This window comes from Lynx rufus, unplaced genomic scaffold, assembly GCF_022079265.1.
Source record: "Lynx rufus isolate CCGP_SWC_20201006 ecotype Redwood Valley unplaced genomic scaffold, mLynRuf1.p SCAF_10, whole genome shotgun sequence".
In the NCBI taxonomy this organism is placed as follows: domain Eukaryota; kingdom Metazoa; phylum Chordata; class Mammalia; order Carnivora; family Felidae; genus Lynx; species Lynx rufus.
The window spans coordinates 57,340,144-57,578,523 of NW_025814824.1; the positions used below are offsets into that span (position 1 = coordinate 57,340,144).

General features: G+C 46.8%; 15 protein-coding genes across 28 annotated transcripts in view; 7 read left to right on the top strand and 8 right to left on the bottom strand.

Moving 5' to 3' along the window:
• LOC124524403 (phospholipid-transporting ATPase FetA-like) overlaps nucleotides 1–1,819 on the top strand; it is a 117,725-nt gene extending 115,906 nt beyond the window's left edge. Inside the window, exon 29 of the mRNA XM_047096662.1 lies at nucleotides 1,397–1,819. Within this exon, the coding sequence (XP_046952618.1) occupies nucleotides 1,397–1,819 (423 nt within the window). The remainder of the gene's footprint in view (nucleotides 1–1,396) is intronic.
• Nucleotides 1,820–54,797: 52,978 nt separating this feature from the next.
• On the top strand, nucleotides 54,798–67,822 carry RUSC2 (RUN and SH3 domain containing 2). Its single transcript, XM_047098695.1, has 11 exons — nucleotides 54,798–56,826; nucleotides 62,181–62,810; nucleotides 63,060–63,245; nucleotides 63,393–63,533; nucleotides 64,623–64,699; nucleotides 64,909–65,083; nucleotides 65,174–65,279; nucleotides 66,001–66,047; nucleotides 66,500–67,307; nucleotides 67,402–67,539; nucleotides 67,621–67,822. Exons 1-11 carry the CDS (start codon nucleotides 54,798–54,800, stop codon nucleotides 67,820–67,822), a joined length of 4,539 nt encoding a protein of 1,512 aa, XP_046954651.1.
• Nucleotides 67,823–68,424: 602 nt separating this feature from the next.
• On the bottom strand, nucleotides 68,425–70,276 carry FAM166B (family with sequence similarity 166 member B). 2 transcript variants are annotated; one of them, XM_047098707.1, is made up of 6 exons: nucleotides 70,215–70,276; nucleotides 69,612–69,835; nucleotides 69,305–69,522; nucleotides 69,056–69,107; nucleotides 68,781–68,978; nucleotides 68,425–68,513 (listed from the first exon to the last, which is right to left on the bottom strand). In XM_047098707.1, the coding sequence occupies exons 1-6, from the start codon at nucleotides 70,274–70,276 to the stop codon at nucleotides 68,425–68,427; spliced, it is 843 nt and encodes a 280-aa protein (XP_046954663.1). The 2 variants fall into 2 exon arrangements, with proteins under 2 accessions (XP_046954663.1, XP_046954673.1); XM_047098717.1 differs by lacking the exon at nucleotides 68,425–68,513 and having other exon boundaries at nucleotides 68,834–68,917; nucleotides 69,063–69,107.
• An 18,556-nt stretch (nucleotides 70,277–88,832) lies between these two features.
• Nucleotides 88,833–94,142, top strand: TESK1 (testis associated actin remodelling kinase 1). Its single transcript, XM_047065989.1, has 10 exons — nucleotides 88,833–90,043; nucleotides 90,177–90,298; nucleotides 90,428–90,476; nucleotides 90,981–91,127; nucleotides 91,462–91,544; nucleotides 91,713–91,803; nucleotides 92,046–92,129; nucleotides 92,261–92,350; nucleotides 92,491–92,605; nucleotides 92,954–94,142. Exons 1-10 carry the CDS (start codon nucleotides 89,825–89,827, stop codon nucleotides 93,838–93,840), a joined length of 1,887 nt encoding a protein of 628 aa, XP_046921945.1. The 5' UTR covers nucleotides 88,833–89,824; the 3' UTR covers nucleotides 93,841–94,142.
• Nucleotides 94,143–94,244: 102 nt separating this feature from the next.
• CD72 (CD72 molecule) lies at nucleotides 94,245–102,081 on the bottom strand. Of its 3 annotated transcripts, none has more exons than XM_047066012.1 (9): nucleotides 101,845–102,081; nucleotides 101,643–101,750; nucleotides 100,947–101,042; nucleotides 100,237–100,326; nucleotides 99,569–99,904; nucleotides 96,529–96,671; nucleotides 95,784–95,902; nucleotides 94,704–94,850; nucleotides 94,245–94,425 (listed from the first exon to the last, which is right to left on the bottom strand). In XM_047066012.1, the coding sequence occupies exons 1-8, from the start codon at nucleotides 101,924–101,926 to the stop codon at nucleotides 94,709–94,711; spliced, it is 1,116 nt and encodes a 371-aa protein (XP_046921968.1). In that variant the 5' UTR covers nucleotides 101,927–102,081; the 3' UTR covers nucleotides 94,245–94,425; nucleotides 94,704–94,708. The 3 variants fall into 3 exon arrangements, with proteins under 3 accessions (XP_046921968.1, XP_046921958.1, XP_046921977.1); XM_047066002.1 differs by having other exon boundaries at nucleotides 100,947–101,132; XM_047066021.1 differs by lacking the exon at nucleotides 100,237–100,326 and having other exon boundaries at nucleotides 100,947–101,132.
• A 10,872-nt stretch (nucleotides 102,082–112,953) lies between these two features.
• On the bottom strand, nucleotides 112,954–114,627 carry SIT1 (signaling threshold regulating transmembrane adaptor 1). Its single transcript, XM_047066030.1, has 5 exons — nucleotides 114,454–114,627; nucleotides 114,204–114,339; nucleotides 114,060–114,118; nucleotides 113,881–113,942; nucleotides 112,954–113,790 (listed from the first exon to the last, which is right to left on the bottom strand). Exons 1-5 carry the CDS (start codon nucleotides 114,497–114,499, stop codon nucleotides 113,557–113,559), a joined length of 537 nt encoding a protein of 178 aa, XP_046921986.1. The 5' UTR covers nucleotides 114,500–114,627; the 3' UTR covers nucleotides 112,954–113,556.
• A 4,122-nt stretch (nucleotides 114,628–118,749) lies between these two features.
• CCDC107 (coiled-coil domain containing 107) lies at nucleotides 118,750–121,277 on the top strand. Of its 2 annotated transcripts, none has more exons than XM_047066057.1 (6): nucleotides 118,750–118,902; nucleotides 118,992–119,143; nucleotides 120,493–120,553; nucleotides 120,645–120,735; nucleotides 120,832–120,944; nucleotides 121,026–121,277. In XM_047066057.1, the coding sequence occupies exons 1-6, from the start codon at nucleotides 118,797–118,799 to the stop codon at nucleotides 121,247–121,249; spliced, it is 747 nt and encodes a 248-aa protein (XP_046922013.1). In that variant the 5' UTR covers nucleotides 118,750–118,796; the 3' UTR covers nucleotides 121,250–121,277. The 2 variants fall into 2 exon arrangements, with proteins under 2 accessions (XP_046922013.1, XP_046922006.1); XM_047066050.1 differs by having other exon boundaries at nucleotides 118,751–118,902; nucleotides 120,490–120,553.
• A 274-nt stretch (nucleotides 121,278–121,551) lies between these two features.
• On the bottom strand, nucleotides 121,552–125,120 carry ARHGEF39 (Rho guanine nucleotide exchange factor 39). Its single transcript, XM_047066039.1, has 9 exons — nucleotides 124,935–125,120; nucleotides 124,637–124,731; nucleotides 124,255–124,375; nucleotides 123,883–124,001; nucleotides 123,208–123,278; nucleotides 122,832–122,960; nucleotides 122,422–122,651; nucleotides 122,080–122,168; nucleotides 121,552–121,912 (listed from the first exon to the last, which is right to left on the bottom strand). The coding sequence occupies exons 1-9, from the start codon at nucleotides 125,070–125,072 to the stop codon at nucleotides 121,897–121,899; spliced, it is 1,008 nt and encodes a 335-aa protein (XP_046921995.1). The 5' UTR covers nucleotides 125,073–125,120; the 3' UTR covers nucleotides 121,552–121,896.
• A 3,421-nt stretch (nucleotides 125,121–128,541) lies between these two features.
• CA9 (carbonic anhydrase 9) lies at nucleotides 128,542–136,157 on the top strand. Its single transcript, XM_047066069.1, has 11 exons — nucleotides 128,542–130,857; nucleotides 131,710–131,739; nucleotides 132,018–132,188; nucleotides 132,336–132,478; nucleotides 132,556–132,648; nucleotides 133,723–133,789; nucleotides 134,647–134,804; nucleotides 135,009–135,153; nucleotides 135,292–135,318; nucleotides 135,732–135,813; nucleotides 135,957–136,157. The coding sequence occupies exons 1-11, from the start codon at nucleotides 130,476–130,478 to the stop codon at nucleotides 136,021–136,023; spliced, it is 1,365 nt and encodes a 454-aa protein (XP_046922025.1). The 5' UTR covers nucleotides 128,542–130,475; the 3' UTR covers nucleotides 136,024–136,157.
• A 998-nt stretch (nucleotides 136,158–137,155) lies between these two features.
• Nucleotides 137,156–145,756, bottom strand: TPM2 (tropomyosin 2). Of its 4 annotated transcripts, none has more exons than XM_047066099.1 (9): nucleotides 144,827–145,752; nucleotides 144,262–144,387; nucleotides 141,055–141,188; nucleotides 140,840–140,957; nucleotides 140,676–140,746; nucleotides 140,142–140,217; nucleotides 139,903–139,965; nucleotides 139,426–139,495; nucleotides 137,156–137,315 (listed from the first exon to the last, which is right to left on the bottom strand). In XM_047066099.1, the coding sequence occupies exons 1-9, from the start codon at nucleotides 144,938–144,940 to the stop codon at nucleotides 137,233–137,235; spliced, it is 855 nt and encodes a 284-aa protein (XP_046922055.1). In that variant the 5' UTR covers nucleotides 144,941–145,752; the 3' UTR covers nucleotides 137,156–137,232. The 4 variants fall into 4 exon arrangements, with proteins under 4 accessions (XP_046922055.1, XP_046922037.1, XP_046922066.1 ...); XM_047066081.1 differs by lacking the exon at nucleotides 140,142–140,217 and adding an exon at nucleotides 140,462–140,537 and having other exon boundaries at nucleotides 144,827–145,135; XM_047066110.1 differs by lacking the exon at nucleotides 137,156–137,315 and adding an exon at nucleotides 137,326–138,399 and having other exon boundaries at nucleotides 144,827–145,756.
• Nucleotides 145,757–152,572: 6,816 nt separating this feature from the next.
• TLN1 (talin 1) lies at nucleotides 152,573–184,066 on the bottom strand. 4 transcript variants are annotated; one of them, XM_047066122.1, is made up of 57 exons: nucleotides 183,980–184,066; nucleotides 177,779–177,941; nucleotides 177,440–177,537; nucleotides 177,056–177,185; nucleotides 176,797–176,949; nucleotides 176,395–176,537; nucleotides 176,153–176,280; nucleotides 175,374–175,434; nucleotides 174,624–174,728; nucleotides 174,138–174,293; nucleotides 173,288–173,389; nucleotides 173,048–173,124; nucleotides 172,644–172,824; nucleotides 172,382–172,495; nucleotides 172,153–172,261; nucleotides 171,725–171,933; nucleotides 171,508–171,606; nucleotides 170,340–170,507; nucleotides 169,881–170,175; nucleotides 169,144–169,310; nucleotides 168,211–168,339; nucleotides 167,916–168,032; nucleotides 167,715–167,828; nucleotides 167,389–167,523; nucleotides 167,108–167,236; nucleotides 166,412–166,514; nucleotides 166,080–166,288; nucleotides 165,601–165,720; nucleotides 165,196–165,393; nucleotides 164,860–164,999; nucleotides 164,584–164,677; nucleotides 164,392–164,481; nucleotides 164,160–164,282; nucleotides 162,871–163,014; nucleotides 162,235–162,396; nucleotides 161,860–162,000; nucleotides 161,585–161,766; nucleotides 161,261–161,393; nucleotides 160,953–161,054; nucleotides 160,693–160,863; nucleotides 160,452–160,601; nucleotides 160,241–160,342; nucleotides 160,048–160,167; nucleotides 159,047–159,193; nucleotides 158,706–158,872; nucleotides 158,406–158,589; nucleotides 158,190–158,315; nucleotides 157,978–158,094; nucleotides 155,440–155,625; nucleotides 155,205–155,312; nucleotides 154,552–154,657; nucleotides 154,227–154,351; nucleotides 154,005–154,130; nucleotides 153,820–153,882; nucleotides 153,541–153,723; nucleotides 153,274–153,402; nucleotides 152,573–153,144 (listed from the first exon to the last, which is right to left on the bottom strand). In XM_047066122.1, exons 2-57 carry the CDS (start codon nucleotides 177,906–177,908, stop codon nucleotides 153,019–153,021), a joined length of 7,626 nt encoding a protein of 2,541 aa, XP_046922078.1. In that variant the 5' UTR covers nucleotides 177,909–177,941; nucleotides 183,980–184,066; the 3' UTR covers nucleotides 152,573–153,018. The 4 variants fall into 4 exon arrangements, with proteins under 4 accessions (XP_046922078.1, XP_046922097.1, XP_046922088.1 ...); XM_047066141.1 differs by lacking the exon at nucleotides 183,980–184,066 and adding an exon at nucleotides 179,527–179,623; XM_047066132.1 differs by lacking the exon at nucleotides 183,980–184,066 and adding an exon at nucleotides 179,376–179,465.
• Nucleotides 182,115–189,334, top strand: CREB3 (cAMP responsive element binding protein 3). 3 transcript variants are annotated; one of them, XM_047066204.1, is made up of 10 exons: nucleotides 182,116–182,582; nucleotides 184,612–184,713; nucleotides 184,829–184,976; nucleotides 185,053–185,120; nucleotides 185,217–185,306; nucleotides 187,246–187,352; nucleotides 187,462–187,530; nucleotides 188,390–188,474; nucleotides 188,569–188,653; nucleotides 188,732–189,334. In XM_047066204.1, exons 1-10 carry the CDS (start codon nucleotides 182,460–182,462, stop codon nucleotides 189,046–189,048), a joined length of 1,194 nt encoding a protein of 397 aa, XP_046922160.1. In that variant the 5' UTR covers nucleotides 182,116–182,459; the 3' UTR covers nucleotides 189,049–189,334. The 3 variants fall into 3 exon arrangements, with proteins under 3 accessions (XP_046922151.1, XP_046922160.1, XP_046922168.1); XM_047066195.1 differs by having other exon boundaries at nucleotides 182,115–182,775; nucleotides 188,569–189,334; XM_047066212.1 differs by lacking the exon at nucleotides 182,116–182,582 and adding an exon at nucleotides 184,266–184,361 and having other exon boundaries at nucleotides 188,569–189,334.
• GBA2 (glucosylceramidase beta 2) lies at nucleotides 189,198–200,633 on the bottom strand. Its single transcript, XM_047066163.1, has 17 exons — nucleotides 200,005–200,633; nucleotides 196,460–196,551; nucleotides 196,044–196,159; nucleotides 193,728–193,946; nucleotides 193,214–193,453; nucleotides 192,879–192,981; nucleotides 192,564–192,717; nucleotides 192,351–192,476; nucleotides 191,980–192,152; nucleotides 191,638–191,742; nucleotides 191,320–191,427; nucleotides 191,066–191,217; nucleotides 190,834–190,940; nucleotides 190,544–190,686; nucleotides 190,350–190,465; nucleotides 190,059–190,250; nucleotides 189,198–189,780 (listed from the first exon to the last, which is right to left on the bottom strand). Exons 1-17 carry the CDS (start codon nucleotides 200,337–200,339, stop codon nucleotides 189,508–189,510), a joined length of 2,754 nt encoding a protein of 917 aa, XP_046922119.1. The 5' UTR covers nucleotides 200,340–200,633; the 3' UTR covers nucleotides 189,198–189,507.
• Nucleotides 200,550–204,954, top strand: RGP1 (RGP1 homolog, RAB6A GEF complex partner 1). Of its 2 annotated transcripts, XM_047066183.1 has the most exons (9): nucleotides 200,550–201,013; nucleotides 201,399–201,533; nucleotides 201,917–202,053; nucleotides 202,564–202,647; nucleotides 202,752–202,901; nucleotides 203,177–203,323; nucleotides 203,528–203,655; nucleotides 203,867–204,056; nucleotides 204,564–204,954. In XM_047066183.1, the coding sequence occupies exons 2-9, from the start codon at nucleotides 201,418–201,420 to the stop codon at nucleotides 204,785–204,787; spliced, it is 1,176 nt and encodes a 391-aa protein (XP_046922139.1). In that variant the 5' UTR covers nucleotides 200,550–201,013; nucleotides 201,399–201,417; the 3' UTR covers nucleotides 204,788–204,954. The 2 variants fall into 2 exon arrangements, with proteins under 2 accessions (XP_046922139.1, XP_046922130.1); XM_047066174.1 differs by having other exon boundaries at nucleotides 203,177–203,655.
• Nucleotides 204,955–205,004: 50 nt separating this feature from the next.
• Nucleotides 205,005–205,996, bottom strand: MSMP (microseminoprotein, prostate associated). The gene is made up of 3 exons (XM_047066222.1): nucleotides 205,867–205,996; nucleotides 205,532–205,640; nucleotides 205,005–205,195 (listed from the first exon to the last, which is right to left on the bottom strand). The coding sequence occupies exons 1-3, from the start codon at nucleotides 205,994–205,996 to the stop codon at nucleotides 205,015–205,017; spliced, it is 420 nt and encodes a 139-aa protein (XP_046922178.1). The 3' UTR covers nucleotides 205,005–205,014.
• Nucleotides 205,997–238,380: the final 32,384 nt, after the last annotated feature.

A 238,380-nucleotide genomic window follows, 5' to 3' on the forward strand; every position in this document is an offset into this window, starting at 1 on the left:
GTTCTTTTGGACATGCTGATTCCCCCACACCCTTTACCATTCATTCTTCAAAACTCCGTTTACACCACTTCTGTGAAGCCTGAGGATGCATTACACAGCATGACATTTATCTGCTTCTTTGACTGTGAGCCAACAACCCTGTGAATGCATATGGTCTCAGTCTCTAACTTTCACGAAGCATGGAACCCAGGGAATTTATATTATTTGCTGAATGACCACCTGCCCACCTCCCACCCCATCCCCCATTGACCTTTGTCAGGAAGAAAGAGACAACAGGATCCTCAATGTCCCACATACATCCTGCCTTCCATGAGGAACAGGAAGAGCATGAGTTCTCTTAAAGAAAAAGGTTATTCATGACACTTGTTAAAGATGGTAAGGCAGACCTTAAAGGGCATCACAACAGGTATGGGGACCATTGAAATGGGATTTTGCAAATGGGGGAGAGATTGAGCTCAACTCAGACACCAACAAGAAGAGGGGGGATTTTCTAGCCAAGTAGCAGTATAGGGGTCAGTGGATAGAAAATTACCGTCTTAGTCTGTGCAGGCAGCTATAGTGAAATACCACAGACTCTGTAGCTTATAAACAACAAATTTACTTCTCACAGTTCTGGAGGCTAGAAATCAGAGATCAGAGTGGCAGCTTGGTTGGGTGAGGGGCTCCCTTCTGGGCAGCAGACTTCCCCTTGTATCCTCACCTAGAGGATTGGGCTAGGGAGCTCTGAGAGACCTCTTCCATAAGAGCACTCATTCAATTCATGTGGGTGCCACCTTCATGATGCAACCACTTCTCAAAGGCCCCAGCCTACTAGAGCCATCACCTTTGGGGATATTTCCATGTGTGAATTTGAGAGATACAAACATTCAGACTATAGATAGCAATTGCTAAGAGGATACATCGGGGTAAGGGGAATTCTTGCTAAAGGGTCTCAACAGAATTCTTGCTTGAAGGCAGACCAGGGTGGTAAGATACAAAGGGTGGTCAGATACCAAAGGTGGGGGATTCTAACTAAACTGACTTAGGAAGATTCTTGTTCAAACTGGATTCTATGGGGAAGCCCAAGGTCAGGCCTAGTCCAGCAGAGAACTCAGAGGATCCTAAAGTTTGGGTCAAAGGAGAGAGTCTTTGTCAGTTCCAGGTTTTACCAAGATTCTTAACCTGGTGATGCATGGGGTACTTTTAAAAATATCACAGCCTGGGGCCTCCCAACCACCACTACACTCCCATCCCAATGATCCTGATTCAGCCGTCTCCGCCGAGGTCAGGCCTTAGTTTTGTTGCTCTATTTTCATTTTCCGTTTTCCCTAAGAGGGTCTACTGAGGTGTCAGGGTTGAGACTTGCTGCTTTAGGCGAAAGTGGGTGCACAGATACACCTGCCTTCGAAGCCATTAGGCCCACGCCCAGGGTCACCTGGGTTCCCGAAGACTCAAGGCGCGCCTCGCCGCGCACCGCCCCGAAGGGGCGGGGCGCGGGCCGCAGAAGGCGGGGCCACAGCGGAAGCCTCGCCGCTCCCCTCGCGGGAAAGCTCTGCGCGTGACTCGCTGCACCCATCACAGCGAGAAGCGGGGGAGGTGGGCCAAACACGGCGGGCCCGAAGGACCGAACCAACGCGCCGTCCGGAGGGGCGGCATGAGGGCAACCCAGATTGGACCATCGGCGCCGCGGCTGCAGGGGGAACCGGACATTACCAACCCGTCTGGAGAGGAGGGGGGCGCCGGCCTGTCCCAGCTGCAACGCGACCCCAGAGGGGCGCGAGACGCCGCCGGCCGCGCCGCCGCCTCCACCAACGCCGCGGGCACCGTAGGATCACGCTGAGAAGAGAAACGAGGTAGGGACGTTTCTTTGGGGGCTGGCGGGGTCCGGAAGACCCATTGCCCTCACGTTCCAAACAATCCCTTAGGGGAGAGCTCTCTGTGCCGCCGCCCTTCCCCTCAGCCCTTCTCCGTGGCCCTTCATCCCCACCCCACCGGTCCACTCCCACCTTCCTTCCTCCTGACACTTCACCTCTACCATCCACTGAAGCCTCAAGCCCCAAGGACCAAACATCCCTTTGGGCGTCACCCCAGATCCACCCCAACCGTCTCCTCAAACTGTCCCTTCGGTGACACCCCTCAGCTGACTCGCGCCCGGCTGTCATCGTTGTACCCGCATCTCGGCCGCCGAGCACCCGACCCCAGGACTGTAGTAGGGGCCTCCGCATAGCCAGTCCCAGAGGGTCCTCGGTGCCCTCCGCCCCGTTGGCCCCCTGGCTCCCAAGTTGTCATCTTCCTGAACTAGAATAGGATCTTTTTGTCACTCTCACCTTAGAAAATGTTTGGCCTGACGTTTTGCCAGTCCCCTGACACCGCACTTACCCGCTGTGAAGGGCACGGTGATCCCGTGCTCAGGGCTGGCTCGGGACAATCCTGGAGGCAAAGACCATACAGTATTCATTTGTATCCCCAGCGCCAAGCACAGTGCCTGGGACATGTTATCAGCTCAGTTAAATATTTGATGGGTGTATAAATGAATGAATGAGCCCAATGCAGAGGGTGTGAGGCAGAGTGGTTTGGTGGGAAAGGTGTCTCCAGTTATATGAAAGGGGGGCGGGGTGGAAAGGAAGAGCATCTGGGGGATTACTTGTGATGCTCATATCAGGATCCTAAAACTGAATATATTCAGTCTTTGAATTCATGAATCTAATTTCATTCTGGTAGGACCTTCTATGTATCATCTGTTTTCCACTCATATTCTATTTACAAATATATATATATATATATATATATATAAATGAGGGTTGGGAGCTGCAGAAAATCTTACTGGTAAGTACCTTAGAGGTGCCCAGATAAACTTGAAAGAGCTTTGCCCAAGTGACCTGCTCCTCTTGCCCTAGCGACTAACTACTCCCTCTGGGGAAAAATTCTGGAGACCAGCCACAGCCTTTAAAGCTGACTCAGTGTAGTCAGCTGGTGCTTCAGGACAGGTTGAGGAATGAAGGACCTTGTTGATTTTACCCTTTAGCTCCTGGGTACGCCCACTCACACTTCTCAGGGACCGGAGTGGTAGACATCCCAGGTAGGCCTAGTGTGATAGATATCAAAGATTCCTAAATTCTACTGTAGTATGATCAAGCCATATGGGCCATTTATATCTTGGTAGGCCAGAGTCAGGCAGGGATTACCACTATGTGAACAGGGTCAGTAGTAATAGATGAGAATGTGAGTCTTTTAAAGATGGCATTCTCAAAGAACAGCCTGAAACCTGTTTTTGTTGATTCTTAGGAGGATAACCTGAACAGATTGAGATTCCTGAAGGTAAGACAGGGTTCAGAGACCTCAGTTTTGATCTAGGTTCTGTGAGGAAGTAGATGATTTTGCAGAGTGATGGAAAAATGGCTGGGAAGCTGTAGGAGTTGTTAAGCCGAGAAGTACTTGCCTGACAAGTACGGGCATTATTGTAACTGGGGCTCAGGGTATTAGTCAGTAAAAATAGTGATTCGAGTTTCTTAGGAGGCAGTGTTATGGCTTTGGGGAAGGAAGAGAGAGCCCACCACTATCCCAGGTATTCTGTTAACTGTGCTCCTGCTATATGACCACAGGACGCCTACCACCATTGTTGCTCTTCCACGTTGAGCCAGGTCACAATCCAGTTTCCTCTGATTTTTTTTTCAGTTGAGTCCCTTTTTGAGGCCAGGCCTAACAAGAAGCTGAGTATGTTCTCACCCATTTCTAGCTTTGATTTATCCTTCTTCACTTTATTTTTTTCCCATCCTCTGATCTATCTTTATAAAGTAAGTCTTGGACCATAGAAACCCAAAGCAGGGAGGGGCTTCTGAGTTGGATTAAGCATAGGCATTGTGTCTGGAGACCAATACTTTTTTTTATTTTTGGAGTGGGGGAGAGGGGTATCCAATACATTTTAAGGAGCTTTTTTTACTTTTTCCTGTTTAGGTTCCCTGTTAAGTAAGACCTCAGTGAGCCCAGAACACTCTGGATTATTTGACTTATTTTCTGTTCAACTTTAAGTACTTAAGCATGTTGCCAGATAAAATACAAGATGCCAAGTTAAATTTGAATTTCAGATAAACAACAACGTGTCCTGTATTTTTATTTGCTAAATCTGGCACCCCTACTTCATGGGCAGGCTTATGTGTTCTAATTTTCTCTCTGCAAACTTAGGACAGTAACTCACCCTTTTCTTCTGTTACTCATACACAATGACTGAGCACTCTATTAAAAGTCTCTTGACTGAGACAACTCATGGCATGTTAGGGTAAGGGCAGGCTCTGTAGAGATTGATCAGTGTTTGCGTTACCCAGAAAACAACCACTCAGACATTGGCATATGATATTATAGTACCTGTCAAATGAGTCTGTCATGCAAAATAAGCATATTATTTTGAATGGCCAGATATCAACATGGCTCTGAAAGAGATGGCTGGAGAGTGGGATGGGGGGAGTAGATTCTAACAAAAAAGTATAACTCATAGGATAACCTCTCTTGTATCACATTAACTCTTTTTGTTAATTGTGGCAAAGTATATATAACATAAAATTTACCATTTTAACCATTTTTTTATCATTTTATTTTCATCATGGTAAGTGTACTTTTTAATCCCCATACCCTATTCTCCCTATTCCCCTACCCACCTCACCTCTGGTAACCAGCAGTTTGTTCTCTATAGTTAAGGGTCTGTTTCTTGGTTTGTCTCTCTTTCTCTCCTTTTTTCCCTTTTGCTCATTTGTTTTGTTTCATAACTTCTAAAAATGAGTGAGATCGTATGGTATTTGTCTTTCTCTGACTTATTTTGCTGAGCATTGTACTCTCTACCTCTGTCCATGTTGTTGGAAATGGCAAGATTTCATTCTTTTCTATGGCTGAATAGTATTCTCTTGTATTCATATACCACATCTTCTTTATCCATTTATCTATTGATGGACACTTAGGCTGCTTCCATAGTTTGGCTATTGTAAATAATGCTGCTATAAACATAGAGGTGCAGGTATCCCTTTGAATTAGTGCTTTTGTATTTTTTGGGTAAATATACAGTAGTGCAATTACTGGATCGTAGGGTAGTTCTGTTTTTAATTTTCTGAGGAAACGCCATCCTGTTTTTCACAGTAGCTGTACTAGTTTGCATTCCCACCAATAGTACAAGAGGGTTCTTCCTTTTTCTCATATCCTCGCCATTGTTGTTTGTTGTGTTTTGATTTTAGCCATTCTGACAGGTATGAGGTGGTATCTCATTGTGGTTTTGGTGTGCATTTCTCTGATGATGAGTGATGTTGAGCATCTTTTCGTGTGTCTGTTGGCCATCTGAATGTCTTCTTTGGAGAAATTTTAACCATTCTTAAGCATACATACAGTTCAGTGGCATTAAGTATATTCACATTGTTATCCATCCATCACCACCATGCATCTACAAAATGTTTTCATCTTCTCAAACTGAAACTCCATACCCATTAAACAGAACTCTCATTCCCTCTTCCCCAGAGCCTGGCAACTACCATTCTGCTTTCTTTCCCTATGAATTTGACTACTCTACATACTTCATATAAGTTAAATCATATATTTGTCACTAGTTTATTTTACTTAACATAATGTCTTCAGGGTTCATCCATTTTGCAGCTTGTATCAGAACTTCCTTCCTTTTTAAGGCTGAATAATATTTGTCGGTATATATGATATATCCTGTTTATTCATTCATTTGTTAATGGACACTTGAGTTGCTTCCACCTTTTGGCTATTGTAACTAATGCTGCTGTGAACATGGATGTACAGATATGTTTGAGTTCCTGCTTTGAATTCTTTTGTGTGTATACCCAAAAATGGAATTGCTGGATTATGTGGTAATTTTATGTTTACTTTTTTGAGAAACCTGCATATTGTTTTCCACAGTGGCTGTACCATTTTACATTCCCACAGTATAAAGTGTTCCAATTTTTCCACATCCTTGCCAAAACTTATTTTCTGTGTTTTTGTTTTGTTTTTAATAACAAACTAATGGATGTGAGGTGGTATCTCATTATGGTTTTGATTTGCATGTCTTTAATGACTAGTGATGCTGAGCATCTTTTCTTGGGCTTATTGGCCATTTTTATATTTTCTTTAGAGGAATGTCTATTGAAATCCTTTGCCCATTTTTTAATTGGGTACATGTCTTTCTTTGTTGAGTTGTATGAGTTCTTTATTCTGGATAGAAGTCCCTTACCAGGTATATGATAAGCAAATATATTCACTCTCCCATTCTGTGGGTTGCCTTTTTGCTCTGTTAATTGCCCTTTGATGCACAAAAGTTTTAAATTTGCAGGCACCTGGATGGCTCAGTCAGTTGAGTGACTGACCTTTGGTTTTGGCCCAGGTCATGATCTCACATTTCATGAGATTGAGCCCCGCATCAGTCTCTGCGCTGACAGCATGGAGCCTGCTTGGAATTCTCTCTCTCCCTCTCTCTCTGCCCCTCACCCCCTCAAAATAAATAAGTATACATTAAAAAAAAAAAAAGCCAAAAGTTTTCAATTTTGGTGAAATAAAATTTTCCTGTTTTTTCTTTCGTCACCTGTGCTTTTGGCGTGATATTCAAGAAATCATTACCAAATTCAGTTGGCATGAAGTTTCCTTCCTATGTTTTCTTCTAACTTCTTTATAGTTTTATGTATTATGGTTAAGAATTTGACCCATTTTGAGTTAATTTTTGTACATAGTATACAACAAAAGCCCAACCTCATTCTTTTACATGTAAATATCAATTTCCCCAAAACCATTTATTGAAAAGACCGTCTTTTCTCCATTGAATAATCTTGGCATTCTTGTCAAAAATCATTTGACCAAGTATGCCAGAGTTTATTTCTGGGCTTGCTGTTCTCTTCCTTAGGTCCGTATGTCTGTATTTATGCCAGTACCACACTCTTTTGATTACCATAGTTTTGTAGTAAGTTTCAGAATTAGGAAATGTGAGACTCCCAAATTTATTCTTCTTTTTCAAGATTGTTTTGCTATTCAGGATCCCTTCAGATTCCATATGAATTTTAGGATGGATTTTTCTATTTCTGGAAAAAATATTGTTAGCATTTTGAAAATGACTGCATTGAATCTGCAGAGTGCTTTGGATAGTATTTTGTTTATTATTATCTTTGGTTTACTATTAATGTGGAAGAACATTTAATAATATATTGGTTTGGTTTTTTTTTTTTTTTTTTTCAACGTTTATTTATTTTTGGGACAGAGAGAGACAGAGCATGACCGGGGGAGGGGCAGAGAGAGAGGGAGACACAGAATCGGAAACAGGCTCCAGGCTCTGAGCCATCAGCCCAGAGCCCGACGCGGGGCTCGAATTCACAGACTGCAAGATCGTGACCTGGCTGAAGTCGGACGCTTAACCGACTGTGCCACCCAGGCGCCCCGGTTTTTTTTTTTAAGATTTTATTTTTAAGTAATCTCTACACCCAACGTGGGGCTTGAACTTACAACCCCGAGATCAAGAGTCACATGCTCCACGGACTGAGCCAGCCAGGTGCCCCTATTGTTGACTATAGGTACATTGTAGTACAGCAGATCTCTAGAGTTTATTCATCTTGCTTTACTGAAACTTTATACCCATTAAACAACTCCCCATTTCCCTCTCCCCCAGCCCCTGGCAACCACCATTCCACTCTTTGATTCACTAATTTGACTATTGTAAGTATCTCATGTGAGTGAAATCAGGTAATGTTTTTCTTTTTATGCTTAGCTTATTTCACTTAGCATAATGTCTATTTATGTTGTCACCTACTACGAGTTTTGATACCTCAACTATATTAAGTCTTGCAATCCATGAACACAGGATATCTTTCCACTTATTTGTGTCTTCTTTAATTTCTTCTTGCAGTGATTTATAGTTTTTAGTGTACAAGTCTTTTACCTCCTTGATTAAGCTTATTCCTAAGTATTTTATGCTTTTTGATGTTATTGTAAATGGAATTGTTTTCTTATTGTTCTTCGCTCGTGTATAGAAACACAGCAGATTTTTAGGTGTTGATTTTGTGTCCTGCAACTTTGCCAGATTCATTCATTAACTCTAACAGTTTTGGGGAGGATTCTTTAGGGTTTTCTGCTTGTAAGATCATGTCATCTGCAAACAGAGACTCAGATGCCTTTTATTTCTTTTTCTTGCCTATTGAATAAAAATGGGTTTGGTGATTTGGTATGCAAATCCTTAATAGACACAGAGAACAATGCTGTATTTTAGCCTAGTGTATTGATTAGTGTTCATAGTGAATCATCAAGAAAAAGTTTTAAAAAAAGAAAAAGTTAATTTGTAACCTGTATACTATATGTAAAACAAAAGTGTATAAGTAAAAAGTACATTTTAAAAGAGTTTTATCAAAATACCTGAAATTTTTTAAAAATTAGTTTAAAATATTTTTTGATGTTTTTATTTATATTTTGAGGGGAGGGGCAGAGAGAGAGACACACACAGAATCTGAAGCAGGCTCCAGGCTCTGAACTGTCAGCACAGAGCCCGATGCAGGGCTCGAACTCAGACTGTTAAGATCATGACCTGAGCTGAAGTCTGCCGCTTAACTGACTGAGCCACCCAGGCGCCCTTAAAAATTAGTTTAGATACTTCAAGAAGAAATCCTCTGTTCTCTAGAATTCTTGATTTAATAGGATAGTCTTTTATCTTCAGGAAGATAAGACACTGAGCTTTGAAATATCTGCTGTGTTTTTGTTTTGTGTGAGGTCCTACAGTCAAGGATGATGGATTGATAACAGGGTAGAGAGAAAAACTGGGCCAGCCAACCTCTGGCTAGACTTTAGTTATCTTAGGATCCAAAGTCTATACTTAACTTGCTTATCTTAGTATCTTAAAAGCTATATTTAACTTGTTTATCTGTTTTTATACTTTTGTACTTCTTTCTTTTATTGTACATTCTTTTAAAAAAGAAAATATAGCCTTATATTTAATATACTCAGGGAAAAATGGGAAGTTATGTTTATCCATGCTTAGGTGAAGGAAAAAAGGAAAACAGAGTATTCCTAAAGTCAGAATAGACAGAGTTCAGGTGACCCTAAGGAAAAAAGCCAAAACTCAAAAGGAGAAAGTTGGGGACCTACTGCTGATCCCATTCATCATGGATTTCTCTTACAAAATATTATTTTCTTGTTTTTTATTTTTTATTTAAAAGAAAAAATTTTTCACTTTTGAGAGACACAGAGCGTAAGCTGGGGAGGGGCAGAGAGAGAGGAAGATGGAATCCAAAGCAGATTCCAGGCTCTGAGCTGTCAGCACAGAGCCTGACATGGGGGTCAAACTCACTGACCACGAGACCATGACCTGAGCCGAAGTCAGATGCTTAACCGACTGAGCCACCCAGGTACCCCTATTTTTTATTTTTTAATTTTATATTATTATTTTTTAATGTTTATTCATTTTTGAGAGAGAGAGAGAGAGACAGAGTGTGAGTGGGGGTGGGGGTTGGGGACAGAGAGAGACACACACACACACAGAATCTGATACAGGCTCCAGGCTCTGAGCTGTCAGCACAGAGAGCCCTATGCAGGGATCCAACCGAGGAACTGTGAGATCATGACCTGAGCCAATGCCAGACGCTTAACCAACTGAGCCACCCATGTGCCCCTATTTCCTTGTTTTTTAAAGTGTTGTATTCTACTTATTTAAGGATACAGCCAAACTTTATCTAGACCAACCTATTCTCTGAGCATTTTGCATAGCTAGAGTTTTCTGTAAAGCTAGTCATTTCCCATAAATATCCCCCAAAGCATAATGATATAAACATTTCTGTCCTACTTATATATTACTAAATACCAAACCACCCCCAAAACTTAGTGGCTTAAGGGTGCATGGGTGGCTCAGTCAATTGAGCATCCAACTCTTGATTTTGACTCAGGTCATGATCCCAGGGTTGTGGGATTGAGTTCCACATCAGGCTCCACACTCAGCAAAAAGATTCTCTCCCACTCTGCCCCTCTCCCCCGCTGCTTGCTCATGCATTCTCTCTCTCTCTCTTTTTCTCTCTCTCTCTAATAAAAAAAATTTTTTTTTAATACAACACAGTGGCTTAAAACAGTGATAGTTTTGTGAATTGGCTAGATTGGTTTTATGCAGTTCCAAAAGAAGAGTTCTAGAAATATTTTTAATAGCACTACTGGAATGAATGAAGTCTTTCAGGGTGACTCCTTAGAAGGATTTCTTTTACTTGGTTGTATAAGAGCTATTCTACTTCTTTAAAATATTATTCTCTTTACTTTATACTTACAGCTATAGTTAACTTCTTAGATAATGTAATGTTTATTTCAGTTTATTGGCTGATTTATGTGATGTGCTTTGCTTGACATCCAACACAGCAACCTACAATATCATTAGTTTATTCATCCCTAATGATAATGATTGGAGAAGGGAGGCCTGGAAGCAGAACCACCTGCCTCATTATGCATTTGTGAGTCCTTTGTAGTAACAAGTGGTAGTAAAAGATAGTTAACAAAGATCATTGACCTCATGAGAACAAAAGACAGCTATGGCTCTGTATTGGCTTGTGAAGGTCTGTAGTAAAGAATAGAGAATCTCAAACTTTAAAGAAGGGAGTTCTTTGTTCAAGTATATTCCACAAGAAAGTGGATACAAAAAGATAAAATCTTAAAAAAAAAAAAAGGTAAAATCTGAGCTGTTTTGGTTGAAGGCAAGGAGTTGGGGGAAGTAGAGTCTAACCTGGTCATTCTCTTTCCCTCCTTTCCTCTCCGTTCCCTTCACCTCCCTTTCGCAGTCCCCTGAGGGAGTTCTGTAAACCACAGTTTGAAAACCACTGATAAAGATGATTCTGCTGAGTCCTGACTCCAAAGTAAAGATTCAAATAAATGGTTGAGTTTGAGATCCCATCGTCTTCAGTTGACCACCCACCAGTAGCCAATCATGATATGAGAGAAATATAACCAAAATGTGTTCTGTATACATATAAATTCCTATGTGAAACCAATAGCCTTAATTTAACAAGCTGCTTGGAACGAGGAATGAATTAGATCCCTGTTGCCCTTTAATCTAAGACCTGTGCTAATTTGTTTACCCTTTCAAGCCCAAAGCCAAGAAAATGTTTTCTAGCCATACTTTCTGGTTTATAGTATATAAAAAATTTTTGATTTTAGATTATTTTATAATAGTGTATATGCTTTAGGGGTGCCTGAGTGATTCAGTTGGTTAGGCTTCTGACTCTTGATTTTAGCTCAAGTCATGATCTTGTGGTTTGTGAGTTCAAGCCCCATGTCAGGCTCTGCACTCACAGCATGGAGCCTGCTTAGGATTCTCTCTCTCACCCCCCCCCCCCAATAAATAAATGAACTTAAAAAAAAATTTTTAATGTATATGCTTTAAAAATATATACGTTGAACATTGGAGAGCTCTGCCTTTCCTTCCCTTTGAGTACCCTTAGTCTGCCTAATTTCCTCTAGTCATGTGCTTTACTTCAGGTGCATAAAAATAACCTAGATCACCCTTGAAACTCTGAGTCAGTAAGTCTAGTTTAGAGCCCAAGTAATTTGCCTTTCTAATACATTCCAGATAAAGCTCATTATGCCGACCCATTGACCACACTTTGAGTGGAACTAGTGTTAGATCCACACTCTAATCTCAGCCTCTTAATAATCAGTGGTTCTCAGAGTGAATCAATGTAAAGACTTTTTTTTGGAGGGTGCAGGGGGAGGGCCCCATGTACAAGATCCAAGAATTGAAGGCAAATACTGCCACTGTCGAAGAGTGTTATTTGGGGCATATCATTTCCACGTTGGATTTTCTCCCTTTAGAGGTTAGGATTATAAATCTCTCATTCAAGATTAAAGGATTGTGGAGAATAGTTCTAAAGAAATGCTATTAGCTGCATTACTAATGCTTTAAACCTAGAAAATATTTAAGCTTAAATATATTTTTATGGAGAAAGATGAAATGAAAGGTACTGTGACATTTTGCTTTTGAAACTTAAAGCAAAATCTTATTTTACTTAAAAATATTTTCTGAAATATATTTTGTCTTTTTTCTAATATAGGTGAATATGCTCACTGTGGAGAATCTAAAAAATAAAGACAAGTATAATATGAAGGTATACTATTGAACGATTCTTTTTTTTTTTTTTAACATTTTATTTATGAGAGAGAGAGCACATGCATGGTGATGAGTAGGAGAGGTGGAGGGGCAGAGAGGGTGGGGTGGGGGACAGAGGACATGAAGCTGGCCCTGTGCTGACAGCTGAGAGACCTATGTGAGGCTCAAACTCACAAATTGTGAGATCATGACCTGAGCTGAAGTTGGATGCTTAACCATTTGAACCTCCCAGGCGCCCCTACCATTGAGTGGCTCTTGAAAGCCACATGTTTTTAATTGAGTTATAATTGACATACAACATTTATATTAGTTTCAGGTGTACAACATAATGATTCAATATTGGTATAAATTGCAAATGACCACCACAATAAGTCTAGTTAACAACTGTCACAATACATAGTTACAAAAATGTTTTTCTTGGGGTGCCTAGGTGGCTCAGTCAGTTGAGTGTCTGACTTTGGCTCAGGTCATGATCTCACAGCTTGTGGGTTTAAGCCCCACATTGGGCTCTGCACTGACAGCACAGAGCCTGCTTCAGATTCTTGGTTTCCCTCTCTCTCTCTCTCTCTCTCTCTCTCTGCTCCTCCCCAACACCTGCCTGCATATGTGCACCTGCCTCACTCTCTCAACAATAAACATTAAAAAAAAAAGGTTTTTTTCTTGTGATGAGGATTTTGAAGATTTACTCTCTTAGCAACTTTTGAATATGCAATATAGTATTTTTTTAAGTTTATTTATTTTGAGAGAAAGCATGAGTGGGGGAGGGGCAGAGAGAGAGGGAGAGAGAGAATCCCAAGCAGGCTCTGTACTGTCAACACAGAGCCTGACACAGGGCTCAATCTAATCATGAGATTATGACCTAAGCTGAAATCAAGAGTCTGACACTTAACCTGCTGAACCACTCAGGCACCCCTGAATATGCAATATAGTATTAACTATAGTTGCTGTGCTATACATTACATCCTTGTGACTTATTTCTTTTATAACTGAAAGTTTGTACCTTTTGACTCCCTTCACCCATTTCTCCCACCAGGCAACCTTCCCCTCCCTCTGACAACCACCAATCTGTTCTCTGTACCTAAGAGCTTGTTTTTTTTTGTTTTGTTTAGATTTTGCATATAAATGAGATCATATGGTATTTGTCTTCCTCTGACTTATTTCACTTAACATAATGCCCACAGGCATCCATGTTGCAAATAGCAAAATTTCCCTGTTTCTCAATGGCCGAATAATGAGGAACTGTATACATATGGTTCTGACTCAAATCCTTCCCTTGACCTACAAGAATATTTCTACTCCTCCTCTAAGCATCTACTCTTATGACCTCCTTTCTGAAATCTTTTCTAACTACCCCCTGCAAACTTGGGTATGATTTCTATGCTTCCATTGACCTTGTCTAGGGCTCCATTATAACAGGTAACACCTAACCATAAACTCTGAATGCAGGAATAGTCTTTGAATCCAGGATCTCTTAAAGATTTAAAGAGATCCTGGTCTCATCCATTTTTTGAAGTTCTTTATATATTAAAAATGACTGGAATCCAAAAGCAGGATTATTGTAATTTTGGTATATTTTAAATATTTACATAAACTAATTTATTTTAATACAAAAATGACCGTAGGGACACCTGGGTGGCTCAGTCAGTTGGGCGGCTGACTTGGGCTCAGGACATGATCTCACGGTCCATGAGTTTGAGCCCTGCGTCGGGCTCTGTGCTCACAGCTCGGAGCCTGGAACCTGCTTTGGATTCTGTGTCTCCCTCCCTTTCTGCCCGTCTCCCACTCATGCTCTGTCTCTCTCACTCTCAAAAATAAATAAACCTAAAAAAAAATTTTTTTGATGACTGTATGTAGGATAATAATCATGTGATTGTTTCAATAGATGAAGAAAAACCATTTGACAAGTCCATAATAAAAACACTCAGCAGGGGCACCTGAGTGGCTCATTCAGTTAAGCGTTCAACTTCAGCTCAGGTCATGATCTCACGACTCATGAGTTCGAGCCCTGCCTTGGGCTCTGTGCTAACAGCTCAGAGCTTGATGCCTGCTTCATATTCTGTGTCTCTCTCTCTCTCTCTACCCCTCTCCTGCTCACGCTCTGTCTCTCTCTGTCTCAAAAGTAAATAAACATTTTAAAAAATTTTAAACACTCAGCAAACTAGAAATAAAAGAAAACTTCCTCAAGCAGATAAAGAGCATCTACAAAAAATCCCACAGCTAACGTACTTCATGGAGAAAGACAACTAAAAACTTTCCTTATAAGGTCAGGAACAGGAGAAAGATATCTGTTCTTGCTACTTCTTTTCAATATTGTACCTGAAGTTCTAGCCAGAGCAATAAGATAAGGAAAAGAAATAAAAGGTATCCAGATTGGAAAGAAAGTAGAACTATTTCTGTTTGCAGATGACATTAACATGTACATAGAAAATCCTAAAGAATCCACAAAAAAACTATTGTAAATAATAAATGAGTTCAACAAGATTGTAAGATGCAAGATCAATGGGTATAGGGTTTCTTTTAGAGGTGGTGAAAATATTCCAAAATTAGATTGTGGTGATGGTTGCACAACCCTGTGAATACACTAAAAACCACTGAATTGTACATTTTTAAAAGGTAAGTTTTATGGTATGTTAATTATATGTCAATAAAGCTATTTTTTAATGACTACATATATAAATTCATTTGTATATAAGGATTAAAGGCTAAGTTTGAGGCCTTTTGTGAAAGTCAGGCTTGAGCCAAAGGTCTTCCTGTTCCTTAGGTGGTTTTCTGCTATATGTTCATGTGCCTAACACAATGTCTGACAGATAGTATAAGCTCAGTATTTGTATAATGAATGAATTATAGTAACCAAACTGACTTAAATTAGCCTAGTTCAGCAAATGTACATTACTGAGGTATTTTTGCTTTCATCAAAGATCCATGAATTTAGTTACATCCACAGAAATTCTAGCCTGGCCTCAGGATGAGTTTGGTTTTAGCCCTATAAACCAAGTTTTAGGGGTACTTGGGTGGCTCAGTCAGTTAAGCATCTGACTTTTGGTTTCAGCTCAGGTCAAGATCTCATGGTTTCATGAATTTAAGCCCCACCTCGGGCTCTGTGCCGGCAGCATGGAGCCTGCTTGGGATTCTCTCTCCCTCTCACTCTCTGCCCCTCCCCCACTCACACTGTCTCTGTCTCTCTCAAAATTAATAAACTTAATAAAATAAAACAAGTTTTAAAGAAGACAAAATGACTGGTAGACTAGATAAAGACCTTTTAAAAAGAAGATCTATTAATCAAGCTAAACATGAACTGAATCATAAGTAGGAGTTTTTAAAAATAAATAAGTGCAGAAAAACCTTGGTTTGCGAGCATAATTCATTCCAGAAACATACTTGTAATCCAGAGCACTTGTAAATCAAAGTGAATTTCCCCACAAGAAATAATGGAAACTCAGATGATTTGTTCCATAACCCAAAAATATTCATATAAAAATGGCTAAAATACTGTAATATAATACAAAATAATAAATAAAATACAAAATATAAAGAAAAATAAACCAATTAACCTGTATTTACCTTTGAAAACCTTCATGGCTGGTATGAGGGAGATAAGAGTTATTTAGGGTTATTGTGAAGGATGACTTTCACTATCACTAACAGAATCAATGCTATCTATTGGCTCAATGGAATCTTTTTTCTTTTCGTGCAACTTTAACAAGGAACCTATCCAATGACACTTGCTTTTGCCTTCTTTTGAGGATTTCACGGAAACGTGATATTGCATTGTTGTTAAATTCATCACTTGCAGTGCTACAGCCTTATTTGGGTGGTGCTTTTCTACAAAAGTTTGCACTTGTTTCCCACATTTTACACATCTCCCTAATATCATTTGAAGTGAGGGATTCCTCTGCCTTTTTCTCTTCCTCCTCTGCAGACGAGATGCAGACATAGAGTTCTTATAAAATCTTGTAATTGGGGCCACTCTCATACCTTGTTCATACTTCGATGATTTCCTTTTTATATTCCACTGTAATCATCTTCTTCTTAACCACCTTTCTTTTCAACATTTTTCTGCATGGGGGCCATTATATACACTCGCATGGATGTTGACTACAGTATAGTATTAATCAACTCTTGTCATATACTATATTTCATGTAACTGGCAATCAGGCAGCAGGCAGCCTGACTGAGAATGAAGCAAAGCATTCCTAAGCTTACTCTTGTATGGAAAAGCAAAGGACTGTCCATAGGTGCTTTGAAGTGACAAAAAATACAGTAGTGCCAGTTGTGGGCACCTTACATTCTGAAAAATCACTGATTTCTGCTAAACACCGCGGTCTGAGAGTGAGCATCCAAGCATGGGAGACAATTACCCACAAACCCACAGAGAGGGAGAGAGAGAAGAATCATTGGCTCAGTTGCGATCCTGTGACATGTGGCGTCATGTACTACTATTATTGTGAGACATCACTCGTTTATCAAGTTAAAATGTATTAGAAATGTTTGCTCGTCTTACAGAACACCTGCAGAACAAAATACTCACAATCCAAGGTTTTACTGTATATAATAACAATTTAAAATAAAACAATAATAATAAAATAAATTTAAATCACCTGTAATTCCATCTGCCTATCCTTTCTGTTTATGTGTATATATAAAGTTTGTAGGAATATAATTATAGCATTAAAATTATTTTGTATTCCACTTCCTTTTAACATTATTTCATAAGCATTTTCCCATGTTGCTATTTAGACTTTATGGTTTATGGCTTAGTGTATTCCATTCACTTGTTAAAGTACCCTCAATGGTAGCCCTTTAACTTAATTAAAACTTAATTCACATTATAATCATTCTTTTAAAAATATATTCATCTAGGGTTCCTGGGTGGCTTAGTCAGTTAAGCCTCCAACTGTTGATTTCAGCTCAGGTCATGATCTCATGGTTCGTGGAATTGAGCCCTGCTTTGGGCTCTGCTCTGACAGAGTGGAGCCTGCTTGGGATTCTTTGTCTCCCTCTCTCTCTCTCACCTTCCTCTGCTTGCACAAGCATGTGCAAATGCTTGCTCTCTATCTCAGAATAAATAAACACTAAAGAAAATAAAACATTGTTAAAAATATATTCATCTAGGGACACCTGGGTGGCTCAGTCAGTTGAGTGTCCGATTCTGGATTTCAGCTCAGGTCATGACCTCACGATTTGTGAGTTCAAGCTCTGCACTGTCAGTGTGGAGCCTGCTTGGGATTCTCTCTCTCTCTCCTTCTCTCTGCCCCTCCTGTGCTCACTCTGTCTCTCTCTCAAAATAAATAAGTAAACTTTAAAAAATAAAAATAAAATAAAAATGTATTCATCTCATAAAACCCTAACCCTAAAAGAACATAATCCCTCATCTTCCCTGTCTGTACTCAAATAGTTACGCATTGCTGGAGAAAATTGTACAGCCCAGCATATTTAGTGCCACTTGAAATTCATCATCACCAGATTTATGTTGGCCATCAATCTTACTATATTTTTCTAACAAAGTTGTTTCTCCACTCTTTATAACAAATATTTTATACTTTCATTGCCTTCTGCCCTCCTTTTTTCCCTCCATGCACTCTGTTGATGATTATTACTCATGTACTTCAGAAAGAAAAAAGGCATAAAACATGAACTCTCTCACTTTCTACTACCAACCTGCAAATGTATCTACAGACATCCTCTCTTTACTAGTTGGAATGGAGGAAATATCCCAGCTCCCAACAAAGGCTAATCCCTCCCTGGTGCACTGGATTGCATTTCCTCCTACATTATCTTTTCAGCCATGGTAGAACCCTGAAATATTTGCAGTTGGTTGCCTGCCCGACAACTACTTTCCCATTGAAACCAAACAGTTTATTTAGGAGAGTTTATCCACCTTCCTCCCCATTGGCCTCTGAATATTAACATATCTGGATGTAATGGTTGCAGTGGTAATAGCCATCCTGTCACCTAATAGAAAGTCTGAGTGACACGCTGAGGGTCTGAATTAACTCTCCCCTCAGAATTCTATCTTTGGTCTTCTTGATATGTATGGCTAATAAACTTCTTCTGTTGCTTAAGCTGTTTTGAGATTGTTTTTTATATCCATACAGCAGAGTATCATACCTAAATGATATAAAATGTATATTTTAAGCTACCCCAAGTAAATCCAGAGTAAAAACACTGTGATTGCTATACAAATGGAACTTCAGAACAAGTCCCTAATGCCATCCCATTCCTACCCACCCCTTCTGATGTGTTTGCTGATCCTAAATTCAACCTGTATAGAAATTCTGGAGCTACTACTGCTTCTCAGGATGTTGCTTATCATTTAATCCCTCTCTTTTCTAAATCTTCAACATTGGTGGGAAGGAAATGAGGAAAGGAAAGGAGAGGGGAGGGGAGGAAAAAGGGGAGGAAGGAAGGGAGGGAGGGAAGAAGGAATACAGGTACATTTTCCAGAACTGAAGAACATGAGTCTCCATTGAAAGGGCCCACTGTGTGCCCAATACAGCAAATAGAAATAACCTACCCAAGGGTACCTCATTGTCAAAATTTGGATCACTGGACATATGGAGAAATTTCAAAATTCTTTTAAAAAAAGGATTATGTATAAATATTGGGAATCAGAATGGCATTGGACTGAACAATAATGGAATCTAATTAGCAAGCAATGGAGCAATGCTTTCAAGTTTCTGAGAAGAATTTACTGGTAGCCTAGGATTTTATGCACAGCCAAACTATCATCTGTCTCAGAAATAGTCTCAATTCCTGCCCCTTGGGAACCTTTGCCCAAAGATTGAATTGATAGCCCTTAAAAATGGTGTTGAAGGAGAGCCTAGAATTATAGCAATAGTTGTAGGAATTAGAAGAGAGTATAGCCTAGAAAGACTTTTCTAAAACAGAAGCTATAGGACTTGGGGAGTGTCACATGGTGCACATGTCTGGAACTAATTAGACCTTTCAAAAAGAATCTTGTCAGCCCGGGAGCTTATGTAGAGGACTTGCTTTCACCATGTTTGACTGACATTGAACGATTTAGGTAGTCAAGAGCCTGAATTCACTGTGTTTACTGGATGGGAAATTCTTGATTCACAGATAAGTTGCAAACTTACTCTAACCTTCTTTTCTTTATATTCCTATGAGATGTTTTCTGGGGCAGAGCCACTTTACAACTTACAGAGGATAAAGAACAGAGCCATGAAGAAAGGTTAAATAATTTGAGGTGGTGTGCCTATTGAAAAGAAAAACATGGGTATGATGGTGACAAGGTTCCCTGTTGTAAGTTGAACAGTAGTGCAGTCTTGAAAAGGCAATAGGATATTCAAGAAAAGAAGAAATTCCTGATTCACACTTATTATAGTTACCATTCACCAAGCCCTTACTAGATACCAGTCACTGCACTAGATGTTTTCTGTATCTTCTAACTCCCACTACCATCCTGTAAGAGAGGTATTATTATCCCCATTTTACAGCTGAAGAAACTCAGGCTGAGAGGGATCAAATAACTTGCCCTGTGCTACAGAATTCATCCTTAAGAGCAGAATTACATACCAACCTTTTCGTAACTGTACATTATACCAGGTACCAGGTCTGTTTTTGTCACATAATACAGTATCAGGCATTTCATAGGTATTCAGTTAATATTGACTGACTGATTAGTCCTTGTGCAAGACTTTGGCATCTGAGGTTCTTCAGGCCACAAATTCCTCCATAAAGTAGGAAAGGAAGCCCTTCCAGAGCCTTGTTGGTGTGCTTCTAGGTCAGGCTATTAGATTTCCCAGGCCCAGCATCCTTTGAGTGAGCCCCAAAGGCTTGATTCGATTTGGGCTCTGGTTTTGGCAGTGGGGCTTGTCCTTGTTCTGAGATTTTAACTATAAATTGGATCAGACTATTTCTAGAACTCAGTGGGTCCACCCCTGAGGGGCAATGGGAGTTCAGTTACTACTTTCTCTGATGGAACTTCCCCATCCCTACACAGAGATGTCTCCAGTATAGGTTGGCCAGGCAGGAAATTCCAAACCCTTTTCCTGAAACTCTAAATAGCTTGAGGAATCTCTCTCCAGCTAGAGTTGGAAAGGCTCCCAGCAAAGAGCTGGGTCTTACGTAACTTTATAGACTGCCCATTTTTAGGAAAAAACAAACTGTTCCTCAGCTAGTGCTGGACTCTTTGAGACACATCCTGCATTCTTTGCTGAATGCTCAGCAGCCCCACTGGAAGCAGCTCATAGGACAGAGTTGAAGACCAGTGAGGTTAAGTGGGGAGAGATGAAGAAAAGGGGGGGGGGGGGTGCAGTCTGTCATTCTGGCTGGAACACGCTGTTCTGGTTCTCATGCTTCAGCTCCCACTAGCAATAGAGGGAGTGCGGTGAGTGTGAAGGGAACTCCGGGAGAGGAATTATACCCAGGCATATCTGCCCTGCTCATTCCAGAAGCCAACCACTGTACTCGGGTGATCCTCTCAGCACCCACACCCCAGCAAGAAAAACTAGAACTAGTGTGTAAATAGGTCCACTGCTGTAATGAACCAAATTCTACTCTGGAAAAAGAAATGTTTCCAGTTTAGTTTGGTGAAGATTCAGTTCTTCCTTAGTTCATTTCAGTGAACATTTTAAGATATGTGCCAGGCTCTAGACTAGGGTAAATAACTACTGAGATGAATAAGACAGCCCCTGTCCTTAATATGCAACCAAGGAGGAAAGAGAAAATGTATATAATAGTTATAATACACTTATTTGCTTTATAGTTCTTTGTACTTCATGTCATTCTTGTGTTCTTAACTCTTATAAAGGTAACCATCAGGTTTATGTCCATCTGTGAATGAATGTCCTAGCTAATTCAAGGTAAAAATACAAGAAAATTTCCCCTCTTCAGATGTGACCGGTTATTTTACCAAATTATTAATGAAACGGGCAGGCACAAGTTTTAAGAATATTCTTCCCTTAATTGTCTTTATTTCCATAATTTTCTCAAGCTACTGTAAGGCATTTAGAACTTTGAATATAACTTGAATCTTTACTATGACAGATAGCCTGCTCAATCAGTTATAATTTGCCCTAGAGCATGCCTGTAGCTTTTGCTTCTTCCCTGAAATAGGTGTTAGGCACTTAATAAGTACTTGTTTCCCCAGTACAGGTGTCTGTCCTCTTTGGGGTTGTAAATGGGTGGTCCCTCATGTCTCCTATGATGATTTGGTCGATGAGGCCCAGACCTTCCAGCCTATAAGGATCCTAGTTGCCTAAAAGAATCCATCAGCCCAATTACTGCCAGAAAACTCAAAATACAGATAAAGAACTAAATATGTATACATTTTTACAAATAAAAATGGGATCATGCCATGAATTATACCTTATAAATTATTTTTTAAAAACTGTATCATGGACATAGTTTCATCTCAACAACTATTCTAAAATAATATTTTTAATGTTATCTAGAGTAATTCAATGCTACCTCATAATTAATGAGAGAGCATTTAGAATTTTTTTTAAATTTTGCTTCTATAAATGGTGCTTCAGTGAACATCCTTATGTATATATCTTATGTACTTTTATCATGTTATTTATTTTAAATTTATTTCCTGGAAGTAGACTAAAGACAATACTTACTTTAAACTCTGATGCATGTTGTTTAGTTGCCTCTTGAAAATTTCGTTTATTCATTCAAAAAGATTTATGTGTGCCAGATTCTGCCCTAGTTTCTGGGGATAGACTAGTAGTAGTAATGGACAAGATACCTATCCCATGGAGCTTGCCTATCTAGCATTGCAAGCTAAATAAACAACTAAAACACAGTACAGAGAAGTTCAAGGTGCTTGGGGAGCATATATCCAAGGCATGTAATGTGATCTAGGGAAGGCCACTGAATGTGAGATGTTTCAGTTAAAAACCTGAAGGATGATTAAGAGTTGGCCAGACAAATGGAGGGGCCATATTCCAGTCAGTAGAGAGGTAATGGTATAACAAACTACAGGGCAAGGTAGGATTGGCAAAAGATGAGACCAGAAAGGTAAGTCATGAAAGGCAGGGTACAGAGTTTGGATTTAATGGAAAATCTTTGAAGGGTTTTTAAGCAAAAGGGTGATGTAAATAGTTTTCATTTTCAAAGGATGGTGCTGGGAAGGGAGATCAGTTTAGAGGCTGATGTCGTAGTTCAGACACGTGATACATATAGCTTGGTTGTGGGTAGTAGCATTGGGGGTAGAGATGGGTAGATAGAATTAATGAGACTTAGTGGTTATTGGACTTTGGTTGGATGTATAAAGTGGAAATAGATAGAAGTAACAGAAACCCAAAACTGAGGACTTAAATAACACTGAAGTTTACTTTTCAGTAACAACAAAAATGCAAAGACTTTCCTGGGCTGGTCTGGGCAGCCCCACAGTCTAAATGAGAGATTCAGAACCCTTCTGGTTTTTTGCTCTGATATATTTAAGCCATGTTGGTTCAAAATGGCTACTGTAGTTCTAGCCATCATGCCTACCTTCCTAGCATCAGGATGGAGGAAGGGAGGAAGAAGGAGGCACCGTGTTCATCACAAACAGATAACCCAGAATTCTCACAGCACTTTTACCACAAGTTAGTCCATTGGTCACTCCTACCTCCATTAGTTGGAAAGCATTGTACCCACCTGAATATCAGGAAGATTCTGTTAATTTGAAAGAGAAAGGGAGAATGGATATTTGATTGGTAACTAACAATCCGGGCCTGGGAAAGTGGCGTACTACAATTCAACTCAGCCAAATTGATTACAAGGTAACATTGATTACACAAAGATATATATATATACACACACACACACACATATATATACATATATACACATATATGTGTGTGTGTATATATATATATGTATATACACACATATACCACTATTGAAAAGAGACTTATTTGGCAACTAGACAAAGATTTAATACATTAAAATTCTGTTTATTCTTGTTGAAGAATAAACAAGTGTTCGCTCAGATAAGGCCCCAGCTTAAATGTGAATATTGCTGTATTGATTTGACCTGAATTGCTATCACACAAAATTGTCATGCTTATGATTTTAAGCACCTTGTCATTCATTAATATTCAAACTATTGAAAAGAACAAACCGGGGCATCTGGCTGGCTCCATAGGAAGAGCATGTGACTCTTGGTCTCCAGGTCATGAGTTCAAGCCCCTTATTGGGTATAGAGATTACTTAAATAAATTAATTTTAAAAAGGGGGGGTGAGAACAGACCAACAAATTGCTATTAAAACAAAATCTGAACAAGATCCAAATGAAGACATTTGCTTATTGTTCTTCTCCACCAAGAATACTAGTAGTGTATTACAATGGAAAAAGCAAGAGCTTTGGAGTGAGTCAGACAAGAGTTCCAAGCCCAACTCCCCTACCTTCTAGCTCTGTGATCTTAGATAGAGCAAAACCCTCAGTTTCCTTAATTAACTGCAGAATAGGGATGATAATCTCTACTTTGAAGGCTCATTGTAAAGACTAGATAGAAGTTTTAGTCTTTAGCTGTAAGACATTTATGTCTTTCTAATCCATGGTATGTGAGAGGTATAACTCCAACTACTCCTGACCCTGTGCACATTGTTCTTAAGTTGTTTCTGTAGCAGTTTGATCCAGTTTATAAAACATGTAACTTTTGTGACAGAGCCTAGATTCACAGTCAGCCCTAAATCTTTGCTCAAAATGAGCTCATCCCTACCCCCACGCCTCTCATCCATATTTACCGCGTCCAAACCCATCTGACTGTTGATAGTTTCCTTGCTATCCACAACCATACCACATATAGAAGTGGGAGGGATGGGGAGGAGAGAGGGACTTGGGACCAGAGCCAATTCAAGTGTGAGTTTGGAAACTGGGAGCAGGGGAGGGGAAGGGGCCTTGTAGAGAGGTGTGGCATAGTATTATTAAGCAGAAATAGAAAGACAAAGACTGTTTATAGCTCAGTCTGCACTCCAGAGTGATAATGCAGTAAGCTAAATTCCACAGATGTTTTTTTAAGTGCTTTATATGAGGGGAATTAGCCTGTCTGGTTAGCTCCAATACAAATAACCTTAAAATTCTTCCTTCACATTCCTCAGTGGCTCCTTAGAGGGGAGCTGCCTCTGAAATATATGCATCAGCCCCACAGGAAGAGGAATGAGGATCTCTAGGCCGGCCCAGCAGAGCCAGAATTCTGAGATGCAGACCTTGAATAAGAGGGGCCTTTAAGGTCTAGAGTCAGCAAATTATGGCCCACAAACTGAAAATGGTTTTTACAATTTTAAAGAGTTATATAAAAAAAAATACACCTACACACACACATGGCCCATGAAGCCTAAATATTTCCTATTTGTCCCTTTACATATTTACAGATAGAGTTTGCTGCAAGGAGAGTGGGTCTCACCAGTAGCTGCAGGATGTCAGAACATCTGTTTTGAATCCCAGTGTAGGCACTTGCAGAAAAAGAAGTGTCAGCATCAATGAAGAATAGATTTCTGTTTCTCCTCTCCATGAGCTCTGGAGACCTGGCAAACTAACCCCATAGCAAGGGATTGCTGGGCTAGAAGTCTTGTGTTGGGTTTAGAACACAGTGTTGCCTTTGTTCTAACTGAGCAATGGAATACATCCTTTCATTAATGTTGCTTTCTCAGGCCTTTAGGCTAAATCCAGTTGGTAAGTACTGCTGCTAAATGTTGTATCAATGAGATACAAGCCTCCGATCAGTGTCCTGGGCTCAGGCGTTGGGGAGAAGTAGGTTTGTGGATGGAGCAAGTGGGTGAGTGGAGGTGTTTCTTTCTGCTTGCATGTTTTTACTCACTCTTTTACACATTAGTGGAAACTAATACCTTATGTCTAGGTAAGCAGATTCCTAACTATTTCGACTGTTCCTCAAACCAGAAGTGGGGATTATAAACCTGAAGGAAAGGAACTGCTCTTCCCAACATGGCTTCCATGACCTGTAAGGAAAACCTAAAAGGCCAGGGCTCCACACCTATATGTATGAATGACAGTTATATTTCTAAAATACTTTGGTCCAAAGAATTTATAGCATTTACATTTGTTGCTACTTATTTTAATTTTTCGAATATTTTTCCTTGCCACAACACCAGAAGATAGATACAATTAGCCCCTTTACCTTTGAGAGGACAGGTACCCTGCCCCTAGATGACCCAGCAAGTCAGAGAAAAAGCCAAGAATGAAAGCAGTGTTCCCGTCCTTGGGCATCCTGCCACTAATCCTAGGCATGGGTAGCTTCCAAATGGAGCTGAGATCAAACCCCATATCTCTAGTGATCAAATCTGGTTGTTTCTGAGGCTGCATTGTTGTTCTGATGACCAGGTAGATAAGCCTTGAAAGACAGGGGGGAAAATGTATTGAATGAGTGGTTCACCAGCCTACCTTCTTGCCAGCACTCTAGCTCCTCAAGAGAATGATATGTCGTGTCACTGACGACGGTTATGAGTCAGCCACAGGCAGGAAGATGATGGAGTCACTGTTACCGTGAGCTTGGCTGATTGGCTGCTTTCTTTGCACTTCAGCATTCCTACCTAATGTGTGGTACATTTTTGTCATTCCACAGCAGTCTGCTGTGCACACGGCCCCTTAGTAGGTTATTTACATCATCTGTCCAGCTGTCAACCTTTTCACATCCCTGTCTGCCTAATAGAACAAGATGAATCTGTGTTAGGAGCTGCCTTTCAGGGAGATGAGTGGGATATCTATCCACAGAGTTCTAGATACTGTAGTCAAAGTGCAAGATCCCTGGGACCCCAATCTATAGGCCCCGAGGGATAAAGAAGTTTTCAGGAAAGGTTTTCTGGGCACTGGCTCTAGGCCAGAAAGATGAGGGCTGGTTTCTTGGTGTTTCTATCCTGTTATGTTATGTCTAGGAAGAGCTTTGGCCAAATAAATTTTCAAGGGATTTGATCTACCTGCTAAAGACACTATGCAAATCAATTAAGGACGAGCCTAACCATATTTTGTTTTAGATATCTTTGTCTTGTAATGTCAGCACTCACTGCGCTAATCTGGAACTTGTGATTGATAAGGCCAAGCTTCTGGTTAGTTGAGAGAAGTCTTTTCTTGATCTTTGTCATTATTCAGATCATTTCAGTGCAGCCTGTTTGTATGTGTATGTATGTGTACACCCTTCCAAAACAATGTATTGGGTCTCTTGTCCAGGGCCTACCTGACTCTGGAGAATGCTATAAAGAACAGCTCTCAACTGAAATTCTCCTGGTCCCAGAGATTTGGGACCAGACAGCTGGACACATGACAGGTCTGTTTGTTCCCTTTCCCCTTCCCTGTCCCCTGTGAATTCTGAACTGTTTTCAACAAGGCTCACTTCCCTCAGAATCCAACTTAGCATCCTGGAGAAGCCTGAGGCCACTCTTATAGCAGGAAGCTGTCCTAGATTTGGGCAGTAACCAGTAGAACTTGATACTGACGCCAGAGTGTAAAAATAAACACCTCCTACAGTGCTGTCTTAATCCATTGGCATCAGAGTTGCTATTATTAACCCATAGGCCTCATAGGCAGCTGTGATGGGCAGACAACAGCCTGGACAGACCTATCCTCCCAGCCTGGGATCAGACTGTTTCTTTCCTACATCTACTGGGATCTGATCTGGGGCCCCTGGAGAAGCACCATCAGTCTGGGAGCATGCCCCACAACAGGTAATACTAGAGATGGAATAGTATCTTTGGTTTAGGAGAGCCTTAGGCTCCCAGGGCCAGACTGCCAGTCCAGAGTATAATCAGCACAGGCTGACTGATTCAGTTCTAGTGCAGGGGAGGGGAAAAAAACAACATAACTCTTTCCATTTCCTTTCAATATTTTAAAGAGGTTTTGCCTACCAGTTCCCTAGACCTGGAGCCTTTAGATTTTCTGGAAAATTGGGAAAGAAGAGAAGAAAGGTTCCATTGATCATCTGCCAAAAATATAATAATAATAATGACCATGACTGAGCACATATCTTGTGTCAGGCGCTTTACATTCAATATCTTATTTAATTCTACCTCAAGCCTTTGAAGGAAGATATGACAGTTTTACAAATGAGGAAGCTGAAGTTTGGTGAAGTTGAGTAACTTCCCAAAGTCCATAGCTAGCAAGTAGTGTGTCACATTTGAATCCAGAACTGTCGACACCAAAATCCATGCTCTGAATCATTACAGAACTGAGGCTCCTGAATACTCAGGACTCAGGCCAGACCTTAGCCACCTGCTTTAGACATTTTTTTAAATATACATCAATTTATTTTCATCTTAGTCTTATAACTAAAGCAAATACAGTATCTGGTACAGAGAAATGGTCTTTGCTGCCACCTGCTATTGAAGCAGTCCTGGTGCTCTTACCAAGCATGGTAAGCTGGACTGAACAGACTATTTTCTAAAGTCTATCAGAAGGTAAGTCACCTCTGGGAAAAGGCTTTGAGTCTCATGGAGAATTCTCAGAAACTAGGACCCCTCTGCTGAGAAAAAGGCCAGACTGGAGACTGGTTCCCTAGGGGAGCAATGCTTTGATGGCTTCTAGCAGTCATGCTGAGGGAGGCATGTGCTTGGATGATAATATTTCCTTGAAGGGCAGCTAGACTTCTGTCTCTTCTTTCTCCTATCTCCCCCACCCTTTCTCCACAACTGGCTTGTGTAATTCAATCTAGATTCTTCTCATAGTCTACTTCACTGTGCACTTGTGGCCTTTTATTTACAGCTTTTGATAGACTGAAAGGATAGCAGCTTACCAGCCTGCGTGCCTCAGTCCACTGCCTTGGGGGAGGGGAAGCAGAGAACACTCTGGCCTTGTTTCCTGGAGCCTAGGGGCCAAAAGGAACAGCTAAAGAAAAAACAAGGGGTTGACCACATTGGGCCTTTTTTGTCTCAGCCAACTTGCTGCTGCAAATACACACTTGAGAGCTGTCCTCCTAACAGAGCACCCCGAGCTGGGCCTAGGACTACCCACATCTGGCACACTGTCTCTGGTCTTGGTGGTTTACTCCTCCCTTTGCTGCTCACCTACACCCAGCATTGGAAGGCTTAATCTCTCCATCTTCCTCCTCCATACCCTCAACTGAAGAACTTGGTCTGTCAAGGTAGGAGCTAAATCTTTCCTAATTCTCTATAGTTGTCTTCTCTCTCTCCAACCTACATCCTCTAAAGAGATAGGATTTATAGCAAATTCTCAATCTCTGGAGACTTCTAACTGTAGCAATTAGAAGCCAGGCACCTGGAAGTGTGGGTGTGCATGTGTGTCTGTGTATTTTTGTTGAAAGGCAAGAAGACGGTGAGTGGAAGGACGTTAACTAGCACTCTGCATAGGAACCTTTCCTTGGGCTCCAGGTTTTAATTTGGCTTCATTTGTAATTAGAGCTGAAAGGAACCTTAAGAGGTCATGTGATTCAGCCTGCTGCCTCCAAACAGGTGCTATGAGTTGAACTAAGGAAGGAATCAAATAGTTGACCTACTAGAGAAAGCTATACTCTTGATGGCTGAATGAGTAGAAAAGAAGAATTTTTTTTTTTACTAGGTATAATCTCTTTTGAGCAGAGAAAGACTCTGGGACAACTAGGTTTATTATTACCAGATTTGTAAGGAATAAAGGAAAACAACCCTTTATAGTTCAGTGAGGATCAGTGGCTTCTAGTTTATTCTTTTCCTAGCTATAATTCCCAGTGCTACAATCTCCATTCTTTGAATTGGAGCCTTGGGAGCGTCAGGTACAGCTGAGCCTGAGAGGTGAAGGCTTAGGCTTATTAGGGGTTCCACCAGGTTCCACCTGGATATTCTGTCAGCTACTTTGATTACATTAAAGAAAGATGCCTGCATATTTCCAGGTCACAAAGGAAGACAGACTTGAGGAAAAGAAGATCTGCCCATACCAGGTAGTCCTAGGAAAGAGCCCATTCTACTTCAGAGCCACGCCTTTTGTATACTGTTTGTATTTGACTTTAGGGAGTGCACTTTGAGCTGAACCTTTCTGTGACATATTTGAGAAGCTGAAAGCAAAGCAAAGCTCTGTGCTTAGAAAGAGGATTCTATATTAGGGAGTCCTCGTAAGGAAGCAATTGGGTGTGTCTGGGACAACCCTTCAGGCCTCTTCCAACACACTCCCAGCATGCTGGCTGGTCTCATTTGGAATCCAAAATAACATAATATCAGTTCAGAGCAGTGGCCTCCTCAGTTAGGAGCAGCTACATGTAACCAGGAGGAAAGACAGATGAGCTCTGGGTATTATTGGCTGCTATTTCATTTGTGGAATCGGGCTCCTGATGCCATAGCCAGGTGCTCTTAAGCATCTAACATTCTGTTTATTCTTTCCTTGTAACTCCATGCAGACACCCTTGGGTATCACTATTACCACCAGTTCTTCAATCTCCAAATTCTTTCACCATCTCTCACACATTTCAAAGAGAGGCACTTATCTTGTAAGAAATTCAAAATCTCCATCAAATCTCAAGGCCTTTAGGGGCACCTGGATGACTTGGTTGAGCGTCTGACTTTGGCTCAGGTCATGATCTCACAGTTCATGGGTTCGAGCCCCACGTCGGGCTCTGTGCTGACAGATCAGAGCCTGGAGCCTTCTTCGGATTCTGTGTTTTCCTCTCTCTCTGCCCCCACCCCTGCTCATACTCTCTCTCTCCTTTAAAAATAAATAAATATTTTTTTTAAAAATCTCAAGGCCTATAAAGACATAGGATCTTGGCAGGTATGGAGGGTAGTGACACAAATTGATTTTCCTGAATTAATGTAGAAAGTTCATTTTTGCCCTCAGAAGTAACTCTGCTATTAGCGCATCTATTATTTTCCACACCTCTTTGATTTGGGAGCCATGAAGAAAGAGAGAAGAGATGATTTCTATCAGTTAATCATTTGTTTCACTCTCCATTTCCCCAACCCAACAAAACATGTTGGACAGTCTTGCCTTTGCCTTTGCCTTTGCCTTTGCCTTTGCCTTTGCCTTTGCCTTTGCCTTTGCCTTTGCCTAGAGGTTTTCAGAATTTCTCCCGCTAAGCCACAGGCTCTCCTAGAAGTGCCTTTGGGGACCCCCACCATGGAGAGAGGGATTTGGAGTGTATGGAGCTCTAGGCCTCCCCTGTTTCAACCAGAGTAGCTCTGTTTTATGTATTAGGACTAAAAAAATTTGAAACCACTGCTTTAACACTTATCCTGAAATGTCTTTCTTGCCGCCTTAGCCCTTTCCACAGACATGTTGGCAATGATTTTAACAAAATTAGGAGACCCTAATTTTGGGCTTTTACCCCTGAACTTCCAGCACAGTGCTTCACAGTAGGATGCTTGTGGGTTGATTGCTTGCTTGATTGATTGACTAACTCTTCACATGATATTAATTAATAGCCTCGGAATGCTTCTAGATCAGGGAGAAGTATACAGTAGTCATCCACAGTTTCACTTTCCACGGTTTCAGTTAACCCGTGCACATTCAACCATGGTCCCTCTGGAAGCAGATCCTCCTTCCAACAGTTGTCAAAGGGTCAGTAACCTAGCACAACATCACAATGCCTATGTCATTCATCTCCCTTCATCTTCTCACAGAGGCATTTTATCATCTCACATCATCACAAGAAGGGTGAGTGCAGTACAATGAGATATTTTAAGGAAGACCATATCCACATAACTTTTATTATAGTATAGTGTTAAAATTGTTCTGTTTTATTGTAAGTTATTGCTGTTAATCTCTTGCTATGCCTAATTTATAAATTAAACTACCACATGTATGTACGTATAGGAAAAAAACATAGTATATATAGGGTTCAGTGCCCTCCGTGGTTTTAGACATCCACCAGGGGTCTTGGAACATAGCCCCTGCAGATAAAGGAAGACTACTATAGTATCTCAGAGTTTATTTGATTTGTTATGATTTGAGCACTTCTGACTTTTCCTACTGAAATCAGTCTACAATTTGTGGTAAAAACATGGCCAGAGGTGTTACCTACTATAGGTTGTTTTTGGTGTACAGGATATCTGACCTAGGTCAACACAAACAAATGTACTCCTGTTGTTTTCCAAAGAAGAGTTTCCTGAGGTGAAAGCTAAGCAAAGAAATTATTGGGAAAGACTGGGAACAGAAGTCTACTAGGATCACATAGTCTTATCTATTTTTTAATACTGCTTGCTTTCACTAAAAATTACCTGCCTGGATAGTTTCCACAACTACTCAGTGTCTTGATTGTGGAAAATGCAGATCTTTTTTCTTCACTGAGCTATACTTAACTATAATATCCATGCTATTTATCTCAATATAAACACATCTGAATATCTTTTTTAGGTTTCTTTCTTTATTTTTTTGGTTTGGCTTTATTTTTTTTTTTTAACTAACATGTTTTATGAAAGTTATATATACATTTAGTTTTTTAAAAAGCCAAATAACAGGGGCACGTTGGTGGCTCAGTCGGTTGAGTGTCTGACTCTTGATTTTGTCTCAGGTCATGATCTCACGGTTTGTGGGTTCGAGCCCTGGATCGGGGTCCGTGCCAACAGTGCAGAGGCTGCTTGTGATTCTCTCTCTCCCTCTCTCTGCCCCTCCTCCCGTCGTGCACACTCTCTTTCTCTCTCTCTCTCTCTCTCTCTCAAAATAAATAAACTTAAAAATAAATAAAAATAAAAATCCAAATAAGAGAAAATGTACGTTAGTAGGAAAACTGGCAAAATCCAAATAGTCTGCAAATCTAGTTAATGGTAATGTGTACAATGTTAATGTCTTTGTTTTGACAAATGTACAAGGATTATGTAAAATGGTAATAGGAACTGGTTGGAGGACATTCAGGAACTCTCTGAACTATCTTTGATGGTTCAAATATTATTTCAAAATAAATAACTTTCTAAAATTGAAAATTATTCCAAAATAAATAGTCAATTTTTAAAAGTTTATACACAGCAGTAAAGGTCTTCACAATGAAAAAAGTCAAATAGTGCCAAATATGGGACAATCTGAGCATGAAAATCAGTAATACCAACAGTGGATTATGACCCATTCAATTAAAAAAGAAAGAAAGAAAGAAAGAAAGAGAGAGAGAGAGAGAGAGAGAAAGAAAGAAAGAAAGAAAGAAAGAAAGAAAGAAAGAAAGAAAGAAAAGAGCCCAGGAGTCTACAAGAGTCTATACTGATACCAAAGGAAGAAAGGGAGGGAGGGAGGGAGGAAGAAAAGAAATTGTTCTTGTATTAGAATGCCAGCTAATAAACGTAGAAAGAATAATAGCTGATTCAGACAAAAATCATCAATGGATGCTAGCATTTTTAAAGAGTAATAGCAATGCTTTACATTTCTATAAAAACACTATAGTTTATGGAGCACTTTCACACACTGTTTTGAGTAGGCTACTGTTCACCTCTGTAATGGGGTGTATAATGTATCTCCCATTAGCCTTCATATCCTTTTTTTTTTACCATAGTGATTCCCCATAAAACAGCCTGGCCCAGGAATAGGAATGCTTAGTAGCCAGTGGTTATATTCATATACGTTTTATTTTCACCATCCCTAGACTTTCTAATAATCTCTTGCTACTTGGTTATCTTTGAGATTTCATCCTTTATTTAAAACATTTCACACATAGTTGATTTGTATTCTGTATCTGACATTTTTAATATCTGAAGTCCTTGCAGTTTAAATCTGTTGTTTTCTCTGTTATTCATATATGGTGCTTCCATGTGTATTTGTGATCTTTGATATTAACTAATTTTTGTTTGTTTTTTAATTTTGAGAATCCTGTCTGCTTAAGCTGAGGTAGTTTCCTCCAGTGAAAATATATATCTGCTTCTCCCAAAAGTTGGAGGGAACCACCATCCCTGGATCACTTGAACGTACTTCAAAGGTCTCAGCTTAATGTAGGAGTCTCAGGTTTAACTCCCTCACCTTTTAGTTGTCCAAAGGCTTGTCATTCTGACCACAATCAGAATGTTTTGGGAACTGGCCCACGAGGAACCCTGGCCCTCCTCCTTGCTTACTCCACAGCTCATGATTTTTCTCCTTTTGGAGGGATAGGAGGAGTAGCCTTAGAGATTTCTTCTGTTTACCTGAGTCCTGAAATGCTTTAAAAGGTGTATGTTATATAGGATCTAGGTTTTTTGCAGTAGAAGGGTCTCCCTTAATATCTTGTTCACCATATTCAGGAAGCAGAAGTTACTGTATACAGTTTGATATCCTACTTTTTTTTATTAGCTTTTAAGCCTTTTTCTATAGTAGCCTTCATAAATATCCAATAGAATTTGATATTTAGAATGTTTTTTTAATTTTTTGCTATTGCAAGTAATACTGCAGTGAACATGATTGTGGAAATGTCAGGTAAATCTGGGGTTGAGGATAGAAAGAGAAAGCATACCTGTTATTCTGGGCAAGGGTTGCAATCTCAAATGCTTTATAGGATCAAGGAAAATAATGCAAAATGCAAATGAATAAAGTGAACCTGGCTAGTTACAAAACTCCATGAGGAGTGATGGGAACATGTCAAACGGAAGGGCACATGCCTATCTTATTAGGGCAGCCACTTCTCAATTCCAGCCAGTTGTTACTATCTGGAAATGAGGGCCTGGTACATGGTCAGTTTTTTCAAGCAAGACAAACTGAAATCCAGATTTTTAATTTTTTTTTTTTTTTTAGAAATCTCCAAAATTTTTATATATTTATTTTTTTATTTTTAATATTTATTTATGTTTGGGAGAGCGCAAGTGGGGGAGGGACATAGAGAGGGGAACAGAGGATCTGAGGTGGTCTCTGTGCTGTCAGGCTGACAGCAGCAAGCCTGATGTGGGGCTCGAACTCATCAACTGCAAGATCATGACCTCAGCCAAAGTCAGTCGCCCAACCAACTGAGCCACCCAGGTGCCCCTCCAAAATTTTTGTTCTTATGGTGGCATTTTTACTGTGCAAGCCACATAAAACCTATTGACACACAAGATGTGACTGTCACGCTGTCACTTTGCAACATATGCTCTAAGATCATGACTGGGAATAAATGGTAGGGAAGTGCTGACTGAAGACACAGCTGTTTAGTCATCTTTCCATCCGTGGTATGAAAATGGAGAGAAATGAAGGGTTAAGAGTTTAAGATCTTGGCACTGAGAATTTTTTTACTAAGTCTCAGCTTTTTGGTTTTTATCTTCCTTCCTTCCTTCCTCTCCTCCTTCTCATCAGATGTGCTGTTCTCAGGCTAAGCTAAGCTCCCAAAAGTTATCTTGGGTCCAGTTAGCCTGCTGGGCTTGCCATCCAGTAGCTTTATCAAATAAACATTGGTGATGCCCTACTAAGTTCCAAGGTTTTGTGCTAATAATTACCTATCAAGATATAAGACACAGCCCCACACTGCAAAAATGTGCTGTCATGAAGAGATAAATAACAAAATAAACTGGCCAAGGATTGGTACCAAATGAGTTGTGCAGACGATTGGCATTGAAGTTCAAGAGAAAATTCCTGTGATTAAGAAAAGCTTCCAGGGCACCTGGGTGGCTCAGTTGGTTGAGTGCCTGACTTCGGCTCAGTTCATGATCCATCTCTCAACTCCTCATGGGTTCAAGCCTTGCGTTAGGCTCTGTGCTGACAGCTCAGAGCCTGGAGCCTGCTTCAGATTCTCTCTCTCTCTCTCTCTCTCTCTCTCTCAAAAATAAACATTTTAAAAAGAAGAAGAAGGGTGATGCGTATTGAGGAGGGCACCTTTTGGGATGAGCACTGGGTGTTGTATGGAAACCAATTTGACAAAAATTTCATATATTGAAAAAAAAGAATTAAGAATTAAAGAGGATCTAAATAAAAAAAAAAGAAGAAGAAGAAGGAGGAGGAGGAGGGGGAGGAGGGGGAGGAGGAGGAGAAGAAGAAAGAAAAGCATCCAGACATGGTAGGCTTTGAGCTAGGTCCTTGAAAAGAAAAAGAAAAAGAAAAAGAAAAAGAAAAAGAAAAAGAAAAAGAAAAAGAAAAGAAAGGGAAGGGAAGGGAAGGGAAGGGAAGGGAAGGGAAGGGAAGGGAAGGGAAGGGAAGGGAAGGGAAAGAAAAGAAAAGAGAAATAGGGAGAGAGTATTCCAGATATCTTCCCAGTGGAGTAAGCCAAAACTCAGAATTCAGAATAAATTTGGCATGTAATGGAACATGGTTCGATAAGTAGGAAGGAATTTTGAATGTCATATTAAGGAATTTGGATTATCCTGTAGGCAGTAAGGAGCCATTGAAGACTTTTTAGTAATAAGGTGATATATTGAAGGCTGTGCTTTGGGAAGATTAATCTTGTGTCATTAAATAGGATAGCTGGGAGGAAAGAGACGGAATGAAAGCACTAGAAAGCATGAAACTAGTAGAAAAAGTATATAATAATTCAAAGGAGAGGTAATGCAGATCTGAATTAGAAAGATTGGGAGTACGGGGCACCTGGGTGGCGCAGTCGGTTAAGCGTCCGACTTCAGCCAGGTCACGATCTCACGGTCCGGTCCGTGAGTTCGAGCCCTGCGTCAGGCTCTGGGCTGATGGCTCGGAACCTGGAGCCTGTTTCTGATTCTGTGTCTCCCTCTCTCTCTGCCCCTCCCCCGTTCATGCTCTGTCTCTCTCTGTCCCAAAAATAAATAAACGTTGAAAAAAAAAATTTTAAAAAAAAAAAGAAAGATTGGGAGTAAGAGTGGGAATTTGAGAGGCAATATAACAAGTGGTTAATAAGAACACTGACTTTAGAATCAGACATTTCTTTATCTGAATCTCAGATCAGATATTTACTGACTGAGTTATCTTAGGAAGATTTTTAATATCCCTGAACCTCATTTCTCATCCATAAAATAGACATAATAATACTTAGCTTAGAGAGTGGTTATATGGATTAAATGAGATAATGTAAGTTAGTGCTTAGCATAATAGTTGGAATATAGTAAAGCACAATAAATTATTAGATCAATGCCGAAAATATTTGAAAAAAGATTCGGCATGACTTGGTGATTGAATGTAGAGAGAGTCCACATAACTCTCAGTGTTTTCAAGCTTGTGTTTGTTACTGATAGTCCAAAGAAGGCTGATTTGAAATAGAAAAATCAGTTTGACTTTAGTTAGATGTGTCAAATTTGAGGTAATGGTAAAGTGTCTAATAGGCAATAGAGATTTGATTCTGGAAGTTCTGGAAGAATGTAAGATTTGGAAATCAGTGGCATAATGGGAAGGGCCAAATACTTCTCAAGTTGAAAAGACTTCACATCTGAGCCTTGCTGTAAATCTACATTATTTTTCATTATTTGTAAAATTTTTAAATTTGAGTATATTTGACTATAAGTCTACATTTAAAAGTGTGCCAGGTATTGGTTTATTAAACCATGAAGAAAGAATAATCTAAGAGGAAGAACTAGGAAGATTAAAGCCAAAGGGAAAAGAGGGTTTCAATAGGAGAAAATAGCCAAATAAAAAAGTTTAAATAATGTAAGTTCAAAATTAAACTATTTCAGACCAAGTATTACAAGACAGACAGACTTTAGGTAGTTAAGAAATGGTTAGGGAGAAAATAAAGTTAACATAATCTATTCTTTTTATTTTTTTTTATTTTTTTGAGAGAGAGAGACAGAGTACAAGTGGGGGAGGGGCAGAGAGAGAGGGAGACACAGAATCCGAAGCAGGCTCCAGGCTCTGAGCTGTCAGTACAGAGCCCAATGTGGGCCCATGAGCCAAGTGGTGAGATCATGACCTGAGCCAAAGTCCCACCCAGGCGCCCCAACATAATCTATTCTTTTAAGAATTTTTGCGTTGAAAAAAACAGGAGAAAGAGGGTATTGTCTCAGGTCCTTGGGTTGACATGCCAGTGATGCCAGAAATGCCTCTGCTTTCTGTATACCTGAAATTCCATCACCCTTACCCAGTTGCAGAGACTTCAAAGATTCTGTCTCTGTGGAGCTGAGCAACACTGTTCATTGCTGCTGCAACTTACTCCTTTTAACAGATTAATGGAGATATAATTGATGTACCATGTTTCACCAGTTAAAGTATACAGTTTAGTTGTTTTTAGCATATTCACAGAGTTGAGCAACTATCACCACAATCTAATTTTAAAACATTTGCATCATCCCACAAAGAAATCCCATACCTGTTAACAATCATTCCCTATTTTCCCCGTTCCCCAAGTCCCTGTCAGCCACTAGCCTACTTTTTGTCTCCGTAGATTTGCCTAATCTGGACATTTCATATAAATGCAGTCAAATCATATGTGACCTTCCATATTTGGCTTCTTCCACTTAGAGTAATGTTTTCAAGGTTCATATATGTTGTAACATGTTTCAGTACTTCATTCCTTTTTTTGTTGAATAATATTCCATTTTATGAACATATCACATTTTACATATCCATTCATCTATTGAAAGACAATTGGTTGTTCCCACTTTTTGGCTATCATGAATAATGCTGTGAATATTTGTATACAAGCTTTTGTGTGAATTTTTGTTTTCATTTCTTTTGGGAGTATCTCTAGGAGTAGAATTTCTGGGTCATATGGTAACTCTATATTTCACATTTTAAGGAACTTCCAGACTGTTTTCCAAAGTGATTGCACCATTTTACAATCCTCCCAGCCATGTATAAGGGTTCTGGTTTCTCCACATTATCATCAATACTTGTTATTGTCCGTCTTTTAGATTTTAGCCATTCTAGAAGGGTGAAGTGGTATTTCATTTTAGTTTTGATTTGCACTTCCCTAATAACAAATGACATTGGAATTCTTTTCATGTGCTTATTGACGATTTTTATGTCTTATTTGGAGAAATATCTATTCAAATCCTTTGTCCATTTTTTAATTGAGTTATAGATCTTTTTATTATTGAGTTGTTAAGAGTTCTTTATATATTCTGGATAGCAATCTCTTATCAGAAATATGATTTGCAGAAGTGCCTGGGTGTCTCAGTTGGGTAAGCATCTGACTCTTGGTTTCAGCTCAGGTCATGATCTCACAGTTTATGAGTTCAAGCCCCTCATTGGGGCTTGTGCGCTGCCGGCACAAAGCCTGCTTGGGATTCTCTCTCTCCCTCTCTCTGCCCCAACCTTGCTCGTGTTCTCTCTCTCGCTCTCTCTCTCCCTTCCTCTCAAAATAAATAAATAAAACTTTAAAAAAGAGAAAGAAATATGATTTGCAAATATTTGCTCCCATTCTGTGGGTTATCTTTTCACTATCTTGATTGTATCCTTTGAAGCAAAAAGCTTTAAATTCTTATGAAGTCCACTTTATGTTTTCTTTTGTGACTTGTACTTTTGGCATTGTGTCTAAGAATATATTGCCTGACTCAAGGTTATGAAGAATTACTCCTTTTTTTTTTTTTAAAGCTTTCTTTTAACAGATCTTTTTTACCCCCACATGAACAGGGGTCTTCTCTTCTAAGCCGTTTGAGTCAGATCTGTCTATTGCTCACTCTCATTTACACTCAAGGCTCATCTTTTTTTATACTACGCATGTTCAACAAGACTTGGACTCACCATTTTCTATCTGCCCAAGCACTGTGCTAGGTTTTGTGGGAAACACAAAATAAAAATTCTGTCTTATACGCTGGATATTGAGCAAAGATGAATTTAACTTGGACTTTGCAGTTAAAAGAGACATTAAAGTGGATATGAAAAAAAGAACAATAAACGCATCAAAAGACAAATGATTTACTTAATCAAAACTGTTTGTGGACTAATGCTACTTTTTCATGAATTTTGCATCAGTATGCAATGAAATGACAAAAGTAATGATATGCTTATTTTTATGAAATGATGATAGTTGATGCAAAGTTTTTTTTTAAGTTTATTTATTTATTTTGAGAAAGAGAGAGCATGGCAGGGGCAAAGAGAGGGAGAGAAAGAGAATCCCAAGCAGGCTCTGCACTGTCAGTGCAGAGCACAAACCACGAGATCATGACCTGAGCTGAAATCAAGAGCCGGTCACTTAACCAACTGAGCTACCCAGGCAGCCCTATTTTGTTTTTTAATGATGCTACTTGGCAATGTAAGAAATTGGCAATCCCATATTGATCTACTGAGTTTTGTGGGATTTTTTTCCTGTCTGTAAAACTCACAGCCTGTAGCCACAGGTTCAGAAGACAGATAATTTCTGGCTCTGGGCTGATCAGTGAAGACTTGGCGGATGAGTTGATCTGAGCCTTGTAGATTCTGAATAATTCTGAGTAGAGATCCAAGTGTAACAGGTAGGAGAATCTGAACAAAGGCAGCAGAGTGGAAATGAGATTATGGGAATACTACTTGGCAATGAGAAGGAATGAAATCCTGCCATTTGCAGCAACATGGATGGAACTGGAGGGTATTATGCTAAGTGAAATAAGTCAGAGAAAGACAGATATCATATGTTTTCACTCGTATGTGGAACTTGAGAAACTTAAGACCATGGGGGAAGGGAAGGGGAAAAAATAGTTACAGAGAGGGAGGGAGGCAAACCATAAGAGACTCTTATATACAGAGAACAAACTGAGGGTTGATGGGAGAGGGGGGAGAGGAGAGGGGAAAATGGGTGGTGGACATTGAGGAAGGCACATGTTGAGATGAGCACTGGGTGTTGTATGTAAGCGATGAATCATGAGAATCTACCCCCAAAACCAAGAGCGCACTGTAAACACTTTTTGTTAGCCAATTTGACAATAAATTATATTTAAAAATAAAAAAAAATAGGGGCGCCTGGGTGGCTCAGTTGGTTAAGCATCTGACTTTGGCTCAGGTCATGATCTCACAGTTTCTGTGTTCAAGCCCCACGTTGGTCTCTGTGCTGACAGCTCAGAGCCTGGAGCCTGCTTTGGATTCTGTGTCTCCCCCTCCCTCTGCCTCTCCCCCTCTCATGCTCTGTCTCTCTGTCTTGAAAATAAACATTTAAATAAATAAATTAATTAATTAATTAATTAATTAATTAAAAAAAAAGGAAATGAGATAGTGAAACAAGTTTGAAGGACTACATGATGAAGTATGGGAAGTAGGGTTGTATAGAGAGGGAGTAGATAGATAGCAAAGATGGAGGACCTTGAAAGCCAAAATGAGTTTGAACTTAATTCTCTGGATAATGGGAAACCATTAAAAGAGGTAGAAGGAGCGACATATGGAAGAAAGATGGTACTTTAAGGAGATGAATCTGGTAGTACTGGAAGGTAAATTGCAGGTGAGAATACTAATTAGGAGCCAGTTGGGGTTTATAATGTGACAATATTTGTATTTTGTTTCTAACCGGAAAATAATTTGATCTTTCGTCAAAAACACTATAGATCTTTGGCAGTAGTGGGTAGAAGATAGGTGATGGTGTGGTGAAGTAAGCCAAGCACTTAAAATGTGAAAGCTGCCACCTTCTATAGGCAACTACAAACATTTCCTAAGTAGTGGCTCTCCAGTACAATGCATGGCTTAGCTTCACAGAAATCTCAGGACAAAGACCATGGCCCTCGAGCTCTTATAGTAAGAAGCTAGAACTCTATGCTTGGTCATGGGGATTGGCTTTGCCCTACACTAAAGCTCCTTATCCAACCCACTTTGAGGTCTGTTTCAGGGAAGAGGGAAGTACAGCCATACCTCAGGGATGTTGTGGGTTCTGTTCCAGATCACTGCCATAAAGTGAATATTGCAATAAAGCAAGTCAAATGACTATTTTGGTTTCCCAGTGCATATAAAAGTTACAATTATACTATACTATAGTCTGTGAAGTGTGCCATAGCATTATGTCTTAAAAAAGGTGTATGCCTTAATTTAAAAATACTTTATTGCTAAAAAATGCTAACCATCATCTTAGCTTTCAGTGAGTTGTAATCTTTTTGCTGGTAAAAGGTCCTGCCTCAGTGTTGATGGCTCCTGACTGATCAGGGTGTGGGTGCTGAAGGTTGGAGTGACTGTGGCAAGTTCTTAAAATAAGACCATGAAGTTTGCCACATTTATTGACTCTTTCACAATTTCTCTATAGCATTCAATGCCATTTCATAGCATTTCACCCACAGTAGAACTTCTTTTGAAATTAGAGTCAATTCTCTCAAACCCCACACTGCTTTACCAACTAAGTTTATGTAATTTCTAAATCCTTTGCTGTCATTTCAACAGTCTTCACAGCATCTCCACCAGGAGTAGATTCCATCTCAAGAAACCACTTTCTTTGCTCATCCATAAGGAGCAACTCCTCATCCATTAAAATCTTATCATGACAGTAATAGCAATTCAGTCACATCTTCAGGCTCCATTTCTAATTCTAGTTCCCTTGCTATTTCCACCACATCTGCACTCACTTCCTCCACTGTAGTCTTGAACCCCTCAAAGTCATCCATTAGGGTTGAAATCAGCTTCTTCCAAACTCCTGTTAATGTTGATATTTTGACTCTTCCCATAAATCATGAGTGTTCTTAATGGCACCGGACTTGGTGAATCCTTTCCAGAAGATTTTCAATTACCTTTGCCCAGATCCATCAAAGGAATCACTATATATGGCACTAGAGCCTGATGAAAGGTATTTCTTAAACAATAAGACTTGAAAGTTGAAATGACTTCTCGACCCATGGGCTGCAGAGTGGATGTTTTGTTAGCAAGCTTGAAAATAACATTAATGTCATTGTACCTCTCTATCAGAACTCTTTGGTGACCAGGTGCCTTGTCAATGAGCAGTGGTATTTTGAAAGGAATCTTTTTTTTTCTGAGCAGTAGGCCTCAACAGTGGGCTTAAAATACTCAGCAAACTATGTTGTAAACAGATGTGCTGTCATCCAGGCTTTGTTCCATTTACAGAGCACAGACAGAGTAGATTTAGCATAATTCTTAAATGCCCTAGGATTTTTGGAATGGTATATGAATGAACACTGACTGGTTCCAACTTAAAGTCACCAGCTGCCTTAGCCCCTAATGAGAGTCAACCTATCGTTTGAAGTTTGAAGCCAGGAACTGACTTCTCCTCTCTAGCTATGAAAGTCCTAGAAGACATCTTCTTCCAATATATGGCTGTTTTGTCTACATTGAAAATCTGTTGTCTCATGTAGCCGCCTCCGTTAATGATCTTAGCTGGCTCTTCTGGATAACTTGCTGCAGCTTCTACATCAGCACTTGCTGCTTCACCTTGCAACTTTATGTCACGGAGATGGCCTCTTTCCTTGAACCTCATGAAGCAACCTCTGCTAGCTTCCAACTTTTCTACTGTAGTTTCCTCACCTCTCTCAGCCTTCACAGTATTAAAGAGAGTTAGGACCTTGCTGTGGATTAGGCTTTGGCTTAAGGAAATGTGGCTGGCTTGATCTTCTATCCAGACCACTGAAGCTTTCTCCAGATCAATGATAAGGCTGTTTTGCTTTCTTATGATTCATGTGTTTAGCAGAGTAGCACTTTTAACTTCCTTCAAGAACTTTCTTTTGCATTTACAACTTGGATAAGTGTTTGACACAGAGGCCCAGCTTTTGGCCTATCACAGCTTTAAACACGCCTTCCTTGGATGAGCACTGGGTGTTATATGGAAACCAATTTGACAATAAATTTCATATTAAAAAAAATAAAAATAAAAATAAATAAACATGCCTTCCTCACTAAGCTTAATCATTTCTACCTTTTAATTTAAAGTGAGAGATGTGCAACTCTTCCTTTCATTTGAACACTTTGAGGCCACTGTAGGGTTATTGGTTGGCCTAATTTCAATATTATTATGTCTCAAGGTATAAGGAAGCCCAAAGGGGAAGGAGAGAGGGAGGGGAGCAGCCAGACAGTGGAGCGGTCAAAACACACACAACATTTATTAAGTTGACTATCTTTTATGGGCATGGTTCATGGTGCCCCAAAACAATTAACAATAGTTATATCAAGGATCACTATTCATGGGGCGCCTGGGTGGCTCAGTTGGTTAAGTTTCCGACTCTTGATTTCAGCTTATGTCATGATCTCACTATTCATGAGATCAAGCCCCGTGCTGGGTTCTGAGCTGACAGCACAGAGCCTATGTGGTATTCTTACTCTGCCTTTCTCTCTGCTCCTCCCCTACTTGTTCACATGCACGTGCACATTCTCTCTCTCTCTCTCTCAAAATAATAAACTTAAAAAAAATTTTTTTAAGGATCACTGATCGCAAGTCACCATAACAAATTTAATAATAATGAAAAAGTTTGAAATATTGTGAGAATTACTAAAATATGACACAGAGACACAAAATAAATACATCCTGTTTGAAAAATGGCACTGATAGACTTGCTCCACAGTGTTGCCAAAAAACAAACAAAAACAACAACAACAATGCAGTATCTGAAAACATAATAAAGTGACGCTCCATACAAGGAGGTATGCATGTACAGTGACACCAACACCATTTCTGCTGCTTTCAGTCTCCTTGTGAAAACCACTAATGGTCAGTTTTATGAAGCAGCCTCCTTCTCTCCTTCCCTTCCTCATTGTTTCCTGCTTTATGAGATCAAGGTGCCTTTGCCCCTCAAATAGATTTAGGTTGGAGGTGGGTTTTTGGAACTTTACCTACTTCTCTGTTCTCTCTGCAACTCTGTTCATTTTAGCATATCATCTGTAGACTCATGGGTCACATAGGAAATAGAAGAAGCAATAAGGGGAAAGAAACTATATCTCTTGTGGATCCTGAGTGATAGTTGCCGTGGTCCTGGCCACTGGACCCAAGTCTTCTTTCTAGGGACCTAAAATCCAGGGGCTTGGCTGAGGGATCCAGATACTAGTCAACACTGAGAGGAGACCTAGATAGGTCCCCAGCTTGTGACTGTCTTTGCCATCAAGGGTGGCAGCAGGGGGCAGTGACCTGAAGTAGACAGACAGTGCTGCTGCTTACTGTACAACTGGCTCTGGCTGTAGCTTCTCCACTGTTTACTGATTCCCACAGAACTGGCCCAGAACCTGAGGAAAGTGGAGCTGGGAAGGGGTGAAGGGCTCTGTAGACCTACAGGCAGAACTGAGATTTTTCTCTGGCAGAGGGAAGACCTCTCCCTTTCCTTAGCCTTCCTTTCCCTAGGAAAATAAGCTTCCTGACCCCTCAGCCTGGTCAAATGGATTCTGCCTCACCACTGGCTCAGCTGGACGCCACTCGGCAGGCACTTGACCAAAACCTGATGCAGGTGAAGGGAGAAGGTTTTGTTCCGGCCACACTAACAGAACCTCTGAAGATGTAGGGAACTGAATCAGACTCTGTGTTAGGAAGGGACCTGTGCCCAACTCGGTCCTAAGGCTCACTGCCACCCTGTGTATAGAAGCCTGCCTATGGCCCAGTCTCTCTTTTTTCTGAGACAGACCTCATTTCTCTGAAGAGGCACACCCTAGAAAGCCTAGTGCTGAATCTAGCTGGGATACACAAAGACTCTACCTGCTGACAGAATGATGCCTGGTCCCTGAAACCTCCCTTCAAGGTTTCAGAAACCCCCTCCCAGGATGGCTGCTCTGCCCTGAGGCTAGTCTGGAATCCTAGTGAAAGGAAAAAGCTGGAAAACAAGGAGTCATTCAGAGTGGGTGAAGAGAGGAGGGAGAGGTTTCTGGCTAAGATCTAAAAGGAGGGGCCTAAAGGAAGGAAGGAAGCTCTAAGGCTCTGCCCAGACTTTTTCCCTGAGACTCCTAAGAGCAAAAGAGAAGCTAGACCCAGCTCTCTGGTCTAATTTTCTTTGCTGCCTTGAGAGTTCTCAGTCTTCCAGCCCTGGCTGCCCTCTGTGGCTTTCTCTCCCCTCCCCCTTCCCTAGGCTAAAGGGCCCACAGGGACTGACAGGGAGGGAGGCTGAGTGGCTGTACTGTGGGCATGCCTGCTCCTTTCCCTTCCCCCTTCCCTTAGCAGCAACGTCACCGCAGCACCAGTAGCAGCGGCAGCAGCAAGGATACTGGGGCTGGGATTGCGCAGCCTCCCTGCATTAGCAACGATGCCATTGTATTAGCAGAAATCAGATCTTAGGAAATCGGTTCAGTTCCCCCTGTGTGGTCCCGTGGAACAATGCCTCAGCTGGAACTGTCGAGGTAGAGCTTGGTTGCAGTGCAAAAGGAACAGAAGCCTCCGGGTACAGCTCAAGGCTCCTTACAGAGGTATGGCTTAGCGGAGCTGGGGGAGGGGTAGGGCAGAGACGCTAGGATAACCGATCAGCACATTTGGACCCCGGCTTCTGAGGGTTGGCTTTGTCCTTCCGAAAGAAAGAGAGAGAGCAGAGAGAGAGAGAGAGTGCAAGCATGAGAGCAAACATTAGATGAGCTCGTCCATGCATACATTTGGGCTGTGGTGCAGAGGCTTGGGCTAATGCTATTTTGTCAAGCAACAGAAGATCCCCTCTTTTCTGGGCGTTTCTAATGAGGCTGCTATAGTATGGGTCATGGTGAAGGGGGGTCAGATCTAGGAACAAAGACTTAATGGGAGGAGACACCCCTAAAGCTATTGTAAGTTTATGATGGAGAATATGCTGGGATCCAAGCAGCTCTCAAGAGGAAGGGCTGGGAAGCATCCAACCCGTTCTTTTCCTCCATACATAAACATACATGCCCATAGACACACATACCATATCTTCTGTTGCCATGGAGCCACCAGGCTGCAGGTAAGGATGGAATAAGAAAGAATGTTGACCAAGAGGCTCTATAGTATATTGGGGGAGGGGGAATGTGAGGAGTCAGTCACTGTAATGCCTACAGCACCTGACCTGTTATAATCAGTCTCCTTATACAGACCTAGATTCCTATCGGGAAGAGACCTAAGCATAAGCTGGTCCTCCCAAATCCACCCTCTTTGTCTCTTCCCTTCAGTCGTGCCCAAGAGAAGACTCAGACAGGAAAACAGTTATCAGTGCTATTGATGCTCCTCATCGGACCACAGATCAAGGTCAGGTTGTTAGAGAAGAGCAACTGAATACTGCTGTCTTCCCAGTCTTCCTTCAGGAGGCCAAGAAAAGAGGGAAAGAGTTTTATGACTGGCAGAAAGATGCTGATGACCAAAGACAGGGGAAACCTTTCTTCTGGAGTTTAGAACATTCTCCTGCCCAGAGTTGACCTATTGCTGAGCAGATAGAAAGAGTTCCTTAAATTCCCATTTCCACTGACCACCTTGGTGAATGATTCAAATACATATGCTAAAAGGAGTCAGTAGTTCCACATTGTGCAAATATGGGCGCATACATACAGTCAGTAGTTCCACATTGTGCAATTATGGCAAATACACTGGGAAGTTGCGGGAGGGAGGGTGTTAGTTCCCAGGAAGCATCTAGGAATGTGAACTACAGAACAGGGAAAAGGGGCCTTGGGGACTATGAATGGGGCAGGAAGGTGAGGGCTGGGAACTGAGACAGGAGTGGATTGAAGAGTGTTTAATAACACTCGTATTACTGAGGTGGTAATATAAAAGGGACTGTCGGTTCAGAGAATAGAGAAGTGGGTAAATCCAAATTATGTAAGTGGAGGTTCAAGTGTGGGCCTATACAGGAAAGGTAGGAAGCAGCTGCTGTAGTAACAGAATAAATGCCGGTACTTTTGGAAAAGGGTGTGGCCCCTGAACATTTTCTTTGGGAGGCTGTTGTAGTAGGAAGAATTAGGAGTTAGGCAGACCTGGGTTTGTGTTGTTCCATCTCAGCTGTGTAATTGTGGGCAAACGATTTACTCTTGCTAAGCTTCAGTTTTCTCATCTGTGAAGTGGGAATGATTGTGCCTACTTTAAAAGATCATAGTGGAACTAGAGATGACATATGTAAATCACCTGGCATGTAAGAGCTCAGTGAATGATCACTAATAAATAGTATTATTATGTTAGGCCAAGAGACATCCATTTGGAATGGGGGCCAGGGAAAGGGCTCTCATGGAAAGCTTTCCCTGATTCTGGAGAGCTAGACTTCATAACTTTATGCTGGCTAAACCCAACCACTATCTTCCTACTAGGCATAGCTATTGGGCCCGTCTTCTGAGAGCTTTCTTTCACTCTCTTCCTATTCTGGATTCTCTATTCCTTCCCCATCGTCATCTCCCATGTCTCTCCATTTAATCAGGGTGCAGAGGGGATCTGCAATGAGCTCTTCTACCCTATTGTTTTCAAGTTTATTAGAGCTCATGGCCCACAGTATTAAACTTGTTATAGAACAAGTCATTCCCAGGAAAGAAGTCTAAGAGGTGTGTGTTGTGTTTGAAATAAAGTCACATGTATAGTATACTCTCATTACATTCTTAACTAACAAAAGTTAAGTTATCCTGAGTCCTGTCTAATTGTCATTTATTCACTGAATGACCTTGGACAAGTCCTTTTGTTTTTGATTGTCAATTTCCTTGTTTTTTAAAATGGAAGTGGCTCTCCCTACTTTGGTGAGTTGTGAGGATCAGTGAGGCGACATGTAAAAAAAATGTGCTTTACAAAAATGTGCAAGTTCAGGAGAGGGGGCATGAATACAAAATCTCATGGGATGCCTGCAGTACGTCACCTCAGTTGACTGAGCTAGAGTTGTCTGTGAAAGAAATATTGGCAGGCATCCCCCTTGGTTGTGTGGAAATCAGAAAGGAATAAGACCTTTTCTAAGATACAAAAATATAAAATGAATCAAACAGTGATAGAGCTTTACAGTTAAAATAGGATTCAACAAAACCTAAATGTAAAAGCTAAAACTATACAGCTTTCAGAGGGGAAAAAAAAAGGAAAAATTTCTTTATGATCTTGTGATAGGCAAAGATTTTTTAAATAGGACAGAAGGCTCTAACCATAAAAGATAAATGGGATTTTATAAAATTAAAAACTTCCATTAATTAAAAAGCACCATGAAGGTGCACCTGGGTAGCTCAGTCAGTCAAGCATCCGACTGTAGATTTCAGCTCAGGTCATGATCTTATGGTTGTGAGTTTGAGCCCCAAGTCCGGCTCTGTGCTAACAGTGTGGAGCCTGCTTGGGATTCTCTCTCTATCTATCTCTCCCTCTCTCTCTCTCTCTCTGCCCCTCCCCTGCACATGCACTCTAAGTAAATAAATAAACTTAAAAAAAAAAAAAAAAACACTATTTAGAAAACAAATGGGAAGGGGCTCCTGGCTGGCTCAGTCGGTGAAGCGTCTCACAGTTCGTGAGTTCAAGCCCCGCATTGGACTCTATGCTGACAGCACAGAGCCTGGAGCCCACTTAGAGTTCTGTCTCCATCTCTCTCTCTACCCCCTTCCCCACTCACACACTCTCTCTCTCTCTCTCAAAAATAAATAAACATTTTAAAAAATGTTTTTAAAGAAAACAAATGGGCAAGCCACAGGCTGAGAGAAAATATTCTCAAGACATGTGTCTGATAAAGGAAATTTAAAAAGCCCCTACAACTCAATAATAAAAAGACAAGTCAGTTTTTTAAATGGGTAAAATAGGGGCACTTGAGTGGCTCAACCCATTAAGTGGCAGACTTCAGCTCAGGTCATGATCTCATGGTTTGTCAGTTCAAGCCCCATGTCCAGCTCTGTGCTGACAGCTTGGAGCCTGGAGCCTGCTTCAGATTCTGTCTCCCTCTCTCTCTGCCCTTCCCCTGTTTGCACTCTCTCTCTCTCAAAAATAAACATTAGGAAAAAAAATTTTTTTAATTAAAAAAAAATAAATGGGTAAAATAGAAGTCCACAAATAACCGAGCACCTACCATGTTCCAAGTGCTGTGTATAAGTTCCAGGGACACAGAGTTGACTGTATCACAGGTTTTGACCTCAAGAAGCTACACTCTAACCTGGGGGACAGATATGTAAACATAACGGTATAATATAACTCTCTGCACCCTCCAGGTACAGATTCTTCATCATCTTCCATTATCCATTTATTCTTTATCTCTGGTTTAGAGGATCAGCCTTCTAGACTCTGTGTATCATTATGTTTTTCCATTTCAAAGCATGTATGACTCAATAATAGTTTTGTGGATCAGAATCACAAGTTTCTATGTTTGTATATTTGTGAATACTACTTGAAAATGGTGGTTTGAAAGGGGGGTGGGGTTGGGTCGGGGCGCTTGGGTGGCTAAGTCGGTTAGGCGTCCAGTTCTTGATTTCGGCTCAGGTCATGATCTCACAGTTCCTGAGGTCAGCCTCTGTGCTGGGCATGGAGCCTGCTTATGATTCTCTCTCTCCCTCTCCTGCTGCTCCCCTGCTCTCACACACTCACACACATGTGCATTCTCTTTCTCTCTCTCTCTCTCTCTCAAAAAAAAATTAAATTAAAAAAATATAGGGGGGCTGGATATTCATTGAAGATCAAGTGATGGCTGTAACCCATAGGTACTCCTAAAATTACTGCTATATGTACAAGATAGCTCCTTTAGTCCAGACCTCAGATGATAGCCTGGACCTTGGGGAAACCTAGTACTATCTATAAGGGGAAGACCCCCTCTCCAAGCCCTGAACCTGTGGTATCTACGTGTTTAAAGGAAATAAAACCGTTTAAGTTACATACATAATAGATATATATTACATACAAATTAGGAAATACAGTTAATACCAAAAGGGTAAAATTATAAATAATCTAAAATCACTCAACATAGATAAGAACTATTAACATCTTGTTGTATATGGTTTCAGATTTTCTTTCATGCATATTGCTATGGTCTGAATGTCTGTGTCCCCCCAAATTCATATATTGAACCCTAACCCACAAAGGTAATGATAGTAAGAGGTAGGCCTTGGGGTGATTACTTCATGAGGGCAAAGCCCTCATGAATGATATTACTGCTTTTACAAAACAGGCTCCAGAGACATCTCTTGTCCCTTACACCATGTGAGGACACAGCTAGAAGTGCCAGCAATGAACCAGGAAGAGGGCAGAACACAGCCATTTTGACACCTTGTTCTTAGACTTCCCAGCCCCCAGAACTATGAGAAATAAATTTCTGCTGTTTATGAGCCACATAGTCTCAGATATTTTGTCATAGCAGCTTCAACAGACTAAGACACATATAGACATATATTTATTTTTAAAAATGGTGTCATACCGTACTGTTTGCAGTTTGCAGTTTTCACCTAATATTTTGTGAATGTTTTCCCAAGTCAGTGGTCACATTGACATATTTTAATGTTGTTACTCTGCTCTTACTTTTTTATTAAAAAAAATTTTTTTTCCAGGGGTGCCTGGGTCACTCAGTCGGTTAAGCATTCGACTCTTGATCTCAACTCAGGTCATGATCTCATGGTTGGTGAGTTTGAGCCCTGTGTTGGGCTCTGTGCTAACAGCGTGGAGCCTGCTTAGGATTCTCTCTCTTCTTCTCTCTGTGCATCTCCCTCTCTCTCAAAAAAATAAAATAAATAAAATCATTTTTAAAATTCTTTAAAAACAAACAAACAAATAAATAAATAAATTTTTAAGTTTATCTTTGAGAGAGAGAGTGCGAGCATATGAACGGGGAAGGGGCAGAGAGAGAGGAGAGAGAAAATCCCAAGCAGACTGCACACTGTCAGTGCAGAGCCCAACACAGGGCTTGATCTGACCAACTGAGAGAAACCTGAGCCAAAATCAAGCGACACTTGGGGTGCCTGAGTGGCTTAGTCAATTGGGTGTCTGACTTTGGTTTAGGCCATGATCTCTGGGCCTGTGAGTTAAAGCCCTGCATCTGGCTCCGTGCTGACAGCTCAGAGCCTGGAGCCTGCTTCCGATTCTGTCTCTCCCTCTATATATGCACCACCCCCCTCAAAAATAAATGAACATTAAAAAATTAAGAAAAAAAAAGTGTTGGACACTTAACTGACTGAGCAACCCAGGTACCCCTGCTCTTTTATTTTTTGTTGATTGATTATTATTGGAATTTTAGGTTGTTTCCAACTTTCTGTTATCCTTGTGGCATATATATTTGAACCCAAGTTTTCTTGGTGAAGGAAGAGATATGAAGGAGCAAAGAGAAATTATCTCATGTACCTCATAGCTAAACTTCCTAAAAATCCTCTTTATTTCTCTCTATAAAATCCCATACTTTAAGGCAGCTCTCTTTCTCTTTTCTTGTTCTCAACTTGTTTCTGCAAATGTCCCATCCCCTCCACTGCTCAACACTGGTTCCCTTCCTCACCCCTCCTGACCTCATAACTCCTAACCTTTTGTGTGTGTGTGTATTTTTAAAAAAGGTTTTAAATAACAGCTTTGTTAAGGTATAATTCACATACCATAAAATTCTGTAGTTTTGATTTTACTCGCAGGCTTTCATAATTATCACCACTGTCTGATCTCAGAACATTTTCATTACCCCAGAAAGAACCTCCATACCTGTTAGCAGTCACTCCCCATTCCCCAGTCCCCCAGTCCCTGGAAACCACTAATCTATTTTCTGCTCTGTGGGTTTGTCTGTTCTGGAAATTTCATGTAAATGGAATCCTACATCATACAAAAAAGCTTTTTATGACTGGCTTCTTTTACTTTTTGAAGTTCATTCATGTTGTAGCATGGATCACCACTTCATTCCTTTTATTGCTAAATAGTATTCCATTGTATGTATATATCACATTATTTTTTTAACATCGTTTTTTTGGTGCAGCTTTATCTATATATTTATTTATTCATTTTAATGTTTATTTACTTATTTTGGAGAGAGAGTAAGCGACTGAGCAGGGGAGGGGCAGAGAGAGAGAGAGGGAGAGAGAGAATCCCAAATAGGCTCTGCACTGTCAGCGCAAAGCCTGATGCAAGGCTCAGTCTCATTAACCATGAGATCATGACTTGAGCCAAAATCAAGAGTTGAATGCTTAACCCACTAAGCCACCTAGGTGCCCCTATTTATTTATTTTTAAAGTAAGCACTACACTGGGGTGCCTGGCTGGCTCAGTCAGTGGAGCATGCAACACTTGATCTCAGAGTTATAGGTTCAAGCCCCACACTGGGTGAAGAGATTACTTAAAAATAGAATCTTAGAAGAAAAGTAAAAAGAAAAACCAAATTAAAAAAATAAATAAATAGGGATGCCTGGGTGGCTCAGAGGGTTGAGCATCTGACTTTGGCTCAGGTCATGGTCTCACAGTTCATGAGTTTGAGCCCTGCATTGGGGCTCACTGCTGCCAGTGCAGAGCCCACTTTGGATCCTCAGTCTCCCTCTCTCTGTGCCCCTCCCCTGCTTGTGCTCTCTCTCTCCAAAATAAATAAACATTAAAAAATAAAATATAAATGAATAGATAGATAGATAGATAGATAGATAGATAGATAGATAGAGTAAGCTCTATACCCAATTGGGGCTTGAACTCACAACCCTGAGATCAGGACTCACATGCTTTACCGAGTCAGCCAGGTGCCCCTCATATACACGCTTTTGTGTGAACATGTGTTTTCATTTCTCTTGAGTAGTTTTCATTTCTACCTAGGAGTAGAATTGCTGGGTCATATGGTAACTCTATGTTTAACATTTTAAGGCACTGTCAGACTATTTTTCCAAAGTAGCACCATTTTACAATGCCTCCAGCAAAGTTTGAGAGTTCCAATTTCTCCACATTTTCACACATTTATTATTGTCTGTCTTTTATCTTAGGAATCATGCTGGGGATGAAGTGGTATCTCAATGTGGTTTTCATTTATCTAATGACTAATGATGTTGAGCATCTTTTCATGTGTTTATTGACCATTTGTGTGTTTTCTTTGGAGAAATGTCTAGGCAAGTCTTTGCCCAGTTTTTAATTGGGTTATATGTCTTTTTAATGTGGGGTTGTAAGAGTTCTTCATATATTTTTTTTTAAATTTTTTTTTTCAACGTTTTTATTTATTTTTGGGACAGACAGAGACAGAGCATGAGTGGGGGAGGGGCAGAGAGAGAGGGAGACACAGAATCGGAAACAGGCTCCAGGCTCTGAGCCATCAGCCCAGAGCCTGACGCGGGGCTCGAACTCACGGACCGCGAGATCATGACCTGGCTGAAGTCGGACGCTTAACCGACTGCGCCACCCAGGCGCCCCAGTTCTTCATATATTTTGATCAGAAGTCTCTTTGTAAATATTTTCTCGCATTTTGTGGGTTGTCTTTTCTTGATGGTATCCTTTGACGTGTGAAGGTTTTTAATTCTTATGACGTCCATCCACCTTATCTATTTTCTCACTTTTCACTTGTGCTTTTGGTGTCATAGCGAAGAAACCATCACCTAATCCAAGGTAAAAAATATTTATTCCCCTGTTTTCTATAACTCAAACCTTGTAGCTCAGTTTAGTCTGTCTAGTTTCCACCTTTCTCCGTATCTACTACCCCCATATCTATTACCCCCAGTCAACTCACAAAGGATTGGAAGTCCAACAAAGTCTTCCTCTCTGAAAGGAAAGGGGGAAAAAGAGGGTAAATACTTTTTAATTTTGATGTAATTTAATTTGTAAATAATGATATTTTAAAACTGTATCCCTCACAAATGTATTTATCAGCCACTTGAATTTTTTCATTTATTATTGCCTTTTCATGTCCTTGAGTATATGTGACTTGCCTAGATCTTTTCTGTACTCCACATGAAGGGCTGTGATCCTATAATCTAAATGAGTTAAAATTTTAAAAATTGATGGTATAAAGCATTCAGCTAAATGATGGAGAACTTAGGTTGTGGGGGATTTATACTCAAAGTGGGTGGAAGGAAAATGACAAGAATAAAAAGGGAAGGAAGAGAAATGAATGAAATTAGATATGAGGCATCTGAGCAAGTGAGGACTGTTAGGATTGAACTTGATAGCACAGAAGACTAGAATTTGAGGAAGCCATTCTGCCACAGTCCAGCCAACAGACCAGAGAAGCTCAGAGTGGGCTCTGTGTCCTTGGGGCCAGGAGACTTTGAACAAGAGAGAACTTTACCTTAGCCTATCAGAGGAAAAACTGGGAAGAGAAGACTTTCTAGGAGACCCCCACAGTGAAAGTTCTGAGCTGAAACTGGATAGAATTTGGGCACTTCAGAAGATCTGTACCCTGAGCTGGACAAGAATGTATTATGGCTGTCATGTTTGCTAGGTCTTATGTGATGTTGTGCCTGAGTGATACAAAAGAGATAGAAATAGACACCCGCCCTGCATTGAGAAGGAAGAGATTAGCATACTTTCAGTCACTTTGATGCCCAATTTGGTCTCTGTATTCAAGAAGCTGCAGGATAGGGGCACCTAGCTGGCTCAGTTTGTGGAGCATGTGGCTCTTGATGTTGGGGATGTGTGTTCAGGCCCCACGTTGGGTATAGAGATTACTTAAAAACAAAATCTTTAAAAAGAAGAAGAAGCTCCAGAACAGTAGTAAGGAGAGCAAGGATCCTTAGCCCACAGCCATGAGAGAGGGATAAGCATTCTGGGGCTCAGAGGAAGAGAAAATGAAATGACATAGGGGGGCAAATGATAGAGAATATTTAAAAATAGTTTTCTTGCAAAATTATAGCTTACTGCTATAATATAGTATTCATGATTTTCCCCTTATCTGAAAGCTTGCAAGCTGTAACTGTGACTAAGTCATCTCTGTATCCCCCTTAGTGCTGAGCACCCTTTCAGTCATCCTAGATGATTTTTCTTAGTTATGTCACTACTCATACTTTTCTGTACTCAGGACTAGTCATCATTTACTGCTAAGAACACATCCTTGAAAGAAAACGAGAAAGTGTTGCCCTTGAGAACCCCAAGATTTTCGTATGTGGCATTAAAAGGGGCTCTGCCTTTGGTCACAAGTGGATGCATGGCCAACTTAAAATGAAGGGGGTGCTCAAGAGCTGGGTCTGTGCAGTCCAGAGTATGGTGGGGTACCCCTGCCCTGTTGGGCTGTGTTATCAAGCTCCATCTTGACTCTGAATCTTTTCTCCTCTTGGGCTCTTCTCCACCTGAAAATGCTATGGGAAGGGCATGTCCCTGACTTCCAGGGAGGTGACATTAGGTTCCCTTTCTTTCCCTCTCTCTCCAGGTGCCAAGCTCTCCTGATGAAATGTGTTCTGCCCCACTGGGCTCCGGGGGCAGTGTCTGGTGCTGTTGATGCCCTTGTTCGAAATTTCCAGAATGGATAGTCCCCCAAAGCTGACTGGAGAAACCCTCATCGTCCACCACATCCCCCTGGTGCACTGTCAAGTCCCAGACAGACAGTGCTGTGGAGGGGCAGGTGGGGGTAGTGGGAGCACAAGATCCAATCCCTTCTGCCCACCTGAGCTGGGCATCACCCAGCCTGATCAAGACCTAGGACAAGCTGACTCGCTGCTATACAACAGTCTGCACTCTGCTCCGGGGGGATCTGCGCGGTCTGCAGACAGCACGAAGAGTAGGGTGCGGGATGGAAGAGGCCCCGGGGCCCCTAAACGACACAATCCCTTCCTGCTACAGGAAGGTGTGGCTGAGCCAGGACTTGGTGACCTATATGATGACAGCACTGGTGATAGTGCCACCCAGCAGTCCTTCCACCTGCATGGGGCTGGTCAGCCCACCTTACATCTGTCCCCTTTCCAGCTGCCACCACCTGGCCCTAGAGTGAGCAGGCCATGGGGGGCAACACGTAGTCGGGCTGGAGTAGTGGAAGGGCAGGAGCAGGAGCCAGTGGCCACCTTGGATACCCAGCAGTGCAGCACCAGCCACTGCTGCCGGCCAGAACTGGAAGCGGAGACCATGGAACTGGATGAGTGTGGGGGGCCTGGTGGGAGTGGCAGTGGGGGTGGAGCCAGTGATACCTCTGGCTTTTCCTTTGATCACGAATGGAAACTCAGTTCAGATGAATCCCCAAGGAACCCAAGATGCTCAGGCTCAGGACCTCAGCACTGCCGCTGCAGTAGCACATCCAGTCAGTCTGAGGCGGCTGACCAGTCCATGGGCTATGTGAGTGACTCCTCCTGCAACAGCTCAGACGGTGTGCTGGTCACCTTCAGCACCCTCTACAACAAGATGCATGGCAACTCCCGTGCCAATCTCAATTCCGCCCCACAGTCTTGCAGCAACTCTTCCTTCTGCAGCCATTCAGACCCTGGCGCCTTCTACCTGGACCTGCAGCCCTCCCCAGCTGAGTCTAAGATGTCTTGTGAGTCCCACCACCCCGACAGTGGGGGAAGGGAGGGGAGCTATGGCTGTCCTCATGCCTCGTCTCCTGAGCTCGATGCCAACTGCAACTCCTACCGCCCACACTGTGAGCCCTGCCCAGCTGTGGCTGACCTCACAGCCTGCTTCCAGAGCCAGGCCCGTCTTGTTGTGGCCACACAGAATTACTATAAACTTGTCACCTGTGACCTGTCCTCCCAATCATCCCCAAGCCCAGCTGGCTCTTCCATCACCAGCTGCTCTGAGGAACACACCAAGATAAGCCCGGCACCAGGCCCTGGTCCAGACCCTGGCCCCAGCCAGCCCTCTGAGTATTACCTATTCCAGAGGCCAGAAGTCCAGCCAGAGGAGCAAGAAGCAGTGGGTTCCTCAGTGGAAGCAGCAGCTCCTGTGGGCCCCGCTGTGATCGAGGGGCAAGTGTACACTAACACTTCACCCCCCAACCTTAGCACTGGACGCCAGCGCTCTCGAAGCTGTGATCGCACCCTGGCGCGCAGCCCTCCTGTCCGCCTGGGCTCACTGGAACGCATGTTGAGTTGCCCAGTGCGCCTGAGTGAGGGTCCTACAGCCCTCGCTGGGCCTGGCTCCCCGCCTAGGCGGGTCACCTCCTTCGCCGAGCTCGCCAAAGGCCGGAAGAAAGCTGCAGGCTCTGGCTCTCCGCCACTTCGACTGAGCATCGGAGACTCCTCCCAGGAGTTCTCACCCATCCAAGAAGCCCAACAAGATAGGGTGGGCCCACTGGATGAGGGCGTTCGCTGTAGCCATAGCCTACCACCCATGCCTTCGGGGCCAGGCATGGACCTAGTTGGCCCAGACCCCTGGTCCACCCAGGTCTGTCAGGGCCCCCAGTCCAATGAGATGCCACCTACTGGCCTCAGAGCTGCTGGGCAAGGCCCCCTGGCCCAGCTGATGGATCCAGGGCCTGCTCTCCCAGGGAGCCCAGCCAACAGCCATACACAGAAGGATGCAAGAGCTAGAGCTGACGGTAAGGAACCTAGCTGGAGAATATGAAGATATATGCATGGCTTCCTCAGTGATAGGGCCCTGGCAACCACCCCATCCATAACCACTAAAGGTTCCTCAGCCTAGATTAATCTTTCCAGTCCAGGTCACGTCCTACAGTTGTCACCGGGGGAAGGAGGGATAGAGGATAAACAAATACACTGAGGAGATAAAGTCAGGATTTAGAAATTGATATATTGGGAAAGGAAGTAACACAGAAGATTGTGATTATAAGCCTGGATGACTGGAAAGATGAGGGTACGTGGATAGAGACCTCAAACACTAAAGTAGATTTATAGGAAAAGGGATAAGGCACGAGTTTAGTTTTGGACATTTAGGAATTTACAGTGCTTAAGGGATATGTCCAATAGGCAGACCATACTGGGTGTCAGTGAAGTCCATTCTTTGATCAGTGATTGTTGCCACTCATCAAAGAGTCTGAAACCAGTCGCTAGACCTTTAAAGCCTCCTGGGTCCTCTCTTTTCCTATTTATTTTATTACATTTAAATATTTTATAAAGGCTCTGTGTTAAATGCTGGTGATAGATATGAGGGACAGTCTCTGCCCTCAAAGAATACGGACTAAGGATGAAAACAGAAAAGGAAACATAATTAAAACACAGAGATGACAGTATATGGTACTGGTCTATGAGAGGGCTATCCAGACTAACATGTCAGAAAAGGACTGCTAACATAATTTATATTTAAAACCAGTCTAGAAGGACGATTAGGAATAGGCTTTGTGGAGACTTGAAAGAACATTCTAGATTCATACAGTAGTCTGTATAAAACTACAAAGGTGCAAAATAACTTGATGCTTTCCAGAAACTGCAAATAATTTGGTATAGCCATGGTGGGGTGTGGATGGAACTTTTGAAGGATTTAATCAGGGAAGTGGCATTTTGTTTGTTTTTAACAGCTTAGTAGCATGTTTTCATTTGCGTTTTAGAAAGATCACTGGTTGTTTGGGTGGAAGGTAGATTGGAAAGGATATCCTGGGAGTCAGGGGATGGCTATGATCAGAGCCGTCAGAATAAAAGAGGTAGTTGCATATGTGGAATTTAAGAAACAAAACAGATGAACAAAGGGGAAGAAAGGAAAATTAAGATAAAAACAGAGAGAAGGCAAACCATAAGAGACTCTTAAATACAGAAAACAAACTGAGGGTTGCTGGAGGGGAGATGGGTAGGGGAATGAGTTAAATGTGTGTCGGGCATTAAGAGGGCACTTGTTGGGATGAGCACTGGGTGTCACATGGAAGTGATGAATCACTAAATTATGTTCCTGAAACCATTATTACACTATATGTTAACTAACTTGGATTTAAAGAAAAAATTAAAAATATATAAAATTAAATTAAATTTTTAAAAATAACTTTTAAAAAAAGAGGTAGTTGAAGCTTTGAGTGGATGAGAGCATCCAGGGAGAATGTGTGGAGTTATAAAAGGAACAAGGACAGAGAGCCCTGAGGATACAATGATTTAAGGGTGAGCAGAGCAACATCCCAAGGAGACTGAGAAGAATTAGGATATTAGAGGAAAACCAGGGGAGAGTGAAGGTACATGCACTAAATGAGGAGAAAATTTCAAAAAGAGTTCAACAAAATTTGAAGTGAAATTGCTAACATTAAGGCTGAAGAATCCAGAAAGCAACATTTGGGAGCAGTGAGGGTGGAAGCCAGATCTCAGAGGGTTCGGAAAGAAAGAGGAGATAAAGCAGGGGAAAGGGAGATAAAGGGGAATGTGCTGTGCTGTGGCCTCAGGTTGGGGTCCCTTGGCTTCTCAAAGGAAATGGGTTAAAAAAACATAAATGGTTTTATCTCTGCTGTTAGGGAGATCACAGCCCATCAGAAGACTTCACACTCCTAAACATACACAGAGGAGCTGTTCTTGGGGTGGGGATGGAAAGGGAGGTCTCTAGGGAAGAGGGGGGTCAGAAACAGAGATTGGCCAGAGTCCCTTGGAACCTACTCCCTTCTTAGACTGTACTGTCTGGCAGGTGTCTCTAGGCACAGGGGATGTTGTGGCTGGCATTCTTAGGGCAAGACCAATCCTGGTCAGAGATGCATTAAAAGTGTTGTTTGTTTTGTTATCAGGTAAGACTTTTCATGTAGAGATGCTTTTCTGTTCCATAAGTCTCCAGTGACTTACCACAGGTCTCTTCTCTCGATTCTTTGCTATGAGTGACTTCAAAAGAATTCATGAATGACAAAAGAAGCAGAGATCTCTTTGAGATCCTGAGCAGCAGAGTCAGGATTCAAAAAGATCTTACCAAGTCTGGAAAGAACAAAATTAAAAAAGCAGGGAACAATGTGAAGTTTGACAGGTGAGCTGTATGTACTTCCGTTGATTTGGGATATTTAACTGGTAGCAAACTCAGAATGAGTCAGCAGTTTGGAAGGGCTTCCTTCCAAAAGTTAAAATGACTGGATTCATTGATAGACTCCAGAAGGGAGAAGCTGATAGTCCTCTACTCCCTGCACCAGTTAGTGCTCACCTGGAAGTTCTAGGTGCTTCATTTTAAGAAGGAACTGAGGGACTGGGACTATGTCACCTATAGAACAGCAGACTTGGATGAACGTGGTCTCTGACTCCAGTTTTCTTAAGAGCTGTCACGTAGAAAAATGTGAAGCCTTAGTCTGTTTTCCCTGGGGACATAACTGAGACCCACTTCCCAGGTTAGGCTCCTCCTTCTTCTCTGAGCTTACTTCCCTGCCTCAAACCCTATCCTGGGGACTTAGGGAGGATTTTTAAAGAGTAGAAATAAACAGTCTAATACAAACATACTTCATATAGGGGGTATAATAAAGCTGGGGTTGGGAATACCTAATCTGATAGCCAGGGTCCATTCAGCCTTGAAATTTGATATTTAAATAAATGGAAAGGAGGGAGGCATTCCCAGGAGGGAAAGCTGTGTGCTTAAAGTTGGGGACAGAGTGGGGAGAGTGGTGTCAATGAGAATGGCAGGTGTGGAAGTTTGAGGGGAGAGCAGCCTAATTGGTGGCAGGTATGGACACCTGTTTGAGAAGATTAGACTTTATTCTGTGGGCAGTAGGGCCATGGGATAAAATTGGTATTTTAGGAAGCAGTCTGATTTATGTAAGAAGATCTGGATGCAGTGAGACTAGACTGAACCAAGGGAGACAGTGGGGGTTCATTCATTTAACAAATATTCATTCAGTACCTACTACATACCTGGCTCTATTCTAGGCACTGGGGATACATCAATGAACAATTCAGAAATCCTGCTTTTTTGGAGCCCTCATGAGGAGTAATAGACAATAAACAAATGAGATTACTTTCTGATAGTGATTAAATGTTAAAAAGAAAATAAAACAGGATAATGAGATAGAGTGTGACTTGTGACTGGGGTGGTCGCCACTGAGAAAGTGATGTTTGAGCTGATGCCTGAATGATGAGAAGATTTGGGGCAGAACAGCAAGTGCAAAAGACCCTGAGATGTTAATGAACTAGGCATGTTTAAGGACAGCAGGAAGTGTGGCTGGAGCACAGTAAGCAAAGGGAGAACGACAAAGGTTGCTCTTAGCACAGATTGGGGATGACTACTAGAGGGTACATTTTGAACACGTCCCTTAGGAATGATTCTAACCCCCCCACCATGGGGTTGTGATCACTGTCCCCTTAAGACTCACTGAAGTAGGGGCGCCTGGGTGGCGCAGTCGGTTAAGCGTCCGACTTCAGCCGGGTCACGATCTCGCGGTCTGTGAGTTCGAGCCCCACGTCAGGCTCTGGGCTGATGGCTCAGAGCCTGGAGCCTGTTTCCGATTCTGTGTCTCCCTCTCTCTCTGCCCCTCTCCCGTTCATGCTCTGTCTCTCTCTGTCCCAAAAATAAATAAACGTTGAAAAAAAAAATTAAAAAAAAAAAAAAAAAAAAAGACTCACTGAAGTAATAAATAAATGGGAAAAGATGAGGGCTACCATTTCATGTGTAGTGCAATGTGATAAAGAGAACGTTAGACCCTAAATCAGACTCTGGCTTAGGCAGAGTTCTACCTCTGCCACTTCCTAGTTGTATGACCTTGGGCAAATGACTTAATCTCTAAATTTCCAATACCCTGATCTGTCAGGTAAGGATATTAATTCCTATCTCACAGACTTGTGCGGCCAGAGTTGTGCTAGCGAGCCACACCCAGGGGGTTAGGCTTTGTAGGTGCTTGTAGCGCCACCTTGTGTTCATCCAGATGTTTACAGTATACGCGGTGTTTTATTAGAAGCATAGCTCACACACACACAAAGACCACCAGGCTATACAGTATCCTGGAGTTCTGTGTTTAGTTCGGAGCCCTATGTCTTGAGAGACGCTGACGTGAAGATTGGCTGAAAGAACAGGAGAGGATCAGTCTTGGAGACCACCGTTCTGTGTAGAGGGAGCAAATAAAGACCGTGAGGCTCCAATGCCAGGATTATGAAAAAAGTGGGAATGGGGTGGATAGGGGTGACAGGAGTCTGATCCCAGCTGCAAATAAGGAAATATTATGGTTAGATTTGCTTAAGAATGAAATGAGTCAGCTTTAGCGGAGAAAGGTGATGATGAGCAAAAGCTTGAAGTAAATAGTATCTTACCCTGAAGATCATGTGACTCTGACTCCAACTCTTTAGGCTTCCGAAACAAAGGAAATGGTGTTTCTGCCATTGACTGAAATGAAAGTCATCAGGAGAAAGGCGATAGATGAACTGTTTTAAAATAGCAATTATTAAGTGAAAGCAGAATCTTTGGGGCACCTAGGTGGCTCAGTTGGTTGAGCATCCAACTCTTGATTTCAGCTTAGTGCTGAGAGTGGAGCCTGCTTAAGATTCTGTCTCTCCCTCTGCTTCTCTCTCTCTCTCTCTCTCTCTCTCTCTCTCTCTCTCTCTCTCAAAGAAAATAAAATAAAAAATACGTGAAAGCAGAATCCTAAAGCAGAATGATCCAGAGATCAAGGGGAAGGTTGGGGCTAAAGCTGAAGGTTCAGGAGTCATGTGTATGAATGTCTGAACTTGAACAATGCAGGGGAGAATGTGTAAAGGGAGATCAAAGAATGGAGCCTTAAGATATATCCACCCTTGAAGTTAAGAAAATGAAGAAGGGGTGAATAGCCAAGAGTACAAGAGAGTTCAGTTATCATAAAGACAATAGGGAAAGTTTTACAAAAGATGGGAGGGGCATTGTCAAATTCCCAAACTTGGATTACCCCTACCCCATTCAATTCCTACAATTCAGGTCCTGCCTGTCTCTTCCCCTCTCCCCAGTGAGCATCATCTGTCTGCTTCTTTGCTTCCTCTCATGGGGGTCTCAGGGCATATCTGTCTGATTCCTCCTCCATCACTGTTGCCACAGGAGGTGGTGCTGAGAGCCGACCAGTCCTTCGCTACAGCAAGGAGCAGAGGCCTACCACGCTGCCCATCCAGCCCTTCGTGTTCCAGCACCACTTCCCCAAGCAGTTGGCCAAGGCCCGAGCCCTCCACAGCCTTTCCCAGCTCTACAGCCTCTCTGGTTGTGGCCGTGCACAGCAGCCTGCCCCACTGGCTGCCCCCACTGCTCAAGTTCCAGCCTTAGCTCCCTCAGGGGAGTCACAGGCACCCACCAACAGAGGTGCCAGGAAAGCTGGTCCTGAGCTAGAAACCTCACGGCCGTCACCCCTGGGTAGCTACTCCCCCATCCGCAGTGCTGGCCCCTTTGGGCCCAGCACCGATTCTTCTGCTTCCACCTCGTGCTCCCCTCCTCCAGAGCAGGCCACAGCCACAGAAAGCTCACCCCCATGGAGCCACTCCTGTCCTCCTGTTGCCCGGCCTGCCATCTCGCAGCAGCCACAGAAGGAGGATCAGAAGATACTGACCTTGGCTGAGTACCGTCTCCATGGAACAGGAAGTTTGCCTCCTCTGGGCTCCTGGAGATCTAGCCTCAGTCGAGCAGAAAGTCTAGCCCGGGGAGGTGGTGAGGGCAGCATGGCCTCCAGGCCCAATAATGGTATGAGCTTTACCCCCCACCCCAAGCATCTTTACCTCCCCTTTGAATGGTTTCTTATACTCCAGCCTGGGGTCAGGGGTTAAATAATGGGGGGGGGGGTTAATATGGGGTCCTTCCCCATATTATCTATGGATAATATCCACACACACACCCAGCCCTCATATTTTATATGGGCCCACTGGGTGGATATGAAGTGCTATCTCCTGCTAACTCTTGTCTGTCTCTTCTGCTAATCTGTTCTGCTTTCAGCCAACCACCTGTCCCCTCAAGCACTCAAGTGGCGGGAATACAGGAGGAAGAACCCACTAGGGCCACCTGGATTGTCAGGGAGCCTAGACCGAAGGCCGCAGGAAGCTCGACTGGCCCGAAGGAACCCCATCTTTGAATTCCCTGGCTCCTTCAGTGCTGCTGGCCATCTGAACTGCCGGATGAATGGTGTGTGGCCCAGGTCCCCAGTATACCCAGAGCAGGCTCTACCACAGCTTGGCAGGGCTGGAGAAGGGGTCAGTCCCCAAAGGAACACAGAACCCAGCTGCAACTCTTAGGAGAGTTGCTTGAGACTGATTTTTCTCTTCTTTGCAGGTCAAGTAGTAAAGCCATTACCACTGACCTGCCCTGACTTCCAAGATCCCTTTTCCTTGACTGAGAAGCCTCCAGCTGAGTTTTGTCTGTCCCCAGATGGCAACTCAGAGGCCATTTCCATTGACCTACTTCAGAAAAAAGGTGAATATTACCCCCAGCTCAGGCCAGGAATTCTGTTGTCAGTGCCTATTTGTGCCCATTGCCCTACTGTCTAGTCTTCCAGATTATTTCCCTATTTTAGAACTCCACATGCTAGGAAAGAATTAGCACACGAATTGGGGCAAGAGGTAGAAGTCTGTATTGTGTATGGTGTGTGTGCATGAGCACGCAAGGGTCATTTATCAGATGCTTAAGAATCGGGCTTCAGTCTCTTGCCTTGGAGAGCTACGTATAGTGAGGGAGACTTTGCCATAAATAAATGGCCATGTGCTCTTGGGGACAGTTCAAGTACTACAGGGACTAACAGCTTCGGTAAGCATAATGGTGACATCTACTAAGCTATTTAGCAAATAAGGGACCACTGGACTAAGAGAGCTGCTTCAATGAGATGATGCAAAAAGAACTGAACATCATTGTGGGCTGAAGGGAAGGAGCCTGTGAGAAGGAATAAAGATGAAGCTAAGGTCCCTTGCAGAGGAAGAGTGGGAGATTCAAACCTAGGAAGAAGGAAGAACCTTGAACAAGATGGAGAGTGAGTGGGCCCTGGGGGAGGTTAGGTAGAATGTAGTTAGGTCTTTTGGATGGACAGGGATGTGGAATTCATGACCAGTCGCCTCTGTTCTCTAGATGAAGTAGAATCAAGGGCTTGCGAAGAGGGGTAAAGATTTGGCAATGTGAAAGGATAGCAGAGCGTACCACGAGATGCACATCCAAGAAGTGCCCTTGTCGATCACTGTTATGAGTGGCCCCGGACTTTCTCCAGCAGCCACTAGCCTGGTTTCTCATAGCAGAGAAGATGAATAGTTAGATTGATCTAGGATATGGAGTAAGAAGGTCTTGAAGATGCATTTGGTGAGATGGATCCACTGGTGGTGAAAGCAGTGCAGGGCTTGAGAACTGGGCAAAAACAAGAAGGGGCCAGGGACTGGTCCTCGGTGAGACTGAGATCCGTGTGCAGAGACAGAGAGAAAGAGTGGAAGCCCCTCCCTCTCTCCACAGAGGGCTCCGTTTCAGCCACGTTGCCCAGGGACTTGCTTAGGAACCTGTCACACATCAAATTCTTACTTGCAGGGCTGGTGAAGGCAGTTAACACTGCTGTGGACCTCATTGTGGCCCATTTTGGCACAAGCCGGGATCCTGGGGTGAAGGTAGGCAAGAAACTGAAGAGCTGAGCTCTACCCGGCTGACCCTCACCCATTCTGTGCGACCACTTCCTCCTGCTCTCTTGCACCAAGAACCCAGAGTTGGGAGCTTCGGGATGGGGATCTCAAGAGAAGCATGCTCAGGCCTAAGAGAGTCAGAAAGGACCAAGGTCAGGCCTCAAATGATTCTCTGTACTTGTCTACTGCATCCACAGGCAAAGCTGGGGAATAGTTCTGTGAGCCCCAATGTGGGCCACCTGGTTCTGAAGTACTTGTGCCCTGCGGTCCAGGCTGTGCTGGAGGATGGGCTCAAGGCCTTTGTGCTAGATGTCATCATTGGGCAACGTAAGAACATGCCGTGGAGTGTGGTTGAGGCTTCCACACAGCTGGGTAAGTGCTGGGTGGCAAGATGGGGACTCCAGGCTGAGATTAAGGTTCCAGAGACTGGACATGTGACTGCTAACTCTGGCTTCCTCTCAGGCCCATCTACCAAGGTCCTGCATGGCCTCTACAACAAAGTCAGCCAATTCCCAGAGCTCACCAGTCACACCATGCGTTTCAACGCCTTCATTCTTGGCCTGCTCAAGTGAGTGTGTGGGGCAACAAGAGCTGCAAACCACCAGCCCTCTCCCCTAGGCTCCGCCACTTCTGAGGAACCAACTCCCTAGACTGAGACAGTCAGGTGGATCCACAGGATCTGTGGCCAGGGCTCAGGCTCACCTTCCTCCTTCCCCCGCCACTCCCATCTAGCTATAGCCTCTCTCAGTAGGTCACTGGTTTCCCACCACACCCACAACCCCCTGGCACTGATCACCAACATGGTCATTTGCTTTTAATCTGGTTTTTAATCCATAATCTGGCTTATTTGGAAATTAATCTGGTTCTTTGGATATTGTAAACTTTGATCCACTCCATTCCAGCACTACTTCCAAATCCTGCCTGCCTGTAAATCCATCTTGAGATCCACATCCTAGTATCTTTCTTTCTCAAGTATGGGCCCAGGCCATCCCCTTGGGGATGTGTACCCTGTACTCTCACTCAGTAGCTGCCCTGACTTCTTGGGTCCTATGCAAGCCAACTCCTTTCTAGAGGGAAGAAATTGGCTTGTGAATCACATGTTCACCCCCTCCCAACGTCCCCGCTGACTTTCCAGAACTAGATTACATGAAATGAACCAGGTAGCCATAGAAGGAGGGTGTTCAGCCTATACCTCTGCTCTATGTCTGACCCGATGTCCATCTCCTTTGTACCTTATCATCTGGCTATATCCACACAAGATTCAACTCTCTTCACCTATTTCCCTACAGCATCCGGTCCCTGGAGTTCTGGTTTAACCACCTCTATAACCACGAAGGTAATGCCCAGAACACTGTTCTCTCTTGCAAACTCAATATAGGCCAGACCTCAGAGGCTCAAAGAGGGAGGCACAGCTCTTTACAGATTCTAGAGGTGGGGAGGGAACCCCACAAACTTTCATCCTCAAAGCCGGGGCTTCTGCCCAAAACTTCCCCCAGCTTCTACTTGTGTTAGAGCCTTGGAGTCAGCAGGATACTCAGGCAGTGTGGAAGTCAGGGTGGCTAGGAACCCCAACACCTCCACTCTGAACTTGGGGCTGCCACTTAGGGTTTGGAGGTCGCGACCTGCACAACTTGAGGTGGCATCGTTTCCACTGGAGTGCATCTGAGGGCACAGTACGCAGCCTGTGTGGCCATATGCGGTGGCTCTGCCAGGGCTGCTTCTCAAAGGCCCACCCCAGGCCAGGCTGTGCTTCTCTGTGTGGCTCAGGCCTCTCTCTTTCTCCCCTAGATATCATCCAGACCCACTACCAGCCGTGGGGCTTCCTGAGTGCAGCACACACTGTGTGCCCTAGCCTCTTTGAGGAGCTGCTGCTGCTGCTACAGCCCCTGGCCCTGCTGCCCTTCAGCCTTGACTTACTGTTCCAGCACCGGCTGCTGCAAAGTGGGCAGCAGCAGCGGCAGCACAAGGAGCTGCTGCGGGTGTCCCAGGACCTACTGTTGTCCGCCCACTCAACATTGCAGCTGGCCCGGGCTCGGGGCCAGGAGGGCCCTGGAGACACGGACAGGGCAGTCCATGGGGAGCGGGTGAAGGGTGTGGGTGCCTCAGAAGGTGGAGAGGATGAAGAGGAAGAGGAGACAGAAGAGGTGGCAGAGGCAGCTGGGGGCCCAGGGCGTGGCAGGTGGGCCCGAGGCGGGCAGGCCGGCTGGTGGTACCAGCTCATGCAGAGTTCCCAGGTCTACATCGATGGCTCAGCTGAGTGCTCTAGGTTCCCCCGTGGTGGCAGCAGTAGCAGCAGTGAGAAAAAGAAAGGGTCAGGAAGTGGGGGGCCACCCCCTCGAGAGGGAGTAGTCGAGGGGGCGGAGGCCTGCCCTGCCCCTGAGGAGACCCTTGGCCGGGATAGGGGCTGGCCCTTCTGGATGGGGAGCCCACCTGATTCTGTGCTGGCTGAGCTGAGGCGCAGCCGGGAGAGGGAAGGGTCCACTGCCCCCTCAGCAGAAAATGAGGAAGGAGCCTCAGAACCTTCACCTGGGGGCATCAAGTGGGGCCACCTCTTTGGCTCCCGAAAGGCTCAGCGTGAGACCCGGCCCGCAAACAGGTGAGCGGCATCCCATAGTGTAGACGGAGGGATTTGGGGAGCCTCTCTAAGCCAGGGTACAGACAGAGCCAGAGCTCTAGCTGCTCTCTTCTAGGCTACCCTCTGACTGGCTGAGCCTGGACAAGTCCATGTTCCAACTAGTGGCACAGACAGTGGGTGCCCGCCGGGAGCCAGAGCCCAGGGAGAGCCTGCAGGAGCCACCCTCTCCAGCTCTGCCCTCCAAGCCTCCATGGTAAGCCCTGGGAGACAGGATTGGGGGGCTGGGTTTGGCTTTGGATGGGGTTTCTCTGACCTCCATTTGTTGTTTCCCCAGCGAGGTGAAGGCACTGTGCCATCATCTGGCCACAGGCCCTGGACAGCTGAGCTTCCACAAGGGAGATATCCTCCGGGTGCTGGGGCCAGCTGGAGGAGACTGGCTGCGCTGCAGCCGCGGCCCCGACACCGGCCTGGTGCCACTGGCCTATGTGACCTTGACCCCAACTCCAAGTCCAACCCCTGGAAGCAGCCAAAACTGAGGCCCTGTGCATGTTGGTGGCCTCAGGGACCCTCATAACCCCCAACTCAGAGCCTGAGAGCCCTTCCCAAGCCCTCTGGCTTGGCCACGGAGAGCAGACTAAGAGCTGGGGGCCATACATCCCTGTGCTCAGTATTAATTACTCCCTGTTAACTGTCCCAGTGACCTCATCCAGACCTCCACCCCGGAAAGGAGGGAAGGGATGCAGCACTGGGCTGCCAGGATTTCCCCGGCCATCTGGGCTGGCCCTTCCATAGGTACAGATAAGCATGTCCCTATGGAGGGAGGTGACCAGAGGCCCATTTGCAGGGTTCCCTAGTCCAGGTGGTGAGGAGGATGGGTGACAGTATTGGGGCCAGCTCCCTAAGCCCCCAAATGTAAATAGGCTGTGGCCAGTGCCTGGTGGTCAGAAGAGGGAGGAGGAGCCCAGACTTCTGTTTATGTATTTATTTATTTATTTATTACACCTATTAATAAAAAAGGTGCTCGGCCTCCAAACCATTTTTCTTTGTGCCTCCCCCCACCCTGCGGCCCACCTCTCTTCCTTGCAAAAGGATGGCTGGGATAGGAAGAAAGGGAAGACAGAACCTGAAGTACAGGTACCTATACCAGGAGCTGCTTCTGGAGGGTGCTGAGGCCCAGTGCATCATGGGTGAGATGCCCATACGTGCGACCGAACTGGAACTTATACCCTATATGGACAAGACAGTCTGTCACTTGTAGCTGGTAACATGGAAAAGCCATTTATTTCTCAGCCAGTGCCTAAGCCCTCCAAAATCTTGTCCCACCTTCCACTGTGGGCTACCTCCGTTTCCTTTTCTGCGCAGTGGTAAGCTGAACCACGTGATCCAAGCCCCCCCTCCATATCTATTAGTTCCAACCCCCCAAACCACCTCCACCCGTGCCACACACGTACAAATACTCTGGTCCCCGAAGCTTCCCTCTGGGGCTATCCTCACCTGGCACATAGCCCCCATAGTTAGGTAACAGGCCCAGGTTCTGAGGGTAGGTCCTAGAAAGTGGGGGGAGATGTTTGGGATCCTTCTGGGATCTGCCCCTTGAATACATCTGTCCAAATTCCTGCAGTGCCCGGTTGGTGAGCACAGGAAAGCTGGAGCCGAAGAGGAAGCGGGCCCGGGGCACATAACCAGTGAAGCCTAGGGGGATGGGGATACTGAGTCAGGACCTCCTGGGAGCCTCCCCATGCTTTTGATCATTACCCACTTCCTCTCACCTGGCATGAAGAACTTGCGAGGATCTTTGTCATCCATGGAATAGGGGGAAGCCTTGTGAGGGGAAGTTGATAGAGAAAAAATAAGGGCATCAAATTCAGCTCCTGTGCTCTACCAGAAGCTCCCTGGGAGCTGGAGCTGGCAGTCAGGCCCATACTCCCTGTACCCAGAGTCATGCTACTCATGGCCACCCCTAGGCCTGGTCACACTACCAACTCCCCCTGCACTCTCTCCAGCCTTGTTGGTCTCACTTGTTCTGCCTCTTGCCCCGGCTCCAGCTCCTTCTCTGCCTCCAGCTCTGACTCTGGCTTTGGTTCTTGGTCTTTCCCCACGTCTTTTTCTTCCTTGGCTTCCTTCGGCAGTTCTTGACTCCTTTGTCCCCCAGACCACTGAGTGAAATCATTCAGAGCCTCAGCCCAGACCTGGCTACAGTTCTTGGCAAAGAGGAACTGTGCCTGGGGTACAAAACCTGGGTGGGAGGGGGCAAGGAGAATTTCGATTAGTGTTTGGGGCACATGTTCTGGGACAGGGACACCTATTCAGACCACACATACATACCTGTGTACCCTGGGATCATGCTGGAACTGAGCCTTTCATGTCCACGCCTGACAGGCGGTCTTCCTCTGGGAACCTCAGGAGATGGTGGAGGCCGGATGGGAGGCAGAAGTGTGCGATGGGCAGGGGGCCAGGCCAGGCCAGGAACTCCTCGAAGTAGCTGACCAGTCGTCTGCCCATAGGTCTGGCCCATGCTGAACCGAAGTAGTGGGCAGTGTCCGGTGTACCTGTAGCACAGGACCCCCCCTGACGCACCTCCAGTCTCCCTCTGCTCCATCACCCCCAGAGATAGACACAGAGACCTCTGAAGCCCTGATTTTTTTTTCTGGATTCAGCTGTGTGCCTATTTGGAGCAGGCATTTCTCAGTTCTCTAGGTTTTCAACCCTTCCCCTCTGCTGTTACCCTGTTACCATAGAGAAGACAACAGAGTTTTGTGGCAGGCCCAGCTACCACTATTGCCTTGCTTTTCCTTTTCCATCAAACACCATAAATATCCCAGCCCTGGGCCTCCCAAATACCAGTATGTCTACTTGACCTCCAAGATCTAAGTGGCACAATTCCCATATCCCTATATGCCTATTTCCAGAAACAAGCAGAAGTCTTACCCTGGGATATAATGAGGGTTCTGGGGGTTCAGTTCTGGTATGAAGGTGCTGGCAATAGCCATGGGGATCCAGGCAGTTCCTTTTGTTTCCCTTGGAGCCCAAACTCTGGGCTCTGTGTACTGTGTCCAGGGCTGTGGGGTGGAGCCAGAGGCAGGAGGCAGTGCCAGGGGAGGAGAGAGGAGGAGGCATTAGTTTGATAACTGCCAGGGTAAAGGCCAGTGAAACAGGAGAGCAGGGACTCACTGGTTGGTCTACTCCAGAACAAATGCAGTCGGCCAAGTGGGGCAGGGAAAAGTCTGAGTAGGGCCTCCCCATTCCAGGAAGGCCTAAGGTGGGAAGGGAAAGAACAAAAACTGTTAGGTCCACTCAGCTCTATCATAAAAGAAGACCCTTCCTTCTTAAGCCTCCTGCCTGAAGACATGTGGGTGCTACTCTTTGTGAGTCTTGGTTGGAGGTGATAGAGTTCCTGGGAAAAGAGGTCTCTGAGGGAAGCCCAGAGGGGAGGTCACAGGGAGAAAAAGGAACCTAGGGACCTCAAAGCAGTGACATTGTTTATTTTCAGTAATTTAATCTGATGAATTATTTATTGATTACCCACCATAATCTGGATCATCAACAAATTATGCCATGCTTTCCTACACACATTCTGTAGTCAGAAGAGCTAAACTCCACATGACTTTGGGCAAGTCATTTAGTGTCTCTGAACCCCACCATCATTTACAAAATGCAGATACTAGGACTCACCCTGCTACTGTTGTGAGGCTAAAATTAATATATACAAATGTGTTTTGTAATAGTAAAGACCATGAAGTCAGAAGAGGGGAAGGGTAGGAGAAAGAGCATGGGCATGAGGTCACGCAGTCATGCGCTCCTAATAGCTTGTGGCCTTGAGCCAACCTTACCTTTTGTGAGCAGGCAACTTAACTTCTGAACCTGAATTCCCTAAACTCTAACATGAAAGTTAAAATAACCCAACCTATCAGGATGCTGTTAAGGATAAAGTCAGTGTGGGAAAGAATTTACCCCAGGCACCTGGCACACAGCTACTAAAACTTAATTTTCTTCCCTGTTGTCTAATACTTTCTCAAAGCTTCTAACACATATGGGAGATCTGTGACTGGTTAGTAAATTCAGTGGATATTGGTTTTCCTAATGTGGGAGGTCACGGAAAGGAGATACGACAGTAATGTTGGGTTTTTAAGACTAGGGTTTTAAGAACAAATTAGAATTTGTTAAGAAAACAATTCAGGGGGCACCTGGCTGGCTCAGTCAGTAGAGCATGCAACTCTTAGTCTCAGGGTTATGAGTTCAAGCCCCACACTGGCTGCAGAGCATATTTAAAAAAAAAAAAAAAGGAAGGGGTGCCTGGGTGGCTCAGTTGGTTAAGTGTCCATCCGACTCTTAACTTTGGCTCGGGTCATGATCTCATTGTTTGTGGGTTTAAGCCCTGTGTCAGGCTCTGCACTGACACAGCAAGGAGCCTGCTTGAGATTCTCTCTCTCTCCCCTCTCTGTCAAAATAAATACAAACTATAAAAAAGTAGGGAAGGCACCTGAGTGGCTCAATTCTTTTAGCGTCCAGCTCTTGATTTCAACTCAGGTCATGATCTCACGGTTCATGGGATCGAACAGCGCAGAGCCTACTCACATTTTCTCTCTTCCCTCCCCTGCTCACTCTCTCTCTCTCAAAATAAATAAACATTTAATTTTTTTTTTTTAATTTTAAAAAAAGGAGGGGGAAAACAATTCGGATTCTAAGAGGAGTACAGACCAGAAAGAAGAGATCTCAGGGGTGCCCGGGTGGCTCATTTGGTTAAGCGTCTGACTTTGGCTCAGGTCATGATCTCAGAGCGCATGAGTTTGAGCCTTGTGTCAGGCTCTGTGCTGACAGCTCAGAGCCTGGAACCTGCTTCAGATCTGTGTCTCCCTCACTCTCTCTGCCCCTCCCCCACTGTCTCTCTCTATCTCTCTCTCCCAAAAATAAATAAACATTAAAAAGTTTTTATTTAAAAAAGTAAAAATAAATTAAAAAATTTTTTTAAATAAAGGAGATCTCAGAAGGGAGCATGACTGGAACTCAGCTCTGGGGCTGAGTCAGGGCCAGGTCAGTACACCTTTCCAGGAGGCAGAGCCTCTGCTCTTCCCCCTACCCAACTGACAGTGCCCAGGCTGACCAAACACATGTCACTGACCTGGGGATTACACAAGAACACTGGGCCCCAAGGAATACATTTCACGTTCCTTGCTGTTCTGCCAAAGACAGCCTTGGAATGTGTCCTTTAGAGCTAGAGTTGTAGGGGACTTGACTCACTATTAAGGAAATACGCTAGATGGGGATGGGAACTGAGGGGAGAGCCCAGAAAAGTAACAGTGTGTCAAGGTTAACAACCTGGACTTGGGGATTCCCTAACAGAATCCAACCCGACTATTGGTTGCACACTGCGTACCTGTTCCCTACTCCCATCTCCTTCTTCCTAACAGAACCTTAATTCTGTTCTGTGGAGCAGCCAGAAACTTCAGGGAAGCTTGGAGCCAGCCCTGGGAATGAGTCTTAATTAGTCTAAGCCCATAATAGTGATCCTGTCCCCTTGCCGGCAATTAGTTAGGCATGGGCTGGTGGCATTCTGGACAATAAAGGGAAGTCAGCCAGGATGAGAAAGGGTCCCAAGAAAAGTAAGCAATGTAAAATGCTGTTTAAAAAGATGCATAACAGAGGTGCCTGGGTGGCCAGTCAAGTGTCTGACTTTGGCTCAGGTCATGATCTCACAGTTCATGAGTTCGAGCCCCACGTCAGGCTCTGTGCTGACAGCTCGGAGCCTGGAGCCTACTTTGGGTTCTGTTTCTCCCTCTCTCTCCGCTGCTACCCTGCTTGTGCACATGCTCTCTGTCTCTCTCTTTCTTTCTCTCTCTCTCAAAATAAATAAATGTTTTTTCAAAATCTTAAAAAAAAAAAAAGATGCATGACAAATTAGAGAAAGAGAGATGGACAAGAAGGAATAATGTCCCTTCCCGCCTCTAGAAATTATATGGACATGATGACAGAACTTTGGTAGGCATCATGAAACTTTGTGGAATGCAAAGCTAATCTGAGGACAAAACCTGAATATAGCAAGGATGGGTGGTAAAGTAGAAAGGCCTGGGTCCTTGATGAGCTACTGAATTAATCAACCTTTTTTTTTAATGTTTATTTATTTTGAGAGAATGAGCAAGCATAAGTGGGGGAGGGGCAGATAGAGGGGGAGAAAGAGAATCCCACCCAAGGGGGCTCTGTGTTGTCAATGAGGAGCCCTAGAAGGGGCTCAGTCCCAGGAACCATGAGATCATGACCTGAGCCAAAATCAAAAGTCAGGTGCTTAACCATCTGAGCCACCCAGGTGCCCCTTAACCAATCTTTTTATGTGAAATAATTAATTTCATTATTGTTAAGGCCAGTTTAAGTTTTCTTTTACTTAGAGCCCAAGCATCATACATAAAAATAAAAACAAAAACAAAAAACAAAAAACTAGTTCAAATTCTAGCTTCACTAGAGATATGGACCTTAGCCAAATTCATCTCATTAACCCTCAGTTTTCTTATCCATAAAATGAGGACATTACTGTTACTTCTTCTTTGAGTAGGACAAAATAGATAACAGGACAAGATAGTAGCACGAGATGACACAAAAAGAGAAACTGGCCCATGCTTATGTTAAGTGCTAACTAAACAGCAATTCATAGTGTTTGGTTGGAATTTGTTGGGAATGGGAGACAGGAAAAGAGCTGAGAACAGTAACAGAGGTTGGGGGCTCAGGGGAAAGAGTGTGAAGCTGAGAAAATGAAAGTTCAAACTTAAGTTGGAGTATACATTAGAATGTAGAGACTAGGGACACCTGGGTGACTCAGTTAAGCGTCTGACTTCAGCTCAGGTCATGATCTCACAGTTTGTGAGTCCGAGCCCCACATCGAGCTCTTTGCTGACAGCGCAGAGCCTGGAGCCTGCCTTGGATTCTGTGTCTCCCTCTTTCTCTGCCCCTCCTCCGCTGGCGCTCTCTCTCTCTCTCTCTCTCTCTCTCTCTCAAAAATAATATTTTTAAATTTAATTTAAAAAAAAAACGTAGAGACTAGAACAAATTCTGTAGAACAGACCATGGCAGTTAGAATCAGTGTGTGAGTTAATACATACTGCATACAGTTAGTCTTAGATTTGTGTGAAGTCTTAGATTTGTGAAGAAAGAGTCTACTCCTATTGGTGAAATGGCCTGTAACTATTATTGTTTCCATCTGTGTAGACAATATTTCTAAGATCTGTGAAGATCAGAAAGGTGTTCTAACCTGGGAAGGAAGTGAAAGAACTAGCTAAGGGGCCCATAGGAATGCTCATTGCCTCTGTGCCCCATTCCAGGGGACGGTCGCCATAGCAACCCAACCACAACTTGCTCCTGGTGGACACTGCAAACCCAGTGTTGGTGCAGAGAATGTTTCACTAGGATTCCACCCATCCATGAAATGAAGGTCCAGTTAGGAAAGCCACATCAGTGCCCTGCCTGTTCCACACAGCCTGTTAGGTCTCCAAAACAGCAGTGTATAACTTTATGTGGCTCTGCCTTTGATCCTGACCAGGAATTGCTGTAAAATTTCATGTAAGTACAAATATCAAATCATTATGTTGCACACCTGAAACTAATATAATGTCATATATCAACTATATCTCAATTTTTTAAAATCAATCAGAATATTTATCAAACAAAAATTTCAGATGGATCCCAGGTCAGTCATTTGATTGTAAGACAATACGGGCAAGCATAAATCCCCTCTATGAGGATAAATGGAAAGAAAATCATGGGGCCTTTGAAAAAAATTTCTCAGATCAAGAGACCATCAAAAGTGAAACAAGAAGTGAAAAGAATAAACTCCAAAAGATTACAGACAACATGAAACCCTCTTTAAATTCAAGTAAATAGATAAAAATGATCCAATAATTCTAATGAAAATATTAATTCAAAAGATATATGCACCCCTATCTATGTTCATTGCAGTATTATTTATAATAGCCAACATACGGAAGCAACCTAAGTGTCTGTCGGTAAGATGAATGGATAAAGATGTGGTGTATATATATACACAATGCAATATTACTCAGCCATAGAAAAAGAAATCATACCATTTGCAACAACCTGGCTGAACCTAGAGGGTATTATGCTAAGTGAAGTAAGTCAGACCAAGAAAGACAAATGCCACATAATTTCACTTATATGTAGAATCAAAAAAACAAAACAAAACAAATGAATGAACAGACTCATAAGAACAAAGTGGTGGTTGCCAGAGGGGATGGGCAAAATAGGCAAAAAGAAATATACAGAGAGGGAGAGATGCAATAAACCTACATAAAAAGGAAAGCAAGGTAATGATGGGCATGAGTTTCAGATGCTTACCTCACATGGAGTGAGACAAAATGAGAGAGGAGACCATACAGTGAGATGTACGTTAATGTCAAGATCCCAGTTTTTGTTTGGGATGGTGGTTTCATAAATTCTTATTATTACACATTAAGAAGAAATCAATCAAAGCATCAATAAATGATGAGACTATATCATAAACCAAAGATTATGATAACCCAAATCTTAGCATTTGACATCCAAGAGGTAGGGTGGGGATGGAAGGAATCCAAGTAGAAACGACCAGAAATGGTGGTATTGACTAGAAGACTTTAATATACTTTTCTGTCTTTAGTAACTCAAGAAGTCAAAATATTAAAAAGGAATACCAGAATATGAATAAGGATGACTTATTAACTATACACAGGGGACTTTAAAAACTGGTCATATAGTCTAGTCCTAACTAGAACATGGGATGGGTAATACAGGTCTGTGCAAATTACTTAAAGTCTTTGAGCCACATCTGTAAAATGAAAGAGATGCATTAGATGGCTATTAAGACTTTTTCCAGTTCTGGGGCACCTGGCTGACTCAGTCAGTGGAGCATGTGACTCTTGATCTTGGGGTTGTGACTTTGAACCCCATACTGGGTGTGGGGATTACTTAAAAATAAAATCTTTAAAGGAAAAAAGAAAAAAGATTCCTTCCAGTTCTAACTCCCTTATCTATTTACCAGTGAAAATATTTTATGGGCTTAAAAAACACATTTTTAAAAAAATAATAGAAATTTTGGCATGCTCTCAGAGTAATTCCTAAATGCAACTATATTTGTAAAATCTCATATGCTTCAATGATCTTTAAAATGTGCATTTTCCTCTTAGGATGCAGCTTCAATTGAATCTTATTCAACTATTAGTTGTCCTGAAAATAGGCCACTATCAATATCACAGAGGATGGATCAAAGGAAAGAAAATGGTACAGTCTCTTTCTGGCTTTTTTTAAAAGTTTATTTTGGGGGGGGGGGAGCAGAGAGAGAGAGGGAAAGAGAGAGAATCCCAAGCAGAATCCGTGCTGCCAGCGCAGAGCCCATCTCTGGGCTTGATTTCTTGAACCATGAGATCATGATCTGAGCCAAAATCAAGTCAGACGCTTAACCAACTGAGCCTCCCAGGCGCCCCTCCTTCTGGCATTTTTATATGTGTAGGATTCTTAAAATCCACAAGGATCAATATTAATTTATTCAGTCAACTAACTTTTATTGAACATCTCTGCCAGGCAATTACATTCTGGTCAATATAGAGATGAATAAATGAATTAGACATAATTCCTAACCACAGTGATTTTACAACTTTAAAGAAGAGACAGAGATACAGAGAAAGTCAAAATACAATAAATTGCCACAATAGAGATTTAAAAAAAAAAATTACCTTAAGCTACAAAGAAAAATCTCAAAAATCCCAACAAGCACAAAATAAGCCACATTTTTTCACACAAACACAATAAACCTGTAAACGGAAAATAAAAATTAGGTTAAGCAAACAAAAAAAAACAACACTAAGACATTTTTTAAATGCCCTCTTAAATAATTCTTGGAGCAAAAGAAAAAAAGTATGATTACATACCATCATTTAGAGATAAATAACAACTGAGAACTCAATCAAATCTTTATTGAGGCAAGTTTTAGCCTCAAGTGCATACTGACATCATGACTAAGGACATAGGCTCAGTTCTGGATCTGTCACTTACTAACTATACAACCTTGGGTAAATTAGTAAACTCTCTGGATCTCTTTTCATGGTGAGTAGGAGAGGGGCAGAGAGAGAGGGAGGCACAGAATCCAAAGCAGGCTCCAGGCTCTGAGCTGTCAGCACAGAGTCCAACCCAGGGCTGGAATCCATGAACCGCAAGATCGTGACCTGAGTGGAGATCAGACATTTAACTGACTGAGCCACCCAGGCATCCCTACAACAGTGATTTCTTAAGCAGGAATGTGCTTCAGAATTACCTAGAGTGGTTTTTTAAAATATTCATGGCTGGCCCCATCCAGGTTATTCTGGGAATTAGGGCACTGGTATATTTTTTAAAGTTTTAACTTGGAAAAAAAAAAACCTACAGAAAAATCACAATAAAAATATAACCTTTACTTAGATTTACCAATTGTTAACATTTTGCAGCTTGGAAGTATGAGACTCCACATGCCCAATGAAGAAAGGAGAAGCAGATATAGATGGACACTGATATCTATCTATACCACATTCATGTCTCTGAAGCCTGGTCTCCCAGCAGATGAACTAGCTACCCTTACCAATTAGCTGTGCCTAGCGAGGGCAGGGGGTCATGCACTGCAGACTGTGAGGACGTCAGCAGAATAGGCTGCAGACAGGCTAGCCAGGTAAACAAATCTAAAACCAACTAATTACCTAAGGGCGCCAGGGTGGCTCAGTCAGCTAAGCAGCTGACTGCTGCTCAGGTCATGATCTCAGAGCTCGTGAGTTCCAGCATAGCATCGGGCTCTGTGCTGATAACTCAGAACCTGGAGCCTGCTTCGGTTTCTCTCTCTCTCTCTCTCTCTCTCTCTCTCTCTCTCTCTCTCTCTCTCTCTCCCTTCTTGGACTCTGTCTCTCAAAAATGAACGAGCGTAAAAAAAATTTTTTAAACCAGCTAACTACGTAAGTTGCCTAGCAAATAGCTGAGCAGTCAACTCAAGAAGCTAGGAAAAGAGGAATATCATAAGCTAAGGAAAAGAGGAAAAATTTATGAAGCTGACTGTAGAGACCAATAAACCAGAAACCAGAAAAACAATTGAAATGATTATTCTAGGAGCTGTATAAATAAATAAATAAATAAATAAATAAATAAATAAATAAGCAAATAAGCCAACTACTGGCACAGCTAGCCAAGAGAAAAAGATTACACAAGCCCTCCAGGTGGCATGAGGAAATGGCTAAAAACACAGGCACACAGGAATTTTTTTTTAACTATCTAAGAATACTAGGGGCACCTGGGTGGCTCAATCAGTTAAGTTTTCGACTTTGGCTCAGGTCATGATCTCACGGTTCCTGAGTTCGAACCAGGCTCTACAGTGCACTGTGGGAAATCAAATAGCTATATCCTGGGTTAGAAGATTATAGGGAATACATTGCAAAGCAGAACACTGCTTTCTGGCCTTGCTGAAAACAGCAGACCATGCTTAGCTTATCTAGTTAATGTGTATCTAGGGATTAGGTCCTGCCTATGCTCATAAATTCCTTAGACCATGTTATCACATGGAATATTTGATCCTGTCTTAACTTGTTTTTCTGCACATTTCTTTTTATATAGAATATATATAAAATTTATTGTCAAGTTGGCTAACATATAGTGTATACAGTGTGCTCTTGGTTTTGGGGGTAGATTCCCGTGATTCATTGCTTACCTACAACACCCACTGCTTATCCAACAAGTGCCCTCCTCAATGCCCATCACCCATTTTCCTCTCTCCCTCTCCAGCCCCATCAACCCTCAGTTTGTTCTCTGTATTTAAGAGTCTTTTATTTTGCCTCCCTCCCTCTCTGTTTGTAACTATTTTTGCCCCTTCCCTTCCCCCATAGTCTTCTGTTGAGTTTCTCAAGTTCCACATGTGAGTTTCTGCACGTTTTCTATACGTTGTTACTCACATGTAGTCCACTGACATATTGCACAAGTTACCCTAAATGTATGCTCAATAAATACGGGAGGTTGAGAGCAGCTCAGGGACACTTCCCTTAGCCTCCCTCTCACCTCTCTTATGGAGTCTTGAGTAATCCTTTCTTCCATCCTCAGCTTTGTTGGACAAAGCCAAAAGCTGAACCCACACAGTGCAGAGCCTGGTCGGATTTTCTGTCTCCCGCTTCTTCTGTCCCTCCCAGGCTCGTACTCTCTCTCAAAAATAAATAAACATTAAAAAAGAAAAAAACAGAATACTAAGTGAAACTTCATATAACTAAACCAAAAAAATCTCCATGCAATTAATATTGTCTGGGAAAATATAAATGAATATCAACCCAAAATGACACAGAACACCTGAAGAAGACAATAGCCACAGAAGAAACTGAAAAAGCAGTTGAATAGATGCCCCCTACCAAAAGACCTACATTACACTCAATTTACAAAATTAGTTACTAAGACCTAACAACCTCACACAAGTTATACAGATGAAAAATCCTAAATAAAACATCAAACCAGGGATAGCAAATAGCAGGATGCTTGCCATCACTGTCTTCTCTCCTCCAATCCAGTGGCAAATACCACTAAATGATCACAGCCCTCTTTCTGGGACCTCTCAAGGCTCTGCAAGACAGCATATCTTGAGTGGTTTCTGCCAAAAGCACAGCGTCAGGGAGAGCTGGCAAATGTTCGTTATCATACCTGAATTGAGAGTTCAATACGGGCAGATACTTTATCTGTCGATATTGTTCACAGTTGTAACTCTAGCATGAAGCACTGGTGTCTGGCACATAATAAAAAAAAAAATCTAGCAATATTGTAAATTTTTTTTAAGTTTATTTACTTTTGAGAGAGAGAGTGAGCATGAGCGGGGAGGGGCAGAGAGAGAGGGAGACACAGAATCCAAAGGATCCAGGCTCTGAGCTGTCAGCACAGAGCCTGAAGTGGGGCTCAAACTCACAAACCATGAGATCCTGATCTGAGCTGAAGTCAGACGCTTAACTGACTGAGCCACCCAGGCACCCCTAGCAATATTGTAAAAGAATAATATACGTCATGTTTCTAGGATTACAGCAATGATTGAACTAGAAAATCTATCAATGTAATTAACATGAATACACCAAAGGAAATAGCCATTTCATCACTCTAACAGACATGGGGAAATCATTTAAAAAATTAAATATCCATTTGTGATTTTTTTTTTAAAGATATTTTTGGGGCACCTGGGTTGCTCAGTCACTGAAGCGTCCCACTTCAGCTCAGGTCACGAACTTGCAGTCCGTGAGCATGAGCCCCTTGTCAGGCTCTGTGCTGACAGCTCAGAGCCTGAGCCTGCTTCAGATTCTGTGTCTCCTTCTCTCTCTCTCTCTCTCTTTCTGCCCCTCCCCCACTTGCACTCTGTGTCTCTCTCTGTCTCTCAAAAGTAAATAAACATTTAAAAAATTGTTTTAAGATCCTTTTTTTTTTTTTTTTTTTTTTTTTTTTTTTTTTTTAGGAGGCTTCACTTCCAGTGTGAAGCCCAACCTGGGGTTTAAACTCACAGCCCTGAGATCAAGACCTGAGCTGAGATCAAGAGTCCAACACTCAACCGACTAAGCCACCCAGGCCCCCACCATTTGTGAACTTTTTAAGTTTGTTTGTTTATTTTGAGAGAGAAAGCATGTGTGCCAGAGGGAGTAGGGGCAGAGAGAGAGAGAGAACCCAAAGTAGGCTCTGCACCAGTAGCGTGGAACCTGATGAGGAGCTCAAACTACAAACCCTGAGATCATTACCTGAACCAAAAACAAGAGTTGGAAGCGTTTTCTTTTAATGTTTATTTATTTAAGAGAGAGACAAAGCATGAGTGGAGGAGGGGTAGAGAGAGAGAGGGAAACACAGAATCCAAAGCAGGTTCCAGGCTCTTAGCTGTCAGCACAGAGCCTGATGTGGGGATCGAACTCACAGACCAAGAGATCATGACCTGAGCCAAAGTCAGACGCTTAATTGAGCCACCCAGGCATGCTCCCATTTGTGATTTTTAAAAAGGTTTTTAGTAAACCAGAAATAGAAACATGATAAAGAATATTTGAAATGAACAGCCAATATCAAACTACATCCAAGAGAAAATCCAGGGCCAGAACTGGCAAACAGATCTCATTCATCATACCAGTTCCAATTAACTAGTCACTTATGGGAATATTATTGTGAGGTTTCTGAAAAAGGGCTGTGGCTTAGCAAAAAAAAATACTAAGGATTAGCTACATTTGCCATTGGCATAAGCTGGATGCCAGCGTGTAGAGTTGACAGTCCTTCACTTTAGGCAATCTTACAGAAGTCAGAACCAAGACAAAACTGATCGCTTTCACCCTTATTATTCAACATTATTCTAGACAGTCTAGACAGTGCATGAAACCAAAACAAGTAATAAGAACCATAAGTGTTGGAAAAGAAGAAAAAGATATCTGCTTGACTGTAAACCCCTAAGAAGCCACTGAAAAACAATGAGAATAAGGGGAGTATAAGATGGCTTATGACATGAAAAATAAATTGCACAATCAATAGCTTTCTTACTAGCCAGCACTACTAGTTAGACAACATGCTAGGGGACTTCCACCTCCAGCATTATAGCAGATTATGTGTTCTTCAGCAATTACCCAAAGCAAATCAACTATATAAGGTTTAGGTAATTAATTGTGTGTTTACCTTTCAACAATTTGACTAGATTATAATCCACAGAGCAACCACCAAGAAAGTAACTAAAATATGTAAGTTTAAAAAAAGCAAATAGGAAAACCAGAATAGTATGCTAAAAGATATTAGCTTAAACCAAACAGGTAGTAAAGGGGGAATAGAGGAACAAAACACATGAGGAACATGAGGCAATGAAAACGTATGTCCACACAAAACCTGTACGTGAATATTCATAGGACCATCATTCATAATAGCTAAAAAGTGGAAACAACCCAAATGGCAATCAGCCAATGAACAAACACAGTACATTCACACAATGGAATATTATTCAGCAGTAAAAAAAAAAAAATGAAGTACGGATACATGCTATCACATGGATGAACCTTGAAAACGTTATGCTGAGTGAAAAAAACAAGATACCAAGAGACCATATATTACATGATTCCATATATTAAATGTCCAGAAGAGGTAAATCTATACAATGAGAAAGTTAACTAACCGTTGCCTAGGACTGTGGGGCAGGATATAGGGAGTGACTGCCAATGGACATGAGGTTTCTTCTTGGAATGATGAAAATATTCTAGAATTAATTGTGATGATCGTTGCAAAATTGTGCATATAACAAAAACTACTGAATTTTACACTTTAAATGGGTGAATTATATGGCCTTTGAATTATATTTCAATACAAAACTGATAAAAAATAAAACTGTAAAATACCCTAAAAAGCAACCCAAATCTAATAAGGTAGAAGAAGGAGGAGTGGGGGAGGGGAGGAGGGGAAGGAGAAGGAGAAGAAAAAGAAAAACGTCAAGAGCAAGTTAAGTTTATTCTATAAATGCAAAGTTGGTTTAATTTTAGAAAATTAATTAAAGTAATGTATCATTGTTTAGAAATCTTTTTTCTCCCTTCCTCCCATCCCTGCTATAGACAGTATACTTTGGGCTTGGCCATATGACTTGCTTTCGTCACTGGAATGTTGACAGACATGACATGACCCTAAGGCATGAAAAGCAGTTGCAAAACCGTACTTGTCTTCTTACCCTTCTTCTAGCACAATGAGAAGAACATTCTGAGGCTATCAGTGGGTCCCAGGAAGAACAAGAGACAGATGGCATATAGCCAAACACTGTAGCCAATTCTAGTTTAGAATGCTGACTCAAATCAATAGATTTATGAGAATAAGTACTTGTTTTATGCCACTGGGTTTTTTTAAATGTTTATTTATTTTTGAGAGAGAGAAAGAGAGGGTGAGCAGGCAAGGGGTAGAGGAAGAAGGAGACACAGAATCTGAAGCAGGCTCCAGGCTCCAAGCTGTCAGCACAGAGCCCAATGCAGGGCTCAAACTCATGAACCGTGAGATCATGACCTGAGCCGAAGTTGGACACTTAACTGACCGAGCCACCCAGGTGCCCCTATGCCACTGGGTTTTGATGTGATTAGTTACATGCCACTTAATGTGATAAGAACTAACTAGAATAGGTAGCTACAAAAAAATCCCACAGTAAACATGAAACCTAATAGTGAAAAATTAAGGGGCACCTGGGTGGCTCAGTCAGTTAAGTGTCCGACTCTTGATTTTGGCTCAGGTCATGATTTCACAGTTTGTGAGTTTGAGCCCCACATCCGGTTCTGCCCCAATAGCAAGGAGCCTACTTGGGATTCTCTGTCTCCCTCTATCTCTGCCCTTTTCCTGCACTCTCTCTTTCTCAAAAATGAATAAATAGACTTTATAAAAAAAAACAGTGACAAATTAAAAGCATTCTTTTAAAGATCTACTGTCATTAAGTCACTCAACATTATACTGAGGGTCTCAAGCAAGAGAAATGACCAGCTGTGCATGTGTGTAGAGAGAACAGAAGAGGTCCAGTGATGGAGCCCTGGTACGCCACTGTTTAGAGGTCAGGAAGATGTAGTAGATCAGCAAAAGAGACCTAGAAGAAAGAGCCAATAACATATGAGAATCAAGAAACCAAATGAAGTAATTCAAGGTGTGATAATGGTACTTTGGTTATAGAGGAAATGACCTTAGAGGATAATGCTAATAATGCCATGATGTCAGAAACTTATTTTCAAATGGTACAATAAAAATTTATTATGTTATATCAGGTCATTTATCATATCATACCACATTAGAGAGAAACACACAAAGAGAACAAACAGCAAAATGTTAACAATTGTTGAATCTAGATGAAGGTACACAGGCCTTCACTGTGCATTCCTTCAACTTTTCTGCATGTTTGAAATTTTTCATAATAAAGAGATGGTAGAGGGGACTGTTTTGAGAACAATAGGTAATCAACTATCTTCATGAAACTGCTCTTCCTAAAGTCAAATAATCTTATATCCCAGATTACAGTCTCTAAATACCATTTCCAACTAAAAGGAACTATGAATCTTTGGGAAAAATAGCTGATACCAGCTCTAGTTTAGGAATACACAAAATAAGCATGGAACATTTTACTATATTAAATAGCAAGAAACCTTAAAGGTTGTGTCAAAAAAACCCACTCAGGATCCAACCTGAATAAGTTCCAACTGGTCAAAATAGGACAATTTTAAAATGATAAAAATAAGGGTGCCTGGGTGGCGCAGTCGGTTAAACGTCTGACTTCAACTCAGGTCATGATCTCACAGCTTGTGAGTTTGAGCCCCGCGTTGGTCTCTGTGCCGACAGCTCAGAGCCTGGAGCCCGCTTCAGATTCTATGTTTCCCTCTCTCTCTCTCTGCCCCTCCCCCACTCACGCTCTGTCTTTCAAAAATAAATAAATGTTAAAAAAATTAATAAAAGGGTGTCTGGTGGCTCAGTCGGTTGAGGGTCCGACTTTGGCTCAGATCATGATCTCACGGTCCCTGAGTTCAAGCCGCGCATCGGGCTCTGTGCTGACAGCTCAGAGCCTGGAGCCTGCTTCCAATTCTGTCTCCCTCTCTCTCTGCCCCTCCCCGGCTCGCACTCTGTCTCTCTCTCAAAAATTAATAAACATCAAAAAAAATTAATGAAAAAATAAAAATGATAAAAACAACCAACAATTAAGACACATCATACATGTATTAAATTATGAGTTCATAATGGTACCATAAAAAAACCTCACTGGTCACTTTTGGAGAATGCAAGGGAACCAACTCATTAAAAGCTGGTAAAATAAAAGAGAAACAACCATTTTTCTTGCCCTTCCTGCATGAAATATATCTCTGGGTAACAAGCTGTTGTGGAAAAGTTTCTCTTTATAGAGGTATTCTACCTACTAAACAATGAAGGAAAAACAGAATGAGAATATTATTTTCTAACTCCTTTATTAATGAAACTAGAGCAGTGCTTCTCAATCAGGGATAATTTTTTTGTCCCCCAGGAGACAACTGGCAATGTCTAAAGACATTTTTGATTATCACAACTGGGGGAGTTGCTACTGGCATCCAGTGGGTAGAGACCAAGGATGTCGCTAAACATCCTGCAATGCACAGACAGCCACCTACAATTAGGAATTATCTGTCCCCAAATGTCAGTAGTGCCAGGTGTGAGAAACCCTGGTCTAGACAATGAACATCATAATTTACCTCACAAACAGGCCACTGTATGCCTCCTGATAAGAGTACTAAACTAAAAAAGAGAGAGAGAGAATACTAAACCCACTGATGAATTAGTTTTGCCAAAATAATCAAATCTAAATCTGATTAAGTCTCTAACTACCAATTTGCCAGAAATACAGGGGACTGAGAAACATGATAAATTTACCAGAAGAAGCTCAGAAAAATTCAGACTTTGAGAAACGCTACAAAACAAATGACATGGTTTCTTTAGAAAACGGGCACCTGGGTAGCTCAGGTGGTTAAGCATCTGACTCTTGATTTCAGGTCAGGTCATGATCTTGTGGTCCCCAGATTGAGCCCCACAGGCTCCACACCTACAGCAAGGAGCCTGCTTGGGATTCTCTCTCTCTCCCTCTCTCTCTGCCCCTCCCCTGCTCATGCTGTGTGTGTCTCTCAAAATAAATACATAAACATTAAAACAAACAAACCGGGGCTCCTGGCTGGCTTAGTCAGTGGAGCACACAACTCTTGATCTCAAGGTTGTAAGTTCAAGACCCATGTTGGATACAGAGATTACTTTAAAATGAAAGAAAGAAAGAAAGAAAGAAAGAAAGAAAGAAAGAAAGAAAGAAAGAACTTTAAAAAGACAAAAACAGTAAGGGATAAAAGAGGATGAACTTAAAGATTTAAAAAGATTTAAGAGATACATCAACTGTGATGTATTGACCTTATTTGGATTTTGGTTCAAACAATTTCTTTTTTTTTTTTAATGTTTATTTATTTTTGAGAGCGAGAAAGAGAGACATAGAGCACGAGCAGGGGAGGGGCAGAGAGAGAGAGGGAGACACAGAATCTGAAGCAGGTTTCAGGCTCTGAGCTGTCAGGCTCTGACCCTGGGCTTGAACTCATGAACTGCAAGATCATGACCTGAGCTGAAGTCGGATGCTCAACCAACTGAGCCACCCAGATGCCCCAAACAATTTCTTAAACTAAACATTTATAAGATAATGGGGGAAATATGAGCAAATAGATATTTGATATTAAGGAATTATCAGGCTTTTTGGGGTGTGACATGGTACTGTGGTTTGGTTTAAAGAAGAATCCTCATATTTCAAAGGTAACATACTGAAATATTTATTGATGAAATGCTATATCAAAAATATACACCAAATAATTAAGTGGAAGGAGAGAGCAAGGGTATAGAGTTAGATGAAACAAGATTGGCCATGAATTATCATTGGAGAATCATTAGCATAGTAGGTACATGAAAGCAGGTACTTTCACCTCGGTCAGATCACTTATGGCAACAGTACAAATGAGGCATAGACAAGTGATTTTGCACAAGGTTCTCCAACAAAATGGTCTTACCCAAGGTAAATAAACATTCATTCTTTTATTGTTTGTTCTTTCTTTTCATATTTGACATTTTTCCATCATAATAGTTTGAAAAACAACCACAAAAGGATCTTCTAAATAGCTTAAATTAAGGAATACTTAAAACTTATCTTAGCAGACCCCTCTGTACTACTTAATGCTGTTCATTATTTCACTTTCCCTAAATTCCCCATTCCTTGGATTCCATGGCACCAGCCTCTCTAGATTCTCTTCCTATCTTTCAGCTTGATTCTTCATAGTCTCCTTCACGGAATTCTTTTCATCCACACACCCTTTTAATGTTGGTGATTCCCAGGATTCTTGTCAGCCTTCTCCCTCTATACACTCTACTTGGATGATGGCATCCACATTCATGGTTTCCTTTATCATCACACCTTTACTTGAGGCAAACATCCAACTTCCCCCACCCAACCTTTCCTCCTGGATTCTTTATCTCAGTTGATATCACCAGTCATCTAAACTACAAACTTAAAAATGATCCTGGCTGATGCTTTCTCTCCACTGACCTGACTGACTTCGGATACTAAATCAATCATCAAGTTTTCCCAGACTGGTTGAATGTTTCCTCTTCTTCCCTATTATCCCTATCCTAGTTCAGTCTCTCATCCTCTCCTGACTGAACATTAGCAGAACTTCCTTTCTAATCAGTCTCCCTGCCTCCATACAACCACCACAGTGATCTTTCTAAAACAGGATCCTGGCTCCTCTGCTTGGAATTACTATCGCCAACAACGGTAACTCTCAAACTTGGATAAAAGGTCAGATATATGTCAATTACATCATCTATTATAATAATATTTTAACAAAATGCATAAATTCCTAGTGTTTACAGATCTCATACAACTATAGGAAGCACATTTACAAATTAAATAGTTGTGGGTGTTAAATGAACATTAACGTGATGAATGAGTTTGTTTCGCTGAGATCAAATTGCCTCTGGAAGAATTACATGATGCACAAGGCCCAGGCATAGGTTGTTCTCAAGACTGGCCTATCTTCACTGGCTCTGGAAGGGCTGTGAATCTCTTCCATTCTGTCTCCAAACCTGTGCGAAATCTTCCGCTGTACGCTGCACCGGGACAGCATCCGGTCTTCTCTCCACCCTAAGGCAACGTTTATAATCTAAGACTGTTTTTTCTCTTCTCATTAGCCCTGGACAATTAAATAGAACTTGGCTCCAACTCTCATAAACACCGGACAGGACTCTGTTAGAAGGCGAGCACGCACACGGACGCAGAATGTGCTTGCCTTAATTTCCTTTTCATCTTACCACAGAAACAGAAATGCAATACTTGAGAATTTTTTTTAAAGAACTCTGCCTTCTTCAAGCCCTCTCGCTCCCGAGACCTGCAGGCTTCATTCCCGCCACCCTCCATTCCGCCGCTAGGTGGCAAGCTGCTCACAGCTGCTCGCAAACGCTCGCCTGGGAGGCGTCCTCCGGATGGAGCGTCGTCACTCATCCCTGGCGATAATTGGCTATTTCGCCGACCCCCGGGGGGAGGAGCCAGCAGAGAACCGGAAGCGTTGGGTTCGGTGAGTGCACAGTGCGTGCGCATTCAGGGCTCAGCACCGACTTAAAAGAGGCAGACTGCAGCTCCTCCTCCAGCCTGAGGGGGCAGACCGGATTCCTACAAGGTGGAGGGCAGAACCTCCAGAGAGGGGTCACACTGATAAGGGCTGGGCCACATTGAGGGGAGGAGTCACGTTGAGAGGAGGGGGTCACAATGACCGGTGTAGTCACTCTGAGAGGTGGGGTCTCATTGTGTGGAAGGAACACACAGAGGAGGGGTGTCTCACTGAGGGGTTCTGATACACACCGATGGTGGCAGTATCATACTGGGGAAAGGTCCCTCTGAAGGGGGCGTCTCACTGAGGAAGTGAGGGGTCTCCGAAGGAAAGGGCTCCTGGAGGGGCGGGGTTTTGCCGAGGGGTGGGATCTTGCGGAAGGAGGGGCTTCCGGGCAGGTGGAGGCTCCTGTGCAGAGAGATAGGGTCATTTGGAGGAAAGAGTAGGAGGTTGAGGCTGGGTAGTCACTGGACGGATACTCCTCTCTTCCTCTGAACTTTATTCGAGGGAGGCGGGATGGAGTAAGGAGGTGTGGGCCACATCAGGGACGGGCTGGCCACAGGCTCACGATACAACCGCCCGAGAAGGGAGAAAGTGTCAGGGAATCCAGGGGTGTAAGGGTCGAGACCTGGGAAATGGGCAGGCTGGAACAGAGCGCGGGCCGGAAAGGTAGGCAGGTTGCTGGACTACCTCCGATTGTGGCTAGACCTGAAGTGTCTACTTTTCTGCCCTGCTGGCCCACGAAGCCCAAGAATCCGGCGGCTTCCTGAGCTCAGCTCTCTGTAGACAGTGGACTGAGGGTGGGAGGAGAGAAAGGACACCCAGGGCAGCTAAAAAGGTATTTGAGCTGCGCGGACGCACAATCAGCCCATAATTCCCTTCAGTTATTTAGCTCGGGCCTGAACTTATTTGGCCCCGACGTCCCAGACCCTCTCGCCCAGGGTGTCGCTGCCACGGGTTAGGGGTTGCGTACCTGAGGGGGCGTGGCCGCTGCCGGTGGGCCGGGCTGGAAGGAGTTAAGCGGAGGCCCGGCTCAGCCCCGCCCCTGGCAGGCCGCGGAGCCTGAGCCCCAGCGGCGAAGCGGAGCAGCCGCCGCCCGCCCGCCAGCCAGCCCGCCTCCGCCTGCGGGGAGTCCGCCCGCTTGCCCGCCGGCGCCCGGGAGAGCCACTGCCACCGCCCGGCCCAGGCCCAGGCCCAGGCCCTGCGCCGAAAGAAGCGGAGCGGCGTTTACCCGGGCCCTGCAAGCCGGCGCGGCGGGGGCGGGCCCAGGATCTTCCGCTGATCTTCCATTCTCCCGGGCGGGAGCCGGAGCCCCTGCGTCCCGAATCGGGCTGGGCGCGCGCCCATGGCAAGTGCGGCCTGCCCGGGCCCCGGGGACCCTGCCATGTGAGGCAGGCCGGGGCTGGGGGCCCGGCCATGGCCGGGGAACGGCCCCCACTGCGGGGCCCTGGGCCAGGGCCCGGTGAGGCGCCGGGGGAGGGGCCCCCGGGGCCGGGGGGCACGGGTGGAGGCCCGGGCCGGGGCCGCCCCTCCTCCTACCGGGCTCTCCGCAGCGCTGTGTCCAGCCTGGCGCGCGTGGACGATTTCCACTGCGCCGAGAAGATCGGGGCCGGCTTCTTCTCTGAGGTCTACAAGGTAGGATCAGCAGAGAGGGCAGAGGGGCGGGACCGAGCCTTAGACGGGAGGCTGGAACTAGGGGCCCCAGACCCGGACGACACTCGCGACCTGGCGAATCTGCACGGGACTCGCCGGCCCATGCCGCCCCCAGGTTCGGCACCGACAGTCAGGGCAAGTCATGGTGCTGAAAATGAACAGACTCCCCAGTAACCGGGGAAACACGCTACGGGAGGTGCAGCTGATGAACCGGCTCCGACACCCGAACATCCTAAGGTGAGCGGCCTCAGCCGCTTGCTGAGAAGCTTGCTGGGAGAAGAGGAAAGATCCCGCGGGAAAAGTGGGAACTGTAGAGGGGCCTGGGTTCTTACAGCCTACCCTCCTATCTTCCCCATCCTCTTCCAGGTTCATGGGGGTCTGTGTGCACCAGGGGCAGCTGCACGCTCTTACAGAGGTGAGGATGGGCCAGGAAGGAGGGGACCCCCCACCATCACCATGGGGAGAGAGAGTCAGCGCCCGATGCATCTACAGAGGAATAATGAGAGGCAGCAGGACCTCCTCCCATGGGAGGCTTCCTGAACTTCCCTTTGGGCTAACCACAAATAAAAGGCCTCAGTTGGTCACATTCCCTATATGCTCTATAACAATGTTGTCCAATAGAACTTTTTGTAGTGATGAAAATGTTCTGTAGGTACATGTGGGTAGGTAGCAGTAGAAATATGACTAGTGTGACTGGAGAGCTGAATGTTTAATTTTATTTAAACTTAATTTAAATTTAAATAGTTGCACAGGTCTTGGACAGGACAGCTCTAGAATATGAGCGGGAGATCCTAGCACACAGACTCACCCTTCTGACCTTTGCGATCCTCCTAAGTGTCCCCTGGCTTATAAGTAGGAGACCTGCAGTACAGACAGAAACCTTGACATTCATTCCCCTTCTGCTCCCATTATGCCCCAGTATATGAATGGGGGAACCCTTGAACAGCTGCTCAGCTCTCCGGAACCCCTGTCCTGGCCTGTCAGGCTCCACCTGGCTCTGGACATTGCCCGCGGCCTGCGGTACCTGCATGCCAAAGGTGTATTCCACCGAGACCTAACATCCAAGGTAGGCTGGCCAGGTGGATGGAGGCATGAAAGGGGATTTGAAACTATTACACTGTAACTGACCCATGGATGTTGGAATGTGGATAGTAGACATATTAGGATGTTGGGGTAGCAAAGCATTGGAGAACGGGGGACTGGAGTGAAGGGGAGCTCTAAGGGGCTGGGTACCAGCCTATGTTTGCAGTGATAGATGAAATTGCAAGATTGTGGTGCATTAGAGAACTGGTAGATCAGAGAGGGTTGGGGTTCTTCTGGAGTGACAGGGCTTTGGGGTGTATATTGGGAGATAAGAGAATAGAAGGTGATGGGTGTATGGGATGCTATGTGTGTGCCAGAACTGTCTGATCCGACGGGAAGACCAAGGCTTCACGGCTGTTGTGGGTGACTTCGGGCTGGCTGAAAAGATTCCTGTGTATAGGTGAGGTGAATGCCCCTGTGCTCCCTAAACTTTCTAGAAGGCCCCTATCTAAATGAAGCCTCCAGAGACATTTCCCTTGGAGTGGGGAGGGGGCTGACCTCATCCTCTTTTGTTTAGGGGGGTTATCTGAGTGAGCTGTTTCTGACCACTCTGCCCCTACCCCTGCAGGGAAGGGGCAAGAAAGGAGCCATTGGCTGTGGTAGGTTCCCCATACTGGATGGCTCCAGAGGTGTTGCGGGGTGAGCTGTATGATGAGAAGGTAAGACATCAATCCTTCAGATACCCAAGGCCTTCCAGAGACCTTCGAGATACTTTTATAAGGTCCCATCCCAATTTCCTTAACAGCCCTACTGAATATTTAGGAGACCCCCAAGATCTCCCTTCCCCTTCATAGGCACCCCTCCAACACATGAAACTATCAAGACTTCCCCCCAAATTCTGACAAAATTCTGACATGGAAACTGTCAGTGTCTTCCACTGACATTCTCTCCTCCCCCCCAGGCTGATGTCTTTGCCTTTGGGATTGTCCTCTGTGAGCTCATTGCACGAGTACCTGCCGACCCAGATTACCTACCCCGTACTGAGGTGAATGATGTCTCCAGGTTTGAAAAGGAGGAGCTCTAGACTGGTTCTCTGGAGGTTGAGGTCCTGACTGGGGGGCAGAAGGAGAACCCAAGGAAGGCTGACTGGAAGGCCCCTCTTCTCTGTACCCGCAGGACTTCGGCCTGGATGTGCCTGCTTTCCAGACCCTGGTAGGGGATGACTGCCCACTGCCCTTCCTGCTCCTGGCCATCCACTGCTGCAGTGTAAGATCCTCACTCCCTTTCCTTGCCTACCACCCACATCCATCAGCTGGCAAGGCTTTCCTGTCCCAGGTGGTGAGAGGAAAACTTAGGGACCCTCTTTTGGAGCAATGAATGAAGCTGCCCCTTTCTCTCCCCATCAGATGGAACCCAGCACTCGTGCTCCCTTCACCGAAATCACCCAGCACCTGGAATGGATCCTTGAGCAGCTGCCTGAGCCATCCCCCCTCACCAGGGCTCCCCTGACACACAATCAGAGTAAGTGAGCATGACCTTGACCCAACATAAGTCCTTTTGTGTCTCTTCCCTAGGACTGAGGGAATTGTCTGGGGAAGACTAAGTGTATTTATTAGCTGAGAAGGCTGTGGGTGGGTGGTGGTGAAAGGACATCTCAAAAAAAGATATTTTCAAATTCTAGAACCAAGGAAGGAGAAGGAGGAAAGAAGAGGTAAAGGAGGGCTAGAGGTGACATCTCCCCCTTTCCAAAGTACCCAGTGGAACTCCCTTTTGTAAGCTCTAGTCCCACCAGCCTCCTGGTGAATAATGAGGCCTCAAGGAACTATGATCAATGCTAAGAACAGTAACCACACACTTCTCTGTCTACAGGGTCTGTTTCAAGAGGGGGTCCGTCTGCCACACTTCCTAGGCCAGACCCCCGGCTTTCCCGAAGCCGGTCAGACCTCTTCCTGCCCCCATCACCGGAATCACCCCCCAACTGGGGGGACAATCTGACTCGAGTCAACCCCTTTTCACTCCGGGAAGACCTCAGGGGAGGCAAGATCAAGCTGTTGGACACACCCAGCAAGCCAGTCGCCCCCCTGCCCCTTGTACCACCATCACCACTGCCCTCCACCCAACTGCCCTTGGTGACCACTCCAGAGACCCTGGTCCAGCCTGGGACACCTGCCCGTCGCTGCCGCTCGCTACCATCATCCCCTGAACTTCCCCGACGTATGGAGACAGCACTGCCAGGTCCTGGCCCCCCCACTGTGGGCCCCTCGGCTGAAGAAAGAATGGAGTGTGAGGGCAGTAGCCCTGAGCCAGAACCCCCAGGACCAGCTCCCCAGCTGCCCCTGGCCGTGGCCACAGACAACTTCATCAGCACTTGTTCCTCAGCCTCCCAGCCCTGGTCCCCTAGATCAGGACCTACCCTTAACAACAACCCCCCAGCTGTGGTGGTGAACTCCCCACAAGGCTGGGCTGGGGAGCCCTGGAACCGGGCCCAGCATAGCCTGCCCCGGGCAGCAGCCCTGGAGCGGACAGAACCCTCGCCGCCCCCCTCAGCTCCCCGGGAGTCTGATGAGGGGCTGCCCTGCCCTGGCTGCTGTCTTGGCCCATTCAGCTTTGGCTTCCTGTCCATGTGCCCCCGCCCCACACCAGCTGTTGCCCGCTACCGCAACCTGAACTGTGAGGCGGGCAGTCTCCTCTGCCACCGAGGGCACCATGCCAAGCCTCCCACACCCGGCCTGCAGCTGCCTGGGGCACGCTCTTAGCAGTAGAGCCTGTGGTCTCTGGCCTCCAACCTTGGCCTTCAGGATGCCCTGTGAGGACAGAGCACACATATTGGACAGTGCCAGCCCCAGATGGGCTGACCGGCTCTTCTCCCCGTGTAGGGGAACCTCAGCATGGACTCAAGGGACAGAACATTTCCTATCTAGCCCCTGGGCTTGCTCTCCCGTGGGCAATCACTGAACCAGACAAAGCATTGCTGACACATGAGACTAACACGTGCAAATTATTTAAAAATATTTCAATAAAACTGCCTGGCTGGCTCCGGGCTGCCCCTATCCACTCAGCCCATGCGCCCTCCTCCACCCCGCCCCCAATTCCACTATGGGAAGTTCTTGGGGAGGCCAAAATCTCTTCTAGAGACTTCTTCACCCACTTTCCCAGGAACAGTCCAGTTTCTGGGACAGGATTTCAAGCAGGCGGCAGGCTGGCTAGAAGTGTTGGGCATGGATCAGCCCTTGCCTGGGCACTGCCCACAGAAGAGTGAAAGAACACTGGAGGGAGATGATCTTAGGGCCTGCAGGCTGCAGTTACAGGTGAGGGGCACAGGCTCTTGTTGGCACGTGTACCTGTAAGAGTGAAGCATCAGTGAGCTCCACATTCACTGTTATTAAGAATGCTCATCCAGCTCATCCCATCTTCTCAGACAGCCAAGAAGCCTCCCTCCAGTTCCAGGCCTTCCCTGTCCAACCCCCCCTTACATAAGCAGACCAAGGCCCTGAAGTCTGTGGAGGTGACTGTCACTCTCAGGAATAAGTTTTTCCCCTGACTTCTGAGCCCCTGCTCTGAGATCCTCTCCCTCCTCCCTCCCCAACTCTCGTGCCTCAGTCCCATCCCTCGTGCTTACCCAACTCAGGGCAAAGAGTAGTCCTTATCTGGATTCCCGAAAGCTGCCATCTCACAGATGCAGGGAAGATGAGAAGTGCAGTCCTCCTGCTGCCACTTTGGCCAACTGGTTTGTACCTTGTAACATCTTGAGCTTCGACCATAATACCTAAAGATTGGTGAAGTAGAACTGGGATAAAATTCTGCCCCTCCCAACCCACCCCACCCCCCCATTTCACCCCACCCCCACTCCCTTCTCTCCCCTTGCCCTGCATTAAATACAATGAAGTCCTAGCTTGCCCTGCCTGCCTAAGGCCACGTCTGGGCATGGTTCACGGACAGATGTCTTTTCCAACCCGAAGAGGCTTTAGGACCAGGGGAGGGAAAAATCACCCAAGATGTTAAAGATGGAAACCCCAGTTAGGGAACATGGATGATGACTACCCTGCTTCAGGGTCCCTGGAGTTGATCTTCAAAGTTATCCCACTGCTCCCTTACTTCCTGGGGCAACTCTAGTGCCAAGTGGTCCTGACGGAGAAAGTGCCACCTCAGTTTCGGTAGCCTTGTCAAGGGATGGGAAGTTAGATGCTAGGGTTCATCAGCTGTGAAGCCCTAGCTAAAGCCTCACCTTCTTCCTCTGAGAGAAAGACGACATATGTCCCAACCCAGTAACTTAAGGGCGCCTGGGTGGCTCAGTCGGTTAAGATCCAACTTCAGCCCAGGTTATGGTCTCATGGTTTGTGGGTTCAAAGCCCCACATCTAGCTCTGTGCTGACAGTGCAGAACCTACTTGGGGTTCTCTCTCTCTCTCTCTCTCTCTCTCTCTCTCTTTCACAAATAAACTTAAAAAAAAAAAAAAAAGGTCCCCACCTAGTAACTTGAAAAAAAAAAAAAAAGTGCCAGGGACTGCTAGGTACTGGGGAGGGGACAGAGAATAAGACTGTCCTAAGAAGTTATTAAGTAAAGAAAATGCACAAATAGGCAATTACAATATTAACTTATGAAAGAGTTTTGGGAGCAGAAACTGGAGAGGAATCTCAATACCATGTCTTTATGAAGGAATTATGGAGTTGTACATGCCCAGGAATCCTAACAGACTTACCCAGAGGATTTTTTACTATCAGCCTGCTGCCACATCTTAATATAGTTGGAGATAGCCCAAAATGAACCAGGAGGATTAACTTCTGTCAACATCTTCCTTGCATTGTTGAGATAATTACCCTGAGGGGAGATTCAGAGAGATGAGAGGTGTGTGGAAAATGATGAGAAATATTCCAATATGTGTGTGGGGGGGGGGCAAGGGGAGGTAGGGGAGGGAATGGGCCAGTGGAAGAAAATGAACACTACAGGGAGCCCTATGAGCTTTGACCAAGAGGACTGTGTCTGACTGGTGCATGACATCAGCTCATCAGTGACCTATCCCTGCAGCCTTCAAGCCACCATGCAGATGGAGGCTCACCCTTCAGTTCACCTCCCAGCTGGGTAAGAATTTCTGCCAGCCTTTGAAGGGGAGTCATTCCATGAGCTGCTCTGTTCACAAGGAGCCAGTCCCTTCAATCCAGCCCACCAGTTTGGGACCTCTCTGCCTGAAATTCCATGAGAGTCAAAGAAGCTACTAAGCAGCACTGAGAGCTGAGCAGAAAGCTGAGATGAGAAATAGGTTAAAGTAAAGATGGTTCATAAGCTTCAACTCTCATGCCACCTCCAGTCAGTTGGTAGGGGCCACCTCAAGCACTGTGCTGAGAAGCTGCACGGAAAAAGGACGCGTGCCACGTGTGCACTGCCATTCCTAACTGATGGCATAGATCCCTCTACCCACTATGGTCTGTGAATGAGGGTATGCTTACTGAGTAATAAATGTCATTGAAGGTGGCCAGGTCAGAGGACAGAGATTTACAGTGGTTTTGGCTCTCATCCCAAGTTCTTGCAGTAAGTGAGATGTAAAAGCAACTCTTCTCACTCAGTATCCATCCTGAGGGACAGCAGGTATCTAAAAACCAGAAAGAATGTGACAGCACAGCCCAAACCCAAGAGGGAGATCTCCCCATTTGGGATGAAAGTGAGGACTCTGCGACCTGGTTGCTCACAGTGTCCCCCTCAGTCGAATCTCGGCACCTTTACTGACTTCTAACACTTGATCTTTGCGATCTTTCTTTCTTCAGCCTCCCCTAGTAATTCCATTCCTACACACATTTAGGAAAAGCCTTTGGTATTCAACAACATCACTCCTTAACAGGCTGGGAGCTTTATTTTCATAGGGCTCATGGTACTACTACCGATTTCTGAATGATTGCAGTCTCCCACCTACACCTTGGCTAACCTCACCTGGGCCCCCCATAAGTGTTCAGTAGGCTCTAATTCATCTCAATAGGTCCTTAAGCATTCCTCACTGCATATTCAAAACTTTCCCATACCCCTCAAGCTGCTAGCCACCTCCCCTTTCCTCCCCACTCTTCCACAAGTAATAACCTTCGTTCCTGTTCTGCTGAAATTGTCAGACACTTGATGTGAACTCTCTCCATTTCCTTCTCTTCCACCCCAAAATTTGTCTCTTCCCTGCTCCTCTGTTCCTGATCATAAGAAATAAACATCCCTCTTTCTTCAACAGCTTTGTTCCATGAGTTCTACCTCCATCACTCAAAGATCATTCCTTCCCCACTCGCTCCCTCTCGTCTGTCTACATTTTCTCATGTCCCCACCTAGCTACTCTCTTGCATTTGTGTCCCATGGCAACTAAAAGGAATAAAAAGTCAGTGTGGCCACCATGGAAGAGGCTGAGAGGATAAGGGTCATGCTGAAAAGTAGGCAGAGACCTTGGTAGCCAGGTGAAGGACTTTTATATTACAAGGAAGAATAAGTCAACACGGGGTTTTACATAGAGGAGTTTTGTTCACTGGCTGTATCCCAAGTGCTTGGTCACAGCACTGGACATATAGTATTTATTGCATAACTTTTGATGTAATTAATTAACTGGAATGGCATGATCAGATTTTTGTTTTTAAAGGATCACCCCGGCTGCAACATGAAACGTGGATGGGGGAGGGAGGTGTGGAGGGATGTTTAGGAAAAACAGTGCAGCAAGCTGCCACAGTTATCATTGCAGAAGATGGGGGTGGGCAAAAATGTGAACGAAAGTAGATGCAGGGGTGGAAAATGGAGGGAGTTCCTCCGCCGGAGTCGGGCACTTGACTCTCGGGCACTTTCTGCTGAAAGTGACAGAGAAGGTGGTGGGGTAAGGAGCTATCGTGGAGGGCAAGCCACCACTGCACAGCTGCCAGGCAGCATTGAGGGACCGGCTGGGATGGAGACTAGAGTTCTGGTGGCACCAAGCAGAATGACCGCACAATATGGCACACGTGGGTGCAGGCATGCGCCAGGTGGGCACTTGAGTTCATCAGGTGATCAACTCTGGTGCACCAGAAGGTGTAAAGGAACAAAGGAGCGAGTGGTTCAAGTGATGGATAGAGACGTGCCAGCTGATGCAAAGGAAACAGGAGAGATAGTGGGTTAGAGGCCTCAATGAGGTTAAAGACGTGTAGGGAAAGCTTGGAGGAGGTGGGTGTGGTCAGAGTGGAGGTCTGAAGGAGAGCCTGGGCCTGGCGGGCTCAGTTGGAAGAGCATGCAACTTTTGCTCTCAGGGTCGTGAGTGCAAGCCACGCATAGGGGGTAGCGATTACATCAGTATTACATGCATACATACATACATAAAGAGACACCTGGGTGGCTCAGTCAGTTAAGAGTCTATTGACTTCAGCTCAGCTCATGATCTCACAATTCGTGAGATTGAGTCCCACATCCGGCTCTGTGCTGACAGTGCAGAGCCTGCTTGAGATTCTCTGTCTCCCTCTCTCTCTCTGCCCCTCCCCTGCTCGAACTCTCTCTCTCTCTCTCTCTCTCTCTCTCTCTCTCTCAAAATAAATAAATAAACCTTAAAACAAACAAACAACAAACAAAAAACAGATCTTGGAGTTGAGATCGGAAACCAGCCTTTTAGTGGAAGAGCAGTTTAGGATGCTGGGACCTAGGGTGTAGCTGAGGGAACGGGTGACAGCACTGCACGGAACTGAGAGTCATAGAGAATAAGAAGGCTAAAGAAATGAGGACTGGGTGTGTCTGCACATAATCTTACTATCTTAAGCCTTGGGGGAGTTATCCAGATGCCCCCTAAACTAGACAGAGCCTAACCTGGACCATAGGTCACCAGTCCGTGAACATTCCAGTTGCCTTGGCCCTGGCACCTCTAATCTCAGCCTGCTTTTTGCACCGCCTCTCTCCTTTTATGTGGCCCCCTCCCTCACCCCCACACACTGCCTGGGCTCCTGCCTTCAAAATAGATGAACGCTCCACCCCAGTTCCCTACCCCACATTACCCACCCCCACCTCATTGTGAGTGCCACCCACACTTGAGAGCTTCAGCTACTTTGCCCCACCGCCCCCCATCAATCACTAATTCTTAACCTTTGAGGAATCTCAGATGTAGTGAGAAATAAAGCTATAGACCCTCTCTTTAGAAAAATGTGCAAACAACCAGTTTCACATCCAAATTCAGGGGGTTCCCAGATCTTTGACTCTGATATCAAACCACATGAGACCTGAGTTTGGTGCTTGGGACAGTGAGATCTGCATTGCTGGCTGCCACCCTCCTCTCCTGGAGGATCTGCCTTAGAGCTGGGTGAGTCGCCCTAAATCCAGTATGCAACTTGATCCTCCTCTCTGTTAGCCAAGGCTGCACAGCTTGTGTCAGCCACCACTCTGATTTACGACCCCTTTCCTCAACAACTTAATACGGCCCCTGATAGATAGATCCTGCCCCTGCCACGAGTGTGTCCTCATTTCAATCCGTCCCTCACGCACACCCTCCCATCTTTCCTCTCCCAGAGCAGATACCTGATAAGGGGCATGTGAACAAGGGCTTCATTGTATCCTTCATCCGGCTTAGCCTCTGCTCCAAGGTCCTCCTCTGCACCTCCTCACTTTGCAAGGCCTCCTTGGTCTTCTCCCTGTCAGACTGGCAGGCCTGTAACTGCTCTTGGGTAGCCTGGTGAACCCTCTGTTCCTCCTGTAGTGCTTCCTGACTCAGGGCTAGTTCCCTCTTGGACCCCTGCAGATCCTCTTCCCTCTTCCCCAGCTGGGTTATCTTTAGGTGGAGCTGCTGCCTCAGGCTGCTGTTAGTGGCTTCCAGAACACTGTTCATCTGCTGGAGCTGCTGAGATACCTGCAGATCTGTTCAGCCATAATGAGATTTGGAGGACATCTTCCTCAGCCATGCTCTGGTGCCCTGAGACTTCAGCATCAGTCTTTTGTCTGCTCTTGCAAATTTTTGCATAACAGGCTGAAATATAGGATCTGACTGCCTAAAGCTTAAGGAGGTACTGGATCAGGTAAGGACAATTTAGGAAGACACGGCACTCTAAAACAGACCTGGCTGGAAACCAGACCAAAAGCTAAGGAGGTGGTGGTGACTGGGGGCCCTGCCCAGAGAAGGGCAGCCGCTGGAGACAGTAGGGGAGAAAATTGCTTGGGGTAAGTGGGAAAGGGGAGACGGCCATACTCACAGCGCACTCCCAGGCAGATGGCGGCCACCCCTAACAGCAGGCAGGCGAGGAGCAGGCCAAGAAAGAGGTACAGCGTGCAGGCTGCGCGGCCTTAGGGAGACAGTGGGATGAAGGGCAGAGACCCCCACGAAAGTCTATAGCCTGAGGGGCTGGCTGGGTGGGTGGTATTCATGGGAAAGGCATCCCTCAGAGGACGTGGTGCAGGCATGGTGGGTTTTGTCGGGTAGTGGGTTTCCGCAGGTAGCGAGGGAAGATGTTCCAGAATAAGGGCTGGGATTGCTGCTGGTAAGGATTGAGGGGCGCTACCTGGTAAGATGGGAACTAAATCTCAGACGGAGACAGAGGATGGGGATATAGGAGTGGGGACCATCGTAACGGGGGGAGACGGGAGGATCTAGGTCAACCTGTGGGAAAGATATATGTGGATATTGGGGGTGAAAAGGACGGGAAAGGGGGTCTCGGGGCTGCCCGCGCAGTCCGGAGGGCTGCTCCGGCAAACTCTTGGTACCAGACCCGCACACCGCCGGGCAGGGCACCAGCCCAGCTGGGACCCCGCCAGCACTTCACTTCGCTATCACCTCCCGGGGCGGCAGCGCGGGGTGGGTGATGTGGGGGCGGCTGCCCAGCGGGAGGCCCCGCCGCGTGCCCGAGCGCGAGCCCTGCTGCGCGGGGGGGGCGGGGCGCGCAGGTGGGGAGGGCTCCGTACTCACCAGTGAGAATCCTCCCGGCAGCTGGTGACGCCACGGAGCTCCAGGACGCAGTTGGCTGCTCCGCCTGGAGCCCTGCGGACCGGTGGCTACTCCAGTCTGAAGATGGGAGGCCCCGGGAAATTCCTTTCTTTCCACCCTCTCCTTCTCCACCGCGCCGAGAAGCCTTCAGCGACACGCTAGAGTACTCTGGGACACGCTTAGCATTCTCTGGAGTTCTGCCTCTCCCCCAGGATTCTTGTGTCTCTCCTGGGTCTTACTATAGCCTCTCCCCGGGGATCCCCTCCTCTCCCTCCTGGGTCTCCCCTTATGTTTTCCGCAGCCTTCTCCACCCGCCCCCCACCCCCCCATCGGCCTGCCCCAAATCCTCTTCCTGGAAGCGCGTCCATCCCCCTCCCCTGCCCTCTCTTCTCTGTCCCATGACTCCCCACTTCCTATTCGAACTCCTCTCCCCACGGGGCTGCCCTGACCCCTCCCCGGATCCCTTGTCTCCACCTTGCCCCCGGGGAGCTTTATTTTTCCCTGGCTCCCATTTATCTAGTGTTCAGTCTTCTCTTTCCTAAGCACCCCCTCCTTTTCCAAGGGTGTTGTTCCCCCCCCCTCCAAGAATACTGTGGACTTGCAGCTCGAGACACAGCTCTCCTCACCCCCCTACCGCCCCCCCCCCCGCCAAACAGACAGGCTCTGAGCTTTCCGTACCTGCTTTGTCCCCTACTCCAGAAGAGGCCAAGCTCAAGGGCCCACCTGAGACTGAGACTGAGGGCACTTGTACATTCTCGTAAGTGAGTTCCTCATCCTCATCAGCCTCTGGGGCAGGAGAGGAGAGAAAAGGTGGAGGTGGGGTAGAGTCATGAGGGAGCATAAGGTTGCAAAATCAAGGAGATGCTTCTTCCACCCTTACCCTGTCCTGACCGGCTGGAGACGCTCTTCTTCAGGGGAGCCTTCACAAACCGCAGGTCTGCATAGGTGATGGCCTCAGCCATGGCCCTGAGCACCTCTGCTCCCACCGCTCTCCCCCTTCTTCCACTGGCCCCAAGCTTCCCTTGACACTCTCCCCTCTGTCCCTTCACACTCTTAGGCTCTGTGTTCCTTCGGTGACTGCACAGCTTAGTGCTTTACCCTGTGACTTCCAGTTACAAAAGAGGAAGATGTGAGCAAGTCTCAGACAGATGGGTTCAGTGAAGCAGATGGCATCCCTAAGCCTCTGCCAGAGGGACAGCCTGGGAAACTGAGGTCCAGAACATGTGGGTAGAGGCTGGAGGTGTCAGGGCTCACTACTCAGGCCTGTCCCTGTGTCCTGCCTGTGCTCCCCCTGCATGCATCCCAGACCCATTTTGGCAGTACTGGGCTCTAAATGCCTATCCTCCTGATCATCTACCCTGATTTGCCCCATGCTCTTCTCTTGGCTGCTCTGTGCACGGGCTTATCTATGTGTTGTCAGAGCTCTTTTGTGCCCAACTAAACACAGAAGATGTCCCCAGTCATTGCTCCAGAATGGAACTCCATCCTCTCCATCACACTGGGGTATCCTACTTTGGAGCCCGTGCTCCTCCTCATCCTGCGGTTCCTAGCAGATGTAGGTTCCCAGAAAGAGGCCCTTGATTTGGTGGGGCTCATTTCCTTATCAGTTTGGGGCTTTCAGGGTAGACTCAGCTCCCTTCCAGCTGTAGTCCTACAGGGCTTCTGAGGATCTCACACATAGGAAGGTTCTCACTCCAAAGCCCTTCCTGAGAATGTGGCAGCCCTTTGGAGGATGCAGGGGATCTGGGGCCACACTGCTTCTCTTCTATAAACTCCCCCAGACTCCCTCTTCACAAACTCTCCCTGGCCTTCTGGACCCTTGTTCCCTTCTGACTACATGTTTGGCCAATCAGCCCCTTCCCCATCCGTCTTGCCCCCTGCTGGACTTGGGACATCTGAACTGGATCCAGCAAGCTGAGTCCAGGAGGCAGAAGCTTGGGGATAGGCCTGGGCTGGGGGTGAGGATGAGGGACAACCCACAGCTTGTGCACTTTGGGAAAAGCCTGCAGCACGGACCATATATACTCCCTTGTGGGGGGGTCAGGGAGCAGGTGAACAAAGGAGTAGTGTGGCGGTGAAGAAGGGCGGCAGCTTCTCTCAGAAGGGAGGCAGGGAAACAAAGCACAGCTGGGTCCTGAGTGCACGGACTCTGAACCTGAGGTTTTGATATTTTCTTGTTTTGGTTTTAGTTTTTTTCTCTTACTTTCCTTCTAAAGGTCTTCCTTTAAAGAAGAGTCTCAACATTGTCCCTTTACACCCAGCCCCAAGGAAAAAGGGGGCATTCGTGGGAGAAGAGCAGGGGCTGGGAGGCCCTCATGGGTGCCAAGGGCCTAGCTGAGATGGAGACCAGTGGAGGAGGAGGGGCTGTCGAACAGTAGTTCAAAGGTGCTCCCTAATGTTCTTTTACCAGGATGTGACCCCAAAGGGCTTACTTCCACAGATGGGAAGAAGCTGGAACAAGACAAGGTATGTAGGTGGGAAAAAACCCACTTGCAGTGGGTGACATCTGCCCCCGCAGAACCTCTTCACACACTGCCACCTCTGTGGGGAGGAAAAAGGAAGGGGAAGGAGGTCCTCACCACACGCTAACAGCCGTAGTATATGACTAGTAGTGTGTGGAGGAGTGCTGTGATGGGCCCTATGGGTCTGTTGAGAGCTCTGCCCAATAGCACCCCACAGCCCACCCACACAAAGGGCCCACTGAGGTAGAAAAACACATTTGTCACCTGAGGAGAGGCAGGCATATTGCCTGTGTGTGAGTGTACACGTGTGTACATGCATCCCTGGGTCTTTGCAGGATGTGGGGGTATCTGTGTGAGGTGAGCATCTATGTCAAGGGCTGCTGGGAGGACGAAGCTCTGAGGATTCTGTGGGCTGAAGGGTGCCTGTGAGAGCTGTTATTTTTTTCCATGGCAGGGAATGAGAGGCCATTTTCAGAAAAGTCTTAAAAGGTGATGGGGACAGATTATAGAAGTATTTCTTTTTTAAGACTCACTGTTTCCTAAGGTGTCCCTGCAGCTGTTAACCGTCCTTGCTTAACTAAAGTTTCCAACAACGTTGTCCCCTCCCCCAGTCACCCTATCAGGACCTCCTCCAGATAACAGAGGACAGTGTGTGTTGGTGACTCCCTGGGGGCCTGTGGGGCCTAAGAGAGTGAGTGGGAGCACATAGAGCAGCTGGTGGCATGGGTGGGTGGGGGCTGTCAGGGTACTTGTATCTGTGGTGTATGGGGGCGGGGCAGTGTGTACATAGATCCGTTTTGCAGGAACATCTGCAGGAATTCAATAAACTATAGATAATATCCCCGTTTTCAGAACCAATACACAAGCGAGCAAGGCCTGGAAGCCAGGTGAAATACCAAACCAAGTTTCCAGTATGTGCTCAAAAAAAGAACCAATGGATATGCTGCCTAAATGGGACCTTGGAGAGGCTTCAAGAGAGAAGGTCCCCAAATGCACCTGGAGTGAGCTAAACTGCACATCCACAATGGCATAGACAACTTAAGCAGTCTTGGCCTGTGTCTCTGTCCTCCTTAGCTCTTGTGGGGATGGTTACACAACTCCTTATGACGTTCTGCTTTCCCTTCCGATGCCTTCTTTTGTGAATAGGGTGTGAGAGAGGGATCCTTCTTCCCCACATGTGTCTTTGCAATATTGACATTCACATTACCTTTCAAGATTGGATATCAGAAAGGACGCCTGAAACTCGTACTGTGTCTCCACTTGTCCAAATGTCAGGAGAGCCTGGGGCCTTTTAAGAGCTGAGAAGCCAGTGCTGTGCATTTCAGCTTTTCCATAACCATTATATCATATGAGCACAGACACCAAAGCCCATTTCTTGCTCTCTCCTGGCCTCTCCATTGTTTGTTACAGGGACTCGGTTGTAAAGGTAGATAACAGGAGGCAGCCCAGCGATGAGGACAGCAAATGAGGAATTTGCTGTGTGGAAAGGGGCTCATCTGTATAAATTTTGGTGAAGTCCAGCCCACATCAAGAAGTCAAGGAAGGCTTCTGAGACCCTGAAAACCAGGTTGTATCCAACTTCATTACTTTAGTCCACTGGCTCTGGGAGGCTCTGATTTATAGACAGATCATGGTAGGCAGAATAATGGCCTCTCCAAAATGTTCACACTTTAATCCCCAGAATCTGTGAATATGTTACTTTACTTGACAAAAATGTAAATGTGGTTAAGGACTTACTGCATTTAGTAAAAACATCCAAGATATGTTAAATAATAAGAATAATAACAGGCATCTCTGTCTAAATGTTTTTTTTTTCTTAATGTTTATTTTTGAGAGAGAGAGACAGAGCGTGAGTAGGGGAGGGGCAGAGAGAGAGGGAGACACAGAATCTGAAGCAGGCTCCAGGCTCTGAGCTGTCAGCACAGAGCCCGACGCAGGGCTCAAACTCACAAACTGTGAAATCATGACCTGAGCCAAAGTCAGACACTCAACCAACTGAGCCACCCAGGTGCCCCACTAAATGTTTATTTTAATGGAAGTGGTTTTAGTATTTCACCCTTGAGAACAATGTTTGCTGTTAAGTTTTAGTAAAAAGCCTTCATTATATTTCAGCAGTTTTCCTCTTTTTCATTTTTACATAGAATTTTTATAAGGAACTATATTAAATTAAGCTGGCTCTAACTATTAAATATGGGAGCTTTTCTTCTTTTCCTATAGTTTTGACTAAATTAAATGGCATGGAAGCTATCATTATTTAAGAATAGATAAAACTTAGTTCTGGTGTCATTTGAATGCAATCTTTTCTAAAAGTAGGTCTATAATCACCTTTTTATTCTAGTCTTCTCTAAGATAAGTTGAGCTATTCAAGCTTTCTTCTTTCTCTTGGGCCAATTTTAGTAATTTACATTTTTCCTAAAATGTATCTATTACCTCTAAATTTTCAAGTTAGTTGATGAGGAATTTTATTATTATTATTTTTAATGTTTATTTATTTTTGAGAGAGACAGAGCATGAGCGGGGGAAGGGGAGAGAGAGAAGGAGACCTAGAATGTGAAGCAGGCTCCAGGCTCTGAGCTGTCAGTACAGAGCCCTACGCAGGGCTTGTACTCACAAGCTGCAAGATCATGACCTGAGGCTGAAGTCAGCCGCCCAACTGATTGGGCCACCCAGGTGCCCTGATGAGAAATTTTAAGTTGCACCTTTTTATAATTCTTTAATTCTTTCTTCTAACTAATATTGTCTATTTTTACTCCTTTTTTCTTTGTGTGTGTGTGCATGCTTGTAAGAGGTTTATGAGCCCTTTTATTTATTTATTTTTTAATGTTTAATTATTTTTGACAGAGAGAGAAACAGAGCATGAATGGGGGAGGAGCAGAGAGAGAGGGAGACACAGAATCTGAAGCCAACTCCAGGCTCCGAGCTCTCAGCACAGAGCCTGACTCGGGGCTCGAACTCACATACCTCGAGATCATGACCTGAGCTGAAGTCGGAAGCTCAACCGACTGAGCCACCCAGGCGCCCCTTTATTAGCCCTTTTAAAGAACTTTTTAAAGTGTATGCTCTTTAGTATTTTTGTTGGTTCTCCATTTCATTCATGTCAGCTTTTGACATTTCCTGCTTATTTTTGGTTTCTTGTTCTTTTTGTAATCTATTGAAATAAGTACTCCCCTTTCTCTCTCTCTCTCTCTCTCTCTCTCTCTTAAGCTTGCTATCTTTATAGCATTTGGGGCATATATGATACAGGGCAATTGAGATGGCATCCAGTATTACACTATTTTTTCACTAAGCATTTAAATTTTGTAAATACTATAATTTTGTTCTTTTTTAAAACCAGCTTTACTGTATTGTAATTGACACGCAATAAATTTTATCAGTATTAAGTGTACAATCCTATGAGTTTTGACAAATGTATTCAGTCATGTAACCACCACCACAATCAAGATCCAGAAGATTCCCATCATCCTAAAAGTTCCCTCCTACCTCTTTGCAAGCAATCCTCACACCACTTCCAGCTGGTAACTTAAATTCCCCTTGTTGGATACCAGTGTTACCACTGCTTTCTGTTTATCTGCCTGGTGTCTCTTTCCCATATCTTTAATTTGAATCTTTATCACTTTGCCTTTTTTTTTTCTTTAATGTTTATTTGTTTTTGAGAGAGAGAGAAAGAGCTCATGTGAGGGGCAGAAAGAGAGGGGGACAGAGGATCTGAAGGAGGCTCCTCGCTGACAACAGAAAGCCTAATGTGGGGCTTGAACTCACGAACTGTGGGATCATGACCTGAGCCCAAGTAGGGTGCTTAACCCACTGAGCCACCCAGGTGCCCCTTGATCACTTTGCTTAGAAGAAGTATGTTTCTTCTAAGTAGCATTGACCAGATTTTGACTTATAAGAAAGTCTTAGAGTCTTTTAATGGAAGAATTCAGTCCACTCATATTTACTATACTGAGTGATATATTTGATTTATTTCCATCTTACTTGTTTTTGAATTTGTAAACATTGTTGTGAACCCTTCTTTACCTTTGTTGGATTGAATAAATGGCTATTCATCCCATTTTCTCCTTGTTAATTTGGAGTTTGTCGTTCTATTAATAGTTACCATCTTTTGCCTTGTTCTCTGAAATAGATGCACATGATTGTTCTAGTATGTGAAAACAGAACAACTATTTCCATCATACTTTACTTATCTTCTACTTCCTCCCCACCTCAATAAGAAATGGTCTTTAGACTACTTTCACTACCTTTCCTCCTCCTTCCCCCCCACCACCCCAGATCCTTGGAACACTTACCTTTGACTTACCCTCACCACCTGATTCCAGAGTTTTCTTGAGATGATTCAGTCCCTTTTAGAAGTTCCTTTACAATGTACGTGTTCCTTCTGTTTCAAGAGTTGTGGCATTTATATGATGTACTATACATATATAGAAATATAGATATAAATATATAGATCATGGTTCGTTGCACTCCACCGTTTTCTTTCCTCTTCCCTTGACCTTCCCCTATCTTGAAGTCTGTTCTAATTCATTTGTTGTTTCATTAGAGTCTTTTCTTAAAAGTATTTCTCAGATGAGATACTGACTAATTTTTGCAAATCTTCAAATATCTTTCTTTCCTCCTTTAGCTAGGCCCTGGTTGAAGGCCTTTTCTTCCATTAACTCACATTCAGTTTTGCTGTCTTTTAACTTCCAGGGTTGCATAAGAAGAAAGAACTTTCTTTCTGCTTGGAAATGTGTAAGATTTCCCTTATCCTTAGAGTTCAGGAATTTTAACCTGTATAGGGCTGTCTTTCTTCAGCTCAGGGAAATTTCACCTATTATTTAATCATAACCTCTTCTCTACTGTTCCTTTTCTCCTGGAACTCACAGAATTTGCAGGCTAAATCTCCTGGGTCTGGTTCAGTCTCTCATCTTTCACCACATAATTTGCATTTCCATATTTTTGTTACATGTTTTGAGATATTTCATCTGTTTAATTTTCTGGACCTCTTTTGGGGTTTAGGAGTAACCATCCTCTCCTTTGATTTATGTATGGAAATTTCTAGTTCTGATATCACATTTTCTAGTTCAGGGAAATCTTTTGTGTTTGACTTTCACACATATCTCCTCCAGGCTCTCATTCAGTCAGAGATTCATTTGTTCCCTCCAGCAGGTCTCTCTGCCTTCTGGTTTGTCTGCATTCTCCTGGCCTCAAAGGCCGAGAATTTCAACCCACCATTAGTTTTTCAGAGAGCTGGAGAGATTCAGCAAAGCCACTGATTGTTCCTGGGAAGTCAGCTGTTTCTGGGACTTGCTGCCTTCCTGAAGGTCCTTGTTCTTGGCTCTGAGGCTGTCCTCCAGAAACTGGTCTGCAGGAAATTCTCTCTGCCAGGAACTCAGAAGAGCCCATTTAAAGTTCGTCCTCTATAGCTGGGAGTCATCAAGGATTGTGGAATGGAGAGGGTTTCCATATACCCAGACTCTCATACACCCAATGTGGGGCTCAAACTCAGGAACCATGAGATCATGACCTGAGCTGAAGTCGGACACTTAACTGACTGAGCCACCCAGGTGCCCAGCACTTTTTTTTTTTCTTTAATGTTTCTTTATTTTTGAGACAGAGAGAGAGAGAGAAAGAGAGAGTGTATGTGCACTTGAGCAGGGGAGGGGCAGAGAGAGAGGGGGACAGAGGATCTGAAGTGGGCTCTGCACTGACAGCAGAGAGCCCGATGCAGGGTCTGAACTCACAAACTGCAAGATTACAACCTGAGCCAAAGTTGGACACTCAACTGACTGAACCACCCAGGTGCCCCTCAACCTCAGCACTTTTAACTTTTGGGGACAGAAATTCTGTATGATGAATGGCTGGCCTGTGTGTTGTAGGATGTTCAGCAGCATCCCTGGCCTCTACCCACTATATATCAATAGCACTCGCTCCCCAGCTGTGACAACTAAACATGTCTCTGGATGTTGCCAAATGTCTCTTGAGGGGCAAAATCACTTCTATCTGAGAACCACTGTTGTATACCTTTCGATTCTATTTGATTTTTATAACACATGTACTCACACTATTGCTCAGTACTCAGTGCAGTACTGAGCACTATTGCTCAGTGCTCAGTAATTAAACATTTAGCTGAGATCATGAGATAGGGGAGAAAATATGAAGCTGTTGTGAAGGAAGCAAAAACAAGAAGTAGAGAATTTATAGTAGAAGATGAGGAAGCAAGTTAGCAAACTGGGAAAAAATTAGGAATAAATAAAAGCAGAAACTCTGTCAGAGAGAGTATCTGAGTTATGGGACAGGAGGAGCAGGAGTGGGAAGACCCATGTACTCCTTTCTCCAAGGTCCCCAGTGATGCTGAGATCTGAGATCTGAAATCCAATAACAACAGTCTGCAGATGCCCAAACATACGATAGCCACTATTCGGTGATTCCCACTCCATTCAGCTTGTTAATTGCCCAGGTGTCCTAAAAGTAAACACCCCTTCACTTTTAAGCTAGGCTAAAGGAGTGTATTCCTTACAAACAAAGCCCATAGACTTAGTGCCCAATGGAGAGATGGGTTCTCCACTGTGTGCTGTCAGTACTATATTCACTTCTTAGCATAATACTTTGAGAGAGACTCTGCTTGGGCACCTAGGTGGCTCAGTTGGTCAAGCATCTGACTCTTGATTTTGGCTCAGGTCCTGATCCCAGGGTTGTGAGATCAAGCCCCACATCCGGCTCTGCTTGAGAATGGAGCCTGCTTAAGATTCTCTCTCTCCCTCTTCCTCTATCCCTTCCCTGTTCATACTTTCACACTCTCTCTTTTTTTTTTTTTTTTAATATTTATTTATTTTTGGGACAGAGAGAGACAGAGCATGAACGGGGGAGGGGCAGAGAGAGAGGGAGACACAGAATCGGAAACAGGCTCCAGGCTCCGAGCCATCAGCCCAGAGCCTGACGCGGGGCTCGAACTCCCGGACCGCGAGATCGTGACCTGGCTGCAGTCGGACGCTTAACCGACTGCGCCACCCAGGCGCCCCCACACTCTCTCTTAAAAAATAAAAAGTAAATTAAAAAAAGAGAGACTCTGCTCAAGCAAAACAGTGGGAATGATGAGTAGACTTCACATAAGGTCTGTAAAAGGAACTCTAGAGAGCTTTTCCTGGGAAGGTGGGGGAAAAAAAACTTAGGCCATCCATCAGAGCTGTCATGTACAGGAGGGAGAAGTGTGCTTGTATGATTGTAGCTCAGGAGGCAGAATTGATGACAAAAATAATAGGGGGCAGCTTTTGGCTCCAAATTAAAAAAAAAAAAAGTTCTCTCAAAAAGAAAGACTGGAAAGGAGTGCTTGTAAGGTAGCGAGGTCCCTATTTCTGGAAATGTTTAAGAAGTTGGTAGAGTGGTTCCTGCAGTGGGTATAAGCTTGGGCCAGATCTGTCAGCCTCCTCCCAGTTATAGAATTCTAGATATTTAAAAACCTGGAAAGAGGCACACACTAGGCAAAATATTTTAGGGTCAAATGGAACAACAGTACATTTAAGTAAGGCAGAGGAGGGTGGCTGGTGGAGGAGTTGAGCAATAAGGGAAGATCTCAGAGGTTCAGCATCTTCCGCTGGCCCTGGTGTGCTGGTCTTTCCCCCCACAGAATTAGTCACAACTCGTGGTTGCAAGAGATAGAAAATCTAACTTAGAATGACTTAAGCAAAAAAAAGAGAATGCATTAGCTTACATAACCAAAAAGTTCAGAAGGCAGATCTAGCTCTGGTCATGTCTGATTCCAAGGTTCAAATGAAGTCATTTAGACTTGGTCTCTCTCCATGTCCCAGCTCTGTTTCCCTCCTTAGGGCCAGAACAAGCTTGGAAGTTTAGACTCATCTTGACGGAGTACAGAGCAAGGCCAAAGATGGGAGGGGTCTTGGCTGGATGGCTTCCTAAGCCCCGCCCACCTATAAGTAATTCCTTAAGAACTTCCAATCTTTGAGCATTTGGCCGTCCCAAAAACCCTTCCTCTTCAGATCTTAGGCTTATCCTCTATCCTCTTAGCTGGAATTTCAGGAAGAGGGAGAAAGCTGGGGCTCCAGAGTGGCTTCCCCTAATGATCCGCCCCTGGGAATTTGCCAGGAACAGGGCACTTCTTATGGCTGGAATCATAACCAGTCAGGGAAGGGAGGCCACTAAGGAATGCACTCCTGGAGCTACAGAAGGGGAGAGAACTACCAGGTATTTGGGAAAGGAGTTGACCAGCTAGAGAGATGAGGCATGGGAGTCGTCGGACGGTGTCTGAGGTGGATCCGGCTTCCCCAAATTATGTTTTCCAGATACAGGGATCAATGAGTAAGTTGCCACAGCCCTGGCCTGAGGGCCTGAGGGCCTGAGGGCCTATGCTAGGGCACGAACCTCGGTGATAGACAAGACAGTGAGAAAAATTGAAAGGTTGTAGGGATCAGGGAACCGCAAGTTTGGCGCTCAGCGAAGTTCAGGGCTAAACTCGGCGCGGGGGGGTGGGGGGGGGTTGGATAGGGAGGATGGGGGGTGGGGAACGGAACTGTCGGGACTACATTTCCCAGCATGCCGCGGAGGGGCAGCTGTACGCATGCGCAGAGGTCGTGGCAGGCCTGCATGGCGCCTGGCGGGGGCGCTCGGAGTTCGGTCGTGAGCTGGCGGAGACCTCAGCAGACGCGGGAAGCTGGTGTGGGGGCGGAGTTTAAGGCCTGGGTTGGTGGTGGTACTGGCTCGGCTGCAATTTCCGGCTCGTCCCAGAGGTTGGGGGACCCCAAATCCCTTCTCTTACAGAGTCAGGCTCTCACGTACCCCAGACCGCGGACACATTGAGCAGTCTTCAGATTAGCAATTCTCAGAACCCCACACCCCGCTGCCAGTGGTTCCCTGCATCCAGTGCAGGCCCCGGAAGCCACCTTCCCTCCCACACAGCCTCAGCTGTCTGCTCTTTACCGCGACCCGACCGGGGCCTCTTCTGGGGGAGGTCCATGTTGGGGTCCTCAGAGGTCCAGAAACCCCGGGGCATTTGGGTTATTCTGTGTGTGTGCAGAGGGTCCCCCATCTCATTGGGATCACCAGGCTGGGCTCAGGCACACCGTTCCCTCCTCTGCTTTTCTCCGAGACTGTGAGTGGGAATGAGAGAATTTCAGAAGTAGAAGCCTCGGCTTCCACTGTCTTCTACCCGTGAAACCTCCAAAAGGTCTGTCAAGCCACACTTGCCTCTACAGAGGCCGTAGGAAGATGGGTTGTGGTAGACCTGAGGTTGTGGCTGGTGGCAACGCAGTCATAGAGGCCATGGGGAGAGTAGGTTGGGGGCTGGTGAGCTCCAGGTGATGGGAGTGGGGTGACTGCACATCCTGGCAATGTTCTAGCAGCAGCTTGAGGAGCAGGGCTCTTGCCTCCATCCCAGCACCCACCCTTGGCACTGTTGATGTCACCGACCCTCTTGGTCCATCTTCCCCAGCTAGGTGCCCCCGGAAGTGCTCTGTGCAGTCAGCAAAGCTCACACGCCTACAATGTGGGGCCTGTTGCAGGTCTGTAGCCCTCTAGATAAAAATCTAAACACTTTCTGAGACGTAGAAGTTTTATTTGAAAACTTGGGGACACAACAGAGGCAGCAGGATGTGGACTGGTATTCTCCTGCCAGTGTTCTCAGATAAGAAGCCAGGCTTGGGTTCCTCAGGTCACTAGATTCCAGGATCCCTCCAGACTATGGGCTCCTGAGGAGTATACCCATCCTTGTCCTCTCAGGCTGTTCCCCTTTCCACCACTGCCCACTTCCTGTGTCTGAGGGAACACTGAAGTGTTAGGGGTAGACTTTAAAGGAGCGGGAGTGGGGAGGATCTGGTTAAAATCCACAAGGAGGAGGAAGTGAGAACCTAGGAGCTTGGGGCCTTAGAGTAATAGATGGGGGAAGGTGGATGGAGAGGGGGCCACTGCCTTTGTTTCCTCCCTTCCCAAGAAACTGGGGACCTACTTACTGTTCCCCTGAGATGTCTCCCTCATAGCTCAGATAGGAAGTTTGGGGAACGTTACCTCCTGTGACTGGGCAATGGCTGCATGTCTTGGGTGGGGGTGTGGGGCGGCTAGGAAACAGTCATTCCAAGGACAGGGTAGCAGTAGGCTAATGGAGGCTGGGGTAATGCTTGCCCCACTCTGCCAGGCCCTCCATCTCAGCTGGGTGCAGGCTGGCTATTGGCATAAGCCTGGTCTGGGAAGGAAGCCCGCGCTCTGCGGGTCTGGGCACACACTGAGGCGTAGAGCTCAGGCTCAGGGCCTGAGGCCTGGGGCTTTGGCTCAGAATCCAGCACCACCTCTGAGTACTTGATGGGGGTTCCAGGGCTGGGGATACGGCCCTGAGAAGGCCGCAACTGCAGGCTGGTATAGCACATCACTTCCTCTGCAGCCTAGAGATTCAAAGCTGTTAGAAGTTCACTGGACCCTTGGAAAAGCCCCCACTTCCTTCCCTCCCCTCTTCCTCACCACAAATGACTCACCGTGCTGAGGCCTCTAGGCGTTGGATCCTGCTGATCTGGCCCTGGTTCCTGAGATAGCCGACCTGAGACAGGGAACAGTAGTGATCTGGTTACTTCTTGTTCCTCCTCCTGCAGTCCCTTATCCCACCCACCCAGGACGTGCGTGGCCTCTGTGCCCCTCCCCTCTGTCAGCTTCCTACCAGTCTGAAGATAATGCAGGTTCCCATACAGAGGGACCTCTTCCACAGACCCTCCAGGGCTGCAAGACAGAGATTAGAGGATGAGTGGGGATTTCTTGGTAAGAAGGAACTCTTGATCACCTATCTCTGTTGTCCCCTACTCACCGTCTCTGTCCTGGGTGGCTCTGGCTTCGGCCACTAGTCCATCGGAACAAGTGCGCAGCCAGTGAGATGAGAAGCAGCAGCATCACAGCCCCTGAGAGGGCCCATAGTCCCCAGGCCTGGGCAATGGAGGGGATTCCTGTGGATGCCAGAGGATGGAGGGCATTACTGCCCAATGCAACCCTCCAGGTCCTAGCAAGTGGGACTTGGGACCATGTGACCCCTCCCCCTGCCCCTGCCCCGCCCAGCTCACCGGGCACTAGCTGATCCGAAGTGTAATTGTCACATCTGCTCCTCATGACTGCTGATGTGGGAGCCAAGTCTGCAAGTCCTGTGCTGAAGGGTCAGCCTGGTTTATGACCTGATAGCCGCTGCAGGCCCCTTCACTCTCACCCCTCCCTGGGCCTGGCCCCCACAGCTCAGCATCTCCAATACTGGTGGTGGCAGAGTCACTGGTTTCCGGGGAGGAAGGGGGAGGGGATGGATGAGTGCAAGAACAAAGACACCGCCCTGTGCCTGCACCTGCACCACCCAGCAGCTTCCAGGCTTCCGCCCCCACCCTTTGTGGCCCTGTACCCCCTTTGGCCAGAGGAGATGCAGGCCTGAGATTACTGTGCCGCTGTGCAGGTAAGCCCATAAAGACTCGCAGGGGACAAAGTAGCATGAGGCAGGACCAACAAGACAAGGAAGCCACACCTTATGACAGAGATTCCCTTCTGCCACAGGTGTCTGCCTTTTCTCTCCAACTCTGAGACCCATGCAAAAGAATGTATTCCTCACCGAGCATGCTGCAAAGAGGAATGGGACGGGGAGGCCTCCCGATACCTACAATCCCACCACACCCTAAGGCTGACTGTAGGGGATAAGATCACCATTGTCATTCTTATTATTACTGGTATAATAGTTTAGGGGATAGAGGAAATTTAAATTCTCTGCTCCAGACCCACTTCATCCAAACTGTCCCTAAGAACTGTCAGTCTCAAAAGTTAGTTGAATTAAAGAAACCTCTGCCCCAGTACTATCCTGGGAAACTGAGCCATGTCTTTGCACTTGTTCACTTCAGGGAGTAGAGTACCTGCCCTACCCAGATACAGACCAACCACATGGGATGCTATTGACATGGGAAGAAGGATTTCAAGTTCCTTAGACCAGAGGTCAGTGATATGTCTGGCCAAATTCCCTAAAGGCAATGATCAGTTGAGGACCATTTATTATATTATACCTGGCCTGAACCACCTGTTTACATTGACTGTGCCAGTTGGCTTAGGTTCAAGGTTTGGACTACACTGCTCTGCAACCAGGCTGCCTCCTGACCATCAGCTAAACTATGACAACTCCCCTGAGTGTGGGTCTCTCCTCCCTACCCTGCCCCTTACCTTTCTGGAAGAACAAGAAGATACACTCTTATTCCATTCATTTCATTAACATACATATACTTCATTCATTTAAGTCACACGTGCTGATTGCTTGCTTATGTGCCAAGCTTTGCAGATAAAATTGTGAGTGGGAAATGGTTTTCTTCCTCAAAGTGCTCTTGATCTAATTAGGAACACGACCCTATGTATCCCAGACAATTAAAAGTCAGCGTGGAACACAGGGAAACTACCCAAGTCTGCCTGGAGAAGTCCTGGGTGGAAGAGCTGGGGGTTGGGATGATATGAGGTGCCTGATAGGGAGACAGAAAAGAGTTGGAATCTCTGACTTGCCTCTTACCTGTATTGTACCTGATTAACTTACTCAGCCTTCCTGAACCTTTGTTTCATAATTCTTTAAAAGAGCTTAATTATATTTACCTGTTGGGTCATATTTCTTTCTCTTTTTTTAAATTTTTTTTATGTTTATTTTTGAAGGAAAGAGAGAGCGTGAGTGAAGGAGGGGAAGAGAGAGATGGAGACACAGAATCTGAAGCAGGCTCCAGTCTCCAGGCTGTCAGCACAGAGCCTCACGTGGGGCTCGAACTCACAAGCTGTGAGATCATGACCCGGGATCATATTTCTTTCAACAAGGATTCATTGAGTGCCGGCTAGCACCAGGTGCTATACTTAGCTATAGGGATAAAATGATAAAGAAAAGAAATATGGCCCCTGCTCTCCTGCAATTAACAGTCTAGCAGTATTTTCTTTTTATAAGCAATTTTCATAGAATAATTGACTTTTAATTAACTGATTTTAATAAACCAAAATGGATTTTTTCCAATTTTATTAAGATATAATTGACATGTGATAGTGGTTTTGATCAGGGAAACAAAGGCAAGAAAAATGTAGTTCAAATTTCCTTACAGCTTGCAAGCCCACTGATAGATACCTGAAACATGCAGAGCGTGACCTTCCTCAAAGAACTCGTAGCTGCCTTATGCCTTAAAGTTTATATTTTATTAAACGCTAAAAGTGACCTTACTTAACAGCAACTAGCCCCTCAAGGTCCTGAAAGCCTTCCTTCAAAATTCCTTAGAAACTTACTTTACCTCTATGCCCCTTCCCTCCACAAACTTAAAAGTATATAATCAAGTCACTCCTTAACAATCCCAGTACAGTTCTTTCTGCACCATCCCCATGCTATAATAAAATCACCTTTTTGCACCAAAAATGTCTCAAGAATTTTTTTCTTAGCTGTTCTCTCATGAACCCCACTTCAAATTTCATCAGTTTGAAGAAAGTACAATAGTTGCACTAATGAATAAATTAGAAGTTAAGGGTTCTGGGGGCGCCTGGGTGGCTCAGTCGGTTGGGCGTCCGACTTCAGCTCAGGTCACGATCTCGCGGTCCGTGAGCTCTAGCCCCGTGTGGGGCTCTGGGCTGATGGCTCAGAGCTTGGAGCCTGCTTCTGATTCCGTGTCTCCCTCTCTCTCTGCCCCTCCCCTGTTCATGCTCTGTCTCAAAAGTAAATAAACGTTAGGGGCGCCTGGGTGGCGCAGTCGGTTAAGCGTCCGACTGCAGCCAGGTCACGATCTCGCGGTCCGGGAGTTCGAGCCCCGCGTCAGGCTCTGGGCTGATGGCTCGGAGCCTGGAGCCTGTTTCCGATTCTGTGTCTCCCTTTCTCTCTGCCCCTCCCCCGTTCATGCTCTGTCTCTCTCTGTCCCAAAAATAAATAAACGTTGAAAAAAAAATTAAAAAAAAAAGTAAATAAACGTTAAAAAAAAAAAGTTAAGGGTTCTGAATGAAGGAAACACAATTTGAGATATGAAGGTTGTACATATAGTCATTGACTGTACAGAAAGTAAGTCTCAGTGGAAGGTGCCCAGGAGTTATAATTTCAAGTGCCTGACTCATAGCAGCTGCTCAAGTTAAAATCACTAGTAAGTAGGCACGATTCTAAGCATTTTACTTGAATTATCCCACTTAATCATCATAACAGCAGTGAGGTAAATCTGTGTTATCACTACGTTATCACACTGAGGAATGGAAATTCCTCAGAGTAGAAAATAAGGCACAGAGAGAATTAAGTAACTTGACCAAAGTCATTTAGCTTTCATAGGGGAGGCAGGATGCTAGTCCAGGCTATCAGTCCACATTCTACTATGTGCCATGGTACACAATAAATAGTGGCTATTACAGGCATTTTTGCCCATTGGAGAGGGTAGAGAAGAAAAGGCCGTGGCAAGAAAAGGGAATTGCAAAATATATATATAATAGCGATACAAAAAAAAGTGTCCGCCCCCCCCCCCCATTGTGGCTCAGGGCATAATCTCACGGTTTATGGGTTCGAGCCTCAGGCTCTCCGCTGACCGAAGGAAGTCTGCTTGGGATTTTCTCTCTCTTCTCTCTTGCCATTCCCCTGCTCGTGCGCTGTCTCTCTCAGTGTTAAAAATTTTTTGTTTAATGTGTTAAGCCACACGAGGAAGAGGTGTTTCAATGGCTGCGGGAGCGCTGCCGAGGGGCTTAGACGATGCCAGGGTGATCCCCACGCGTCCCAGCTAAAGTCTAAATGTCCGTGGCATATACCAAAACTACAGCCGCACTGAGAATGAGCCCCGTGTGGTTGGTGCGCACAAACGCACTGCCTGCGTAACTAGGAGAGCTGACTGAGGACACACCCCTGCAACACGCCGCTCAGCTCCCCCGCCGCCGTACACGGTGGGGGTGGCTTCTTGGCGGACTTTACAGTGAAACACAGGGAAGGTCTACGTGCGCATGCACGTGGCACTCTCTGCCCGCGGTCCGGGGACTTTCCCCTAGGCGTTAATTAAGGAACAAGTCCCCCGTTTGTAGCCTAGGAAACAGGCCTTCAGCACGAACTGTATAAGGATGTACAGGCTCTACTCTTTTATAGGTCCAAGATGCTATTCATCATATGGTTAGGGTGAATAGATTGGTAGCATGAGAAATAAAAACGACTTTCCAGCATAATCTTACAAGACTGTAGACTTCTAGAAGCTTTCTGATTAATAGGATTCCTAACTAGATAAGAAATGAATTAATTTAGGAAAGCAGGCCAAAAGTCCTATGCTAATAAGTCTGCCCCGCCCACACGCTGAGTGGGCGTGGCCTCCCCGTGCAGCCGCGAGCAGGACCCACACACACTGCTCCGTGTACGCATGCGCGCTGGTGCTCCCGGACAACGCTGGCGCCGCTCGGGGCCGTCTTTCTGTGGTCTGCAATGGCGGACTCGGTTTCATGTGTGGGTGTGCTGGGGTTGCTACTTGTGTCTGCACTGCCCGGGGTCCTCGGAGACCGCTCCAGCCCCGACCTCCGGGCACACCCAGGTATCAGCGAGGGCTACTGGAGGGAGGCTAGGACTGCCCACGGGTCCCAGGCCCCAGCCCTACTGACCCGCCTCTGCCCTCCTCCGCAGGAGACCCCTTCCAGGTCGGCCCTGAGGCCGCGGAACCCCGGCGACGGCCGCCGCCCAAGGACCAGCGCGAGCGGGCCCGGGCCGGGGCTCTGCCTCTGGGGGCGCTGTACACCGCAGCTGTCGTGGCTTTTGTGCTGTACAAGTGTTTGCAGGTGCGGGACGACCAGGGGTGGGGATACCCCGGGCCTGAATTTCCCATGAGGGCGCTATGGTACCATGAACAAGACACATCTTTCGGTCTGTAAACGAATATAGTAGAGTTCCTTGGCTTCCCAACATTATGGGGTTATTTTAAGCACCCATCGAGGTAGCGGATGTGAAGGGCATGTGGTAAATTGTAAATAAATAACGACCACCACATTTAATCCTCCCGACAATATAATGAAGAGATTAAGTCACTTGCTCAAACTTACCGAGCAAGTAGTAACTAGTAGGGCTGGGATTTGAGCCCAACAGCTAAATGTCCATACTACAAAAGTGGCTCCTGGTAGGATTCCAGTCTTGACACAAGGTGTGGATTGCTGTAGCCAGCGTTCAAGGTACCAAGCAGTTTCATGTTCACCTTAGAAAGGAGGCCCTGAAATGTGAACTGACAGAACATTTTGGTGTATTGAAATAGTTGAAATGGAAAGTAGTACCTCCCAGGGCTCTGTCTTCAACCCCAGCCCTATTACTTATTTGCATTGGGAAATAGGGGGCTGAACCAATTTGGGGAGGATACAAAATTAAAAAGGATAGCTAATCATGATTCCAAATAGAATCATGGACAGGCTAGGATGAGGGACCGGATTCACTGATGACATTGAGCTAGAAATGATAATATATTCTATTTTTGGACCCACGTACTGTCTGGAGGAAACTTAAGTTAGGAGTTCATTAGTTGAATAATAAAGTTCAGTTGTGTGATGTAACAACTTACCACTTCCCAAATCAAAGCTAGCAACAAGGTATTGCACTGTATCTTCTGCTCACAACACTCCTGGAGAATTTTATTCTCTTCAAGGTGCTACTTAAGAGTATTATGTGCTCAGTAGAGCAACCAGAGAAAACCATGTCAAATGAGCACCAATTCATTTGAATAAAGTTGGCATTATTAACCCAGAGAAGACAATGGGGAAGGGCAGTGGGCAAGGAAGATGGTCTTCCAATTCCTGAGTGGCTATGATGTTGAAAAGACAGGATTTTGGAAGGCACCATGGAAAGAAGAGACATGAAGGACAATTTTTGGTTTTGTATATAAACTAACAACCAGAGCTTTATCAAATTGGAGACAGCTGCTCATTCCCGGAGGTGTTTCTTTAGACTCCGTGACTGTGGAGGGGGGGGCATACTGACCTGCTTCAGGTCACAGTTGAGGAGCTTGACTGGATGTGATTGTGATTCTCTGAAGTAAAGACCCCATAGCTTTCTCTACAAATTATCCACGTCTCGCTGGCTTTGGAGACTGAGGTGATGGAGAACCTTGTTGCTGCAGTATAGCCCTCTCCTTCTTCTACAGCAGGGGAAAGATGAGAATGCTCTTCTCCAAGAAGAGGCAGGCAAGAAAGAATCACTGCAGTCAGGTGGGTTTTGCACAAGTCTGTGTTTGGTGGGGGATCAGGGGACAGCAGAAGGCATAAATAACCATTGCTCTCCTTTCTCCCTTACCCCCAGAGCAACAGTTGGCCCAGTTGACACAACAGCTGGCCCAGACAGAGCAACACCTGAACAATCTGATGGCCCAGCTGGACCCCCTTTTTGAGCGGTAAGAAGAGCAATGAGCCTGTGGCCAGAGGAACTTGTGATAGGTGGAAGAGGTGGGGACACGTACTGGGTAGCCTCTGAGTGGATATTTCTGCAGTGTGACTACCCTGGCTGGAGCCCAGCAGGAGCTTCTGAACATGAAGCTTCAGACCATCCACCAGCTGCTACAAGAGAGCAAGCCAAACAAGGGTGTGGAGGTTCCAGAACCAGGTAAAAGGTTGGGAGGTGAGAGTCTGGTGGAGGTAGCGACCGTTTCTGAGACAGGAATATTCCCGATCTTTCCCCTCACAGAGGCCAGCATACCCTTTCCTGAGGACTTATGTATAGAGGAGGAGGAGGAGGAGGCTGGTGACAGTCAGGCCTGGGAGGAGCCCTTGAACTGGAGCACAGAGACAAGGAACCTAGCTCCTCCCTGGGAAGTGGAGCAGGGGCTAAGGAGAAGATGCAGCAAGGCTGTGGGAAGGGCCGCAGCCCCAGTCCCCGCCTGGGAGGAGGAACGACAGCTGAAGGTTTAGTAAAACAAAGTCTGTTCTTGTGACTGGATATTCCTGTGTGCTTTTTCCATTCCAGCTGGCCATACACACACCCATACTAGGTGCCCAAGAACAACTGGGCCTTCTTGAAAAGCTTCCCTTATTAGGACAAAACGAGGCCACCTTCCAGTGTGAGAGCTGATAGATAGAGGGAGCTCTAGTTCTTTTCCTTGTATTCCTGAGGCCACCACCATCATGCCAGCCTTCCTGGCACAAAAAACCCTCTTTCTCAAATCCCAGAGCTGAGATAGAGAGGCCTTTCCAAAAAGGAAAACAAAAACAAAAACAAAAACAAACCACTTTACTAAAATCCAATGGGAAAATAAATTATAGAAACGCATACAACATAAAAACATCCACGTTTACAAAGCTGTAGTCTTGATGAACGACCAGCTTCGGGAAACACAGCACCGGGCTTGTCAGTCCCAAAGCCCCTCATCTGTATCGGAGGGGGTGGTTCAGCAGAGGTTCAATTGGGTCGGACTTTGTTTCCTTATTCTTAGAGGCTGGTTGGTCCCAAACAAACACAAAATGACCCTTCTCAAACCATGAAGGGTTCTGTGTTTTGGTTAGTACTGAAGATTTCTTTGTACTCCTGACTCTGATCTATCCCTCAAGTATCCATTCCTCTAGCTCTTCTGGCTGCTGTGGAGAGAAGATGGTCAGTTCAGGCACTGGCATGAGCACTCTATTAAGACAAAATCCCTCATGGCATTGGGGGTGGGGGCGGCCCAGCAGATGGAGGACCTGAGATAGGATTAGAACTGCTCATTTCTAGCTCGTGGGTCTTCCTGAGGGAAGACACAACTTACCTGATGGCCAAAGTCAGACTGTGGTGCCAGCGCAACAGCTCTTCCTGGTCTGTGGACATAAGCAGTAGCTTCTCACAGGGAAAGGACAGCTGGGGAGAAATCACCTCTTAGTGCACAGTTCAGAAAGGTCCAGGCTAAAGGTGAAGGCCTTGCTGTTTCCATGGACGTAATTTCAGGCTGAGATGAGAACTAACTATGAACCCCAAACTCCTGTTATCTCAATATAGGTGGCTTAGTTCCTCTGAAGGGGGCCCAGGCCCAGGAGATAAATTAGGTACACAGGTGTTTGAGGTCTATTTTGAGCCTCTCCTACCTTACCTGGGGCTCCCGGCTATAACTTACGCTGAGCAGTCCGCCACAAGAGCCTCCTGAGTGGCCAAAGACCCTGTGGAGTTGACACTGGGCCATGGGGTAGAGGGCACGGCAGGCAAAGGTGCCACTCTGCAGCAGATGCAGTGGGGGTCGAGGTTTGGCCATGAGGAGCACATCCGAGAAGAGGAAGAACATTCGGGGCCGAGGCTCCCCACGGGGAGGCACTACCAGTAGCCAGCCCTGACGTAGGAACCAGCGACCTGAGGGGTGGGAGAGCTGTTACTCTGGTGCTGCTCTAGGACCACGATCCATGGGAACAGAGGGAAGGGGAGGCTGAGGAAATAGGGTGTATGTGCTGGCAATACAGAAAAAGGTGGGTCAGAAAAGGGCAGTTCGAGGATTGAGGAGTGGGGGAAGAAGGGGAGTAGTGTGCAGACTACCTGAGGTAAGCCCCTTTGCCTGGCGGCCACTGAGCAAAGCCTGAACACGCCGGAGGTGCTGGTCATTCTTCTGTCTCTGACCAATGCTGTGGACTCTCTGAGCAGTCTCACTGATCAGCCGGGCAGCCCCTGCAATAACATCCCCAGCCCTACTCCCAGTACAGCTTTGACTGTGGGTGACTGATGGTGGTGAAAGGCTATTCTGGAGGGGACTAGGGTTAGGGTCTAACCGCTTGAAGAGCAGGCAGGGCAACAGGGACATTGTGTACATGTCAGTGGAAGATAGGAGCATACCAGATATTGTTGGAGGTCAGAACCAGAAAGGGATACAGGAGAGGCAGCCTCCTGCCTGTGTTTCAAAGGAGCAAGAACATACGTGTGAGCTGTTGGTGGTCAGGGCTGTTGGGACCTGTGTTTTCAGCCAAAGCCATGACAAGATTTTCATACCTGGAGTCGGACAGGTGGAAGTCCATGAGGGGAAGCAGAGCGGGCAAAATTCCCTCTGCCTGACCTACATATCACCCCCTACACACACTTCAGTTCAAGGCCGAAAGATCTACTTCAGATTATTGTGTCCCCCTGCCCCACCCTTTCATCTGGGACTCAGGCTCATACCCCATGGCCCTCTTCCATCCCACACCAAAGAGTCAGGAGCAGACTGAGCATAATTTGGGAGTCTACATCCCATGATGAAGTTAATCAACCCAAGGAGGATGCTACAGACAACCTCACTATATGCTCTTAACATCCCCAGGGACAGAAATTCTAAGCTAGACCAACCTCTCATCTCAACAAACTTCCAGATACCTTGTCACTAGCTCTATTACAGGCCCCTCACTTCAATGTAGAGTTCCACATTCCCGCTAAGGGCCTGAGGCTGCAGACCCCAGGTACTCCAGTGGGTTCACATGTATTCTTGTGAGGTTCTTAGGAGCAGTTTGTCCCAGAAGAGAGAGAGGCAGTGGGACAGAAGCCATAAGACCCCACAAAGCTGAGAGCGGCAGTCATACAGACTCAGAGAAGTTAGCTGAGTCAAGGTGAATTTACTCACTGCTGGAGCCTCTGCAGAGGCAGAGGGAGCAGGTCCTGAAGATGCAGGCTTCCAAACTCAGGGCGGCCTTCCTGAAGTCGCACAAACCTCCGGAAACGTTTATTTTTCTTTAGTTGTTCCTGGAGTGATGAAGAAAGGGTTGGCAGCAGGGGGAGAAGCCACCCCTTATATTGTACGCATCTGTGTGCCCAGCCCTCTGTAAGCTGTGTGCTCCTGAGAGAACCCCTACAGGGAACTTAGTACAGACCAGGGCACCCAGAGGGCCCTATAAATGTAGTAACAGTATGGATGAAGTTTGTATCTCCAGAGGAAGAGGCAATGTATGGGGCAAGAGGGGATGAGGGAAAGGACTTGAGATCATCTTCAGGTTACCTGCAGGGTGGTCTGGGACCTCTCTGCATTGGCAGCAAATTGGGTGTAGAGCTCCAGGTGGGGGCAGAAGCCTTCCAGCCCCTGTCCCCAGTGCCCTCCTTCGAGGTAGGGAAGCAGCTCTCTGCGTGGGTGAGGACAGTAAAAGAGCAGTCCAACAACTACGCAAGCACCACCTCATTTAATTCGCATAACCTTGCCCCGGAGGTAGTGGTATTACCCCATTTTGCAGAGGGAAATCGGGGCAGGTTACGGCACTGGGCCAAGACCACAGGTGAGTTAATTGGCAGACTCCGTATCTGAACTCGGGTCACCCTCCAAGCTTCGTGCACTGCCAGAGGCCAGGGTTCTCCCTCTTCTCTTTCCCCACGCCCCTTCTACTCACTGGCTGGCGCCGTAAATGAGCTCCCAGGGCCCAAACAGGGCCTGGCGCTCCGCTGGTCGCAGGGTGCCCTTGGCTCTCAGAATCCCCACGAAGTACTGCAGGAGGAGAATACCGGTATATACTCTGTAGGAAGACGAAGCTAACGCCAAGCCGCAGCTAGAAACTGCAGAATGCCTGAGCTCCCTTTATGCAGGAGAGACAGTCCAAGGCCCACTATACTCGGGGTCAGGGACCTCGCGGAGACCCTCCCATACCCTGGGGTCCCCGCCCCAAACGGGAGGGTGTGCGCAGCCCGCACCGTGGCCACCAGCCCCAGCTGTTCCTGGTAGCGCCGTTCGGTCTCCAGCAGCTCCCGGGCAGTGCAGGCGCGTTTCCGCTCCCAACGGGCACGCTGCTCTTGCACGGGGCACCGAGCACTGGCTCCCGGCCTCTCCATGCCTGGCTAGGGGGTCAATGCTTCCGGCCTCAGCCCGCCGGTGATTCAAATTCCAACGGCTCCTGGGGCAGGGCCGAGGAGAAGAATGCGCCCCCTGGCGTCGGGAGGCTCCGCACAGGACAGAGCACCAGCGGGGGCCACCGAACCGCATCCAGTCTCTGCCATTACGGCCTCGCCCTACCGCCAGGGCGGCGCTGTAGGCGCGCGAAGCCGGCTCGGGCAGCGTCGGGTGGGGCAGGTAGGTGGCCCTCCTCTGAGTTATGAGAAGTTGAGGCAGCAGTCTGGACCTTGAGGTAGGACACCGGCAGGGCCTCAGTGTCCCATCAGTAAAATAAGGGAGGGGACAATAGTTATGGTACATATTGCCCTGGGCCTGTGCCAGACACTAGGGCACAGTCGTCCCCAGTGCTTTTCACTACTAGGAAACCTCATGGGTCACAGGATTGAATATTTTGCCCCCCTCGGACAAAAGTTGATAGGTTTTAAGTTACTAACTTGTTTCCTCCTTTCATACAGATCCAAAACCTGACAACCAATTAGCTCCTGGTCAGCAAATGTCAATAACCAACGTGGTGGTCGAATTGCTGTAATTCGGGCCAAAGGCTAAAGCTTGTGGTTGATTAGTCGGTGCTACCTAGTCAAAGATAAAATGGACCAGATTTTCCTTACTTAGGTCTTTCAAAAAAGACCAGGCAGTAGCCCTGGAGGGTAAATTGGCAGTGCCGTCTTGTATGTATGAGAAGTCTTAAAATGTGCTTACTCTTATGACCTAGCAATTCCATTTTTAGGAATGCATCCTAAAGAAACAGATATGTGGACAAAAATATGTATACCAGGATGGGTGGTACAGTGTTGTTCATAACAACAGAAAACTAGAAACTATCTAAATATCCAGTGGTAGAGAATTGGCTAGGAAAATTATGGTACAGCTATTTGAAGGAATAATATGAAAGCATTAAAAATGGTGGGGGCTTTGGGGCACCTGGGTGGCTTAGTCAGTTAAGCATCCAACTCTTGACTTTGGCTCAGGTCGTGATCTCACAGTTCATGAGATGGAGCCCCACATTGGGCTCTATACTGACCCACATTGGGCAGAGCCTTCTTGGGATTCTTTCTCTCTTCTCTCTGCCCACCCCCCCCCCCCCAATAAATAAATAAACTTTTTAAAATGATGTAAAAAAAAACCTGTCAATATGGAAAAACATATAGTGTATTGCCACGACCAAACAAAGCATGCTACAAAGCTGCTTGTACAATATGATCCCATTTATGTATAGCATATATGTGACTGACTGGAAGGATAAACAATTGAGGTAATTGTGGTTGTTATCTCTAAGTGATCGGATCAAAGTTAATGCACTCCACAAATATTTTTTTAAGCACCTAATCTGTGCCAGGCACTGGATCACTGAGGTTAAAAGGGTGAATAATTCAAATATAGGGGTCTTTTAAAATTCCCTTGTTTTTCTCCTTTTCCCAAGTTTTCTGCTTGAGCATACATGCATTACTTTTTAATTAGAGAAAGAAGTGCTGTTAAAGACCAAAATGTTAAGAAACCTTCAGACCCCATTCCTACCACTGTGGACTCCTAGGAATTTGGACCCCAAACCAAGAACCAGGGTACTGTCAGGGTTCTGAGGTCCCCTCTAGCTCTCTGACATTCTAAGAATTCCAAAGAGATATGCTGGACTTAAATCAGGGGAAAACAACTTGAAGGGTTGGATGGTGGAAAGAGAAAGTTTGGGTCAGACTGCCTTGGACTCCAGTTGCAAGGAAACTGGTGATACCATATAGGTAGAGGACTGTTTACACTGTCTCCAGTGAATGTGGGACAGTCCACACTAAGAGTTCAAGAGTAGAAGGGGACAGATAATCCCATTGTAATTAGTATCACCATGAGTCTCTTCTGCAACCATAGGATGAGCAGAAATGTGGCCCTCAATGTCTGAAGACACAGACCCTAATGACCAAACACTTTGGCCTTTAAGGCCACCACAGAGAGGTCATGAATCAGGCAGGTGGTGCCCCAGCCAGCTGGTCCTGAGTATGCCATGTCCCAACCTGGACATGCTCAGGAAACAAGACTCTGGGAGCTCAAACCTGTTTTAGGATTTGGCAGACTCCCAGCTGCAAAGACACGATCCAGGGTCAGAGTCTACATTCCCCACCCACACCAGAGACACAGTCACACACAGAAACAAAGAGCTTAAGAAAGATAGCACCATGGGGAATTAAATTCAAAATTTAATTAACTTTAAAAGCTGAGGGGAACCTGGGTGGCTCAGCCAGTTGAGTGTCCTACTTCAGCTCAGGTCATGATCTTGCAGTTGGTGAGTTCAAGCCTCACATGGGGCTTGCTGCTGTCAGCCTGTCAGCACAGAGCCCACTTCAGATCTTCTGTCCACCTCTCTCTGCCCCTCCCCCGCTTATGCTCTCTCAAAAATAAATTAACATTTGAAAAAACAAAAAAATAAAACACCAACACAGAGAGAGACCTGCACATAGATGCAGATCTAGGCTGGCCAAAAGCAACTGGCCAAAAGCAACTGAGATGGTAGGGAGATGTGTGTAATTATATAGAGCACTGCAGAGCAGTGTACCAGGGGATCCTGACAGAGACCTAGAAAGGAAAACAATGGAAATATGAAGAACATTTGGAAAGAGGGAAAATGAAGTAAAGCTGGAATGGATGTGAGAGAAAGATCACACATACAGACTCGAGACTCCAGTTAACATGGTGCTTCTGTCCTCTGTGCTTCCCATGACCTTCTCCACTTCAACTAGATAAGTCATTACCACATTCTATCTTGTTTAGGTCCATCCAATTCAGATACTAACATGTACCTTCCATGTGTCAGTGTCTAACCAAGGTGCTGACATCACAGCTAACCCAGACAATGAGCTGACCTTCCACATTACACACTGGATCAGATTTCTGTAGATGGCTCTCAATTTGGCTCCAGAAATAGCAACCTAGATTGCTAGGCTGACCACCTCCTTGGAGGACAGCAGTTGTTCAGCTGTGCAAGTTTTGGTATACAGTATGACAGTCTGACAAGGCAGATAATTTGGGGTGCTATAAAAATGCAATGTCATGCTCTTGGAACAGTTGTGGTTTGACAAACACAAGTCATTGACAATGAGCTCCCTGAGGGCAGGGAAGGCGTCTTAGTCAATTTGGTTTTTCTCAAGTCCTGGCAAGGTGATCTGCAAAGAGAAAAATGTTCAATAATGGTTAGTGAATAAAAGACTTAATCAGGGGCGCCTGGGTGGCGCAGTCGGTTAAGCGTCCGACTTCAGCCAGGTCACGATCTCGCGGTCCGTGAGTTCGAGCCCCGCGTCAGGCTCTGGGCTGATGGCTCGGAGCCTGGAGCCTGTTTCCGATTCTGTGTCTCCCTCTCTCTCTGCCCCTCCCCCGTTCATGCTCTGTCTCTCTCTGTCCCAAAAATAAATAAACGTTGGGAAAAAAAAATTTAAAAAAAAAAAGACTTAATCAAATACTGGACCCTGCCCTTATGGAACTCAAGGCTATTAGACCAGATAAAATGTAATAAATCACCATAATATAAATTGGATGGTGGGCAAGGTAATTAGCAAGGGCAGGCAAAGAACCAGGGTGGTTCAGAGGCACCAGAAATCTCTTCCTGTGGTATAGAGTGGAGGAGGTGGCCTTTGAGCTGAGTCTTGAACCACAGAAGGTATACAGACGAGAGAGTAAAACTATTTAACAGGGTAGTGGGTGCACAAGTACTGATTCATGTACTAGAAGCTGGTTGGGACATTCAAATGGGGTCCTTGGGCCTCTGCTGTTCCAGGCATTACCTCTTTAGATAAGAGATCATTAGAGTCCCCAGGAAGAAGTGAGGTAGCAGACCACCCGGAAGCTAGGGGCTAGTTCTCAACAGGGTTAGAAATACTTCAATATATTTCTCTAATCCATACAACCAAACTGGTACATATGTACTGAATGGTAGCCCCAGATACGAACTTCCTGAGATGGCCTGACTCTCTTCTGGTTTGTTGAAGCCATAGAAACCTTATTAGAATGTGAGCTACAGAAAGAAAGAAAAAAAAAAAGAATGTGACCTACAGAACAGTAGAGGCTGTTCTCTAGTTCAATGCTGTATCCCTAGGGCTTAGAATGGTCCCTGGAGAATTGGAGGAGTCTCAATAAATGTTTCTCAAATGAGTAGGCAGACTGGGAACCCCAAGTCTTGGGGTCCTTTTACTTTTCATCTCCTTGCACCCACTCTTCCCTTCCAATCCATGTTGCACACTAGCCATCAACACAACCTAGTATGAGACTTGGATTCTGTCATTCTCTTGCACAAGATATTTGATGCCTTTCCTTTGCACAAAATACCACTCTCCCCGTTGTTTTTAGTAATTGAATTTCTACTTCTTCAAAGTCCTGATCACATTTTGCCTACTCCTGTATTACTTTCTGAGGCAAAATTGATCTCTCTCCCCTGAATATTGTGATAGTGTTTGCCCTCACTCACTAGACAGTGAGCTCCTTAGGACAGGGACTGTGTTTTATTCATTTCTGTACCTTTAGTCCATAGGCCAGTGCTGGACATAGTGGATGCTAAATAACTGTTAAATATAAGAGTGACACTAGATGAACAAAGGTGGTCAAAAGTCTGGGGGGCGGGGTGAAAATGAATAGTTTAATTTGAATGGAGTATGAGGGAGAGTAGTAGGAGATAAAATGGAAAGGCTTCTTGGGTAAGATTTTGAAGGGACTTGGAAGTCAACTAGAAGAAGAAGGTGGACAGATGGAAGCCAATGAAGGTTTTTGAGCAGAGGTGTAATATAAATAAATTTAGTTTAAGCCCATCAGAGTCCCTCTCCTACATATATTCAGTTTTCCATTTATATTCAGATTAGCCTCCCACCTGCCTATCTGTCCACGCACCCCAGGCCTCCCCAGCAGTTTGTCCTACCCCTTTACCTGCTCCTTGTCTGGGCCAGGGAGATATACATGGGCTGCTTCCCCTCTTAGCCAGAAGCTGTGGGGGCCCCAGCTCCCTGTCTTTCCCCCTCTCTGCCTGGGGCTGGGAAGCAGGCCAGGGTTAGCTGAGGCTGGCTGGTGAGCAGCTGGGCGGTGCCAGGGGGAGCCTGTGCCAGGTGGTGCCTTGGGTTCCAGGCTGAGCCTGTGACCCCGATAACCTCCTGCCTGTGCACATACCTGCCCCTCACTCCACCCCCACCCAGGCTTTGGTATCAGGGAAGGGGCATAGGGCCAGGCAGACCCACGGGACTTTGGCTCCATCTCTACAAAAGGGCCCTCTGTGAGTCAGCCTGCTCCCCTCCAGGCTTGCTCCTCCCCCACCCAGCTCCTGTTTCCGATGCACGTACAGCCCGTACACACTGTGTCTGGGACACCCCACAGTCAGCCGCATGGCTCCCCTGTGCCCTAGTCCCTGGCTCCCTCTGTGGATCCCGGCCCCTTCCCGGGGCCCTGCTGTGCAACTGCTGCTGTTACTGCTGCTCCTGGTGCCTGCCCATCCCCAGAGCCTGCCCCGGATGCAGGGGGCACCTGGGTTGGGAGGAGATTCATCTGGGGAAGATGATCAACTGGATGGGGAGAACCCACCCAGTGAAGAGGATCCACCTGGAGAGGAGGATCCACCTGGAGAGGGGGACCCACCTGGAGAGGACCCATCTGGAATGAAGACTGAACCAGGAGAAGAGGACTCTCTGAAGTTAGAGGATCTACCTACTGTTGAGGTACCCAGGGATACTCAAGGCTCCCAGAATAATGCCCACAGGCACAACAAAGGTAAGTGGTCAACAGCCCTCCAAATCTAGGTTCCAGGAGGTTTTCCTCCCCCCACTAAACCCCAACCCAGGCAGGGATTATTCAGGGAAGGGGAGGAACCTATACCCTGACAGTAGCTTTTTCCATCCTTGGGGGAATCTCATGCCACCAGACCCTTCCCCCTTTCAGAGCTAGAAGGGGATGAATGGAGACAAAAAAAGCATAGATAGGAGTTGAAACAGAAAGAGATGAGAAAGAAGAAAGAGTATGGTTGGGGAGGAGAAAGTTGAGGAATGTGGAAAGAGAGAAGACATAAGAGAAATAAGAATATGAGGGAGGAGGAAAGATGGGGGTGGGGTAGCAGAGGAAGAGCAGGACGGGTCTGTAGACTGCAGATGAGGTGATCTCTACAGACCCGTCCTGCTCTTTCTCTGCTACCCCACCCCCATCTTTCCTCCTCTGAAGAAACTGAGACCTAGGAAGAAGGAATAGCAAGTAGAGGATCCTGCTATTTTGACTCAGAACCCAGGAACTTTGGGAAGAGAGTTGGACACAGGGAGAAAGGGGAGAGGGTCGACTGACTTGGGCCTGGAGACTGAGGCCGTGGCCCACTTTAGAGACTCTAAGACAGTGGTTGCAAACTAGTATCTCTGGGGCCAGTAGGATCGTTGGGCTACCAAGCTATGGTGTTATGTTTGTTTGCAATCTGTTGTGCTTTATACCTAGCCACTTAAGGCATTTGCCTTACCTGCTATGCCTTTGTAAGGCATCTGAGTTGGAGAACCCCTACTAGTGAGGGGGACCCACCTCATGCTGGACGCTGGGGAGGGACTGGGCTTAAAGAAAGGCTTTTCATCCTTCTCATTTATGCAGGAGATGACCACAGTCATTGGCGCTATGGAGGTGAGACACCTACCCCCTGCACAGACCCAACCTGGGCATCCTGCTCTGCTGATCTGAACCCCCAGCTATCCCCGAACATTGGTCCTGTGCGTCCCACTCATTGCATCTACGACTGCGAGTCCCCAACACCGCCACCCGCTGCCTGTGTCGCTCCACATCCCGGATTTCTATTTCCCGCCCCGTTCTTTCTCACTCCACCCCCTCACTTTTTCTACCCTGCTTCCCTAACAGTTCCTGGTCTTGTCACTAGACTTCCAGTCCACACTCTCTCATTCCAGCCGACCCGCCCTGGCCCCAGGTGTCCCCAGCCTGCGCAGGCCGCTTCCAATCGCCGGTAGATATCCGCCCGGAGCTCGCCGCATTTTGCCCCGCCCTGCAACCCCTGGAACTCCTAGGCTTTGAGCTCCCGCCTCTCCCAGAACTGCGCCTGCGCAACAATGGCCACACCGGTGAGGGGAGCCTCCGGGAAGGGGCGGAGGCTATCTGGGGATGCAACCTGGCCTATAATAGAAGGCGGGTGGGGGCTGTGCTAAGGAGTTTGGCTGGCCCTTCTAGGTAGGCTGGCTCTCCGGGCTCACTGGGCTCTTCCCTCGTAGTGCAACTGACCCTGCCTCCGGGGCTGGAAATGGCTCTGGGTCCCGGGCGGGAGTACCGGGCCCTGCAGTTGCATCTGCACTGGGGGGCTGCGGGTCGCCCGGGCTCGGAGCACACGGTTGACGGCCACCGTTTCCCTGCCGAGGTGAGCGCGCAGCGGAGAGGCGAAGGGGGGCGCTGGGCGGGGTATCTTGTCCACTCCTAACCTCTGTTCCTCTCCAGATCCACGTGGTTCACCTCAGCACTGCATTTGCCAAAGTTGATGAGGCCTTGGGGCGCCCGGGGGGACTAGCCGTGCTGGCCGCCTTTCTGCAGGTACCAGCCCTGGACACCCCTATTCCCTGCTTCCCCGTACCCCAGAGCTCAGTGTATCTTGACCCCAGACACCCCATCCTAGCACACTCACCCTGGCACCCAGCAATCCTCATTCACTCACTGATTAATTCATTCAACACCTACCCACCTTAAGCCAGGAGTTGAGCCACACCAAGGAGTCAGAAACTGTGGTTCCCGGTCTCTAAGGAGTCTACCACCAGTGGGAGAGGCTGAAATGATAGACATATACAAAGGACACATAGTAAGAGAGGTGGTCAGGGAAAACTTAACAGAGGAGGTGAAACTTGGAAGCCTTCACTAGTGGGAAAGAAAATGAGATATTCCACACAGAGCCAACAGTATATGTGGACTAAGAATATGGCCCACTCAGGGAATGGCAGGTGGAATGGACAGGACACCAGGAGGAGTGATTTCTTGCTTACTCCTTTAATTTCCACTTTGTGAAATGCGATAAAGCCTAAAGAAACATTTAGTGACCTCTTTGGATCTGTAGTGATCAAGGCTACATACACAGTGATTAGAAGAGACTAGTAAAGTGGAGGGATGGTGAGGTACCTTCTAGGCTCAGTCACTGCCTAACTGACTACTTAATGCCACCCTGACAGCACAAAGTTCAGAAAAGTGCCTCTGAAATAGCATGTCCTTGCTACAAAAGTCAAACACATGAATTATTAAGGTGAATGCAGAGGTAATGAGAATACAAAGGTTATTATGGTTTTCTGTGGGGAGACCATGGAGTGTAAAGGTGGAGGTGGGCTCAATGAGACTGATAAAGGTAGTAGGATCCAGATCACTGAGAGCCTTCTATCCTAGTAAAGTGGCCTATCTTCCTTCTCTTCCAATTTGCCATTGAAAAGCAGCCCACCAAGCATATTAGGTTAGTTTGCAAAGTGGAAGTAAAATGATTGAGTAGTAATACATAAGATTTTGTGTTCCCCAGCATTCTCAGAACTGAGAAGTGGAGGAGGGCTAAGGGAAGCCTACCTCATCTTCAGGCCTCTAGCCATGGCCCTAGATACCTGTAAGAGCTTGTCTTGTACTGTTATTTCCCAGGAGGGCCCAGAAGAAAACAGCGCCTATGAGCAGTTGCTGTCACATTTGGAAGAAATTGCTGAGGAAGGTCAGTTTGTTAGTCGGGCCACTACCCTCAGTACTCTTGTTCATGAAGAGTTACCTTTGGGGAGCCTCAGGTGAGAGGATGGAGATGGCCCCCCTCCCACAGGCAGGGAACCGACATGTGAGCTGACTGACTATGGTGCTGACAATAACTGTGAAGCTGAGAAGAGGTTAACAGGCACAAGCATACTGCTGCCCACAGGCTTTATGGTAAAACAAAACAAAACAACCCAGCAACCCAAAATCAAACAAAAAACAAAATAAGAGCCAAAACAACAACAAAAAAAAAAGACTGCAAAAATAAAATAGCGTTTGGAACTTAAGAGATTGAGTCTGGGGAGCTAAAAGTTTTCTGAGAACTGTCTAGTTCTCCTTCACAAGCATCAAATATTTTAGATTTGTACTTTTGTTAGAAATCTTTCCCTTCTCAGCCACTCTGGGTCATTTTAAACCTCACTACTGGACCTTAGATTTTACTAAACTAGAAGGAACTGTGCTTTTTGAGTTTTTGTGTCTGTTTTTTATAGTTTCAAACCTCTAAGTTCTTCAGCTCACTTTCCCTTTTCGTTCATTTTGGGCTTAAACCTGTAGTCCAGCTGTTGTCATAGTATGCAAAGTAAGAGTGAAGAGTCAGAAGGAGCACCTAAGGAGCCCTTCTTTCACTCTGGGAGGCCCCTCAGCCCTTTATCTTTTTCTGAGTTATGTCTTGTGCTGAGTTATGGGAAGGGACACACCTGGTGAAGAAGTGCTCTCAGGAACTTGCCTCCGCTTGGCTTCTGGGAGATGAAACTATATCCCTGCACCCAAAAGCTTTGGAGGGGAGAAATCTAGGTGGGACTCCAGCACAGGTCCTCTCCGCAGACTCAGAGACTTGGGTCCCAGGACTGGATGTATCTGCACTGCTGCCCTCTGACCTCAGCCGCTACTTCCGCTATGAGGGGTCTCTAACCACACCCCCCTGTGCCCAGGGGGTCATCTGGACTGTGTTCAACCAGACAGTGAGGCTGAGTGCTAAGCAGGTGGGGCTGGGGCATGGTGGTGACATAGGGGATGTGGGGGAAAGAGGTATAAGGATGAGATCAAGATGCATAAGGAGATGAGGGAGCCTTATGGGGGAAGAGGGGACAAAGGGGTTGAAGCCCTGAGGTGCTGGCTGTGAGTAGGCCTGTGAACCTTTCATTTTCTTGTCATGAGCCCACCCCCCTGTCTACTGACCTCCCTAGCTCCATACCCTCTCTGCCTCCCTGTGGGGACCTGATGATGCTCGGCTACAGATGAACTTCCGAGAGACGCAGCCGTTGAATGGGCGAATGATCGAGGCCTCCTTCCCGGCTGGAGTGGAGAGCAGCCCCAGGACCGTTGAGCCAGGTGCAGCTTGGTGGTGACCCATATTGCCATGTCCCCCCTGGCCACAGGTCCCTCATCGTCCCATGTGTCTTCCTTTGTGCCTGTGTCTGTCATTGGTAGTCACAGCCCCTGGTTCTAATGTCTCCTTTTTCTCTTCAGTCCACCAGAATCCCTGCCTTGCTGCTGGTGAGTCTGTGCCCCTTCTCTAGCTCCTGACTCCTTGGCACTGTTCAGCCTCAGGGGCTAGGGCCACCTGTACCCCTTCTCCTTTTCTTCAGAATAGACCTCCAACCCCAATAAGAAACAGGGTCAGATCAAGGGCGGGGGCTCCTCTGTTGTCCCCAGGGCAAAAGTTGGTTAGAAAGAAGCCCCAGAAATCTAGCATCCTCCTTCCCAAACAACCTCTTTTACTTGCTTTTAGGTAAAAAAGGTGCTTATCTTACTCGTTCTTGTGTATCTACCCCCATCCCTTTGAGGGCTTCTTCTGGATTCTGAGACACTGAGGGCAGCTGAAAAACCTGGGGGGCAGGGGAGGAATATACTGAAGCGGGCTGAATCCTAGACTCTTCACTCTGAGGCGGCCTCTCCTCTCCTTCCAGGTGACATCCTGGCCTTGGTTTTTGGCCTCCTCTTTGCCGTCACCTGCATCGCCTTCCTTGTGCAAATGAGAAGGCAGCAGAGGTATACCTACCTGCTTCCTTGCGCCCTTCTTCCTCAGGCACTGCCCCACCTCCCTGGCTGGAGTCCAGACGTTTCATGTACTTTGTGTGCAAATGAGTTCATCTGGAGGGGCAGTTTTCTGACTAGGCTTTTGTGTTGTGTAGACTCCGAAGTGGGACCAAAGGGAATGTTAGCTACCACCCAGCAGAGGTCACCGAGACTGTTGCCTAGAGTCCTTGGAACTTGGAGAATGTGCAGAGAAGCCAGCCAGAAGAATCTGAAGGGGAGCTGGAGACTGTCCTGTCCTACCCTTTACATCACTTCCTTTTTAAGGTCCAAATATTTTTTTAAATAAAAGTTTCTAATAAAATATATGGAAGGCAGCTTTGTTCTCTAAATCAGGATGGTGTATTCATTTTCTATTGCTGCCTTTAACAAATTACCACACTTTATGGTAATGCAAATTTATCTTCTTAGAGTTCTGGAGGTCAGAAGTCCAAAATGAATCTTATAGGCTGAAGTCAAGGTATAAGGGCAGGTTCCTTTTGGACACTTTGAGGGGAGGGTTTCCTTTTTCAGGTTCTAGAAGCCAAACATTCCTTGGCTTGTGGCCCCTTCCTCATTATCACTCTAGCCTCATGCTTCCACCCTCACATCTCTTCTGCCATTGACCTTGCCTCCTTCTTATAAGAACCTTTGTGATTACATTGGGCCTACCCAGATAACCTAGGATACTCTCCCAATTTCAAAATCCTTACCTTAATCACAAAATTTCTTTTCCCGTGTGAGGCCATATTTCACAGGATGAGGGTGTGGACATCTTTGGTGGGGGGCATTATCTGCCTACCACAGATGTTATCAGGAAGGGGGTGGAAGTGACTGAAATAGAATGGCCGTGTGTGCGCACACACGCAGCAGTGCATGTGTCTGGGGGGCAGGGCAGGCTTAGCCTCTAGGCTTAAAATCATAGTGAGGCTTTTGGTCTTTAACCCTGCTCAAATAAATCTGTGTAGCTCTGCAGTTTTGCCTTCAGATTGTGTTGTCTGGCCCAGCCGCCTGCTGGAATGGGGCAGTGCCGCGGACAGTGGGCTCCTTTGCCCTGCGGGTAGTAGGGCCAGGATGTTCCCCCCAAGCCCTGTGGGGCCTCTCTGTTTCACACAGCCTCTTCATAACCCTCCTCAATGAGCCCGGTGCCCCCACCCCTTGGCTCCCTTTGAAAAGGGAGTCCTAGTGTAGAGCTTGGACTCAGGCCCTGTTCAGTCAGGGGGGCCTTCCAACTCCATTGCTCCCCTCAGGCATCCTCTTAGCCTTTTCCACTTTGGAAAACTACCACCGTCGCCAACACCAAAGAAAGGTTTAAAGGTCCCTGTGACACAGGTAACATCCATTTTATTGAGTTGGGACAGCAACTATCGCCCCGCTGGGGGGCAGAGCCAGCCCTCACAGGTTGTTGAGTTCCAGCAGGGTCTGGTCGAGAGTCTGGTGAATCTCCACGTTCTCCTCCTTGGCACTGGCCAAGGTCTCTGTGAGGGGAAGCAGCACATGAGGAAGGGCAGGGAGACATGGGGGGAGATGGGGGATGAGACAAATAGACTTGGTGTGGGTTGGAGGCATAGGAAGACATAAGCACTTAGAGGTCTGAGGACCCGGTGCCAAGGGCAAATGGATGGACTGACCAAGACGGACGTGGACTCAAGGCTTCAGGGTCATGGGGGTGGGATGGGAAGGCTTGAGTCATGAACTAATTTACCCTCCTTCTTTAGAAGGTTTAAGAGTGTTAGAAATGGAAGGAAAGACAAAGACTGAACCAGAAAAGGAACGACCAGACAGATAGACTTGAGGCAGAAAACAGACCTGCAGGGAAAGCCCCATGTTGTTGGCATCCGACATTTTTCCAAACTTTACCACAGCCAGACCTTTCACAACCTTCTTGCGCTTCCTCGGCACCTCCCCACCCACTTCCCTTCCAGTCATTCCCTTAAATCCCAGAACTGCAGCTGAATGCTTGGAGGTTAGTGACAGACCTGGGTCTGCTGAAGAGCATGTCTGTCAGAGGCACTAGAGGGCTCATAGTGACTGATGGGGTTATGCATGTCCACATGCAGCAGTGACATGGTGACAGACTGAGAGTGCGATGTGGAGGGGGTTCTGGCATGGGTCACAGTGTTTTGTGGGTGAGCTCAGTAGGGGAGGAGGGAGCACAAGATTGGGGGTGTCTGTAAGAGCCAGGGTTTCTGTGGGGATGATAGAAGTGCTCTCTGGAGGGCAGGAAGACAGCATGGAGACCAAGTTGAGTTTATTAAGCAGCAGAAAGAGGTAGAGGCTGGAGGGTGGAGTGAGTGGTTGGATAGAAGGATGAAGCAAGTGCCAGGGTGGGCGGCAGGTGTGGTGGGGCTTCTCCGAGGCTGCGCCCAGCCTGGCTGTGCGATGCTGACAACTTTGTTCCTCCTGACTGCCCCCTCCCCACAAAGAGAGTGGAAAGGAGAGGAGAAAAGGGGCTGAGGGGGCCACACTGGTGTGGGGCTCAGAGGGAGGTGATGTCGTTGAGTGCGTTGTCCAGCTCCTCACTGATGGCCTTGTACTTCATCTTCTGTGCATAGACTTCGTCTGGGGGGGGGGATCATGGGGAGGGGGACCAGGTGGGAGTGTGGGAAGAGGGAATGGAGGGAAAGAGGAAAGGAAGGAGAGAGGGTAATGGAAAGAGAACAAGAATCAGAGAGAGGTAGACAAAGATGGAGTGAGAGAAATAGGCTGGAGAACAAGCTGGACAGCCATCAGGGCTCCCTCCTCCCCTCTCTGTATCCCTGTCTCTCTTGTTTTTCTCTGTAGCCCAAACTGGTTCTTCCCCTTGGAGCTCCTACCTCCCCCAGGGACATGGGGGTACAGTGCTTTGATTAAGCAGGAATGCTTGATTCAGGGGGAGGGTGCTGGAGCCAGAAGGGTCTAAGGTCCTAAAGTTGGAGATAAAATTGAGGCTTGCCTGAAAGCCTGGAAGCATGAGAAGTGGGAATTATGAAGGTGAAACGGTTATTATAGAATAAAAAGAAAATACAGTTTAGGCACAACATTCTTGATACTAATGAGAAATAGTCACAGACTAGCAAATACCCAGATGTTCGTTTTCACTAAATCTAGCTTAAAACAGTATTTTCCATTAATGTCGTGAAAACCTAGATATTAAACCAAATCTCTCCATATTTAATAAAGAAGTCTCTATGACACAGCTCTATTATGTTGCACTTGGAGACAGGATTGTCTAGGTCAGTGCTACTCAAAGTGTGGTCTGAGGACCAGCAGCATTGGCATTGCCGGGGAGCTTGTTAGATATACAAATTCTCCAGCCCAAAGTCAGCAACTACTTTGGATTAGGACCCAGGATGCTGTGTTTTAAAAATTCTCCGAGGTGTTTTCATGCACACTCATGTTTGAGGAGCACTGGAGTTGACACACTGCAACCAGGTACAACTCCTCAGATGGCGGGTCACACCCTGGGAGCTGGTGGAATCCCAGGTGATCCAACACTAATTTATCCGTGGCAAGTATTATGGGATGGGAAAATAAGGGACAGACTGATAGCCATGGGGAGTGTGACCTGCTTAAAAAGCTTTGGATACAGGGGAGTATCCCTTTTACCTTCCAGGTCATCAATGGTCTTCTCCAACTTTGCCACAGACCTCTCGGCAAACTCTGCTCGGGTCTCAGCCTGGGAGTTAAGACGAGAGAATGACAAAGATTAGGCCTCCCAGATACTTTCACTTAAGTCAACCTCCTCTTCCATCCCTTTTTCCAAAGTCTCTGCCACAGGCTGTCTTTGGAGGGGATGGGGGGGCTTGAGGGGACAGTGGGGACTGGAAGGACTCTCACCTCTTTTACTTTATTATTATTTTTAAGTTTATTTATTTATTTTGAGACAGAGAGAGAGAGAGAGCATGTGTGCACTCGAGTGAGCAGGGGAGGGGCAGAGAGAGAGAGAGAGGGAGAGAGAAAATCCCAACCAGGCTCCACGTTGTCAGCATGGAGCCCGACACCAACTGCGAGATCGTGGCCTGAGCCAAAATCAAGAGTCAGATGCTCAACCGACTGAGTCACCAGGTGCCCTAAGACTCTCACCTCTTTTAGCTTCTCCTCCAGCAGTTTGATCTCCTCTTCATATTTATCTTCTTTGGTGGAATACTTTTAGGGACATATACACGCCATTAGTAGATCGCCTCCACAAATCCTTCGCTCCACCGAGTCCACAGGCTGCTCCTGATCTTGTCTCCAGGGAACACCCAGCCCCTCCCTGCCTGGGCCCATCGCCTCCCTCCCCTGCAGGACCCCATCCTCACTGCCCCTCTACCCCCCTCTACCTTGTCCGCTTGGGCTTCCAGGGATTTCAAGTTGTTGGTAACAATTTTCAGCTCTTCCTCTAGGTCCCCACATTTACTGCAGGGGGTGTGTGGCAGGGGGAGGGTGTGAGGGCATAGTGTGGGAGACAGTGAAGACGGCACAGTTGGGGAAGGGGTGGAGGAGAGAAGAGAAGAGCAAAGTTGTGAGAGTGACAGTGAGCAGAACTTGAAGGCCCCAGGCTCTTCCCGACCCCCAGCAGGTGAGAGAACAGCCTGAGATCAGGGGAAAGGTGAGCTGAGAGAAGGCACCATTGCCCAGAAAGGTCCAGAGAGGTCACTACCTCCTCCTCTGAGGCCATCAGGGACTTGAGGGCCTGGTCCATGGTTCGGAGCTCCTCCTCCAGCTGCCTGGCTCGGCTGGGGGCAGCAGTTAGGGGTCAGAGGACAGGACCTGTCCCTATGGCCCCAAGCCTGGGAAACTGCCTCCCACTGTCCAGAGTGCCCCTCAGCCACGGGACCAGGCCGAGTTTCACTTGCCGCCCAGGGTACCCTTACCTCTCAGCCACCTCGGCTCTTTCTTCTGAGCGCTCCAGCTCTCCTTCCAGGATCACCAGCTTCCTGGCCACCTGGGGGATGAGGGAGAGAAGCAGCAGAGCCTGGGTGAGTTACGGGGAGTATCTGGGGTTTGGGGGGAGAAGGAAGTGGGACAGGGCTGTCACCTCCTCATATTTGCGGTCTGAATCCTCGGCGATGTGCTTGGCCTCCTTCAGCTGCATCTCCTGCAGCTCCATCTTTTCCTCATCCTTCATGGCTCGGTTTTCAATGACCTTCATTCCTCTGAATGGCAGGGAGAGGGGCGGAAGTGGTGTCAAGACCAGCAGAGACGGGCTCCCAGACCCTCCCCGGCCCACCCCTTGGGAGGCCCCCTGCTCACCTCTCACTCTCATCAGCTGCCTTCTCAGCTTCCTCCAGCTTTTGTAGGGCTGTAGCCAGGCGCTCCTGTGCCCGGTCCAGCTCCTCCTCTACCAGCTGAATGCGGCGGTTCAGGGAGGCCACATCTGCCTCAGCCTGTGGGGTAAAGGCCAGAGGTCAGAGGGGGCTTTGTCTACCTTGAATGAGGATCAGAGAGGTTTCAGAGGATAGTAAGATTCTTGTTAGAAAGAATCTGTTTCCTGGCTCCCAGACTTTCCACCCGTTCTTCCCCCTAACCAGCTATCTTCGTCTAGGGTCTATTGAGGCCCAAAACATGCATTTCTTAACAGGCTCCACTCCCCTGCTTCAGGGCCTCTTCTAACACGGTGCATAATTAGTCTCCCAATGGTTATCTGCAGGTCTTTCTGTACCCACTGAAAGCAGTATAAGTGCTGGGACCAGGTCAGAGGAGCTGGGATTCCTCCACAGCAAAGCCTGGCCCAGGTAAGAGGGTGGGGACACATCAGGCCAACCAGACCTCACCATTGCTAAAAATAGCCAATCACAGAGTCAAGATCCCTGATGTCACTGGCTGCCAGTCAGTCTCCCAGTGAGGGGCTCAGGAGGCTAGCCAGGCCTCTATGGGACATCCATGCCTATAAGAAGGGGCTTCTTGCCAAAGGCTGTGTGAGTGACACATACTCATCCCCTGATCTGCAATACAGAGGCAAAACCATGGAGGTTTTTTGGGGGATGGTCCATTGAAAATGATACCTTGAGAAAATGAGGTCAGAGCAAGAAGGGCCCCCAAAAAGAAAAATGAGAGAAGCAGTACAGTTTGGTGTTAAGAGCACGGGCTATGAGTCAGACCATTGTGAGCTACCCTCAGCCATTTAGCACTTGTATGACCTTGAGCAACTTACTTAGTTTCTCTAGGCCTCAGATGCCTCCTTTTTAACTTTATTTATTTATTTTGAGAGAGGGGTAGGGGCAGAGAGAGAGGGAGAGTGAATCCCAAGCTAGCTCTGCACTGTCAGCGCAGAGCCTGATGTGGGGTTAAAACTCACGAACCACAAGATCATGACCTGAGCCGAAATTAAGAGTGGGTTGCTCAATGGACTGAGCCATCCAGGTGCCCCTCCTCCTTTTTAAATCTGAGTTGACACAAGCAGTTCCTCCTCTGTAGGCTGTTCTGACATAATGACTCAATCAACAGGATCACGTGGGAGGTTTAGAAAACTAAACAGGCTCGCTAGCTCCAGGCTCAATCCACTGAAATGAGATCTCCAGGGCAGGAGCTTAGAAATCTTTAAAAAAAAAAAAAAATTTTTTTTTTTTTTAAGCTTCTAAGTGATTCTGAGGATAAGCCAAGTTCAGGAAATAGTAAAATAATATGTAGAAAGCACTTGAGCACATTGCCTGCAGAGTCCACACTCCATAAATGTTAGGTTATTCCTGTCTCTCCCTCAGAAACTTATCGTAGAGACCATGAGATTTAAGATTGGAAAGGAGAAAGGGCCAGTGTAGGGGAAGAAGTGAAAGAAGGAAGGGATGGGTGGCAGTCCTGGGGGCAGAGTGGGTAGAAAACTGGTCCTGGGAGGTAACCTGCAGCAGGGGAAACACAGCACCATATATAGAAAGTAGTAGCTTGTCCTCCAGGTGCTAGAGGCCACCTAGAGTGACAAAGGCCCTCACGGGCAGGGGGCCAGATGACTCAGTGTGGAAGGATTCTGGGGACAGCACTGGGGGTTGGGACGAATGACTCTGGGGGACATTAGGGGTCTACTCTAGAGAGAGATGAACTCTATAAAAGGAAAACTCTCTTCGTGATAGTGGAGTGACAAATGATTCTGAAGAGTCTGGGAAGTCCTGGGGTCCTCATCACAGGACTGATATTTGCCATTTTCTGCTTTTCAAGCTCTTTCCAGTTATGGATGCTGCTCTCCAACCACAGGACAGGCACTACTGTCCCCACTGGATAAATGTGAAGAGAGAAAGGAGAAACTGAGGCACCATGTAAGTGAAGTGCTGTGTTCAAGGTCATACATTAAGTTTGGACAGTGTTTGCTATCGGCTCCTGGCACTGCTTCCCTGCATCCCCAGCTCTGTCCCTGTCCTCCCCTCCCCTCCAGCCCCCACCCAGCTCCTTGGGTTTCCAGTCCTGCCTCCAGCTGCACCGGGCCTTAGTTATTTATAGAGCGTCAGATGCCCAGGGTTGTCTTTGCTAGCAGCTGCAGGTCAGTTCCCTCCCAAGTGCCAGGGCTGATGGAGAACCAAAACCAAGCCTAGAGGTCAGAGAAACCAACCTTGGGGCCGGGGGGCAGGGGGTGTGCGTTGGGGAACATGGATAATGGTCAATATAAACAGTAATGTCATCTCGGATCTCAGATGTTCAGACATGGTTTTTCTAATCCTTCCATAACTCCAACCATAGGCTCATCTTAATCCTCGATAGAAGGCAAGTGGGGAAATTGAGGCAGAGAATGGTTCAAGTATCATATCCAAAGTCATATGGCCATTCTCCAACACCAAGGTGGGGGTTGAGAATGGCAGAAAGCAGAGAAGTCTAGTTAGTGGGTGTGGGGTGGGCAGAGAAATTTGAGTGAACCGGACCTGCTAAGGTGGTTGCCTTGGCATTTGTAGCCCTGTCCCTCTGCCCTGTGGCCTGGCTTGGTCTCAAGGCTGACAGCTTAATGAGGGTAAATGAGGGGTCATTAGAACCTGAGCTGGGCTCCAGTGCACAGGAGGGCTGCTGGAGCCAGAGGTCAAAGCCAGGGAATTTCTAATGGCCCCCCGGGGGTGTAACTCAAGTCAGGCCCCATCTCTGGATTCCTCTCCCTCCTCCTGCCCAACAGTATCCACACCTACACCCCACACCCGCACATGGAGTTGCAGCCTCTTCTCCCATTTCCATCTAGAGGATTAATAAGATAGATGGTAAATTCTTGTACCACCCGCCCCCCAGGATGACTCACTGCTTGATCACTGTACATTCTAAGAACTGGAACCAAATGGAGTTACAAGGCTGTGTCCTCTAGGGGAAGTGGTAGGTGGTTTTGATTTACCCGCTGCCTTAGATTGTTTGTGCAAGCTTGTCCTAGCCTGGGTTTCTGAGAGGAAACGATTTCTGTCCTGGTGCTGGGGATGTCTAGGTCCCCTCCTTCTTTCATCCCCAGGTCTGGGACCCCTCCCAGTGCACTCTCCCACCCTACCGCAGGTCCACACTCACGTCGGTGGCCTTCTTCTCAGCCTGCTCCAGTTTCTCCTGGGCGTCCTTCACAGACTCAGAATACTTTTCCACCTCATCCTCTGTCCCCTTCAGCTTCTTCTGGAGGGCCTGCTGCTCCTCCTCCAGCTGGGAGAGAGAGGCCTTGGTTAGTCAGGCCAGGGACCCAGGAAGGAGGCAGGGGTGTGTGCGAGGGGGGGTACAAGAAGATATTTAGAGGCTGTCAGGGAGGAAGCAGGATAGCAGAGGAGGGACAGTGTAGTCAGGGCTGTTAAAGGGACATGGTGAGGGTAGAGAGAAAGCTTCCAGCCCCGAGGAGCTGGGCACATCATTGATGTGCAGGGGGCAGGTGTGGAAACTGGGGGATTGCAGCTCCCCAGGTATGGTGGATGAGAGATTATGTGTGGCTCTGGCTAGGTCCCTGAGGGTACTGTGAAGGTCTACCCTCCCTCCCCCCCCCCCTCCACTGGACACAAGAGCCTGGGACAGCAGGCCTCAGGCTGGGTGCACAGGGCCTACCCCTCCCTCGTTGGGGAGGAGGGGGTTGCACTGGGTCTGGTGCCCCCACCTGCTTGCAGCGGTCCTCAGCCTGCTTCTTGTCGGCCTCGGCCTGCTCGGCGCGGTCGATGGCATTCTCCTTGTCCAGCTTTAGCATCTGCATCTTCTTCTTGATCGCGTCCATGGCTGCGGTGGGGGGCGGGCCGACGGGCAGGCAGTGCGGACTGGATGAACTGGGCGCACGGGTGGCCGGCGAGGAGGACCAAGCGGGACTGGGATGTCCCAGCCGGGCGGGCGCCTAAAAGGCGGGGAGGGACCGGGCGGAGCCGGGGCCCGGGACCCTCCCCCACCGCGGCCCAAACCTTGTAGGGGCAGAAGCACACCCCGGTGAGGGGGGGCGCGGCCGCCCCCTGTGCCCACCCCCTCGGGACCGCCCCCCTCGAGGCCCCTCCCCCCGCCCCCAGCCGTCGGAAGGTAAAGCAGCTAAGACGGTCGGCTGGAAAAACCCCAGCCCTGCGGAGGGGAGGGGACCCTCGGGCTGGGGGCTCTGCTCTTACTCTGAGTGACAGCCCGACCCAGTGGCAGCTGCAACTGGGGCCCCTGGGGCTATTTCGGGGCGTGAGCTCACGGCAGCTGCGCGGGCGCTGGGTCCCGCGTGCCCCCCTCAGCTGCAGCAGCCGCTGCCCTTAATTTAGAAGTTTCCTGTAAATCCCCCTGGATTAAATGTCTCTTGGGAGGCGGGGCTCTTCCGTGGTTCGAGTACCTCAGTTTACCCTGAGTCCCAGACTCTGGGTCTGCGTTACCAACGTGGTAGTGACAACGGTGAGTTTCACCAGGGACTTGGGGAAACTGAGCCAGGAGGGGAGTCCAGAGCCCCGGTCCAGTGCGGAATGAGGCCCAGTTTGTTGCCCCCGAGGGCGGGCCTGACCTCTCTTCCCCTCGCTTCCCCGTCCAGCCCGAGCCGGTGGAGCCAGGGCCCCTCCTCTACCGTGACGGGGCGGCTAGGTACCCGGCTCCGCGCCCCGCCCGCCCTGCCCCCCAACGTGCCCCGCATATTTTCCCCGCGGCTCCAGCCGGACCCGGCGCGCTCCCCGCCCCCATCCCCAGGACGCGGCCCTCCGGCCCCCTCCTCGCCCTCCCCTCCGCCACCCCACCCCGCTTTCCTCTCTCAGTGGTGGCCCCGCGCGCCCTGCCTCCCCTCCCCTTCTCCCAGCGGACTCTCCCGTCTCCTCTTGCAGGCCAACTTTACGCCAAAATTTCTTTTCTGCCCTTTTTTGGGCTGTTTCCCTGTGGGGAGGCGGGGCCGGGCTGGGACGGGGAAGGCGGAGGGCGAGGGAAAGAGTTACTGAGCCCCCGGAGTCGGGGAGTCGGGGAGTCGGGGGTGAGATGCTTCCTCCCACCGAGGCCGCTAGAAGCTGCCCCGGGAGCAGCCGGGTCCTGGGGTCGGAAAGTGTGAGGTGCGGGGCGCAGGACAGTTTGTTTTCGTTTTTCCTCGGTGGGGGTGGGGGGGGAGGAAGTGGAGAGCCGGTACGGCGGAGGGGGAAGGGGGGACCAAGCGGAGGAAATTGGGAGGGAGCTCTATGCCTAGCTCCCCCGGGGCAGAAGGGTGGGAGGCTTGGATTTGCTGGTGGGGGTGGGAACCGTGGGAACCGTGGGCCCCGGGCCAGGGCCGCGGGGGAGGGGGTGCGGAAATGTGTTTAGATTTGCCTAGCTGCCTGCCTGCTACGAGTGGAACAAATCTGACTTTCGCAGTGTTCCTTCCAACCATCTCCTTGTTCTCCCCAGACTCAGGAAGACACCTCCACCCTCCCAGTAGCCAGTGCTAAACCCCAGGGAGTTACCAAGCGCTCCCCTGTTCCTCACTTCCCACTTCCACTTATTCCTGTGGATTCTACTTCCTACACATGAGGTTCCTCCAAGCCTCAGGGGGTTGCCTTGGGTAGCTCCTTATAGTACCTCCTTCCTGTGTCTGTTGGGGTCTCAGTCCTGGTTCCCCAATGCATATATTCATTCAGCTGAACCTCGACATTGTTACCAAAGTTGATGCGAGTAAGATCCTAAAATCCTCCAAAACCCCTCCCTATTCCCTCCCTCCTTTGAGAATGAAAATCCACATTTCTTAATATGGTATATAAGGTCCTTCGTTTTGGCCCTTGCCTACCTCTCTGCCTCATCTCTAATTCCCAACCTCACCCCCAATTCACAGACTTATATACTTCATGCTGCATTCATACTGAACTACATGCAGGACCTGGAAATGATCATACTTTTCTTAAAACTTCCACCTTTTATGCACTCTGTTCCTTCTAAAATTCTCTTCCGTTGGCTGATTTTTGTGGCCTTAAAAACTCAGTTCAAATGATAGCTTTTCTGGGAACCCTTCCCTGGCCACTGCCCCTCTCATTCCCTCCACCTAATAGATGTGTGTTCTTGGTGTAGGCTCCTATAATTCCCCTCATAGTTCCTGTTATAATTGTTCTTGTACCTACCTGTGCGTCTCCTCCACTGGCTTGTGAGTCCTCTAGAACAGGGACCATCTTTTTCAATTCTGAATCCCCAATGCCTAGCATAGCATCAGGCATAAGAGTATGCACTTAATAAACATTTGCTGGGTATATTTTTTATGCACCAGGTTTCGTGTATATAAAACTGTTAATGCTGTGTGGATCTGAAGGGACTCATGGTCTAGTGCAGCAGTTCTTAAACTTTTTTTTCTTTAAAACTTGGCCTTAGAACCCCTTACATTCTTTTTTTTTTTTTTTAAGTTTATTTATTTATTTTGAGAGAGAGAGAGAGAGAGAATCCTGACATAGGGCTTGATCTCATGAACCGTGAGATCATGACCTGAGCCAAAATCAAGAGCCAAACACTTAACCAACTGAGCCACCCAGGTGCCCCAAAACCCTTATATTCTTAAAAATTAAGAATGGGTTTTGAAGATCCAAAAAGCTTTTGTTGAAGTGGATTATATCTATCAATACTTAACATAGTAAAATGGAAACAAAAATTTTAAATACTAATTCATTAAAAATAACAAGTAAACCCATTACAGATTAACCCTGTTAGCATACATTTTTTTTATTGAACTATAACTAATGTATGATGTTATATTAGTTTCAGGTGTACAACATATTGCTTCAACAACTATACATTACTCAACTCAAAGCTTGTCACAGTAACTGTAGTTACAATATTATTGACTATATTCCCTATGCTCTACTTTTCATTTCCATGACATTTATTTTATAACTGGAAGTTTGTATCTCTTAATATTATCCCTTTATCTATTTCATCTATCCCCTTCCACCTTCCCACTGGCAACCACCAGTTTGTTCTCTGTATTTAAGAGTCTATTGTTGTTTTTTGTTTGTTCATCTGTTTTTTAGATTCCACATATATGAGAAATCAAATGGTATTTATCTTCCTCTGACTTATTTCACTTAGCATAATACCCTCTGTCTAGGTCCATCCATGTTGTTGCAAATGGCAAGATCTCATTCCTTTTTTTTTTTTTTAATGTTATTATTTGTTTATTTATTTTTAATTTTTTTAACGTTTATTTTTGAGACAGAGAGAGACAGAGCATGAACAGGGGAGGGTCAGAGAGAGAGGGAGACACAGAATCTGAAACAGACTCCAGGCTCTGAGCTGTCAGCACAGAGTCCGACGTGGGGCTTGAACTCACAAACCGTGAGGTCATGACCTGAGCCAAAGTCGGAAGCTTAACCGACTGAGCCACCCAGGCGCCCCAGTGTTATTATTTATTTTGAAAGTGAGAGCACATGTATGCACATGTGCTTTGGGGGGAGGCAGAAAGAAGAGAGAGAATCGCAAATAGGCTCCATGTGTCACTGCAGAGCCTGATGCAAAGCTCGGTCCCATGATCCTGGGGTTATAACCTAAGCCAAAATCTAGAGTCAGATGCTTAACTGACTGAGCCACCCAAGATCTCATTCTTTTTTATGGCAGAGTATCACATCTTTATTCATCTGTTGATGGATACTTAGGTTGCTTCCATATCTTGGCTGTTGTAAATAATGCTGCAGTAAACGTAGGGTTCATACATCTTTTTGAAATAGAATCTTCATTTTCTTTGGGTAGTTATCCAGTAGTGGAATTACTGGGTCATATAGTTTTTCTATTTTTATTTTTTTCAGGAAACTCCATACTGTTTTCCATAGTATTTGCACCAATTTACATTCTCACCAACAGTACACAAGGGTCCCTTTTTCTCCACATCCTTGCCAACACTTGTTATTTTCTTACCTTTTTGATACTAGCCATTCTGACTGGTGTGGAGTGATATCTCATTGTGATTTTGATTTGCATTTCCCTAATGATTAATAATGTTGAGCATCTTTTCATGTGTCTGTTGGCCATCTGTATGTCTTCTTTGGAAAAAAATGTCTACTTAGGTCCTCTGCCCATTTTTTAATCAGACTGTATTTTTTTTGGTGTTGAGTTGTTTAAGTTCTTTATATATATTGGATATTAACCTCTTATCAGATATATCAGTTGCAAATATCCTCTGCCATTCATTAGGTTGCCTTTTGTTTGTTTATTTATTTATTTTGAGAGAGAGAGAGTGCACACACATGTGCGTAGGGGAGGGGCAGAGGAGAGGGAGAGAGAGAATCTCAAGCAGGCTCTGTGCGGGCTCCATCTCACAACTATGAGATGTTGACCTGAGCCGAAATCAAGAGTCTGGTGCTCAACTGACCGAGGCACCCTTGTAGGTTGCCTTTTCCTTTGGTTGATGGTTTCCTTTGCTGTGCAAAATCTTTCTATTTTTTTTTTAATGATAATTTTTAAAAAAAATTTTGTATTTTCTTTTAGAGAGAGAGCACGAGCCAGGAGAGGGGCAGAGGGAGAGAGAGACTCTTAAGCCTGCTGCGGGGCTTGATTCCACTACCCTGGAATCATGACCTGAGCTGAAATCCAAGTTGGAAGCTCAACCAAGTGAGCCAGCCATGCACCCCAAAAGTTTTCTATTTGAACATAAAAATTTTTAATGAAAACTATTTTCACTTCCCTAAATTAGTGACAGGATGGCAGTTATTTTACATTTTTTATAAATCTCTTTAATATCTGGCTTAATAGAGGATGTATGGATTCTCAAAATCTACTTGTGCTTTCTATTGATATGTGGTGGTTTATTTGAAGTACTGTATATGAAGAAAATCTAGCCTCACCCAGATATATAGCTGGAAAAGAGAGTAGCATATTTCTAGCCTTTTCAGGTAATCATGTGTATTCTTCTCCAATACTACCTTAAAACTGGACAAATGGTTGTTTCTTAAGGGTTATTTGCAATGTGGAATCTGAAACCACATCAATAACTTTTTTGTACTATGTTGCATTAAAATCCATTGGTCTGTGTTGCACTGTGGTTGGATCGTTTACCCAGGGAGAATGATGTAATATCATGCAGTGGTCATTTGGAAAATACTGATTCACTGAACTATGCAAATGTTCCGGATATTGACACATTTCATTATACATTATAAAAAGAAATCAAATTCCTTAATATGAGGATTGTTTTTAACAGAAGAGTCCAAGTTTTAAGTTAGGGAAAGCTGTAAAGCTCATGGTAGCAGACCCAAGTTTTCCAGAATCCTTACTTGAAAACTCAAATTGTATCATTCCTAGGCAACAAATACTGTTGGTTTTTCCCTGATATTATGGAGTCACTTTGTTCCTTTTTGAGAGAAGTTCTGCCTGACACCAAAGTCCACTAGCCCTGATTTGTCCGCCGGTTGTTTTCAAGTGTATGTGGTCTCCTGTGAGAAAAGCAGCTAGCTCAGCTCACAACTCAAACGATTGTGTAAGTGCTTTCCTCCAGACACCACCGTACTTTGGTGTGCAGCTTCCCGATTCATCACATGGAATATTGAGAAGACTTGTTACTCAGGGATTTACATGGAATAAAGTTAATAATTTTTTATTGCTTCATCAAAGACATTTTGTTGTTTATTTATTTATTTTGAGAGAGAGAGAAAGAACAAGCTGGGGAGGGGCAGAGAGAGAGGGGGACAGAGGACCCAAAGTGGGCTGTGTGCTGAGAGCAGACAGCCTGATGTGGGGCTTAAACTCAGGAACTGAGAGATCATGACCTGAGCCAAAGTCAGATACCTAACCAACTGAGCCACCCAAGAGCCCCAAGGACATTCTTAAGTGAAGCTGGCATTTACCTCTTGAATTGCTAGTGCATGGTGGTGAAGAATCACAGTGACTGTTAGTGCGGTTTGGGCCAGGGCCTTGACGTGTGCTAAGGCAATGTTACCCACCATTATTTTTGCAGTGTCGGTACAAATGTTGGGTGCCGTGAAGGAGAAAAATGCCTTAGTATTATGAAAATAAACTTGAACTTGAGGATTTCTGAAAGGGTCTTGGGCACCCTTAGGTGGACCACATTTTAAGAACTGCTGGTCTAATGGGTATTTGAGCCTCTCCCCAGAAGGCTCCCTGCTGTACCACTAGTAAGAGGTATGTGACTGGTCACAGTTCCTGAGGACATGGCGGGGAAGTGGTGGAAGGAATAAGCAGCTGCCCTGGGCTTATAGCTGGAGGAGTTCAGACAGTCTGGACTACCACTCGTTGGGGAGGCTGTGGAAGGGATTTGATCTCTACGGTTCCCAAGTCACGATGCTAGGACATTGAATCTGGGGTTAGGGGGCCACAGTGATATGTACTGGAGTTGCCAGGTCTCTGCGTCAGAGGTGATAATGCATCTCTATTTTCCAGTGCTTAGCCTGGGCATGGCTTAGTAAATATTGAATGAATTAATCACAAGTGACAGGAGTGATGGTAGGAAGTTGGCACCTTCCATATGGGCTGCCCTGGGGAGGGCAAAGCAATTGCATCTACTTTAAACTTATTCTAATGCAGCGGGAATGGAAGATGTCACGGCTTCAAGGAGGTGAAAGGTGCCTAGAGTAGTAGTGGGTGGTGTTTGTGTTTTACTTGGGAGGGGGAGGCAAGGAATTAACCTCCTGGGCAACAGGGCTGGTTAAAGAACCACGCATGAAAATAGCGACAGGCCTGAGGACTGCCATGTGGTCCACGCTGTGTGGGCAGAGGTGGTGAATGTGGACGGGAGGGGAAGCAACACCCACCTCCCTGACCACCTCCCTCTGCTTAACCTCAAAGACAGGCATGGCAGCTGGAACAGGGCTGCCAGTAGCAGGGAGCTGTGCCCGCTAACCAAGACACCCGGGTCAAGCTTTTTCAGTTTTTTTCTTCCAGCGCTGTTCTCGGCAGGAGTAACAGGCCCAGGAGGGCCCAGAAGTCCCCCAGCACATCAACAGTAGAACCTAGCCGGTGCAGCCTCAGGGGGTATTTTGCTTGTTAGGACCCTCAACCAAATCTGTGGCCATAGTTCTCTGAGGCTCAGACACTTGTATCTTATCAGCTTATTCTTTTTAGCAAAGCTGCTTTTGAAAATTTGAATTTGGCCAGGAATTGGATTTGTTCAAATACTCCGAACGGTTACGAAGATCGAGTGTCCCTGGTAGTCACAAAGAGCACTGGCAGCTGCTGTCCCAGCAGCAGGGTGATGCCACTTGGTGAGGCGTAGGCGCTGGCCAGTGAGATAGGGGACCACAGGAACAGGCCTTCTCAGCTTCCCAACCGTGGTGACTTTGGGGATCTGGGTGCAAGGAGGAGGAAGGGGGGGCGGGGGGCAGATTGCCACAGTGTGCCCCCACTCCCATTTCTGAGCCAGATGAAGCTGGTGACAGAACTGAATCCCATTCTTTCCCCCACATTCTCTTTGTCTGAGGGGAATCTCCCATCTCCTCACAAGGCCAGGCAGAGGTCGCAGGCAGAATCACCTTTATTGGAGCATGACCTGTTTGGGGCTTGTAACCCTGCGGTCCCCACAGGTAGCTGGGGGTAGGGGTAGACAGTATCAAAAAAGGAGCAGAGCCAAGGCTGTGGGGACTGGCTGGAAGCTGCTGGCAGGGTGGAGCGGGCGGGAGCCCTGGCAGGTTCAGACTGAGGTACAGCAGCGTTAATAATACTCTTGGAGCGTTAATACTCTAGGGAGGGGCAGGCACTTAGGGGGCCCTAGGGCATGAAGGCACTTGGAGTCAGGGAGGGGACAGGGGATGTGCAGCGGGACTGGGCAGGCCCAGGCCCAGGGTTTGGCAGGCACTTGGGGGAGTGCTGGGGTTGGGCAGGTCGGGCCCGACAGCCCAGAAGGCTTTGGTAGTGGCAGGCACAGTCTCTGGGCTGGGTCTGCATTAAATAGAAGCGGCTGCCCTAGTGCTCATCTCGAAGCTCTGAAGGCAGGAACTTGTACTGTTGCTGCCGAATCTGTGCCAGCTTCTTCCGCGCCTCTTCCAGCTCTCGTTCCTTCCGAAGCATCTCTTCCTGTGCGGCAATGATCTGAGGGATGGAGATCGGGGACTCAGTTCAGCGAGTATGTGCATTAGGGTATGGGGCCGTTGCGGCCGGCACAGGCAATGTGACTGCCTGGCCGGCAGTGTGCTTAAGGGTGTCCGGGGCAAAGCTCACCTGGGCAATGCCCCCAACCATCTTCTCCTTCACCACCACTGTCTCGTTCTCTTGGTCTTCAAAGGCTGCGGCCTTCTGTGCTGCCTTCACCAGGTTATCCGAGGCTCGCTTCACTGCATTGCCAGCAGCCTGGGCAGAGAAAGCAGTGTGAGGCTGGGAACTCAGCTGAGAGAGAGTCCCTCTACTCCCTCACAGAAAAGCACATCTTGGGGGAAAAGTTTAAAGCAGCACAGCCCAAGGTACAGCAGGATGGTCACGGTTCCTCACCTGAAGTCGTTTCATTGCCTCCGAGTCCTGGTCAGCCTTGACCTTGCAGGCCACAAGGAGCTGGGCTGTGGAGGCAGCTACCTGCTTGGCTGATGAGATGAGCTTCTCCTGGCTGGCGTGGCCTTGCACGGCTGCATTGGCCGCCTCACACAAATTGTTGGTGGCTGCGGCCACCATCCGGGCCTAAAGTGAGGAGGATTAGATTAACATATGCCTATTGCCCTGGTCCTTCCCCTCTAGTCTCCTAGCTGAGGGACCTAGTGGGTACTGTGCACTCACAGCAGAAATGAGGCCTTGGGACCACTGCCCATCATCCAGTGCATTGGCTGGAATGGCGCCCACCTGTGGAGGAAAGAGGAGAGCCTACTCAGACCTGTGCTCGCCGTAGGTGTGTAAATGCCTGGGATCCATTCGAGTGTGGACAGCAGAGCTGTCCCCATTCTTCTGGGTATCCAAGTACTTACCTTCCCTTGGGCCACCAGTTCCCTCTGGGCAGCTGATGCAGCCTTTACCAGGGCACTGGTGGCTGCTGCAATGGACTTGGCAGCTTCCAATATCTGCTCCTCAAAGTTCAAGGACTCATCTGCCTCCTAAAATGAAGAGAAAGATTGTAGAGAGAGATGCAAAATGAAGGTAGGGACATTCTGCCATCGGGAGGGTAGGGAACAGGAGGCAGGAGGACTGACCTTGGGTTTGGCCCGAGGCTTCAGCTGCTCCAGCTTTTTGGCTGCAGCCTCAATGGCAGCTGCAGCTCCCAGGAGCTCATTCTCAGCGATGACTGTGGGGTCCTCTGGGTCCACCCATTCTGTTCCTGGTGTGACAAAGGGAGGAAGAAAAGGGCTAAGGCAGAGCAGGGATGTCAGGAGCACTGGGCAGCATGGTTAGTATCACTGGCCCCTGGCACCTGTGGGGACTGTGGGCAGCGGCCAACTCAGAGCAGCCCAACCAGGAAGCAGAGATCTCCCCATGACAAAGGTTTCCCTTCCCTCCCTGTCCCTGGTCACCTCTCACCCTTCATGGCCTCAGCAGCCTGGATGAGCTCAGTGACTGAACCCGCCACACGCTTTGAGTGTCCCGTCAATTGCTGCTTCAGTTCTGGGCTTGGCTTCTGCAGGGTCTGGGGGGGGTGGGGGGTCGGGGGCGGGCAGGGAGCAGAAAGCATCAGATCTGAGCTCCTACCAGAGGTAAGAAACAGGGCAGACCGTGACCCCCCACCCCATCCCTAGACCCCTCCACACCACAGCCCTCAAACACCATGCCCCCTGGGCAGGTGCACCCTGGGCAGGTGCACCCTGGGCATCACACTGTACACAGGGTGAAGACAGGGGCTGTGTGTCACTCACCGGCTGACAAGGAGCAAGGAGAATGATGAAATGAGAAGAAAGAAGAGACGATGAAGGTAGAGAAGGGGGAGGTTGGGTGGGAAGAGAAGAGATAAGAAAAACCAAGAGGAAGAGGTGAGTGGGAAAACCAAAGATGCTAAGAATGATGGGGCCCCAGTGGAAGGGAGACTTGGAAATCAGAACATATCTGGGAAAGAGAAGGTGGAGTGGGAAGGAGATTTGAACAACAAAAGAATCGAGAGCTGGGACTGAGGCACACGGGAGGGGACTGTGTACTCAGGGAGGCCGGTGTGAGGAGCAGACAACACCCGCTTTCCTTACCAGCAGCACGTGGTCCAGCAGCTCCAGGTAGCCATTGGCACACTCCCGGCCATAGTGCAGGGCTCGAAGCCGCACATCAGGGGCCACTTCTGGGTGGTAAGCTGCTTCCTATCCCATACAGTGAGCTTTAGGATCCCAAAGAGTTCCAGGCCCAAGCCCCCGCAGTTTCGCCCCTCCCGTGTTTTGCCCCAAAGCTGCTGTGCCGTCTCAGGCTTCTGCCTATCAGGGTTTTTACCTTGCAAGCCCGAAGCATATCTGCGATAGCACGCCGACTCAGATTAGCTGTGGCAATGACATCCTCCTGGCGACAGGAGTTGCCAGCGGCAACAGCCTTGGCTGTTGCCATAGTGATACCCTTGGTCATGCGAATGAAATCTTCTGGGGTAGAGGTCTTGGCAGGTGGCTCTGGAGAACAGAAGACCTGTTGCAGATAAGACAAAAAGAAAAATTGTACAGTGTGTGAGACCATAAGACAGCGTAGCACTCTACTTGTATAATCCGGTTCATTCATCCATGTGTCCAAGAACAGACATTCAATGAGTACTTATTGTAGGTCAGGTCCTTGGAGACATTCACACATCACAGCTGGGTTATTTGAGCTGGGTTTTTATTCCTCAACTACAGAGAAGCCTTGAAGGGGTGAGTGGCAGAGTGGGGGCAAGGGGCTGCATCTTAAAAGACATAGATAACAGGAAGGCATTTTAGGTAAACGGGGGCATGAATAACCAGAATGTCAAGTGAGAGAGTACCCAAAAAGGTTCTAGAATTACAGGGATGGTGAAGAAAAGGTTTTTGGGGCCTTGACTATCAGACCAAGGAACTTGGACTTTTACATAACATATAAAAATCAAAAATATTTTGATGTATGTGTTCATCCAGCAAATTATTAAAAATCGGCTAGTGGTAGATTCTCTGTGACGTGCTAGGAATGCAATGGGGGAATAAAGGAGACAAAGTCCTTGTTCTCATGGAGTTTACCCTATAGTTTTGAACACAGACAATAAATAGGTAAACACACAGAAAAACTAGAGACTGAACTGGGCTGTGAAGGAAGTAAAGAGGGTGCTGTGCTGAGAAACAAAAGTGAAGTCCTTTCTCCGGTAGATGGCCAGGGAAGCCTCTCTCAGAAGAGGCTTTTTTTTTTTTTTTTTTTTTTTTTAAGATTTTACTTTATTTTTTAAAGTAATTTCTACACCCAATGTGGGGCTCAAATTCACAACCCTGAGATCAAGAGTCACATGCTCTATGGACTGAGCCAGCCAGGCAACCCAGAGGAGAGGACTTTAAGCTTCAGCCTGAAGGACTGGAAGGAGCCAGATGTTAAAAAAGCTGAAGCAAAGCAAGTGCAAGGGCCTGCAGCAGCAGGAGTGACAGTGCAGCGGCCTGGGGCTGGGGAAGGGTGAGGAGCAAGACCAATGAGACTAGGGAAGTTGGCAGGGGCCTGGGAAGTGGCAGCCAAGAGTGGATTTTACCAAAGATGGCAGGGCAGTCATTAAAGGGTTCTAAGCAAAGGGACACAATGTAATTTATATTTTCAAAAGTGTATTCAGCTACAGTGTACAGAGAATGCATCAGAGGGGTGAGTGTCGGGGCAGGGAGAACAGATGGAGGCTAGTGCACAAATACACAGAAGCATGGAAGGACTGGGGATGATCTGGAGGTGGTAGTGATGGAGAAGAGAGAACATGAGATCCGCGTGGAGGGAGCACTGACAGGTCTTGCTGATGCGCTCAGATGTGGGAACGAGAGAACAACATTACAGCTGCGTTCCTGGCTTTAGAAGCTGAGTTATTAAAAGGTGCCACTTACCAAGATAGGAAAGATGAGTGAAAGATAAGGTTTGGGAGGCAGAAAATTAAGAATTTCAGTTAACTTTCCTCTCCAAGGAGAGGGTCAGAAAGGTGAATTCGGAAATGAGAAAGAGGAGAAGGAGACGAGAGTGACAAGAGATTGAAGGGAGAGGGGAGGATGAGGCAGAAAACTAACACAGCAATCAAAGTGGAGGAGAGTGGATGAAGATCCCAACCAGGGTGCTGACGGGGCAGAGAGAGGAGGGGTGAAAGAAGAGAAGGGAGGGTGGTTGGGAGGACTTGCAGTGGCCGGGATTTGGTGAAGAAGACAGGGAAGTCACAGGTGATGGAGGCTGCTACCATGGGAAGAGGAAGTCGCTTGGGGGCCAGAAGCTGGGTGGCATGGCCTCTTGGTGGTGATGTCAGACAGGCAGTTGAGAACAACTAAACTCAGAGGTGAAGTCAGCTTGCCAGAGAATGATCGTGAAAGTGGTTAAACTTGCCAAAGAAGAGGACAGGGAAATCAGGCGATTTGCACCATTTTGGGCCGGCCTCCACGTTTACTGGGTTGAAGGTGGTTTGATGACGACTACAGAAGAGATGCTGGAGAAGCAAGAGCAAAGCCAGTGTCAGGAGAGCCAAAGGAAGAAAGATTCCAGAGAGGCTTGTTAACAAAGTCAAATGTTTTGGAAATGTTTGAAGAAGATGAAGGCCAAGAAGAGGGCACTGAATGTGGCAGCTAAGGGGCACTGGTGACTGGGGAAAGTGGGAGGGTGAGGGAAGGCAGTTGTGAAATGCTGAGGACTAAGTAGGTGGGGGAGGGAAAGACACCAGTGCAGCTCACTTAGGAAGTCTGGCAGTGAGCGCGGACAATGAGTGCGACTCTTTACATTTCTGTCCGTGAGTATATGTGAAATACAGATTCACAATCTGTCTCGATCCCTCTCTAACCCAAGTCCCCAGTGCTCCAGACCCTCGCTCACCGCCAGCTCCTGCCGTATGTGTTCTGTGGTTGCCTCCAGGGCTCGTGTGCCTTTGGTGGCTTCATCTTCCACGGCTTTCACAGTCTTGAGCAATGATGTCACATTGGTTACCATCACCTGGGGGCATCAGAGGAGTTGGAGAGGGGGGCGTTTTAAGGAACAGGAGAAAGTGCACCGATTGGCCCCTCATTCCCTCTCTCATTCCCTCCAACCTTGGCAGAGTTCTTGAGCTGCCACACAGCAGGGTCATCCCCAACTTTGCCAGCTGCAGCCTTTGTTGCGCTGATGAGGTCTCCCAGGGCTTTGGCCACATCTTTCACTGCGTTGATCAGCACTACCTGCGTGGGAGAGCAGAGGCTCTGGTCTGTGGGAGGGAAAGGGGGAACAGGCAGTGTTTCTGGCCAGAATTAGGGGTGTCAAATGGATACCTGTGTCTCAGGGTCCTCAGCTCCCAGGCTGGCTGCGCCCAGCTTGACCACATCAGCAAGGCGGGTGATGGTGGCCACGGAGGACTGGGCAGCCTGTGCTAACTTCTCCTGGCTCCCAGCTGCATTCTGCACCAGGACCTTGGTGTCTTCCACCAGCACCTTTGCAGTCTTCAGAATGCCTTCCCTGAGGGAGGGCCCAGCCCAGTCAGCCCTTCTCAGTCCTCCTCCAACCCCTCCAGCCTCTTCTGTTCCCCCCCCGACTCCCCCGCTTGCCTCTGTGAGGCCCAGTTCCCTCCTCACCGGTGGTCTGCGAAAGTTTCAGCACCCTCGCGATTGAGGGTACCGGCGGTAGCGAACATGATGGTGGTGTCGAGGTCAGCGATGATGCCAGACACAGCACTGGCTGCTGTGATGCAGGCCTGGGTGCCACGGTTCCCGGCCTGGAGTGCAGCCAGCACGTGGGAGACCTGGGGGAGGAAAGTCACATGGAGACTCTGGTCAGTGCCTCGTGGAAGGGAAAGGTCACTGGTGCCTGGGAAAAGGGATGGAGGAGAGGGCTGGGAAGGTTGGAGGAGGATGGGAAGGGAGGCTACAGGGAGGGGGAGCCAGCCCCCCCAGTCCATGGGGATGAGCACCGTCACCTTCTCGGAGACTCTCCGGGCACACTCTATGAGCTCCTTCTTGGTGTAGGCATCACTGGGGCTGCACTGTAGGGCGCCTGCCTTGGTGACCAAAGCAGCACAGCTGTGCCCCAGCTCCTGCACCCGGTGCTTGATGTGGGCGCCTATCTGTGAGCAGATAGGAAAGGGACATGGATTTTACAAGACACTCACGGTGCCCCCAACTGTGCTTGGAGGAGTCACTAAGGACCTAACAAAACACGCATCATAGACTAAAAGGTGGTGAGAACAAGTGCCCAGCATGCAGATTCCCTGTTTCATGTCCTTCAGGCGGGAGGCCACCTCCTACACATGGAAAATAATAGCATGTAGGCACCAACTGGTGAGGATTATGTGAAGCAAAGTGAGGAGGTGGAGGAGAAGCCCTTTATGCTGGGGGATGTGAATCAGAGGGCCAGGGACTACAATTTGGCCGTATGTGGTAAGGCAGGGGTTTGGGGTTGGGGATTAGGTGTGTCATGCTAAGATCCAATTACTTGCTTTCTTGGAAAGCCAGGAGCTTAGGGAAGGAAGAGCTTCATGGGTCTGCAACAAGGAGGAACTAAGAAGAGATTACAGACCTGCAGGACAGCAGGAGTGTCGACAGAGGCAATGGCGGCAGACCAGGAAATCTCTAGATCGTGGGCTATCTCCTTTATCCCTGTGACTTTGATCCTGTCCCTACACAGCCCTGATCACTTTTTTCTTTTTTTTTAATTAAGTAGGCTCCACGCCTAACGCAGGGCTTGAAATCATGACCCTAAGATCAAGAGTCGTATGCTTAATGACTGAGCCACCAAGGCGCCCCTGATCACTCTTTAGTGGAGTGGTCCTGAGCGTGTGTTCCCTTTTCTATAGAAGACTAGACAGAGTAAAGGTGGGACAGCCCGAGAGGCTGACATGATGGGGACAAGGGGCACGCCACTGTGACTTTCTGTGAGGGCCTGGGGGAAGATATTCACGGCAGCTGCCCCCGTGTTTACCTCTTCATTCTCAGCAGCCACAGCTGCAGGCTTGGCCTGTGAGGCCAGACGGCCGTAGTCACTGGTCAGCTGGTTAGCAAGAGGGCCCAGCTCCTCAGGGCTGGTGTTTGATTTAGTTACCTGATGATAACAGAAGTAAAGTTATTTCCAAACTGAGCTCTCCGGGGGTAATCTTATACTCTTCCAAACTCACCATCTCTTGAACGGTGACAGCAATGGCCTTGGCTGTCCGCACCATAGTTGTCTGGTAATCCACGAAGGAACCTTCTGGTTCACCCATTGGTCCTTCATCTAGCTGAGGGGGGAAGATGGGGGAAGTAGGAAGATTATCAGAGTGTCTGACACAGTGCTCGGGGACCCTAGCCCAGGGTAGCCACTGACCACAGGCACCCCAAGACTCTAACCTGGTTGATGGCCTGGGTGATGGAGTCCACCATGCCGCCAACAACCCCAGCAGCACTGGCTGCCTCGTTGAGGGTCGTTGTCAGGTCCTCTACGGCCTCTGTCATCATCTGCACAGCCTCCTCCAGGGCTTCCTGGGTGTGAGCTGCTTGCTGTGGGACAGAGTGAGTGAGTGGAGGCGGGCTCTGTTGTTCCTGCTTCACTGACCTCTTACTAGCAGACCCTCCCTCCCGCCCTCGGTACCTTGGGGTTGCCGCCAGCCTCCTTGGCTGTGTACAGCAACTGTAAGGCAGACTCTGCCAAGGTTTTAGTCTGGTCCAGGAGTGCCATCTGCTGTGGGTGGCTCAGGGTCTTGGAGGCGGCACCCACTGCAGCCAGAGTGAGCGGCTCAAAGTATTGGGCCATCTGGGATACCTGTGGCAAGGGGTTCGAGTGGAAGGTCAGCTGGGCCAGGAACCCTCGCTTGCCCTACCTTGGGACTACCCGCATGTCTTCCCAGGTACCTTGTGTCCCAGCTGGGAGGCTTCAGCCCGTGCGGCACTGGCCAGCGGTTCAATAAGGTGGGAGATCTCTTGCACTGCAGTGAGCATCTGAGTGTGCAAGGCCTGGCGAGGAAGTGAACGTTAGCCCTAACTGTGAGCTGGAACAGGACCCTCCCCTTCCTTCCATACCGAACTGACGGAGTCCCCTTGGAATGTTCCTCCCATACCCTTGATGTCTCTGTGAGGCACACACCTGGACCCCCCATCCTCTCGAGTCTGCCATCTCTCTTCCCAGACATAACCTTTTGTAGAACCCTGTTCCCCCTTACCTCTTGAGAGATTCCCTCACGAGGAGCAAGCTGTTGGCTGACCGCAGCGAGGGAAGCCTGGTCTAGGTCCCGCAGACAGCTGTTCAGAGCTGCAATGGCCGTCTCACACTCCAGCTGCCCTGGAGCCTTGTCCCTATAGATACATCATAGGCTCCAACACCAAGAAGATCCCTTTAAAACAGGCTGGCCTATCTTTCCCCGTATCCCGATTCTTGGACAACAAGGGCCCTCCAACACTATCCCACCTCATTGCGCTACTCGTCCCCGCCCCACGCTGCTACAAGTATGTTCCCTGGTCACACTGGCTGTCTACCCACTCAATACCTCATGCTTGTAATAAGCTTCTTGATGGAGTCTGAGACAGTACGGGAGTGGCCAGCCAGCACTGACCAGCGCGGGGGGTCCCGGGGATTGACTGCTAGGGCCCGGGCTGTCTGGATCAGTCCCCCGGCACTCTCCAACATTGTCTTGGCAGAGATCACGATGGGCTCCATGGCAGCCCGGCCCTGGGGAGAGAAGAGGCAGGGGGGTGAGTCTCAAGACACCTGCAAAGACGAGGGGGCAGCCGGTGCATCGGTTTTGTCTTCACACCGCCTCACCTCGGGGCTGATCTGGGCAGGAATGCTGGAGAACTCCGGGTTGGATGCAAAGGCACTCAGATTGTCCACAGCCTCCAGCAGAGGGGCTGTTGCTGCTCGGCACTGGGCACGGTTCTCCTCTGTGAAAGCTCCGTCAAGCGCCTGGAAGTGGAAGTGACAGGCCCTCAGGACTGACTGTAGGCAAAGAAAGTGACGCCTGGCTCTCCTCTCCTGGGCCAGAGGTGAGGAGAGGCTGGTGATGAGCAGTATGGACAGGATAGGGCTTGGGCTCAGGCAGATGGGATTTGGTAGAAGGCTTCAGGGACTGATGGGGGAACCAGGGGAGAAAAGACTGGACAGGTCAGAGGGAGGCTGGGAATTTCAAACACTGACAACCTTGATAGTCTTCACGAGATTGGCTGTGCTGTTGGCCACCTCCTTGGCCGACTGTACAAACTGGCGCTTGGCGGTAGGATTGGCGGTGCGAGCAGAAGCCAGGCGGCAGCTGTTACACAGTGCAGAGGTGTGTTTGGCCACAATGGTGGCTGCAGAGAGCACCTGAGGAGACAGACACGTGGAAGAGCCACGATGAGGGCAGGAAGGAAGTCTCCACACCCAGGCGAGAGCCCCTGCAGGCTTGGGGATGGAAAGTGGTACCTTTGGAAGTCTAATTAGGAAGGACAGAGTGACCTGAAAAGGGAAGATGTGGGAGACAGATACGCGAAGGTGAACGGTATGGGGCAGGGGAAATGAGAGACAGACACACTGATGGAGAACCCATAATAGGGTAAGTAGGAGAGTGGATTCAAACTTCTACAGAGGAGTTGTGAACTTAGCAGTAACTAAGAGTGACAAGAAACACGGCAGGAGAAGACAATCACCCACAGAGAAGCTGTGTGTGGAAGGTCACAGATGCGTCTCCAGCCTCTACTTCCCCACATCTCACCTCTCCCTCTCTCTTCATGGGGCCGGTCCATCCTGGCCCGCCACCCTCTCCCAGGCTCGCTCACAGCACCTGTTCCCTTAAGTTACCTGGGCCTGTGTACAGCCAGGCTCCCCCAAACTCTGACAGGCCATCTGAATCGCCTGGTTTGCACGGGCGAACTGTGTGGGCTCCACCAGTCCTTGCTGCCCTGCTTGGCTATTGGGATCAGAGACCCCCACCAGATACGCAGCCTGGAGAGAGAGAAGGGATGGGGGTGGGGTGAGAAATCAAGAATATCCCCCACGTGGGATCAAACAGTGATAGTAGGGACAAGTCTGGCATCCAGGGTTCTGTGTGAGTGGCAGTATGTTCACAAATAATGATTATGCTATAAAAAAGAAAAAAACGCTCCTGTTTTGTTAAATGTGTTTGAACGTTTCAGAAGGTTAAAAAAGTAAAAGAAACAAGAAACGAAAAGCAAAAAAAAAGAAAAACCACACAGAGTTTAATCAAACTTCTGTTGAGATGTGTATCTGCTGGATCATAAGGAAAAAAGTACTGCTTACTCTAAGTAGAAATAAAAAAAGGTTTGAAAGCCACCCTGCCACACACACGTGCACACACATGTGCATAAGCACAAAGTCTCTTTGAAACAGTTCCAATACTGGGAAGGTTGTTAGGATCATTTTCATTTATAACACTTCCAAGCTTCAGAGATTTGGAAAGAGCACGATTGCCAAATTTATTTTTACGATTAGAAGACCATCATAGGTTTGATTCATACTTCATTTAACACATAGTAGCTCTTCTGTTTCCTCTTTATGCTTTTCATACCATAAAAAAGAGGCCACCCAACAGAACAGGGCAAAGGGCAATAGGGGAGATTGAGGAAGCAAGATTGAGGCTTTCAGAGAAACACTCTGAGATGAACTCTCAAGCCAGTTTGTCTTAAGGGTTCATATACTAAAGCAAAACAGTCTCATAGCTAATGGGTCGTGTTTATACTTCATAACTGCATAAAAAGGCACAGTTAAGCGGTGACTCAAATAACTGGAAATTTAGTTACTGGCACTATTTTAATAAAGTAGTAACTATGTGAAAAATGACTTGCACTTGGTAATTAGCATATACCAAGAAAGCCAGGGCTGGAAAAGGCCCCCTCATTAGACAGTATAATCATAACCCAAGGTACCAGGGGCTCAGGGGTGACAGCAGCCAGAACTGTTGGTATTCTATGATTGCTGACAAACACCCCCACTCAGAAGGGGAAAGAACCAGTTTCCACAGAGTTGGTTTTGCAAACGTAACTTCTTGATTATCTACTCAAGTGCCCGGCTGTTGAGGAGGTGGGGTAGAGAAAGCAGAGGTATTGCAGGGACCGTCGCAGGGGAATAACCTGAGCAGCCGCTTCGGTGAAGCCACAGAGGGCTTTGGAGGCCGTGGCAATGGCCTCCCCAAACTCCGGCAGGTTTCCGTTCTTGGCGTTTTGGGAGATGCCCGTCATGGCCTCGCCCAGTACCTAAGAAACAGAGGGTTTCAGGAGAGCCAGTTCCTGTCCTCAGAGGGGTAGAGGAGTCCCTAGTTCCATCTTCCTGTCCTCTGCCCTCCGGGTTCCTTGCCACACTTACCTTTGAGTTCTCCATTACACTGTCGAGGCAGCCAAAGTAGGACAGGTCATTGATGGGCTGGACTGGGTTCTCCAGGAGTTCTCGGACTGTCTGTATAGGGGGAGGACAAAGTAAGGTTCAAGACGCCTTTTTGACCCCCAAACCCAGAGTACCTTCCTTAACCTCACAGCACTTAGCCTGCCAAGTACCCACCTCCAATTCCCGTAGGGCATTGTCACACTCTTTCTGGCCTGGCGCCTGCTGGGTACACATGGTGATGAGCTGGTTGATGCTGTCGGTCACCGCCCTGGGAGAAACAGAGTCAAGTGAATGCATGCACAGGTCATCATTCTTGGGTCCTACACGCATAGAAAGTCTTTAGCTATTTCTCTTTCATCTGTAACCATTCCTAAGCTGGGACTTCTCATGACATGTCCCCTCCCCAGTCTCTTCAACATTCCAGGGCTGGGCTTCCCAGCTCCTACTTACCGGGCAGCTGCAGCCAGCTGACTCTTCAGGTTGGGGGAAGCAGGGTCTGTGGATAGGGCCTTGGCAGCCAGAAGAAGTTTGCTTGAAGACATAGAGATGCCCTTCAAGTTGGACACGATCTGGGCCCGGTCCTCCTGGCTCTGTTGAAGGCGAAAAGGTCAACATGTTGTCCAGTCAGTCCTTTCTTATCTGTCTCTAAAAGGCTCTGTGTCCTAGACACTCAAATAGTGCTAGAGGGGGGTGGGGGGTGGGGGGAGCCAGGCAGAGGTTAGGACCATGCAGTCACACAGGCACCTCTTGTCTAACACCTGAAACAGACCCCGTGCCTTTGCATACCGGTGCCTGTCCCGCCATCTCCACACCAGCTTCCAGGAAGGTGCTGAAGTCCTGTCCAAATCGACCTGAGGCTCGGGCCAGGTCCTGAGGGGTTCCCCGAGAAGCCTGCACTAGTTCTGTGGCTGCCTGATTCAGCCCAGCAGCAGCGTCATTCAGCCGGCTCTGAGCTTCCTGAAACGTCCCAGTGCTGGGGGGAAGCTGCGGGGTCAGAAAGAAAGTCAGAAGCCAGCATGGGGGACGATGTGAGGGAGAGTCTAGTCAAGGAGTGCTGGGAGGTGGGCACTGAGCCTGGGAGTAACAAAAGGGGGTAAAACTGGGAAGTCAAGGTCAAGGAGAGGTCTAGACGTGGAGAGAAGCTTGGAGTCTTCAGCTCTTACGTGGCCCCCACACCCCTGGTCTTCCTACCGAGTCATTCAGGAGTCGCTTGCTGGCATCTCCCACCGCTCGCAGGGCATTGTCCACATCTCGCTGGCCAGGCAGGCAGCTGACACAGCGGTTCAGGGCCTGAGTCACTGCTTTAGCCACCTGAGGTAGAAAAGGAGACGAGTGTTGCCAAAAAGAAACCATTTGGGAGAGCACCTCCTCCACTCATGGGACCTGGGAAATAAGCGCTCTACTGCCTCTAAAAGTGAGGAGGAAAGGGCGTGTGTAGCTGAAGGGGCTGAAGTTAGAGTTTCAAGTGATAGTGACCAAACTGCCCCACGCTTGGCGTTCAGCTAAACCCTGCTGCAGGTTGAGACACTTCTACTAGGACTGAGGGAAAGGGTGGAATCCAGACAAGAGCTGTCAAGAGCAGACCTGAGAAGGTGTCTGTCAGTGTGGCTGAGACTCTGTTCCAGTCAGGGTGGGCCGTACGGGGAAGCGGTCTGTTTCCCAAACCTGACCTGGGCAAGCCGTTGCTGGCTCTCAGGGTCCCCTGGATGGCCAGCTGCCTTCTTTGCTTCCTCAATGAGGCTGCTGGCCTTATCCAGAACATCGCTGGCCGTGTCAAGCACGATAGCTTGCACTGCAGGATCCGATGTCAGGGCAGCTACACCCCTAGCAGCCTGGGCCAGTGACCGCAGCCCACCTGCCACTTCCCTAGCTGCAATCCCTGGGGAGACAGAAGGGAAAAGCGGCTTTCACTGCCAGGCCCTCGTTCCAGTGGCTTTCTCCATCAGCTCTATCCCTCATTCAGCTCCTGCTCCCAGCTCCATTCCCAGCCCTGCCCACATACCTGCATAATTCTCATTGCCCTGGGCAACCTCCCCCAGCAGCTGGGCAATGGCAGAGCTCACAGCTTTGGTGCTGTTTCCCAGGTCCTGGGCACATTTCTCCATCTAGGGAAGAAGCAGGAGACTCAGGTGCAGAAGGAACCAGGAAAAGGGAACTTAAGAAACTAGTTGAGGTCAGCTGGCAGTTTAATGAAGGTTTTGGGCAGCTCCGGGGTGCAGGCAGAAAAGAAAACCTCAGAGTCTGATTAAGAACGAGGTCTTAGGGGGGGCATCTGGGTGGCTCAGTTGGTTGAGCGTCCGACTTTGGCTCAGGTCATGATCTCGTGATTCTTGAGTTTGAGTCCCACGTTGGGCTCAGCGCAGAGCCTGCTTCAGATCCTCTGTCCCCCTCTCTCTGCCCCTATCCCGCTTGCACTCTCCCAAAAATAATATAAAAACAAAACAAACAAACAAAAAAAGAATGAGATCTTAGGGGCACCTGGGTGGCTTAGTCGGTTAAGCATTGACTTTGGCTCAGGTCATGATCTTATGGTTCATGGGTTTGAGCCCTGCATCAGGCTCCGTGCTGACAGCTCAGAGCCTGGAGTCTACTTTGGATTCTGTGTCTGCCTCTCTCTCTGCCCTTCCCTGCTTGTACTCTCGCTCTCAAAAATAAACAAACATTGGAAAAAAAAAAAAAAGGTCTTAAGAATACTTACGGTCTCCCCAGGTAAGGGTTTAAGTTTGCCATCTCGAGCTGCTGCCTTCACTTCCTGCAGATCTCTCTCTAGATTCTGTACCACACTCAGTGCAGAATCCATCTCCAAAGGCCCACATGCTTCCTGAGCCTACAATAACAAGGAAGTCTGGGTACAAGAGGTACTGCTGTGTCCCACTAATGTCCCATGTTATACAATTATCCCTGTTTTAGGTTATTCTGCAGACTCCCCATCATCCCAGAACTCCACCCTCATTTTCCAAAGATGGCCAGCTCCCTTACCTTCTGGGCAGCGGTCCGAAGTTCAGCCAATGCAGTGCCAAGGTTTTTAGCACACTGACTCAGCTGCATGGCTGAAGCCTGGTCCTGAATTGTTGGCACCGAGGCCTTTGCAGCGGCCACCATCTTCCCACCTGGCTGTTGAGGAACAGGTGGGCAGATGAATGTACCATTTGCTTGGGTACAGGGACTAAAGATGGTCTGGACACTGAGTGCCGCAGCTCAGTCTGGGAAGGAGGCTACTGGTAGAGCTTCAAACTGTGGGTGATCTAGGGGATTTAGAAGGGTGGGAAGGGTCTCGTCTGAGAGGTGGGGAGAGGGTGCCTTGCCTGCAGGAAGCTCTGGCTTGCAGCAATGAGGGCCAGCTGAGCACTGGGACTGTCGGGCTGAGCCTGGCTCCCTCGGACGCCCTGCACCAGCAGTGGAATCTGTTCTGCCACAGCCTGTGGGTGAAAATGTCATGAGAGCCACCTCCCCATAGACTGGGGGAAAGTCCCACTCGTCCCACATCTCCTCCCACCAAGTCTCACCTTGCAGCTCTGCACCAGCACAGGCTGGGGGCCAGCAGAGGCCTTGGGGGTGGAGGCTGCATGCTGGGCTGCCGCAATAGTCTGTGTAGCTGAGGCTGCAGCCTGTTTGGCTGCGTGCTGTGAGGACAGAGTAGTTAGGACAAGCCCCAGGCGCTCCCCTGCCCAGTCCCTGGCTCACCCTGGCCACACTATCCCACAAGGAAACAGTGACAGAGTCTCTCTCTGCACAACCCTCCCAGTTTCATTCCTCCCACAGCACCCACACTCCCGCTCCTGGGTTATTTCCTAGCTTCACCTCCAGGCGCTGCACCAGCTTCTTCTTGATGGCATTCTGCGCAGCCGCATTGGTGGCCATGCGCAGACCCTCAGCCGCCTCCCGCAGCCGCTGCTGCTGCTCCTCACTGTCAGGGTGAGCGGCTGCTCCCTGAGAGAAGCGGAGAGACGGTCCTCACCCAGCATCCCTGTGCGCCCCAAATAAGCTCTGCTCTGACCTCTCCAGACTCAAATGTTTTCCTAAAGTCCCCACTGAAAGGTAATCACAGCTGAGATGAGCTGCCTCAAGCAGGCAAAGGGGAATCAGGGGGCCCCTAGATTCCCTTTGGGCCCTTTTTAGGTAGAACCGTTTCTTCTTTCCCTTGTGGGGGAAGAAGCCATGTTTCTTTCCCTACTGCCCCCTAAATGCCACTGGCAAAAGGGTGTGTTTAAGGCTCTTTGGGACAAGGAGGACTCAGTTTAGAGCAGGGATTTCAAAAACCAAAGCAGGGGAGCTGGTTACTCCTGCAAACTGGAAAGCCCCAGAGCCCGGGGAGTGCAAGAACCTCTCGGCTTCTTCCCGACGGTTGTCTGCACCCTGTGTCCCACTGCCTGTCTTTCTCTGTACTGCTGGCAGCAGAGGCCCCAGGACTGAGTGCTTATATGCATTCCCAGGACAGGCCATGAAGCAGAGGGATCCAGGAAGCAGGCAGGTGGTGGCAACAAAGTAGGGAAAAGTAAGGATAGCAGAGTGTGGACTCAGAGGAAGAAAAAGGGCATGTCGGTCACCAAGTACCCTGGCAGTCACAGTGGCTGGAAGCCTGGGCCCCTATGCACCTGAAGCCGAGGGTGCCTTTACTTCCTGAGTGCTCTTGTATTTTCTGCTGTTCTTGGGTCTCTCCCATCAGAAAAGGGTGACCATCTGGACCCTTCTACTTCCCTTCAGGTCTGGGAGTTGGCCACAGAAGGCTCGTACCTTGGCAGCCTCCACCATCTTGGCTGTGGCATCGGCCAGGATCTTAGCAGCGCTTAATAGCTTGCGAGAATTCTCCAGATCACTCTCCCCCTCGGCATCAGCCTTGATGGCATTGACCAGGTCAGAGGTGGCTTGGGCTAGGATGCGAGCCTGTCGTACCATCTCACCTGAGAGGACAGAGCACTATCAGGTAAGGAAGCCAGAGACACTGCGAGGGTGCCAGGGTGGGGGAAAGGGGTGCAGGCAAGGTAGATAGGGCTCTTGGGGGGCAGTTAAAGAGACACAAAGGTTCTCAAAGTGATTCCCGTGGAGTTATTGTATTTTGGGTTTAAGATCTTGGAGAGGGACAGATTTCCTAGTGAACTTTTATGGGAGAGAAGACACTCTCTAACAAGTATTTTCAGTAAATAGTCTTGCACTCCTTGTGAAGGAGTGCACTCCTTTTGGGAGTGAGCAGGTAGGGTGGAGTGGAAAAGACTATTTCTTAATGCCACCTTCCAATTTCCAGCTACGTTTGTGTATGCTTTTGTATATTCTCCAAAATATACCAAAGAAGGCAGAACGGGGATCACATTCCTGCTTTACAGATGAGAAACTGGAAGTTTCAGAGAGGTTAATAAGTACATGGTCTACTCTGCTGAGTCCTTAGCGGGGACTGGCAGGTCTGCAAGGGAATGCCCAATGGACTCGGGGAGCCTCAACAGGGTTCCCTGTCTTCCCAGGAGTGGTGTCCTTACCAGCATCACCCATGGAACTGAAGATGTTCTCGGTGACAGTGAGGATGGTGTCAGTGGCCTGGTCATAACGGCCAGCAGGCCCAGCCCCTGAGGCATGGGCCTTCACGTGCTGCAACAGCTCATTCAGGGCCTGGGTGACAGCTGTGGCCGCCGCTCCTACCCCCCGCAGCAGCTGCCCATCGTCCGTGGCTGCCTGGGAGGCGGACACACAGCCCTCCACGGCTTTGGCCACCAGGCGTCCGGCCTCCACCAGCTGCTCTTGGCAGACAGGTGAGCTGATTGTAGGTGCCACCACCTGCGGGCAAAGCAAGTGTCAGAGATGAAGGCAATGGAAAGGAGTCATGAGGAGTCCCACAGCCACCGGAACAGGTAAGAAGGAGCCAGAGAGGTGAAATGAGAGGCTCCTGTGTGTGGCACCATCACCCCTCAGCACAGGCTAATGCAACCTTTGTGGCTCACCTTGGTACAGGCCACCAGCTGGGAGGTAGACAAGGCACACTGTGTCGCTGCAGCAATGACCTGGGTCTGAAGCCCTGAGTCCTCTGTCCGCTGGGCCACACTCTTGGCCTTGAGGACCAAGGCAGCTGCAGCACTTGCCACGGCCTTGGCTAGCTGCATTAGTACGTCCTGTGAGAAAAGCACTGTCAGCATGGCCTAAGATCGAGCTTGGGATCCATGGACCCTTCTCAGAGGCATGAGCGGTTTCATTATTCCCACTGACTCCAATCACTGGATAGTGTATGCAGAAGCAACCAGAAGCTACCCCAAGCCCCTGCCTTGAGTGCCCAGTAGGACAGAATACCCACCAAGGAACAAACCCACACCGAGAGAAAGAGAGCCTACACCAGAGGGAGAAACGCACGAGGCGGATACACTCGGACCACAATGGGGAGGGAGGGGCGGTGCTGTTACAATGGGATGGAGAGAGGTACCTCTTGGGGTCCCTCCCACCCCCAGCTTTTTTTCCCCATTTCTTCTCAATCTTGGTTGGAAGCAGTCACCCTGGAGTACAAGACCCCATACAACCCTCCCGGATCCCATTTTCCCAAGTCCTGCCTGTGACATGCCTCCCCATCTCCATCATGTTCTGCCCCCGCGAGGAGGCTGGGGGAGAGGTGCAGAGCGAGTGTATGCGGCTCAGAGAGAACAAAGCTGGGAAGGCCCAGGCCAGAGGCCATTACCGTGGGGGGTTCGGGGGGAGATCGAACCCCAGCCCCTCTGGGTGCACATATCTGTGTGGGAAATCCAGGATGACAAGTCAGCTGAGGAAACTGGCATGGGGTGGGGAAGGGGGAGCTAGAGGAACAGTGTCCTCAGGGTGGTATGGAGGCAGCTTCAAGATGTCGAGTTGGGACAAAGGCTATATATGGGGAAGACAAGGAGAAGATGGCAGGCGACTACAAAATATCATCAGCCAAGGGTGACCTGGTAGATTCAGTTTGGATTCAGGGGTTCTAAATTTTCATGCCCTCAAAAGGGAATGGAGGTTCCCAGTGTCATTCCCTGCAAACAGATGTTCCGTTTGGCGCTGAGAAGTCACTTTGTAGTAACAGGACTAGGAGCTGGATTCAGGGTCAGAGGTTACTTCCAAGAAGCTTCCGTTCTAGGGGCTGGGTAAGTCACTAACCTGGAAGTGGGGGTCAGTATCGCTTTCCCCAATTTGCTGCAACAGCTCCCCACTGGCCTGGCCCACGTTCCCAGCTGCTTGCAGCAGGTTCTGACGGGGCTGTGGAGAGTGGACACCGGTCAGAAGCTGCCCACAGGTCCCACACTTCCATCCCACAATCTGGACTGCCCCCTCCTCCTTTGGGGTCTCCTCCCTAGTGCCAGCCGTGGCCCCTGACCTCAGCGCTGGCTGGCTGGGCGCTGCGCAGCAGCTCTGACACCGCCCCGGCAAGGCCCTTCGCGGCCTGCAGCAGAGGCCGGCCACTGCTGCCTTCGTCCTCCAGCAGGGCGGCCAGCAGCTTCACGCCGCGGGACATCTCCGTCAGGTTGGAGGAGATCGTGGTGACTGCACAGCCCACTGCCGTGTAGTCTGTCTCCGCGGGGTCCCCTGAGAGAGGAAGAGGAGCACACGTGAGGCGAGCAGGCCAGACAATGGGCTAGAGAGGGGCTATCACAGGCGTTAGTCACAAACGTGTGCCGAGAGAGACACGGTCTCTTCCCTGAGTTGAGGGGCAGTCCCACCCGGAGCCAGTCACACTTGGCGCCTGCACGTGCTCCTCCTCCCCCACCCCCACCACATACAGATAGGACTTGGCATCCAGCCTACCTGCTGTCAGGTTCACCACGGAGGCAGTACCAGCTGTGATGGCATCTACCTGGGAGTGGATCTCATGCTTTGATTCATCCATCTTGTTCTTACGCCAGGCCTTAGAGGCCTGAAAGAGAGAGAGAGAGAGAGGCAAAGTTCAGGATCTGCTCTGGTCCGGTTAACCCCGATCCCGTTCCTGTGAGTCCCAGCCTCAGCACCGCTGGCCTCTCCTCCGTCCCATACTCACAGCATCCTGGCCCAGAGGGGGCAGAGTGTCAAAGTCATCCAGAGTGGCCTGGGCGGCTTGCACAGCCTGCATGCTAGAGTTAATGGTCCCAGTGAGTGCCTGCTGGGCTGATGTCTACAAGACAAGGGGAGGAGAAACAGAGAATGCTTAGAGGAAAGAGGAGGTGGGCTGGGGACAGGACTACGAACAGGGACGTGGGAAGACAAACAGCTGATATGGGAAAGAAGGCCTGGTACCGTGGTGGCAGTGGAAGCACTCTTACCAAAGGGGGCATGTGTCCCCGGTGCATCTGGCCGCTGGTAATCTGTTGCTGGGCAGGTGGCATGCTGCCCACCTGGAAATTCTCAGGACCAGAGGCTCCAGAGCGCATGATGGCAGGCAGGGCCACAGAGCCGTGCTCTACTTTCCCCACCCGGTTATACTGCTGCTGAAGGACTGTCGACCTAGAGAGGGGACACACGGGGCGGCACTCAGAGGACTGTTGTCTTAACCCCCTTGCCACCCAGCTGTACTACCTTTGCAGGTCCTGTGGTCTAGGGGGATGTGTGATAGCCTGTGACCGGTTAAGGAACCATCCTAGGGACTCCCCACCCCTCAACAGTTCTTGGAGTCAAGCCCTGCCTTCCCTGCCCCTGGGGGATGGGATCAGCCCAGCAACCTTCGTACTTTTTGGGGGACACTGAGTCCTCTAGCATAGTAGACTCCTCGTCTCCTTCTAGCCCAAAGTGATCCTTGCTTTTTTTCTGTAGGAAGGAAAAAGGAACAAGAATTAAAGAAGAGAGAGGCAGGGAAAAAGCAGCCTCTTCTTTCCCTACTCAGCCTTTTTCCAGAACCTGGGTCCTCACTTCTAAAGGACTGGCTTGGGTAGAAGGTGAGGGAAGATAAGGAAAAGGCTGGGGCAGGCACCTTCTTAAGGATGATATCAATGTAGCCGGCGATGAGCTGTGCGATCTGCTCCCCTTCCGTTGTCTGTACTGAGTAGTAGCCATCCTGGTAGTCCCCGAAATCCTAGGGTGACAAGGTGGGGGCTCAGTGGGAGAGCCTGCATCTACCCACGATGGAAAAGGGTAGGATGGGAGCCCCAAGGCCAAGCTGGTGAGGGTGTCTTCCCCTGCCAACAGCCCTCTAGAGAGAAGCCTACCCTTCTTCAATTTCCCATTTCTTTATTTTTCTCCCTGGAGGGCAACATTTTGTTTCTGAGGAGCAGTCTCTATGCTACATAGTTTCAAATGCATGCTGTCTAAGAAATAGCTTTTCTCTCACTCTGATAATAAAGCTGGGAAGACACAAACATTTGTCATTGAATGACCATAATGGAAAGTTAGCACTAGTATCCAAAATGGAAAAATAGCCTTTATTAAATTCTTGTCCCCTCGATAGGGCACTTCATTGAGGTGGTATCAGTTTCTAATCCCTAATACCAAAATATAAAGCCAGGGGGAAAACTATTGTATAGTTGCTGCTGAAAGAGGGGAGGCCTATTTTTCTTTCTTTCACCTTTTTCTTCCCTCTCCCCAAGTCTCCTGTGAGCTCAGTTTGCTGGTTACAGTTAAGTTCTGTGGACTGCAAAGATTGTGTCATTTAAGCACAACTCTCCAGCAAAGCTTCTCCTTCTCTCTGACCCCCAGGGTCCTGTAAAGTCCTCCTTTTTTCTGAAGTCACATTCAGTGCACTATCCCAAGGGAGGGGAGAGACCTCTCAGCTGCCCCCGTCTGGAAATTCCAAAGCCCTTTCCCTCCTGGGCACCCGGACTCACCAGGGTGAAGCTCTTAGGAGAGGCAGCCCAGCGTTTGATGTTGGTGAGGCTCCATTCCTGGATCACCTCTTTGGTCTTCTCATCCACTCGCATCACACACTCCTTAGTGATGCCCAGAAGCCTGGGCACCAGCTTGTTCTTTCCTTTCATCTTTTCCTGTGAGGCAGATTGTTGTTGGTATTAGTGCCAGAAAGGTGAATGAGCAGATCAGATCGAGACCACAAGGGGGTGCTGAGGAGGGTGGGAGAGCTGAATTGGGTGTCTATGGATGGACTCAGGACAAGCTCCGCTAGGGAGAAGGCAGGGTCTGGAGGAAAGTTGGTGGCAGAGGGCTGACAACAGGGCAAGTTTTCACAAGGTCAGAGCAAGTAGAGAGAATGGGACTTGTAGGGATGTTGGAAAGCGTAACCAAGGGCAGGGCCTGACTTTGAGAGGAAAGAGTAAGAGTGGAAATAAGGAGGATGGTGAGAAGGGTCTGTAACTCACCTTAACCAGAAAAAAGGAGACACCATAGGTCTTGAGGGAACGGGCTAGCTTCACGTAGCGCACCTTGGCCTCGATCTCACTCATCTGCCCACAGTTCTTGTGTGCCTTAAGAGTAGAAAATGGAGAAATGTTTAGCGAAACGTGGGAGGACAGCATCACAGACAAGGAGTTGTGACGTTAACTACGATGGGAGCGTACTGTGGGGGGCACAGGAAAGGTTAGGGGGTGCAAGGTATGAGAAACGAGAGGGTGACGGGATGAGGACTGACAAAGGATATGCAGAAGCAACAATTCAAGGAATATAGTTAAAGAATTTGCAGATATTCTGGAGACGTGAACAGATAGAAAGTAGAAGGTCAGATAGAAGACTTTTGGGGCTGAATATTCAAGAGGTGGGGATAACACTTTATGTTTGTACAAAGATACACTTTTCATAGTAATTTCAGGCATACTATCTCATTTGATTTTCCTATCAATCCTACCCCGGGCAGGTACTGTCATCCCATGTTAGATGCAAAGAAAAAAACAACCAAGAATATTGAACTGAATTCCACAGCAAATGCAGTGATGGAGCTGAGATGAAAAGCCCAGGTCTTCCGCTTTCTTGGCACAGGAGAGGTGGGAGAACAGCTTGGCAGGCGGAAGCGGGGTGGGAGGAGACAAGGAAGGGGCCGGGGGTCCATTCAGTCAGTAGGATTAAGCAGCAAAGCTCCCGGGGCATCCCAAACACTTTCCCCTGCCCCCATTCACCTGGAAGATCTTACGCTCTCCCTTCTGCTTCACATACTCCTTGGGCAGGAAGTCCTTCAGGCTACACCAGAAAAGGGAGGGTCAGCATGTAGTGGACAGCATCGGGGGTATGTGGGCCATGGACTGTGGGCCTAGGGGCGTGAGGAAATGTCTAGGACAGTATTATCTTTGGGGAGAAGGAAAGCTCGAGGGAATAGAGTCTGGATTGTCCATGAAATCGAGATGACTTAGCATTAGCTCTGGAGTGCAGCCTGCGTCTCTCCCTACAGGGAAAGGGACAAGGGAACCTGAGTTGCAGGCCCAGTCCCTGAGGGAAAGAGTCTAGAGCACTACTGCAGGGAACCAAGAGCAGAAGGAGCTCGGTAGAAGGATGACCATGCATGTAGGAAGTTAAGCAAGCGGCGCCGAACTCTATACACTCTGAGAACTCTCAGTGGATGAGACTTGTGAAGCTTTCTAAGTCTAATGTTCCCTATGAGGAAAAATGTACTGTTTCCCTCTAGCCACTACGGTAAAATTCTTCAGAGAATCTCAAAAAGCTACATGCTTGCCTGAGAGGTATGGGGTAGAGGCAGATTCTAGGCTACCTTCATGTTCCACAGGGGGCCAGTGAGGAAACAAATGGTTGATGGCAGCGAAACAGGTACCCATGTGGGTCAAACCCTGGTACTTCAGAAGAGGAAATGGAGAGAGAAGGCCCGGGATGGGGGCAGGGCTGTTGGGGTCACAATGGCAGGGAGTCCTGGGTCCTGACAGGGTGTGGGATGTGGGTCACTCACTCAAGGAAGCCAGCCTTGTGCTTCTGTTCATTGTGGGGCCCAAACTGGATCTGGCATTGGAAGCCAGCAAACTCACAGGCCTTGTCGAAGGAGACAGGGTGGGAGCCATTGAGGATGTCATCTCGTGCCTGGAGAGCACAAGGAAAGGAGGTGAATGTTGTGTGGGGGTGCGGGAATACCCCTCGCTGTGCTTCTGCCCCCCTCTCTGTACCTCCCTCATCCCAGGTAAATCCTCTCCACACCTGCACATAAAGAAGGTTCAGCTGCACGGGGTCCCGGGAGTCCACATTCTGGTCTGAGTAGAAGAACTTCCTCCGCAGCAGAAGCGTCTCATGCTCCTCCACTCCCTGTTCCCTCAATGTGCGGCCATGGTCCAGCCAGTTCACTGGGACACAGAGAGTCCCCTCAATGCTAAGCCCCCAGGGCGCCTGCGCTGCCTGGTCTTTGGCTTTCTGTTTGTTTGTTCTTTATCTCCTACCTTCTCTCACGGATAAGTTCCATGAGTGTAGAACTTTATTACTGATGCATCCTGTATCTTAAAACGGCATCTTACAAAAGCAGGTAGTCAATAACTAACAAATAAACAGCTGCCCCCTGGCCCCCTGCCCATTTTCCAGTGCCCTCTTTTTTCTATTTCTGCTTACATTCATCGTCTGTGTGCAACTTCTGCTTTAGTTTCTCCATCTTCTTTTCATCTCGTAGCAGTGTCTTGTCCTTTCGTAAGGTCCCTGTCACCTCCTCCTTTTTCTCTTCCATCAGCTCTCGAACCAGTGAATATTCGTCATGGTTGGTGATGCCTGGGGGAGCGCGAGGGGTTGGTAGCATCCCAGGCACTGCACCCGTGTTTTCTGGTAGAGTTGGAGCCTCCATCCCCGAGCCCTCAGCCCCACCAGGACCCCTTACCAATGCGGGCACAGATGGTCATGAGCATGTCGGTGACAGTCTTAGAGTCATCCACCATGATAGTCTTCACAGTTCCATCGAGCATACGGATTTTCAGGGGCCTCTGCTTCTTCCTGTATTCCATGGTGTCCTATTGGGGCGGGAATAGGAGGTAGGAGCCTACTTTAAGCTAGCGGTATTACTTCCTTTTTCCATGGCCAGAGGGGAGGAAAGTAGATTACTGAAGGTAAGATGACGATGGCTCACTCAAAAGCAGGGTATTTTGATTGCCTGTGATAGTCTGGAGAGGGTCAGAGGCAATGGATGTGGGTGCTGAAAACAGGAGGTGGAGTGGGGAAGCTGACGGAAGAGAATGTTGGTGGTCCTTGAAGAAGTGATACTCACCCCATTTCGGAGCATATAGTAATCCAAAGCTTTCCCGGCCTCCAGCCATATGCCTTTTTTGGGGTCGTCATCTGACAGAAACAGCCCAAAGTCGCTGGCTAAAAGAGAGGATGGATCACCTCAGACCTATGAGGACCCCAGTGTGGCTGAATGGCTGCATTGTTGCCCCTTATTATTTCCCCAGGGACTGCGGGCCTAAAGGGGACAGAGGGAACCACAGAGCACAGGCGTGAGGGATGAGTAGCCTTGAGGGACGATGGGGTCATCCCTTAAAGCCAAGAGCCTGGGAACAAGGGACTGAAGACTCCCACCCCACCCACCGAGGTAACTCAGACTCACGAGGGCCAGCCAGGGCCTCTGGGATACGCTCACGAATGATGCGACAGGCATCGTATACCATGGTAGACGGCTCAAACTGCATCGTCTTCACCACATTCCCGATGCTGATCTTCAGCGAAAGTGCAACCATGGTGGCAGCTTCTCCTCTCCAGCCTGGCTACACCTGGTCCGTGGTGTTAGGGCATTAGAGCACACCCTCATTAGAGGAGAGGAGGTCCCTCAGATGGTGCCCCAGGGAGCCGTGTTTTTGAAAGGGACTTACCAAAGCAGATAGTAATGCGGTTGTTTTTGTTTCATTTCAGAATTTTAAAGCGTGAAAGATTATTTATACCAAAAGAACCAACCCTAACCATCTAAGATAAGTGAAGGAGAGTCGGTCTGCAAGGTGCAACAGCAGGTCTGAAACGTAGTGTTCCCTGAGGACACTGCCCCATCCCTATCACTAGAATCTGTGCCTCCCTTCTTTCTACCAAGTGTCTCTCTCTTGCCCCTTATCCCTGCTCCTTTTCCAGGCCTGCCTTTGCCTTGTTTTCATCTTTTCTTGGTTCAGTCTTTTTTTCTCTTTGTCTCCCACTATGTCTTGCTAGCTTTTTCCTGTCTGGGATTTTCAGAGCTCTGTCCTGACTCATCATGTGACCTCCCCTCTGACAGCTTTAGCCTCCTCTGCAAAATGAGGATGTTATATGAGAGAATTCCCGAGAGCTCCTGAAGCCTGCAAACACTGACTCGACCTAGCCCGGCCGGAGGACCAAACACTGGTGGTTCAAGCTATCTAGGCCTACTTTTGTCCCGGTTTTCCTCTAACCTCACATGGTGGGGGCCTTCCCAAAGAGCCAGGCCCCGTGGTTGGCTTCCCTGGCAGTCAAGATAGAATTATGATTCTCTAATCCAGAGGGATCTCAGAAATTACCTAGTCAACTCCCCAATTTTGCAGAATGGATATCAGACCATGGTGGGGCAGGTGGGGTAGTTTCAAGGCAGGTCAGACAGGGAGCCCTGTCCCTCTAACTCAGTCCTTGCTCCAAGTCACCAAGTTAATACCCAGTCCTCACCACAACTCTCATGCTCTCTGGTTTTTAGCAAGTCCTCCTCATACTCTGCTCTCCATCTCACTGCCTCCCTTGATGGTATTTTCAGTGTAGCTTGTGATATCAGTCCCATGCTCACCTCCCCCACTCTCCTGGCACCACCTCTCAGCAGGCTGGAGGAACCCCTGCAGGTGGCACCCAGTGCACAAGAGGACCAGTCTGCCTGGCAGCTGATGATGTGACCCAGTTTGGTACGGGGATTGGTTCCTCTCAACTAAGAGAATGAGCAAATCCGGGCTGCCGATCCCCCACCCCCCCCCCGCCGGCAAACTGCTGGCCCCAGGTGGGGAAAAGGGGAAAAGCTGGGCCCGGGGGAAGGTTGAAAACAAGAGGTGGAGGTGCTGGGATACAGCAGCCAGCTGAGAACCAGGAAAAGGGAAGAGAGATGTATTTGGAGAATAAAGAGGTTAGGAAGGATGAGGTGAAGGGGACTGGAAATCTAGGTAGAAACAGGAGGCAGGCAGATGTGGGAAAGGTGTGGATCAGGGAATCTGATAGACATTTCTGACCTTATAAACAGTCCAGAGTCTCACAAGAGAAGAAACCACAGCTCACTCTGTTTTTATTTCCAAACAAGGTAGGACCATTCCAGTCTCCCAAGTTCCAGCTCGCTGCCCACCTCCCCATTCCTCGGCCACCTCTCCCAGTAGCTTGACAGACCTGGCCGTGGGGTTGCTGGAGGGCTGGAGGGTCAGTGAAGTAGAGCAGTCAGAGGAGCTGAGGGCAGGACTGAAAGGACCCTCTACCCTAACCTGAAATTGCATGTCTCCCCCATTTCCTCCGGACATGGACGCCCCCATCTTCTTCACGGAAACCTCTGGTGACACCCCGATAAGGGAGATGAGTCATGCCTACCCTTATTCCCAGGCTGGAACTGAGTGGACACCCATACAGCTACCAGAGGGTGAGGGAGGAAAGGGAATTAAAGAGTGAACTGGAGGTGATGAGGGCAAAGAACAAGGCCCTTGGAAGTATGGGGAGAAGCTATCCAGTTCCTGCTCTGGCCTGAGAACTTTGCTCCCGTTTCCATCATGTTTTATGGAACAGCAACAATGCCCCCCATTCCCCCCTCCCAGGGAGCTCCTCCTCCCTCAAGACATTCCTGAGATGCATTCCAGAGGAGTTGGGCAATTGGGGGGGGGGGGAAATGGAGGACAAGAGGTCAAATCCCAGCAAGGAATGGAATGTCAATGTACGGGGCGGGGGGGGGGGGGGGTGGTGGTGGTAAAGAATCGGGGGTACACGGAGATATAGTCAGAGCAGATACCCACAAGGGGAGCTGCAGGAAGACAGGGAGCTATAGAGAAGTACAAGGGAGAGAGAAAGCTGAAGACAAAGTCAGAACGTATGAGGGTTGGGGGAGTAACACTCACTCTGTTACCAAATTTGGCCTCTGAGTCCGCAACCGCGGTGGAGGGGGGGAGGACTGTGGGTGAGACTGACATATCCGGCCTCAGGCTGCTGGAGGCTCATTTAGGGCTGGACTGGGCAGCTGAAGGGCTGGACCTGATCTCCCTCACCATAGCCCCCTCACCACCTACACCCTACCCATGCATTTTCACCCTCCCTAACCGCACCCCAGCCTATGCACAGAGCTCTTTTTCACAAAGCTACTTACACTGTCTCCACACACATTATCTCAAACACGCAGTCCCTACACAGACCCTATCACAACCACGTTATCTTCCCGTAAAGACCCCATCCCACTCACACAGCTTCCCCACAAACACACCTCTATCGGTAAGTGAACAACTTGCCCCAACATCTCCCATTACACATTCTCCCTCCATTCATCCAACAAGCATTTCTGAGGGTCTGCTGTAGAAAAGGCTCTGGGCTAAACTCTCACTGACTGGGAAGCAAGAAGAGTAAGCCTTAACCTTCGCTTTCAAGGGGCTCCCAGTTAGTTGAGTGGATAAGCTAAATATAGAATTATAATACAAGGCAGGATGTGGTAAGAGTCCAGAGATGCATCCTCAGGGGAGAGATCCCTTTAGGTCAGAGAAGAGGGACCAAAAAGTCTCTGTGAAAAGTGTCATTTGAAGTTAGGACTTTATTAAAGGTAATAAAAAATCATAATGATCTTTTATTGACCATTATGTCACTTTCCTCGTATACATGATTTCATTTAATCCTTACAACAACTTGGCAAGGTAGGTATCATTATTTCCATTTTTACAGATTAGGAAATTGAGGTGCAAAGATGTTAAATACTTGTTCAAGGAACTTCTCCAAAGTCATACAGCTTATTAAGTTGTGAAGCCAGGATCTGAATCCACATGCTTCTCTGACTCCGAAGCCCAAGCTCTCTATGCCAGCCGGAGGTGAGTCAGGGCTAGCATTCCAGGCAGAGAGAATAGCATAAGCAAAGATGGAGAAGCAGCTAATCGCAGAGGAGCATTCAGGGAACTGAGTAGGCAGGCTGGTTAAAGCACAGGGTACCTGCAAGGGAGCAGTGATGGGGAAGTCAGGGTTAGTGTGGAAAGGGAAGGAGAGGACTAGAGAGAAAGGAGTATTTTACCTACTGAAGGGCAACAGGAGGTCAAGGGAGGCTTTGAGCACAGAAGGGACATAACCAGAACTGGATTTTGGAAAATAACTCTAGCAGTTACCTTGGAGATTGGTCAGAAAGACACCGTATTAGCACAAGTGAGAGGCGTTGTCAGTAGTTAGAATGGTAGAGAGGAGGATGTTGGTCAATTGTAGTTTTAAGAGGACCCGATGACAATCTGTCCTATCAACCTTCAGGGACCAGAGCCCGAAGTTAGTCTGGGGTCCCATAGCTTCTATCACCAGTAGCCTTTCAGTGACTGGGGTGGCTTGAGTTTGGGTAAGGAGTTGGGAAGGGAAGAAGGAAAGGGTCGGTCGATCTAGGTACATGCAGATGAGGCTCTGGGGCACAGGGGATGGGGAGGTGGTTAGCACCAGGCATGGGCAGAAAGGATGAGGTTAGTGACTGTATTGGACTAGAAATGGGGAATACAAGGTATAGAGAAAGGCTGGGGAAGCTGGTGATAGGAAAAATACATATATGACCAGTCACTGGATCCGGCTAGGGGAAGGGGAAAAATAATTATAAGTCAGGGAATGAAAGAATGAGGTCAGAGGCCAGAGCAAGATACAGGAGGCTGAGAAGAGGTGGGGCTGTGGTCAGTGGCTAAATAAGGCTGAGATGGGGGGAGAGTGAAGGGACACCAGCAGTGTCTAAGCAAAGCTGGGGTTAGTGGGGGGGGTGGGGTGGGTATAGGGCACAGCCAGTGGCTGGGTCACGCTGGGTAGGGTATAGTGCTGTGGTCAGTGGCAGGGTCAGGCTGGGAGTGAAATGGAGGTGTGGTCAGTGGCCTGGCTGGGCGTGAGATCAGCAAGACCCAGTTTCCTCTTTGGGTCTCGTTTCCTCTTTTCTGTTTGGGGAGTGGGGGAAGGGGATCTACAACTGGATCAAGAAATTAAGGAGGCTTAGAACCGGGGTTGGCACATAGCAGGGCCTGGGAGTACTGGATAGTTATATTGGGCTGGGGGTGGGGTATTAGGAGATGACCATAAGGTATGCAGGTAGGTGAGTGAGTGAAAATGTGGAAGAGTGTTTTAAGAGGATGGGAAAGCTCAGATTTGGGAAAGGGCAAAATATGGTAGGATGTGAAGATTCAGGGGTAGGAAGGGAGGCAGAATGGCAGCTGGGAACCGGTGGTAAGATGAACAACATGGGAAAATTACCGGTGAGGGGAGAATTCTGTATGCAGGATTGTGCTTGCAGAAAGGGGGTACGCAGGGAGGTGTGAACTGCAGGGCCAGGGAGGAGAGCTGGAGAGAGGACTTAATAACTAGAGAATGAGGGATCTGGGAGGCAGTGGGGCTGAACTGTCAGAGGATTCAGTCATCTCTTTCTTCCATGGCAGCAGTGTTTCCTTGGTGGGCTGCTACTTAATCATAGCCCCTTCTCCCTAAGCAGTCCTCCTCTTATGACTAGGCCTTGCACATCTCCTGTGTCCCAGTCCCTTTCCCAACTCCTACCTTGTAAACAACATAGTCCAGAAACCCCTGCCCCTCAACTGTGGTGACCACATCAAGAGCCTTGGGTTTAGAGAACAGAATAAAGAAGCTAGAATCTCAGATGCCTGAAATTCTAGCAGAAGCCCAGAACCCTAACCTGAAATTAGTCTGTCATATCTCTGGGCTAAAGGACCTCTGCAACCATGCAGGAATTAGACTTCCCCGCAAAACAAGAGTGCCTACGTACTGCCAATCTCTTAAATTTTATCTATCTGAGGTCAACTACCCTGACCTCAACCATAACCCCCCCTAAAACTAATCCTAATTCCTAACATTAACCCTGACCTTAATTTGTTTCCTGTTCCCAATACTGGCTTTGACATTCATCCCTTTCCTAGCAGACACCCATATCCAATCATTGATCCCTAATATTGATCTAATTTTTACCACTAGCACCAAATTCCCTGACTTTAACCCTAAATGTTGATCCCTAAGCCTAAAACTCCTTTGTCACTTGATTCCTGACCCATCCCCTTCGCTATTTACCCCGGTACTGTCCTAATGTTTTGTAACCTCTAAAACTAGATTTCTAATTTAATTCCTGTGCTGACCCTTAACCTGGCCCTGAACCCTAACTTTGACTTAGGCTGGCTAGAAGACAAAAATAATGACCTAATCCAAACTTTACGTACATAAAACGGACCTGACTCAGGCCAGTAACTCTAAATTTTAACTCCACCATTATATCTCCTAAAGCCAACCTTGATTCCTAAACCCAACTCCACCTAATCCCAAACTCACCAGAAGCTCCCTCCCTACCCCTATACCCGCTATCAGCTAGCCTCAAAGCCGATCCCCGCCCTGCGCCTCACTGCCACCCCACTCGTCACCCTCCCCAAAACTTTTCCCAGAGGACTGATCCCAGGAAGGGCCTGGCACCCTTAACGGCCTACTTAACTCCGATCCCAGGCCGAGATACACTGGACGATGACCACTCCAACAGTACCCGAAACAGGAGACGCAGGAGAAGTCAAGGGCCCCGCCCGCCCTCCCGCCCGCTCGCTTCCCGGGCCTGGCCTCGCGACCCCACCCTGAGACTCGGGCTCGGCCCGGTCCGGCCTACCTGCGCTGCCCGGCTTGTGCCCCGCCCGCCGGCCCGCTAACCCGCTCGTTCTCCGGGTGGCAATCGGGCTCCGGCCTCGCCCTCCCTTCGACACTCTCGCGGCCACTTCCGTCCCCGAAACGTCCCCCACCCGCGGGCGGCGCCCTGGGCCCGCGCTCTATGGTTGCGGGGACTGCAGGAAGCTGCTCTGGCCCCAGCTCTCGATGCTCGGGAGCCGGCGAAGAGAGGGGCTTCCTGCCCCTCCCCGGCAGGAAGCAAGGGTGCGGCGCAATCTGGAGAAAACGTCCGACTGCGCCCGAGTTCCCTTTTAGTCTCTAACCCTTCCTTTTTTCGGCCGGGGGTCAGGGCGGAGCCGGTTCCCCAGAATGCCCGCCCTGAGGGGGTGAGGAGGCAGCAGGGACGTCCCCTTTATTTGCATAGCTCCCGGGACGTGGTGCGCAGCTTCTATGCCATTTCCGCGTCAAAGGAAACTCCAAATCCCGAATGCCTCGGGGGTAGTCACGTCACTTCCGTTGTGTTGGAAGTTGCGGAGAATCGAGTCTTGGGGGCTGGTGTGGTTTGACCGCGACGGGCCCGGAGTTGTGGACAGGTGGAGGGGTGAGCTTTTGTGTTTTTGTCCATCCTTCCCGTAGATATCCGGTATGGAGCTGGCATTGGACTTGGGTGACCAGGAGCTGCTGGACTTCCTGCTAGAAGAAAGCGGAGATTTGGGGGCAGAGCAGCCGCTTTCCGAGGTGGGTGGGAGCTGTGAATCGGGTTGGCGCGGGGCGGGCGGGAGGTTGGGGGGAGGACGTCAATGAGGCAGGAGGTAGTGATAGGTCAAGGCTTGTTCCTTTGAACCCTGTGCAGGCACTGAATGAATGGGAGGTAGAGGATTTCCTGATCTCCCTGCTGAGTCCCCCAACGTCGTTGAACGTTTTCAGCTCCTCTGATTCCTGTCTTGTCCACCATGATCACACCTACTCTCTCCCACAGCAACATGTCTCTATAGATGTAGGTGAGTCTGAAATAAATGAAGTTTAGGGGGAGGGGAGGATTCGTAGGCCCGGCTTTTTATATTTTCCCTTTTGCAGATGGTGGGAAGTATGGAAAAGAGGGGGCCCAGACGACTCCACTCCATGTGGAGGAGCCGGCGGAACAGGTACTTGACTTGATTTACCGCGGGATTATGCCCACATTGCACATTCCTTTCTGACACCCCCTTGCAACTCTGCTACCCACCTCCTGGTAACCCCAGGGGATTGCTAGGCTGATACTGACCGATGAGGAGAAGAGGCTGTTGGAGAAGGAGGGGCTTACTCTGCCTGGGACACTTCCTCTTACTAAGGTAAGACTCCCATTGGTGGAGTGAAGGCTGGAGGTGGGGGTTGTGAGTCCCAAGTAGGCTGGTTCTGTTAATTTTATATCAGGAAGGACTGAGATTAGAAAATTTAGCAAATTTGTTGCTGATAGGAAGCTGGAGCCTGTAGTTAATATGGTGGATGCAGAGCCACATCCTGGTTTTGTGAGGCTTTCACAAATTTTGGTGTTCTTTTTAAAAATTTTTTAAGTTAAAATATTTTTTTAACGTTTATCTTTTTGAGAGAGAGACAGGGTATGAGCAGGGGAGGGGCAGAGAGAGAGGGAGACACAGAATCTGAAGCAGGCTCCAGGCTCTGAGCTGTCAGCACAGAACGCGATGCGGGGCTTGAACTCATGAACCGCGAGATCATGACCTTGAAGTCAGACATCCAACTGACTGAGCCACAAAGGTGCCCCTCTTTTTGTTAAAGTTTTTCAAAGTTTATTTTTGAGAGAGAGAGAGAGAGAGAGCGAGCGAGCGTGTGCTTGCTTGCTTGAGTGTGTGGGGGAGGGGCAGAGAGAGAGAGGGAGACCCAGAATCCCAAGCAGGCTTCTGGCTCCCAGCTGTTAGCACAGAGCCCACAAGATCATGACCTGCACCATTTAACCAACTGAGCCATCCAGGCGCCCCCCCCCTTTTTTAAAAGTTTATTTATTTTGAGAGAGAAAAAACCAGCAGGGGAGGGGCAGAGAAAGGGGGTGACAGAAGCAGGCTCTGTGCTGACAGCAGAGAGCCCGACATGGGGCTCTAACTCCTAAACCATGAGATCGTGACCTGAGCCTAAATCAGATGCTTAACTGAGGGAGCCACCCAGCTGCCCCTTGGTGTTCTCTTTAACAGAGAAGAATTCAAAACCATCAGTGCAACATTAGTATAGGGACCTGGAAAGGACTGTACAAGCAAGGGGCCCTGACACTTAGATTTCACTGGCTTCAGGGTAACCCACTGATAGCTGAATGGCAGAATTAAGTTTTAGAATTCATCAAGAATTCCTCAAGGCTGGATGAAGTAGTATAGTGAGAATAAGTGTAAAATCCCAAGTTTTAAGTTTTAAGTGATGAGGGTCAACTTTATAAGCACAGTACCATAGTACTATTGTGAAATCGACATTCATTGATAGAAAGGTTGGGTTTTAATTTCTTAAAATTTTTATTTTAATTTATTTTTTGCAGGGGAGGGGAAGAGAGAAAGAGAGAAAGAAAATCCCAAGTAGGCTCCATGCTGTCAGTGCAGAGCCCATTTCGGAGCTCTGACTCACAAACTGTGAGATCATGACCTGAGCTGAAAACAAAGGTTAGATGTTTAAGTGATGGAGCCACCCAGCTTCCCTGAGAATTTTAATTTCTTAAAAGTACAAGAAGAGTTACCAGTTTGAGATGACTAAGAAAGTGAGTGGGGTTTGAAGGCTCTATCAATGGAGGTGTTGCCTCTAGAAGGGCAGTGACCATCTTGCTCTCCTTTATACCCCCAGAGCACATTTTAGTGTCTAGTTTTGAACCTATGTTTGACATATATTAAGAAGATGCAGTCCATCCTGAGGGAAGATGATGAGTTAAATTTTGCCCAGATTTTTTTTTTAACTCTGAAGAAACAGTAAATGCCTTAAAACAGTTAAAGACTGTTCATTCTCTCTGGTCTCGGAGGTAGATCCTAGGTAAGTCCAGTTGATAGAAACTATAGAGACAGATGTTGGCTTAGTATAAGAAAGATCTTTTTTTTTAAATTAATAAAATTGTTAAAAATTGTCTGGCTTGTGAGGGCGTTAACCCTAGGTCTTCAGAGGCATTCAGACAGAAGCCAAGTGCCTATTGGCCAGGGAAGCTGTAGAAGGGATTCCTGCATTGAAAAGACTGAACTTAGTTGCCTTCCAGCTCTTTGGTCCAATGTTCCTCTGATGAGATCTCTTTTCCCTGTCTTCTCTTAGATGGAGGAACAAATTTTGACACGAGTGCGGAGGAAGATTAGAAACAAAAAGTCTGCTCAAGAGAGCCGCAGGAAGAAGCGGCTGTATATGGGAGGCTTAGAAAGCAGGTACAAAAGGGAGAGGGACCCAAGGGGTGGGAACAGAGGTAGTTGGAAGTGTTGGGGTTCAAAGATGGGGGGATACAGTCCATGTCCTCATATCCTGTTATTCCCTCAGAGTCTTGAAATATACAGCCCAGAATCTGGAGCTACAGAACAAAGTACAGCTCCTGGAGGAACAGAATTCGTAAGCAACTCTCTAACATCAGTTCCTTCTTCCTCCCGTTTTATACTGTTGTACTCTTTCCCTTGCTCCACACTGGATTTCTCACTGGGCAGCGCCCACATGCAAGGTCTGGTGCTTGCCCTTAAGTGGATGATTCCAAGCAGCTCATAGTAACAGGGAACAAATTCACAAGTAACTAAGGATAAGTATCCAAAAAGAGAGAGGAAGGAGTAAGAAAGACCCTGTGGGACAGATCACATTTGATAGTAGGTAAGATTCTGGGGTGGGGGTAGGGAGCATTCTAGGCAGAAAGAACACAGCATAGTTCATTCTGGCTGGAACCTTAACATAGGGAAGTTGAGCCAGAAGGCAGAGAACATAGAATGCCTGGTGAGGATTATGTGCATAGCTGATCAGGCAGTGTAGAACCACTGAATGTATCTGCAAAGGAGTTTAAGTCTGGGGAGGACGGAAAGGGGCTTATCTTTTGTCCAAAATGAAAATTTTATTTTTTTTATTTTTTTTTAGAGAGAGTGTGAGCGGGGGAGAGGGGCAGAGGGAGAGAATCTTAAGCAGGCTCCATGCTCAGTACGGAGCCTAACATGGGACTTGATCCCACAACCTTGGCATCATGACCTGAGCCGAAACCAAGAGCTGGACACCCAAACGAGCCACCTAGGTGCCCCAGAAAGGTGTTTAATGAGGAATTTCAGGCATTTTGTCCACAGAGAGGAAGAGGTCATTTGCAAAATAGGACAAAAAGCAAAAGGGACAATTTGGTGCAGATGGAGGAGTGGACTTAACAAGGAGGGTTTCATTGCATCTCAGGGTGCCCAGCCAGGGGCTGCTCATGGTTTCCCCCCACCCGCCCCCCTTCTAGGTCCCTTCTGGACCAGCTGAGGAGACTCCAGGCCATGGTGATTCAGATATCCAACAAAACCAGCAGCAGCAGCACCTGTGTCTTGGTGAGGATGGTGACAGGAGAGATTCTTTTCTCAGGCAGCAGCCATAGGGGTACAACCTAGAGCTCTTCTTCATTTTCTTTTTCCTGTTCTCCAGGTCCTACTTTTTTCCTTCTGTCTCCTCGTCCTACCTGCTATGTACTCCTCTGACACAAGGGGGAGCCTGCCAGCTGAGCATGGAGGTGAGAGGCTTGAGGATGCCATTAAAGAAGGGCTGGGGGAAAGCCTGGCCTGCCCTTTTAGAGTCTTTGTTTCCTTAGTGTTGTCCCGCCAGCTTCGTGCCCTCTCCAGCGAGGACCCTCACCAGCTGGAGCTGCCTGCCCAGCAGTCAGAGGTACCAAAGGACAGCTCAGACCAGGAGCTCCAGGCTCTTGGCAACTCTTGCTGTCTGCTGAGACAGATGCCTCAGGCTCCTGGTGCCGAGCCTGCCTTGACATTGCCACTTCCTGTCCCCTCCCCAAAGTCCCCCTGCTCAGGTCCAGTCCTTCCCCTGCCCGCAAACTTCACAAGAGAAGGGGAATGGCTCCCTACTCACAGCCCCACATCTGTTATCTTACAGGGCAGATATTCAGGCTAGATGTGAGGATATGGGGGGGGAGGGGGGGGGGGGCTAAGCCAGAGCCCAGAGTTCCTAGTCTGTGTCCAAATGAAAGGAATGGGAGAGGGCTAGCCTGAGCCCCCGTGTCCTGTCAGGAAGCCTGGGAGTTCAAACACATCACACTTCACTGGCTTTCTGGGTCTTTTATTTGTACCCATGTATGTCTGCCACCCCATGAATGGGCCTGGGGGAGTCAACTAACCTCCTCAATCATTTCATGCAGTGAGGGGATTGGGTGAGGGAAGAAATAAATAAGTGATTCTGACTCCTGGGTCACCCTCAACCCCTCTTTACTGGCGCGATTGGGTAGGGAGAAGGGTAGGGGCATGATTGTCTTGGTGGCTCAGGGCTGCAGGAGATTGGTGGGGTGAGGGGTGAAGAGGAAAGGCCAGGCTGGAGGCTGGGCTGTTAGAGCCTCTCTCCGACAGTTCAGAGAGCTCACTTTGGGTTTGCCATGGCTTCCTTTGGTCCAAGTTTAGGCCCTGTGCTTAGTCCTGTGCCCTGTTCGGCTATCGGCCTGGAGGCCTTTTTATGCTGCTGCTGCTGCAGGGCCAGCTGCATGGCCCAGATGCTCAGCGGCCGCATGTAGGCCAGTGAGCGGAATACCCGCTGCTGGCAGTATGCTTCAGGGGTCTGGAAGGCCAGGCCCAGGCGCTCCCACACAGTTCGGTAGCAGCCTTCAGCTGTCTGGAAACCTTCCCAAGTCAGGCCCTGTAGGAAGAGATGTCAGTCACATTACTCGGCAATCCCTGAGTAGCCACTTAAGCTGGACAGATGGAGACAGTAGGGTCTCTCCCCTCAGGGAGTTCTCAGCTTGTGGTAGAAACAAACGTGATCCGTAGGCAGAAGACTGAGGCAGGAAATGGAAGGCATGCCAGGGAAAAGGGAGAGGTCTTCCAGATGGGTCAGGCCCTACAGAGGTCTGATGGCTGATCAAGTTTGCCAGCCCAAGGTACAGATGGTAGAGAGATGGAAAGGGAGTGTATTACCTCCTGGATCATGGTGGCTGCCAACCCATAGACCACACCCACCCAGACTTCATCAGACTGGACACTGGATCTGTCAGGAACACCATGGGGCTGCATCCCATTCACAGCCCCCATGGCTCCTCCTGCAAAGGCCCGGACATTGAACTCGAAGATGGTTTGGAGAGCACAGACCACGTGAGGGGTAGGAAATACCTAGAGGGGTAAAGGCAGAGACATGCTTCCTTAAATTTGCTTCCCACCTCCAGAAAAAAACCAACTTCCTCTCTGGCTCCTCTTCCTAGTCTTTCTCACCTCAGTGTCTCCTTCTCCTAGACCACTGGCCCTCAGGAACCACTGGCCAGCACACTGGTCAGACATGATGCTACAGGACTGAGGTGGAGGGCTGCAATCATAGTTGTAATAGCGGCCTGGAGTATAGGAAGACAAAATAAGGCTCCTTGTGTCCCCATAGCTGCCTTAGGTCTCCTTAGGCTCATCCAACTCACCATTCCATAGTAGTCTCTCATAGGCTTCTTGACCTCGTCTAAGGATGGAAGAAAACTTATCCTGGACATCCTGTGCCCCACATAGGACAGCCATCTGAACCATCACAGCCACAGCTGCCAGCCACAGTCCTCCACAGTAAGCACTGATCAGGGACACGGATTTGGAGGTCAGACTGGCAGCTCCAGCCACTCCCATGCATAACAAGCAATGAGTCATTCTTCCTTGAGCCCACAATTCTTTGGTGCCCAGTTCCCCACCTCAGGTACCCTGGAAGTCCCTACTCTCCAACCTGGGGCCTGTGGTGACCCATCCATCATAGGTCTGGTCTGCATAGCCTCCATTCTCAATGAGTCCATCTTGGTCCTTGTCAAACTTCATTTCAGACTCCATCACGGCCTAGAGAGGGACCAAGATACTGAAGACCTAGATGGATACTAAGGAGCGACACAATAGCCAGCTGGGTTCTCCCCAAACACCAGTCATGCCCTGGGCACACTGGCCACTGCCCATGCATGTCTTACCAGACATACAGGCCACATGTCTCTCAGGAAGCCCTGGTCACCCGTCAGGTAATAGTCTCGGTAAACCTGCAGCACAAACTTCAGGTTTAGGTCCTTCCAGTCAGCGGTATCGTGGACCACATATGCATTGACCCGGAGCCATGGCTCGTCATCTGTGGGAGGGGAGGAAACCTGACTGATTTGCATTGGTGGGTTGGGTAGAGGGTACAAAAGTTGAGGGAGGGAAGCAAACTCTGGGCTGGAGGAATTTTTACCTGGGTCCCCAATATCATGGGGGATGACGTTCCTCCTTTTCACAGGTGCCATTACCCCACTCATCAGGTATTGTCGCCGTGTCAGGTCCTCCCTGAGCGTGGCCAGAGCTGGCGGAGCAGACATACAATTGGGGGCGGGGGTAGTGAATGGGCAGACTTGAGGTGGGGCACAGAACTGTTTGTGACCCTAGAGGGGAACCAGTAAGCAGGATGTGGACATGTTGGGTAGAGAGGAGGAAGGAGACAATCTCAGGGACCAAAAAGATTCGTGGGTGTGGGGGGCTGAAAGGGCAGAAAGGGAACAAAAGGGACCCATACCCATGTCATACTGCAGGCTGAGCTCGAGTTTGGGCCAGAGCATGACGAGGGCGAACGAAGCATAAAAGTGGACATCATATGTGTTGTACATGCGATATTCCTGGCCTGGAGGAAGGAGGGAGACACACTGTCTCCAGAATTCCTGCTTCCCCTCCAAGTCCCCTCCCTAGCTTGTCCTTGAGCTGGGGATGGGGCACTGTCATACTCCACATCCGCCACTTAACCCCCTCATTCCAACCAATCCCCTGGGGGAGGCAAAACCCACCATCCTGCCTTCTGGCAGGGCACTAACTGGCCCCATGGATTCGGCCTGCTGTACTGCAGTCCACCACCAGCCTGTACCTTCAAGGTAGCCAAATCGACCATACTCCTGGAGGATGGGGCGGAGCTGACACATGCTTCCCACCAGCTCCTCTGGTAAGGAGTCTTCAGGAACCTCCAGCCATACTGTGCCTCCATCAGCCAGGAAGTATAGTTCATTGAACAGCGCAGATTTGTACCAGGCAGGCAAGGATCTGGGGAGTCAGGAGGAGGGGATGCTCTAATGAACATGGACCTCCAAGGAAGGGAAGGATTTTGGAGTTCTGCAGAGTGGGGGGCACCAAGTGAATCCCAGCCCAACTCTGCTGACTGTGGTGGGTGGAGATTGAACCAAGGAGTCCCATTTGGAGTGTGAGTGCCCAGGAGAAGGGTAAGAGAGGCCCCATTCACACCTGTCGTCCAATACCGGGCTCTGCCAAGCTGAGATCTTCTCTTCCCAGTCTGTGTATCGGCACAATGCATAGTGGCTAAGGGTGGGAGCTGCATTACCATCGCGGCCAAAGAACCTTGTGTACCGTCTGGGATGGAAAGGGAAGGAATGAGAACTCGGGCTCCAGGTCAGAGCTCCAGCACCTTGGATCCCTGAATTCTTTTGATCCCTTCACCTGTAGTAGACCTGGCCCTTAGCTCCAAACATGATTCTGGGCATATCCCAAGCCAGCGAGAACTCCAGGCGGCACTGGCCTCGAGGTGGCAGCTTGCCCGTAACACACACAGCCCCAGCAATGCCTACTCCTTTCTGTGAGGGGGTGCTTCGGCCTGAGGGAAGCACAAGAGAAATTGGCATAGGCATCCTCTTCAGCCCCAAGGATCCCTAATATGGGAATAAGGCCTATTCATGACCAGGGCTCTCACCCCTCCTCCCAAGACAGGGACAACCTCTCTTCCCACCACCTCCCTATCAAATCCCCCCCCGTCACCAGCAGGGGAGTCCAGCTGTCCATCTTGAAGTAGGTCTTGCCACACCTGCTGCCCAGTGCTGTCAGGGTCAAAGGCTGTGATGTGGGTTACCGTGGTATCCGCCTGTTAGGGGGCCAAAGACTGAGGGGAAGCTCCACAAGTATGCTGGCTTTGGACTAACTCTCCAGTTCCCATTATAATTCCCACCTCCAAGTTCTAGAGGCTTAAGGGCTGTAGTGAGGATGGGATTCAGGAAATGAGGAAATGAAGAGACCCTGGCGGGATGGGGTGGGCTCAGGGGCCAGGCTGAGGGTAGGGGTTTGCGGACTAAGGTCTAGGGCGGGCTCTTCCATACCGTGAGTCGTGCAGCCACAGCCATCGTGTAGGGGTTTGGAAGGGTTGGATGATGCAGCAGCAGCCCCTGTACAGTCTCCCCATCACGCTCCAGATAGAAGGGCTCATTCCACAATCCCCCTGGGGCATCATCTCCACCCCCCAGTCCATTCCGCATGGAGAACATGATGGACACGTCCAGGGCTTCATCCCCTTCATTTTCCACATCCCACACAAAGACTCCTACAGGCAGGCTGCTGTCCTGGGAGCAAAAGATCAGACTCAGATGGTCCCAGTGTCGCACCTCCTGGCCCCACTCCTCCGTACCAAGGACCTGGCTCAAATATTACTCCCTGCCCCCAGTAGACTCTCTTTTGTTTCCACTTGCATCTCCCCAGATTTCCAGCAGGCTGTCTTACCAACTGAGCGGAGATCCTGGAAAACCGGCATGATGTCTTTCACAGATCATGGAATTTCCAGCAGAGACAGATCTCAGGGAAGGGAGGGCAATGGAGGAAACATAGTGGGAGCCTCACCTGGTAGTCATGGGGCAAGATGGGTGTGATCTGGCGACAGGTAAGGGTGACATTCTGGCCAGGAAGCTGATAGACAGTCCAGGCTCGGGGATAGAGGGCGTGGTAGAATGCAAAGTACCCACACAGGCCCCAGTTCCAGCTGCGTAGGACACTTGGGCGCTCCACAGACAGGACTTGCTGGTACACAGTCGTCCCTTCCCGACGCAAGCACACTGTGAACTAAACCAAGAAGGCAGATAGGCTGGATGGGGTAACCACAGGCACCTCAAACTAGTCTCCCGTCCCCTTTCAGAGCCTGCAGTGGTTATCATTGCACCACAGCCTCACTCACCCCCCAGACCTCTCCCCCAGTGGTGAGTCACCACCAAGTCCTGCCTCCTCTCTTCTCCCAGGCTTCCTCTCCCTTCTTACTATGGTGGTCTTAGCACCCTCACCATTTCTGCTTTTATGCTCTGCCTCTTGCCATCTGGTATCAGAGGATCTTTCTTACAGGCAAATCAAGACATGTTAGTCTGTGCTTATATTTCAGTGACTCCCCATGGCCCTCAGGCTAAAGTCTAAATTCTTCTTCCTGGCTTTGAGGGCCCTTCTTGATCTGGCCTCTCCCTGCCTATCAGACTCATTACTGTTCAAGCACTTATATTCTGGTCATATTGAATACTCACTGTTTCTTGAACACACTAACTACATTTCCTCCTCCATGCCTTTGCTCCTGCTCATTCTCCATCTGGTGAAACCTCTCATCCTTCAAGGCCTAGGTCAAATGCCATCTCCTCTCCGCAAGCAGTGAGTCATTCTCCTGTGTGTCCCCCTACCCCTCTAGTTTAGCATGTTATAATGGTTTTGTTTACATTCTGACTCCCTGACTGCTCTGTGGGTTTTTTGAAGGCAGGGCCCTCTCCAGGTCACTGAGGTCCCCCTCTCCAATTATGACTCCACATCAGAGACAGGCAGAGTTGGCACGTGTAGGGAGAGCATGAGGAAAGTCTAGAGTAACGTCCCTTTTTTCTCAGCATACTATCTATCCCTCTTATTTTGGTTCTTATGTGGTCTCACAGTCTCCATTTTCTCAAAGTCCTATTGCCCTAAAAAAATTTAAGCTTTTGGAGTATATGGGCTATAAGGGGTTAATCTTTCTTCCCTTGCTTCAAAGTATGCCTGACAAATTTTAATGTATGTGTACAATAATTTATGTTGTTGGAAGTGGCTAAGACTATGGGCTTTGAACCACAGCGAGAGCTGGTTCTGGATCCCAGAGCTTCCATTTACCAACCATGTGACCTTGGGCATGTTACTAAATCTCTTTGGATCTCAGTTTCCTTATCTATAAAATGGGTGTAATAATGGTTCTTACCTTGTAGGACTGTCTTTAAATATTAAATATCACACAAAATGCATAGCACAATCTCTAGTACATGTTAAGCATGCAATAATTACTTTAACTCGAGTCACGATTCCGGAAGGCACTTCCCCTCAGGATACCTAATGGATGAGCCAGAGAGGAAGCTTGGGGCATTGGGTAGGGTTGGTAAACCTGAACTAGGAAGGGCATTGCCATTAATTGGACTCAAGGTCTGCTAGTCATTTTTTCTTTGAAGATGAGCTGAAAGCTGGAAGCATCCCTCAGACAGGAAATGGGAATGTGGTGGACAACTGCACATATAAGGTTGCTGGAGAGAGATGATGAAAGGTAGACTAGATGCCTCTGGCAACTGAAGGTCCAGATGTGATGAAGGAACAGAGGGAAAAGAAATGAAGCTTCAGAAAAGGGAAAAAAGGAGATCTATGCCTGAGACAGGAGGGACTTCCCAGGCCCTCAGCCAGGGAGACCACCAGAGGAGTGATCACCAGCAGAGGAGCTGACCTCTAGCTGAAGGCTAGCCAATCAGGGTGAAGAGTAGGTACCCTACACATCTTTTTTCCCCGTGCATTTATAAACTTTTGGGTTTGTTTTCCCTTCTGGTACTACTGAATGTTCTTTTAACCAGGTTAAGGGATCTGGAAATTCCCTGCTCCCCCTGGCTGGGGACTGGCTGAGTTAGTGGAGCTGGGGCAGCAAAGTAGGTAGGAGCCATTTACTAGAGAAATAGAGGGCATGCAGGTGCTGGGGCTGTTTACTCTTTTAAGAAACATGTGCTCTGGGAGTATCTCATTCCTAGTATATCCTAGCACAAGGGTGGGCACATGGGAAGCATCGTGAAAATACTTATTGGACTGAATCATGTGCACATCTAATTTCTACATCCTACACTGGCCAAGAGGCTTTTCCTGGTCTGGGGTACTGTCCTGGACTCTCCTTCACCTCCTGGTTCTTACTTGGTCAGCAATGACTGTCTGGTGCTGGTACATTCCAGGATTGAGCTGCCAACGACAGAACTGGCCTCTCCAACCTCGAGTGATAGTGCCTCCCCCGATGCCACCCAAAGGACAACCTAAAGATAGAATCAGGATGGTTAGTGGGGCATGGGAAGAGGAAAAGAAGCCCATTGCTCACTTTCTAGACTATAAAGATGAGTTCCTCTAAAAACCCTGGGGATATCAGATCAACACATTGTATGCTTTAAACTTACACAGTGTTTTATGTCAAGTATAGCTCAGTAAAGCTGGAGGAAAAAAAAAACCCAGGGAAAGGGGCTGTGCAACTTGCAAAAACTGGACGACTCTTGCCTAGCTCTGCAGTAGACCCAGAGGCTGGGCCCTCTCTGTGCAGAGCAGAGCTGGGGTAGACTCACCATAGATCTGTCTCAGGGGCACACAATTGATGAGGTCAATGAAAGGTGTTTTCTTCTCCACCTGGGTCTTCCGGTACCACCACTGCAAATACCTGAGGAGCAAGAGGCAGTGTGAGTGGAAGGGGCAGTGGGCAGTATCTCCTGGGCTGCAATCCCCTGCCTCTCTCTGGTCACCCAGTTGTAACTTCCAGTTACATGGCTGCCAAGGACCGTTCCCTTCACTTCCAAATCTCTCTTCCTTTTCACTTCTCTACAGTTCAAGGTCCCCTACTCTTCTCAGTCACCCCAGCTTACAGCATGGGACTATCTTTGTTTCTCCTCTTTATTCTCCTCAGGAGCTTCTGACCATGCCTCACCTGTAACTCCACTACCACTGCTTGGCTTTAGTTCAGGAGCTTTGCCTGAGGTGCTGAGAGGGCCAGTTTTGTTTCCCTGACTACACCCCCCCACCCACCATGGGAACAGTCTGCTGGGATAACTTTCTTCTTCTTCTTCTTCTTCTTCTTCTTCTTCTTCTTCTTCTTCTTCTTTTGTTTCCCTGACTACACCCCCCCCCCCACCCACCATGGGAACAGTCTGCTGGGATAACTTTCTTCTTCTTCTTCTTCTTCTTCTTCTTCTTCTTCTTCTTCTTCTTCTTTTTTTCTAGAGGGTGGGGAGGAGCAGAGAGAAAGGGGGAGAGAGAATCCCAAGCAGGCTCCACACTCAGCACAGAGCCCAACATGGGGCTGGATCCCACAACCCTGGGATCATGACCTGAGCCAAAACCAAGAGTTGGATGCTCAACCTATTGAGCCACCAAAGCGCCCCACTTTCTTCTTTTTAAAGTGACTATTTTTCTTCCTGATTGTGAAAGATGAAAATTTGTACAGTATACTAGATGGAAGAGGAAAAAATCCCACCCATAGACAACCAGTGTTTACATTTTGGGGCATAACCTTTTAAGTCATCTTTAAAACTTCAGCATTTAAATAGTAAGGTTTCGGAGTTTGCTCTCTCATAGTATCCTAGTAAAGCCTAAAAATCCCTACCTGGGGATTTGCTGGTCTTGTCATAGCTCTGTATCCAATAAGCAAATGGTTTTGTTTGGGATTCAAGGCGCTGACATTGGTTTCAGCCTCTCTTCCAATCTTAAGTCCTACAGATTCCCATTCAGAGTGGGTCATCACTAAGCGACCCTTGTCCCACCAGACTCTCCCAATTCTATTCTCCTCCCTAGCCAGCCATTTTATACCTATTGTTCAAAGCACACCACTTGTAACTATGTAATTGGGTAAACAACTCCTCTAAGCCTCAGTTTCCTCATCTACAAAATGGGGTACCTCCTGCCCTGCCTATTTCATGGAATGGTTGAAAGAGCAAATAACATTATAAATAGGAAAGCCATAGGGTACCTGTGTCAGGTATTACTGTTACTTGCACATACGCTATCTGAACTCCCAATCAGATGCTGTCTTGTTCTTTCAGTGTTTCTCACATGAGTCTGACACGCTTTTAAATTTCTTGGGGAAAGGGATAGTGACAAAGACTAGCTGATTATTACCACAGCTTTAAACACAGGGCAGGGCACATGGTCTGCAGTCTGTAGATTATTTGCTGAATTTACCAGTGAATGTACAAACAGTGGGGCACTACACAGGTGAACATGAAGAGGAGCAAGGGGAGGAGAAATGTGATTAGAGAATAGGGAGGGTACATTCTGGGAGAAGGGGGAAGGGGGGGAAGGAGGAAGACAAAGGATGAGATGATGGGAAAGCAGAAGGTCCTCTTTGCCAGCTTAGAGGGAACTGGACTTTGAAACTAGAGGCCATAAAGGAATGGAGAAGGGGGGGAGGTTACAGCAGGGATTAGGGCAGTGAAGGAGAAATGCAAGATCTGAAGGTAAGCCTAACAAAAGAGTATCTGGTGTAGAACAAGCACTCAGTAAACATGTATTGAATGAATGGACTCAGGCTGGAAGGGAGAGCAATCAAAACTGAGTCACCACAATGAGGCCAAGAGAACTCTGGCTTGCTGCAACTCCTGATCAGCAAACCTCCAGTTTGGTCTCCTCTTAGGGTTCATCTCTCATTCCCCTAATTTAGCAGCTGGCCATTCCTGACCCATTTGGCCTTCTCCCTTATTTCAGCCCCAATTTAAGAATTATCATTCACAATTAATTGTTCCTTGTTTCACCCCTGCTTTCTCCTCAGTGCAGGACCTCATCCCATTCCAAAAGCCCCATGACAATGATCTCCACCCTATCCTGGCATGTGGAGCCAAGGTTCAGGGGGCTGAACACAGCTGACTCAGCTCACACTTAGGGGCTGAGGGCTAGGAGGCCTACCCGTTCTTGATCTCAGTGTCCTACCACATGCATCCCATTGTGCTTCTCTCAGTACTCTAGCCCTCAGATCTTATTTTGACCCAGAGCTCTGGGGGTCAGAGTTGGGCTGAGTCAGTTTCTGAAGTAACCTGGAGGGATGATTGTTCTTTAGTACAGGCCACCCACAGGAACTAGCAGAGGAGCCAGATACCCAGGCAGCGTCAGGCCCTTCCCACTGCTTAGGGCTGGGCTGGGGTAAGGTAAATGTGCTCCCAACCCAGCCCTACAGCACTGACTGAAAGGGAAGGGTCCCCTACTTTAGAGGCTGTTAGAGCTGGGTTTTCTAACCTTTATTCCGCCATCCCCAGCTGTGTTTACTTTGTGGATTGACTCAGAATGACCTAAGGGTGATGCTTACTGTCCTCATATCCACCTGTTCCTGTTAATAGGTCTTGGCTTCTCATCACTAGCTTCTGAACTCAGTGGGGATCTGTAAGGATCTAAAGGAGTTCTACAGCTCAGGATAAGCTCGTGGGGTGTCTGCAACCCTTGGGGGAAGGGGTACCAGAGCAGGCCTTGGAAGACTATATTACTTAGAGCTCTAGGGACACTTACGGCAGTGCCTCTCTGGCCAGAGATCTCTGCTTTTTGTATCAGGGATTGTCTATCTCAGAATAAAGTGAACAGCACACCTCTCTCCTTAGGGTGAGAGCGGGCAGGCTGTCACCCACCCCCTAGAGCTAAAGCTTGAAAGAAACCAATGGGTGTTGGGACTGTAATGTGGTGTGCCTTTTAAATGAGGCAGACAGAACACCCCAGTTACTCAGGGGAATCAGGTTGAGAACTCGCCCCTTTGGAATAAGGAATAAAACAACAGTGTGTTTGTACCATAGTAGACAGACTATCCTTTCCCGCCTTGCTACAAAGTATAGCAAATGCCAAAGGGAAGTCTTTGGAAAAGGAGTGAGATGGAGCCTAAATGGGAAAGGATGACTGCAGGCCCAAGATGTTCCTGCTCTTTCCTACTAGAAAGACAAGTTTCTGGGAGGAAGGGGGTTGCAGAGATGTGACCCGGTCTCACCGGCGCTCCAAACCACAGGCTTAGAATATGTTGGGGGTAGGGGCCAACTGACTGGAACAAGGCACCCACCTGCTTTCTCACCCTTTCTCACCTCTGCTGGAAATCTTGTGCTGGAACAAAGTGAAACCTAAAGTACTCTAGGCAATGGGATCTACTCACCGCAAGCCCATGCCCAGATGCTTTATCAGGTTGCTCAGGGAGATGTTGTTGGCATTAAAGGGTTTCCTCTTCTCTGCAAACTCATGAGCCAGGCAGATGCGCCAGCCAAAGGGAGGCACCTGGTAGCCCTTAGCTTTGCCTTCATAAGAAGCCATCAGTTGCCCACAGTCCTGCGGATTGCTGCAGCCCGGCTCACTTAGGGGCCGATTGTCTTCAGGGCTGTCGCAGTCTGTAACCTGCCCAGCCTCAGTGCCTCCAGCATTATCAGGGCAATAAACCTGTGGATCCCCTTTGGCACAGCTAGTCTGCTCCGAGGCTGGGACTCCGGTTCCCATGTTCTCAGGATCCTGGGTCCCCACGGCCTCGATGGTCCCGGGTCCCAAGTCTTTGGGTACAAAGTATCTCTCTAGGCAAGTCCAGATGCGGGCGGCGGTGGTTGTTAGGTGTCGTCTCGGAGGGCCAGGCGCTGGGGAAAGCCGAGGTGAGCTAGTGTTTCCGTGGAGCCTGGGAGCTGTTGCTGCAGCGGCGTTGGCGGCGACAGCAATAAAGCCGCCTCGGGCTCCCCCTCGGTCTTCTCTCTGGGTCCTGGGAGGGAAGGATCGGGTCTCGTCGTCATTGGGCCGCGGTGATTAGTTTGCCCAGCCAAAGGGCGACTGAGCCCGCGGAAAGGGGAGGAGCCCCGGGGGCCAGCCCGCAAGGAACCGCCCCCGGGACCGGCCTGGGAGCTTGCGGCCGCCTGAGCCCCGTCTCCGGGCCGTGGCGCCAGGCCCCACCCCGCCCTGGGTAGGGCGCCGGGTCCCGCCGGTTGGCGTCTGGGACAGCGCCTGCGCCCGGGTGCCAGCCTGTGGGAAGGTGACCCAAGGCGGCGGGACAACCCGAGCCCCTTCCGGTCCGATCAGCCGGGCGTTTCCGGTCGGAAGGCGCTCGGTGGGGAAGGGGGGCTGAAGGAAGTCCCGCCTCTGCCGCGGACGCCGCCACGCACTTGGCCCGGTCGTGGAAAGGCGGGCAGGTGAGGGCCTCGGTGTGCCGAGACCGGGTATTCGACCGTGTGAGGTGCCCGGGCTAAGGGCACGAGGTGACGGGCGGTCGTGGCGTTGGGCTGGGACCTGGAGCCTGGAGGGAGGTTGGGGAGGCTGGTTTGGGGGTTCCGGGAGGTAGGGGGACTAACTCGGTACTGAGAGGGGCGGGGGTCTGGAACCCAGAGAGACGTCCTCCCCCTACTGGGTCAGCTGCCACCCGTACTTGCCATCCACTTTCCCGCACCCCAAAGCCAGGCGCTTCACTTAGACACCGTACTGGTGGCCGCTGGTCTCCTCTGTCCTGGCCCCAAGGTTCTCCGCAGACGCCCCTCCCTGCCATGGTACTGACCTCTGACCCCCCTTGTTTCCTTTTAGATCTGATTCCGGAGCTGCCATGATTGAAGTGGTAGCAGAGCTGAGTCGAGGTCCTGTGTTTCTGGCGGGGGAGGCGCTGGAGTGTGTGGTGACAGTCACCAACCCCCTGCCCCCCACAGCCACTTCTGCATCCAGGTGGGGATGCAGATACTGAAGGAGGTGGTTCTTCTGGGAGGAAGCCTGGTTTCTATGGTGCTAAGCCAGAGCTCAGATTGCCCTGTAGCACACCACCACCTTCTTGCTCATTGCGCTCTCATTGTAGGAAAGGGCTGTTGAACTGAACGTGTGGTTGACAGAGCCCTCCACGCTCCCTTCTCCCCTTCCCCATTTCCATTTTACCCACAGTATACTTCTTTTTAATGGATTCTCTTTGAGGTTCAGGATTCCCCCATCCCTAAGACAGCCACTTCACCATGTTGGTCTCCTCAGATGGTGTGGGGGGGGTGGGGGGGGAGTTTGGGAGAGCATTTGTGAGGTCAGGAGCTCCCCTCTGATGCTTTCTTTTCTTCTTCCCATAGTGAGGCTTTGGCCTGGGCCAGTGCCCAAATCCACTGCCAGTTCCATGCCAGTGAGAGTCGAGTAGCACTACCTCCCCCTGACTCCAGTCAGCCAGACGTCCAGCCTGAGAGCCAGACTGTCTTTCTACCACACCGAGGTTAAAGATGGGCATTTGCCTTTGGAAGGGGGTGGAGTCATTGTCACCTGAGAGTGAATTTGTTAAGTTGTTCTAGTGGGTCCTTATAGTTTCTGTCATATTGGGAATGTTGGGGAATGTAATTGTTGTTTTGGGGGTATATGACTGTTTGTATCTTACAACAAGAAAATAAGGGTAGCTTACTTTGGGCTGCCCCCACTTGCTGTGCTAGTTTCACCTAGTACTAGACAGTGTGGGTCATTTTTTTTTTAATTTTTTTTTTTAATGTTTATTTGTTTTTGAGACAGAGAGAGACAGAGCATGAACGGGGGAGGGTCAGAGAGAGAGGGAGACACAGAATCTGAAACAGGCTCCAGGCTCTGAGCGGTCAGCACAGAGCCCGACGCGGGGCTCGAACTCACGGACCGCGAGATCATGACCTGAGCCGAAGTCGGATGCTTAACCGACTGAGCCACCCAGGCGCCCCTAGACAGTGGGTCATTAAATTGCAGTCTTTCTTATCTCTTTCAGGTGAGAGGGGTCAGTGTATCCTTTCCACTCCACCAAAAATCCTTTTCTGTGATCTGAGGCTAGATCCTGGAGAGTCCAAATCATGTGAGTGCCTATCTCTTTCCCACCCCTGGATTGCCTTCTAAGGCTCCTGGAGGGAGGACTTCTCTGGCTGCCTCTGGCTGGCCTGACTACTACTTCCCAACCAGACTCCTACAGTGAAGTGCTGCCCATAGAGGGACCACCCTCCTTTCGGGGTCAGTCAGTCAAGTATGTCTACAAACTGACCATTGGCTGCCAGCGTGTCAACTCACCCATCACTTTACTCAGGGTCCCTCTGAGGGTTCTTGTGCTGACAGGTAAGTAAGGATTCCTGGAGGGAAGGGCTGGGGAAGAACCTCACCAAAGCAGAAATGATCTGTAGAGGGCCTGCGAGGGGGGCTGGAGGGAAGCTTCCTGGTCTTAGTAAAGGTGCAAGTTGGAGGGTGGGGGGACGGTTTCTGGAGACTAGGTTGAAATGTGTACCTGGGATGTGACTCCCCTTACCTTCAGCCGTCACAGGTTGGAGTCTAAAACCCTAACCTCTACTGTCTATTCCCTCCTAGCACTACCTTTCCATCTCTTCTCTCTGTAGGCCTTCAAGATATCCGGTTTCCCCAGGATGAGGCTGTAGCCCCATCTAGTCCATTCTTGGAGGAGGATGAAGGTGGGAAGAAGGATTCATGGCTAGCAGAGCTGGCTGGGGAGCGTCTCATGGCTGCCACATCCTGCCGCAGCCTCCGTGAGAATCCTTTCACAATTGCCCTCCCCCATACCCCCATATTATTACTGTCTCTGACAGATTTTCCTAATTGCCATATGCTTCTTGAGGATTCACTGATACTCATCCCACATTATAAAGAAAAACCCCACCTTGGCCTCTGGCTCCCAGCCCTTGGTACTCCCCAGTGTGGACTCCAGGCTCATAGTGTCCCATTCTTCCCAGATCTATACAATATCAGTGATGGCCGAGGAAAAGTTGGGACATTTGGCATCTTCAAATCTGTATACAGACTCGGCGAGGATGTGGTGGGGACCTTAAACTTAGGGGAAGGAACTGTAGCTTGTTTGCAGGTGAGAAGGAAAGGGGATTTTGGGGTGCTGGGCCTGGAGGGCTAGGGAGGAAGGAGGAAGGGCCTACATAAAGAGGGGTGGTATGTAGAAGTGAATAGTGTGGTCACCCAGGGTCCTTTTGGTAAAATAGCTTGAGATTGGGCTCAAGCCTCTCACCTAGAGTCCTTATTTTCAAGTGCCTGCTAGCAACCACTTCTCTTCTTGCTCCCAGTTTTCAGTAAGTTTACAGACTGAGGAACGTGTACAGCCTGAATACCAGAGGCGCCGCAGGACAGGGGGTATCCCCTCTGTCTCTCATGTGACTCATGCCCGGCACCAGGAGTCCTGCCTACATACAACCAGAACCAGCTTCTCCCTCCCCATCCCTCTCAGCTCCACCCCAGGCTTCTGCACAGCCATTGGTGAGACCCAGACCATCATTGGCGGGGGGGGGGGGGGGGGGGGGGGGAGTAAAATGCTGTATTTAGGTAAAGTGTAATGGGTCCTGATTCCTAACAAACTCCTGGACATACCCACACCCAGCCTCCGACATGTAACACTTTCTCAGACATTCAGTCTGTTTCCTAGATGCACTAACTTCTAAATTCTTAAGAGCTTTACAGATGTCCTTCACTGCCCCTACCCACTGAGACCCTATGATGCACTGATCTCTGATTCCCCAGCGTGTTTACTTTAATCTACCAAGTCTTGACTGTTCCACACTTAGATTATTAGATGCTTGACCTTGCTATCCTGTTGACATGTTTCTGGTTAACACTGGATTTCTTTAGAGAAATCCCTGATCCTAGCTCTGTGACTTCTCTTCTTCCTGAATACCACTTTTTCCCCCCATTTGCTAACCATATCCTGCATTGGTTTTTACTCCTGCCTTCTAATGCCTCCCCACCTTTATCTGTTTTTTTCCACAGTGTCCCTGAAGTGGAGATTGCATTTTGAATTTGTAACCTCGCGAGAACCAGGTTTGGTGCTCCTACCTCCCTTGGAACAGCCTGAGCCTGTCACCTGGACAGGGCCTGAGCAAGTGCCCGTAGACACCTTCAGCTGGGACCTTCCAATCAAGGTGCTGCCCACAAGCCCTACCCTGGCCTCATATGCAGCCCCAGGCCCCAGCACCAGCACCATAACCATCTGAAACTGACTCACCACGACGCTATCTTTCTTCAGGATACTGAGAACTCAGCACCTGGACTCTATAGTAGGGCCCATTTTCCCCACCTGGGTCCAGTGGCATGGACAATGAGAGGCAGGCTTTTAGCTGTAGCATTAATTTATTTATTCAGAATAAATTGGCAGCTGCTAGTGGTTTCCCTGGAAGTGGCAGCAGCAGTGGGCAGTTAGCGGAAGGGTGATCGGTTGAGTTTAGTTGGAGTGGGGAGCAGGGGCCCCAGGGGCAGGGGTGTTGGCTGAGCCCCATTCGGGGTCAGGCCCTCCCCCTTTGCAGGGCAGCCGAGGGTCAGATTTTTGCACCAGGGAGAATTGACAGGTTCCTGCCTCCTGACGTACCTCACACCCCGCGGGGAAGTCGATGGGATGCTGAGACCTGGGGAAGCAAAGCATGGGAAAGGAGTCAGCATGGTGAAGGCCCCCTTTATCCCTGCCCTACTTTCCTTCTCTGCCAGCATTCTTCCCATGTCTTTAGTGCCCTCTTGTTCCCTGTGACTAAGCCCTGGCCTGCCATATATGGATTTTTTCGTTTCATAGCAGGAATATTTTCCCTCCAGACCGCCCCCTACATCCCTCACTTCGTAGCCTGCAGCTTTCTCTCTTTCTCTCACTCTTGTTGGTACCTTCAGGTTCAGCCAGCCTCATACCTCTATTCTGTTCATTTTCCCACCACAACAGTCTGGTTATACCCTGGCAGTCTGTGGTCACTCACGTGTCACAGCAGCCCACACCGACGGGATGCAGACAGGTACAATGGAAACAGTCCTTGCGGAGCCAAGACTCACCGAGGCTAAAATATTTCCCTTCATAGTGGCAGGGGGCTAGGGAAGAACAGGAGATGTTAGTGTGTGTGGGAGTGGTAGTGGCAGACAAAAATCACTTGTGGTCTGCAGTGGGAGAAAGTAAGTACACATCACCTCCATATTTAGTCTCTCCAATTTCCGAGCTGGAGGGAGTCTGGGTTTTCTGATAGAGGATCATCTCTAAGCCCCCCTCATCCCAACTCCCTCTGTTCTCGGCCTTTCCAAATACCTCCCCCAGCTTTACCTTGAGCTTGAAAGTAGCACTTGCTGTGGACTCCTGGCTGCTGGAGGAGCAGAGATATCACCAAGCAGATGATCCCCCAGCTTCCCAGGACTCCCTTCGCCTGTCCAGACCAGAGCATCATTAGGGTCATTTCTGCAGCACAGCCCTCTCGATCCCTTCTTGGCCTCTGTTCAGACTACTCTGGTCTTGTCTCTTTGGCTTTTCTTTGTTTTTCTCCTTGAGTCTTAGCTTCTGTCTTTCTCCCCTGGGCTCCTGTCTCACACCATCTCCTTGCCCTCTGCTCTCACAGGCTTGGGATGTTTATAAAGTGAGGACCCTGGCCCCCTGCTGAGCAGAGCTGGAAAAGCTGTAACTCTGTTTCCTGAGGTGAGGGCATGAAAACAAGAGGTCTAGCTTTAACAAGCTGTGAGAGCTGATTCATGCCCCGGCACAGCGAGGGGGAGGGAGGTGGCCATGGAAGGGGCACTGACTGGGCACTTCCCCAGCAAGGAGGTGGGAGGGGTAAGGGCCCCCAGGTGGTCCCCACATCTCTTCCCTGACCTGGAGAGGAGGAAGCATTCCCCCCCACCCCCAACACACACATACACACCAGGGGTGTGTGTGCTGGGATCCTTGCCTGGACCGGAGGGAGGCATTTCCTGGGGATGGCTAATCCTGCGCTCCAGCCAAACCCAGGAGCTGCAGTAGGGTGCGACAGCCAGAGGCTCCGGGAGAGCGAACCGACACCTGGAGTGGAGAATGTTTCTCTCAGACCCTAGGGCAGAGTCTCCCTGAAGTATGCTAGAGATGTGGGTGCTCCTCCGAGATGAGGAGGTGGGTATCTCTTTTGCACAAGCCTACCGGGGATGCACTTTCCATTGCTCGGTACCCCCAAACATATGGCACATGCAAGATCTTCCCTTATCTGGGGACAGTTCTTTTAAAGAGGAACATCTCTAAATACTCTACTGGTATGAGTCACTCCGGTTTCACAGAGGTGCCCCTGTTTCCTCTAAGAACGAGAATTGAGGAGTCCTCGATGTCCTCTTTTGGGTTTCCTGCAGGCTCTGGAGAACCCCAAGATGGGTGATTAAGACTGTAGGTTATAGAGTCAGACTACTTGGATTCAGATCCTGATTCCACTTAAGAGCTGTGTGACCTTGGGCAAGCTACTTCAACTCTCTAGGCCCTTTTCCTTATCTTTAAATTGGGATAGTAATACTAACTCAGGGTTGTTGTGAGGCTTTAAATGAGATGATGCGTGTAATGCTTTTAGCACTGTCCCTGGCACATGAGCCTCAGGAAATGGTAGCTGCTGTGGTTGGTGCTAAAGCTCAGATGAAATGGGGAGACATTCCTTTGTTTGAATGGTATTGAGCAGCTCTGCACAGCTGAGGACTTCTGTCGGAGGCTGCTATCTCCTATCACAGACTTCTGCCCTTTGTGCATTCGTGCTCCATGTCACCCTTACTACCTCTGGTTTGAGAAAAAAGTGTTGGGGGTAAACCCACTTTTCCTAGGTCAGTCAGTACCCTCACTTCTGCCCTGGGAGAAGGTGTCAGTTTCTCATCCTTCCAGGTAACATCGGGACCCCTGCTTTTCTCATTAGGATTTTGATCCATTTCTTCCCATCCCCGCTCATGTGAACTCTCAAGTTCTCCTATTTGACCACTCTAATGCCAGCCATCTCTTTGGTACTAATGACAACTTTCTTTCACTTTGCCATACTGCAAAGACCTTTTTCTAGCTGTTCCTTTCCTGTCTGGAGGGCCACTTTGACCTTCTGTTTTTCCTTCTAAGTCTCCAGTCCATTTTACTGCAAGAGTCTCATTCCCTGCCACCCAGTGGATCAGATACAACTACTTCTGGCTGACCTTTTTAGAGGGTCACCCTGCCTCTCTCCTCTTCATTCAGAAACAACTTCGTCTGTCCACCTCAGACTCCCTATCTGTCCTCTTCCAAGTAATGGCTTAAGTGGATGGAGATGCCAACTATATGTACCACATGTTCACCCTAGTCAGGTCTGATACCTTTTCTATTTCAGAGGAGTGCCAAGAGAAAAAAGAAAATTCATGGTTGAAGCTGGGTGCCTTGATGTAGGCTGGTGTGTGGGAAACATGACCCTGGACTGCTCTCTTGGCTGGAGCAGGTGGATTAGGAGTCCTTTCTAGCACAAGGGCCCAGAAATCTTGTCAGTGGTCAGTAGCTCTGTTGCTACCTTTCTGGGGAAGGGGGGGCCTGCTGATACCCTGGAAATCTGGGGCACGGAAAGCCTTTTGCTCCTGCAACCTGGAGCCGACCCAGTAGGGGGCAGACACGACTGGGGAGCTAGGAAGCTTGAAGGTGGTGATGATGCCGGTAGGCAAAGGGGGCCCAGTAGGGATTGGTGTGTGTGTGAGGTAATGGGGACAGAAGTGGGGGCCACCTATAATGAAGATGAGGTAGGCATATGGGCAGGAGTAGGGGGCTTCTTTCTAGAAAGAAAGCCGGGGGCTGAGTCGGGATCCTTCTCACAGAATTTGGGGGAGGGGGGCGTGTCGGGGAGGTGTTGGTTGAATCCACTTGCATTCCTGTTGGTGTGCACGTTCTTGTGTGCGTCTCTATAGCCGCTTGGGCCCCGAGGCCATGCTTGTGGTTGCTGTGTGTATGCTTATGTGTAGAAGAGGTCAGTGGTTAGGGCCCAACTCTGATTCCTGGGGCCGCGGCCGTTGGGAATGCCAGTTGCGGGGAGGGGGGGGGGGCGCGGCCAGTAGGGGGTGATTGGCGCGCGCGCGCTGGGACAGAAAAAACATCCGCCGGAGGCCCGGCCGGGCGGCGCTCCAGCAGTGCCCAGCAGGCAGGTGCGCGAGGCGAGGAAGTGAGCGCATTCCGGCCCCCCGGCCGCCGGCCCTCCGGTGAGTCACCGCCGACCCCTGCTGCCCGCTGCCGGATAGGAGGGACCGGCCGCAGAGGGGAGATTTGGGTGGCCGGAGCCCCTGAGGGTGGTGGTGGGGGGAACCCCTTCAGGGTTACCGTAGCGCTGGGGAGAGTAAAGGGAGGAAGGGTCCTGTGGGGTCGAGGTCCTGGTTTCACCCCAGGCGCGAAACCCCTAATAGACACTGAATACAGAGCCCGTGACTGAATGGAGGCAGGCAGGGAGCCTCCCTTGGGAGAATCTTGGGGCAGGGAGAAGGCCCCAGAGAGCTCGTGTGGGAAGGGAAAGGGGCCCTGGGCAAAACAGCAAGTGGGTGAGACTGTCTGGGGAGGGGAGGAGTGTGGGGCTGTGGAGTGAGAGCACGGTGGACTGGAGTGCTGGAGGATCACAGCGCCAGTGTAGGCCTTGGCGAGCCAGAGCCTGTAGATGAAAGGAGACTTCATATCAGGTAGGAAGGTGGAAATGGCCAGACCCCAGACATAAGGTCTGCCCAGAGGCCTGTGTGCTCGGAGAGTGGAAGGTAGGTTTAGGGGGTGATGGGACTTAAGGTTAGGTAGGTACCCTGTAGCCAAGTCATTAAAGGCTTTGAATGCTGGGGTGAGGAATTTGGATTTGGCCTTGCAGGTGGCAATGACGGCCTCTGAGCAAGAAGAGTAGTGACTGACTTAAAGGCAAGGTTATCTGTGTGTAACATTACTGCCTCCCATTCCGTCTTTGCTGAAGAATTAGGCATGGATATGCTAATTTTTATAGTCATTTAACACTGTGTAACTGCATTTATCAAACGATTAAGTGTTGGATTTTTAAAAATAGTAAAGTTGAAAAATCTGATTCAATATTTGATTTAAAACCCAAAGTTGAGGCTGTCAAGATTAGTTACATGGCATTATCGTGCTTTTGTGCCCCCTTTTCTCGCAGTGACCTGAGTGAATTCTGTTTCTAGTGCCTCAGTTTTGTATCAGCACAATCCTTCTAGTTTTCCCCTCCTTCATGTTATGGTCTTTATTTTTAACCTTAACGTTCTTCTGTGCAGCCATTTAAACTGCCCTATAACCCAAACCAAGTAAAACATTTCTTGGAGTGGGCACTGGGCTACAGTATACAAATAACCCAGCTTTACATATGTATTATATTATTATCTTCTGTGCACATGTATGTAACTGGAGTTTCTGTGTTTAGCCTGTGGCTGATAAATAGAGAGAGAAAGCTAAATCTGTTTTATTCACAATAGTATTTATATAACAGTACTTATTAGTCTCATTTCTAAAATCAACTCTATGATGGTATTTGTCTCAGAAACTGACGCTCATTCTATCATATCATGATCTTTATATTTATTTTATCTTGGGCTGAAGGCAATTCCAAGAATTAGGATTTTAATAATTTATTTTAAAGATCTTTAAATCCTGCAGTTGCCTTTGGCCCCAAACAAGAAAATCTGGGTCAGTTAATTTAAAAAAAAAGAAAATGATTTACTATATTGGGCCCTGCTGCTTTCTCCTGTGCTGTTTCAGTCCCAGCCCTACCTTATTCCCAGTGGCTTTAGCCTTCATTCCTTCTTTGCTCTGCGGGGCATCTTTAGAGGAAAACTTCACACCAACTTCCTCTACCATAAATTCTCTCCCTTCCTTCAATTCTACACTTCTCTTTGCCAATGTACACCACTACTTCTTCATTGATTTTTTTTTTTTTTTTTTTAAACCTACAGCCCTTTCTGGCTCTTTTCCATCTTTAACACTCTCTTGTTGAAATCTTCTCTTTTTCCTCCTTTCTGTTTGGTAAGACCTTAGATTTTTAAAAGATTGGATTTTATTATTTATTCTGCATGATCTGTCTTCCTCTTCTCTCACCTTTTTCTGATTTGGGGCTGTTTGTAAACCCTGTTATGCTTGCTTTAACCAACGCTTCAACCTTCCCGTTGTGATTAAGCATTCTTCCTCTAGGTACAGCAGAAAACGCTTATGTTTCCACTCTTTTTCCTACAAGGAAAAAAGGTTTTCAAATTTACATCGACTTCAGCCTCTTCTTCCAACATTTTGCATCCAGCAGCATGACGTGGTCAATTGTAAAGTCCGTTGAGTGACTCCACTTAAGCTTGATGTTGTGCTAGGCACTGAATAGTGAATTTCACAATCCTGGCACCAGTTTCCTCAGCAATTGCCAACAATAGATGTTACCACATGCGTGCGTGTGAATTCTCTCGTGTATATGCTAAAATGCACAGATAGTATAACAAGTCAGTATGTGTGTATGAATATATGTTCAGGATATTACATTATAATCAAGGTAAGTGCATTTTGGGGTAGAAGATGAGGATGGGTAAGTTGATAGCTAGGATAGAAGGTTAACAGACATCATCCTTTGGTATTCTGTATTCAGATGAGAAAGATGAGTGGAGCCATTCCTATACAGATGAGATCACACGAAGGAGGCTGAGTTTCAGGAGTTCTGAGAGATGACAAGCAAGGGTTTGGTGAACGGCAGGAGGATGGGATAGAGGGGCCAGAGTCCAAGAACATTCCTATACTCAGCTGGGTACTCTCTCTGGCAGAGAATAGAAAAGATTGTCTGGTTGTAGTAGTGGTTTCAACTATGATCAAGATTCCATTAATAACCCATATTGAAGTTTTCTACCTTGTCTCTGTGCCATTTGAACCATTCTTAACAAGTTCTTATCATTTTTTTTTCTCCTTACGAACTATTACGTTCATGATAGCCCCTACCACCAATAATTAGCCCCTAGCTAACCACCATTAATTTTGACTAAATTACCTGGCTACTTACAAATTTTCATTGTTCCTGCCTGCTCTACAATCTATTTATGGCAGTAGTGACTTTTAAAATTCTATTTATGACTCACTTTTATTTATAAATTGCTCTCTTCTTAAAATTATAGACTCAAAACTAGATACTTAGAAGGCATCTAGTTTTTTGTTGTCTCTGAAAGATGATCAAGTTGATCTTTGCTTTCTCTATATTGAATAAAATGGGTTACTTCCTCCTGCAGTCAGAGGCCACCCCTTCTGTTATCTGGCTCTAGGGACTAGAGGCTTGTTAAGCTGAAATCTGGCTTCTTATAACATCTCATTTTCCCCCTTAGTTCTGCTCTTTGAAATGATATGGAAGAAATCGACTTGTTTTTCAGTGCGGCAGCTCTTTGAAGATTTGAAAAGTGTTTGTTTTTTGTTAGCTATTTGTCTAAGCTTTTTTCTTTAGCACTAATAGAACTTTCTGTGATGATAGAAATGTTCTCTACCTGTCTTGGCTAATCAGTAGCCACTAGTCACATGTGGCTTTTGAGCACTTGAAATATGGCTAGTGTGAAGAATGGAATTTTAAATTTTAATTTTTTTTTTTAACGTTTATTTACTTTTGAGACAGAGAGAGACAGAGCATGAACGGGGGAGGGTCAGAGAGAGAGAGGGAGACACAGAATCGGAAACAGGCTCCAGGCTCTGAGCTGTCAGCACAGAGCCCGACGTGGGGCTCGAACTCACTAGCCGTGAGATCATGACCTGAGCTGAAGTCCGATGCTTAACCGACTGAGCCACCCAGGTGCCCCTGGAATTTTAAATTTTAATTAATTTAAATGTAAATAGCCATAGGAGGTGAGTGGCTGTTGTGTTAGTACAGCTCTAAACTCAGAGTTAGTATGTTGTCATATGGCTGTCTTTTGGCTACTCCATAAATCTTATGGTCATTTCAAAAAATGGTAAAAATGTGTGTAACTGGGCTCTTGGTCTGCCTAAAGGCCAGTCTTCTATGTTGTCACAGCTGAGAAATGACACAAACCCAAAGCCTTGATGAGTAATGTCAGTTTTTATTGAAGGGGTAAAAGATGAAGGTTAGAATCTCATCTCTCATATACCAAAAGCAATGCTTAAGAAAAAATTTCTCAGGGCGCCTGGGTGGCTTAGTTGGTTAAGCGTCCAACTCTTGATTTCAGCTCAGGTCACAATCTCACAGTTTGTCAGGCTCTGTTGCTGACAGCACAGTGTGGAACCTGCTTGGGATTCTTTCCCTCTTCCCCTCTGTCTGCCCTTCCCCTGCTCGTGCTTGCTCGCTCTCAAATAAACATTAAAAAAAAGGGGGGGGAGGGGGGAGAAATCTGCATTTAATCTCTTCCCCAAAGAGAAAGAGTCCCTGAAGTCCCTCTCCCTCAAGTGGCTAACAAATCTCTCCCTTCTCTTTTCCCTTCTTTCCCCAAAATATATTTTCTCCTCCTCTTTGAACCTTACTCCTCTATTCTCTTTGAGTACCACCCTCTTCTCCTTTGAGGAGAGTTCTTAGCTGTGCTCCTCTTCAACTTCCCTTCCCTTTTAGTATGTCTGCTTGGGAAAATCAAGGAACTTTCCCCCTACCTATCTTTCTAGGGGCGGGACTCGGGAATGAGAGATTAGGGCTATAGTGTCATAAATAATTTTTCTTTTCCTTTCTCACATAATTCCTGACCTCCTCCTAGGAGTCCTCCTGTTTTCTTATCATTGCTGAAGAATTTCTATTTAGCATTCTTTTACATAAGAATCTCTGTTGTCTTCTTTCATTCCATGTCTATGCTTGACACATACTAATAAAGCTCCTTCTTCACAGTTCCTTTACCCATTTTCCTTTTTCTTTCTTTTTTATTTCTTTCCTTCTTTCCTTCCTTCTTTCTTTTTTCTTCTTTTTAAAAGAATTTTTAATGTTTATTTATTTTTGAGACAGAGAGAGACAGAGCATGAGTAGGGGAGGGGCAGAGAGAATGGGAGACACAGAATCCGAAGCAGGCTCCAGGCTCCCAGCTGTCAGTACAGAGCCCGATGCGGGGCTCAAACTTGTCAACTGCGAGATCATGACCTGAGCCGAAGTCAGACACTCAACCGACTGAGCCACCCAGGTGCCTCCCCTCTTTTTTTTGACTTATGTTATTTTTAATAGATTTATCTTCTCTTTACCTGTCTTCTACATAGGGAGGGGCTGTATCCATTGAGGGAATGGCATTCCTTTCCCACTCTTGTCACCCAATGCCTCGTCCTCCCTTGATTTTTTCTTTGGCTTACCATCATTGTCCATACCTACCTCCCTCTCCTCCAATCTCCTCTTTATCCATATCTTTAATAACATTTACTATTTTTTAAAATGATTTTGGGGGTCTCATTTTTTCCAGAGGTCCTCACACAATTCTCTGTGCCGTGACCTAAAACCGTGTATGTAGCATTGATTTCTGTGGATTGGAGGTGATGGGGTTGAGGGGCAGAATATCCTCAACCATGGCGCTGATGTTTTGGACTGGATAATCCTTTATTGTTGGGGGGCAGTCCTGTGAACTGTGGGATGTTTAGCAGCATCCCTGACCTCCGCCGTGACCACCAGAAATATTTCCAGACATTGCCACATGTCCCCCTGGAGGGCAAAATCCACCACTACCCTCCCTGCCTATGTTGAGAACTACTATGCTGTAATATGGGCTTTCTGAAATGGATAGGTGGTTGTACTTTTTCTCTCCAGCTGCCAATTTATTTGCTTAGCCTGGGTTTTCGAAAGTGTGGTCTTTGTCTTACTTGGTAGGAGGTAGCTTCTTAAAATTGCAGGTTTCTGAGCTCATCCTAGACCTATTGAATCGGAAACATTGGAAGTGGAATCTGTAAATCTGATTTTTACAAGACGCTACCCCCTCTTCTCCCCTAACCAGGTAATTCTTTTGCCCTAGGCTTGACCCTCCTGTGGCATAACTGCTGCATTACCCACATTTTTTTCCTGCAAATCTTGCTGGTGCTCCAGCTTTGCTTCCGCTCTTGGCCCCATGATGCCAACACAAATAAGGAGGCCTCAGGTTACCAGGACAACTGGAGCACAGGAAACCGTAAAGACTCTGAGCTCCTACAGGCATCATGGACTGTGGCTATGCTGGCTTGATTTCTCTTGGGGGCTCAGTCATACTTTCTATTCCCCATTCCCAAACTACCCAGACTGGCAGATACCCAGGCCCAATCCACAGATCCTAATTATACAGACTGGGTGGTGGAATCTACAATGGGTGGAATGGAGAAGGGTAAATGAAGCTCTGTTACTCACACCATTGATATTCCGTGTCATGTTGGTGGTAATTGAATTTTTATACTGGTGAGAATTATATTCACCTGAGAGTTGATGTGATTACAGGCTTTGGAATCAGGATGCATAATATTATTTCTGTTATTTATAGTTGCTTCAGTGAACCTTGAGTCTTGAATCTTTTTGGATCCCTGGATAGAGGTTTTCACAATTAGCTTTGGGTCAAAAGATTTAGCAATCTGATAAACTGAGAACAGCTAACGTTTAGCAAGAAAAGAATAGTTACCAGATAATGAGTTTGAGTTCTATTTACATTTCATTATAAAGCTAGTCTTTGTTTTAAGGTAGATCATCTGGTTTGATTAAGTCTCTAAAGCCATGAATAAATGAAAATTTGCTTGCACATATGGACACTTAGATGCTTAGAAAATGTTGAATTGATCCAGAACTGGAGCAGGCCACCTCCATGGAGCATCATGGCAGGTGAGAGCAAGAGGAAATAAAGGGTGATAAGGTTGACTTGATAGCTCTTTTCAAATAGTTGAAGGATTCTCCTGTGGAGGAGGGGTCAGATTTACTTGCTTTAGTTCCAGAAGGTAGAATAAGCACCTTTATTTCAGATGACAGTGATAGAGGGACAGACTTTGGTTCAGTAAGGAAGAATGTTTGATTAATTGGCTGACCTCAGACTGGAATGAGCTGAACTGTTAGTGAATTATTTGTGATGGTATTGTTTATATGGAGGTTAGAGTACTGATTGCACAAGGTTTGGATGAGATTTGGGACATTAAATTGAGTTTGGCCTGGAAGAAAAGCAGGCAAATTTATTGGAGGTCAATTTACCCTTTCTATTACATGATTCTGTGGCAACTCTTAAAGTCATTACTGTTTTCCTAGGCACCTCTGCCAAGTTTACCCCCCTGAGTCATTGAATATTAGAGTTGGTAGTAGAGTCTTTAGAAATTTCTCAAATGTTCTCTAGTCCTCTGGAGATATCTCAAGAATGTCACAGAGGTGGCTGAGAGAAGTGAGATGAAGGACAGCTGAGGCTCTGAGCCTTTTCCCTAGGCTTCAGCCAGAAGAGTCTTGCCTTCCCCCCCCCCGAAAAAAAAAGGGGGAGGGGGGTTCTACTGGAAAAAAATTGTAAAAGCCCTGATATCCTAAGTTCTTCATTTTACTGACAGAGAAACTAAGATACGGAGCAGAGAAGTGTCTTGCCAGAAGTCACACAGCCAATACATTTCAGGGTTGGAATTCAAATTTAGCTCTTCTAATTCCCGGCTTCAAATCTACTAGTCTAACTTCTTATAATTCAGTAATAAGTTTCTCTCCATTTCTCTGGCTCCACTATAAGCCAGAATTTTATTTCTTCAGATCTATCCCCTGTTAGCTGCTGAACAGGTCTCTCTGCTACCCAATCTCTCTTTCTTCTGGTCTATATTATATTCACAGCTGCCATGTTATACTTCTTGAAGCATTGTCTTTATCATGAGATTTCCCTGCTGAAGAACCTTCTCTGTATTGCCTAGAAGGACTTTTCAGCCTGACACATTGTTAGTATTCTTTAGGATCCTTATTGTTCACCTAGCTGAACTTTTGCCCAAGTCCATCCTGTTATGGGTAATTAAAGGGCTATATAAAATAGTGAGATTAACTGAGTCCCACCCTACTTCTAGACACCACTTTTGGCAGGATTTTTGTGTGGAGAGTTTTAATCAGGCATGATGAAAAGATACAAAAGAAATAGAAGATTACAGCTCATAAACGGCAAGTTGCACAACAATATGTATAATACCCAATTTATGTGACACATACAGTTAGTTGTTTACAAACAAGAATGAGATGTATAGAAAGCATCTGGAAGAAAATACACCAAACTGATAACAGAAATTTTTTTTTAGTTTAATTTTTGAGAGACAGGGTAAGCAGGGGAGGGGCAGAGAGAGAGGGAGACAGAGAATCCCAAGCAGGCTCTGTACTGCCAGCGTGGAGCCTGATGGGGGACTGTGAGATCATTACCTGAGCTGAAACGAAGTTAGGCGCTCAATCAACTAAGCCACCAAGGCACCCCTATAACAGACATTGACTCTAAGGAGGGAGATTGAAAAACAATGGCGGAGAGCATAGGAAGAGGGGACTTAAAAGATTTATTTCTCCATTGAGGAGAGCCTCACAGGATGGAAGGGAGACCTAAGGAACCAGGCTTGGAACTGACAGAGAAAGAACTGCTCAGGTATTTTGCTTGGTTTCAATGGAGGGAGGGAAAACTTGATTTTACTCTCCCAACAAACATGTACATAGAACGGGGGAGTTAATTGCCTGAAATGACATCAGAGTACTCTTAGGAAGTGAGCATGGATGCTGTGAACTAGAAATGACAAATGTGCACTGAATTCATCACCCCTACCCTCATTTCTTTTTTTTTTTTTTTAAGTTTAGTTTGAGAGAGAGAGAGAGCACAAGTGGGGACGAACAGAGAGAGAGAGAATCCAAAGCAGGCTCCACACTGTCAGCACAGAGCATGACGTGGGGCTTGAATTCATGAACTGCAAGATCATAACCTGAGCCGGAATCAAGAGTCAGACTGTCTCGTAACCAACTGAGCCACCCAGGTGCCCCTCTCCACCTGCCCCCTCATTTGTTGGGGGGTGCCCCCTCAGCTTTCTTCTAAGCACAGGAAGGACACAAAGCAAAAATACAACCTGCCACTTCCCTCCCTACCTGCTCTATCTTGCACTCTCTCATCCTCTTAACTCAATGCGCCTCAATCCCTAGTAAATGTTAAAATCACACCACAGGACTTGAACTAAGCCAGTAAAGAAAGGTCTAAGATGGAGGTGTAGATAAAAAATAGCTTTGGGGCACCTGGGTGACTCAGTTGGTTAAGTGTCCAACTTGGGCTCAGGCATGATCTCATGGTTTGTGGGTTCGAGCCCCACATTGGGCTCTGCACTGACAGCTTGGAGTCTGGAGCCTACTTCGGATTCTGTCTCTCTTTCTCTCTGCCTCACCCTGATTGTGCTGTCTCTCTCAAAAATAAATAAGTAAACATAAAAAAAAATAGCTTTCTTCAGCTGTTATCCTTGCTTAGGCCTGATTTTTTATTTTTTATTTTTAATGAAATCTATTTTATTCATTCATTCATTCATTTAGAGAGAGGGCACAAGTGAGCAAGGGCAGAGAGAGAATCCCAGGAGGACAGGCCTGATTTTTATTTTTTTAAGTAAATCTAATTTTATTTTATTTTATTTTTTATTATTTATTTATTTAGAGGGCACAAGTGAGCAAGGGGCAGAGAGAGAGAGAGAGAATCCTAGGAGGGACAAAGAAGCAGGGCTCACTCAAAGAGGGACTCGTGCTCACCCAAAGTAGGGCTCGAGCTCACCTGATATGGGACTCAAAACTCATGAACTGTGAGATCATGTCCTGAGCCAAAGTCAGATGCTTATTGACTGAGCTACCCAGGCACCCTAAGCCTGATTTTTCTTCTTATTATTATCAAAAAAACCATTTTTTAATGTTTATTTTTGAGAGAGACAGCCCATGTCGGGGAGGGGCAGGGAGAGAGGGAGACACAGAATCTGAAGCAGGCTCCAGGCTCTGAGCTGTCAGCATAGAGCCCAATGTGGGGCTCAAATCTATGGACCATGAGATCATGACCTGAGTCAAAGTTGGAAGCTTAACCAACTGAGCCACCCAGACACCCCACCCTAAGCCTGATTTTTAAAAAATTAAATTAGGTTAATCAGGAGAGGATGTGCAAATTCACTAACTTCTGTGAATTAGAAAACAAATTCTAAGGTACTGCATTTCCACTGGACAGAACCCATTTCTCTGGTGTGTTTCAGAAGGCTGACTGGTAAAGGATAATTCTATACTATATATGGGCTGCTAAACCTCTAATGATTTGCTGGCCAGCCACTGTTGGTAATAAAAAAGAGTTTAACTCCTTAACTGTTGCAAAATAATTATTTTTTCAACTTTATAGAAATACAATTTACAAGCAAGATGATGTATGTGTTTTCAAGTGTACAATGTAGATGTTTGCACTTATATAATCATCTTCCCAGACTAGTCATTTCTGTTACCCCCCGACACACACACACAAAGTCCCCCGTTACCCTTTGCGGTCTCCCCTCACCCCACCCCAGACATCCACTGATTATATTTCTATCACTGTAGATTAGTTTTACCTATTGTAGAGGTTGATATAAATGGAATCATACAGTATGTGTCCTGTTCTTAGCTTCTTTAATTCGGCATTACGTTTTTCATATCCATTCATGTTTTTGTGTATGTCAGTAATTTATCCTTTTTTTTTTTTTTGCTGAGTAGTATTTCATTGTTGGATATGCCACAATTACTTCCCCAGCATTTAATGATATTGAGTTTGTCCATTCATCTGCTGATGGACATTTAGGTTGCTTTCTACTTTTTAAAAGAAGTTTATTCATTTTGGGAGAGAGAAGGAGAAAGTGTGCATGTGCACGCATGCATACGTGTGCAAGTTAAGGGGGGACAGAGAGAGAAGAAGAGAGAGAATCCCAAGAAGGCTTTGTGCTGTCAGCACGGAGCTGACGGAGGGCTCAGTTTCACCAGTTATGAGATCATGACCTGAGCCAAAAATCAAGAGTCGGGGGCGTAACTGACTGAGCCACCCAGGCACCCCTAGTATTGTCAGTGTTTAAAATCATTCTATTAAAAAATTTTTTTGATGTTTATTTATTTTTGAGAGAGAGAATGTGTGTACAAATGGGGGAGGGGCAGAGAGAGAGAGACAGAATCTAAAGCAGGCTCCATGCTGTCAGTGCAGAGCCCAACATGGGGCTCAAACTCACAAACTGTGAGATCATGACCTGAACCGAGGTCGGATGCTCAACCAATGGAGCCACCCAGGCACCCCAAGGTTTGTAGTGATATCTCATTGTGGTTTTAATTTGCTTTTCCCCGGCAATTAATGATACTGGGCATCTTTTCATGTGCTTATTTGCCACCAATATCTCATATTTGGTGAAGTCTATTTAAATCTTTTGCCTATTTAAAAAATTGGACTGTTGGTCTTATTGCTGTAAAAGTTCTTTATATATTCAAAACACAAGTGAGTATATGAATTGTGAGTATATGTGAGTATATGAATTGAAAATATTCCCCCAGTGAGTGGCTTGCCATTTTTCCTTGTGTCTTTTGAACAGCAGAAGTTTTGAATTTTGGTGAAGTCTAATTTCTTACTTTTTTTTTCTTTTACAGTTAGTGCTCTTTGTGCCCTGCACAAGAAATCTTTGCTTACAACAAAGTCACAGATTTTCTCCTGTGTTTTCTTCTATATCTAGAAATTTTATAGTTTTAACTATTATACCTAGGTCTTTTTGTGCTAATTATCCGTTTCGATCACTTCTTTAGCTTTTCTTCACTGCATAACAAATACAGTAGGAAAGGAAGAATCTGAAATAAAGGTGATTACCTCTCAGAAAAGGATATATTGTAGAATAGATTTTAAACATTTGTTGTGTGTACTGTTGTCTTCATGCAATATTTATTAATTTTTTATGTTTATTTTTGAAAGAGAGTGCATGCTTGCACGTGTGCGCACGAGTGGGGAAGGGACACAGAGAGAGAGACAGAGGATCTGAAGTGGGCTCCATCCAGCTGCGTGCTGGCAGCACAGAGCCCGATGTGGGGCTCAAACTCACGAAATCATAGTAAGTGATCTCATGCTCCTGTCACTAGATGTAGTGACCAGACTTTGGTTTATACAAAACAGTTTGGTTTTGTTTCTAATCCTGTTTTTGGTAATATCTTGTTGCCAAAAGAGTTTGCTGTTAGTATCATCACGGAACTCCTAGTTCTCTTTCCTGATAACCAGAGAACTAGATATCTCCTATAACTAACCGATCATATGTTCCTTAAAGCCAGTCATACTTTATTTGTGTTAATGATACCACCATTCTACAAGCCACCTCAAGTATCAGTAATAAGCGTTATTTACTATTAACATTAATAAACTAGTACAAATGTTAATAACCAAATAACAAGTGGTGTTAATTCAGAGCAGGATGCGATCACTATGGCTGAGGATAACCTTCATAGAAGAAATAAGGATTGAACTAGTTCTGAAAGATGAGTAAGATTTTGATATATACAAACAGGGAAGATTGATTTGGATTAATGGATTTGAGGAAGACAAGAGGAAGGATCAGTACATGCGTCATTCATGGTGTGACTCCCCTGTCTGTTTATAGTGGACATCATTAATCCATCATGGAACTCATTCTTGCTGGTAAAACTGGAACTAGATAGTAGGAAGAGAAATGTAGACATTAAGTGGAGAGATATTGTAAAAGAGGCATCAGTGAGACTTTGTGAAAATGTCTGACCTAGGAGGTCAAGATATGGGGTATTTCCCAGGTGCAGTAGGGAAGTCCTTGGTGCAGAGACTATGAAGGGTTTCTGTTGCATCTGTGCTGAATGTACAAGCATCTGAGGGGTGTGGTGTGATAAGCATCATAACCAGACTCAGAAAAATAGCTCCAGGGGAAGACAGTGCAATGTAATCCATCCATTGCTCTGGAGATCTGGGAAGCCAGAGGCCCACTCGCTCAAGGAGTCCCAACTTTTTCTTGCTGCTACAAAGTCCCCTTCCCCCTCATACATCCAAATTCATCTCAGAGAAGTGGGAGAGAGGTGACTCTCTAAGAGACCAAGCAATTTTTATTCAAGAGAGTCTGAGCAGTACCTTAAAGATTAAATGATCATGGGGCGCCTGGGTGGCGCAGTCAGTTAAGCGTCCGACTTCAGCCAGGTCACGATCTCGCGGTCCGTGAGTTCGAGCCCCGCGTCGGGCTCTGGGCTGATGGCTCAGAGCCTGGAGCCTGCTTCCGATTCTGTGTCTCCCTCTCTCTCTGCCCCTCCCCCGTTCATGCTCTGTCTCTCTCTGTCCCAAAAATAAATAAACGTTGAAAAAAAAAAATTAAAAAGATTAAATGATCAGATCTATTTTAAATGGGTTGGGCACTTCTGAAGGATGTGGTATCAGCAACTGTGAAGATGTATAAAACCTTCATGTGAATAGAGGGTGCCAGTCAAGTCATCCACTAACTTTGATGAGGTAAGGCAAGACTGCATGTGGAATGATGCAGGCCTGTGTACCTGTTGCCAAGAGGGGCTGATTGGGCCCATCTAAGTAGGTTAGGATAGATGCCAGAGGCATGTGGCCTACCTGATCAGGTAGCTCAGTGCACTTAGCTTCAGGGGGACTGTTTATCCATGTCTCAGCACCACCCGTGCCCCAATGCTGGCTACATTCACTCATTGCCAAGAAAAGCATATGGTTGAACAGCTTCAAGAGAATAGGTGTTAACTCTTCCTTAAATGTTTGGTAGAATTCCCTGGAAAGCCATCTGGCCCCGGACTCTTGTTTTTTTGGGGGAGATTTTTTATTACTAATTTGATTTCTTGACTGGTTATGGGTCTGTTCAAAGTTTCTATTTCTTCCTGTTTCAGTTTTGGAAGAAAAGCGTATGGTTGAAACACATCTGTTACCGCTGGCCTTGTCAAACCTTTGAGGACAGATTCTTGTAGTCTGCTATTTCCCTCAGCATCCCTCTTTTATCTCTCCTCATCCTAAGGAACCCATTTTGTTTTTTTTGTTTTTTTTTTTTTTTTTTTTTTCAACGTTTTATTTATTTTTGGGACAGAGAGAGGCAGAGCATGAACGGGGGAGGGGCAGAGAGAGAGGGAGACACAGAATCGGAAACAGGCTCCAGGCTCTGAGCCATCAGCCCAGAGCCTGACGCGGGGCTCGAACTCACGGACCGCGAGATCGTGACCTGGCTGAAGTCGGACGCTTAACCGACTGCGCCACCCAGGCGCCCCCCCATTTTGTTTTTAAGAACCCATTTTTTGAGGAGCCATCCAAATTATCTAGATTTTGTCATTTACTCATTTTTTAAATTTATTCTGATGTTGAGAGTCTGTTATACCATACATTGTCCTAAGCACTGAGGATACAGCATTTTGTAGAGAAAATGGAATAAACACAAATAAATATGTATAATTAAGTTTGAACAATATGAAGTTTAAAAAACATTACGGGGGGGGTGGCTGGGTGGCTCAGTCAGTTAAGCATCCAACTCCTAATTTGGGGTCAGGTCATGATCTCACAGTTCGTGAGATTGAGCCCCCAGTGTGGAGCCTGCTTGGGATTCTCTCTTCCTCCCTCCCTCTCTCTCAAAATACATAAATAAACATTTAAAAAATATTCTGGAGAAAGAACAGAGTATTATTGGGCTATACATATTTGGGGGGAGACCTTGTCTGTAAAGGAAGTGGTGATGTTTACACAGTGATCTTACTGATTTTGAGGTGATTGTGTGGAAGGTGGGAAGTGTTTCAGATAGAGGGAACAGTATGTGCAAAGGTGAGAGAATGGAAAGGAATGAAAGAAGTTCAGGGTATCTGGAGCATGAAGAGGGGGTGGGATGTGAGGTGAGATGAGGCTGAAGAGGTAGGCAGGGGCCAGATCAAGGAGCACCTTGAAATCCATGTTAAGGTGTTTATAGTTCATCCTTTAAAGGGGAGGCCAGTTGTGCCTGGGTGGCTTGGTCGGTTGAGCATCCAACACTTAGTTTCAGCTCAGGTCATGATCTCATGGTTTGTGAGATCCAGCCCTTCGTTGGGCTCCTTGCTGACAGTGTGGAGCCTGCTTGGGATTCTCTCTCTCCCTCTCTCTCTGCCCCTCCCCTGCTCGCTCACTCTGTCTCTTTCTCAAAAATAAATAAGCTTAAAAAAAATTAAAGGGGAGGCAAGTCAAGGGTTTTATGCAGAGGAGTGACTTGGCCAGCACTACATGTTGGCTGTTTTATAGGCAGATTGGAGAGGATCAACACTAGAGTCTGGGAGACAAGTTAAAGGGCAGTTACATTGGTTCAGGTGAAAGATGATAGTGGTTTGCACTATATAGAGTAGCACAGTGGAGAATTGCGTGGATTTGAGGGCATATTTTGGAGGTGTATCCAGCAAGACTTAGATGTGGACAGTGAGGGAGATGAGAATTCAGGGATGACTGAGGTTTTGGGCTTCAGCATGTAGATGCATGATGGTGCCAGTTACTGAGCAAGAGAACTTTGGGGTGGGAAGATATTTTGGGGGGAAATCATGTGTCTGATTTTGGACATTGAATTTGAAGTGCTTGCAACTCCATCAAGTGAAGAGGTCCAGTAGGCAATTGAATATATTAATTTGGAGGTGATGGAAATGGATTGGCAATCCATGCTTGGCACATAGAAATAGTTATTGGAGTTATGCATGGGTATAGATATAATTATTGAGAGAGCTGAGTGGAGAAAAAAATATTTAGAATAAAGCCTCAAGGAATACCAATCAACCCAAGGGACAGGTAGAGAAGGAAGAGTCAGTAAGAGACAGCTGCCAGGTAGTTTGGGAGAAAGCTACAGTATGGTGTCACAGAAGGTGTACCATTACAGCCTATTGTAGAGAGATGTCAGAGTGTTTGGCTGGACTCCTGGTGCTGCTGAAGTTACCTATAATATTTGATAGGGTGGGTGGGCTACAGAGGATCAGAGGAGCAGACCTGGAGCTCCCAGACCACTAATAACGTGGCAGCCTTCTGCCTGTCAAATCTGAAGAAACTTGGACTCTAGGAGGTAGCAGGGGTTGAGAGGATGGAGAAGGCTCCCATAGAGATGTGATACCGTCAGAGCTCTGCCTTTAACCTGGTGAGGTTCAGCAAGATGCAAGTGAATCCCAGTCTGTGGACCTGAGCCATCCTACAAATTTGGTTACATTCTTACCACTTCCTAGCAGCTCACCCTTTTTTTCTGTCTCTGCCACTCTGATTCTGATGCCTAACTCATTCCCCTTGGTTCTTGATCTTTGGTTTACTTTGGCTAGCTCTCCCTTTCTGAGCAGTAACTCCCATATATACATACTTCTAATAACCCCTCTGCATGGCTGGCAAGCTGCAAAAGCTGACTCTTTATGTACCTAATAAGCAGTTACCACAGAGTATGGCCCAGGATTATAGGCCTAGGTATCTAGAGGTGTTAGTGACTCTAAGCCTTAGAATTTTTGTTTTCCTCAGTCATCTCCTTTTCTCCTGTTTTGCTTGTCTGAGCGTTATTATTAGCTAGATGTTAAGGCTGGTTCTACCCTTCACTGAATTTTGGGTTCTATTGCTATTATTCTGAGCTGGTGGTATCTGGGCCTAGCCTTGCTTGTGGTCTTAAGGGTTTTGATGACCTTTCCTATGGAGTAATATTCTGTGGAACTTCCTACCATGTGCTTTCTTTCTTTCCTTCCTGCCAGGATTAGTAAAAAATTAATTTAAAAATTCTTGGGGCGCCTGGGTGGCTCAGTCAGTTAAGCGTCCGACTTCAGCTCAGGTCATGATCTCACGGTCCGTGAGTTTGAGCCCCGCGTCGGGCTCTGGGCTGATGGCTCAGAGCCTGCAGCCTGCTTCCGATTCTGTGTCTCCCTCTCTCTCTGCCCCTCCCCTGTTCATACTCTGTCTCTCTCTGTCTCAAAAATAAATAAAAAATGTTAAAAAAAATTAAAAAAAATTAATTTAAAAATTCTATCTTCCTATTCTAAAAGCCTGTAACCTCTTTGCTCTGGGTATTGGGTCTGAGGAATGTCTGTAGCCCTTAGCCTATTTCAGGACCTATGATTAACATACCCTGGGTCTAAATAATGAATTTGCAAGACTCCTGTGGGTTACAGTTTCATATAGGAGAAGCTTAAGAGCAGGAATCTGATTGGAAGGGGAGGGAGGCAGTTAGAAGATTTGTCTTGAAGCTGAGTCCACAAGAGTAATATGATCAGCTGACTAGGACTGACTACCAGAAAAATAATAAAACAAAGATGTGATTGATAAAAATGTGTGCTTTCTTCATTTAAGTGAGTTTTATAAATGTGGAACCTTAAAAAAATTCTTCCGTTGGCCAATTAATTCACTTACTTAGTTTATTCCTTCTCTAAACAAAGGTATACCATTAACCTGCAAATTTTAAATACCTGATTTGCTGACTTTTTTTTCTATATATGTATTTTTATTTGGTTTACTTTATGAGGTGGGGGAAAGAGTTCACCGTCATTAATGCCAACAACTCTTCCTCAAATCCTCCAAGCAATCTTTTCCGTGGTGAGTTGTGTAAAATTCTAATCATTACTGTTGTGCAATGCTAAAATACCTTATATATGTAACAGTGACAGCACACATGCCCACACCCAGTGAAACAAGGTCATGTTCCAGCAGAAATTATCTACATTGAGGTGACAGGTGATGATGCCATGACTAGGGGTGAACTCACCAAGGAAATGAGCATAGAAAGAAGAATGCAGAAAGCTGAGGACCAGGGCGTGGGGAGAGGGGAGGAAGCTCACAGTTCAGAGGAGGAAGAGGACCTTCACCACAGTGATAGATTAGTAGACACTGAGATGGGAGCATGACTAGGCAAATGAGCCGTGGCAAAAGTCATGAGAGTTTCAAGAGCAAGGTGGTGGTTAGCAGGAACTTCTCTGTGTTTCTCTTCATCCTAATTACCTTTTTTAAATGTTTATTTATTTTAGAGAGAGAGAGAGAGAGAGAGCACGAGTGGGGGAGGAGCAGAGAGAGAAGGTGACACAGAATCCAAAGCAGGCTCCAAACTGTGTCAACACAGAACCCAACACGGGGCTTGAACTCATGAACCACAAGATCATGACCTGAGCTGAAGTCGGACACTTAACCAACTGAGCCACCCAGGCGCCCCAACCTCATCCTAATCATTTATAAAAATCTTACACTAGATAATTAAATTCAACAATTATTTATTGATCTGTACACGAACTGTGGTAGCATTGTATAAAAGAGGCATTAAGGGTTTTGAATAAATAAACTGGTAATTTATACATAAAAACTCCATCAATTTTGACTGGTATATTTGTTAAATGCAAACTGCAGACCTATTTCAGTGAGATTTTAAAAAATCTTTTGGGAGGGGTGCACCTGGATGGCTCAGCTGGTTAAGCATTGGACTCTATCTCAGTTCAGGTCTTGATCTCAGGGTTGTGAGTTCACACCCCGGATTGGGCTCCGTGCTGGACGTGAAGGCTACTTAAAAAACAAAACAAACAAAACAAATCTTTTGGTATCCTTTCATCTCTTACATCGTTTAAAAAAAAAAATCTCGGGGCGCCTGGGTGGCTCAGTCAGTTGAGCGTCTGACTTCAGCTCAGGTCATGATCTCACAGCTCGTGGGTTTGAACCCCGCATCGGGCTCTGTGCTGACAGCTCACAGCCTGGAGCCTGTTTCGGATTCTGTGTCTTCCTCTCTCTCTGCCCCTAAGCCACTCGCATTCTGTCTCTGTCTCAAAAATAAATACACATTAAAAAAAAATTTTTTTTAAATCTCAATTTTTTTCTTAATTACAAAAGTAATACATATCATTGAAAATACAGTGATATATAAAATTCTAAACCATACTATCTCCAAGAGATAGCCATTCTCAGCATTTGATTTATATTGTTCCAGGTTTCTACTCTGTGTGTGTGTGTATGTGTGTGTGTGTGTATTTAATGAAACTGGGCTCATGACATAGATGTTTCAACTTTCTGTTTTCACTTACCTATGTGCAGTGAGCAGTGTTTGATATCATACATCTCTGAAACAGTGTTTAATGGACTGATTTTAATGTATATGTAACATAATTTAATTATTCAATGCCCTATTAGAAATTTAGATCTTTACTGATTTTCTATTATTATAAACATTGTTATGTTGGGCATCTTTGAAACTAAATCTATGATTTTTTTTTAAGTTTATTTATTTATTTTGAGAGCGAGAATGCCAGCAAAGGAGGGGCAGAGAGAGAGGGAAAGAGAATCTCAAGCAGGCTCCACATTGTCAGCACAGAGCCCTACATGGGGCTTGATCCCACGAACTGTGAGATCATGACCTGAGCTGAAATCAGGAGTTGGATGCTTAACTGACGGAGCCATCCAGGCACCCCTGGGTAACATTGTTTTTGGTTGAATGTAGTTGTGACTCTGAAGTAGTCATATCCCAGCTCTGTCACTTACTGGGTAGTCTTAGGCAATTGGTTAATATCTCTAGGCCTCAGTGTCTTTACCAAATGGGAACTATAATAGTACCAGCCTTAGAGGACTGTTAGGCAGATTAAATGAGATACTAGATGCAAAGTTCAGGCCCAGTAGTTGGCATATGGCACAAAATAAATATTAGCAATAATTATTGGTGAGACTGATTTTTTTTTTTTTTGAGACTGATTTTCTTGAGTGACTCTCAAACTGATTACAGGCAGCATCAAAAGTGAAGTTTCAAGGGGCACCTGGGGTGCCTGGGTGGCTCAGTCGGTTAAGCGTCCGACTTTGGCTCAGGTCATGATCTTGTGGCTTGTGAGTCCGAGCCCCACGTCAGGCTCTGTGCTGACAGCTCAGAGCCTGGAGCCTGCTTCAGATTCTATGTCTCCCTCTCTCTCTGCCCCATCCCACCAAAAAAAATAAAAAACATTAAAAAAAATTTTTTTTAAGTGGAGTTTCAGGAACAGTTTTTAAAGGCATCATTTTAGGAGTAATCATCTAGACTCTGAAGGATAGTGTTCTATCAACAAGTACTATAGGTGCCAAGGAGATCCAAAAATGAATAAAGCATGTCTTCTGTTTCCTTTTAAATGTTTTAAAAAAAATTTTTTTTATGTTTATTCATTTTTGAAAGAGAGAGTCAGAGCACAAGCAGGGGAGGGGCGGAGAGAGAGGGGGACACAGAATCAGAAGCAGGCTCCAGGCTCTGAGCTGTCAGCACGGAGCCCGACACAGGGCTCGAACTCACGAACTGCGAGATCATGACCTGAGCCAAAGTCAGATGCTCAACCGACTGAGCCACCCAGGCATCCCTGTCTTCTGTTTTCAAGAAGCTTACTGCCTGGCAGGAGGAATGAGATATACCCATATTGCTTGTATATGAGGCAGAAAGTGAAAGCCTCCATGGTAGAGATGGATGTAACACCATGAAGGTTCAAGTGAAAGGCAGTTCTCTACAGAAGGCAGAACTTGAACCAGACCTTGAAGTGTTAGGATTCGAATATGCGAAATATGGGATAGGAGTGGAGATTGTATTGTTGGCAGAAGGAATCAATCACTTAAGCCTGAAGACAAGTAAAGCTGGACATGGAAATGTAGGCATTAATAACCTTAGACACTAGCTGAAATCATAAAGTGGATAAATACATAATCATGTAGTCACAGATTTGGAAATGCAGAGATTTTAGCTTTTGCTTTTACAACTGACATTTCCCCCCACTGATAGAAGAAAACTTAATGTTGTACTTTTCAAGTATATTTGGTTCAATTCAGTGTGTGTGTGTAAACTATGATTCATGATTTAGAACTCCCAGGTCAATTCAAAGCTCCATCTCTGGGCTTCCTGCCTGTTCCCTGCCTATTTGGTTCTGTCAGAACTTGTACACAGCTCGCTCCTTATAGGGGAGGTTTGTACTCTTGTTATTGGTTTCATCTTAGTGGTTTCCTCTCTCTGCAATAGCTTGTCATGCTCTCTCCTCCTGCACAGGTGGTTCTAAGAAGATGATGGCCAGTGGTGGTTTTGATGGATGATGATTTTGATGGATCTGTATTAGCTTTTTCCATACATGATAACCCCTTGGAAACACATCCACCGTAAACCTCACCACTAGGAGGTGACCCCTGCATTCTCTTGCTCTTTCAGAGACTCTTAGGGTTGGCATACTAGTTCACCTTCACTTCTAAATCCCACAGCTCCTCTGGGCCCATGTGAACCTAAGAGTCCCTTTTCTCCACTCCTGGGTCCTCAAGAGACTCCGCCTTCAACACCCTGCGCCCACACAGAAACACATGCACCATCACCAAGAGGCTGGCCGCTGGAGCTTTGGACCAGGCAGGCTGCACTGGATGACCCAAAGGGCAGACTAAATGTGTGCTTCCTGTACCAGCAAAGCAGGGCCACCAAATAGAGGTTAGGATTTTGATATATTTTTTTAAAATGTGAAAGTAGTTACTTTGGAAAAAAATAAGAGTTTATTATACTTCTTTACACTTGAGGGGTGCTTGGGTGGCTCAGTTGGTTAAGTGTCTGACTTTGATTTCAGCTCAGGTCATGATCTCACGATTCTCGAGTTTGAGCCCCACATTGGGCTCTGCACTGGCAGTGTGGAACCTGCTTGTGATTCTCTCTCCCTCTCCCTCTGCCCCTCCCCTGTTCATGCTCTTTCTCTCTCTCACTCTCTCTCTCTCTCAAAATAAATAAATAAACTTAAATACACTTACATTGTAAGTGTAAAGGATTGATCTTATTTATTTTGGCATGGGAAGGAATACCATAATCTTTCAGTGTTTTGGGTTTCTAAAGGCCTTAGTCTGGCCCTGTGCAGGTCCATTCTTTAATCCCAGATTTTAAGGAGAGATTCACTTTGGTCCTTATCAACATCCCCTTCTCCATATGATCCGGAGGACAGGCAAGTAAGAAATCCATAATGTTCTCTTCTCTCTCTTTACCCCAAACTCTTTTTCTCTCCTGTGTTCTTTTGGTAAAAGTGGAAAATCAATCTGTCTCTGCACTTCTTTACATAACTCATCTGGACTCACGCTGATAGTAGTCAACTTTGAATTTAGCAGATTTTGGAATCGGTCTTTGCTCTTAATACTAGTAAACTATTTTTTAAATTTTGTATTTAATGTTTATTTTTGAGCAAGAGACATAACATAAGTGGGGGAGGGGCAGAGAGAGAGAGGGAAACAGAATCCAGGCAGGCTTCAGGCTCTGAACTGTCAGAACAGACCCAGACATGGGGCTCAAACTCAGGAACAGTGAGATCATGACCTGAGCAGAAGTCAGATGCTCAACCGATGGAGCCACCCAGGCACGCACTAGTAAATTCACTTTTGATTTAGTTGCCACATTTAGGGTCCAGCTGGGAAAATGGAAATCACTCTAAATGCTGAAACCAGAGAGAATTTCATCCAGAGAATTAGCTATAAAAGTGAAGGAAGGAGCTGAGAAACCATTCAAGGGAAGGTGAGGCAATCCGGAGATTGACAACAGCCAGACTTTGCTGTCATCCCTAGGTTGAAGGAACAAGGAGAGGAACCCCAGAGGCCAGGATAAGTTAGAAGCTGAAAGTTTGAGGGCCAGCCTAGGGCGGTTGGGGTCATTAGCATGACACAGCTTCTGTCAGAGGTGCCGGCCGAGACAGGGAGAAGGGTAAGAAAATTTTGGCTTCCGACTTCCTTCTGATTCCATCTTTTCTGCCAGTGCCTCTCATTGACTGAATTCAGCAGGGGCTCAATGCTGAGGACTCAATGTGTGAGTGCCAGCCTCACTGGAAAGGGAGAGGAGTGGATCTGATAAGAAACGTTGCGGACTGACTGGGGTTGCTCGCACATCCATTCCTACTTCACATAATCACATAATCACTTTGCCACATGAATGGGTGTCTGTCTCTTCCTAGTTAGTATACTTCTTAAGGGTGGGTGAGGCGGGGAACTACATTCTGACATAACTGTATCTTTTGAGGGCCCCTCAATAAATATGTGTTATATTGAACTGAATTTAACAGTTTCTAAACTCTTTTTAGTTATGTGTCACTGACTGGCTCCTCTTCTCATTCTTTTCAATGAAGAGAGAAAAAATTTGAAAACCTTTGCACGATGTTATAAAAACAAACATACTCATTCTTTTAAAACATTTCACCTTCCAGAATATGACCTCAAACTGCCGATGGTGGGGGCTAGTTCATTATTTGGGTAGGAAATATCCCTAGTAATTATCATAATAATTAACACTTATACAGTGTTTTATAATTTACAAAGTACAATTTACATGTATTTTCCTTATAAGTAGGTTTTGATCTGGGGATTCTGGAATTTGTTTATTTGACCCCTGTCAGTTTAGTGTTAAAGTTTAGATTTGAAAGAAAAACATCAGGAGTGCCTGGGTGGCTCAGTCAGTTGAGCGCCCAACTTCAGCTCAGGTCACGATCTCACGGGTCGTGAGTTCGAGCCCTGCGTCAGGCTCTGTGCTGACAGCTCAGAGCCTGGAGCCTGCTTCAGATTCTGCGTTTCCCTCTCTCTCTGCCCCTCCGCCACTCATGCTCTGTCTCTATCTCAGAAATAAATAAACATTTAAAAAAATATATTAAAAAGAAAAACATCAGGTTCTTTTCTTTTGAAACTTAGATGTTGGGCAACCTTCTGTGCCCTTTTTGTTAGACAGTTTTATTCTCAGAGTCGATGAGAGATGTTCTCAGCTGTCATTTGGTGGGAGAGGCTGGCATCACATTACCACTCCATTTTTCTCTTTCAGGGACCTAGCAGGTGTTTGAGGACAATGACTGACTCATCTACTTACATGGAGGTCTTGCAGTCATACATATCACACTTGTTGTCTTTAGAGCCCTAGTCTCATCCGACTGTGTATGTATGTATGTATGTATGTATGTGTTTTAATAATCAGCCTCAGTCCTCAAGGAATACTCTAAATCAGCCTTACAGTTCATCTTGTCCGGTGTTTGGTCAGGATTTGCTTTGTGGAAAATCAAATTGTTTTCATGACTTTATTCTTGGTCCAGAGATACCCCAAGCGATCTTAGCTTTGTTTTTATCACATTATATGTCAAATTATCTAAATCATGTTTGGAGAGGTTTTTTTTTTTTTGATACCCATTCCTTATAAAATATTCTAGTCCTAACTGATCTGCTCATCTTGGATTATACTTTCTATAATGTTTCATTATTATCTTTTTGTCCCAAGTTACTGGTTTTCAGGAAAAGCCTCTTAGCTCTTATCTTAGTTCATGCAGGCTGCTATAATAAACTACCTTAGCCTGGTGGCTTATAACCAACAAAAATTTACTTCTCACAGTTGTGGAGGCTGGGAAGTCCAAGATCAAGGTGCCAGCAGATTCCATGTCTGGTGAGGACCTGCTTCCTCATAGACAGTGGTCTTTTTGTTGTGTCCTCACATGGGTGAAGGAGCTCTTTGGGGTCTATTTTATAAAGACACTAATCCCACTCATGAGGGCTTACTCTCATGACCTCATCACCTGCCAAAGACCCCACCTCCTAACACCATCACCTTGGAAGTTAGGATTTCAACGTATGAATTTGGGAGGACACAAACATTTAGTCCATAGCAGCTCTGATGTCACCATTCCATCCTCTAATATTTAAAAAATTCCTAGTGCAGTTATGAGGGACTTATGATGTGGGTTTACCTATTTAAGGAAATGCCATCTTTCTCTTTGATGTCCCATTGCCTTCCTTTAAAACATCCAAAATATCAAGCAACCTATATCAATATTATATTTTTTATACTTGTTTATGAATTTTCAAGTAAAATTTTTGAATAATACTTGCACATGTTACAAAGTTAAAGAAGTACAAAATGGTAGATAATGAAAAAAAATCTCCTACCCATCTTGTCCCTTAGATACCTCGTTACCCATAGGGAGACAATCAGTGTTACTAATTTCTAGTCCAATATCTATATTTTAAGGCATAATTAAATACTTGGCCCTTTTTCTGAACTCCCTCAATTATTTGTTATATTTACTATATAGAAGGCTATATCATGGCATGATACTGAAAAATAAGTTGAATTGTATTAAATAATCAGAATAGTTTGGATTAAAATGCATTTAGAGGGGCGTCTGGGTGGCTCAGTAAGTTAAGTATCCATCTTTGGCTCAGGTCATGATCTCACAGTTCATGAGTTCAAGCCCTGCATCTGGCTCATGGCTGTCCATGCAGAGCCCGCTTTAGATCCTCTGTCCGCCCCTCCCCCCACCCCGCCCGCCTCTCCCCCCCACCCCCCACTGACACACTCTCTCTCTCAAAAATAACTAAACATTTAAAAGAGGCATTTAGAAAACTGGCATCTGGCATGGACTGCTTCTGGGTGTCTGCATGTCCCTAAATGTCTGACCTTTAGTATTTGCCTAAATACCACTCCTTCCTACACATACAAACAATGAACTGTTACCTCCTTGCTTGGCTTTCTCTTAGCCTAAAACTTGTTAGTCTGGGGTCCTTTGGCTCCTTCGGATATTTTAGAAGAGCTGGGATCCATGTGCCCCTGAAATGTTATGCAAACTTTTGTGTGATATATGTGTATGTGTCCTTTTTTTTTTTAAATGGGGAGAAATTATCCATGGCTTTTATCTGATGTTCTATCCACAGTCTGATTCTGTCTTCTTTATTCCACCTAGACTTTTAATTGCTGGTTCTTTCGCTCAGAGATGACCTTGCCTCCTCTTTTTGGAATGCAGCTGAGCTGCTTTTTTTCATATAAGCTTTGGTTCATTTCAGCATATTGTAGAAGATACTGAGTTGAATCTTTATTTTTGCCCAGAATTGGTGACTAGGGTCCAAAGATGGGGACAAAGAAACACTAAGTAACACTCGTTCTAGAGAGAGTTGCTAATAATTGGGGTCAGTCACCCTCTCCAGGGCTTACAGAGAGGTAGCAAATCTGGCCCTGGTACTTCCAACCACTAACTCTACCCATTCCTTATCACCCCACCTCATTCTCAGTCTATGTTAAGATATAAGATGACTCAAGCGAGGGAGTCATGAGCCCAGCAGGGTGTACTTAGCCCTCCTTTTGCCCCCAAACTAAGCAAGAAGGTATCAAAGAGAGTCTACATAAAGGAGAGACTGATTTCTCATTCCCTGTTTAGATTATCTGTTTGGACAGTGGATTTGTTCAGCTCGGCATATATTTGAGAAGCTTGTATTCCTTCTGTTTGGCTTAGCAAGGATATATGCGTTTCTTGTGGTCAAAGGGACCCTGAAAAGGATAGCTGGGCTTCAGCCATCTTACTGGTAGCCCATTCAAGAAGTTAGAAAGGTTCTAAAGGAAGTGACTTGGAAGAGGATTATCTACATTAGGGCACAGCTCAGTGGAAAGGCCTCATAGGACTTTATAAACAACTCAGACAGGGACACCTGGGTGGCTCATTCGGTTGGGTGGCTGACTTCAGCGCAGGTCATGATCTTGGGGCTCATGGGTTTGAGCCCCATGTCGGGCTCTGTGCTGACAGCTTGGAGCCTGGAGTCTGCTTAGGATTCTGTGTCTCCCTCTCTCTCTGCCCCTCCCCCACTCACACTCTGTCTCTCTCTCAAAAATAAATAAACATTAAAAACATGTTTTTTTAGAGAATTTAGACAAGCTCCCCATAAGAGATGTGGCAGTTTGCTCTCTGCCGAACAGGCTGGAATGGCCTGTCACCCACAGCCAGCAGTGGTTTGCAATAACTACCTTGTTTCGTGTTCCTCTCTGCTCTCCTCCTGGTTCCCAGCCCCTGAAGAGCTAGAACCTTTCTAGAGAACCTTCTAGAGAACTAGCAGAGGAGAAGGAGAAACCATAGAAGGGACCATACTGTCCTCCCAGCTTCAGGTTCCTTAAGCCACAGCTCAAGCTTGGGCTGGAAGAAGGGAGGAGATGAGTTCTCATTGGACCTGAGATGGGCTTTTAAACCAGTTGGCTTGGATTGAGTTTTTACAAAACTGGAGGGGACAGAGAGTTATAGAATCTGTCCATGCTGTTGAGTGGGAAGGAGACATTTGTCATGGCACAGATCAAGACTGTGATAGGGTGGGAGGTTATGTTTCTGCCCAAATGAGTTCGGTGCTCAACAAAGAAGTTAAATTTACCTATCACTGGTTCCAGTGTTTATAATAATAATAATAATAATAATAATAATATAATAATAATCCAATATTAGACATGATGGAATTCTTTACCTCATGGTAAAGAGGTAAAGTCTAGAGTGACAGATAAAAGTAGCTACTCACTTTAAAAACAATGTAGTAAGGGTTATAAAAAGTGGCCTGCAAGGCCTCAAAGATGAGTGGTTAGTCAGAAAGCAAGGGAAGAGGAGACCTTTTAGCCTGTTGGAAAAACCAACTTAGGGAACTACAAATAGTTGTAGATAGATGTTAGACATCTAGTTTAGGCACTGTGGCCATACAGGAGGCTGGAAAGAAAAGCTGGGGCCAGGTCCTGATACGCTAATGAGCTTGTTCTCTAGCCTGTAGGACAGCAGTTCTGAATGGCAGTGATACTGCTTGTGGAGGGGCATTCTGGACATTTGTGGGACATTTTTCATTGCCATGGTGATGGGAGGTTTTGTAGTTGGGCCACAGATGTTAGACTGCAGTGTGAGAACAGATACACGTAATTAGGAATATTATTTTAAAGTAGGTATTTACTTTTCTACCTGTCCTATTAGGTTATGTATTCCACAAGAGAAAGAATTTTATCTTGTCAGTCTTTGTACTTCAACACTGGCAATAAATTTTGTTTGTCAAAAGCCCTGAATTCTGCATGATTTAGATCTCCTGAGTTCAATGTGATTCTCAAATGTTCCATCAAACACTTGTATAGGGTATCCTATGTAAATAATTCTGTCTGTTATTACTTATCCTAACACTAGTGTTTAATCTAGTATTTTTTTTTTCATGGAATGGCTTCTGATCTTCTCTTAAATCCTAATTTACTCATTCCTTATAATTAGATGCAAACATCTGAGTGCTTCCTTGAGTCTTCTATCATAGTTATGTCCAACTATTTGTGTGTTAAAATACCTATTATTTTACCACCAGCTATTGTCTTTTATTTCTGTTTTATATTATAGTTAGGACATTTTATTGATGTTTTGAAATTATGTGTATAGATAGCTTACATTATCTATGAATTTCATTTTAGTTAGTAAAGGTGCTGTTATTTAAAATATTTATTAGCAGAAGGGATGGGGCACCTGGGTGGCTCAGTCAGTTAAACTTCTGACTTCAGCAGGTCATGATCTTGCGGCTCGTGAGTTTGAGGTTCTCATCAGGCTCTGTACTGAGAGCTCAGAGCCTGGAGCCTAGAGCCTGCTTTGGATTCTGTGTCTCCCTCACTCTGTCCCTCCCCCACTCACACTCTGTCTCTGTCTCTCTCAAAATAAATAAACATTAAAAAATTAAAAAAAAATTGTTAGCAGAAGGGAGACTAACATCTGGTAGGATTGGGAGTCACTATGTAACCATTGATTTTCAAATATTATTTTATATTATTATTTTTTATTTAATTTAAAAAAGTGTTTAAAGTTTGTTTATTTTGAGAGACAGAGAGAATGCGAGCAGGGGAGGAGCAGAGAGAGAGAGGGAGAATCTCAAGCAGGCTCCACGCTATCAGTGCAGAGCCTGACAGGGGGCTTGATTGAGCTCATGAAACTGTTGAGATAATGACCTGAGCTGAAATCAATAGTTGGACGCTCAACTGGAGCGCCTTTGACTCAGATCATGATCTCACGGCTTGTGAGTTCGAGCCTTGCATCAGGCTTTCTGCTGACAGCTCAGAGCCTGGAGCCTGCTTTGGATTCTGTGTCTCCCTCTCTTTCTGCCCCTTCCCGCTCACACTCTGTCTCTCTCTCTCTCCTTAAAAATAAATAAATATTAAAAAAAAAAAAAGAGTTTAACATTCAACTGACTGAGCCACCCAGGGACCCCTTATTTAATTTGTTTAAGTAGCTGTATGCCCAATGTGGGGCTTGAACTCACAACCCTGAGATCAAGAGTCACACATTCTACAGACTGGGCCAGCCAGGCACCCTTCAAAGTGTTATTTTGAGCCACAGACCTCCAACTTTTCTTTGCTCATGAGCTCCCTAAAATAATAATAACCTACTCACACAATTTTTTAAGTTGAAATCTCATATTTATTACCCAAGCTTCTCTCTCTCTTTAAGTTTATTTATTTATTTTGAGAGAGAGAGAGAGAGAGGGAGACAGTGTGAGTGGGAGGGGGCAGGAGAGAGAGGAGAGAGAGAATCCCAAGCATTGCCAGCACGGAGCCTGATGTGGGGCTCAAACCCACGAACTGCAAGATCATCACCTGAGCTGAAGTTGGATGCTTAACTGACTGAGCCACCCAGGTGCCTTTATGTATTGTTAATAGGAGATAGAATATATTGATCATTTTATAAGTTGGAATAAACTGAGGATTGACTGTAATTGGAACAAATATTTCATGATGATTTGTAAGTAAGATTTGTAGCTATCTTGTAAATAAAGCACACTAAATACTAAATAAGTTACTTAACTTTATCCATGGTTTTTATTTAGTGTATTTGAATTTTTTTTAATGTTTATGTATTTATTTTTGAAAGAGAGAGAGGGAGACAGAGAATCCGAAGCATACTCCACGCTGTCAGCACAGAGCCCAATGCAGGGCTCGAACTCACGAACTGTGAGATCATGACTGAGCCAAAATCAAGAGTTGGACACAACCAACTGAGCCACCCAGGTGCCCCTAGTGTATCTGAATTTTTTGGTGGCCTGCAGAACTTTCCAGCTACTTTTTTTGGTTTAAGTCAAGTTATTAGGGTATAATTTATATACAGTAAAATCTAGCTATTTTAAGTGTATTCCAGTTACTTTTAAGACAAAATAGGCCACTAATGTATCCTCCTTTGTCTGTGCTGATTGTAGAGAATCCCAGCATGGGCTAAATGTGCCATTTCCAATGTTGTTATACCCTTAACAGAAATATGTA

Excerpts from the sequence above, each read along its gene's own strand:
- RGP1 (XM_047066174.1), top strand. The coding sequence starts at position 201,418 with ATGATTGAAGTGGTAGCAGAGCTGAGTCGAGGTCCTGTGTTTCTGGCG. Across the intron at positions 201,534-201,916 it reads ACAGCCACTTCTGCATCCAG|TGAGGCTTTGGCCTGGGCCA; the intron begins GTGGGGATGCAG and ends TTCTTCCCATAG. Across the intron at positions 204,057-204,563 it reads AGGCTTCTGCACAGCCATTG|TGTCCCTGAAGTGGAGATTG; the intron begins GTGAGACCCAGA and ends TTTTTTCCACAG.
- CREB3 (XM_047066195.1), top strand. The coding sequence starts at position 182,695 with ATGAGGGATCTGGGAGGCAGTGGGGCTGAACTGTCAGAGGATTCAGTC. Across the intron at positions 184,714-184,828 it reads CAGAGCAGCCGCTTTCCGAG|GCACTGAATGAATGGGAGGT; the intron begins GTGGGTGGGAGC and ends AACCCTGTGCAG. Across the intron at positions 185,307-187,245 it reads GGACACTTCCTCTTACTAAG|ATGGAGGAACAAATTTTGAC; the intron begins GTAAGACTCCCA and ends GTCTTCTCTTAG.
- MSMP (XM_047066222.1), bottom strand. The coding sequence starts at position 205,996 with ATGACCCTAATGATGCTCTGGTCTGGACAGGCGAAGGGAGTCCTGGGA. Across the intron at positions 205,641-205,866 it reads GTGCTACTTTCAAGCTCAAG|CCCCCTGCCACTATGAAGGG; the intron begins GTAAAGCTGGGG and ends GTTCTTCCCTAG. Across the intron at positions 205,196-205,531 it reads GGTGTGGGCTGCTGTGACAC|GTCTCAGCATCCCATCGACT; the intron begins GTGAGTGACCAC and ends TTGCTTCCCCAG.
- TLN1 (XM_047066122.1), bottom strand. The coding sequence starts at position 177,908 with ATGGTTGCACTTTCGCTGAAGATCAGCATCGGGAATGTGGTGAAGACG. Across the intron at positions 158,873-159,046 it reads CCCGGAGAGTCTCCGAGAAG|GTCTCCCACGTGCTGGCTGC; the intron begins GTGACGGTGCTC and ends TTCCTCCCCCAG. Across the intron at positions 153,724-153,819 it reads CCCAAGGCCTCATTTCTGCT|GCCCGGATGGTGGCCGCAGC; the intron begins GTGAGTGCACAG and ends TCCTCACTTTAG.
- CD72 (XM_047066002.1), bottom strand. The coding sequence starts at position 101,926 with ATGGCTGAGGCCATCACCTATGCAGACCTGCGGTTTGTGAAGGCTCCC. Across the intron at positions 101,133-101,642 it reads TGGAGTAGGGGACAAAGCAG|AGTACTCTAGCGTGTCGCTG; the intron begins GTACGGAAAGCT and ends AGCGTGTCCCAG. Across the intron at positions 99,905-100,236 it reads CATCTGCCTGGGAGTGCGCT|ATCTGCAGGTATCTCAGCAG; the intron begins GTGAGTATGGCC and ends ATGGCTGAACAG.
- TESK1 (XM_047065989.1), top strand. The coding sequence starts at position 89,825 with ATGGCCGGGGAACGGCCCCCACTGCGGGGCCCTGGGCCAGGGCCCGGT. Across the intron at positions 91,545-91,712 it reads GAAAAGATTCCTGTGTATAG|GGAAGGGGCAAGAAAGGAGC; the intron begins GTGAGGTGAATG and ends CTACCCCTGCAG. Across the intron at positions 92,351-92,490 it reads TGGCCATCCACTGCTGCAGT|ATGGAACCCAGCACTCGTGC; the intron begins GTAAGATCCTCA and ends TCTCCCCATCAG.
- CCDC107 (XM_047066050.1), top strand. The coding sequence starts at position 118,797 with ATGGCGGACTCGGTTTCATGTGTGGGTGTGCTGGGGTTGCTACTTGTG. Across the intron at positions 119,144-120,489 it reads TGCTGTACAAGTGTTTGCAG|CAGGGGAAAGATGAGAATGC; the intron begins GTGCGGGACGAC and ends CTTCTTCTACAG. Across the intron at positions 120,736-120,831 it reads CTGGACCCCCTTTTTGAGCG|TGTGACTACCCTGGCTGGAG; the intron begins GTAAGAAGAGCA and ends ATATTTCTGCAG.
- FAM166B (XM_047098707.1), bottom strand. The coding sequence starts at position 70,276 with ATGGCTATTGCCAGCACCTTCATACCAGAACTGAACCCCCAGAACCCT. Across the intron at positions 69,836-70,214 it reads AACCCTCATTATATCCCAGG|GTACACCGGACACTGCCCAC; the intron begins GTAAGACTTCTG and ends CCTGTGCTACAG. Across the intron at positions 69,108-69,304 it reads CGGGGCAAGAGGCAGAACAA|GCTTCCCCCTATTCCATGGA; the intron begins GTGAGACCAACA and ends TCCCCTCACAAG.
- ARHGEF39 (XM_047066039.1), bottom strand. The coding sequence starts at position 125,072 with ATGGAGAGGCCGGGAGCCAGTGCTCGGTGCCCCGTGCAAGAGCAGCGT. Across the intron at positions 124,002-124,254 it reads GGTCCCAGACCACCCTGCAG|GAACAACTAAAGAAAAATAA; the intron begins GTAACCTGAAGA and ends TCATCACTCCAG. Across the intron at positions 122,652-122,831 it reads GGCAAAGGGGCTTACCTCAG|GTCGCTGGTTCCTACGTCAG; the intron begins GTAGTCTGCACA and ends CCCACCCCTCAG.
- GBA2 (XM_047066163.1), bottom strand. The coding sequence starts at position 200,339 with ATGGGAACCGGAGTCCCAGCCTCGGAGCAGACTAGCTGTGCCAAAGGG. Across the intron at positions 191,218-191,319 it reads CCATGATATTGGGGACCCAG|ATGACGAGCCATGGCTCCGG; the intron begins GTAAAAATTCCT and ends CCCCTCCCACAG. Across the intron at positions 190,466-190,543 it reads TGAGAGACTACTATGGAATG|GCCGCTATTACAACTATGAT; the intron begins GTGAGTTGGATG and ends CCTATACTCCAG.
- CA9 (XM_047066069.1), top strand. The coding sequence starts at position 130,476 with ATGGCTCCCCTGTGCCCTAGTCCCTGGCTCCCTCTGTGGATCCCGGCC. Across the intron at positions 134,805-135,008 it reads TGAGGCTGAGTGCTAAGCAG|CTCCATACCCTCTCTGCCTC; the intron begins GTGGGGCTGGGG and ends TGACCTCCCTAG. Across the intron at positions 135,814-135,956 it reads CAAATGAGAAGGCAGCAGAG|ACTCCGAAGTGGGACCAAAG; the intron begins GTATACCTACCT and ends TGTGTTGTGTAG.
- RUSC2 (XM_047098695.1), top strand. The coding sequence starts at position 54,798 with ATGCCCTTGTTCGAAATTTCCAGAATGGATAGTCCCCCAAAGCTGACT. Across the intron at positions 56,827-62,180 it reads TGCAAGAGCTAGAGCTGACG|GAGGTGGTGCTGAGAGCCGA; the intron begins GTAAGGAACCTA and ends CTGTTGCCACAG. Across the intron at positions 66,048-66,499 it reads CCACCTCTATAACCACGAAG|ATATCATCCAGACCCACTAC; the intron begins GTAATGCCCAGA and ends TTTCTCCCCTAG.
- SIT1 (XM_047066030.1), bottom strand. The coding sequence starts at position 114,499 with ATGAGGAGCAGATGTGACAATTACACTTCGGATCAGCTAGTGCCCG. Across the intron at positions 114,119-114,203 it reads AGCCACCCAGGACAGAGACG|CCCTGGAGGGTCTGTGGAAG; the intron begins GTGAGTAGGGGA and ends TCTGTCTTGCAG. Across the intron at positions 113,943-114,059 it reads CCTGCATTATCTTCAGACTG|GTCGGCTATCTCAGGAACCA; the intron begins GTAGGAAGCTGA and ends TCCCTGTCTCAG.
- TPM2 (XM_047066099.1), bottom strand. The coding sequence starts at position 144,940 with ATGGACGCGATCAAGAAGAAGATGCAGATGCTAAAGCTGGACAAGGAG. Across the intron at positions 144,388-144,826 it reads CTGAGGACCGCTGCAAGCAG|CTGGAGGAGGAGCAGCAGGC; the intron begins GTGGGGGCACCA and ends TCTCTCTCCCAG. Across the intron at positions 139,966-140,141 it reads TGGAAGCCCAAGCGGACAAG|TATTCCACCAAAGAAGATAA; the intron begins GTAGAGGGGGGT and ends TGTCCCTAAAAG.